Source organism: Embiotoca jacksoni, unplaced genomic scaffold (assembly GCF_022577435.1).
Source record: "Embiotoca jacksoni isolate LCO1_2020_lvr unplaced genomic scaffold, fEmbJac1.0.p SCAF_3, whole genome shotgun sequence".
NCBI classification, from domain to species: Eukaryota; Metazoa; Chordata; class Actinopteri; family Embiotocidae; genus Embiotoca; species Embiotoca jacksoni.
Window position 1 is genome coordinate 7,440,646 of NW_027185381.1, and position 288,358 is coordinate 7,729,003.

A 288,358-nucleotide genomic window follows, 5' to 3' on the forward strand; every position below is an offset into this window, starting at 1 on the left:
TGTCAGCATCCTGTTCTCTCACTTTTATCTTTTTTTTTTTTGCTGCTGCTGCTGCTTTTGCATCTTGACTTGCCGAGTGTCAGATGCCAGGCAGATGTCCATCTGTTGCAGTTTGCCAGCTACCTCTTAACCCCATTGGATGAGACATAACATGTCATTTTTGCTGATTTTAACAACACATCGCTAAAGGTCACAACTGATGTATGTGCCAAAGCCCCTGCCAGTGTCTGTATCTGTGTCGACACATCCTCATTCATGTCTCCGTACCAGAGACAAAGCGGCACCAACTGACAATTCCCCAATCCCCCAACCCATACCCTTATCTCAGGGGACTGCTGCTGTAGTTGTTGATGTGTATCTCATTGAATAGGTGCCTGATTATGGGGTAAAGTGGAGAAGGAACTTCTCGTGAAGGGCGGCACGGTGGTGCAGTGGTTAGCATTGTCGCCTCACAGCAAAAAGTTTCCGGGTTCGAATCCGGTCCTGGGCCTTTCTGTGCGGAGTTTGCATGTTCTCCCTGTGCTTGCGTGGGTTCTCTCCGGGTTCTCCGGCTTCCTCCCATCATCCAAAAACATGCACCTCAGGTCAGGTTACCTGGCGCCGCGCTAGTGGCAGCCTGTTGCAGCAGCTCCCCCCCTGAGAGCCCCCCTGCTGTAGCGAAGAAATTTCCCCTCAGGGATTAATAGAGTACTATAAAATAAAAAAAATAACTGAGCCATGGGTTCTCTGCGTCCCCCTGCAGACAGATTTGAGGAGTCAAAACCACATTTACACAACGCTCTATTAAAATTGCCGCACACCAGACAGTGTAAAAGCTTAAGAGTTAGTCATCAGCATGAATTTAACTCTATGATTGTTTATGGCTGTTGTCATTGCACCTTATTGCATCTTTATGACGCTTCAAGACTCAACCGTTTGGCTTGAGGTAACAGTGCTTAATTATGCATGACACTGCAGTGAAAGTGTTTGAGAGTAGTAATAGTTTATTACACTACTTAAAGCCGGGCATGACATGTTTATGATACGTTTATATAGCCAAGTTGCTAAATGTCACATTGTCATGATAAACCTCCACAGTGTCAACATTTACAGATATGACATTGTTGTGCAAACAGCATGTGATGTCGAGTTATTTATCAAGTTTAAAGTCATTTTTGTATGACATACTGTTGTTATGGCAGTGTAACAACACCCAGCCAAAAACGTTATGTAATCTTATTCATGAACATAAAATAAAAAGCATCTCATTGCTTTTGTTTATAGGTCATCTGGTAACAGCTCATGATTTAGAGACAGCAAGGGAGGTAGGAAAGGTTAGACACTTAGAAACAGATGAGTGGAGAAAATCTGATTGCTTAGTCAGTGTTTCTGTTCAATAAACAGCCTCATGGGATGTATGTAAAAATAGTATTACAAAAGTACCACTTCTCGACCCAGATACAATTTACACATGCGATTTAACCATGCAATGAAGTAAAGAAGCCTAGATAACAACAATGTAAGGCTGCTGTTTCAAAACTAATATTACATTTGCAACCCGAGCTAAAAGTGGCACTGCTCGGCAGCTCAACTGTTGACTTAGACTCTGCTTCAGCATTGAAAGATTTGTCTGACCTGTCAGGTCCAGCATTGTCACCTGCCTCTTGACTGCTTTTTGGACCTTTGTAGCCATTAAAAAAAAAAAAAAAAAAAAAAAAAAAAAAAAAAAAAAAAAAATCAATAACTGAGGACTTTGATTTCCAGCTACTGCTAGCAGCATGCTGCATGGCTAAGCACAGGCAGATTTTATTTCTGTTATCTGTAATAAAACAAAATGAAATTAAAATGAACTTGAGGCACTTTTAGTTCAACTGCTACACTCAAATTCCGCTGAAGACGTGTCCGTCACGCCGCGATTTTGTTCCGTCCTCTGTTCGGCTTCAGTCAACCAGCGGCGTGTCAGACGAGCCTTTTCTTTATGTCCATTTTATCTTACTTGCGTCAGAAATAGACTCGCAGCCACTTCTGGGACACTGGTGAGACAGACCGCGGCGCAGCCGGTGGGATATGAAGCATTGACTTAATGACGGCAATTTACTCCGGCAGCTGTGTCAGAGACGGAACCGGTGGAAAATAGCCAATACGGCCTTTCAGCAAGGCTCTCCAGCAGGTGGAGCCTCGCGGACCACACGTGGTACACGCACCGTTTGGAAATCACCAATATAGACACATTGGATTTCCAGATCCACTTTTTAACATACATAGTGCATACACAGGTATTTTCATCTTACATTAATCTATTTTAGTTGCAACCAGGACTTAGAAGTTGTCTGTCAGTTGGTTTTAAAATAAAAACACCTTTAAAGCTACAAGAACTCTGCAAGACAGAATGCTGCATCATTTTGAATTTATTGATACGTTGGTGAAGAATATAAGTTTTGCTGTGCCAGTAGAGGTGGACTGACCATATGAGGCAGTAGGAGTTTTCCCAGGGTCTAAAAACGGAGGGTGTTATGTAAATATAATTGACTTGGGTCCAACCAATGGAATTTCTGACCAACAAATGCAATACAGTTGAGACCTTGGCAGAATCGTGAATTCATCCGATCTCATGAGCCTCCTTATTCTGCTGTTGATATATTCTGTCCACAGTATGGTACTAATAAGCAGCAAGTCTGACAGAAACTTTCTGTTTCTCCATACATTTGTGTGGGTTTTATTTCCTTTATTTATTAAAGAGGAATCCCTGTTTGGAAAGTTGGAAAGTTGGAAAGAAAGAAAGAAAGAAAGAAAGAGAGAAAGAAAGAAAGAAAGAAAGAAAGAAAGAAAGAAAGAAAGAAAGAAAGAAAGAAAGAAAGAAAGAAAGAAAGAAAGAAAGAAAGAAAAAGAAAGAAAGAAAGAAGCCTTTAATTACAAAACATGTATATGCTCGTTTGAATTTTTATTTGGATGATTGGCCTGTGTTAAATGAACTGCTGCCCATGTCAGCATTAAAATGGTGATGATTTTCACGAGTCATCCCACATTTCACTTCTTTCAGTATTGGACTCATTTTGTGATACTGCCACACTTTTTTAACAGCGCACAGGTCCAACTACAAACAATGCAACACTGAAAGCGTCCTGCAAAGTCACAAGCTGACTAAGGAATTAGTGGCACGGAGTTGCTTTTCCTTGTACTCAGTTATTCTGACACTTTGTCTATGTGGGTAGGTAAATAAGTGTTTTAGTTTTGCATGTAGTTGACAAAACAAATAAGGACTGCTGCTTTTGAAAGGTATAATTAGTTTATTAGAGTCATTATTTCTGCCTCACTTCCCCTTTGTCTTTTGTTCTCTTCAGTTTAGCTCCCACTGCAATGTATATGTTCAAATAATTAAAAAGGTTTAATAAAGGCCAATTTACCCATTAAGTGAGGACAAAATAGAAAATATAGTTCCAGAAAAGCATAATGCTTTGCTTCTCACACACACTTGGTCAGTTATTTAGTGAAGTAGGCGAGAAAGTCACATCAAAATTCCACAGCAAAGTCCATATATCCTAAATTTCGATAGGTGAAGAAAACACAAACAAACAAAACCCTGCTGATTCAAACAAAACACGTTCCAACGAAAATGTGTGTTTATGGCACACTGTACAGTTTATCATTTCCACCAGGCATGCTGGGCATGGTCCATAAATTACATCCCCCAGACAGCAGAAGAGAAACAGCCTCAATGCTCCATCAGCCACTCAATTTCTTAGAAGGTCATGAACAACTTCATCAGTGGCAACTATTTTACATGTGGTCTATGTTGATGTGTCCATCTCTGTCAGATTGGTAAACCAGGAAAGATTATTAGAGATTGATTAATGCCCTTACAAAAAAAACAAAAAACACATCAGTTTCCCATATCTTTCACATGGGACAAATGTATCACATGTATGACACATGTTTACCACATGTTCCAACATATAATAAAATAGAAAACATATGAAAACATTTTTACAAGGGAATCTGCAAGGGCCTCACACATTACACCATGCAGATGTTCCAAAACCACATTTCACATGTGCACAATCACATGTGTATGTGATCACGAGTTTATGCACATGTGTAATTCATGTGGTTTTTGTAGCATCATTTAGTTCAGTTTTTTTTGGACATTCAGTTGTCCTTAAATATAGCTTTCCACGACTGACATGAAAAAAATTAGAATTAACTGTCTAACCAATTGCATTAAACACGTTGGTCATTCAGTAACATTTCGTCCTCGTGAAACAACTGCTGTTGGAACCCGAGGCGTTGAGTGGATTTGCTGATGGAAGAAAATTGTTCCAGAAGAGCACGGTATCACTCAGGATGCACTCCAGTGACAACAAAGTGGAAATGAGATGTGACTTGCATAAAGTATTATCATAATACCGACTCACACAAGTGGATGTATGGTAGGTCCCTGCTGCACCTTGTTTTCTGACATCTTCCCTTGGCCTAGCTAAAGGCGGAGCACAATGTTCCAAACTGCAAGGCCAAGCAGGGAGGCTGAGTGGTACTGCTGTGAATACTGCTGTGCCAGTGTTTGTCCATGATGTATCGCGTGTTGAATGAGGCAGCGGCTTGGGGGTAGATTACTTTCCCAAACAAGGCAACAGTCTTAAAGGGTGAGTTACTGCCCTGGCTATTGGTTTCTCTTCCAGGGCCCCTTGACAGCAGTAGCATCTTAATACTAGCTACAGACCATGGCAGCAGATTCCTTGCCAAGTGGCAGTCGTCAGGCCAGTCTGTCCGACTGCAGCAGAGAATCGGGGCATAGGATAGTGACAGACGTGCCACCATGGGGAAGGAATCTCAGACAACAGACAGGAATAAGACCGATTCCATACATCCGGCTTCATCCTTTCCTGTTGTTGTGATGTTTGACCAACCCACTGGCTGGTGACTCAGAAATTCCATGCCTACAGAGGTTCTGGGAATTACAAATGTTTACAAGCATGATTTTTCTTGAAAGAAAAACAAATTCTGAAAAGTTGTATTTTTCCATCTGGAGGAGATAGACATGTAGAGCAAAGAAGTGGCTTTCGGAAGCCAGTTTTTGAACATTGGACATGGCCAACGGGGTCTGGTGTCTGTATCCTCGTTAAAACTGAATGTCAAAATGTTTTCTTTTTTCTTTCCATAACCTTAACCACATGTTTATTACTGTAACCATGACAACAACGGTCCTCCAACCTCAGCAAAGTACTTTTTTAAAAAATCTAAACCATGACGTTTTATTCAAGCGTTTTTCAGCCTCAAGTTTTAGCTGCAGCTGGTACACGTAAAGGCTTTTTTTAAACGCGTTCCCTCTGCATCGTGTTCCTGCTCCGACACGGCCACCGGAGCTGATCGCTGCCATTCTAGTCAATGCAAGATATGCTAAAGTTAGGTGCCATGTCTTAATTTGACAGAAGAGTGAAAAAGATTGCATGAATTTGCATGGAGCAGACCGACCGGACAGGAAGTCTGACAGAGTAAACATACTTTTCCACCTGTTTCTCTCAGGCATATCTTGTGCTGCTGGACTGCTCATGTGGTTATAGGATAGGTTGCAGGACCAAAAAGCCAAAACAAAGAGCTAAAAGTGCAAGTCTCATATTTCATCACAAAGTGCAGGTTTTGTGCAGCCATGTCTTTTGCATAAGTACTATACCGTATAATTGCAGCTGATTTTGTATTGCACATGTTCATCAAACAAACTCGATAGTGGCATTAAGCAAAATTTAATTCCTTGCTCCTAGGTTTTCTCATCTTCCTAAATTTCTTGCTTGGCAGATTCACCTCACCCTGATATAAATTTCCTGTATTTATTTGTTTATTTTGGCTTGAAATAATTGCTTCACATTGCCAAACCTTCTCTCCGCCCTTAGACCAGGCATCCATGTGACAGTCTATTCTCCCATTGGCTTGCACGTGGCCATGATAAATTAGCTTAATGCCGTGCAAATATTAATCACATTGTCACCGCAGCTGAGTAGGGAAGCGGTTTAGTACTGCAGCCGCCACGCAGCCTCATTTATCAAACCCTGGAGCTCTCCTCCTATGCTAACCCTCCTGCTTGCTGTCTCCAAAACACAAGCTGTTCCCACCCAGTTTTCTGTTGCCAGAACTGCCTTCAACTGTTTGTTGAGTGGCACAGTTTGCTTAGGTGTAAAACTGCTGCCTTAGAAACGCACCCAAACCTACAAATATGTGATTTTGTAGTTTGACAGCCTGTATATCTGCAAGGAGTGGCTTTATCATGTATGTATTTGAGGTCACTTCATTAAGGACTGATACATGTTTGAAGTAATTCACCCAAATTTGCAGATAAATGCATTTAGAAAAAGTGGAATGAGAGGTGATGCAAAATATACATTTTGTGAACATCAACAACTCTGACAAATAAAGTAAATTCCACACATCTAACACTTGTCTCATGGCACTTCCTTTTGACTTCTCTAAATGAAAACTGGCAAACAGATTGAGATTTTTGTCACAGCAGCAGTCAAAAGATGCCTGTTATGAATTCCTCACCTGTCCTCAGTGCCACTGGGTCATACAACTATGCAGTGGTTCTTTTTGTTATGTATGCCCTCGACTCACCCCACTGTGCCTGTGAAAGGTAATGCCAACTTGTAAAATATGCTCAAAGATATTCACAAAGTCACCACTCAAGAATGATGAGTGCAGAAATATGAGCGTGGAAACAATGATTATCACCCAGCGCCGCCATCTGAAGATGTGTAAATGGAGTGTTTACGCTCAAATGTAGTACAGGCATTTAAATGTAGGCCTTGGCAAATTACACTACACCTCAAGCCTCAACCTCAATACTGGAGCGAGCTCTATACCACATCCCGCAAAAATAGCCTCGCCTCCACATGTGGGACCATTCTGGAGGGCAGCAATGTAGCGTCCCAGCATGGGGCCAATGCTCACTGCAGGGATGTTTAAACTTCCAGATAAAAATAATTAAATAAAATGTAAAGAGCAGCCTTGTCTGATGTTTTCTTTGGCTGCTTTTGCTGAACACGTAGTCTATACTATAAGGTGCAAAAGCAGCTGAGTAAAACAAATCTATTCGGCCTGTTCATTATTAATTTCAAACATATGGGCTCCAGTACAGCAATGAATAACTCTGTGATGTGATAAAAGTAATGCGATGACCTTTTTCAGGTTCATGTAAGCAATTACATTGATTGGCTTTAATGTTTCTTTACATTGACAATTTTGGGATCACATCTTTGCCCTAGTATTGGTATTTTAATTGAAGGTGGATATCAGTTTGGTTTAGTGGGCAGACACGTCTGCCACATCCAAGCTTGGTGTGGTAGTTGGAGGCGTGTGTTTTTAGCCATCTTGCTAACATTACCTCCAGGGAAGACTACTAGCTGTATGGGTTCTGCTGAGTTTGGACGGTGTATGAACCTTGCAGCTCGACAGCGAGGGCAGCGCTTCATTTCGTCATTGGAGGTAACATCAAGTTCACTGTTGATGGTCAGTAACTACCTTCAAACTGTAAACGTTGTTGTTTAAAACAATAGAGCCTGTCTGAGCATGAAATGTTGAGGAATTAATAAAGTAAGTACTATACTTATTAAATGAGTAATGTGAAACGAGTACCTTGTCCAATGGTTCTTTGCAATAATGCAACTGTGCCAAACAAGTAGATGGTGCTTTCAAAATGCAACTTGTTGCCACTGCAGCCCCTCAAATCACAATAAAGTTGAAAATCTTTCCACATAGCGAGGAGGTCAGGGTGGATGGAGGGGTCAACATAACATTCGTCTTTTCACTGTCTGTATCCCATTTAAAATGGATATTCAAAATTTTTTCTTTTAATTATCTGCATAACCCAAACCAGTTGTTTATCACTGTAACCTTGACAACAATGGCACTCTAACCAACAAAGTACTTGTTTCAGTACAAAAATCATGATCTTCTCCTAAATCCAACCAAGTTCTGTTTGAGCATAAAACTAATCAAAGCTTTACCATAGCACTGTCAAACCATAAAATGGTTATTTATTTGTGTTCTTTAATCATTTATAGATGGCAAGATTACAGCTTTCATAATTGTTTTGCATGGTTACTCAGTTGGCTATATTTATGTCTACCAGATTAAGTGGTATTGGGTTGCCGGGGCAATAAATCTGCTTTAAAATGAACTGTGTCCAGTGAGGAGATACATCTTACTCCCTACATTTTGAAAAATAAAGACACCGCTCTGTTTTTCTCATTCTCTCTTTGTCTGCCTGTCTATGGCATTTTGTAATTATTTTGGCTAGATTTTGGACATGATGTTTTGGCAGTGTGTGCAACATGCCTTTGGCTGTTTACTTAGCTGGCAAATTATTTTGGATTCACCACCCGCAATGTGCTTTGGATTAAAACCCCTGTTTTCCATTCAGGTTTTGACCTCCTTTGACCCTGGAGGTCATTGTAATCATTGGGAACACTTTTCACCTGCCGTTGCACATTTTTGCTGTTGGACAAATACAGCAGCAGGAGATTTAAAGGTTTTAGTATGATGCTAAATAAATACAGGAGGTGCACTCTTCAGGCTGTAGTGCTTACTAAAAAGTAACGATGCTCTATATAGCAGTATAGCACCCTGACCTTCTATTAAGGCATTCAGCTGTAATCTTCTAAATACACTGTGGGTCAAGAATTCCACCTATAGCTTCTTTTCCCCTGGGCTGCTACTGGATTCTTCCTAAATTTGCTTCATTGTAGGAAATCACTGTTCTAGAACAGGGACTTATTCAGTGGCACCATAGGGAGGGCTTCACCCATTAGTGGGCAGTGCAGTGACCTTCAGACAGTCCATTCATTACCCTTTTCTTTGTTGGACTCTTTCCTTGGGAATGAAAGGATGTGCCAAAATGAGAGAAGTTGGATGGATGAAAAATTTCACCTAATGATAATGTATTGCATGTTACAGTAAACCAATAAACTGCAGACGGATATCAGAGCCATGTGCGTGAAACTAAATTAACTGGAAACTCTCAATGCATTTGTGTTGTATCAAATGGAATGTGAGGGATGCTTCCCAAGGCTGGCTTTTAAGAAATGACCAGTTTGTGTGAATATATCAGAGATTCCCAAACTTTTCAGACCATCAACCACGATGTACCAAACCAAATTCTTAAAATCAGCAGACGAAGGTGGGTGGCTGTTTGCAGCTTGTAGCTGTTATCAGTTGCCTCTCAAAAGTTTTTGGACCTTGTAGCCTCAACATTTCACCCATTTCACCTGCTAAAGTCAACGATCTCACAGCAATGAATTAACTTTAATGTTATGAAATGTCAGCATTTGTAGCACAGGAAAATTGTATTTATAAAATATTTAAATGATCATAAACCAATGTTTTAGTATTTATTTTTTTGTCATTATGTTTAATGCACAGAAAAATTGTGTTTAGCACCAATCCTCTTAGCAGCTTATTTAAAAACAAAATAGAAAATAGAAAACAAATACAATTTATATATTCAATAAAATACACAGGTATTTAATAGAAAAAAATAATAATATTGTCAAATATAAATGCATGTTATGCATTGTACAGTATTTTTTTATGTTCCCCTGTGCATGTTTATTGTTCCTTTATTCATATTCATAGGCTAAACCAGAGGTCTTCAACAGGGGGTCCGCGACCCCTAGTGGGTCAACGGAGGTACTGCAGGGGGTCCGTGAAATTTTGGGTTAATTAGACAATTTTTTTCTTTTTTTCCAAAAAATTTTTCCCCACAAATTTAAATGTCTTTAAATACACATCAACATGAATCCAACATATTGTAGCTTGTATGCATGATTATCATGCAATTGACAGACAATGTTGATATTGGCATTGGTATCAGTTGACAAGGTATGTTTATAAATGGCCTTGGCATGGCCACCCTACTCACTGTACCTTGCACATGTTTAAAATAAAAACATGAATATATGAACCTGTGTATTATTTGAATATCTTAGTATTGAATCCACAATAACAAGGTATGTTTATACATGGCACTAGGCCCAGTTTAATATAAAACACAATTTTATACAATATATATCGTAGGGGGTCCCTGCTCCATATCGCTATCAGTTTGGGGATCCTTGGCCTGAAAAACGTTGAAGACCCCTCGGCCAAACCAATGTGATCTTGTCTTCAATAATAATATCAGTGGAGAAAAGTCTACTAATTTATAGCACCTCGGGTATTTTGTGTTCGACAACCCCTTAAATCACTTTTTTTTTTTACATTTGTGCATAATTTGAATAACTGTTGAAGTTGGAAGTTTACAAATACTCAATGTCCATATACAGGATAATGTCAGTTTCACATTTTAACAAGTAAGGTGCTTTAGGTCTGGGCACCAAAAACTTAATAGGAATAAATCGTGGTTTGGATTTAATGTGACACAATCCCAATTTGATTAGGGTTATGCATCCTAGGAAAATATTGTTTTGGGTTAAGATAAATAATTTTATTTCAGAAATGTTACCTTATTTAACTTACCTTATCTTATTTGTGTTTCTGAAATGAAATTCACATTGACTTTTGCTTGTTCCTAGTCTCAAACCCCATCCTGCTTTGATCCCATGAAACGCCCCCCCAAGTTCCCTCCTATTTTGGCTTTTAAATTTGTTGTTCCCTTGTGAGAGTGTGCTTTTCACGCCCTGGCGAGGCTAAATGTGACACTGACATGGTATCCATGTAAAATACAGAAGACATCAGGTAAAATGTTAAATTTGACAAGGCTACATAATGTAATCATCTGTCTTTAAGGTGTTGGGTCGATGAAGGATAAAAACATCTGAACAAAACCAGATGAATTCCGTCCATCCCAATCTGTGCCTAAAGACGATACAATACAGGTATTAAATCAAATTACCCTGAAGATAAATGACTTCATCTTCATACATTTGCTTTGTCAGTGTGTTTTGTTTTGGCACCACTCACAGAGGGAATTGCTTACGCATATAGTCCGACTTGTGCTGATTAATCACTGCTTTCGTCCCAGCATGGCAAACCTCAGTAGGTTTCAGTTCGCTGCAGGTAGGAACATACAAATAGATGTACACAATAAACAAACATGACAGGCTGGAGCTTCTTGCATCTGTCTGTCCTTTGCATGTCTGTGTTGTGAGATTCATTAATTGGTTTGGAGATGGAGAGATAGATGGCTGAGATTAGGCTCCCTCTCACCACTTCACCTCTCCCTTGAGTTTCACCCTCGCTCTCCCCACCTCCATTACTGAACTTTCCACAAGCAAATTGAGTCAGGCAGCTCTTAATTACATTGTTTCTCACTGCATTTCTAATATGTGACTAATTAGAGGAAGACGAAAAGAAGGGGAGATTGCCTAGCCTTGCACCAGAGGTGAATCTGAGGATTTATTAAAGAGACAGACTGTGGGTCAGTTAGCACTTACTGAATTCAGATTTACAGAGAGGAAGACTGTTTCAGGCTCAGGCTCAGGCTCAACTCATATATGCACAAGCATGTTTTCACTTCGAAGAAAAGCGTATTCCACATGGGTATTGCTATTTAAAAAGATTGAAGAATAATAATTACACCATGTAAAAAGCAAGATATGGAGAGCAAGAAGATTTGTGTAAGCCTTGTGGGCCACTTTGCAGCATTTCTCAGTTGACTATTTGTGCCATTACTTTCTTTTCCACACTGAATACTGCTGAAAATCTTCTGAGTTAAATGTTTGGGCACATTTTGATTAAAAACACACAAATTCAATGACGGCCATGTTTTTGTATGATTTGTTCTGTAATTTGGTGTTGAATTACTGCTGCACAGCCCAGCAGACATCTCAAAAATATTTATAAAACACTTCCCAGATACAACAGCTCCAACCTGGAGGGTCAAAACAAATGACAGCTGAAGGCTCCAAATTCTAGGTCAGCCAAGTACAGTTAGAGGTTTACACTTTTAAGAACAAACTGTTTTTACATTGGTTATATTGCATGTATTAAATATTAAAATATTTCACAAAATGTCTAAATATTTAACAGACTATTTAAGTTTTTTTTAGAAGTAGACATCCCTGTCTTAATTTATAAGCCAGTTTACACAATCTGAAAAATAATTAGATACATAAATCAATGATCTTTGGATATTCAAATACTGTATAATATTAAACCAAATACTGACTGTATATTGTTTATATACATTGACAAACTATTAATACATTAATTATCAAATTATCCAATGAAATATAATTTGCGATCAAAAAGTTCTGAGACTGTTGCTGTTAAGGTGAATGGAGCGTTGCAAAGTAATGTGCATGAAGCAGGGGGATGCTATAACCTTCATTATATCCCTTATTTATGAAGGTTACTCATTTTTGTTCCCCAAAATGAAGTTTAAGCTGAAGGGTTACCAAGTTACTTGATCAACATCAGCACCTGAGTTGCACACATTTGTTTGACCACTGGTACATTTGTAATTTCGCCGTGGAACTTAAACTTAGGCAAAGAGCACACGTCAAATTTGGTGTCAGCCTCGAGAAAATGGCAACTGAGACCGTCCATGCGTCAGTGCTTCAGAAAGCCTACAGCAATGAAGCAATGAGCAGGGTAAAGAGTTTTGAGTGGCATTCATGTTTCAAGAGGGGCTGAATGTCTCAGTTCAAGACCGAGAAGAAGGAGCATCGGGTCAAGAGGGGATGTGCACTGTGGATTCGTCAATCCCGAACTCCAACTGTGACATTCTGAACCACATGAGGGAAAACATTTAACATGGTAGCAATTGGGTTCTCCATCATGACAATGCCCCCGTTCACTGTTGAAAATATACAAGTTTCTTTCACACAAAAACACAATCTTTGCTCTCCAGCCCCATACTAGACAGACTTTGCTCCCTTTGACTTCTTTCTGTTCTCCAAAATAAATTCAACCTAAAGGGTTTCCACTTTGATACTATGGAGCACATCTGGTGCGGATCACCGATGGTACTTCATGTGCTTACAGAGCGGGACTTTCAGGAAGCGTTCCAAACATGGCAGGAGCAGTATATGGCTAGTATATGGCTGCACAAAGGGACGACTTTGAAGGGGATGCTGGTCAGAGTTAAATCTGGTATGGGTTTGGTTTGATTTGGGCACAGGCTCTGAACTTTTTATCACACCTCATAAATAACCAGTAAAATAATGTCTCTTCTTGCCACCACACAATACTATAATACAAAGAAAAACAGAAAGGGTAACTGATGAAATTGTATGTATCCAGTCTATAACAAACCCAAATTATGTTTCAGTTAGAAATGGTTGAAAAAGCCTGATAATTAATTAGAAAAACTTACACTCCCTTGTTCTGGTCAAAAAGGTAGAAAGTACCGCATTCCTAACCTGTAATAAATGTGATTCTTCAAAATAAGTAAGATAATAAAATGCAAAGAGTCACCACAGAGGCACTCTACTCAGTATTTAGGCTAAATCATTTAAAATGTTGTCTGTCATCCCCATGTTAAAACATGAAGTTAAAGAGATCCCTCACCGACCAATTAGTATCCATCTCTATGCTCATCAAGGCCAATTAATTATGGAGGCTGGAACGAAAACAACGATACACAGTGGGCCCGCTGGAATAGCATGTAATGCAGCCCCGATGCACTTAGCACCCTAATGAAAGCTAGCGGCAATGCGGGTGAAGATGGGGTCACTCAAGGTGAAGGCTTGTTAAGCTCGGGGTTTTGGGTGGAACGACATTTTGCTGATTCAGAGGCTCCCCCAAGATAATCAGCACCATCAGAGCTCTATCCTTGCACAGATTTAAGGGCTTCAGAAACAGAAGGGGGTGGAAAAAACAATCGATTCAACCTCACCAGGAGCAGCAGAGACCTCACATGCCAGGGGTTTTCACAACAATTGCTGTACCTGTGTCAAAACCACTATATAACTGGGTGCAGAATATGATGCAGAAAGACTTTACTTGAATTGAAGCTTGATGTAAGTCAGAAGTGCTAATTAGGTTGGTTTCAAAGATTTAAGTCATTGTATATACTGTATATCATATATATTATACAAGGAGCAATCCAAAAGTTTAGCACAGCACAGTGATATGCATGGTGACAACTGGACAACTTACAAAGGTCACAGCCTCCTCCTGTTTGGTTCACATGCAACAGGACAAGTCTGGGAACTTTTTTGATTGCACCTTGTATTCTTGTAGCCATGCAATTTCAGTATCCTTTGACTCTTCTGAGCCAGTAGGGTCACAATTTTAAACCAATTTTTCTTGTCAAATGAGTGGATTAATTGTGATGGTTTGTAATTTAATTCCTCACAAGAAAAGAACTGTATTGATCATTTGTTCAATTTAAAACCAGTACAATATGTAATATATGTTTTTCTTACAGTATTAGCTGCTAATATATATATATATATATATATATATATATATATATATATATATATATATATATATATATATATATATATATATATATTATTTTATTTAGTCACTTATAACACTTGTGTAAGGTTGTGCAATTATTATCTACTTTCTTTTTGAATATTCAAAAGCAACAACTTTTTTGGTTGATACCAAACATTAAAGCCCTTCTGTCAGACTGGACTATGTTGGTTAACAATGCTAATCATTAATTTATACTCTTACCTGCAAACTCTATACTATCACTGGCTTTAACAGATTAAAGCATAAGTACCATGGATTGTTTCGTTATCTACACGATTTAGTTTAGTTACAATTATTTAAATGTCTTGAAAACTCTTACTCAGGCACATTAATGTGTTATCTTGTGGGGAATATTTTTTTGCTGTCAACATATATTGTAGCATATGGCCTATATGTTTTGATGATTTGACATTTTCGCTCGCTTGTTTTCCCTTGTCTGTTTATCTGTCCATAATCTATCCCTCACTTTGCTGCTTTAGTAAAATATGTTTGTGAGGGAAGGCATTTTTTTGGGCAGCAGAGGACAGATGTTGCCCAGTGTGAGACTTACAGTTTTCACAATTTAGTAGGTGCTGAGTCAGATGGTTGACAGTTGTGTGTTTTCTCAGGGCTAAAGGCTTACTGAAGATGCCTGGACATCATTTTATTGTTTAAGCTATGGGAATGTAAGACATGTTGTTGGCATGCAATCGTGTGTGTTTGTTAGTGAAAAAGAGTTGGTATTGCCAAAAATGGAAACCTTTCTTCTGGTTGCAAATAAAACAATTCACAATTAGGCATGGACAATTAAGATGACCTCTGGACTCACGGTATGTCCACCACATGAATTAGCCATGACCAACCCTTTTCTTTGATGATGAGATTCCACTTAAAAATGTAAAATAAAAAACAACAACTGGTAGACAGTCCTTGAGCTGAGATATATTAAAAAAAAAACAAAAAAAAAACACTCGATCCAAGGTCAATAATTGAAGTCCCCCTACACTCAAAAATGTGTTTTTCTTTTTGCGGAATGTTTTAGCTTCACTGTGCTGAATGATGTATGTGCACACTTTAACACTCGAAGGCTACAGAATTAAGAACGTTTCCCTGTGTTCATCAAAAACCCTAATTTCAAGGGTGGGCGTATACATGAACAGGATTTGTGGCATCACAGACAGTTTAAAAGCAGACCTTGTTGCAATACACAACTTGTACAGCTATGTAACTTGAAACCTCCAGTGCAGATACACTGAGAGTGGCCTTTACAGTTAAATATGAGACATCTTGTGTCCAGCACTTAAACTTTTGAAAAGAGGTCAAAATAATTGCATTTTGTTGTGGAAAAAACATATCAGCCCGAGATTATTATTCAAAATAGAGTGTTTTATAAAGATGTTAAAAATGTCCGTGGAGGATCTTTAGGTTGAATGCTTCAATATGATAGTATTAATAATTTCAAGTTTGTGTGCAGCCTGCACAGCCACAATACCATCACTGACTAATCACTGTTTGAGCTCTGGTCATGAATGATTTTTTTTTAATTATTTTTTTTATGTCCCTCTTTACTAGTGCAATTAGACTTATAGCTGCCATTTGCTTTCAAAAAATGTTGTTGGTTCTTCTGACCAACACTTAATCCATGTATCTGATCTGTGTCTGCACTTTCAAGAAAAGTCTACAGCAAAACTCCAGCACAACCTTAATGCCTTACATCCAACAAATCCAACAAATTCAAATGCTTATCATATCTGATAGTTCTCCACTGGGAGAGCTGTTTGAGTGTGCCAACAAGTAGGTTAGCATGAGAGACAAATCACTGGTTACTACTGCGGCAATCACCAGAAGGGTATTACTGTAATTACGGGTATTTCACTGATGCAATAAGTCCAAATCATAACCAAATATACAATTACCCACTCAAAAAATGATACAACCCATGTTGTGCTGTTCAATTCTAAACACCGAGGGCTATTTCTGCTCAGTAGAAGACAATGAAAACATGTAATTAATCCATCCATGCAATTCTGGAGGGGCCGATAAATAGACATAAAAATGACAACAACAGGAGAAAATGTAAACATTTTGAATGTATAGCAGTTTGAAGGGTTAGAGTGTGAGTAGTGATCAGTATTGTCAGTTCTGCTTAATTAGAGGCACCGCCTTTGAAGATAAGCGGTTCAAATAGCACATTGGTTTTTCATGTTAGGTTTAGTGTCATTTCAATGATATCTTATTTGCCTTAAATTTGTATGTGTGGTTTTAAAAGCTCCTTAACTTTGAAATACATGTATGTTAAATGTTGCAGGTAGGCTATACAAAATATTTTAAATCAAAATATCTGAACCCATCAGAATCATGTATTCAAATCTAGAATTAGTTGTAGAAAACCACAGATATTTTTAACAGACATGTACTTAACTATAAATAAATATCAAAGAATGTCACAAATATTTTCAGAATTGTTTTTACACAGGAAGTGAAAGTGAAAGTGATCAAGTCTGTGAAGGTGAAGATACAAATCAGTTCATTACATAATATTTATTCAAGTTGCACTGTGTGCCATTTTAAAAACATGTTCAAATTGCTTGGCATTTGAATGTGGATTGGAAAATGTGCATAAAACCACTTGTAAATCTTATAATTTTATTTGTAGATCATTGAATATACATTTTAGACCATTTTGAGCCTAATTTATCTCTTAATGTAACTGTGCAGTTCATTGGCTATTGAAAATGCCCCTCCATGTCCATTTTCAGTGGATCTCAATGAAATACAACTGGAGCACAGGGTCTACACAGTGAAGTAAACTGTGTTAATCTCATGGTTTATTTACTGACAGACTTGGTTTGGGCTTTGAACTCTTTTTTTTTTCATGTGTCTCACAAAAGCAGCACACTCCCTGTGGATACAGACTTCAAATGGGAGATATAGCAGAGGCCATTAATGGGGACTTCTTGATCATTCAGTCAATCGAGGTTCTCACTGTGTTAAAACGGGCTTTAATTACCTTTGATATAATTAGGGTCATTAACAACACACATTAGTAAATGTCAAATTTCCGGCGTTATTATGCCTGAACATTTGTATTACATTTCTAAAACATCTTAAACATGTCAACTATGAAATATATTTTAATATCATTTTTAATACGCCGTGAAACCTGGTAAAATACTCTTCAATCCTAACAATTAAAATATACATGATGTGAAATATCTAATCTGTAAATATCTACTAAAGACTGTCGGAGTGTTGAGCACATGTTGCCATTTAGCATCCATCTACCTGCAGTGATATCAGAAATATAAAGAATATAATAACCCGTTTTAAACATTATGACATGCAGGCAAAGTTATGTTAATCCATGCCACTGTACAGGGTTTAACAAGTAGTTCTGAGACTACTTACTTTTCAAAAAGCTGACACAGTAAATGTTATATAAGTATTTAGTCATATATTTTGACACCCTGGCAGGTACAGAAACCATTCCAGACATTGTGACCTTTAGAAATGATTTAAACTGAAATTTTAAACTATTATTGTTGTTTGTCTAATTTATAAACAGGATAAATGATACATTTTTTGTTTGGCTACTCATTCAGTTGTCGGCCTGCTGCTCGCTTCAGGAAAGATATTTTTTTTCTGATTAATGGCTTTCAGACACTCAGAACTCAAAGAACAACACACTGCACTGAGGACATTCTTTCATCCAATTAGACTCAAAAGTATTGTTTGGCATTTTCTTGGCTGAAAATGACAGACTCTCAGGTATTCATGCTTGATTTATTGCAGACAATAATACACTGTCTTGTGGCTCTTAGGGATCCCGTACAAGGGCTTTGAACTTAGATGTGGAATATATGCATTAACATGACAGCTTCTGCAGCCCAGTGAAGCAGGACTCGATGTCTCTAGATGTAAAATTCCCACTGAGCCCTTCCGTTGCTCTGGAGATACAGTTTAATGGGCTACAATCTGGGTCACTTCTTTGCCAAAGTTGATTTAAAACGCTGACCACCAGAGGCTCCAATCACAGGAGAACCCGGTAAGGCCGTCTAAGTAACAAACAGTAATGCATCTCAGTTTTGTGTGTATCACTTTCAAATACGTTCAGCAGGATTGGCTTCATCTACATTTAGGAAACATACCAGGGCTTTCCAAACACAGCCAGCCCTTTTATTATGCAGCCACCCAGGTATATTGTGACCCATTTTAACAGTGGCAGAGGGCCATAAATTTTGACAGTGCGACCTGACTTAGTTTGCAATGAGTTCTCAGACCTATCTCAGTGCAAATATTTGTCATTGTCTGTGCTGTTTCATAGTATGATAAATGATGATGGGATATAATTCACAGGCTCAGACAATATGTGATGACAGCAGGCTAAGAAAGACAAGGAGAGTTATGAGAAAACAATTTACAAATCTGTATCCAAAGATTATCCTGTTTTAATAAGGAATATCACAGCTTTGTAAAGGTTTACATTTACATATATATCTATAACACCATCACATCTTTGGGAAGAGTAAGATTATATTGCATCCTTTGTTCTGTGAGCTGTTCATTTTCACACTAGGCTATAGTATAGTGTAGATTTCAGAAAAAGTTGCTCACAGTGCTCTGGGTGGAAGCTTGAAATAGATATTTTAATCCAAACAAAAATCTATGTTTTATTAAAGTAACTGTTAAAAAATTAAAACAAAAATGAATAAAAGACAAGACCAGATCAGAAAGGCAACGATGACAATACAAAGTTAAATAAGCCTGAGGGCAATTAGACCAAATCCAAAATTGTATTCAGACCAAACAGAGAGAGAAAACCAACCCTGATGAGCCACCAATTATCAAGTAGCCTCAAAAAGATCAGTGAGACATGTCCATTTTTTTTTTACCCTGCACTTCACAATTCACAGTCACTGCCTCATAGCCAAAGGGCCTCACTTGATTAGCCTGCAAAAATGTGGATCTGACCAGACTTGGCTTACGGACGAGTTTCACTTACTAGGAATTCAGCAGATTCATGCAGAACTTGCAGCCATTTATTCATACAGTAGAACAAGAACACAGTGCTTCTTTGGAACTGAAATCACTTTAGAACTCAGAGTATTTAAGTATTTTACTGTATAAAATGTCTCATAGTTGTATCATATGCCACCCAGCCATTTATGATCCATCGTAAACTCTGATATTATTACACTTAAGATAAATTCCTTGTTACTGACTTGTAAACCCCGTTACTTTTTTTTACCTGTCATTCATGTGTATATCACCTCCTTCACTCAAGAATGACAGACAATACTGCAAGTTCTCTCATTTATTCAGAGCTGTTGAAAGACCTTTAGGGTGCTGTCAAGTCTTCCATTTTTTTTTTGTATATAGGTGTTACAGAAGACCACTAGGATTGCAGTCATATTTACACATGTATTTGAACATATGGCCTACAAAGTCTGCACACATTCACTAAAGAAAGAGTACAAATTGACCTAAATGATAGACAGACGATGTACAAATGAAAGTTTTTTTCCAATGAGAAAGAACTGCAGACAAAAGAAGTCACTCTATTCTACGCTGACCACCATTACATCAATGTTTTAACTATTTATCAAATGTAATCAAATACTTATTGTGATTGTCAAGCCACTGGATTAGTTTGCAGGATGAAACAAAACCTTTTGTACTGTAAGTGTGAGTCTCCCTCTGAGAGCTGATCTGGATATTTTTAGCAGTGAGCTGAGGGAGCTGTGGTTGTGTCTCGTACCAAGGACCTTTCAGTCCTGAGATGTTGACAGCATGTGGGGCACGGCTTATGACTGAGGCCGTAGACTATCCAGCGACCCCAAGTGCTTCTCTGCTGTCAGGTGTGCAGCTCTGCCTCCGGGCTGTCTGGAGACTCTTAATGTACTCTGAAGCTCAACTGCGCTCACCACCTTCAAGCATGAATTGCAGCACACTGATTCCTGCTCTTTGCCAACTGCAGTTATACCTGCTTTGTATTAGTCAGGAACACTTCATGTTATTCATCTATTATCTTTTGTGTTTTTCAGAGATGAAAGACATCAGAAGACATCACTATGTCAAGTAATCGGAGGAAGTCCTCCAGCAAGATCTATCCAAAAATTTTGAACAGGAAGTACAATACATCATAATGCAAAACACTGAAATACCTTGGCAACACCAAGGCCTTCTTGTTCTAATAAGAGACATTTTCATCACTCAGCAAGTGAAAATGTGAGTAGGCAGAGGAAGATGGAATGTTTTCCTACTAAATAGGAAAGAATAGGCTCATATATGAGTGGAACATGACATCATCAACTTTCTAAGTCTCTGTTGGTATTTTGATTGATTTTGTACAAGCCCTGACATTGCAGACTGTGAAAGTTCAAGTGCAGACATCCCATGTTGAAAGCTATTTTTACACTCAAAAGAACGCTGAGCAAAGGGGAGATTATTTTGGATGCTCTCTGGCAGCAGTATATATGCACTTGTCTCCTACTAAGTGCGAATGTCCACAGGCAATCTTCTCCATCTGGCAGTACACTGCCAGCCAGACTGTCCCAGTCACTGCCCTGTCCCTCTCTCACCATGCTGCAACTTAAAGACATGCACAGGGCAACAACTTGCTTCTTATCCAGCACCACCCACCCAAAGCTCAGCACTGTCCTCTGTCCTTTGGGTCCTCGGGCTCTTTGATAGTCTCACAGGCAACATATGGGAGTCTGATTAGCATATGGCTATGGGTTACTGCATCCCAGAGCCCACAGCAGGATGTGGTAGGGGAGGCTGCAGGGAGGAGTGTAATTGATTCAGAGCATATTCTCCCTAAAGCATAGAGGGTGACAGAGAATCCAAAAATGGTTTGGATATCTGGTATTTAGGTAACTGAATTAGACTTTCTGATGTTTGTACTAGTTATAACAGGATTACGAAATACAATACAGCGTTTGTACTTTTGTCAAAATTGTGTTTGACACTGTATTTATTTTGAAATAGATGGTTTGATGTTATACTTTTCAAAGGAGCCAGATATAATTCACATACCAATGTTTGAGTTCAATGCTTATGTGCATTTCAGCTGAAGACGAATAAATAATAAAATTGGTTATTTGTTGCTCTGTATTGATAGGCAGTTTCCAGTTGTTGCATGCTACTGTGCGTATAATTCAAATGGAGCAGCCTTTAGCCAATGAGCATTGACCAAAATATGCACCAAAACTGCCCCACTGGTGCCTCTACATTTAGGAGAAAAAAATGTTCCTTCAACTTCATCACACTCAGCCATTTCCAGTGGTCTCTGATTGATCTGTCCCTCAGAGTGGCTGGGCCAACATTAATCCTAACAGGGTTTACAAACTTCACAAAGCTAATCACAAACTTAAGCAGTGGGTGGCAGGGCCAGGCTGATGCATTGAAGTTATGTGTAAAACAAGGGATTGAAAAGAAAGCTATTACAGGTTCCTGATAAGAAACATCATGGCTTTATAATCAGACAATTAAGAAGAATTTCTCCACAGATTTTGTAAAAATCTGACTTTAACAATATTGTATGTAAACATGAAAGTCGACTCCGGATCTGAAAAATTAAGTAAATGCGGAGGTGCCTCAAAGTGCAATACCACTGATATCCGCTAGGGGTCGGCTCAAAAAAAAAAAAAAACTGGCTGTAATCGACTCCCATTCAAACACCATCAACTTCTGTCATACAAAGTCAATACATTTTCTCCACAATTAAATATGGTGTCACTCACTAAAATCACTCCTTTTGATCAGTTTATTGGTGGTCCTTCTGAAAAGAATTATATAATGAATTAGATATTAGTTATTATTGACATGCTTGGGGTGCAGTCAGATTGCTGGTATAGGTGTGTAAGCGTAGTGTCCTTGTGTTCTCACTCAGATCCACCCCTCACTCCTTTCCAGCTTGTTCAAATATGGTCATTTGGGCACCAAAAAACCCCTCCAAAACGCCAAATTCGAGGCTTCAAAACAGCAGTTTCACAAACAAGTAATTGACATCAAGGGTGTTTGCCACTAACCTAAGTAAGAAGGACTGAATTACTTGGTTTTAACATAATTAGATTCTGTGCCGAGGTATGCTACTACATTATGGCTGCTAAACAAAATATTTCATCAACTTATTGTCTTTGACTGACAAGGCACCTAGACTTGAAACACCCCCTTATTGAAAGAGTTACACTGGGATGTTATGCTACACAGTTAACAGGTCACATGAGACAATGAGATTTAATCCTGAAGGTCCAGTTAGAATACAGTCCATCAGTTTGATAGCTTATCAGATACCAAAACACTGCACAGCAGTTCCTCTGGAAAGTTATCATGTCAGCAAATTGTATTCTCTGTTGTGACTATACAAGGTAAAGAGGAGTAATCCACTACTGACTTCGCAAAGTAATCTATTGTGTTTTTGGACCTTTTTCACTGGTAAGTGCAGCACGTTGCCACATAGAGTGGCATAAGGCACATTTTCACAAAGGTTGAGCCGGGTTGTGCTCAGTCCTGTTGCAGTTCTCACTCATTCCAAACCAAATAATTCCAGTGTGCTCATTCTATGGTCTTTTAGGGAATGGAAAATTTGAGATTTTTGTCCTCTTTGCCTGTAGCCTAGTTTTACCCAGTACATGGCCAGTTGGATAATTTACTACGTAAAATACCTCTTTAGATGTAGGGCACAGTACGTGTGTCTGGATCAGAAAATAAATGAAATGAGGAAAGAAAGAAATAACTTTATTCTTGACCAAAACTGGTATATCTTTAAAAAGAACACTCGAGAGCATTGGTAATAATCCTGTTTTTAATTTTTCTTGTCTGATTGAAAAGTAAAAAGAAATCAGTAATGGGCATCAAGCCTAATATTTAACTTCTAAAGGCCAAAGATTGCATCTCCAGATAGTTTTTGCCAGCACTTATCTTTGTCAAATGCCATCTTAGATTTTTGTACGCAGCCTTCTCTCTCATGGTCTTAAAGTCTTAATCCTGCCAGAAGAAAACTTCAAATATTTTTGTCAGATGATGTCCCAATACTTACCGAGTGCCAGTAAAAGGCCGGCAAGTGCAGCGACGCTTCTTTAATGCCAAATTCCCTCTCAAGTTCCTCGACATGCAGTGACAGTATTTGAGGCTATTTATTTTTGGGGTTTATGATAAGCGTAACTTTTACTATGAATTCACAATACAAATGTCACCTGTGTTGCGCACTGTACTGCATTTGGCAAATATATCAGTTGAGATATGTACCTTAAGAAAATTCACAAAATTCCATACATACCACTAAAAAAAAAAAAAAATCCAAAAGCAATCTACTCTTTGCCATTGTCTGTAAAACACTATACTATTTTCAAAAGTTGCTTTAAAGTGCCACGGGTAAGAGATGAAAGTAAAACGTAATTTTTTTTGCCATCCTTCTCAGGTATTATATTGATAATGGCAATCTCACTCATTTACACAGAAAATTGTTACTGGCTTGATTATGTGGATGATATTATGTACTCATTGTCAGGCAGAATTGCACTAATGTGTCGCCTCTCGCTGAATATGTTGCTTGAGATCTTTTATTGCAAAGCTGACATTGTCAAAGCAATGTGCCTTTATCTCTTGGGAGGCTTACGGGGCCAGGGCATGATTGTCTCTCTGAATTAATGGTCCTGTGTTCGAGTGAAAACTAGAACAGCGGCATAATTAAAATCCACTCAATATTCCACAACGGCTCCCATGCGTTGCCAGGTGAGCAATGCCTTGCCGCCCATTGCCTTGGGTGTCTGTGGGTGAGTGCTTCAGTTTGAATCAAATGGAATCAAACTGTATATATATAAACTAGAATAAATTAGTAAAATGTGATCAAAGGAAGTAACACCATACATTAAAAGAAAATGTTAAAATCAATGTGCTGTGGTTAGTAAAAGTCCTTTAAACTTTGTTGGTGCTTTACTTTGAAGCATTAGCTGTTTTTCTACAGCTTTGGAGGTTTAGTTTGAAGTGCTTTTGCTGTTTGTCCATCAACAGTACTTTAGGTGGTGTGTTACTCTGCCTTAGCTTTTGCCCTGTCCCTGTAGCCCATGTTTGAGATGCCAGTTTAACAATTAATTAAAGGATGAGTCAATCATTCAGTGTTGTTGTTAGACATGTCATAAAAGGCCCAACAACTGACATTCAGCAGAGCATAACAAAGGCAGAAATCAATATTCCAATATTATCAGAGGACAAAGAAGCAATCATTCTCTACACACTGGCAGCAGGATAGATGCCATGTTTGGAGTTTCCACTTTTTTTATTTTCTGGATCTGATTCACCCTCAAACTTGTGGATAATATTATATCAAACACGGACTTGCTTCCTATGTTTCACGTTCTCCAGTTGGAGTTTTACCTGGACAAGAGAACTCTTTGGAGCCCACCTCCTCCAAGACCAGTGCACTTTGTTGTGGTGAGAGGTGAACACGAAATGCCTCCGACCCACTCTTCAAACTCCCTGACTCTCAAAAGGCCGGCTGATGGAGCAGGTCAAAGCCTTTAATTACCTGAGAATTGAGATAGGCTGTCTTTCACCTGAAGTGCTGACACATTGTGCAGGAGGACTCAGCACGGCCTGTTAGTCGAGAGACTTTAAAGCGCCATTTCTTGATTGCTGTACAGATCCCCTTATCACCCGAACTGTCAGAGTCCGTACGATCCACGTTGAGTTGAAGACACGCATGAGGAGTTTCTTATTGATTTGGTATTACATCCTGTTCCAACATGGCTTTCATCAAAAACAAAGCAAAACACTTCCAGGCCATCGGCCATGCAAGTGAAATAGTTAAACCAACAGACAGTGTTGGCTAGTGTCAGTCAGACTTCTCTCTTGCCTCCATCAGTTACTTCTGACAATCCAAATAGATCACAGTTGCCAACCTCCTATGGTCAAAACAGACACAGTACGATGATGAATTCTAATCCTCAGTTCAGACTGCTTTCAGTATCCTGAACAAACAGAAATATTTGCGTGCCAACATGATTGTCTGATGCGTTTTTACCCATATGGATGTGTATTGTTTGGTGTATTGGCAACTGCAAAAAGCATTTCTGTAATGTTTTCAGAAGCTCATGTTTTTCCATCCATCCATTATCTATTGGCCTCGTGCTCCCAAACCCAGATTCACTGTGACTATATTTCTCTGGGTGTGCTCCATGGGGAATCGTTTGCAGTCATTGCGTCCTACTGGGCGTAGATCTCGGGTTAATTTTGAAATGATTGGAGCAGCTTTAACCAATCTGTATGCATCAAAACTCCACCATCACTGCAACTACCAGCTCCTTGTTGGGGTTTGGGATGCTGACACCCTTTCCCCATTTCAAATTTTGGCTTAAAACTTTTCTTTTTTGTAAAGCCTAAAATTGGAGGAAAGCTGAGATGTTAACTGACCACCCCCCCCAACCATGCTCGCTCTTGCACTCCATGCATTCCCAACTTTGACCTGTTGCTCTTTAATTATCAAAATTCTTCCTGTTATTGTTTTTATAATGTTTGTCTTTCACCGCACTTCCAAAATGCATAACCACGATGCCTGATTAGTATAAATTAATAATCTCTGTTTTTTTTTTTTTGGGGGGGGGGGCTGGACTTCATTCTTCTTAAAAAAAAATTCCCTGGTATTTTTATGTTATTATGCTTTTTTTTATTTGTCTGTACAATGAATTGGGAAAATAAATGAATTGAAAATGAACGCTTGACTTCAATGTCATTGTACCCGCTGACACAAGTCGGTGATTGGTCCGCCCTCCATAGCGAGCTATATTTACAGACTACAATCAGAGGAAAGAAAACTGATGCTGTGAGCAATAGTCTGACAGAGTCAGGTTAATTATCTATACCTGCTTTATCCTGAACAGTCATTGGGGGCTGCAGCCTATCCCAGCTGACTCTAAACAAAGACCCGGCATCCCCTGGACAGGTGACAGAATGTCACATTTTTAGCTTTTAAAAATGTTAGATAGATAGATAGATAGATAGATAGATAGATAGATAGATAGATAGATAGATAGATAGATAGATAGATAGATAGATAGATACTTTATTAATCCCAAAGCACCAACTTAGTACCCAGCCAAAAATTAAACACATTACATGGTTGAATAATGGTCAGAACAACTGAACCTGACCTTTGATCTTTTGAATATGACATGTCATCTATTCATTTCATTGACATTTGTGTTAAATTTTGTCATAATCACTGCATTAATTATTGAGATATGGCCAACCTTGTGTTTTGTGAGGTCACAGTGATTTCCCCTTGGGGATTAATAAAGTGTCTATCTATCTATCTATCTATCTATCTATCTATCTATATATCTATCTATCTATCTATCTATCTATCTATCTATCTATCTATCTATCTATCTATCTATCTATCTATCTATCTATCTATCTATCTATCTATCTATCTATCTATCTATCTATCTATCTATCTATCTCTCTATCTATCTATCTATCTATCTATCTATCTATCTATCTATCTATCTATCTATCTATCTATCTATCTATCTATCTATCTATCTATCTATCTAACATTTTACATTTATACAGTATGTTAGTGAAACATAAAGGCTGTATCTAACATCCTTTCTGGACTTGAACATGCTGTAGTTTGGTTGGCATCAAAGACATGTAATATCTTTATGTAAAGTTTCATTTGGGGTCCCAATGGTATATGGTTTGAGTACATGACCTTTAAAATAAACTGAAGTATTTCACACATTTGATCACAACATTTTATATCATGTTATTGACCACAGCATTTATACAAATCTAGACAAGCTTGTCATTTTTGATTTGCTTCTTGCACCTGTGTCACTCATCATATTATACTGATGTCACACTTGGCATAGATAACATAATTGAGTGTAACTCCGAGCACATGGTGTTTTTCCTCAATTTAAATAAAAGCACATTGACGGGGTTCAAATCAATTTAGAGTCTCACTTTATTTTCCTTTTGAGGTGAAATGTGGAAAACCTTTTTTTCCGTCTCCTTCTTTTGGACCAAAGCATGCATCATTTAGCTCAATCTATTTTTGTGTGACTTCCTGTGGTCACCCTGCTCTGTTTACTTCACATGTCAGTAATCCTCCAGGTGGATGCCTTCGCTCTCATGGCATCTGCACACACGTTCCACCCCTTCTGGCAGAGCATTGGGTCATTAGAACTTGATGGCTGCGTTGCAGAAAAGGCAGCCCTCGAACTGCCACTCTCCCATGATAACGGGCCTTTTCGTCTTCCCGCACTTTCATCCTGTCTGTCTCTATCGCTCTCTCCCAGACCATCCTCTCCTTCCGCTCCACCCACTGTCTGCTATCTACCTCTCTTACGCTTCATCTCCTCCTCCCACCTCTGTCTCCCTTTGTCACTATCTGTCTGTTTTACTTCCTCTCTCACTCTCTGTCATCACCTGTATGTTTGATTACTGGATCATGTCCAATACCCCCCTCGATTCCCCTGTGGACCAAAGGCTGTCTCCCTTTCCACTAATGACTCTGCTCAGTGTGGTGTGGTGGTATGGCTGATACCAAAGAAGAGGAATGAATGATTAATTTCATTCTTTTTCCACGTACGGGAAATGTCCCCAAAACCCTGTGGATAATAATGTAGAATTTACAGAATGTGTAGCGCTGATGTGTAAAGTAAGTCAAAATCTCAATGCAGCTTTAAACATGAATTTGTCACTTGAGGAGTTTGAAAGGAGAGACAGCAGGGATGGACATTTATGATGTCATATTAAGTGTGACTGATTCGTCCACTTGTGACTGAACACAAAGAATAATGTATTGACATTACGATCCTGTAAGAACAGCCGCAACAAAGCAAAAACTGCTTCACACATTTTCAACCAAAAAAGCACAGGAGATCTATACAGTCAGCACAGTTTCAAGGTGGACACTCAAGATTAGTGGCACCAACTTAGTACCCAGCCACAAATTAAACACATTACATGGTTGAATAATGGTCAGAACAACTGAACCTGACCTTTGATCTTTTGAATATGAAATGTCATCTATTCATTTCATTGACATTTGTGTTAAATTTTGTCATTATCACTGCATTAATTATTGAGATATGGCCAACCTTGTGTTTTGTGAGGTCACAGTGATTTTTGGCCACCAAAATCTTATCAGCTCATCCTTGAGTCCAAGTGAATGTTTGTGCCACATTTGAACAAAGTTCCTGAAGGCGATTCCTGAGATATTGCTTTTACAATAGGGGATGGATGTAAGGTCACAGAGACCTTAAACTTTGACCGCCAAAATCGTATTAATTCATCCCTGAGTCGAAGTGAACATTTGTGCCAAGTTTGAAAAAGATCCCTCAAGGAGTTTCTGAGATATCGCAGCAACAAGAATGGGACGGAGATGATGTCACAGTCACCTTTAACCTCTGACCTTTGTTCACCAAAATGTGTTCATTTTATCCTGAAGTCCAAGTGAACATTTATACCTAATATTAAAAAAAGTCATTCAAAGTGTTCTTGAATTTCAACCACTTTCAAATGCACAGCAACAACACTGAGTCTGTTTATTGGTCTGGTGACGTTACACTCCAACCTAGTTTTTCATCATGCCTACATTTATTAAATGCAATCCACATCAACCTGTATTATGACGAGAGGGCTGTTACTGAGATTAATTATGGTTATTTTGTCTTTGCATCAGAAGGACCATACTACTGATAAATTGTCCATACATTATAGTTGTGTAAGGACCGATAATCATGTGTTTGAGTTGTGGATGAATCATTGCTCCCTGACTAAACAGGTACTGCGAAGTTTAGATGGCTGATTGCAAAGAAACACACGAGGCACTGCCACAAATAACATCCCATCATAACTAATCCTTGCAGTAAAGGAGATTAGAAAACTGGCATTGCGCTGTCTTGATGGTTACACTCCCAAATTGACTGTATAGGAAAAGGGAACCGAGATTGTTGATTTGCGGAGCTACTTTCTCTAAGAAGCAACTGCAAGGTCTAGTGCTGTTAAAACATATTAAGGAGTGATATAGCTAGAGGATGATCGAGTGTACCAGTATCAAAGGTCTTCTAAATGATGACTGTACCCCTGCTCTGATTCATCATGATAATGTTTATCAGGCTTGTCCCCATGGCAGGAGACTGCGCCAAGCCACATCACTTGAAAAGCTTCATTTGTGCCAACAAGCCATTTGGGCTCAATTCCCCATGAATTATGGCTTGACTTTTTTTTAGAATTCTCAGTTGTTCTGTCTTTTTGATGATTTAAAAAAAATCTTGAGGAATGTAACACAGTTACACAAACACTGGGCAGGTATTTGTCTGGTTGGTCCGTTTTTGACCAATGTCTGAGGAGGAGACATTGCCAGTAACATTCAGCTAATATCAGACGTATATTGGAAAGCCAGTATTCCATGCCAGCAGCATGCAAACCATTTATCTCCCTTACGTTGTGCATGGCATTTCTTTTGGCAAAGCAGTAATTTATACCACAGGCGATGACAGGCAGAAAAATACCTCACATGTTTTCAAAGGCGATATGAGGGGGGCTTGTCTAAACGTCCCTGTCCTCCATCTGTCTCCATTGGCCTTTCGATATGTACACTCGAATCTCTTCATCCGAGGCTCTCTGGCACCAGCATCCTGTGGATGGCCCTATAGGCAGACAGGCAAAGAGCACTTCACTTCCTCCCACACTCATCTGCAAATTTGAGTGGTGGGATGTGGCCAAGGGGATGTGCAGTGGGACAGATCATTTAGATATAATGTATCACTGGAATATAATCAGTCAAACTCACAGGGAAGTGTTTTCACTCAGCTTAGGTTTTAGCACGTCTTTGTAACTAATGCGGACACTGGTTGATTGGATGCAAATTATAGAGAATAATCAGTTGAAATATCAAATAAAACTAATTTTAAATTTTAAAATGATGACAGGAAAGGTTTCAAAAAACCCTACGATGATCATTCACAACATTAAAACTAGTGACAAGTGAAGCATAAAGTATAATACAGCAGCGCAGCAATAAATATTCCCTTCATAATAATTATAATGTTCGGTTGTTATTCAATCTGATTGAATTAAGAAAGGCATTAATTCATTTTAATGTCCATTTTGGAGATTGAGAGGTGTTTCTAATATTTTGTCCCTTTAATTTAAATGAATTGGGTTGACAAAATATCAGAAACACTTCTCAGTATAAGCCAGTGTAGTTCAACTGCATCACAAGTTACAGTGGTCATTAGAATAAACTAACATCTCTCTCCATCAGATTGCATAACAGATTGAATGGTTTTAATGTTGTAGCTGATATACTCTGCTTGTGTCTAATGTAAAAAGTATAATTAATTAAATGAGTTCTTGAATAAATGAGTAGAAAAAGATAACACAAGTGTAGCCACCATAAAAGACACAAGGAGTCACGGTATGAAGATCTGAAATGAAGTGTGGTGCTGTTGGAGCCTGACAGAACAACACTCTGCCACTTTTTTCTCCAAGTGAGGAAATAACATTTTCATGGTTGTCTTGATCCGGTTGAAATCAATTCACATTTTTTAAGTGTTTGAAGATCCAATCATCTGTAAAGCGTATAACATGCAATAGGGCCAACGGAACTGTCAAAGTTGTCATATTGACATTAAAGGTGTATTGATTGATTCACAATGTCAACTTGAAGCTTTATTTTGATCCTCTTCTGTAATACAAACTAAACACTTCCTGTATCCATTCAAATTAAAAGTCGTTCAATAGACAGAAAACCTTAATTTCTTCACAAAACGTACTGTGAAACATTTGTAAGAATCGGTTGAAACCGAACAGTAACACTTCAAATGAGTAATTCAGAACATCTGTTAGAAAAGCATTATTATATTGTTGACTTTATTAGATTAAATTAAAGGGATAGAAATAGACATGATAGACTATTGAATGTAAACATGTCACTGCAGGAACATTGGCTACACAACCTAACAAACAGCAACTTAACCTTCTGCACATCACAAGTGTGCTCCAGTGCTTCAACAAGAAGCACTTCAACTCTGATGAAAATGACTTAAATCACAGATGTTTTGTCACATAAGCTCTCAACTCAGATGAACAAATATGTTTAATTTATGTGCCGATCAACATCCAATCAAATTTTGTCTGTTTGCAGAACAAGTCTGAAGTACAACATTAATCAATGTAGTTGTGCAGCATATTTGATACAAATAGCATACACTGAACTCACCATGCAGAAAAAGAAGGTCTTGTATCTTGAATGCATCAAGCTATCAAACAAATGCGGTAAATCTGATGCTTCCCTGCAGCACTGGTGAATGTCAACACTGGGAAATGTTATATCTTCCCCATAGACCAGCGGAAGACGTTACACTGTCTTCACATGTTTAGTTGTTCTCCTCATGACAAGTAAACTGTGAAAATGTGTGAAAATGGTGAAGCACCCCTTTAATTCATCAGCCAGTATACATTCTCTACACAGGATATGGAGCCAAAACATCTGTGGACAAATACTTTTGATAAAAGTGGAAATCCTAAAACTAGCAAACAGTGACAACAGATTATTAATCCAGAGCCTCAGGCTTGTCTGATGTAGACCCACCTCTGTGTAGAAATGGGCTTTGGCTGTGTCTGAGAAAAACTGGCTCAGTTGTCAGAGAGGCTAAGTGCCAAGGCAACGCTGTTAGTCATCGATTGCAAGCGATAAGGTGGAGGCTCACATGCTATTTTCTTGCTAGAGAGTGTTTATTCGCTTCTCTTTGGTTGTGTGTGTCTGTGTGTGCAAATGGAAATATATTTGAAGGTCTCACACAAAGTAAGAAAAGGTGCAATCATCTTTGCTTGTAGAGTGCACCGCTGCAGCTGAGGTGCTACAGAGATGCTTGATTTCAACATGCTTCTGCACTGTGGATTGTTGTTCATCTTGATTTGGTTGCTATGGATGTTGACTCCCGCTGGGTCCAACCATCCCTGAATTGTATTCACTCGGAGCAGTGTGACGTGTTTTGGATGAAAGAATTCACCAACTGGGATATTCGGTCATTAAATTGATCCCAACACTGGACATATTTCAAAGATGTGCTTTTTTCTTAATACCTGAATTGTGCATATTCCAAACAAAGATTTGACATGTACTGGGTTGCATTAAATCTGTCTATCAAATCATTTTTTGAAATCATGTCAAGTTTAAGTATTGGCTGAAATACTAATTCTATATTGTATATTTTGCACCTGAACTGTCAGCGAACAAATGGAGAACAAAAGGAGACAATATTTGTACACAACATGTCATTTGAGTGTATTTTACCTTTTCTTTAATAGCTAGTCAGTGTTACTTGAGCTCACACTGTCTCTGCCAGTGATTATCTGCTATTTCCACGAAAGAAAAAAATATATTGTTTTCATGACCGTCTGATTTTGAAAGCTTTGAGTAAAGTACACCAAAAATATGAAAACTCACCAAACGTAAAAGGCAGTTTAACCATCAGGGCAGGTATCTTCCATATAACTGTTCTAAATTGTTTGCATCAACAGCAAAGTGCAACAGAACCACAATTGGACAAGGCTTCACCTCGTATTGGGGTTAGCAGGAAAATAAGACCATGGTGATATGACAGGTATCTTTGTTCATCTCAGGGATGACAATGGAGCTGCCTGCAAATGTGACAGTCCAGCCAGTTAACATTCAAATTCAGCTCCTTGTGTCCTTGCCAGTATGGAACAAAGAGAACATGAAGTCAAATTACAGTTAAGCTGATGGACAGAATATAAGTGACCCGGCATGATGATCTGTGGAGTGTTTCATAACATATTTTAGATACATATAGATAGTACTATATATACTAATAGACTGTTCACCACATTCTTCACTCTTAAACAACCACACACTCATTTATTCTAGTGCAAGCAGTGAGATGTAAAAGCCATGACGTGTGATTTGCATGAGGTATGTGGAGCTTGAGATATGTTTCTCCTTCAGTGATGAATTGTATTGAAGTGTAATTAGAGTGAAGTGTAACTACTCTCTGCTGCTGTGGTCCTGAGCTTGTCTTGTGTTCCCAGTTTTAATGTCCACTCCTTAATTGGCTTTCTTTTAAGCAGTGCACACATGGTTGGATTCCCAAGTGCAAACAACCCTGCAGTTAAACCTGAATCACTATCTCTGCTTCATTGTACTGAAGTCTGTGGAGGGACTCCCACTCTTATATACTGTACAATAAATGCATATTTATGGCCTCAAGCAGTAGTCGTTCTTCACATTCACTGTTTCAGTAACTATGGCAACAAGACATTTGCTGCTTGCTTTTATGAAATGGTGACCAAGGCTTTGTCTAATAAAATTGTATTATTGTGGTTATTCCCATGTCACATCAACCTGACTATTGTTGCTTTAAAGTGAAGATCAGTTTGAGGATTTTGATGAACTGCTGTCTCGACTGTCACATTCTTTTTTTTCCTGAATATTGAGCAAATTCAACACAAACTAACATAATACACTACCATAACATGCACATAATGGGTCCGCTGCGGATTAAATGCCTATTTGATCTGTCATAAATCTATAAAGCAGTTTTTAGATGCACATTTGTGTCAGTTCAGCCAGAGCTCAAGGCGGAATGACTGCGCACCCCTGAGGGAACCACTCTGATTGGCTGGGTGGCAAAAGGAGAAACAGTACTCTCCTACCACAGTACAATCCCTGGCAGTGCGGCTTCAGGCTTGGCCTCAATAAAGACAACCGACAGTGGTCATGGGTTGGGAGCCAGTTTGGGATTATGACCTTTTTAAGCACTAGTCACTCCTTGTTGGTGACCCTGTTGTGTCACTGTCTCCTTCTGTCTACACTGCATGACTCCAGGCCAGCAGGGACGAGTACTGTAGTCCACGGCTACTTTTCAGTGTCTCATGTTACATGTTATAATTAAATGCCCATTCTGGTCATTTAATTGTACTAAATATGCAGACATTACTATCAACCTTATCTCTTTGTGTCTTTATCTGCAGCAGGTTTGTAGCCTACAGTATGGTGAAGCAGTGATCAAACCTGAAGGCAAAATGATGCTCATCAAAAGAGAATAAATTCATTCCTCTCCTTTCGAATCTTCTTGGCTCCTGTTCACACAGCTGTACTTTTTTCAAGCTTGATAATTAATGAGACCTTGCAGCCAAAGGGGACTGTTTTAATATCCTGTATTACCACTTCTATTATGTCTCCTGGTTCTGAATATGAATCACTGCAGACCCAGCTGAAAGCCTTGAGGACAGTATGGGTATTGGGGAATTTTTCTTATTTTTTTTAAATAACGGTTTATAAGCCCAAATAAACCCAATATTCTGATCATATTTAGCCAAGATAAAGCACGAGCATCTAACAACTATCTATTCCAGCTGAGGCTGTCTTACATATGTATTTTTATCCTTGAGTGACACCAGGGGAATACCAAATGAAAACAGCAGCTTTGATAAGCATGTATAAATAGCCATTGTCTGATTTGGAATGATTAGGACATTTTCAGTAGCCACATACATTCAGTGGGGTATGAGAAAATGCAGGAGAGTGGACCTTATAACAAGGACCCATCTATCATGGTCATGAGTTGACAATACATTGCCGGCTCTACTCTACTTCGCAAATCTTACAGAATTTCATCAGTGACAGGTTTACGCATGTCCTTAAACACTATGCAACAACAGCGTTGCTGATTTCAATTTCTGATTATCCACCGTACCATTATTTGTGCTTCAGATAAATGGGGAACTGCTGTTTTGGCTTTATGCTCAATTTTACAAGCTTGCAGAACAGTGATTGCTGTAAGAGCTGCCATCATGAAAACATATTAAACTCCAATTTATCTAACAGGAATGCGCTAAAGATGATTGATTACAAGTAATGATTGTGTAATTTAAGTGACACAGGCTCAGCACCAATAGCTTTTGTGTTGTACTTTCCTGAAATGAAGTGTCATGGGGTTATTGTGCAATTGGTTAAATGTAATTATTCCTCTATTTCTTAACACCACCGCAGTCTCCCAGCTATTCTCACAAACGGAAAATAAATGATGATTTGAGCAAATGAACAGGTAATACACGGCTGTGACACTCTAAGAAGTAGTACAGGTTACTGTTATTAGTACCATAGTTAATTCAGATAAACATCAAGTATACAAACCATTTTCCAGATGCAAATATACATCTAGAGGAGGCAATAAAGGATACATAAATAAAGGGAAAAATACACATTTTAAGTCGTAAAATTATGGAGACACAGGAGTTCTATATCTCCATATACGGAAGCCGTTTAGATTTATCTTTAATGCTCTGTGTCTATAACCACACAATGTTTATCTCCTCTTCCATGAGAAAGTTTGACAAAACGGCTGTGCTTTGGCTCCCAACAGTGCAGAGATCAGCCAATTCTGTCGGCAGCCGGAAATGATGACAAGACAAAAATATAAGTGAACAATCTGTTCCTCCAGCCGATTATGAAGCTACCTACTGAGAGCAGCTAGGTGCCACAGTCCACCTCATGTCCTAAAATATGCATGGTGAAATCCCCGCTGCATTTATATGTCACTAATAATGTAGTAATGCCACAGTAAAAAATGTAAGGGCACGAATAACTATTTTTTATCATGTTGTGTTAATTTTGCATGAGGCCACATAGGAATGAGTCATAGTCATAGCTGGACACTAACAGTGAGACACCATTTCCTCAGACATGTTAGTTATGCAGTATTGATTCACTCATAAACACACATATCTTATGAACAACAGCACTGTAAGAACTAGATGCTACATTTGCAAATCAGTACCAGTTATAAATCTATAAGGGGAAAACAAATCACACGATACTAAAATATGTTTTACTTTATTGTGTTTCACAGTTTCTAAAATTAATTTTGTGTGAAATGTTGTCATTAAACATGTTCAGCAATAAAGCAGGATTGTCTGTGTTGCTTTGCAGAGAGTCTGACTATGAGCCAAATGTTTCACAGGCTCTGACACAGTGTGCCCTCATATTTCTGAGGATGACAGGGGCTGTTCTCTGGCTGGAAGGTCGCTGGTTTGTTTCCCTCCAGAGCCAACCTTGAGCAGGAAATGACAGTCAGTGAGTCAGTGAGTCAGTGCCTGTTTTTATGGCTCTGGGTGGATATTCTCAACAGCCGTAAGGAAAACAATAATAATAATAGTGAAAATTCTCTTTCTATTGGAATAAAATAGACTACTTTTGCGTTGTGTAAGTTATACGATCACCTATATAGGAATGAGTGCGTTGAGCTTATTCCTTTTCTAATTGTTGTGTTAAGTACCACAAATTTGTTTTTACAAAAGACCATTTTGGTCACAACTCACAATCTCGCCACTACTCTGGATAATTACTACACCTCCAATATAACTGGGCGGCAGCAGAAATCAACTTAGGTTAAAAGGAAACCCATGTTCTTTAATGTTATAAAGTAAAACCTTTGGAACACATTTTATTTCTGTTTTTCTGTTTAGACTCCTCTCACACTCCTTTCAGATGTGTTATCACTTATCCACATTATCACCACTTACCAAGCCTGTTTTTCCTCCAAGTAAGACATGTGGCAAATGACCCCTAACTCTGTAAAAAAAAAAAAAAAGGCAGCTGTTTTTTTCCTTGAATTGACTTGAATTTGGTGGATAGAAATATCTCCCTAGTTAATCTTCATCATGCTGTGAAACCAATCCAACTTCTGTAGACTTTATAAAGACACACACTCTCACAAGAATCACATGTTTTTCATGCATTTTCTGTCAAACAATCCCTTTTAAATATAATGAATTAATTTGAAGTTTATATCTAACTCGTACACTGTTTACCAAACACAGACCCGACACCATTTCAACACACTGGCGAATGAACGTATCATCCTCTGCAATGGAATTTAATACAATTACACAAACCTCTTGGAGAGCTCTGCCTCTTTTGTTTTGTGATTCGATTAAGTTTGCATGTGGAACAAGCCAGCAGAGATGGATTGCTGAGCCTGCAGCAACAGCACAAACAGAAAATCTGAGGAGCACCTGAAATGATAATGTTGTAGGTTTTTCTGTGTTGTCAAGATCTCTTCCTGGTTTTCTGCTTGCAGCATAACATAAAGCTGTCATGTAATGCAGAATCTCAAGTTGTTTTCAATTGAGAAACTTTTCCTATGATACAGTAAAATAATTACAACATATAGAATAGTTATAACAATCTAGTATTTATTAATTATGTTAAAGGTCTTTAAAGTGGTTAATAATTACACTCTCCCAGCATCATGTTTATGATGCATTCATGGTGGCAAAATACGTAGTTTTATAAGTTAATACCAAGGACCACCCACAAGACTGTATATTTTCCCATCTTCAGTGTTCAAGATTTGTTTAAGTTCAAGGAAGATAACCAGGTTTAGTTTAAAAAAAAAAGATTGCAAGGGGATCCTTGTAATATTGGGTGTCAGAGTCAGACACTTTCTTTACCCAACCAGCAACCGCGACCTCTTTATTTTAACAAAGTGATCAAAACGTTGATGCTGTTGTTTTTTCCTTCATAACCAAACTGGAAAACTGAGCAATAAACTGGAAATAACAACGATTTGTAGGTTATCAAAGAAGGAGGGAGGCTGTGGATGTCTCAAAAGTTGTATACAGGACTTTGAAAAATCAAAGAATATCTGCATTTTCATTCGGGAAAAATAATTCCTTCATTCCTACATATGGAGCAGGTCCTCATCTGTGGATCACACCATGTTATGCTGCCATGTTTCTACAGTAGCCCAGAGGGGACAAACCAAACACTGTCTCTGGAGAAGGACTGTTGTGTTTTTTATGAGTTTAATGGCTACCAAATATTCTCTTGCACGCTTCCAAGGGGAGAGTGAAGCAAGTTTTGTTTAGCTGGTTGCAATCTGCAACCTGACCACTAGGTGCCACTTTATACTCCACTGCTTTTACTGATCCTGATTCTGTCGTTTCAGACCAAGCCACTCCCAACAACCCACCTGACACAACCAAGGTTGTGTGACAGAAGACACCTTAAATTAATAGTTTTACACTTCAGTCATTTACTAGACTCCCAGGTAGTATTGGAAACACTTTGGTTTGCAAATTAGATATTGTGCCTTTAGATTTAAGTTTGTAATTCAAGATGTAGCAATTGTATTCAGATTTGTTGTCTTCTTAAGCAGGATATATCAAAGAGAATTATCTGGAGGGGGGTTTGCAATTCATTTGAGGCAAACCTTTTACTGACACACTTGGTATTTCTCATCTCATTATTGGGGCTGATTATAATTCATAGGCTATATTAAATGTCAGAGAAAGGGCAGGGATTGTTATGCAAATGTTAAGCATAGAATGTGTTCTTTCATTCAGATTTATTTATTTTTTTGCTCTCTAGTTGGTTGAAAAAAACGGCAGTGACAATGTAATGGTTTGTTGAAAACACAAAGTCCTACCTTAAGCATAATTATCTTTCAAATAATCAGCTGTAAGACTGGAATAGATAAAAGAAGTCAAATCATGGAACATGTTCATAGCGCAACCAGCTTTCATCTGTCAATCCTTAATGCAAACATTGAAGGTTAACTCACAAATTCAGCTCGAAGCCTCTCCCAGCACATTCAGTGCAGCAGAGGAGTGAGGGCGCACAGGAGGCATAGCCCCATGGCTGTATGTAATGCGTGACGTGGGGGGTCAGGGAACACATTCGGGAGGTTGACTGACCACTGCTCAGTGTAGCAAACATACATATAGCTGTAGTCACAGCCAACCAGCCATGAGAAGCTTCTGTGAGACTCTAGAGTGGAAAGACAGGGTGGAACCTCAACATTCACTACTTTCCTTTTTTTGCAGTGAATTATTCACCTCTATTGTATTGGGCACTGATTCTGAAAATAAATATGTATTAATCTTACTATTATTCCAATGCTGCCCCAAACCCCCCCCCCCCCCCCCCAAAAAAAAAAAAAAAAACTGGCTGGATATTTACAATCAGATGTTATTAAAAGAAATGGTAATTTCAATTAGATCCATTTTAAACAGAAGATGTTGTGATGAAGATTACGGTCTGGGTCTCTTCTGTTGACTCTTCATTGTGCATGAACGCTGGTGTGGAACTCCTGTGTCAGCGAAACCTCCCAGCGGCTCATCTGCAGTCATGGGGGCTTGTCGACTTCGTGTTTCTGCCCAGCAGTCAAAAGGTTTCATCTGAAAGTCCAAGGCTGTTTCTATGGATCATCTACCATTGATGAAGCCATGATATGGATTTTTTTTTTTCTTGCCTACAGCTTTAGCCTTGAACTGTTAGCACTGATACAGCCACCCAGTGAATATTTAAGACCCTTTGTAGGTTTCTGTAGGTTAAAGTACACATTTTGGTTTCAGAATGAGTCAGCTGTACTTAAAGTATGTAAAACATCATCAGCCAACTTATGGAGCTGACAATAGTTTAGTGAGCCAGCTAGCTACATCGGAAAAACCTTCCAGTTTTCAATTCAACGAAATAAATTTGCAGGCAACAGCTAGAAATGAAAAACCTTCATTCATCTACCACTTTATGAGAATAAAATGAAGAAATAAACTAATGCTGAGTGGTAAATCTGCCCCTTTTATCAACAGTAAGGATCTGTTCTCTATCAGTTGTAACTCAATGCTAAACTGTTTTATTTGTAGTTAATGACTACTGGTGCAGTACAAGCCAATGTACGTCAACGACTTCAGACATTTTGTAATTGGTTGAATAATTAGGATCCCTATTGAAGCAGGTATTATGTGAAGCTGTCACAATTGTATTCTCTTTGTATGTTTGGCATTTCTCTAGTCTTTAATTTGTGGCAGTGCAGAGTTCATTGGATGAACAAAGTTCTAAATAATTAAGCCTGTGAAAATTGGAGAGGTAGTGATGAGCAATCTGCTGCTGATCTGACACTTGATTAAAAGGAAGGCGAGGGCTAATTCAGTGGCAAGCTCATTACTAAACAGGCAGAGAGAAGTCACAGAGGTTTACAAGCATTGTTTGGCTTCTAAGGGGAGGCGGTGAAGAATGATAACGTTCCTCTGGTATGTTTCCTTCATACTTTGTTTGCATCATTGTGGACGCTTAATAGAGCCCCGATGAACTATGAGGGCTTTGGTGGATTTCCATTCGCTGTCAAGGTCTTATTTTTGCTGTTTACAACCAGCTGCCTCACATAATGGCTAAGGTGGGGATACACAGTAAAGTAAAGCTCATGGAAAAATGTTACGATTTCATTAAAGAGTGAGTTAGCCTTTGGTAAACAAATAGGGGCCGTAAGTACCATCTGGTGCATTAAAATTGACCCTCACATCAGTCTGCTGGAGAGTGGTGCAGTAATATGTATCAGTAAATTGAGTAAACTCATCCAAACAGATATTTAAGGCCATTTATAAACTCCTGTGACATTTTTGGGCAATGCAGGAGAGTGTTTTTTTTGTTGTTGTTGATTTGATTGTTTTCAAATGTACTGTGATCACAGTACATTTGGAACGTCATAGACAAACCAATCAAAATTAGCATGCCTAATCTAATGCTTATGTAGCCCAGGTAAAAACATGCATAAATGAGGGGTTAATAAATAGTTTGATTTAATAAATAAATGAATGCAGTTTGCTAAAAAGTATGGTTAAACTACATATTTCATTTGTGTGTGATAAAATGTAAAGTTCATGGATAAGAATGTTAAAAGTGCATTGACTTATTTTATGTTCTTCCTCTTTTGATAAAAGCAGTTCATTTGATTGAGTGATTTCTGTCGACAGAGGTGTATGCAATCACATGATGGTGCCGACGTGGACATGCAGAGAGAAGAGGTCAGAGGGGTTAATGAGCAAAGCAGCGTCTTTGCGTAGTTTTGACAAAGTGGTCAGGAAACATTTTATGTTTCCTTAAATCTTGAATTATCAGCCAGCTAATCTGTATGACTACCTAATAGAGAAGTAGCAGCGAACTTCCACGCGAAGTTTGATATCGCTGCGACCTGTATTCTGCTCGTTAATTCAGCGAGTAATTAGCAACGTGGATGGAACGTGAAGTTTTTGGTCTCCACGAGCCCGAACATCGAACCAGGCCTGCAACGTTTTTATTTTCACGAGTAAATTTGCCAGCTCAGTTAGCTATTATTACTGGTGTGTGCATTTGTATTTGTGTATCACAGTCATTGTGAAAAGTGTGAGGAAAGGAATCTACTTGGTTTAAAGCTGCATATTGTAACAAAAAGTGAAGAACATTTATTTCCTTTTCTTATATTTGATTAATTTTGCCTTAAATTAAAGGGGTAAAATATCATATTTAATTTTAAAACGGTTTCTGGTTGTGTTCATTATTTTTAAAGATTAAATGGTTAGTATACGCATTTAGTAGTTACATTGTGATATCAGTCTGTTAAGTTATATCTGTGGGGTACCAGGTTTCTTTATTGATCCAAGATTATTATCCGAACACAATTAAATTAAGTAAAGAACTCAGGGCCCTATCTACAGATTTGGATGGTAGACGGGCTACACTTACATGGTCCCAATGTTTGTAAGGTTCAGTGTTTCCCATTGATGCAGAGTTATAGGAAGTCTTTTGTTCATGCACAGAAAACTGTAACTCATCAGACATTCCACACTTGTGAGATCATTTTTCTAACATGCTAAACATTAACTACTTCTAATTTTTACTCTTTATGACAATGATGCTGCATAACACTAATTGTACAGCTGTCTTAGCTTTAAATTACGGTTAGATTTGTGATGATGACAGTAATTAGCGAATAGCACAGATGCTGAAATGCGTGCGCAATGCCTACATTTAAAAGCATTATCAAACTCATTCTCGACCAGATGTTAGCTCCTCCATAGCTGATGTGTTCATTTAGACCAGATAGGAGCTTAATCATCAATGGCTCTCAATTGATGAATCTGTGAAACAGCTTGTAAATACAGGAATCTAGGCTCAGGCCAATAATCCCTGTGTTCAGACAGGTATCTCTAGCAGATTAAAGGCAGGTGTAGTTCATCGCAATGATGGACACTAATCAGAAGTTGTCAAAATACTGTTTTGTTTCCATTCAGATGGTTATGCTCAAGCTTTCTCAGTTGACAATCTGTGTCCAGCTTTTCCCATTAGGACTCACTGAGACAACCCGTCACTTCAAAGCTGCAGTGTAACATAATTGTAATTGGCCCCAGCGCAAATATTTTTCATGGGCCTCTCCCCCCTCCCCCTAACAGAAAAAAGACACTCATGGGGATACATGTACAGATATTTAATCTATGCTGCTAACTTCCTGTCGATTTGCTGAAGAGTTTGTTGCTGAAAGGTTAAACCACTGAGAAATAAATTGCCACAATGTCATCACAACTTGTCACAAATGACGGGGAGTGAGGTTATTGAACAAACAAATTAGTATTTCCCAGCAGGCCTTCTTTCTTGAGAACTTTTGAGAGTAAAACAACCAAATTAATTTAGCTTTAGTGATGGGTAAAAATAATAGCTCATTTATTTTTAATAAAACGTGTAGTTTGGGGATATTTCAATAAAGACAAAAATACATATAATAGACAACTCAAAACTATAAATGTTATACAGAAGGTGAAAAGGTGGTATGCATAGCTATTACATTCATATTTAGTCATAATATTTTTTTAATAATTACATTTGGGACCTGGTCCAATGTTACTAATATTTGGGCTTTGTTGTGTGCCACTGTTTCTAAGCTATTTGATCTTTGATGTTTAGAGATTGATGTGCTCAAATATATGGTTGATATAGGTCTGCATGAACTTCTGTCACAGGGTTTTCCCAGGGTTACTGATGACAACATGATGTGACTGATTGGATCTGGATCCCGGAATTAGCGATGACATGCAAATGCACCAGTGGACATGGAACACCTGGCGCCATGTATTTGTGAACAATTATATAATGACATATGTCCAAATGTGACGTATAATTTATTTTGATAAAATGTCTGTGTATAAGAAATGAGTATGAGTACTGTTTTTCTACTTCTGTATATCCTGAAGGGAGCACAAACAAAAGACAAAAGTATCCAGATCATTTTGAGAATAATTCAGTGTATCGTGTTGGAACCAGCTGGGATTTTATAGTATTAATGAAAAACGCAGAACAGCCTGACATGACATGAAATAAATAGCAGCCCCTGTGTTTGAGCCAATGAAAACATGAGTAAAAAACGAACAAGTACACCAGTTCCTCGTATGTAACGGCAACAGTGATGAGTGTTATTGTCACCATAACCTGGACCACATAGGTTAAAGCAAGTACTTGCTGTATTTTGAATACAGTGCCGTTAATCATCTGAGCTAATGGACGATGCTTTGCATTTTACAGATAGATGTTATGACTGTGACGTAGGGAAACGTATCATGACTGGTCAGAGGCCCACAGACAGTGTGGTCTTTAAACAGGGAAAACGGTGACTTGTCAGAGGTTTATGAGTGCAGGGAGGTTGAATCTGTAGATGGTAAAGAGGCAGGTGATTTCCTTCACTCACATGTCTCATACTTAAACCCCTCCAACTTTAGTTTGTTTACATGGTTCTTTCCTAAAACAACTGCTCACTACTTTCCTTCACAACAAAGTGTCACTCATAATGTTTATATAAAGGGTACTCAGTATTAATGAGGACGGTATTAACAAACAAGTAAACTGTAAGAATCCTTTACTCCTCCCCAGAATAACATATCTAGCACCATGGATACTTAAAAACAGAATACGTGCTCCGAGTTATCGTAGGCTATGTACCTTTTACCTATAAATTCAAAACATGTAACCAAACTAAAATGATATGTGCATGTCCATGAACTAAAATTCATAATATGTTTCCTCTCAGACACGTGTGTTTACTCCAGGGGGCATGAAGTGATAAGTTGCAAATGGATTGAATTTCATATTGCCTCTCCACTCCCAACTATATGACACATGGGTCTCTTACAAAACTGATTATTTTTACTATAGTTTTTGCCTCTGCTGGATAGTGTAGAGGCAGAAACAAGAGGAAAAAGTGTGACGACTACTAAGGTCGTCTTGGTGGGAACATTGCAGTTATGTTGTACTGTATATGCACCCGGCTGCCAGCACATTTTGGTGGGACTCTTTTGAATGGACATTTTTACATTGTGACCTGGGTTTAATACTTTATTTGTCTACCAGCCTGAGCACATATTGTAACAAACTGCTACTACTATTGACATGTAACCTGGTGAAACACCAGCAAACATTTAACCTGCATCAGTCATGTTCATGGAGCGCATCAGGCGCTGCTGTGAGGATTTTGCCATCATAACTGCCAGTGGCCTTGTTTTGTAATTTACCAGCAAGCCATGTCACCAACATTTAAGAGATAGTATGACATTGGAAAGCAATATGATGGCAGTTAAAAACTAGTCAGTCCAAAGGGAGTTGATGGGATGATAATATCCACATATTGCTTAAATGTGTCCACATCCCTAAGATCTCCACATGTTCTGGGATGTCTTAACCCATTTAAGGTGCAGGAAGGTATCTCACAAGGCAATCCACAAACATCTCTAAACAGTTATTCTTTCTAGTGGACTTCTGCTGTACATCAAAAGAGTGGCAAGAAGTAGCAAATTATTCAGAATAGACAAATAAAGAGAGCAAGACAAATTAAACTGGGAAATAGAAAACTGTGGTCCAGCTCAGTGAAGTGTCATGCAAAATATGAAAAAGTAGTCACAAATACAACTTATTAAAATGCAGAGGCAAACAGACATGTGTTAAACCTTGATTTAAAACAACTGAGAGTTGGAGAAAATCTCAAGTTTTCTTGAGGAATAACAACAACACTAACTCTCCCTGTCTCCACAGCATATCATCTGTCTCGAGTTTCCTTCTAATGTTTAATTCTATTTGCAGAGTTTCCATTCTGTGTGGCTGAGGTGGAACACAACCTCGCCATACTGAACTCAGAGCCAAGCTCCGTCTGAGAGATCAAGGTAAGGATGCATAAACTAACTTGCCTCCGATGTCATTGCTCGCGTAACGAGCCCTGACATTCTACACTTCTCTATCAACTGACATGGTTGGAGTGTCACTGTAATTAGCCCTGGCCTTCCATCCCCAGGACCAGAGTTGATGTGACCCCTTGTTGCAACTGGTAATGAGTACCAGGATCTCAACTGTGACAGCCTCGTCTAAGGGTCAGGCTGAAGTCAAATCCAACAGGGCGACATTGGTGACAGCCAGATACGCAAGCTTAGGATAAATGGCCCTCCAATGAAAGTCTCAACACGGATGCACAGGTAATCAGTTTTAGCGTTTCAAAATGGATGGAAAAAGAGAGGTACACATAGATAAATAATAGGTGTTTTTCTCTTGCATTTGTCTAAAGGAGATTCATTCAAAACGAGTTGAAGATGATGATTTAATTAGTCCCGCGGCACATGTTTTTGAGTGCATACTATGTAGAGCAGCTGGAGGGAAACTGATGTAATTTGTCAGGCTGATTCCATGTTCACATTTGCTGAACAATTTTAATGTGAAGCTGTAGTTGTCTAACTTGGTGTTATTCAGTACTTGGACTGGACTGTGTAATTACCCCCAGACCAGGAATTATGGGGGTTTTGCAATATAGTTGTCAACTAGTCATAGTGTGTTACACGTGTAGCCTGGTTATAATGATGAGACCCGACACCAAATAAATTTATATATTTTTGTGGGTCTTTTATTTACCCTGACTGTACTCTTGGAGCACAGCGTTAATTTAGCAAATTTTGAGTTTACAGAACAATGTTCGTGATAGCAAAATTAAACAATTGCTTCTCACTCATTCATGACTACAATATAGAAAGAATGATAACTAGAAACAACACGACTTTAAGGAAACACTATAAAGCAAAACTACAACACTAGTGGCTTCGTCCTGTCAAGCAGAAACAGAGAACCTCTGCATCTGTTGCCGTTCAACTCTCTGAGATATGTAGATCGCGTTAACTTCTACAGGAACAAGAACATTCTCAAAGAAAACCATTAACTCACTCGTATTCCAGTGCACGGCCTGTGGTGCTCGGACCAACACCTGGAACTCACGGCAGCTTTCGTCTGCCCTCTAAACGAGGCGGACGCATACAAATTAACTCAATGTCTCAAAACCATTAACAAACCCAATCACAAGGTGATTCGGCATTTATTAGCGACTTCTCCCGCTACTTGCGCTGACCCGTCGTTCAAGTATTTCCCTTCAGTGCAGTCTGGATGCTAAACGCTCGTGCTCAGTCCTCAGCAGCCTCTAATTCCCAGGGATTGCCGCACGGAGCTCCCGTGAGCTCCGTGCTTTTGCGTATGTTACGCTTCACTGCTCTTTAAGCGACGGCGCGACCAAAATAAAAGAAAGAGCTGTCACTGATTTAGCTGCACGTCAGATCATATCTATCAGGGGCAGTACCAAAAACCTTCCTGCCCCTACTTCACCAGGCTACACATGTTATTAAAGAAATAATACTGTGATGCATTAAAAGCTTTGAGTGGTTTAATACAACAGCAGCATCTAAAATAGGATGGTAAGTCTGGAAACCCTGTTTGTTTTAATGTATGCTCAGCCACTCTGAAGGACGGATTGATCAGTGATTAGTGCAATGATGTCAAAGTCAAATGTTTTTTTTGTAAATGTAGTTGCTGCAGTGGTAGAGTTTCAGAGCACATGTTGGTAAATGTCGATTGGTTGGAGGTTGCTCCAATAGTATGAAAATGTACCCCCAACCTCCTCCATAGATAATGGCTGGATGGGTGGATGGATCATCTTACAAGGTTAATGTCTGCCCAGGCTGTATAACACTTCTGCCCTCCATCAAACCTTTATATTGTGAAGATCCATTGTTTTTCACATTTACTCGCAAGCCAAAACCAAACTTGAGGTTACAAAGTCAACCCCGGTTCTCTGAACATGAGTGAGGTAGCTCCCCCTTCATAGTCCTCAGAAATCAAATGCCATTACGCCAACCCCAAATGCAGTCATGAAAAAAGGGAATGATGCAGCATCATACGCTCACAAAAAAAAACATCTTTTTGTCTTTCATTTAGAAAGCAAACTCTACACGACTGCTAACGGCAAGATTGGCCTAACTGTTCACAGACTGAACTCACTACTCAATTGCCAGACATCTTCACTATAGAAATCCATAACTTCAAAGCAAAGTGATTAAGCTTTTGTCACCACCACTATATTTGCTAACCTGTTAGCCTCTTGCTATACAGGAACACCAAGCACCGCAAACCACCTCAGTAGCAAAACTCGTACTTTCACGCTATCAATAGCGTCTAACTTGTCTCCAAAGGTCAGCAGCTGCCGGCTATTTCTGCTTAGTTTTAAAGAGACTCACCGTGGTGCCACATGGGCAGAGTGTTCCTGGCTCTCTGTGCTCTGACATCCCTTAAAGTGTGGTCTGGAGGTCAGGTACTGAATTCTTATGGATAGTTTTATGGACTAGCTCGTGGCATCAGCTGAGGTCAGAAAATGAGGGCACTGAAGAGATGACACATCACATACATTTTGTGGCAAAGCCACCAACATGCTGAGGGAAGGACACCACAATGACACCATCTGATAGCAGGTGGTCATTCAAGAAATAAAGTGAAAATTTAAATTATTACAGCGTTAAGGACAAACAGCAGCATGGGGATGAGGGCTGTCATAATGTCCGTCATATCCTACCTGAGAGTTTGTTCCAAAGCTAGTGCTGCCAATGACTAGCCATTAGTGCTTGGCAGCCGTGCCTCCAGCATTTCAATGTAAAACTGACATTTAAAAGAGAGCAGATGATGCTATTGACACTTGGAGAGGCAGTAATTAGTTCCCCCTTTAGCATTCATTGTGTGAGGCATTTCATCACTAAATGTCAATTATCATGGCAGCTCTATTCGGCAAGTAACCTTCAGTTATCACTGTAAGCATTAAAGGGAAGGGTGCCTTTAAGAATAAGCTGACTTTATCCCCATCCTGCCAGATCTTTTTGACTGTGCTAAGTGAAATGGAACAATATAACATTCGGATATCCATGGGGATTCACCTACTCCATGTGTTGCCTGTGAATAGGTGTGTTCAGGATTCAAAAAGGAATATATCTCAAATATGCAACTCTAATAGTTAGATAAAATAAAGTTCTTTGTATTTCTAGTTCTCAGCTGCAATGCTCCACAGAACTATGCAAAATATTTCAGTAAGGATGATTTCATTCTCAACTTTATTATTTAATTAACTTCACACAAAGTGCAGTGAGCAGATACCCAGAATAAATTGAATATTTCTTGCCACCACCCTTTGCCTGTAAAACGAGACCAATTATCTGATATCTGATGATATCTGGAAATTTTTGTGAACAACTTTTATTTTTTGAAATTTTTTAACAAAAGATAACCAAACATACATGAACATGTGGCAATAATCGTAAAATCCTGCACCTCAGATAATCTCATTTGTTAAATTTACTTTACAAGGAAATACATATCCAAAATATGAGAATACAAAAACTATAAAAAGGGATACAATTTAATTGAAATAGGGACAAGGACTATTATTTAGAATATAAATGTGACAAGCTCTGGTGGCTGTTGCAGCAACTTCCCATAGATCAATAGTTAAAGTCTTTGCCCTGTGTGGCCTGGCAGTAGACAGTTCCATCATCATGACATCTTGAAAGTACTGTAGCCACTTGGTTAAGGAGAGATTGTGCAATGAAATCCATCTTTGAAAAATTTGCGTCTTCGCTGCTGTTAAACCAGCCAACTGCGACCAGCACTGTGTTTTATTCACATCCAAATCTGAGTCATCATTCAATAACAACTTAGAATCAAAGGGAATCCTCATCTTTGTCAGCTTAGACGGCGAACACGCTACAGTTTCCCAGGATGCATATACTGGAGTACACTCCCAAATCACTTGTTTTTAGGTGCCCAGAGCCTCATAAGAACATACATTACACTTTGCACCTGAGATTCAACCCAATATATGCCTTTTCAACAGTGTCCAGTACTTTCTATGACAGAGTTTAAAATGCATCAGTTGATGATTTGAATTCTGAGACATGTTGTGTTTATTTGACCAAAACAAATCCCAATCAATGTTTTCTTCACCTGACATTAAGTGCCCCTCCCATGACCTTCCTCTGATGAAGTATGGTGGGTCAGGAATACCTGATATAAATCCTCTGCAGGGTCATTTTGTGATATGTTCTATAACTGCATTTCTCCCTTTCCTCTGTCTCCATGTAACTTCATATGCATGATTTGTGGATTTCATTTGAAAGATATTGCACACCCATGATATTAAACTGCTGACAAGGTTTCTGAAAGTTTAAAATGCCACTAGGACCCCAACAATCCTCCAACACAAAGGTATCTTTGGAGAATTCAGAATCAGAATCAGTTTATTGGCCAGGTATGTTTACACATACAAGGAATTTGACTCCATTTGTAACTTCACTCTCAGCATGCAAAAAAACAAGAACAGACAGACATAAATAGACATATACAAAATAAATAGACATATATACAGCATAGAAATGAATATATACATATATACACCTAAACAATGGTGCAATTGCACCTAGTGCAAATAGTGCTGATGCAGTTGGGTATTGTGCAAAAGGTCCAGTGATGTAAAACATTGTAACTGTTGAGCAGAGTGACGGCCTGTGGATAAAATCTGTTCTTGCTTCTGGTGGGCTTGGCCTACAGCTGCTCTGTAGCGCCTACCAGAGGGGAGAAGCTGAAACAGCGGGTGTCCAGGGTGGGATTGATCTGCAGAGCCAAACCAGACGGTCATAGTGGTGATAGTAATGGTGCAGAGAACAGACTGGATTATGGCGCTGTAGAACTGGATCAGCAGCTCCTGGGGCAGGTTGAGCTTCCTGAGTTGCCGCAGAAAGTACATTCTCCACTGGGTGTTCTTGATGATGGAGTTGATGTTGGACTCCCACTTCAGGTCCTGGGAGATTGTAGATCCCAGAAACCTGAAGGTTTCCACTGCAGACACGGTGTTGTTGAGGATGGTGATGGGGGGCAGTGTTGGGGGGCTCCTCCTAAAGTCCACTGTCATCTCCACAGTCTTGAGAGGGTTCAGTTCCAGGTGGTTCTGACTGCACCAGAGGACCAGCTGTTCAACCTCCCATCTGTATGCAGACTTATAACCATCCCTGATGAGGCCGATGACCATTGGGCCGTCTGCAAATTTCAGGAGTTTGACAGATGAGTCTCCTGCGGTGCAGTCGTTGTTGTAGAGGGAGAAGTGTGTGTGTGTGGGGTGGGGTGGGGGGGACACACCCCTGGAGCAGGAGGGAACTTCACACTGCTCCAGGGATTTGTTGAAGATCTGCGTGAGGATGGGAGCCAGCTGGTCAGCACAGGCTTTCAGACAGGAGGGAGACCCACCGTCTGGCACTAGTGCTTTCCTGGTCTTCTGTCTTTGAAAGAGTTGACACACATCTTCTTCACAGATCTGAAGTGCAGGTGAAGAGACAATGGGGACAGAGGGGAGGGAGGGCATGGCAGGGCGGCAGGGGGAGTAGGAGGTTGTTTGATGCCCGGGTAGGTGAGAGGTGTGAAAGTGGCTTATCAAACCTACAGTAAAACACGTTCAGGTCGTCAGCCAGTTGGGGATTTTCCACAGTGTGGGGGGATGGTGTCTTGTAATTCAAATCGTTTATTCCCTGAACTGATGACTATTAAACCACAGAGGACAGGGAACATGTCCTACCTGTTTGTAATATATATATATATATTTGCATATTTTTGCATTTACTCTAAAATTGACTATTGCACAAAAACAATTTGGGCCAAATATAAGCAACACTTACTGTTAGGTATAATGAAATATAGGATGTCTTGTAACTGCAGTGCATAAGTCCTTCCTCAATCCCTCGCCAAAAAATATGCAATAACAGATTTATCTGCATTAAAACTGTGCACAATTGAAAACACTGATGACTAGAAACGATGACTTTGTCTAATTACTTTTTGGACTGGCTTGTCTTATTTTAGGTTAATTTCATAATTATTTAATCAAAGATGATTTGAGTTGAAAATTCCCAAATCCACTTCTTCAGCGTGTTGCTCAGATAGGTAAGGTGCATTATGCCAAAGATGTGAGTGTGTGTGTTTGTGCCATATAAAAGAATATAATAAGTCAAGTGTGGAACCCCCGGTGCAACATGAAAAGAGATTCGCCCCTTCAATCTCATAGAAACCCACAGCAGCTACATAGTCCAGCCCTTTAAGTTTGATTTGCTCACAGTTTCATGGTTGGTACTGATTGGCTTCAGGGGGGGCAAAGCATAATAACAAACAAAACAAAACTAAATGACTAACCTAGTTTCACCTAACAAAACTCGAATGAAAAGGGAATTACAAATCCTTTTTAGTTTCTAAATTTAAAAAAAAAAAAAAAAAAAAAAAAAGGTTAACGGAGCTGAAACCAAAACAGCTACTCCACCAGTACACAATCCAGTGCTCTTTAAAAGGGTACTATTAACAGCAGTTAGACGAGGAGGCTAAGCTGGAGGAAGACGGCCTTTCAAAACCTGCACTGCCATTCACAATCACAAACCAATCAGTACTTGGTTTGTTATGTATGTGATTTACCCAACAAATTTAATAAGACACCACAAGGGATCTTATGAACCTGAGAGAGGATCAGTCAGAACCATTCATCTGGATCCATTTATGCTGTGTCTGTTCATGTGAGTGACACACACACACACACACACACACACACACACACACACACACACATACACACACACACAAGGGCATTGAAGCTCAGAAAGGGATAATCTGGGATGGCTCCAGGTTTGTGGATCAGTGCATCCCTTCTGAAACACACGCACACACATAAACAGTTAGAGTCCCTGCTGTCTGACATGTGGCTGTGGTGTAGCAGAGTGATCACCGCTGCCACATTGACCAGCACTCTTCAAAAAGCTTTCTGAATAACCCTCTTACTCCGGTAAAAATATCTAACCCAGCTCCGTCATACAACTAGGGCCCTATTTTTATCCACACAGCACAGCGCACCATTGCACCGAGATGCAGAGCACAGATAGGGGTGGCAAATTGCATTTGGTATTTTGGTAAACACCGGGGCAAAACTAACTGTTCCTGTTTCTATAAATAACTTAATAAGTATTATGAGAACCACTGCCCAGTCCCATCCAATACAATATTAAGAAGTTAACAGAAGTAAATTAAGCATAGAGTTAGTTTATTAACAATGTAAGGATTATCTCAGTCTTTTGTTTAGTGGATGTGATGGGCGGTAATTTGTTCATCTTCTATCATGTGTAAGCACTGTGCATAGTGTTTGTATCAGAGGCCTGTTTTGTCTACAAGGATCTGAAAGATGGACTTCTATTATTCTTTTTTCACTCATCTCGGATCTGATATAGGAGTGAAGTGACGTCCCCGCAGGGAGCGTGCTGACAGGTGATGAGACAGTGTCTGGTGGACCTTATCAAGCACCGTATCCCAACAAAACTAACAAACGTTGGATTATTCTTCGATTTTAACTGGAATTACTGGGTGAGATTGCATGGGTTACCTGTATTATTGAATTGTTGCATCTTGCCACGCTTCAGATAAACAATCTTTGTTTTGGGACAGTTTGAATTGGTCTGTTTAAGTTTATGCACTTTGGGAATACTGAGAACTTGGAGTTTCAGGGGGATAATTTGTTTGTATTTGAGTTCATTGGGTTAGTATGGGTGTCAACCTCCTCCAGGTTGGATGAGTTCTTACAACCCTGTTTCCGAAAAAGTTGGGACACTATGTAAAATGTAAATAAAAAAAAATGCAATGATTTGCAAATCTCATAAACCCATATCTAATTGCAAATAGACCAAAAATAACATAACATATCAAGTGTTGAAACGGAGAAATTGTATTGTTTAATGAAGTATATTTCCTTATTTTGGATTTGATGGCAGCAACACGTCTGAAAAAAGTTGGGACAGGGTCAACAAAAGACTGGAAAAATTGTGGAAAGAAAAAAATACAACCCACCTGGTGGAACATCTCAATTACTTTAGTTAAATGGCAACAGATCAGTAACATGATTGGGTATAAAAAGCATTTAAAAAAAATAGTAAATAGTTATCCTACTTTTGTGATCAAAAACATTGCTCTGAAGCTCGATTCTGGGGCTGTTCTCTACATAGTTTTCTAATAAATATAAAAATTTAGCAATTTCTGGTCAACCCGTATCAATTTCATGCTTTAATGAACAACTTCAGGTTAGTTCCGATACAATGCAATGTACTCCAATGTTATTGATGTTGTGGTGTTAATTTAGTAAACTGCATTGGTGCTTTGACATAATTTACTTTGCAATCATTAATTAAATGACCTAAGCTGCCATTTTGTGCTTAAATGACACTGTCACACTCTGTGGTCTTTCAGGGCTGGCAGATTACTAAACCAGATGAGGAGGTGAAAATGATTTTGAATTGTTTCCTCTTTATGTATAATTTAATTACAATTCATTTGTAGTTAACCTGAGTGTCTTTTATATTTTATGGCTGAGAATGGCTGCTGCGGCATGACGCGCTCCAACTTTCTCATTCAAATCCAATTCAATACACGAGTCAGCTTCATTTTTAGATGATTAACTCAATCGGAATGTGGCATTAAAACATCTTGCTTTAATTATTTATTTAAGTGGGATTAAATACGTGAAATATCCACCAACCCCGTCTGTGGGGTTTTAGATAGGTCTGTTCATGTGCGCTCTGAAACCACAAAAATAGCCCTCTGTCATTTGCGCCAAGGATTTAGACCTGGTCCGAGCTGGCGCAGACGCAAGTTTACTTCTAAATTGACACCAAAATAGCACTGCACGAGCGCATCTTCAACGACACACCCACTGTTGCGCTGTTCTGCCCATCTGGGCACATTCAGGTTCAAAATACCACTGCGCCTAGATTTGCATTGCGCCGCGATTTGCGCTAGAACGAAAATAGGTCCCCTAGACTTTAAGTCGCATGTAACGTTTAAAAAAAGAGGTTGCATCACCAAAGTATAAAACACAGATCCTACATTAGGGGTGTGAAGCCTAGTATTGAAGGCACTTGAATGGACTAGTACCAGAATGGAATTTCATTTTCGGTTGCTTACGTCATTGAAAAGGGATATTTGCAGCTACATTTACATTTATTCACAGCCTGGTGAAACAGCTGCACCAAAGCTGACGAAAAAGCCTTCCGGCCTGTTGTGAAAACAACACAGGACATTGTTGACATAGATCTGCCACCACGAGTTCATCCAAAAATGAATATATTTGATTCCTGTCTTATTGATTCTTTGTAACAATCTGTGGAAGGCTTAAACATAAATGCACCATCTCAGTTTGACACAATTGCAATTATGTTGTGCTTGCACAATGACAATATAGTTCCTCATTCTTTAAAAGTTACAAAACAACATCAGCTTTCAGAATTAGTCTGTCTACTGCACAATTTCGCATCATGTAAAGGCACTGTGTGTAATTTTTTTGGAGCCAAATTCTTCCAAATACATATTTCCAATCAAGTGAGGCTGGTGGAGGTAATGAATCACAAAGTTGACAGAGGACATTTGAGAACATTCAGACATCTGCTCTGTGGGTTAAACTTGTCTTCATATGTTACCAAAGATATACACAAGTTAGTTTACTTTTTCCTGCATAAAATATAAAGCAGTGAAAAAGTGTCAAACTTGAATGAGTTTATCTTCATTCAAAACACCCACTAGGAGGATGCCTCTGAGAAGGAATGTGAGTGTGTCAACATACAAGTTCACATTCACTGCTGTCTAACAGTGTGAATATGTTTGATTCAGAAAACAATTTTACACGAGGGCAATATTTACTGTCAGACCATTAAGCCAAAACAACTAAATAAGGCAAAGGGAAGTGGTAAGGTTAACAAATACGAAACACCTCAACAACAAAGTTGACAAACAATATCCGATAACCCTGGCAACTCATATGGCTGTTGATGTGTCCCAGATACCTCTTATCATATCTTGGTGACTGTTGATATAAATGTAGTGAGCTATCCTGATCCAAATGAAGTAAAAGCATGCAGAGTTGCGTGAAAGCATCTGGAAGTTTCACTACTGAAATACTACTATTTCTCAGATGTGAAATGATAACATAGAGTATATTCATCATTTTGAAAATAGCACTGCTACTTCCTTATCACAAACTGACAGTACAGACAAGCAGAAAGGAGACACGATCAGGGTGTTAAGACATAGATAGAGGCACCACAGAGGCAAGGGGGGGGGGGGGGTACATATAATATACACTGTATCTGCATGCAACAGAACATGCTGGTAATCTTTTTCGTGTACACATCATATCATTTCACTGCTGAGAAATCAAACTTGCAAAGATAGAATACTTATCAAGTACCTGCCATGGTCTGAATTTAAATTCAGCCTTTATCTCTCACCCATCATCTCTCGTTGCCCTTCTACTGTATTATCAGTGGTCTGATATTGTATATATGCACATATAAAATGTAACAGGTTGAGATTGTTTGCATTTACTTTCTCAAACAACTTGTGTAAAGAAAATTAGGGCTATTATCTAATTTAATATGAATAAAATTATACTAATTTTCACCACAATCCCCAAAATCAATGAGATTAAGTAGCAATAAAACATCTTTGATGAAAATTGTTCTTTATGCAGATACACAGTTAAACCTTTGAGCCACTAATGGTGGGATGGGGGTCCTACGTCTTTCATGATCTTTTTAACATTCAAGCCTTTTTATTTCAAATATTCATAGACAGGCATAGAAGGTCACGTGCACACAATGACCTTGGCAGTAAAACTGAACAGTTGGAAGAAGTTTCCACTACAGGTAGCTCAGACCTATGAACATGACACCACCAAACACATTTGTGGACACTGAGAGCTGGCTGATAGGTTGAAAATGACTTTGCAAGCAGTTATGAAACCTAGATAATATTTTTGATAAAAACAAATCCTTGCCTTTTGTCTTTTTGCTAGATTATTCATCATAGAAATCAAAAGTATAACAGAAAGTTTGACATTGTTGTTATGCACCAAAAACTGAAGTTTTAACCGCAGTGCATACAGGATATTAAATGATATAGATTCACAAAGCTGACAAACAACCTAGACAACTAAGCTACAACACATTTCCATCAACCTTAAATCACTTTTGAAACCTAATTCATATGGGAATTGTTTGATGTTTTGTGATATTGCTGTGTCAAAATCTGGCTGCAAAGATGCATCTAATAATCGGAATTTTCTGGCTAGTTAATGAGCCCAAAAACAAAAACAAAGAAAAACAGAACACCATAAACATGCCAAAATAGTTACGATTTTTTTTTTTTTAATCTCAAATCACTGAATAAATTAAAATTCAGCTACTTGCCAGGCTTTGCCCCTCATCACCATACTTGATGAACAGTACAACCTTGGTGCAGACTGAAGGTTACATCTCCAAAATAGCCACAATACCTCCGCTGTGTGACTGAATGCACAATGTACCATTGTGTGTGACACTGCCACTTTTCATTTAATCAGCCTCTCCATTGTGAGGCAGGTAATACCCTCAAGAGCTGTCCTAACAAAACCTTCATATTTCTCACTAAATTAATGGAAAATTGAATCCCTACTCTGAAGGCACTTGTTTTGGGATGTAAGCCATTTTTTGCAGTGATTTCAGCTAGCAACTGTGAGGCCGTTTTTAAATTTGTATCTGTAATTGAAGCTTCTATTAACGTGGAATTTGCTAATTAAAATAATCGACATTGAACATTTTAAAGTAGATAACCCTGTTCTTTAGTCTATTGATAAACGGTGAATGTTGCTGTAATCATAGTTATTCTCTATAAACCACTACCGGAATTTTGTGATGGCTTTATTGGCTCAATTCATTTCTCACCACATTTAGTGCAATTCATTATTTTCTGATTGTATCAAAGCCTCTGTACTCACAATATTTCATTAAATGTGGTACTCAAATTATTGCATTAAATAATGGTTCTTAAAAGTTTGAAAATCTCAGTGACAAACACTGATTTCATGATAATTCTACAGTGTTTGTTAGGTCAGCCACAAATGTGATGCAGATGGCAGACACAAGGCAGAAAAGAAGAGCCTTCAACAAAGAAGGAAGACTCATTTGTACAGAAGAACAACAACCACTGATGAGCCTTAATATCATGTGGTGCCTAATGTTGTAAGATGCTACCTCAGTGTTAAGTTAGTACAGGTGTGAAATATAAAGATAACTAAATCAATATATTTTAAGTCTATTTATTCTGTTTTGGGTTATTGTGTCACTAAGTTGTCCAAGTTGTTATTCAATATGTTCTGTTGTCTTTCCCAAATTCTACAACTCTCAAAACCATGCCAAACATCAATAAAACTACTATTGTAGTTCATTCTAAATCAAACAGAAACAATTGTGAAAGTTAGCTGACTCAAATGAAATGCTGCTGTTGTGAAAATGGCAATTTTCAATGTGATGAGCAACATGTCTGATTTAATGGTAAATGGCTGCATTTATCAGAAGCACTTTACAATTTGCCTTTCATGCTTCCATGCTCATACAAAAATGGTATGCCACCATCAGAAGTGGCGGCCTGACCATCATGAGCAATGTGTGGTTCAGTATTGGTCCCAAGGACACTTTGATATGTTGATTGGAAGAGCTGGGGATCAAACTGCTTCTGTAACTGCAAACAAATTATTTAAGGGAAATGAACAGACTCAAAACTTAATTTTATTTGATAAAAAAAGATGTTGGTACATTTTTGTTCCATTTGGGGATATCATTTGCAAAAGAAAACAGGTAATAAATTGCAACAAATGTTATTGTAATATTCAGCATATCATAAAATGTGTAAAAGTGTAATAACATTGAACCGAAACTTAAATATCACAATTATAAAGTACCGTGTGGCCTCTGGTGATTTCCACCCCTTGTGTTAAGCAGGGTTTGTGGTTCACACTAAAATATAACGTAACCTTCAACATTAGGAAGCAAACCATGAAAACAAACAAAGAAAACAATGTACAACAACAAAGCCAAGAACAAGAGAAGGCAGAACTAGTCACAGCTGGCCAACAGGAGCACAGCTGCAGGCAACACTGGAGAACAGACTCAAATGAGGGGCATAATCAGAAAGTGCACACAGATACAAATACAAACAACATGAACGCCAGGATACTACTGGGGAACAACAATAGGTATTGTATCTTTGACTTACAGACAACAGTTGGAACAGGAGCAATCAATACACTGCTAAAAGAAAATAAAGCAAACATAAAAGCAGCAGTTATTGAGCTGAAAAGTAAATATACGAAACGCTGTCTCTGATAGAGTTCTTAAAGGCAGAGGAGATGAAATTGCCAGTAGTTTCAATAGTTTATTTTTTTTGAGTCATCCCAGCAAGCACGTTTTTATCCCCTGCGCTCTTCTGACCTGATCATTTCAATATAATATGTTGTTTGTTTCTGTAGAGCAATATATGCATGGTTTATTCTCTGTCACTCTTCAGTGCCACCTGTGATCCCTGTGATCCCCCAAGGAGTAAATGTCTGCCAAGCACACCCGTTCGTGCTGTGTCTATTGGAAAACAATCCCGCGGTGGACAGTGCCAAAAAATCTGATATAATGGGCCCCAGGATAATGATTACTTTGAGTGATGGCATAATGAGGGCTTTATAAATATGCATGGGTCACAAGGGTAGTAATATTGTGGATTATTAAAACTGTAGGGTAAGAGGTCAGGCTAATGAGGGGGAGATATGGGGGTAGGCGCAGCCACTGACACAGGAATTAGCCAGGCCAGATGTCTGAAACACTGGCTGTTTTCACACCATAAAACAGTAAACTAGCACATGCCGAAATCATCCAAGCTCAGGCTACAACAAAGCTTTTGTTTCTCATTATTTCCCAAATCTATTAAAAATACCAATTTTCTCAGGGAATCACAGCCGAGAGCGGTGTTGAAATTTAGATGGGCTTCCAACAGGAACCTTTGCTAGCTGTCCACATATAAATACATCCAACAGATATTAGCAGGTCTGAAAATGTAAGTAAAGTGAATAAGAGTTTAAAAAAAAAAAAAAAGCTTACATTTTCAAGTAGGACTTGCGATGCTATTGGAAATGCATATGACCTCTGTGTTGAGGGTGTCAAATAGCTGTTGGCTGCCAGAATGAAACTGTATTTTGATTTTGTATAAGCAGGAGGATAGAGAAATGTATTGTGTTAAGTACTGCATATTTGCCACTTATGGAATTGTTGTAAAGTGCTTTCAGACTGCAAACTGCTACCACTGTATTTTCCACCAAACAAACCTGTTCCATATTTTCACTTTGTGACTCTGCAGTGAAGGCTGCCTTTTGGCTACATCAGATTCAACCAGCAACCTGCACCTGTGCAGTATAGTACAGTATTGTAACACATGACTTTCTGTTCGCCACCTCCTATAATATGTTCATGCAGTTTAACAGAATGATCTGTGCCTTACAATAGCAAATATGTGTAGTAATATGACAATATAAATATTGGAAGCTCAGTAACATCACCAATGTTGTTTACCTGCCTAGATCAAATAACCAAGCCTGGAAACAGATGTTAATTGGTTTTAATGCAGTTGTTGTTTGAACTGGTGAAGAATCTGCTTCTATATAGTTTTTGTCATGGTAAAGTTAAACCATCATCAAGTCAGACTAGCAGGTGCTCATTCTCCTGGTGACAAATGATGCTCTTTTGCTATACTGTAGCTGTTGGCATTATGTTGACGTTGGTTGGATAGAACAAATCCAGGAATTCCACCATGGAGGCAGGTGTTCGAGTCTATGAAAAAGCAAAAGTCAACGTGAATTACTTTTAAGTGACTCTAACCATGACCTTTTCCTAACCCCCAACTAATGTTATCATAATATGCAAATTCAGGTCTTGCACCTCTTCAGTCTCTGTTAATGGTACAGAATGATAGAGACTGAAGGACAACGTTCGGGTCCATTACTGACAGTCTTTGTGGCTTATTACTTACTGTCTGCCTTGTGTTAGTGAGTGACACAATATCACGTACCAGCACCAGCTATGATTTTTTTTTTACCGTTTATTTCTTTGTTTTCCAACTATTTGTTGTTGTTGTTGTCATTAAGTCTATTTTTTAACATGTGTTTTCATTAGATTTTTGGTATAATACTTTGTTAAGAGGTCTCCTAAGAAAATGATTAAAATTATGCCCTTTATCATAGGATAAAGTCTCTTTTGTCTCCATAAAATATGAACTGCAGTGTTTTGTTTTTTTGTTTTAATGGATCAGAACTGATCAATAATTACATTGTGTGATAATGACATGCTGGTGCAGGAGGTAAGACAACACTGAAAATGTATGATATCTTTGAGGGTGACTTCGTGGCTTAGTGGTTCAATTTATCACCATATGACCCTGTGTGTTTGCTCTGCACTTAATTGTTGGTGTTCACCCACAGCCACAAAGATGTGGGTAAATTAAAGACTTAAACTTAGATTTAGACTTGGACTTTATTAATCCCACAGTGGAGAAAATTTGTTGTTACAGCAGCAAAGAAACACAAGAAGGTGCACACAAAAGACACAACTCACAATATACATATACATAAAGTAAGATAGATACAAATTATTATTTTAGAAAAAAAATAAGAGCAATGAATACATAAATATACACACACAAATACAAACTATATATATATATATATATATATATATATATATATATATAAACTCGTAAATATAACAATTTAATAAATAAATACGGCTTGGGATGAGTGGAAAAAGTGGAAAAGTGTCAGGCGCTATGGAATTAAGTATGGTGCAATGTTATTTAAAGCTGGTGTTGAAAAGTCTGACAACCGTCGGAATAAACGACCTACGGTAGCGCTCTTTCCTGCGCTGAGGATGCAGCAGTCTGCCGCTGAAGGAGCTGCTTAAAGCTCCTACAGTCTCATGGAGAGGGTGAGAGGTGTTGTCCATGTTTGATGTCAGCTTGGCTAACATCCTCCTCTCACCCACCTCCTGTATGGAGTCCAGAGGACTGTTCAGGACAGAGCCGGCCCTTTGGACCAGCTTGTTTATTCTCCTCCTGTCCATCTGTACCTGCCCAGTCCCAGCAGACCACTGCATAGAAGATCTCTGACGCCACCACAGTGTCGTAGAAAGGCCTGTTTATTAAATGCAGTACCTACCTCTTAATGTGCTGTCTATATGACAGACCCCTGATGTCCCTGCTCGACCGCTTCCGTGGTTATCCAAAATAAAATAGCTGATATAGTGTAGTAAACTGCACCAACTGCTAACTTGAGCATGTAATTAGCTATTCTATTGCTTGGTGGGATTTTGGCTCTATGCTGGATTAGAGACACAACATTCCCATTGTCCCATGAGCCTCATGCTCATTATGGGATAGGACGGGCTGTGCCTGGCCTTTATTCCAATCCTTCTTTTCAATTTTACCCAAGAAGTAATGACATTGCCAACAAAAGTAGAACAAAGAAAGTTTACACAGGTGTAATAAGGCCAAAGGTATCTACTGGCTAATTATATTTCCAGGTCAAACTGCTGTGTATGCACAAATGACTACAGCACTAAGTGCATCAGGGAGTCTGTTAACTCTAAAATAACTAACTGACCACTCTGTTTTCTTCCACATACTAGGTTGGACAGTGGGCTTTGCTGAGGCTGGAAATATAACATGAGTGGGAATTTGTGCCATCATAAACTTACAAAAGTCAAGATGACATCGTTGCTGAATACAGGCTGTATGTATTTCTCTGTGGACTGAGCGTTTTTACAATTATTTATATAGCACCTAGAGCTGCTTTATATTTTCAAAAAATGACAGAAACTTGAATGTATACAATATGGAACCTTTAAATTCCCCCTGTAAAAAAACAAAACAATAGTAGTTGTATATTGTCGGGCTACCTGGTTGGATCAAGAGGGTATTTTTCAGAAACAAGCGTCTGTTAGAAAGAATAATGTATAATCTCAGTATCCCAGATTCCTCAGATGTGTGCTCGCTGTGACCTTCACCATCAGCTAAGATTATATTAGCGCAATGTTGCTGTAAATTCAAAGGAGTAAGCCTCTCTTTTAACATCAGCAGAGGACACACGGCAGATTGCTTGAGCACAAGCAATTTGTAATGGCGTTGAAGCAATCCGCATGCATGCACACACACATCAGTTCCACCGTTTTCCTTGACGCAGGGATGCATACGCTACACAGGCTGGGTGATCTACAGGGAAATGTAGGGGCTGAATACTTCTTGGGGGTCACGATGGTATTGTGAAGGGAGAAATGCTGTCATGCACAGAACTACAATTTTGTGCCTGCATTACCCTGGGGACCACACTGCAAATGCTAAACAAGGACAAGAGCAAATGCCTTGGATTGCAATGAAAGCTGGGACTGTCTTCTGTGTGAATGGACAAAAAGTCCAGGCTTTGCTGGGGGTACTATTTAATAATTCATGGTTGTGTATGATTGGCTGCGAGCACCAACCCTTTTCCATAACCCTGCCGAAGCATCTGTTCGCCTCCCGTAGAGCAAGTGCTGGTGAAACATTCATTGTGGATATTTACTCTAACTTCTGGGAAGGTAAGAGAGGACAAACTGCCATGCATATTGGTCTCTGGGTGGCAGTATCTAGATATTGCCCTGCAATAACACCTCTCCATCAATTCGATATCCAAGATAGCACAATCAGTAAATATTGTCTTTGCACACAAATGGGCAATCACTGTTTGTCCTGTTGTTTATTTGTTATTACTGTACACACAATAGACTGACCAATATTTTGTCCTGGTAAAGTAAGAGCGGAGTCATTCCCATCAAGAAGTTTTGATTTGTGAGGCAGACTTAAACAACTTTACCCAAATTCTTTAACAAAGAAAACAACAAAATGTTATTTGTTATTTTTTGCACTTTTTCTTTTCCAGATGCAGTTGCATGGCAATAAATAAATAATCAAGTTTATGAAAGCTATTGTTCATTAAATAGTTTTGCACATGAGCCCCCATAAAGCAGGAAATAGTTGTTTTTATAAGTTGGTTCTGCAGTAAATTCTCCAGTTGTAATGTTCAGCTTGTGTTGAAACTGTTGTTAATTAAACGTTGTTGTCATTTTGAACGATGCCATTTGTAGTGCTGTTGAATTACAGCTCTGCTGACAGATGTCTAATTTTGGCACTAATATAACTGTTAAGTAATTTATCTCTAGTTTGACAAAATATTTCGACTTTGTTAGAGGTAGAGAATGATGACTTCCAGGTATATTCCCTCGTTGTGGAGGAGTTGTGTCTTGGAAATGGATACTACATCTTCACATTTTTGTCAGTTTTGGACAACAGACAGAGAAGAGAGTAGGACACAAATAGAGATACCAGATTTGACAGTTTAAATGAAAAGAAGTTAATTGAATTGTGTTTCAAAGTACAGATGCAACTAAACTAAAAATGTCTTATAATTTCCCACAGCCCAAGGCGACATCTTGTCTTGTTTTATCCCAAACCCAAACACATTCTGTTTACTATCATGTACGACAAAGAAAAGTATCAAGTTCTCATGTTGGAGACACCAACAAATGTTTGGCATTTTTGCTTACGAATGGGCTAAAATCATTATTCAATCATCAAAATAGACGATAATTAATTGGATAATCATTGCATCTCGAGTTCAAAGTCAAGCTATCCATGTATCCATGTAGGCATGGAGGATGACATGAGCTTCTCAGGTAAAAGATAGTCAGAGAAAATAGTTCAGTTATGGCTGAAAGCTGTGACAAAAAAAAGAAAAAACGCTAGAGACAATATGTCAATACAGAGGAAACTGGCGCTGTTCTGAAATCACTCCCTTCTTCAATAATAAATACCCTAAAGGGAGCTTTAGTAAAATAGTATTGAAAATTGAAATTTCAGACACTTACAAAACATCATCACTCTGGGACACCACTGACAGATACCGTTACACATAACGTGATGTGATTTACAGATTCATCATGTCAGAAGCAAAAGGGAAGCTTTGCATTTTGTGACATACATACACTATGGTTTTCCTTCCCTTTTGGGGGATTTTGAGCACAGTACAAGCAAAATGTAGTGCATGAGGTTTACACATGAAATGGAAAGATACATATGATTAAAACAATGACACTTAAATATAGTGGCAAAAAGTAAATGTGTTTGTTTTTGTGTATGACCGAGATGCATTTATTGATTTCACAGGACGGTATGCGAAAATTATAATTCTCACCCTAAAAGTTTTAAGACAGATAAGAGGGTCGTAAGAAAGATGTCAGTCGAAGCTGTACACAATCATGACAACAGTTTAGCACTATCATTATAATCACTTTTGTAGAAATTAGTGTGGGTGTGTGATACATTTGCCATTTGTATTCAGAAAAGCATTAACTGAAACTTCCTCTGGTGAAGTCGGTCATTGTTGGCACACGTGGATATATCTACTTGACTTGGCCAAGGAGAAGAACATATAACTCAGTAAGTCACAAGCAATCTTGTTAGGTACAAATCCAAAATCAGACATACTATCTAGAAAAGCTGTATTTCTTAGAAAGTTGTGGTTATCCTGACCTTTGAACATAATCTTGAAACATTCCCATCCTTTAGTTATGTCAAAGCACTAATACAGCAATTCAAAAGTATTGTATTACATGTCAGAATCCCACATTGAAATCCTACTTTAGTCAAACAACATATCAAGTACTTATATACATACAAATATTGATATACACTATATTGTTGAAATATATGTATACTTATTTAGTATTTGCAGCAAAATGTAGTTGAGGTGTTAATGTAAAACATACTATTTTGGTCTATCTGACTGATTTATTATTATATATGACATCAGTGTGTAAGCAGCATGTTACTGTTGTAGCTGCTACAGGTGGAGCCAGGTTGAACTACTTTAGATCCAGTTTTATATACAAGGACAGCAGATACATGTGAGAGGCAGAGGAGAGGAAAGAAGAAAAAAAACTAAATCCTAATCTATAAATCGGTTTTCAGTTTCTGGACTTTTTCTCTAATCTTAGATTTTTGATGAGATTTTGGATCATTTTAACATTTATTGAAATTAAGTCATCTAAGAAGTTTAGAGGGGAAAAAAAAATCATTATTTGATGGAGTTGTTAACAACTCAGACATCTGAAATGTGACCCCGAATACACAGTAATTTCTAAGACATCAGACAACAAACCACATAACATTATCCTTTGTATCTAATCTTTATCTTCAAAGTAGTTGCTGCCAAGTGGTGTGGTGGAGTGAAGTTGCATCAAATGAAAGTATTCAAGTGAAGTACAAGTACAACATACCTTAAAATTGTACTTAAGTACAGTACTTGAGGGAATGTACTAACTATAATAATTCTGGCAATCTATTAACTTTTCCTGAAGCCATTATTATTATAATTTTTTTTATTTGTACACTAATTTGGTTTAGCCTGATCTTGAATAGCAGCAAGAATATGTCACAAAGATGGTCAAATTTGCCTAAGCTATAGCAAATGCTCACATGGTAACCATTCAATCTGCTGAACGTTAGCATTGTCATTGTCAGCATGTTAACATGCTGATGTAAACATTTAGCTATAAGCACTGCGGCACCAATGCACTGTACTGCTTCACAGAGCTGTTAGCGTGGCTATCTGCTGGCTGCAGAAAGAATGAGGTCTTTTATTGATGATGAAGTGAGACTAACTTCAATGAATCTTCTGTTAAGTGTGGTGTCGTATACTAAAGGGAAGAATAGAAACATTTTAAACACATCTTTGCACGTCAGCTTGCTGTGTAAAACACGGTCGTCTTCATCCTGTAAGACCAACCAGGAGCTTCAACAGCTGAAGGGCTTCTGTTGACACCCATGGCTCCACTGAGAAGAGAGATATGCTAAGAGCTCTAACCCACCAGCCTTCCATCCATCCACCACTGATTCTTAATCCTGTCTGTAAGCTGATCACAGTGGGGTGTCCTGACCGCTTATGCCACCCATACTCTTAACCCCTGCCTCAAAGTGTACGCTGATTTAGAGTGTGAATCATCAGTGTAGGATTATATGGAGTGAGTCATGTCAGCTGAGGGATGCCCGCTGCGCTTTTCAAAAGATGTGTTGGCGGAAATATTTTGCAATGTACACGGTGGTTTGGACATTACTGGAGGATACGTTGTTGCTAGGGCGAAGACCTGAGGATAAATATACCAAGTCCGATTTGAGTTTCACAAAGTTTCTACAGGAAATGATAAGTTAAAGAAAACTGAAGCAATTTGTTTGTTTAATTCCATACATGAATGTTGATCTTATTTCCACGGTAAAACACATTTATGACCCTTCAACACGGTACCAGGTCAAATCTCTTGCTGCTTTTGCTGTGCTTGTCAAATACTTTCATGGCATGTATTGTATACTCATACGGTGTATGAGCATAAACAAGATTGTGGTTCTCACTCGCGTGGGATTTTGTATCTTTGTAACGGTGATAATAAGAACATGCTGATGAGAGCTAGCAGAGGCCATAATAAGATGAGCGATGAGCTGTCTTGGTAGTTGGTTGCAAAGTTAGTAGATATGCACTCTTGAGACAGCCTACCCTACCCAGGCTGTATTCAGATTTTGACCATCAAATCATTGCATAAACCTCCTCCCTCCCTCATATTTTTCCTCCATCCATCCTTGTCCCTCATTTGTTCGGCTTTGTGCATGAGCACTCGGTGCTCGGACACACAAACAGGTCTGATTGTCACGCCGTCTGTGTTTTTTCCCTTCCATCCCCATATTTCGCTCTTCAACATCACCCGCAGTCGTTTCAAATGGAGATACGGTGAAATCATTTCACGAACTCCCGCTGTTACGTTTGTGCAGCTCACACTGCAATTCAGATGGAGGGAGAAATAAGGAGGAACGGAGAGGCTCTCTCCTCCCCTCCCCTCTCCTCCCCTCCCCTCCCCTCCCCTCACCTCCCCTCCCCTCTCTCAATCTCTCATCACATACTGCAGCTCCTCCCTCCACCTTGCCCTTCTCCAGATCCCCTCCCTTCCTCTGTGCCTCTCTTTCTCTCTGTCTCCATCCCTCCTTCGCTCTCCCTCAATCCTCCAGCCTAGCTGAGACTAACAGAGAATAAACCGTCCCTATCCGTGTGTGTGCATGTGTGTGCTTCTCTGTGTGAACCGCATGTGTCAGTGTGTATACACGTGTGGCTTCGCAGCTGACGGGAAGGACTCATGAATTGCTCTGGACTTGGATATCAGATCCCTCTCCTTGTGCATATTTACCACCTTTTTTAACATCACTCCAAAATCCTGCCATTAAAGAATCTCATTTTCCTCCTCTTGGGGCAGCATCTCGATGGAATCTTCAATCCTTTCCCCAGTATATTGGATTTAATGAGCAGCCACAGTGGAATGAAGCAAGCAATTTCTGGATTTCCTTCGTAACAGCTCTGGTAAGGATATCTCTCTGCCTCTCAGACTCTTTTTGTATATCTGCCACCTTTTCTAGCACTTCCTACCTGATTTACTTCTCATAACATATTGACAAATGCAAGCAATACACATGATGGAATGGGGGAGCAGAATGAAGCAGAGCAAGCTATTTAGGACATGAAGAGAGGGTGAAAATGAGGATGGGCTGGCTGGGGAGTGTGAGAGAGTGTAGGGAAAGAAGCAGGGAACAGAAGTATGTGCAGACACCAACAGCATTGCTCATGCTGTCGGGGGGGAGGTGGGGATAGGGGCGCGGGAAGGGGGTGGGGGGGGCGCTCCACTTGGTACTTGGTGCTTGCTATTGATCTGCTGTTATTTTCAGCTGCCTTCCCTTACAGACAACTTTGCCTGGTCTACCTTTGAGTATTAGTTTTGCTCATTGATGAACGCTTACGGGAAGCGACTTTGTCATAATAAAGAGGTAGATTGTGACAGATAGTTGTACATAATTACACATGAATAAGTGTAATTGCGTGTGTGTGCTGCCTTCTGTTCACAGCACAGGAGAAGATCATGGAGATGTGTGAATTTGTAACTACAATATGTGTGTGTGTGTGTGTGTGTGTGTGTGTGTGTGTGTGTGTGTGTGTGCTCAGAGTGCTTCTTTAGGTGTGATGCGACAAGGTGGGATTTAGATTCCTGCTTTGGATGCTTGCCAGTATACCAACACTTAGTCTCTTGGAGACATTCTTGGCTTAAATTGGGTTATACAATTGTAGCTTCCCACCATGTTGAATTGCTTGATTACTTTTATTGGGCCTTTTGACAAAAGCTCTGACTTGAAAGAGATCTTCAGACACTGTTTGAGGTGACTGACTTGCAGATGATACAAACACGAATTTGATTATTGTATTAATTGGTTTTATATTTAGTTTATTAACTATGTTATATTAAGGAATATATATTGATAAAGAAACCCTCACTGTCAGTTGGAAGCCTAAGAAAAGTTAACATTACCATATTGCCCCCCCCCCCCCCCCCCCCTACATGCTGGATGAGCTTCTTTCCTTTTATCTTCACTGCTGTCTTGTTATTCCCTGTTCATGTCTCACTCTTGTCTCTATGAACTCATCAGGGAGAGAAGACATTGTTAGACGACAGATGGCGAGAGGTATCCAAGAGAAAGACAGAGTAGGGGAGGCTACTAGCAAGAGAGAAAGAGAGAGAGAAAGATTGCTACTGGAAGCTGGAGAAGGGAAATAACAAATGAGAGAGAATATAGCAATGAAAGATTGACAGGAGGCCAGAGACAGGATATGGAAGGGACTGAGAAGGAGAGAGAGCGCGCGCTAATACACACTCAGAAAGAGCTTTTAGGCAGACAAACCTCTTCTGAGGCTTGGGCTTTTGGCAGGGGGTGAGTTTACACACACATCCACGCTCTACAAAGGAAAATGTGATAGATAGGCCAGGACCTGCATCTTGCACATGCCTGCTTGCATTTCCTGTAAAGGACATCAATATTTATCACATTTCGCATTTCAGAAAAGAAACCGCGATAACACCAGAGGATGGAAAAATAATAAAAAATAAATCAAATTACCCCACCTTGGTAGCCCTTCTGCTTCTGTTTCATGTATAATTCCTTCCCAGCACTTAAGCAAGGTTGCCTGATACTGGTGCATATTGAAACACACATGTAGAACAGCGGCTCATGTTTTCACTAATTTTATTGCATTGGCAATGACAAGTCATTGTGAACGCATGCTGGTGGAGTGGCTCAAATGCAAAGTATTGAATGATTTTGTCTGATTAGTGGCTCACATATCGCAAAGTAACTTGTTTAATTGTCAGTTTAAACAGCCAAGCAGTTGAAATGTCTTGATGCAGTATCAGTATGGATTTATGGGTTTTAAAATAAACGAGATGGATCTGATTTTACTTAGCCAGGCTATTATGAGGGTTTTAGTGCGGATGAAAGAGAGCATCAGGAAGATATCCCCGTGAAATTCAAAGCTGATGCATTGCATTTTAAACCTGAGGTGTTCAACTAATTAAATGGTTTATTTGGTCATTTTTAAGTGATGCATCCGTCTTTCCCGTTCACACACACACACACACACACACACACACACACACACACACACACACACACACACACACACACACACACACACACACACTCAAACAGGAAGTGCCTTAATGTGGTTAGCAGAAATCCTTTTTACCATACCCGACTGCAGTAAAAGCTTGTCATGCAGTGGGTGACTTGCATCCAAGAGTGACTCACATTGTCCATGAATGCTTCCCCACCCACTGCCAAGAAGCACTGATACTGCCCATCACCAAATGAGAAATTAACAACTAATTTTCCTCAACTTCCAAGGCAGTTATTCTCAAGGCCATTATAGCAAATAATGATTATTACCGATGTGGTTTCATGATTTACCATGATGCATGAAATGAAGTTGGCAAATTAGTTACAGCAATTCACAGCTAATGGTGTCTGTCGTGGGGGACTAGCATTGTAAAGTTCTGTGGATTTTAGCTTCTCATCACTATGTAGTCTAGCTGGCTAGACACATTTTAACACTGAGGCAATCATCAAAGGTTTTTAGATCTTTTTTGATCACTGAGATAACTATTCATGATCACTAATGACATATCTGCCATTTAACTAATACCAAATTAAAACATGACGCCCCCACTGGGGAAAACTCTTGGTATTGCTGCTAAAACTAAATTCAGTTAAAAAGCTTTAATACACTTGCTAATGGCTGTTAACAGCATCAAAGGGACAAAAATGCACCAAAGCCAATCAGCAAAGGTTAACTAATTACCACCAATCTATCCAAAATGTTACCTTTGTACAAATCACACCTGACTTGTGTTTCGATCTTCTACAATCCTTAACTTTAGTGATATTGTACTCCATTACAAGACCACTTAAAACTACAGCTTCAAGAATATTTGAATCAACTTGACATGACAAGCTTTTCAGAGAGGGTCTTGGAAAACTATTAGCAATTGGTGTAAGGGCCGATGTAGATGTGCTAGATTGGAGTGTGAAGTTTTTTTTTATTCTCATAACAACTTTGGACAATTTCCAGAGTGTTTGGATTGGGAAGGGTAGCACTGTGGTACAGCTTGGAGGAGGCAGACAATTAATCAAATCGTATGCTGCAGAAATCACAGTGTTTTGTCTGCAGCACATCAAAGATGGTGGATGAGGCTGCATTGATATCAATACAACATGTTATTTTCATTGCCGTCTTCCTATAAATAGCCTTTCTTCGGCCTTGATTGTTTGCATTCTTCTGGTTTCATGCCAGTCGCATCATCGAAACATTATCAACGCCCACTCGCTCGCAGTGAATTCTTCAGACCTTCTCTATTCACACATTTCAATCAGACATTACACAGACTTGGTACTAGGGAACTGGCTTGTCAGTTTAATTTCCAGACTAACTGATTCAGACATTTGTGTTCTCACAGTGTGTGGCTGAAGTGTTCTGGTTAGACAAAGGTATGTATGTATAGATTCCTGTTATTAACAGCAGGCAAGAAGAGAAAACACAATGAGACACATTTGACCATTGCAGCTGAAATAATAAAAGATCAGCAACAGAACCCTAGGGAATTGCCTCATAGACTGTTAAAACAATACAGTCAACCTGGATATCCAGAGTTGACTTTGTGTGATTGTTCACAAATCAGCAACGAATGAATGAACAACCCTGTAAACCCTGTGTTTAATCTCTATTACAACAGAAGAAAAGACTTGATATATTTGTTTGAATACTACTTTTGTACACTTCTATTGCAGCTGGAATGTTGTGGAGGCCTTTTTTTCAAAATTGATTTAAATCAATTCGTGTCTTAGTATATCTTTATTTATTAGAAATAAAATATAAGCCCTCCAGTTTGCAAAAATTGGAGTTTAACTCGCACTAAAACAATGATCATAATTTTTTTTAGAAATGAGTCCCTAATCGATCTGTACCGACTGTTGAGAGATAAGAGACTTTGGAACAGAGATTTGCTGTTTTTTTTACGCCTGCAGAATCCACAGCAGCAAAAGTAACAGAACCCAGTATTTGACTGCGTTTGAACACCATTGAATGTCATTGTCAACTGGGCTAATTTACTGACATTATCATTGTCAATTCAAGTCATTTATCTGGTATAGAATACTAATCATTTGCTGATTACGTATTCAGATATAGGAATTCAGTTGTTAATCTTCATTTATCATTGCAAACAGAAAAATAACACTTTGATTTGTGATAAATTGTGTAAGACATTCAATCAATAATCAAACAAAAAACATTAGTGACAGATAGCGAAAATAAACATTTGTAACATTGTTGTTTTGTTGACAGCCCTTGTCTTTTCTTTTCTTGAAACAACACCCTTCGCAGTTCTACATTTACATGCACTCACATTTGGGATTTGTCAAATATAACTATAGCCTGCCGCAGTTGGGGGTTAAGGACATTACTCAGCAGTTGTTCGTGAAGGATGAGAGAGCAATCTTTGTTCACTACTTCCCCTGCCTAGTTTTTTTCTCTTCTTCTTTTCTGTCTGGCTGAGGGAATCGAAATGGTCTAAATTGTAAATTGTATAAATAATTCAGGAACTTCTTCTATCTATTTGGGTGCATTACTACGCAAACACAATAGTGGCTCTAACATGTTACAGTCTGAGGAAAGGATTCAGCCCTCCCTCACCTTTTGTTGTTCCACAACATCGTATCAGAATGCCTCCTGTTGCCCCAGTTTCCATTTGAGATGCTTTGCTCGATGGAAAATTACATCAAAGTGCATATCTGATATTACTGAGATATTTTTTGTTGTTCTTCATAATGAAATAAGCAAAAGATTAATACTCTGCAATATCTAGCTTATCTGTTCAATCACGCAGCTTAAATAAACCAATGGCTAGACCTTTACTATACAGTTTGCTTGGTCAGCCGTGCGGCAGGAGCAACATCTCTGAAGCCACTGTTTAGATGAGAAGGATCTTTGCCACTTCACTGCTGCATTTTCAAAATTACAATGAGTGGCCCATAGGACACACAATTTACATACTCATCTCAGCTTGGGAAGTTATTTTCTTTCACCCAACTGGAATGTTATTAGCCTATTAAATGGCTGTTATCAGTTTATTTCACTCCTGCAATTATGCCTCAGACGGGCAAGTTGCACCTGTGGTAGGCCAAGGGGTCAAATTTATTGTGACTTCTAGTGGCTGTGTTAATTATGATGTAATTTAAAGGAGGACGTTTGGTGCAAGAGTAAATTAGGGGTTGTTGGATGGTCCAAAACACAGGACTTTTCACCCAGGTCACAATTTCTCATGTAACGTGTGAAAAAAAAAAGGCAAAATTGATTTATTAAGTCACGTATGTCAACATGCGCAATTTACATACACAACATAACTACATAACATAACATATGAAGAACATTGATATTTTAACCAGATCCTTTTCGTAAACCTAACGAAGTGGTTTTTGGAGTATAAACCTAAACAAACTGCAACCGTGTCACAATGTTAACCACATGTTTATCATGGTTACAAAAATGACAAAGGCCATTTAATAGGCTGATCACACTCAAAGCAGATGTTTCTTCACATTTAAGTCATATTCCACAAACCAGTGTTTGATTTCATGTATGAATTGAAGTAAAGAAGATTTCCTACTTAAGCCATTGCTACGACTAGACATAGACAAGTAGGGAAATGCAGGTTACGTGTAATTGAATACAGAAGAAAAAAATAAATAAACGCCTATTCCTCACTGATCTGGGAATTTTAAACCCAACGCAGCAAAATTATTAGTCCTTCAATGGACACTAAAGAGTATCAAAAGTATCACAGAAAAAAAAGAAGAGACGTGACGATAACACTAAAACCCTGTTGTATTTGACAAGTACACTGTACATCATCAGCTTGTGAAAGCTTTAACTACAGCACACAGGCGAAAGAAAAACTATCACATCTTAGAATTATTTTTCTATGGTATTATTCATGTACAATATGGACAAACCTGTTTACAACTACGACATGATGATCAGGTTTAATCTAGTCATGAATAATCTAATTTCATTTCCTTAATGAAGCCTGGCCTCCATTAAAAAAAAAAATGCCCTGTGCACTGTAATTACTTGGACACAGCACATTGTTGGGTTTACTGATCATAATGCAGCCGGTATTTCCTGAAAAGGCTCTTTGAATATATGTCTGTACCTCCAGTATTTTATATACACCTAGAAATTGGAGGCACATGAGCCAACCCTGCTTGTGTTCATTAGAATCACACTGAGAACAGGAAGCATCAGCTTTCTTCTTTCCGTGTCACAGTGAAAAACTGTTTTTGACACTAAACCGCAGCCGAGTGAAGCTGCTTCCAACCGAGAGGGTTATCGAGGAAGGATATGCATGCACTGAGTGAGATACACCTGAAGAGAACTCTTGAATTTGAGACGATTGTGCTGTAAATTATATATTTTCTGTCTTGCCTCAAAGAAGTGCCCTTACTGTGTTCAATCAACTCTCAGTCTCATTTTGCCAAGTCTTCAGTGTTTCGTCTCACCTATCAGTTTTGTCAAAATTATGCCAGTTGATTACGAACAGCCAAATGACAGGACAAACAATACTTCTGGGTTGAGGCTCAACAGATTCTCTTTGATTGCTGCCACATGTAGCTCGACACCTACGGGTGTAGGTGGGATTAGAGAATACAAACATATTTATCCAGATGCTCCAGAGTGAAAAGACTAGCAGCTGCTAGTCTTTCACATTTAAACCTGTAGGCTGCTATAAAAATAAGTGCCATGACTTTTTTGGTAAATCTGTATTTTCCTCTGGACTTATAAAAGCAAAAACATATTTGACCATAATGGGGTTAATTGCCTGCTCAGCAAATAGTGTACTGAAAGAGCTTTGTCCAACAGTTGCCAATTAACCCACATTTTCTCTTAATTTAATTTCAAATGTTCTCCACTGTGATGCTCGGCTTAGCTAACCATCAATTTGCATTTGTCAAAAAGCGTGGGACCAAACGTCAGAGCCAATTTCTCAGACCAGTTTTTGCACAATCTCTGATGTGCATGTGAGTGCCAGAGATTTGCATACCTTTTAGGTAACACAATGTGCCCCTTGATCCGGTATCAATATGCAGTTCGGGATGTTTTTTCACAGTCTCCACAGGTTATACGTTTCAGACAATTGTCGGCCCTAATGCGTGAACAAAACTGAGACCATCTGTATGCAGGAGCCATGTGCACAAAGCCTTTGAAAATCTTAAATGTCAGTGAGTCAGCATGTTGATGACTTACAGTCATTATTAAAATATTGCCTTCTTGGCTCGCTTTTTAATGTTGAAATTGGTCCTACCGAATCCACCCATGCATACGCACACACACAAACACACACACACACACACACACACACACACACACACACACACACACACACACACACACACACACACACACACACACACACACAGGTACATTCAGAAATGACAATACATTTATTTGCGACCTCTCCTTCATCCCTCTTCCAGTGTGGGTGTTCCACTGATGGCCTGGAACACACACTCCTTACAAATCCTGCACCGTGACACATGTTTCAAAGACTGTGACACTCAGGACTTGCTTGGAAAACAGACAAAAAAAATAAAAATAAATAATTAAACCATGAAAATAGTATTTATTTGTTTTAGATTAATTTCAGGCTCCAAAGAGCTAGTCTATTGCATAAGCACAGCTGGGTGAGAGGTGCCTCTTCCACGAGCATCATTCCTGGATCATTTCCCAGTCCTGACTGTACTGAAGTCTCCACTATGATCAGCGTCAGTTGAGAGTGAAAACACAGGCTAAAGCAAGCTGCCAATATTTCTAATTATCATGGACGATGCACCGAGAGCTCTATTTTTAGATCAGCGCGTCAGGAGAAAGCACGATCTGAAAGTACTTGGAGCCTTGAGTGAATACAATAAATCTGGTACTTCATTTTTTCTTACATGTCAAGGCCAGAGTGTCATGCAACATACAGTACATGGCAGTACATTGTAGATATACAATGAGGTCCAGAGTTATATGTTTTCATTTCCACAGTCAAATGAGCATGTTTATTAGTTTGGTAGAGCAAACAGCTGAGCCTGAATAATGGTGTATCCTGTAAAAGAAAGAAATAAAATAAGGCAACTAACAAAAGGGCCTAGTTATCACAGGCCTTTGTAAAAGGTCATATATCTCCTGATGCCACAAAAATGGTTAAAGTAGCCTTATGTTTGTAAAGAAACATTGAAAACAGCAGACATCCCTTCCAGAGCTTAAGTGGATGTTCTGCAAAATAAAAAAAGGCAAATGTTGCATTGTTACAAAAAAAATGCCATCAAGTCATTTGCCGGCCTGAATAAATGTCACCATGTAACAGGTCCAGGGTTTTATGTGTTAGAGAGAGCATCTTACATTGTTTTTCTCACCAGGTCTCTGTCATCATTAGTATTCTGGTCAGGGCTGTACAACTCATCTTGGTTGGCCATTTTCCCATCTGAATTTTTTGTTTTTTTAGCTCTTTTGTACATTGAGGTCTTTTTCAAGTAAAATACCTTTCAGGCTTAAATGAATAAACACACATCCTTACACATACAGTAAATGCTACTGAGCACAGTCTAACATGTTAAAGTGTCAAGACAAAAGTACATTCGGGGCTTGTGCCATGGTGACTCCCGCCGACTATCCAGATAAATGTATTATCCCGTTTAGATGATTATAAATAAGCAGGCCAGTGTGACACTGACTGAACATGTTAAATAGATCACAGACCAAATAGATTCAGACTATTTTGCATATTTGCTGATTGTCTCAGCATTGAATTTGGATCCCCACATGGATTCACTTGATATGCAGACAGACAGCAGCCCTCAGAGATTTGTAAGACTGATGTATTATAATGCATAAGCTTTTGTAAAATGTTGCTTAGGATCTCCAACATGCTGCTGAACATAATGTACAAGATGTGTCATTATTAAATTGACATGATGACATAAAAGCGCTCCTGAGATCATTAGCATGTTTAAACCTAAACATCAGTGGGGATAAAATATCAGTGTTACTGTTCATAAGGGACCAAACTCATGCATGCACTACAAACGGTTCAAGAATAGCTTTCAATTTACTTTGGGTATTCCTTAAATAAGTGTTTTCGGCAAATTTGACTGGATTGTTAAAGAACTATGTTCAAAACTGCATCTCATTTTCTATCCATGCAATTGACTCAGGAGTGTTTTCTTTCACTCCATGAATGATTTTGGAAAAGTTTCCGTTTTCTACGACACTACCCACACAGGCGTTTTCATTCAGAGTGGCTGATTAGATCTCCTTTTAGGACTGTGGGTGTTTAGAGACGCTTGTTTAACATCTCCCTGACTCTCTTTTTAGTTTTGTTGCACCTGTTGCATGCACCTGGTGGGCGCTTTACGGCTTTATCAGTGTTATTAGAACTTTGTGGCTATCACTTCATTTAAATCATTGAAGAGCTCCGCGTCCACCTGAGAAGAAGGTTAATTATCCATGGTAAAATAAAAACTCCTGTGTCCGCTGGCAGGGCTTTGAACCTGAACGATTTTAAGGTTCAGCTGGTCAGTCACCACTGTTTTGCAGTCAATGCTCGTCCGTCTCTTTCTTTTACCTGTAGCGGTATGATAGTCATGCCTCAGTGATGTTTCAGCAGCATACATCAAAATTTACCTTATTCTCTTGATGACAATTTATCACAGGAGGCTGCAGAGACTCTTTATGAAAGAGAGTCTAGACTGGACTGTCATGTCCTTTTTGCCTGAGATTTCACAACTGAGCTCCTCTCCTCTGGAGGAAGCTCTGGAGAGATTTGCCTGATAGTTTATGCAGTTTGGAGTTGGTGCTCACCAGCCTAAAATTAGGCTGTATGTATGCAGTTTGTAGTTAGTGAGCAGCAAGCAAAAGTAGGCTATTTCATCAACAATCCTGTTTATATTCAGTGCCCACTGTATGTGTTATGAACAGTTATGTGCAGTCTGCTGTATGCACTGGAAGCATGCGTAGTCGCGCATCACAGCACATGTTGGTGGCATGTGTTTGTTGATGAGTCTCCCCACCAGGGACAAGTAATCTACATAGCATGAAATTAACGCTGCATCACTGCTCATCACCTGCCCCAGCAGGGAGAAACTGCCGTCAGGGGTTACGGAGCGGTGATTTAGATGGACGGGGTCCAAGTATTGGAGGGCTCCCATAATCTGCAGTCTTCAGCTACAATGAACTTAAGTGGGCCAGGCTCAGGTGAGCTTTCCACACTTAAGCCAAATTGGAAAAGACCCTCAAAGCAGCGAGCTCAGTGGTACTGGTGAACTAGCAGTGATCTGTCCGTGAAGGGCTTTTGGGATGGAATTATTACAGGATGAGCTTCTTGTGGTTCAGGAACACATTTTACTGAAGATCTTATACACAGGTGGTCAGCTATAAAATAAATTAAAAAAAGTAACAACTGTGGAGATTGTGATATTGTGTTGTTCATTAAGAAGTTACACTGGCATGTTTTGGCACAAAATCCCCCAGGGTTTACCTACTATTGTGGCTCTGCTCAGTCTTCACTGTGATTGTAGTCTGTAAACCCTGTTCACATGAAGGTTCACTCTGAAGGGTGGCCACAATCAGCAACAAGTGGGGGATGGCAAGTGCGATGCCTGCAATGGTTATTTACCGCCATGGCATTGGACCCTGCTCTCATTTACGGTAGGATCTCTGTTGTTGACAGCTCAGTGATTTTCAACGCACAACATACATCATACGGTATCCAATGTCGATTGGTTAAAGGCTCCTCCAATAGTGTCAAAATTAACCCTACATGCAGTTGGATGCAATGACTGGAAACAATCTCCAAATGGAGCATGGCCAGACTCTATTTAGTCACAAAAATTGAATTTGGGTCAGATGATGCTAGGTTATAGACCAGCTCTAAAATATTACAAATGTTGTTACCCTATCAGTACTGTAATGTGCTTTGGATAGAAGCAGTTGGCATGTTGCCATCACTATGTTGTGATCATATGCAAGGTCAAGCCCAGGTAAACAATTGGTAAAATATGGATTTACTGATGACACTGATTTGTTTTTATTATGACTGAGTTTAATTTAATTCATTTTACAGTTTAATTGAAAGTAATGAAATGGGTTTGCGTTCTTATTCTGAGCATTCATATGGTTAAGCTCTTCTAGATTCAAGTCAAGGATGTGTCAGTGTGTGTCAGAGCACCTGAAAAAAAAAACAAGTGTATTGAAGGCAAAACCTCAGTTGAATTGATTTTGTTAAACAACCCTACGGGGTTTCAAAGTTGATGGAGAAGAATGGTCACAGCATATTGATATTCTGTGAGGCTACCTGCTCAGCCCTCTAAACCAAAGCCGACATTTAATTTGCAACCAAAATGAGGTGAACTTTGTGCGAAGCAGGTCATTTTACCGCTGTAATCGAAGTGCCCCCTCTTTGCTCTTAATCTGGCTTTCACTGTATGGGAGGACACAGCCTTGTATTGGTGTATGTATGTGTGTGTGTGTGTGTGTGTGCGCGTGTGTGTGTGTGTGTGTGTGTGTGTGTGTGTGTGTGTGTGTGTGTGTGTGTGTGTGTGTGTGAGAAAAAGAGTATAATTTCAACACTGTCATAAAATATGCATAACATTTTCTCTTTTTTTTTGGTCACTTTTATCCAAAGTGTCTCATACTATGTGAGTGAATACTTCAAATAAGGTATCAATGGAGATCCGAGACTTTAAAGACAACATGAAGCCAAATTCGGAGAGAGTCTTGCTTCAGTAACTCGTACTGTAGTTCCAATTCAAACAGAATGTTGTGAAGGGACATAGAGTGGAGAAATTTTGACGACAGGAGCAGACAGTGGATAAAACCCTCAAGGTGTAGAAAGAGAAGAAGAGAGACAGAAAGAAAAAACACTTTGTCCCTTAATGTAGCATCTTTCAGAGTGGTGAAGCTGCAGTGTTGATATGGTATGAACTGTGGGTGTTACTTTTTCAGTGATTGATGTGAAAGTATGTGTAAAAGCGGAAAAAATGCCCTCATGAACTTTACACATTCTCACCTTGGCTTAGCTGCCTCTTGACTTTTCTTTAAAATGACATGTAGTTATCTACAAGAATTGATTGTCTCAAATTATTCAAATTTGTTGTGATATCATCTTCAAAACCAGCCATGTGCTCCAGCATTGTTTTCAGTTTGCAGACAGAAATTGGTTAGAAAACTGGAGAATAGAATAGTTAGAAATGAGTTTCAGAGATTCCTCATGGGTGTTATTTTTCGTCTTTTCTTTGTTGGTAGTTTCTGGCAACTCATGATTTCTACCAGGCTGAACTAATCTTTGTCACACATTTTTGCACTTCGCACACTGTTTTTTCGTCGCTCTATCATAAAAGGTTCAGATTTACAGAGAAAAATCCTTAATAATGGAGGTAACGTTGCACAGACAATTACATGCTCTTAAAAACCATAAAAGCAAAAACACATTTTGGCTCACATTTTACTTGGTATGATGGTTTTAATAGTTTTAATGCAAATAAACACTGTGATTCCTTAAAACATTTAAACATTTTTTGCACATATGCAGACTGGAGAAGTACAAGCCGAGTTCTGCAGCTTAAATATCTGGTTATTTGTCTCTGCTATTGGTGTTTGGAAAAATCATTAATCACAGCATATTCCTCTTATGCAGAGCTCTTGGCACACGTTTTGCGTCTGAACTTCAAGCTGATTGTTTTTGGTGACTCGTGACCTTTTGGTCAGATCATGTCTTGTAAATGTTGCTACAGACTAATATTCTTGCTGACAGCTGTTATGTTAAAGCAGAGATACATAATCTATCCTGAACTGTTGCATTATTTTGGAGATAGCAAAGATTCTCCTCATCAATCATTTGTCTCCCCCACATGGTATTGCATTAGCTGCCTTTAATAATGATAAGGCAGTATTAGATATTATATTTGTATGGCAAATTTGGGTCCAGGCTAAACTTGGTGTCAGGTTGGTACCAAATTTTGAGGCACCAGTCCCTTTTAAATAGCCTCCCTCTTTTCTACAGCTTCAGTCCTCACTGTGGTTGTAGGCTGGAACTCAATGACCTAAACATTAATGGCGCAAACAGTGCAGCACATGAGTGCTCATGAGGGGTTGGGTGTCCTTATGAAATAACAAGATGCTTTTCCTTTTGACCACAATTTGTGTCAAATGTTGCAGCAGGCACTCAACATCCTAATGTTAGCCTCCATATGTTGTGGTACCACCTCCCCTTGTGCACAAATGGTTTTAAGTCAAAGCCTATCTTATGCATCTTTATTTGTCTTTCTTGAAATGTCCCAAAGCTTGACTTTGACTTGAGTCAATACAAATATTTCTACCAATCACTTTTTTTTTCAAAAGTTATGAAGGAAGAGGGCAAGCTGGCAAATGCTAAATTGTTGGTCCAAATACGCTACTCCCCGCCATTTGTTATACATGTGTCAGGTGTTTGGGGCGAGGGGAGAGACCCGAGAACATATTTAATGTCACCGGGACCAATCACAATTATGTCGTGCTGTAGCCGGAAATCCTGTTCACATACAGGTTTGCTGAGCCACTTGGAAGGGCTGACCATTTAGCATTCAGTGGATGTCGCTAAGTGCAATGACGGTGAAGTTGGTCCAACAATTGCCGTGGTGGGAGAGTTTTGGTTTACAATATACCGTACAGTATTACCATTACCGTTATCTAAAAGCTGCTCTAATAGTTTTAAAATGAACTTGAGGTCTATGTCCATTAGGATGCAACGACTGGAAACAATCCCCAATGAAGCGTGCCCAGACCCATATATTCACAGTGAATTTGGGTCTGGTATTACCAGGCTAACTTCTAAATGGTAGATCAAATGATTTCCGATAGGATTCAAAACTGTGTATGCATTTTTTAAGAATCAAGATCAAAGTCCTTTTTCTCAGTTACTGACAAACTGACTTTTCTGTGCAAGAATGACAAAGATATCAGTTTCCATCAAAACAAAATGGTGCACTGTGTGAATATCATGGTGTTACATAATACCATGCAATCCTATCCCATTACATATAAGTCAGACTACTTCTCTGCAGTCTTATTTACACGACATTTCCTTGCTCTTTCTGGCTACTTTTTGCAGCTGCAGTGGCCCAGTTTCCTGGTAAAAAAATCTTCAAAGTTTCATCTCATCTCACCGGTACTGCAAACAGATGGACTGTTTTCTACCATGGGGAACCAGTTTAGCACACCACCAGTGTTTTCTCCTGCTCTGTGTGCATTTTGTTACTGAAGTCGATGCACTTAACTGATATCTCCTATCAGTCACTTTTAGTCGTTTTCAGTCATTTCAACATTTGTGTGTCAGGGAATTGCTGCTGCCAGATGTGTATGTTTAGACAGGACAAACCTACGCCATGTTTGAAAAACCTTTCCGACATAAGGCTTTCAAGAAATCAGATGTTCTCCTTGTTGCACTTTGCTGTTACCAGTGCCACTTGAAACATGCCTCCTATTAAAAATTTGGTTCAAAGGGATTCTGTATCTCAAGGGTTTCTTTAGTAAGAGCCGCCTGCGTGAACAAATGTCAAAAATTGTGTAATGATTCAGTCTATACTGAAATTAGCTTGCTTGAACTTGTAATCTAACAAAACACAAAATCCTGCTCTTGTGAAGTTTGAGATAACTTATTAAATGTTTAATCAAATATAAATGATTTATGATTCATTGTACAGGGATTTTAATGATATTGCAGTTTCCATCACTCTCATTGCTTTTGAATGCACATCATTACAGTAACTGTTAGTTTAAGCTTCTCTGGGGCCCAGAGAAAGCAATTGACCACCACCAGTTATATCAGGAATTATTTACAGCAGCCTCAAATCCTGAAATATCCTTTGACATGACATTTTTGCTGCATTAGGCATGAGAGAGTTTACATTATTCTGCTGTCTGATTACTTGTATTTATATTATTTATATAAACTAATCGGATGGCATTTATAGTCTTTATATGAAGGAACCTTCATATAAAGACTATAAATGCCATCCAATTAGTTTTTTTTTTTTTTTTTTACTTTGTCTTATTGTCCAATTTTGTAACTCTGGGCTAAGAGCTGTTTAATATGATCATAACTGATTTATATGAATCTAAAGACAAAAGCCAACTCCCCAAAAGTTTTGTGTTTTCACAGGTCTGTCATTAATATTTCACACAGTGGCTTGAAAAATTATATAACCCTTCTGATTTATTCTACTACTATGTTTGTGTGAACTTCTATATCTTAAAAACAAAACACTAAGGCAACCTGCTTTAGGTATTAGTTGACCTTTTTCCCTAAATAATACAATTTTCATGTAAAACCCAACTCATATTTTGTGTTTGCTCAGGTTGACTGGCAAATTATAGAATACTTCATTGCATGTTTGAGTGAAACACAAAACTAACAGGCATAAGTGAAGTGTAATTGTATGGTAATGCACCTTAAATAAGTGGGTGTTGTAATCATGATGTTCAAACATTATTTAAAACATTATTATCAGCCAGTCACAGCACCAAATACCAATTGTCTGACTGATTACTCGTATGGCTGCATGACTGCCATATTCATCCAACTCTGAGTGTTGTCCTTGATCAACAGTCCTGAGCCAATCTGTATTATCCATCTTTGTCATGTAGTTGGTTTTGATCTAAGATAACATAAAAGTAGCTGCTGAAATGACATTTTCAAAGCAAAGACAAAACAAGAAAACAATAGCATCTCTATTTATTTTAAATAGAATGAGTACAGCATTCATTTTAATGGAACATTAGGCAGTGTTGTTACTTAACCTGAACTCCATCCCTGATTAAAGAATTGCAAAACAGCACACGAGTTGTGATGGGTGGTTAAGGGATGCAGTCCCATTTAAACAGTGCATCATCTGAAATAAAGGTAATATAATCTACAGCAATAACAGTAGCAATTTTCTGGCTGCATTTAGCCACTATTAAAAATTTTAATTGAGGGACTGGTGTTGGGCAGTGACCTTCTCCTCTTAAATTAATTGTAAAAGCCAAACAGATTCAAAAGCAGAAAGCATTAGCATTTGTAAAAGTCCTCTGATTAAAAGACTCACCAACACTTTTAAAACAAACTTAAATTTGCATTTGAAATTTTAACATTTAATATGTTGGAATCATGTCTGTCTCCTACGGGAACTTCTGCCCTGGTCACTTCTGATGTGCCTCCCTGGATCTTATTCTGTATGCCTTTGTGCCACATGGAGTTGTTAAATCTCTCATTGTAGTGCTGAGACAGACAATTTTTTTTTTTTTTTTTTTTGTATGTAGTCATTAAATCTATCCATGTTTGAGGGAATTAGCACAGTGTACCAAATTTATTAAGACATTCAGAGAAATTAAGGCCACGGTCATTTGAAAGACAAGTGCTGACATTCAAATTTGATTTACGTCATCTGAGAAAGAGTCCAGATGATACAAATATTACAGCTTTTTTTTTTTCCTGGACAAAGTCTTCAACTCAACAGCTTCTCCGAAAGCAATTTTGTTTTTGTATTTATTTGCATCTTTTGTTGATGGAACATAAGACGGAAATGGCAGTTTCTGCTCCTGCCTGCATTACTCACAGCTTGAAGTGGCACTAAACAATCTGTTACCTGGAATACATGATGGGACTGAAATAGCTCTGAGCACTGACTAAACTTCAGATGAGTTTAGGATGTTTTAAGCCGTTGATAGCAAATGTTTAATTATGGTTATGAATCTTTGGAGCAGCGTGTACTCTGTTAATGTCTCTTGATTAAAAAAAAAGCTGAAGTGAGTGGAGGCCTGGCAAGAGACTCAGATTTACATTGCAGCTGCATCTCCCCAGTGAGGTCACATATTTTTTTGTACTTTTACTACAACAACAAATCACTGCCTGTCGGCTCCATATAACCAACAAAGATGAAAAACAAAAACAAAAATTGTCAAAAATATCTCTCAAGCCTATAAAAGGCAGACATTCTACCCAATTCAAGTTTGAGTCATCTCACACAGCATGAACTCACCCATGAACTTACTGCTTCTGCAGTCCCTAAATGTAACTGTCTTTGGTGGTAACTGTCAGTTTCTCACTTTCTCCTTTTGTCTTTGATCTGGAAATGGTTTATGATATCAGTTTACCTGCTGTCCCAGTTTTGCAGTAGTTGTTAACAGCTGCTTAAAACACTCACCAAAGCTGTTTTCATTGATGGTGGCACAGGTGCATGGCAGTTGTTGTGTGCAACTGAGTCATTTTACAAGCAATAAACTAGCTATAAGAATGGGTACCTCTCACAATATTTGTCCCATGAAAATAGTTGCATTCTGGTCGACCTGCTGTTAGAACTGTGGCGAAGATTGTGATTCCAAATTTCCCTTTAGCTTTAAATATTTTGGAACTCAGCAGGGCCTTAGTTTCCCTTGTGGACACTAAGGTCATGTGCTGACCAATGTTTTTGGGTTTAAGGACATAGAGCAGAGATTACATTCTACAATTACAGACACATTGCACATGTTATTTTAAGGCTGATTCTGATACTTTTTTTTTTTAGCTTGCAGCATACATGTAAGGATGGAAATGGATTTTAGTGAAATGTCTTTACAATTGTTGGATAAATTGTTATAAAATATGGTAGATACATTCCATGTCTCCCTTTGGATGAATTCTGATAATTTTGGTGATTTAATTAAACAGCATTGTCAGAACAGCATTTTGGTTCATGACCAAATAGCTGCCAAATTATAATCCCATCAGCCTCAGGCGGTACTTTGTATTCAGTGGTAATTAGCAACCGTGAGCATTCTAACACGCTAAACTGAGACAGTAAACATAGTAAACATTACACCTGCTAAAATATCAGCCAATGGACATTGTTAGTGGCAGTAGCACATTACCTTACTGTCATCAGGGTTAGGGTTAAATCATTGCTGTGTAATGTTTTCTGACAGAATTAAATACCTGACAGTGTAGAGAATAGAACATTATTGTAACGTTGAAAATATGCAATTAGACACATATTTAAAAGTGAGCTGTTGAGATTACTTAAAACATTCCTAAATTTGAAGAACATTTCATGGAGTTTGGTTGGAGCAGAGTTCAGATGGAGGGATTTTTACACACAATTTGAGTATTTCTCAAATCTTTTCAAGTCCTGGTCCTTGTTATCGTCTGTAAATTATTTGTATTTGTTTGAACATAATCAGTGATGTTTTATAAATGTCTTAATTGGAGGTCATTAACATCATGCTGCAGGTAATAGGGAGGAGGACAGGAATGTTGGACTAATGGGATGCAGATTATATTGACTGGAAGACACCATCAGTAACCACGAGTGCCAAGTGTGTGATGAGTGTTTCTGACTTCCACCACCACTATGGCCAACAGTCAGGCTGGGCTTGCGTTGGTTTCACTCAACCTGCACCCGCGGTTGGTTTCATAATGCTCTCTGCTTATTTATTTATGTATCCCTACTATGCTCATCTCCTAGAGTACAAGCGGCCACTTAGGAGCAGAACTACCTCAAGCAAAGCTAAATGGATTACGTTTTCATGCAGTAAATGCTTATCAATGATCTCTATCTGACTTATTGATTTAATTCCATGTGACCACCGCTCCCCAGTACTTTCCCTTGATGTTGTTGTGTTGTAGCTGTTTGTGGGAAGCTAGGCTCCTTCGTCTGGATGTGCATGGGCGGAAATTACGTCACACGACAAGGAATCTTCCATTTTGTAACTTTACTGAACTTGCTTTTTTGCTTTTTTTTATTTTTTATTTTATACACTTTATTAATCCCCGAGGGGAAATTTCTTCACTACAGCAGGGGGGCTCTCAGGGGGGAGATGCTGCAGCAGGCTGCCACTAGCACGGCGCCAGGTAACCTGACCTGAGGTGCATGTTTTTGCTGCAGGTGAATAAAGAACAAACAGCCATTTACATCAGGCCAAGCCGTTATACTGGGTTGTGGACTCTAGCATGGGCACAAGACAGCAAGTTAGCCCACAATTCATAAGGTTGTTCTATTTTTGTCATTGTTTGATATTAACTAAACATGAGGGGGGAAATGGCTTCATGCACCAACTTAGTTTTAGCCCATCTGTTCACTTGATGCCAAAATAAAATGTATCAGCTTGATTGGGAGACTTAAGCACAACATGTTCAAAAGTATTTCAAGGAGGAAGTACGGACATTTGATGATCAACAAAAAAAAAAAATCAACACACCTTTTACTGAGCGAATGAATAAATGGAACACTATCTTTTGCCCGTCTTAATGAAAAACTGGTTGAAGGGGAAATAGAGTGGAATATCATTTTTATAAGTTGCATAGTAACATCAAACTTTGCAGCAACAGAAACAACAGAAAGCCTTGTTCAGATATCAGATAACAATCCTGAGGGGAAACACTGTGAGAAGGTCATGCGACATGTCGACTAACAATTAGTACACAAAACTGCACTGCAGCAACAGCTGTTACAATCTGATGAATCATTCTGATAACTGTTTTGTTGTACATTTGTTTGGCATTGCAATTTGGTGAGCAAATATGGCCAATTTCTGTGATATCACAGTCGTGTGCATATTTTTGTTTCCTTCACATTTCAAAAGATTGTAGCAATTCTCTGTTGACATGTTGATTTATTCAGTGTTGCTTTGAAAATATTGATTGATGGAATCATAAATGTAATTTTTGATGTTCAATGATGTGATCTTTTCTTTATATCACACAGTGACTTCTAGTATTGCGCTGCTATGTCCTTTGAATTGTATACTCATAGGAGACTGGCATGGAGAAAATGAGGTTCCGATCAAATCACACAACATCATTGTTAAAAGTTCCACAACCACTTTGGATTGAGTGAACAATCAAGTCAAAGTGTACAATTAGTTTTTGGTGCTATTTGAACAATTTTCTTTCAGTTAAAAAAAACAACTTTTGCAGCCACTTTCAATTTGGGCCTGATATTGATTGGTATCCTTCACTAAACAACCCGCCTAACCCCTCTAATCAGCTAGATACGCCATAATTGCTTTGTCATTTCTCTTCAGAATGTTTACACTCAGCAGGTTTCCTTCGTTTCAATCAGGAGCTGCTGGCACAGTAATGCCTCCAAACCAGGGTCCACCGTTTTGAATGCTTCTCTGATAATATTTGATTGTAAGATACTGTTGGGAAACAGCATGAAAGGCATTATTAATCTAACAATATTTCAAAAAAATATATATATACAAAACCTGATTTGAGAAGAAAATATCATTGTTTGATGAAATCCAAATGATTATTTATTTTTTCTCTTACATATAGTTGAGCGTGTAACACATTTTAATGACATCTGCATTTCCTGTCTTTTGTTTTCTTCACTTTGTTTACCATATGGGTCCAAAACAAATTTGTTATGGGTAAAAAGTATGATGATTTGACACATAAAGGTGCATTATTTTTCATATTATATTGGTCTGGAGGCATTGTTGCAATTACAATGAAAACATTATTTTAGTGAGTATGACCTGGTGCCTTTTATCATTTTTAAATTACATCTCCCCAAATAAAGATATTAATAGTCACCACAGGCTATTGCTCTGCACATGTAATCCTAACTTCATCATAAACTCACTGCTTTAAGTGCCAAATGAGGAGTTTTATGACTCCAAAATCTGGAGATGTATCCCTGTGCCTCCAGTGTTCCACTGGCTCCGTCTAAAGGTTTCAGCACAAAAGACAGCTAATTAGTCACACCTCATTCAACTGGCTGACTCAAGGTTATTTGACTAAGTATGTGCAGGTAGGAATAGTTATGCAAATACAACTGTGTGAATGGTGAGTCTCTCACAGGTGCAGACAGGTCCGTGTTTTTCGTCGTCGACCCACCAGCAGAGGATTGGTCCGAAGCAAAGGTGGTTGAATTGTGCTCAGCGAGACAGTACAAAATCACTTATTTGACAATTCCCAAGCCACGTTTCAGATATAGAGATCAGTGTGTAGGGGGAAATGGAAGCTAATGGACAATCATGGTGCAGATTAATGAGTGGTGTCTTTTAACAGTATATCCTTTACATATTTGAGTTGCCATTTTCTTAAGATTGACTTTGACTGAAAAAAAAAAAAAGACTGATACACTCTCCTTTTAAAAGATACAGTTCGGGATATTAGTTCCAGCAAAGAAATGTGTGACCTCATAGTGAGATAACTGATTGCACATTTCATGCAACGATAATACAGACTATGTTGTTTTTTTTACTGAAAGTTTAAGCCTCTTATTAAATGTAAGAGTTAACTATAATACCGAAGAACTTCCTCAACTTTTGTGCAGTGAAGTTAAGGTAAGGATGACCTGCCAATTCTCTTCTATAAATAATGAGTTATAGTGTAACTATTGCACAGGTCCAATGAGTCAGTGTTTTCAAGGTATCACTTCACAGTGGTTTAATCTGCAGGCATAATTCTGAGCCTGACATATATTCAAGGAAGGGCTATATGACTGGCCCTAAAACAACCACTACACACATCAATAGTAATTAAAATGTTATGACTAGATCTATACCTTACTTTGAGGACAGGACATGGCTGAGGTTCGAGGCATTTAAGGGCAAAGCTAAACAAAATTAAATACAGAAGGAAAATGTTGTTAGGAAGGTGAGATACTGTCAAATCCTCAAATTTCTGAAGAACATACAAGTACTAAAGAATGTGTATTTTAAAAGTGCTGTATTTTACAAAACAGAATTTTTTTTTTTTTGGCAGGTGTCAAGGTATGATGCTTGTTTTACTCAACTGCCTGTGAGCTGTACAGCCTACATTAGAAACTGTATGAGTAGCAGTTTTGCTTCTAATGCATTTTCTGATATTATGATTTATTTATTTTTGTCATTGTTGTTTAAATTTTGCATTTTTCCTATTAAATGCAGATACATTTTATGCTTTAATCTTGACTTGATTCAGAATCAATTCTTAATTCAGAATGATTCTTGATTCTGGAAGACATGGTGAAAAGTATGAACGTGTATAAAAATGCTGAGGGGCTTTTAATGTGAAATGGACACAGGGATCATGGCTGACCAATTGAGGAACTTCACCAGTCAGTCACATGCCATTCAGCCAACCAATGGTGTAAGTACATATTTTGGCTGCCACTGTGGTTCACCCTGCGCCAAACCGCTGACTCCATTCCTTTGTAAATAAACATATTAACTGGTCATTGCCTGAAATTATTAATGTAAATTAACTTTATTCTTTTGAAAACATCTTACAGTCTTCCTCTCGTGTGACACCAAAATGTAATTATTGACCATCACCACTGCTTCAACATCTTCAGTAAAAAAAAAAATAGGTTGGTGTGTGGGTGTGTACTAGAGTGGAAGGGGTGGGGGTGGGGGTTGCTCCGTCGTATTGTTGACATTATGGTCTCGAGCGGTGGAGAACAGTCTCACTGAATCAGCGTTAGTACCTGTGAAAGTCATTGTTATCCAAATCGCTATAGGGGTTCAGATCTTTTGAAACAAAACAGACTATGTTCTGCACATCAAGGGATTTTCTCCACCCCACCACAGTTGTCTTAAGTTTTGTAACGTGTGCTTGTCAGCCAGTCTCAGTTGGTGGTGCTGAACTTCAGTGCTTCACTAATGTTACTGCCAGTGAAAGGAAGTTTTCACAAAATACTTTACTTTTATCTTGCAAAGGTAAGTATAAACACATAAATCAATCTGGCCACATAACAATCATTAATATTTTTTTAAGGGGTGATAAGAATCGTAGAAGAATTGTGATTCTTGCTTGAATAATTTTTGTTTTTAACCATTCCTTAATAATCCCAACTAGTTAGAGCTACAATTTGACTGATCAGTTAGCCTTGATGACAACTAAACACATTGAGTAGAGGCCTTAATTGTTAATACAGGATGCACTTCAGTGCTATAAAGTCAAATTTAGGTTATTTACTCCTTTCAACAATCTATTTTGAATGCCAATACAACAAGACAAACATACCACATTTAGATTTGACATTATTGTCGCTGCTCTGTGTTTTAAGCCGTAGCACAATAAAATGCTAAAAGGCATGCACCCGACTGTAACCGTGCTCCCAGTGCATCCTCACACGCTTCTACTCGCTCCATTTCTTGTTGCAGTTTTGCTCCTTTATTGCTTAAGTTTGATTGCATCTTGAAAGACTCGTCCTGTCCTGTGTGACTTTGTTGTCTCTGACACAGAGCTTCAGGATTAGCAGGTCCATAGCCTCTTAATTAAAGACAAAAGAAGACAAAGGGAAAACTGTGGAACAAGAGCAGCTTTTCAATTATTTATTGACTTTTGACTCACAAAGCCCACCTCACCATCGCATCACGCAGACACACTCACACAAAGGAAAATTTGACCCGTGTTCTGTAACTGACTGCTGTTATTGAGGAGACTGATATAAACAACTTTTTTTCATGCTCACACTACCTGCTAACTCAAAAGCAGGTGATCCCATGGCTCTGTGTGCAGTTATTGCCAATTAAGCATACAGTCTTGTGAGAGGTTGGCACTGAAGTGAAGCCATTAGTCTTCCAGGGGCAGGCCTGTCTGTTTGTGTGCACAGTCAGAAATCAGATCTTTCACTTATCACAGATCTGTTTTTGTTTTTATTTAAATCGTCAGTGACATCATGAGTGTTGTGAGGTCAGGTTGAATGGTGAATGTCAATTATGATATTTATGATATGATATTTTATAACTGTTTTTCTAGAAATGACTAGAAATTACACCTGATTGTTAAGGACTCAGGTGAAAAGTCCCTCTGCACAGGTCCAGTGTATTATAGTACAAAACAAAGAAGATAAAACCATGTTATAAAGCTTAACAGTCAATGAGATTTTTTGATCATCTTGATCTCTGCAGATTATAATCAAACCCCCCGAAATGTGTACCAATCGGCACCCATAGGAAGGTAGTAAATAATCCCACAATGAATGTAATAATCCATCCATCCATTATAGATACCCACTTTATCCTGAGCAGGGTCACGGTTCAGAGCCTATCCCAGCTTACTTTGGGCAAATCCAGGGTACACCCTGGACAGGTCCCCAGGCCATAACAGGGCTAACACATAGAGACAGACAGAAACATAGACCATTCATGCTCTCATTCACATCTACGGGCAATTTGTAGAATCTCCAATTAATCTGACATGCATGTCAGTTTGGATGGTGGGAGGAAGCCAGAGTACCCGGAGAGAACGCACACAGGCACAGGAAGAACATGCAAAGTACCTACAGAAAGGCTGAGTCCCGGAATCGAACCCAGAACCTTTTTACTGTGGGGCGACAATGCTAACCACAGCACCAGTGTGCTGCCCAAATGTAATAATATTCATAATAATCATGATAATCATAATAAACTTTATTTGTATAGCGCCTTTCATACAAGAAATGCAGCTCGCAGTGCTTTACCGTAAGATAACTCCATGCAGTTTTTGATCTAAAAACAGATATAAAGCAACATTTAAAAATATAGAAAAGAAATGAGATGCATAAGAACAGAAAAAATGCACGAGAACAGATGAAATGCAGTAGTTCAAGTTGCTGTAATTTCCAATTGAGCAAAATGTAGTCATTAGCCCTTGTGTTGTCCTTGGGTCAAAATGACCCGCAGCTGTCTTCAACCAAGTTCTATTTTATTTCTATATTTTTATATTTTTTTGGGATCACTGGTCATCATTCTTTAAAGAAACCCTCACAGCCTTCTTGTCACCAATGATCCCAAAAAATATGAAAATAAAATAGAACTTGGTTGAACACAGCTGCGGGTCATTTTGACCCAAGGACAACACGAGGGTTAGATATATTTCCATTTGTTTTTACAGTTGTCTTTATCTCTTACTGTGACATACTTTGAGTGATATCAAAATGTTCTGATTGATCTCTTTTGCGAGATTTCAGAGATCTTTGAACAAATGTCTGCATGAGCAGGAAAAGTGTGCAGCGATTTGCATGTGTTTTATTTATTTATTCACTTGATTGCTTTCTTTACATGTGTGGGTGATATGTTTCTTGTTGTGTTTGAAAATTGCAGCGCTCAACCTGAGAATTTGACTAGTCCTTGTAATCTGAGAAAATATAAAATTATTGCCTGTGTTCTCCTCTTGTTTCCATGGCAACATGACAGGGAATGAAAGACAGGCTATTGGCTCGAATGAAAAAGCTCCAGGAAGTGCCCAGCCTTTTGTGCTGTAAATTATAAGTATGGTTACAAAACAGCAGAGAGTCATAGTTCTCAACCTGATATAATTTATAAAATAGCTCACATACCTTATTTTTTCTAAACATTATTGTTATGATGAAGACATAATAATTGTATTATTCTCAAGATAAAGTGTAGGATGTTTGATCTGATATATAGTTGAAAAAAAAACAAAAAACAGGAAGATTGCAGTACAAAAACAGGCAGTAAAATACAAACCTGGTACAACAAAAGTGAATACACCTGTGGTCACCGCAAAAAAGGCACAACACAAGGAACTTTAAATTAAGAGAATGAGAATCTGCAAACACAACACTCCTCAGGTGTAGAAGAAACCAGATTGTGAGACTTTGATGTGAGAGACTACAAGTGCATCAATAAATTACTGTACATAATCTGAAACACAGTTGGAATGCTGGTTGGGAGTTATACAAAGAGCCACACTAATACTTACAGAAGGCGCAGTGGCGATTTCTGAAAAATTACATTCTCTATCGAAGTAGCCTTGCAAGAACAGACGGCTAAATGCTTCTGACTTGGCACAAGGATTATCTGTGGGAATCTGTGGGTGTTTCACTGACTGCTCAGACAGTGTGAAGGATATTGTCTGCAGTCCAAAAGGAAACCCATTGCATGAAAAATGACAAAAACTGGAAGATTAACTTTTTTCAAAAGAATATGGAAAGAAGCCTAAATAATAATTGTTTGGATTGGAGCGAGTTTGGCACAGACCTGGCCAGGACTACCACAGAAAATGTATAGTGCCGACAGTGAAACATGAAGATGGGAGAGTGATGCTGAGGGCCTGCATGAGTGCAAAAGGTGTAGGAGAGCTGTTATTTATAGATGACACAATGAATTCAAGTTGGCATATCTAAAAACTGAATGAAAGAAGGACTCCCATTCTTTAAAAGCATACATTTCCCACCTTGAGATTGATCCCACACACACTGCAACAATCACACAAGAGTTTTTAACGAAGAAGAAAAAAGTATGACCTGGCCAAGTATGTCCCCTGACTGGAATCCAACAGAGAATTTTAAAATGAAAGATTGATCAACAAAACCTCTCCAGCAAAAAGCTGCTGGGAAGAATCCTCTGTGAAGAATGGCAGAACATCTCTACGGATTGGTGCAAGTCCGGTATCATCAATGCCCAGGAGGATTCAATCTGTCATCAAAACTAAATATGGACATCCAAAAAGAAAATAGTTACAGTACATATAAAAACAGAATGAAATGTATAGCCATTTACTAAATCTCAGACATGTGCATTCAGCTGCACCCCTGGCCTGGATGCAGATGTTTAGCCACTTGTATCTTTGTGAAAATCTATCACAGTACTCTTATGGTCTTCCACAATTAACACAGACATTGCGAGGTCACTATGGAAACAGATGCGGAACCATTTTAATGAATAATCAGTCAAACTGGTAATCAGGCTTTGTGCTATAAAACTGAATTCCTTCAAGAGAAGTAAAATGAAGCCCTGCAGTTATAGTCAGTAATTACCAAAGTTAACAAACATCTCCGTCTCAAGTTGATTTGAGGGTTTATCTCTCTTCCAAAGACACAGTCTATCAGAGGCAACTAACACAAGTACCTGAATTGCTTCACTTATTAAAGCAAACATCTACACATAAGAGCAGGTTTATGGTGTCAGAGGATATAGAGGGAATAATGTTGTGATGGAAAGCGCAGAATCCTCAATGGAAATAAGTTCTTATGGTTCTGTTGATACACTTTCTGACACAAATGTTTCTAATTGAAAAAGCAGTGCAGGCCCATTAGCCCGTTTTGCTTTGCTGTGCCTTACATTTTTATTGCTGCATCACTCTTGCATATCTGTGAGATGCAATGTAGTGTTTATAATCACTTAATCTGATTGGAAGTACTAATATTTATTATTTCGTATTTTATCAGCAGCATGCCTCTTGGAGGTGGCAGAACAAACAGTAAAGCATATCACTGAAACATCATCACCATACAAATCTGACATTGTAAACTTGTCAGCAAACAGTTGACCAGTTAATCATCCATCAGCCACAGAGCAACTGATGAATGGGATTTCAACATTTGCTCCCCTTTTATCTCTGTTTTGGTCTACACCAACTTCTGAGGTAAAATCCAGCTCTTAAACTGCTAAATACTCCACTACACTCACCAGCTAGTTTCTATCTGTGCAGTGTGATGTATGTATCTGCCTGCTATGGCTGGAAACAAGGTTGGCAAGAATGATGAGACTGAACCTAAACAGCAAAGTGGTGGGGCTGTAAGGCTAAAACAAATAGCTGAAATATGCTAAACTTATTTATTCAAGGATGACCACAGAGTCAAGTGGGTTGTAACTACTAAGTTATCTCACATTTTATATACGAATTTCATCTATAGTTAATGTAGAAATACTGATGACGGTAGCTCTAAGACTTTGGTCAATAAATGCATACAGTATATTGTATGGTGTACGGCTGGTGTTATAACTGACATAATTACATGAGTATCGAAAGGAAGCTGTCATAAGGATAGAGTCTACAATGACTGTGACAGTAAACCTACTTTTTCTTGTCATGTTGTGTGTTTTTTTCAGGTATTAATGTGCTTTGAGATTGTTTTGAAGCAGCTTAAACACAGAGTTGCCCTTTTCGCAGGATGATGATAAGTAGAGGCTATCTAAAATCAATAGAGCCCATGTCAATAATACTAGTGTGAGTTGTGATACCATTTCCATTCGTTTATACTTGACATTGTCTGTCATTAATCTCAGACGACGACAGCTGTAAACTTCCATTAATGTTACAAACCTGACCCAAGGACACCATCAGGCCGTATTGGGTCAGGGAGGAGTGAAACTGTTGATACAGCACTTGTAACTCCCGTGAATCACGATCACATGCTGACATGCCATGAAATCAATAGGAAGTCCAGTAATAAGCAAGCATACCAAGAGCAGGTTGGGTGCCATCCTTATACATAATTCTGTTGACACACAGCGGCACCCATAGCTAAAGGCCACGCTAGATTTAGTACAGCAATTTTATGCTACAAGGAAAACAATTTGGAACAAGAGAAGGTTTCAGCACGGTGTAAAGTTTTTAGACAGAAGTGTGGAGCAGAATATCTGCTCTATTGACTTTGTACACAAAAACCTCATGACACGGATACATCTATTCCATTTTATGACTACACAACAAAAACAGTATTTTCTTCTTATTTAAAAGGAAATTGGAGAAGATGTGGCACACAGGTTACCACAGTGCTCTTTAAATTATGAGTCAGGTAAACAATTACAAATGTGCTTCAGCATAAAGACAGGTAAACACAGAAAACCTGACTGATGCATCGATTTAATTTAAAAATGAAATACATAAATCCAGCTGTTGGGATTCAGGAAATAAATTATGTTATGGGGATAAAGGGATTAAAAGTGTATGTGTGTCTTGAGAGATGAGAACTGTTGCTAATATGGGGTCAAAATAATAGTTGGGAGGTCAACAAGTTGCACCAATCTCATAATAGCTTGTGTTTTGAATGTGAAAATGAATCATTCACTTTGCTGAAGGTTTCACACCAGCATCCTAGTATACACCCCATCAATGCCTTCACCTCCAGTCCTTCATGTTTGTGCACACAACATACCATGCTTTCAAAACGGATTCATTGTTTTTCAAATGATTCTCCTCCATCAGTGAAGAAGGTGAGATGTAATCTGGGTTCGAGGCCGACTTCGATTTAAGTTTTAATTGAATTAAATTAATTGAAAAGCAGCATTAAGAGGCACAGGGTTAACTCGATTAGGACTTTCAGCTTTTTAAAAATCAGTGCACACATTCTTCAGTGAGTACATTGTGCAATTATTTAGAGGTTTAGGATTTTTGTAAATAGTACCAGTTATTTGTGCCTCACATGTATCCAATCACCTTGCAAGTAAACAACAATTCTTTGATACATCAGATTCAATCATTTCTTAATTCCTTGAGTGTTAGAAATGTTACTGTCCTCATCAAAGTAATGACACTATCAGCCATTTGTTCAAATATTATGACATTAGTTAGATTTAAATTTGGTGCTGAAGAAACATGACATTCATTAATAATAATCCTACCTGGGACTTCAACACCAAGGCTGTGAACTTGCATGTCATTTAACCAAGACTTAAAGGTGCATTATCAGACTTTTCTATTCAATGTGATGGAGTGGAAGAGGCTAAAAACACAACACGGAAATATAATTATTTTACAGAGTTGTAATCACTAATTAGTTAGCAAATGGTTACCCACTCGCACATGTAGCAGACGTGGAGCAGAACTGCACACATCATGTGTACTGGCTGCCTTTTATAAAGAAAAAAGTCATTGGCTCTTTAACTGCTAGATGCTCGACATTATGCACAAAGTTGTTGCTAGCTTTGTCTCCCTGCTTTTAGATGTTGTGCAGGTGGGACACAGATTTTTTTTTTTTACTGAAAGCAGCTGCCTGCTGTGGCTGGAAAAAAGGTTGATGCTAACTGAGTTTGCACAGTGGGAAAATCAAAACATTAAGTCCAAAATAAGTCAAATCCAGTGAATCTGTTCGAATTACATTAATTCACTGCAAAAAAATATGAAAAAACAAACAAACAATAAAACAAACAATTATTGATCATTGCAGCTTTAACCCTTGTGTTGTCCTTGGGTCAAAATGACCTGCAGCTGTGTTCAACCAAGTTCTATTTTATTTCTATATTTTTATATTTTTTGGGATCATTGGTCATCATTCTTTAAAGAAACCCTCACAGCCTCCTTGTCACCAATGATCCCAAAAAATATGAAAACAAAATAGAACTTGGTTGAACACAGCTGCAGGTCATTTTGACCCAAGGACAACACGAGGGTTAAATAAGGTAGGTGCAGTTTTGTTGTTTATTAATGTAGGTATAAATACTTGTGCTGTTACTTCAAGCTTGAAGGACTGAACATTGACATTTAGATAACATATTCAGAAAATGTACTGTAGCTGGCTTACATTGATTGACTAAGTATAAAATGCTTTGCTTCATAGTTGTAAATAACCATATTTATCAGTCAATAGGAGCCTGATGGTATTTTAGAAAGACAGTTATTGACGTTCCCATTTACTCACCCTTATTTCTTAAGATATATGTTTAATGTGGAACACTGATTCCTCCATTTTAATAACCAAACTCATTATTATGCGTATTAAAGTTTAATATACCTGTGTTAGTCTGAATGTGTCATTTGAAATTATGCTTTGATGAGCATATACTACGCTGAGTGAGCAGATGCACGATCCCCATATGCACTGGTACACTAGTGATAGCTTTAATCAGAGTGGTGGAGCTTCCCTTGGCTCGTATTTCTCTTGTTTACCATTCAAACAACTTGGATCAATAGGTAAATCCTCAAAATCTACTAAGGGCCTTTGGGCTTTGTGCTGATTTTTTACTGAAACACGACCTTTTCTCCTTTTCTCACGGACTGATTGACAGATGTTTGTTTTCCACCTGCATGCGATGGGAGTGCAGACACACACATTCCTCTAACTGCGTCTTACATGCACAACTAATCTTGACAACAACGACAGAGGCATCCCGTCTTGAGCTTGACACTTGGAGAGAAGCTGGCTAGAGCACAGTGATAATGAGAAGGAGTGGGAGGGAAGGAGGGACAGGGAGAATTGCTTCTAGTCTTAGATGTTGTGCCATCTCTTTATCATCCTTCCATGTTTTTCCTTCCTTCCCCCTCTCCATCTCTCCCTCTCTCTTTCCCTCCCTCATGCACTTCACAACCAGCTCGTCCCGTCTCTCTCCGTCTCTCCTGTCTCACTTACACTTTCTTCTCTCCTGTGTTTCATCCTGTTCCCACCTTCCATCTCTTGTCAAGGCTAATTCTCAGCATTCTCTCTCCTTTTTTTCTATTCTCTTTCCTTCTTCAGCTCATAATTATTCATTTATCTTGTTAATACACAGACACTTTTATTAAAGCCCGTCAAACTGTGGTGCATTGCATTTTGTTTCCCTGAATCACCCCACCAGAAAAGTCAAAGACCTGTGTCTTGGAAGGACCCTTGTTATTGCTGCAGATTTCTCTTTGAAGGTTTAGTGTCAGCAGAATTATACCTGCTGTGGCTTTTGCTAATAGCTCAGGAGCTGTTGGTGAAAACACATTTAAAAGAAGCTTGGCTGTGTCAAAAGCCATAGCACCTACATGACTAAACCCTCGAAGTGATACTATGCCAAAAAAATAAAATTAATTCCTTATGAAGGCTTGAAAGGTGGCTCCAAGAAGTTTGTAGTTCTCTTTCAGAGAACAGCAGCTAACAATACCCAGCTTGGTGCTGACAGGGGAACAAATAACATAGACATGTTAAATTCTTTAAATGTTGAAGTTAGTATGATGTGAATATTAATGTATATTTTTAGGTTAGGTTACTCTCAGACGTTATTCTCATAATTCTCATCGACTGCAACTAGTTTTTCTGACACAGGATGAGATCTTGTGCACGCCAGCCTTATGTATATGTGCTAAGAATGAAATGATGTTAATATGTTGTAAAACAGATAAAGAAAAACATCTCATCAAATATTCAACATTGAGGCAAAAAAAATAAAAAAAAAATCATGTAGAATCAGTTAAATGCTACATGTATGGTGAAAAATAAACCACATACACAAAATCCACACTCAGCCTAGACTTTAAGCTGACAAAATGAGTTGCAGCCTGTCGGAAGCTCTGACGGACAGACTTGACAGACACACTGCCCCTTGTATTACTGTGTAAGAGACTTTTTTCTTAATGTCTATTCTGTTATTGAAAACATGTAACACACAGCAGTCACAGAGCACTGAAGCTGTGTTTCTGGCCACCTGCTAGACAAAATGTTTACTCCTCTTTTAGCTCTGTTTTGGTCTTTAGTAATTAGTGAGGAAAATATCTAGGTCTTAAGCAAGATGTTTGACTTTCTTCACTTTCTAACATCACATGTCTGCTGTTTGGTGCTAGGCAGGTAGCGTACAGGGAATTTGTCAATGCTTTTTTCTTTTTTGTATGCCTGCTGCTGGGAACAGTGGTAATGAAAGACTGAACCATGCAATGGAAGTGCCGTAAAACCAAAACCATTATCCAAAAGAAGCTAAAAAAGCGCCATAGATCTGATGGGGTAGGTGATGATTCTGCCTGGGTACATTACTACAAGCAGCCACTTTCATATATCAAATATATACATTTAAAAATGACAGGCCTTTCCAGATGTATGATGTAGATGGTTAAACTCAGTTTCACTGTATACATGCAAGGATTTTTTTGAAAATATTTTGCAAGGTTGTCATCCTGCATCAAAACTCTTTCAATGATAAATCCCGACTGACCTCCTCTATTTCTCTGATCACAATCAGATCAGAAAACATTCTGACAACTTCATTTATTTTATTTTATTTTTTACATCATGAAAAAAACAGCTTATGTTGTGAGTAATGATACGCTGCTTGTTAGACTTCACCTTTTATTTTAAAGTCCCAAAGAGGAATAGTGTATCATACAGCATCACAATGTGAGTGGGGGACTTCAATAGAACAACAGAGTCATTCAATCACAGCATTGTAATAGGAATATAATGAACAGTCTGTCAGCATGTGTAAACGTAATGTGTGTGTAGAGCAAATACAATTTTAATCAGTAAAGTTGCATTTCATTTGTGTAGGAACAAGTGTAGGAATTCTGTTAATTCTCATGATTTAAAAGACTTAGAGAAATAGTAGTAGACAACTAGTTGGTTGGACTATGTACAGGTACCTCCAACAACTTGCAAACAATATAGATCACTTTCTCATGGTAATGTTGACTTATATTTTTTGAAAAAAAATCCTCAATAGTTTAACAATTGAATTGTGAGGGGAATTGTTTGATTGTTGATTTAATTATTTGTATGAGCATGGATGTATTAATATGGGGAGAGGACCTCCAGGACTGACTATCCAATGGGAAACCCCTGACACTGACAGACAGATTAGATTGTAAAAACAATCTTGACTCAAGGTCTACTTACTGGTTTATTTCTGAGCCTTCAGCAGCAATTAATTGTATGTTTGTTGTAAATAGGGTTGGTCACCTGGTGATCATGTACAGTACATTATATATATCAGATCGAAATACTGTTACCATGTGACTGGCACTGGTAGCCAATAACATTCATTGAAAGCCCCAGAAATTAGCAAGTGAGTGTGCCTTGAAACTACAATATTTTGTCCAACTCCATGAACGGTTATTGGCAGCCATTTTTCAGTCCTCAAATCCAGACTCAGTGCAGGAAGACATTATGCATTGGAAAAGTTCAAATTATCTTCACTGGTTTTTATTTGTTATTGGTCCACTGAACAACACTCATGCACCAGACATAAAACAAAGGTGTATATTGTGTGTTTTTAATATGTGTTTAGCAGGTGCCAGAGAGATTGACATTTGCAAGTCATCAGGACACCCTGAATTTCTTCTCTACAGCTGTGCATGCAACAAGCTGGACAAAACAAGAAACGCGCTGAGGTTATGTAAAGAGAGCTTCTGCTGAGAGCTGTAAGTGCTATTTGTTCTGGTGAATTTATTGTTTGGCAGGAACTCAAACAGGACCTGCCGTTAGAGAGTCCTATCAGTCAGGACACCAGAGGGCGGCCAATCAGCATGTTGCATGTTGACTTCTTTTAAAGCAGTATTACCTTTTCATAAAAATGGTCCTCAGCTGAACTTTACATAGCTTTGAAGATCAGGTTTTCAATATGGACCAGGCAGGACAGACTATTGCACAGGATCAAAAGCACCTAGTGTTTCTGTCCAACCAATTTATGGAAAAAGTAACACATATGTAGGCCTGCTTTCAAGTAAACACTGCTGATGGCTGTGAGCATTCCATATGCTAATTTATAATTAAGATGAGCCTTTAATAAAAGGCTTGATCCCCAAGGTACTCGTTGTGAAATACTGTTGAATATATATATATATATACATATTTAAAAATGACACTGTCTATTTTGTCATAATGCTACTCTTATGATTTCCAATGGGAAAATGATTTAGAGGACCACAGTTTGTTTGGGAATTCATCCTTAAAATAGCTTTGTTTTGCTGGGAGAGAACAAGGCAACACAAGACCCCCAGGCCTCCATTACGCTTTTTCTCATTGCCCTGATATTTTAATTGGAACAAGCAATAAAGTCACATTTTCCTTGCAGAGACAAATAAGGTCCCTAAAACACAGATCTTCATAAATGTGTAGTTTAGAAAGAGCAGGTCTATACCATGGTACAACAACAGATCTGATTTATTTAGCACTCTCTGTGGAACTTCAGCTGCTTGTTGCTCAGCTGTTTCTACTCAGTTGTTCTAAAACTCAAAATACAAGAGTAAAAGATTGAAAATATTTTGAAATTTCACTGGATGAGGTGTTGAGGACACAAATGTCCAGATATGAGGGAGAAGTCAAAACAACGTTTTTGACAGAAACTGTCCAGTGTGAAACTCTCTTTTGGTCCTCTAATCACCAACTTGTTTCATGCTATGCTTGACTGTCCACCTAAACTGTGAGATTTCAAGTGCTTTAATGTAGTTATATGTCCATATTAACCTTCAGCCTGCAAGCCAAACTTCATCAAATAGAAACCTGTTCAGGAAACTGAGACTAAAAGGGGGCAACGTGTGTTGATTCTTTTCTTTCTTTATAGTCGTTCACTTTGGAAAGACTTGGGTGTGTGTCTAAAACTGAGTAGTGCTCCTTTCTATTTTAGGCTCTATTTGTTTCACTCTAACTTGTCATATATAAAATGGCAAAAGTCCAGTTCCCTCTGTTCTAAAATGTAATAAAAACAATAACAAATAACCGATTATGAATACTTGTATGTTACATATATATTCATTGTTTTGCAAGGGATGTTGATCGGAAATAAAGATGATCTTGTTCTCTTGGTTTGATTACAGTGTTCAGTTTTATTCTGAGTTTTGTCTTTCATTCAAAGAACAGAGTCGACGTTTTATACTCAGTTGCCCCTTACAAAACACCTCACAATATATTATATAACTCTGAGTGGTCACTCAGCTCCGTGATATTCCTCAATCTATTCATCTTTAGCGATGTTGTTGTGTGAGAATGTTTGTTTTTCTAACGTTTTTACAGCATTCTGTCAGAAACAAAATTAATAGGGCAGTGTTGTATAATTTCCAGTTTGACCTCATTGTCACTGTGTAGTCTCCCAGTTATAAAGCTGAAACAATGATACAGAAATTTGCCTTATCATCACAGTAACATGATGGTGCTGGTTACAGGTTTAGCTCAGGGCAGCATTTTTTTGGATACTGAATTAAAGCTCTGCAAATGAAAATGTACTTGAGGCTGCCAATGAGGAATTATTTATAATTATCACATTGTAAAGCAGAACTGGAGCATCTAACCGATATAGCCATTTGGCACCGTGGTCAAAGTACACTCAATTTGCAGTCCATAGTTAAGTTATTACTGACAACGGAACCTCATATAGTCACTGTAACTTCACCAACCCCGATCCTGTATACATCCATGCAGTTTTCCCCTAAGAACTCAGAAGATCTCACATGTGTGCTCTCTTCTGGAATTTGTTGGCATTCACCTGCATTGACTTTGTTGCTGGAGAAAAAGAAAAAGGTGCCAAAAAGTCTTTACAATCAGAAACCACCTCAAAAAACCTTACCTGTCATTCTGTCTGAAACGTAGCAAAATATGAAATACTGTAGCAGTGAGTCCTTTCTGCCATGTTGCAATAACCACTGGCATGTGATTCTGATTAGTTATTATAATGCTCACTAATGGGTTCGGTAGATGACACCTTATTAAGTTACAGAGGACTGTGGAAGATAAGATAGTATAAATATGAGGTGAGTCTATCAGTCGACACTGAGAAAAAGGAATAAATACATAAATACAACTGATGAGTAACTGTACAAGTTTAAAATTGATAAAAAAACTGTTGTTGTAATGATTAGAGAAGAGCTCGATCTGCCTTATATAAGTGGGACGAAAAATAGTGTCCGAAAAACAACCCATGTATTTAAATTTTAACAGACAAATGTCTTATAAACCATTTTTGCCCATCAACTTCATTACAAGTGTGATGACACTACTGTCTTATGTTATTCCCTGTATGGCAATTTAAAATGAGGAAAAAGGTGAGATGTTGCTGACATGAAGTTTACACTCACGTCACCTCTTTTTAGATTTGGACAAGTAAGAAAACAGTTTTCAATGTACTCTGAAATCCAACACAAGCGAACTGCAGACTTTTATCTGTAAATGAAGTATTTATGCAGTAAAATGTATTAACGTAAGTACAAATATGCTATTTGAGTAATAAATAAGCATTTTAGCTATTTGTTTTATGTTTCTTGTTAATGCAGGAGCATCACAACTAAGTTTACATGAATCCGTTACACCTTTTTCACAGAGAATATTTACGGAACAAAAAACAACATGAAATTGACAATATCATTCCTGATTGAAAGAAAAGCTTTTGTCCTTACCACATTTTTAAACATGAGATCTACATTTTGATGATTTGTTTGATGAGTAAATTGTATTCAAACCTTGCACGATTGCAACAGATGTTTCATGTAAATTATGTTGTGTTTGTATAATTGTACCTTATATCTTAAAAGGGAATTGGTAGAAGTGTTTACAACGTCACGGATAACTTGTAGATGTCAAAAGAGATGTGGAAAAAAAACCTCACAGAAACAATGTTTGCTTCGAAGGAATTTGTTGCAGCTCAACCTCACAGAAACACCACAAAAATGTTTCCTTGTGCATGGCAAAGAAGGATTATGTCAAGGTTTATAGAGGAAGGCTTTGATTTGGGGAGGCTAAGACAGACAGCTGAGAAAATTCTCTTGGACAAGCGGGTATTGAAAGTCAATGAGTGATGTTACTCGTTTCATAATTGATCTGATCTGGCAGGTTCACAGTTGGTACATGTCACTGGAGGATTTTACATTGTTTGGCCAAATTAGGTTTCTTTTATGCAGGCCCAGAGGATATGTAAAAATCAGCACATTGCCTTACACACAAAGAAATAAGGCAGGCTTAGATAGAAAGAAATGAAGCAGCCATGCAGCTGTAGCTGCTAAGGCAGAAAAGCCGACAAAAAAGATGAAAGCCAGATAGTTAACATCAGTGACATCACAGCAGAGGGGGACTTGCGTCAGCTTCTTCAAACAATCCTAATAAAATACCAAAGGAGGGCTGACTGCCTATTCTCGTGATAAAAGAGAAGGCCCCTGAGAATCTGTTGACAGTGCGTTTGTAAGCGCAGCCCTCCACTTTTTGGCCCCAGAAATATTTTTAGTTCAAGTCTGAGCCGCTTATCAGGGAGATAAAATGGTTTCTGGAATAATCTTTTTTTTCACAGTTTTAACAGTCAGATTCTTAATCTTAATTGCCCATCACATTTGACTAAAATCTGAGTTTGATGTGGCTCAGTAAAATATATGTATATATTACACATGGTATTTAACAATTAATAGACATATTAATTGACAGACTCAGGCTGACTATTTCACACACAGGATCCGGTTTATTTGCTAAGCTAAGTGGCTGCTAAAGCTGTAGCCTTATATTTAAGAGGCAGACTGGCATTAATGTTCTCATGTCTTGAAAGCAAGTAAGAGTATTTCCCAAAAGGTTGAGCTGTTTGAGCAGCTTGTGTCATGATTCTGTGTGAAACTAGAGTCACAGCTAAAAACAAAGGGACACCACTGGTATCCTTACCCAAAATGACCCTGTTATATCATTATTAATGTGCACCTTTAAAAATGTGTTGCAGTACACCACAGAACAGCAAAACTTTAGTTGACCTTCTTGTTGGAGTTTCTTCTCTTTCATCCTTATTTAACCAGGCAACTTGGCTAAGAGCATATTCTTGTTTACAGCAATGGCCTAGGGGAGTAGTTGCAAGAATAGCGAGTGCTACACACAAACACTCACATCTGGGAACTGACCGGTATGACTGCAGTCGACTGCTGGCCATCAAGCACCATCACTTCAGCACTCGCAGGTGTTCAAATGTTCATTTAATAGAATTGTTATCTTACCATTTATATTGATTTTTACACATTTACATCTTGTCAACAGCTTCCAAGCAGATCGGTGCAATAACTATACTTCCCATTCCCATTTTTCATACAAAGTGTTACTGTGGAATTTATTACTAAGTGCATTTCAATTTAATGTGCTGGCTCATCCCCATACGCCCCCTCCCCACCCCCTCCATAACGCCAGTATTCCCATTCACGTGGTGGGAGCGAGCATCCTGTGGAGTTATGATGTCACCACAACCGTTTGCGTTACTTTGACGACTGAAGCTGCACGTTCATCCAATCCAATGAGCTGGCAGCTTCAACAGCAACTAGGGTAATTATTTACAGGAGGGATTGTGGAACCTGCTAAAAATATCCCTTTTCCCTTCCTACAAGAGCTCCCTTGAGCTTTGAGAACAACACAAGGGGAAAGAATATGGAAGTAAGGCTGTGAAGAGGTTTAACTCCTTCCATTCTTGTGCAGCCTACTCTCCTCCTTTTAATGCCTAGAATTAACCAAGATTTAGTGACATGAGACTGTTTTAAAATGTGTAAGGTCCATTCAAAACTAAGATGATTATCAACCTGAATTCTCACATTACAGCTAAGCTGCATTATACTCTCTTTCTCATTGTAGATAAGCTTTTTCTTTGTATGCCCTCCTTCATAGGAAGGTCAGAGCATCAGGTCAGCTGCACAACATCATGCTGCAGCTTACTGGTATTTTGTTTAACCCTCGTGTTGTCCTTGGGTCAAAATGACCCGCAGCTGTGTTCAACCAATTTCTGTTTTATTTTCATATTTTTTGGGATCATTGGTGACAAGAAGGCTGTGACGGTTTCTTTAAAGAATGATGACCAATGATCCCAAAAAAATATAAAAATAAAGAAATAAAATAGAACTTGGTTGAACACAGCTGCGGGTCATTTTGACCCAAGGACAACACAAGGACACTTGAGCAAGAGGTATGCATGTTTTTAAACCCTGGTTTTCCGATTCAAAACTGGTCTCCCATCCACAAAACCACTGCTTTGTAATACAGTGTAATAGGAGTCATTTAGGGAACCCTGGTTCCAGAAGTAGGAGTCCCATTTAGTTTCTTCACTGGTGAAGTGGTGGAGCACTTCTGGCTTGGATGGACATGAATGTCTCCTGGTTGACTCATCAGTGCAAAACAAGAACAACTGTGTCAGAAAATTTGGTGCTTTTGTCAGTCTGTGCTTGTGCATGACAGTGCTTTGGGGAAGATGTGAAACATCAACTAGATATGTTCACAATTGCTGACAGGAGACAGTTTTTAACATGGTCAGTGTCTTACAATTATACGACCGTGCTGGCATTTGGCAATTGATAGAAAACACAAAGTGCAGTATTTGGTCATACACCACTGGATACAGTGATGATGGTGGATGAGTCAGGGGGATCACCAGAGTCATTACAGTTTATTCTGTGGTAATAGCTAATGATGAGAACAAATGAGAACCTCACTTCACCAAAGTTTCATAATCAGATTCATCATCTGGAGACCACTATTGTGTTAATCAAATTTCATGGTGAGATATTTGAGTCTGGATGAAGTGGGAGACTCGATGACCAGCTGCCACTGCCAAAAGCTGAAAGTATGTTACTGCGTTCATATGAAAAACATTATCTACAACTACCAGGGTGCATTTTGGTAAGAAAAATCCATTATGTGTGGTATCAATGGTGGATGGAAGCATTACATTGGTTTAAAATCTGTAACTCTGAAGCTGTGTTTTGTTCACAGCTGCATCAACATTAACAGCTCTGATTGGCACCTCCGACTGACATTTTCTCCATAGAAACAACCACTGTGGCTCATGGGTACTGAGCAGAAAACACGATTTACCAGAAACAGAGTAATAATTAAAACTGGTATAGCCATGACATATACTGCAGGACTGTTACATTTTCTGAGAGATTGTATGTGTTGAGTTACGCTCGTTTAATGAAAATGTTGATATAGGAAGTCAGTTTGGGGGAAATACTTTGCAGGATAATCACTGCTGAAGTGGAGAGGGACAGATAATCTGCTCTCTGCACACTGATACACCATTATTTACAAATTGCCACACTGGGGTTGAGTTTTAGCCTCGGTACTAATTACTTTGGATGTGAAATGTCACAGTATGAAGAGGTTGTTGAAAGAACTGTCATATCTGTCAGCCTCTGTAGCTCTGTTTCCTGTCCTCCTGAACATTAAAGCAACATGGTAGCAGAGGTCATTTCAGAACAAAGAGAAGAGCACTGGTGTGCTGAAACTGGACGTGGACTCTGATTAGTTAATAATAAAAATATTTATATGTACCGGTTCACCTAAATTGTGTTCAGACAGCTTGTTTCACCTGCAGCACGTTGAGCCATGGAAAGTGTACTGTAGTTGTCCTATTTCTTAGTCATCCTCAAATGGCTAATACAAAATATGAAATAATGCCATTTAAACTGTGGATTTTATAAATTTAGTAAGACAGTACATTCAAATTTGACATTTAAATGAATTTGAGGAGCAGTTAGGAACCTTGACAATCACATTTAGTTTAGGTACATTCGGATCAGCTCCTCCCATTTAGTCTTTTTCAGACATATTTAAAAAAATCTAGAATCACCTTGAATGAGGGATTTGGAAAAATAAATATTCATAACTTCTTTACCATGTGCCCTGACTGTATTTTAGGCTCCGGGTGAGTTATTCTTCAGTGGCCTCAAACCCATGGGACAACGTGGTCAACAATACATTACAAAGACTTAATTACATCTGTTATTTGCAAATGCAAGTTTTAAACATGTGCGAGACTCCCCTGACAGGCACCAATAATAGCTTTTAGCAGACATAACATTTTCTCAAAATTGTGGGAAACTAACTGCTAATTAAAGCCCCTCAAAAAATGTTAGATTATTTCATCTTGGGGAAATTAACATTTTGATGCAGCACTGTGAAACGTCTGCTGATATCATTATGCATAATAATCTAACACAAGCATCTGGTGCAGTCTTTTTGCTGAGCAACTTGAGTGAAAGAGACTCTGTTCTGTGACAACTCTGTGTTGATGTTCTCCAAAGTGCAGATGAATGTAAGGTGAAGATTTGACTGACAGAGTGAGATAATTAAGTATTTCTTTTCAATACTTCATTCAGTTTAAGAGTGGAATTTATATTGCTGTTCAACAGGTGTTTCTCAGACAGCTGTATAGTAATGACTCAGAAATATATTATGATTACCACTTTATTAATCAGTTTCAATTCTTCAGCCTAGTTGAGGCCTTCATCTGTTTTGTGTAGTGATTGTAATAGTACAATTCAATTACTCTACTTGGTTTAGTAGCATGTCATGAAAATGTTGTGTCTGAGGCTTATGAGAAAATCTATATGTGCAGTTTGCTTTTACAAATCATTTAACAATGCATTCCATATATTTTGCTATCACCATGTTGTAGTGTAGCAACACAATTTTAGATCGATGACACTGATGCGTTTATTTGAACCTAAATTCATTTGAAACTGAGTATTGATCGAAAACCCATTGTGCCCAACTAAACTCAATGAAATCAATTTTATAAGCTAACATGGGAACAGGAATTAATATGGTCCACCATGATTGAATTTATATAAATTCTATGCTGACATTAAGAAAAATGTTTTTATAAAACTAAGTTAAAATTAGCCCGAAGCAAATACCCGATCTGTATAATCCAGCTAGTTTTGCTGATAATATTTTGAAGTATTGGGTACATTTCAAATAAAAATGGATGAGAGATCACACAATGCTCTTGCATTTTTAATTATGTGCATCTTTATGAGTTTTCTGTAATACATGAAAACCAAAAAGGAGCTTTCTTGCTTAGCAGGTTGTTTTTCCAAGTGATGGTACTTTATGTGTGTCCATTTGTATTTGAAGTTCAGTTGCAAAAGTTAAGACCATTTAAAATTATATTAGATTAATATACAAATTGTTAAAAGCACTTGCATGGCATAGTAGGTATTCAAATCCTGTATGCAGTAATACACTGTAAAAATATTATATTACAAGTAAAAGTCCTGTCTTGAAAAATATACTGAATGTAAGTTTAATCAGGAAAATATGCTTTAATTATTCAAAGTAAATTGATAGACAACGCTATCCCCTAACTGTTCATATGATATCAGTAGATTATTGTTTCTACGTGTAAACACCATGTAAAGTTGCAGCTGTGATGTGTGAAGTTAATTTCAACAATATTCTTTTTAGGCTGCAGGAAATATTTTTTTATTAATTCATTGATTCAATTGATTATCAATTAATCAATTGATGAGACATACACATTCTAAAAATAGTGAGCATTGACATTACAATCACGCAGAGCCCAAATTGAAAACTTCCCAACACTTGTTTTGTCCAATCAAATGTCGACAAACCGAACCATAAACTTATCCAACATCAATCAAATTTATCAACATAATTACAAAGAAAAGCATCAAATCCTGTAGAGTGGAGACCTTGAAAATGTTTGAGTCATTTTACTTAAGAAATTTGCTGAACGATTACGAAAATAAATTCTCAATTGATTTATATTAATAGCCTAATCATCTCAGCTGAACTGCTAGTTTTGTTCGTGATTAAGCATTTCATCATCTTAATTGGCAAAGTGCCTGCAACTTCTGAATTGTGGTGAAGTCAAAGTGTAAAGGACTCCATAAAGACAATCTCAACAACTGATTTGATGACAGCCATACCGATAATTAATTATATTCATATATAGCGTCAGTGCTCCAGTGCTGCAGTGTGGAAATGAACGTGTTTCTGGTGATCTTAAGTGATTTCCCTCTGCATCCATTTTATTTCTAATCCTGCATGTTTATTGCACACAAGCTACACATCATGTGTAAACTAGCCCCTTGTTTACGTTCAGCTACTCTGGCAACACTATACCATGAACATCACTCCTAATCTCATCATAGTGTCTGGCAGTTAGCATATGAAGTAATCACCAACTATATGTGATTTATTACATAATGCTTTCACAGAAAAGACAAATATATATCAATCTCAGTCACTTGGAACTGTATTGATCCAGGTGGGTTGACTCAGCTGGGCGCTATTGAATTTTTAGCACAATCAATCACATTTTCGACACCTCTCCTGTCACCTTGACGTCTGTCGTGACAATAAAAAAGTGTCTTCTGCCTTCTACTCCATCATCTCTCGCTCAGCATGCCAGCAGGGTGTGACTCTTTGGATTATAATGATAATGGCTCACAGACGGCATATGCTGTATTGGTAAACAGGAAATGAGGGTACACTTTAGACAGGAAATAAGGGAGACAGAAAATGAGGTCACTGCTTCCTACCAGTAAACAAAACAAACAAACAAAAAAAAAATTTAAAACATCACTTTCCGTTTCACTCCTCACAAAACAAACTCTTTTGAACAGGTCTGGAGCAGTGAGCTAAAAAAATATATAATACAGCAAAACTCTGATGTTTACATTTTTGAGGCCAGTTTACAGTTATCACTGCTGGAGGGAATTGAATAAAAAAATGATTTTGGATGACGTTAATGACAGCCATTAGACAGCTGTTAAATGATGATAGAATCATACTTTAGAGCAACAGGAAAGCTCATAATTTACCAAGCAATTATTGCAGTGCAGTTCATATCTAATTATGTATTCCATCATAAATGTATTTATGTAAAACTCATGGCATACCAGCTATAACGTTTTCTCAACCTAACAATAAAGATGTAAGGTGATGTCCTTCAAAGCAATATTTTGTGAAAAAGAAATGGGTTTCATATTTATTGTCATGATTTATCTTGCTGTTTTAATTCTGCATTGTAGTGTAATTAAAGCTGACATGAACTGTTTTCAAAATGTTAATTTGCATCAAATTCACAATTTGAAACAATACATCTTTAAACAAGGGGAAACAAACATACAACATTTACATTAACAATTGATGAAATATCTATAAATAGCACACATTCAAGTGGATCTACCTTACCTCTGCAACATCTGGATTAATTACAAGGACACATGGGGAGGGGAGAAAGTATAAAGATATGTAAGGAAAGATATATACATATTATTAATTACATATTATTAATTTAAAAGTAACATTTGTGGATGGAGGTAGCATAACTTTAAGGAAGTAGTAACTTGAAGATAAGTACAACATGGTTCACGGTTCATCTTTCCTTAACCCTAACCATGTGTTTTTTCACATGTGCATAAACACATGTGATTGTGCACATGTGAAACATGTAATTTGCCCATTGGAAATGTGATTTTGGAACAATGTCCATAGTGTAATGTGTGAAATTTACATCTGAAAACTATTCCACATATTTTCACCATATTATCATATGTTGCAACATGTGGTAAACATGTATCATGCATGTGATCACATTTGTCCAATGTGGAAACCATGGGAAACTCATGTTGTTGTTTTTTTTCTGTAAGGGTAATCAGTGACTTTTAGGTTCATGATGTAGAAGTTAATGACCCAGTGCTGCACACTTTCATATATTGATGAAGTACATCAACATAATATGGGAGTGTTCACATGCAGTGATGTCGTGCCATTACTGCATGTGCTTTTTAAATTCTGGTTTCAATTAGCAAAGAAGCACAGCAATCAAATAAGACTTACTGCAGCATCTGCTGAAGAAAAGCAACGAGTGACCAAACATGATGCATTCCCAGCTGCGTCATAAGACTCATCTGTAACAAACCACTTGTGAAAAGCCACCAATCCTCTCAACACGAAGGTAGCTGGGTAAAATGCTACGGTACTGCTGTCTGATAAATGGTGTCACCTAGCGTGGGGCTGCATTTCCAATTACTTTTCTGTGGCTTCTCTCAGTCGAGCTGGTAGCCGTACAGCTTGTGAAGGACATAGAGGCGAATGCAAAACAGCCTCTGTGATTTCCGGCAGCCTGGCCCCTCCAGCCTTTGATGTATGAAGCCCTGTGTGATCCCCCAGTTGCAATAGGTACGGGATGTTTTCCTTCACACATTTCTTGTTGTAATGTTATGTATTGTCAAACAGGAACAGATCAGGAAGTTAAAAAACACTTATTGTCAACTCCTGTCAGGCATACCTCCATGGCGGTGTTGTGATGTGAATGTGTTTAATGTGACTCCATGCAGCAGAATGCACCGTTGACATTTTTTGGAAAACCATCAGGTGTTGAGAAGTCCATAGAAAACTCAGAGAATGCACTAAAGCACTAAAACGTGCACAAAGTCTTATGATTCCTTGTTGGTCTCTGGCTAAATAATTGAAGCCTCATTTGAGCAGTGGTGAACTGAGGATAAGGCTGTTTTGGCAGACTGCCTGCTGCTGTATCAAAGGAGAGAACTGCTCTTGGTCCTTCACTGTGAAACTCTCTCACTCTGCCTTTACTGTGTGACATTGGTCTCTCGGTTGGTGTTTACAGGCTTTTATTTACTTGTGGTGCCTTGAAGTCAACAGGCCTCTGCAGATACGATTTTCTTCCAAATGATGGCTAAGATTAATATTGATAACTCAAGGGTGGCTCAAAGCTTTATTTATTTGTTCAGTTGGTTAAGCAGCAGCTGGTGGCGGCTGTATCCCTAAATTCCACTTTTCTCATTTGCTTTCTTTGTGTGAGTGTGAGCATGAAACAAAATTATACCAGTGGGTTGCACAATAAAAAGCCTGTAAAAAATAATTGCAATTTTGATTCCAACTGATATGCTGAATGAAGTTTTTGTGGAAATTCATATAGTGTGTGCCTTCACTTCAATCACTAATTTCTGGATGTGTACCCGGGATCCTGAATTCACCATTGTTGTCCATTCTCAAGCTTTACTGTCTCTTTTTCTTTCTGCTGAAGTCTGCTTTTCAATTCGCAGGTCTTATTGTGCAAAAAAAAAAAAAAAAAAAAAAAAAATCCAGCAGCAGCATCATAATACCTCTTTATGGCTGCAAACAAAGCATCCGTGTCTGTCTGTGTGGCTTGTTTACATTAGAAACCAGTCTGGAGAATCACTGAGAAAGCCTATCTAGAAGTCAAGTCCCCCCCACAATGGCAGAGGCTGGCCTTCTTTGATATGTCAATCAAGCTGACAGACAGCGCTTATCTGCCCGTGAGAGAGAAATGGACCAAACCCCTCTCCCGTCCCCCTCCCCCTCCCCCGTCCCTCTGTCAGTTGATCCATATGGGCGAAAACCCAGAGAGTCTTTCAGGAGTTCATCAGTTGCACATCACAGATAAGGCTATTGAGATTGGGCGGGAGGTGGCGGGGGGGTGGGGTGGGGTAGTCTCAGGGGGGCAGCAGCCTGTGCAGCCCTCAGTGCTCAGATCTTAGGACCTCTGTGTACACCTCATTTCAGATGGGATCAGGTCATATTCATTCATTTCATCTGGGCTTTATGAGTTCAATCCAAATGCAGAAGGTCAGTAGAGTTGTACAGACTGTTAGAAAGCATTTTACTCCAGAGGCACAGTTGCTGGTTGGGTAAAGGACAAGTCATTCCATATGCACAGAAGCAGAGTCTTCAGAAATCCAAATATAAGTTGTGATATCACCTAACTAGTCTATATGACTGTGGAGCAGAGCTTTTGAGACTTTAATTGATTGATTAACTGTATTATCCTAAAAGACACTGATTTGCAATGTGGGCAAAAAAGAAAACAAAGAAAAGAAATTGAAATTGCACATCACCAGCATGTCAGAAACAAACTCTTTAATGGTAGGTAACGAAGTACATTCACTCTTCATTTCAGAAGGAACTATTGTACTTTTTACATCACTGCATTTATATGAAAGATACACCCTGATCGTATACACCTGCCTTAAATGCATCTTGAACACTTTGCAGGGGACCTTTCACAAGCAAAATACAATGCACTTACTGTAAACTGTGCAAAGTAGTGCAGGCTAGCTCCACTTAAATAAGCTACAGTACAACAGTAACATGCTGCTTGTGTGTTAATGCATTATTAACAAATCGAGCAATGTAATAATATATCAGTCAAATAGATAATTTGTTAGAGAATGTATGCTTTTGCATTGAATTATTTATGTTAATTTAACTGATAATACTGTTTTACCTTTGTAGGGATTGGATTGTAAAACTTGTACTTGTTATAGAGTCCTTTTTAGATTGTTGTACTTCTGAGCACTTTCTCCACCACTGGTCTGGACAGCACATGATAAAATAAGGGTAGAAAATCACATCAACAAACACCAAAGTATGGTATGAAAACCATGCATTTTAAAATAGGCAGTGAAAACTTTACATTCATGATTAATCTTAATTCTACAGCAATTCATCCAGGAGTGTGACATTGTTTTGGCCCAGCAAGGTTTTCCTTTCCCATCTCAACTTAAAACCAATAAACCAAATCCTTCATCAGTATTTCAGCTGCTGCGAGAGACTACATCAAAATGTGTCAGCATCTTATTATCTTACTACCCAAATTATTCCGACTGTTTGTACTTCTGAGCCCCAGCCAGTCAGGAGTTGGACGTCTTACAGAATCACAAATTTACATTGGCCATTAATCTCGAGACCCTAAAATGCCACTCCATAGCACTTTATCTCATTTATGCTTATGAAATCAGCACAAGTGCTTTTGGCAGCCTTTTTTTGTTAGTCATGCACTAAATCTCAAGTTGTTTCACACCAAAATCTCCAGTCGATTCACACCATCTGCTGCTCGAGAATTTGCCTCTTTTTTTCCTCCCTCTCTCTTCCTTGGACCACTCCTCAGTCCATTCGCTAAATGTCCCTGCGTGTAAATAGGACTATTTTGCCTTTGGTGCAACGTGGTGTACAGGGTGTCAGGTTGCAGAGCTGATATAAATCATCTCTTAAGCATCAGTGAGGGAATACTAACAGTAAGTGTGTCTAGGGACTTGTGTCACCATAAAATCACTATTAGAGGAAATGGGAGGGCTTAATGTGCTGCTGCATTATCAGTGTTTGTTCACACAGTGGAGAAAGAGCTTGATGTTGCTTTTTTTTTTTTTTCAACATAATGAGCTGGAAATCAGTCCAGAGATGAGAGAAATAGAAGCCAAGACACTGACGGCATGTCTGGTGGAGTGATAGCAGTTGTGATACTGAGTCAGCAAAAATCAATGCATGTTGCTGACCTTTTTGATGCGGATGTGTCAAGGTTAGGACCTGTGTGTGTTTCAGATTGTATGTAACTTCACAGCAACATCTGGCCGTCGGATACGACACAGCATCCTTCACTGTGATATTGTTTATGCAGCAGTCAGGACGTGCAATGCAGACTGCTGCTGCTGCTGCTGCTGCTGTTATGAGGCTGCAAGTGAATCATGAGGCCGTCTCACACACACAAAACCAAAATACAAACGTTCAAAGTTCAGGTGCATTTGTTAGAAGTATCTGCTGTTTTGTTTGTTTGGAAAGGAGAGCATGACTCTACATCATCTCTGTCTCTATGTAAAATAAATACTGTGGAAAAGCTGAGCGTTTGATCTGTCAAACTAGAATAAGGTTGTAGATGTGTTATCCGTATTATAACATCATACGATTAAATTCAATTTAAATTCTCCACAGTACTTCAGTGTTTTTTTTTGTTGTTGACTTGTGATGTAGAGGAGCATAATTCAGTATCATAAAGATGATTAATTTGATCCCAAGATTATTAATCCTGAAGATTTCCACTTTAAAGGCTCAAGTGATGACTGTATTGGAACTACTGTAGGTCTGCAATAAGGTCACTGGTGTTATAATGAGTCTCCTTGGTCCCCCTGGTATCATCATTGATATTCATGCCTGGGCTGCGGGCTCACAGGTCAACATGAACAGTACGTGGCTTGTCGGTCAAGGCAGCCAACAGGGCCAAAACATTCCGAGCACATGCATCTTTTGGATATGCATTAATGAATTATGCACTTTAAATGTGCAATCAGGTTCTGCCTTGTTGTGAATTTCCCCAAGACTGCTAGTTGCTCTTAGCTCCTTAGCATCCCCGTTGATTATTCTAATTGATAGCTGTCAGAGTCAAACGCAGGGAAATATGGCCTACTGCATGTGACGTGTTTGTCAATACTGCATTTTCTCTTGTTTACTATGAAAGCTAGAATTTGACTCGTATTTCCTTTCATTCGTTTTGATATGAAAGCTGGCATTGATTCTGTGCCAGCCCTCTCTGCCCTGAACTGTCATTCAGTTGTTGATTTGACCTTAAAGGGGGAACTGTATCTATAAACTGTTTACTTTATTAAAGCTGTCATACGACTTGATGCTATTTTATCAGAGATTCTGTCCCTCATGTTTGAGGTTCAAAGAAATGCCGGTGCTTTTAGTGCCGCTGAAAGGACACTGCACTCTTAGAAAAATGCTTAGAAGGTAAAAAAAAGTTCAGCAACTTAATGCAGTGTGTAAAGTTCCAAATATTATATCGGTGTCTCTTCAGACAAATGTAAGCCAAAACTGCAATTAAATTAAGTGAGGGCAATATTTCAGAATTTCGACAGACACCCATTAAGAAAGGAAGAAATAAAACGCACTGCTTACGGAACTGGGACCATCTACCAATATGACTATTTTACAGTTAGGAATGTCTTTTATACAAAGTCACTGTACATGCAATGTATGACTTCATAAAAATAATTATTTGACAAATTATTAATATTTGGAAATGTTGTACAGAGTGATTTTCTCAAGAGACAGGCAACTTCATTAGTCTTGAGAATATGATTTTTAAGGGACTGGATAAAATCAATCAAAGAAATTGGAAAAAAATAGCAAAAATAATAAAATATGTGTGGCAATTAAAATTAAATGTATATACTTGTATATACTATTCTAATTGTATTTCCATGCACGTTGACTATATAATACAGCATTGCAGTACATTTACATGCAATTATTTTGTACTTTGTTTTAACTAATTGAGTATAAATTAAACTTTGTTATTGTGAGATATTGTGTCCACTATTTTTCCATTTCTTTTCTGGAAATGGAAAATAACTCCATGAGTTTATTCAGTGCAATGGCTTGCGACCCAAGAAATCTCTGTGCTAATGTGTTATGTGACAAAATTAACAAAGCAGAACTTTTCTTTGGTGAGAGGCGGCGGTTTCTGTTTTCACCTCGGACGGAATGATTCATGAAATCATTTAGGCATCATTTTCAGGGATACACAACTTCTTAATGATATTATAATTACGCACTGAAGATTAATTTGCCTGTGTGAGGCAAATTATGTGATGGATTACCTCTAAATTGGCACAGAGCGTTGAAAATGGTGAATCATGACAGAGGTTGGAATTCTCATTGTGCACTGAATTGACCAAAAGGCAATATTTTCAAGTGCCACCGGGCCTCTTACACCTGCTGCACAGTAAAACAAGGAAAGACACGTTGCACCTTTAAAGCAAACAACACCACTAGATTAGATTTAGTAAATGTTCCTAATTGCCCCTCACAAATAAGTAATTGATTTATTGCTTATCCATTAATTAAAGTGGACCTGCCGTGTTCCCAGGACACCTCTCTCATCTGCCCCAGTTAAATTGCTGCCACTCTATTAAAGATGGCATTAACATGACAGGCAGCATTTGCAGCATTTGTGCCCTCAGTGACACAGACTTAAAATCTGACACTCACCCAAACTTCGCAAGGTTCCCCTAATTACCTTGATTGTGTTGTACTTTTAAATGAAGTCATTGAAATGAATTCAGACTCCTTCTGTAGGCTGGAGGGGGGCAGGAGTCGTGAACCATGAAAACAAGGGCTCAGGGAGAACATAATTACTTTTGCATGTCAAAAGGTTTTCCATTGCCTCATGGGAGGTTGACTGCAGTTATTTGGATTGTGTTTTTTGCACTGGGCTGGTCTCACATAAAGCTCCTCAAGTTATTACATTGAAGTACATAGACTTGATAGATATGAAAATGTGAGATAAAATTGTGGTCACAGATTTTTATAATTTTTTGGATCTTCAGTAAAAGCATTTTTGAATCAAATGAGTCTGCCTGTAAACATCAGGTCATATGGACTGCATCATCAGCACAGTAGGAAACCGAGTGGGGAAATCAAATTGAGCTGCATTTCAGAGGCATTTTAGTAATTCATGTGTGTTAATTTATCTTCTTTGATGCTACGAATAGCTTGCAATGAAATAATTGCTGTAATTCTGAACATGATTACGTAATCAAGACTGTAACTTGATGTTTGGTTTAATGACAGAGGTTGAAACAGGATGAAAATGCGATGTCTTTTATGGTGAAATTGGTAAAAGTGTTGCGTTGTGAATGAAACAAAAGCACAACATGTCTGTCCTCTTTACTTTCTGACAGATACAGGATAATGTGGTGACACATGTATACCTGTAACCACAGTTACCAAGTTATGGTGGGCTTTTGGTTGGTCTGATTTGCTTTCACACCACAACCAAACCAGAGATTATTCAGGTGGTCTTGGTTTTGTTACTTTTAACCCTCTACTGCACAACACAACATTTTCTTAAGCCCCATGTCCACTACATGTTTCTTTAAATCATTGTAACCTATCACAATGGTCCAAAAGGTATTAAAGAAGTTTCCAATAAGGTGTAAGAGTCACTATCAAGCATCATTTGAAGGCGGGACATCCTTTTCTGCCACATGGTCACAGGAGCACACGGTGTGAGAAGGTAACACTCAGGGCTTTTGTAAACTAATTTAAAATGACATGAACTCCAAATAAAAAAAATATATTTGTGTGTATAAAGGTGTAAAGAAGGCTTTTGTCAGGTTTTATGAAGTTTTATTGATTTAGCATATTCAGAAATCCAGTTTGTGCGATAAGGGTACTTTTTAACAAAGGTTTTGCTGACAATGTGTTTGGATGTTATCACATACTATTACATGTATTTGTACAAAAAACATGCAATAAATGTATTTGTTACCATTTATATTCATTCAAATTAACTTCTTTTTAACAAATTTTGTCAGAAAAATGTATGTAAGATTGTTCTATAAAAAAAAGAACAAGATCAGCATGCTAGGCCAATACCATTACACAATGAGGACAGTGGGATCGACAGCAATGGCAGTTGAGGATTGGAATAGAGAAAAAGGTGTGAACAGAAGTGAAAAAACAGGGTTTTAATATCCTACAGCAGACTGCACTCAAATTATGGGTTAAATATAAAAATGAGGCTCATACGTCAACATTATCATTGAATTAAATATGGAAGATCGTTCCCCTCTCGTTTTATCTTTGTCTCTCTCACGGGAGCTGTTTCCTGCTGCTCTGAGCCTCTTCACGTCATATATTTCTTGCTGTTAAAAGGGAGTTTTTTCCTTCCAGTTGTTGAATGTTTTATTCTGTTAAAGGGTGTGTTTCCCTTCCAGCAGTCTGAGGTTGTCTTCCTGCTAAAATGCAGTTTCCCCTTGCTGCTACAGGAGGTTTTCCTCCTGTTAAAAGGGAGTTTTCCTCGCAGCTGTCAGTCATGTGGGAATTGTTAAATTGTTGTGTTCTGGTTTAAAGTGCCCTGAGATGCTTTATGTTGTGATTTGTTGCGACATAAACCAAAAAAAAAAAATGTAAACTGCATACTCTGCTCCACCCCTCCAGCCTCGGGGCTGCGGGGTCCTGTCCGAACTCCTAGATCAATTTGGGACGTTGCTGTATGTAGTGGCCTTTAGTTTAACCACCAAAATTTATAAGTGAAACTATCATGACTTAAATATTCTTATTCACTCCTAATGATCTCTCCTTTATTGAACTGTAGTTATTCTTGTTGTGTTTTCTTGTTATTCTTGTTGTGTTTTCGTCAGCATTAGCATTCGTCAGCATTAGCGTTCGTCAGCATTAGAAACATACTTTTGATAGGTTTTTATAGACAGTTCCTGGGTGCACAGGAACACCATAAGTGATGTGCAAAAGGTGCAACATCCATTTCTGTTTCACAGCAGAGAATAACTACTTTTTTAAGTTTCACATGGAGGGAAATCTCGTTTCAATGAAGGACATTATATGACATGACCCGCTCTGTGATACATGTCTGTAGGAAATCCAGTTATGGGAAAATGTTTCAAGTGTTATTACTTATTTTGTTTTACGATATATTGTCAGTTTGTAAAGATTTGGGGATTTTGTTTTGTTCTATGAGCATTATTTTATGATCTATAAATTCATATATTTCTCTGTGATTTGGTACCATTGTCACACAACGTTGCCTTTAGGCAATGAAATAATATTTCTGACTGGGGTGGTCCCAAAATTAAAAATGTCCCAAAATGAACCAAGAAATGATGTGGAATAATTTGTATGATGTGTCATCAAAACGTGTGCAGTACAGGGTTCATTTACTAAAGGTTTGTGTGTGTAAAATCACGTGCAAACTCCACACCACCTGCAAAAAAATGTCCAAGCTGATCTACTAACGCCATGCAGTGAGGATTGTGTTTTTCAAATGTGCAATTTACTGTAACACACGTTGTCCATTTTGCGTGTTTGCCTGCATGCATATGTAATATTGGGCGTTTCTGCTTGCACGTGCAAAATACTGGGAGGGGAAATGCAAATAGATCAATTTAGCACAGATATTTACTAAACCTGAAAGTAGAAATAGGAGAATTGATTGCGTGTGTATTTTAGTACGACTGAAAGGTTTGTATTAATCAGATGCGCACATGAGGAGAGACGGCGGCTCTTATTGTGGTGAGAAGGAGACGCAGGGAAACCAAAGAATGCGCAGAAAATGTGGTTTAACACCAGTAGAAACATTTTGGAGATGACAGAGGAAGAAATATTCAGACATCTCGTCTTTTCAGTGATGACATTTCTGAGTTATTGAATGATTTGAAGGAAGATTTACACCTAACAACAAGGATGAGTCACGAAATACCAACAATTAAAAAACTCGTTACAACTCAGCATTTTCCTACATTCCATGTTGTCGCTGCTTGGATATCCCACCAAGTCCCGTTATGCAGGTGTGCTGTCCCAGTTCCTGAATGCTGAGTCCCGCAGAATTCACAGGTAATTTCATACGGCTCCCGAGCACTCGTGAGGCACTGAATGAAACTAATTCACCTGCTCATCACAGAAAGAGCTGGACCTGCTGTTTGTTAGAGGATCTCATCCACCGTCCCTCCTCTTTTATTTGCAGAAGTTTTATTATGTCGTTTTTTGTATTTTTCACCTAATAACTTGCCATCTTCTTATAATTTAATCTATTGACCTTTTAGTTATTCCTTAGGCATTGACTTCCTCGCTGATAATCTCCAATAATGTGTTTTGTTATTGTTATATTTATAGTTTATTTATTCATTTAAATGGGATCAGATTTCCTTTTGCTTTTGAGGTTGTTTTGTTAGAACGGCTGGAATAACTTGTAGAGCGATTGGCACCTGATATCAGATACACAATTACTTAGTAAATCACCCGTAAAACGGGTGTAAAATTAACGTGCAAACCTTTGGAATAAACGCGCAATTTAGTACACTTTATTTCAGATTTTAGTAAATCGGGCCCTTCGAGTTTTATTATTCAGACCAGCCTAAATGTAACGAATCAGAAGGACAAATGCAGCAGACTTTGTTTGAGTGAAACCAAACAGGTTAGGTGAGAAACAACCCGAAGTTCAATTTTACATTTAATAAAATTCAAGTTCAATAGGATATACTTAGCATGGCCTAGAGGAAAATGAACCAAGTTGGGGCCATAGAACATATTTGTACTCATCCCTGTGTACAAATATTCAGACCCAGAACATACATTAAATAGTCTTCAGAACATGCATTGTTGGAGAAGCTGTCTATTGTGTCTCATTTGGACCTCGATCTTCCACGTGTCATAGCTCAAAACCTGAACCCGATGTCTTCATACACCAGGCTGCTTTTTTTTTTTTTTTCATCCAATTATCCAAAAGAGGTGGTGGAAGTTCCATTCAAAGCCAGGGATAATAAAGTAAACAGTGAGAGGGCTGACGTGATGGAGACCGAAAGAAGTAGTCATTTTGAGAATAGAAAGACAGCGTCAAATGAAATGAATTAGTACTCTGACACACAGATATCGCCAATGTCAAAGTGAGATCCAACAGTGAAGCACCAGGTGCAGTGTGTGCTGTTTAGCTTGTGTCAGTCCGTTCTAGTTTGAAAAAGGCAATCAAATGTAGAAAGTCTGAGGTTACTACGTGACCGGGACAACACATGAATATAAGAATCACAAAAAATTAAACTCACAATAACCATGATACTAGAATTTTAGGTTATTTAACGACAATTTAGTTTATAGCTTACGAGGAAATGGTAGACGTTCTTTAAACTAAACAGTTCATTAAGCTTTGAAACAGTCAAAAGTAACATTCCCATCATTATGCCAAAGTCAGACAGGTTGAAATCCTGTATATAGGGACTTGGAGATTTTGTTATATCAGTCTGTTTGAATACTTGCCAGGTGTATTTTATCAGCGATAAGCTTACATTTTGGGGAGTTAATTAATCTTTAAAATTTAAGAGTCAGTGTGCTGAGTCGCTAAGATGGCTTTATGGCTCATGTCTACTTGTGCTAGGGCTGTCACAAACATGAACTATTAGTTGATGAAGAACTGTCATGCAATTAATGATCTAATAGTCTTTTTCTGTTCATTCTATTTAAATGTATATTGGTGAATAAGCCTAATCTTGCTTGAATAAGCCACACAGTGTAAGAGCCAGCACTGAACATTGGAATATATAAATCAAAAATTGCATTTCTGTTTACCTTTTAAACTTTGGAATCAAAAGTTGCAGACGGCAGGTATGCCATAAATAACTAAAATATAAACAAATAATTACTGACAGTGACAGGTACCAATAAGCAATAATGTTGTTTGGCTGTGCTAATTTTCTGCTCATGTGCCATTAAATCATAGCAGAAGGAGGGGCAATGAGATGACGCCATTGAAAGAGCACCTGTCGAACCCAAAACGACGTAGAAATAGTAATGGACATATAACATTTCTGTTTCATCCAGGTGCTTTTATAGAGATGCATGGGAACCAGTCTAATGGTGTTCCAAAATGATTGCAGTCAGCTCAAATAATCAATTAGGTCATTATATGATGTGTTGTAAATGTGAGAGGCCTTTTGCCAATGTTATGATATATCTTAACAATTAGGCTACAGTTGTGGCAATGCTGTTTGCTAAAATTAGGCTGATGTAAACAGTGCAGTCAGTAAGTGCTGAAACCGTGACACATTTTTGTTGTTTGTTTTGCTCCCCAGTAGATTGCATGTGTAAAGAAAAAAAAAGAGATAAGAAATCTACTCTAATTTAAATGTTATTAAATGATATATCTGTTATACATTTGAACATGCTGGTTAGTTTCAATTATCCATTGCTTTTAAAAATGACTGTTAACATCTAACGTGCAATTTTTAGTAAACAGCAGACAGAACTGACTGCAGAAAAAGAATAGGCCAACATACTGAATGTCAAGGTTGAGGATATTCCCTTAACGATTTGAGCTGCTGGACCTGTGTGAGAGGTGGTTCACATGACCCTGTAGCTTTCAGCTTTTTCTCCTTACATTTGTGCTCATTTCAAAAATAAATCTAAGGAAGGACAAAAAAATGACAGAAAGTAGAGCTGAAATTATTCTCAACCACATCAAATTAAAGGTTATTCACGTAGAGTAACATGATTGGAGTCTAATTAATTCAAACAAAGAAGTGCTCGACTTCCTCAGCCATTGCAGGGTTGATTTGATTTTACTTGCTTTTACTCCAGGACACAATGATGGTGTGGGATTTTATAGTTTGTTTGTTTTTTATTGTGGAGGAAGAAGTAATCAGGGCATGTACTATTCATTGGTCTGAGAAACACTCTTTCTGTTGAGTCACTGTAGAGCAGAAAAACAACATTTGCCTTTAAAACAATTGTACACTGTAAAAGATTTGTCATTCAGATGTAATGCTATGGTCATATCTGCACAATATTTAACACTATACTGATGTTTCATGAAGAAAAACATCAAATCACAATTCAAGGAATGGTTGGACAAAAAAGCTTTTTTGCCAAGCACTCAATGATAAAATTGATTCCAGTCTGTAGGCATGAAGTCGTTTGAAAGACTGGTATTTTAAAGATTGGTGTTGGCCCACCTAAAGGACACTACAGGCCCCTGTTGGACTCTCTGCAGTTTGCCTACTGGGCAAACAGGTCGGTGGATGATGCAATAAACATGGGACTCCCCAGGGACATACTGTTTCCAGGGATCCTGTTTGTGGACTTCAGCTCGGCATTCAACATCATCATCCTGGACACCCTCCACACCAAACTCTCCCAGCTCACTGTGCCAGCTTCCACCTGTCAGTGGATCACAAACATCACATCCAGCACCCGGATAATCAGCACTGGTGTGTGCCCCCCCCCCCCCCCCCCATTCTCTTCTCCCTCTACAACAACGACTGCACCGCAGGAGACTCATCTGTCAAACTCCTGAAATTTGCAGACGGCCCAACGGTCATCGGCCTCATCAGGGATGGTAAAAAGTCTGCATACAGACGGGAGGTTGAACAGCTGGTCCTCTGGTGCAGTCAGAACCACCTGGAACTGAACCCGCTCAAGACTGTGGAGATGACAGTGGACTTCTGGAGGAGCCCCCCACCCCCCAACACTGCCCCCCCCCCCCCCCCCCCCCCCCATCACCTTCCTCAACAACACCGTGTCTGCAGTGGAAACCTTCAGGTTTCTGGGATCTACAATCTCCCAGGACCTGAAGTGGGAGTCCAACATCAACTCCATCATCAAGAACGCCCAGTAGAGAATGTACTTTCTGCGGCAGCTCAGGAAGCTCAACCTGCCCCAGGAGCTGCTGATCCAGTTCTACAGCGCCATAATCCAGTCTGTTCTCTGCACCTCCATCACCATCTGGTTTGGCTCGGCCACCAAACAGGACAGGAACAGACTACAACCAACAGTCAGGACTGTAAAGAAAATCATCGGTGCCGACCTGCCCTCCATTCAGGACTTATACTCATCTGGAGTCAGGAAACAGGCAGGTAGCATCTCTGCAGATGCCAGAGGGTAGGCGCTACAGAGCAGCTGTACGCAGCTGTACGCCAAAACAACCAGAAACAAGAACAGATTTTATCCGCAGGCCGTCACTCTGCTAAACACTTAACATCTTCAACACCACTGGACCTTTTGCACTATACCCAACCGCATCAGCACTATTTGCACTATGTGCAATTGCACCATTGTTTTAGGTATATATATGTATATATTAATTCATTTCTATCCTATAAATATCTCTATTTATGTTTTATATGTCTATTTATGTCTGTCTGTTTTGGTTTTTTTTGGATGCTGAGAGCGAACCTAAAACCGGAGTCAAATTATTTGTATGTGTCAACATAAATGGCCAATAAAGCGATTCTAATTCTGATAACAAATGTGAAGCTACAGCCACGAGATTAGCTTAGAATGCATAATGGTAATGCTGCAGAGCATTTCTATTTTCGTATCTAAATAAGTAATAGATTTTTCTCAAATTGGAGAACGAGTACTCCACTATGGAGATATGTTGCAAGAAAATATATATGATGATCTTTAAACTTGTGTGAAAATGAATGTATGACACCACTGGTCTCATCTCAGTGTTAGCAGGGAAGCAAATTGTTTCCAAGTGTTTAATTATTCGTTTAAAGAGAAATAACTTTAAAAAAAAACATGATGGTTTCCCTATAATTTATGGTACTGGTACTCTCACTAAATGCTGACAGATGCAAAATTACTAACTGAATAAAAAATGCCCATTGTTAAATTCATTCACACATTTTGTGCCCTAAAATACACACCATTATACTTACCTACATATGTGTAAACACTTCCTGCCTGGAAGCTTGTGACTCTAACAGCACTTTTGTTCCACAGATCACAGAACAGTCCCAATAGTGCAGTTGGGGTTAAGTGTCTTGCTCAGAGGCACCTCGAAGTCATTGTGGAAACTGCTAATTGTTGCAAAAGAGGTGAACCTCCTCTTTTGCCCAGAACATGTTCCCAACTGGCACAGAGAACTTGGGCTCATAAGCATCATATCATCATTTAATAAGGTTGTATTTCAAACTAAATGTTTCTGTCAGAGTCTTATTTTTTGCATCAAATCCCTTGTTGGAAGACTTTCTGGTTGAGGATTACAGAGGCCAGATTAGAGAAAAGTGTTGGTGTAATACAGAACACACTGGCAGAAAGTGTATCCCCAAATAAAGATAAGAGCATTTCTAACAGGGCTTACTGCCCAAATCAAACACAATGAGTGTTTTTCTCGACAAATGATGAACGAAATACTTTGGCGTGCGCTAATAGCTGTCATCTTAACCACTTCTTCATTTGCCTTTTTGCTTATTTGTTTATTTATGTTGCTCTGGGATGAGTTTGCAATTTTATAACATGGAATATTGAACCAGTCTATCCTCTTAAGTTAATGACGGACGCATTGTTTTTTTTTTGGCTCTGCTGAGGGACTGTGTACTTTTCTGTTTTGGAAAATTTACAGCTTGAGCGAAAGCACAAAATAAATGTCAAAAAAACATTGCGTAGAGGTTGGACCTGCGATACCCACTATGCATACCCACCATGCATGCCACTGTAAGGTAAACTCCCCAGGTTCCCTGTTAGTCACTAAGGCCCTGATCCCTGATATGTTCCACTGGGTGCCTTGGGGGGTGGAATGTGGTGGTGGTGGTGGTGGGGGGTGCTTTTGCCTGTCAGGTGGCTTGTGGTGAGAGCTTAATCCTGTTGAAAATAGAATTTTTTTCTGACTTGGGATGGAGGGATGGGGGTGCAGGAGTGATGCAACCGGCCCCAAGGAGTCAGTCATCCATGTGCACAAGGAGAGATAGCCTAATCTTGTCACAGACGCACGGGGGAAAAAAAAAAAAAAAAAAATTAAAGTCCTGAGCTATCGGTAGCAAACACTTCTGCTCATGAAGATGATTTGTAAAATCATGCTAGCACATAATAAAAAAACTTCTTTTTTTTTTCATCCTCCCAGGGGCTTTTGCTGATTGTAATTCACTTATGCATACATTTATATTATTTATTATAGCATACTCTTACCCTTGAAATTACTTTTCTGTCAAGCTTAGTTTTACACAGGAACCCTGTCGTCTATCATGCACTCGTTTTCATTTCCTTTGGTTCTCTTTCTCCATTTTAACTATTTAAATGTTAAATGTCGTACAGATGCTGTTTATCAATGACTAATCTTCCCTCTCCCCAATAACCGGTATTCTATGTGGGGTTCAGCTTCTAGTGTGCTTTTGTCATTGTAGCTGTGATTATCCCAAGGTTGTTGAAGGAGTCGTTGCTGATTTTCAGGTTATTCTATGATTCCTTTTATCCCCCCCTCCTGACTCCATCAGTCAAGTGTCCCTGTTGCCTTTGAGTCTCAGCTATACTTCACAGACAACATGTGGTACCTACTTGCCACTCTGCATCCTGTAGCAGCTGCGGTGGTGGTACGAGTGATATTCTCGGGGGTCCCGTAAACGTGACAGAGTGGCAGGAATCAGTTTTGCATGCCCAAGCTGACTGCTTTTAAAGTGGGGGAAACAATGGGATAATTCCCTTATCTGACTCGGCTTCACTCTTAAAATACCCAGCAGCAGTTTTCATGTGGAACTGACTTCCAGGTTTCACTCAAACTTCTTGTGCATCATCAGAGAGAAAAAAATGTTTAATGAGCAAGTAATGCCATTAAGGTTTAAATACTACGAGGATTATTAAGTCAGAATAACACAGTATCCCCAATCAAATTTATGCAGTGAGCGATCATGCATGGTATTAAAATTATGGGTCAAAAAAGACATCATCTGTACGCATGAATTGTTTATTGTTGATTTAGCCCACTGCGGCACAAAATCTAAGTAGGAGTTACTTGTGGAACAGGTGGGCATTCATTTGCAGATAGATGTCAACCAAATGATAGCTATGTTAACTTGTTCTGTGCTTTTCACTATTTGTTTTGTTGTTGCTGTTACTTTGATGGCTACTGCTTCATACGTACAGTGTGATTCGATATGGACCAGATAACATCTTGAATTTGGCCAAAAGCAACGACTTGAGTAAGTCAGACCATAAATGTAATTAAATGCATTGACTGTATAGGAAAATTACTATCTGTAGTGATTTGTAAATCTATATCAGGGTCATTTAAGGGTGCTGTCTTTATAAACTACTAATAGGTTATGACTGTTGCTTCCTGTATTTCTTTTTATTATTTTTGCCATGTGTAAAACAACATTAACATATAAACCTTCTATTTCCTACTTACAAACTACGTCACTTGTTAGATTGTTAGATTGTTAAGATTGTGTCCTATGCAAAAACTACATTTCTTATATATGTAATGTCTATTTGAACACTGAATCCAAACGTTTTCACCCATAGTCTTTAGTTCCAGTATAGTCACATGGACATGGAAAAGTGGTGCGAAGGGAAGTAGATCCTCTTTATGTTGGCCGACTAGTGCAACAATCTCCCACTTGTCCAATGTATATCTAAGACGTTTGTACATACTTCAACTGTAAAAAAAAATATGTCTTTTTGATTAAGTTACATACACTGTCACTTGAAACCATGCCTGATGGAAAGAAAAATTAAAAACAGACAGGAACTCTGGAAAAACTATTGGAAAGTACACCTATTTCAATGTGTGGGACAAAAACAAAAGTTATTTTGTTGCCCAGTGTAATCTGAAACCAAATATGCAATGAAATTAATTGTTTTGCCAGTAATGAGGCCGGTGAGATGTAGAACATCTTGCCGAGGAAGAACAAGGTGTCTCTATTACTGCCAACAACTCTGCAGACAAATTACACCAGCACAGATGCTCCAACACTTTGCTTTGGATCCAAGGTCTGACTTTTCTCAGCCAGGAAATCAAAGGGAAGTTACATCCCTTCTGATTTAAATGCATCAGCTAGTTCTGTGTGTATGTATTAAAATGCAGAATATCTAATTTTAGCTGTTTGCTAATAAACATGGTTTAGCTGGTGTAATGATGTTATACAGTAGCTTCTGACCTTTGGTTCTCAGTTTCAGTTGCCATCATAGTAGATGGACCAAACACGTCATGATAAATCCTGAGAAAGAAGAATGCCCTTGCAAGTTGTTTTAAAGCTATGAACTTGATTGTTTAAAAGAGGAAAGACTTTGATTATAATCAACTGTTAAAGTTGAAGTTAGGGCTAGCAACCTTTCAGGATTAGGATCCTTTTTAAAAAATGCTATAATCAATGTTATTATACTTATACTGAATCAAATGATCTCTGTATGTGAAAAGTGGTTGCTTGTAGTGACAATGCAACAAAAAATTATAACCCGACTCTGCAGTTCTACCTGTTTCTACGAGGCATTTCACCGTTTTTAATTCTCCTGGTTTTAGCGGCTCACAACTTTACAGTTTTATTTTTTTCAATCTCACCGCTCTCAACAGCAACGGGGCTGCTGTCAGGGAACAGCTCTCATAAACACACTGCACGCTGTACCTCCCCAGCTGCAAACAGCAGACACACATACCTGGTGAATAATGAGGTGCAAGAAACAACTAATGGAACCAATTTTTCCCTCTGGGGTTGGTGGACACCAAAAGAGAGCTAAAAAACAAAAACATAAATATTGGACTTTCACCTTTTGAAATAAATGTGGTGGCAAGATACACAACTCTAATTGTATAACAATGTTGTTCCACATCAGCAGGACAATTCTTTGCTGACAACTTTGTTTTATCATCCTTTAAAGTGACCATAGGTCTCTGCCTTTACAGCCTGTTTCTGCTGCTTACAATAGACGGAGAGTTTAGTTAGTGTTACCATGTACACAGTATATCCAATTTACATACAAGTGCTATTTTCAAATTGTAGAAACCATTTCACAGAGACATTTACACCATTCTACAGAACAGGACATTGAATCCTGCTGGAAATAGGTCATACATACATAATACCAATACAAAAATTAGATTAAATATCTACAATTTGTAATTCTACCTTATACAGTGTTTAATTGATTAGCATGCTGGGAGTAACATTTTCACTGTTGCTTGGTTCTCGCAGGTGGCTGATCAATTGAAGAGGGAATGCTGCGAGGGAATGTGGATTGAGGGGAGACCTTGCCCAGCTCACACCTACAGCCTCCCACCCTCTGCACAGTAAGCAGATCCAGCAGCTCTTCGAAACCAGCAGGCCATCAATTACTGCCTGTGAGTATTATTGCACGACCAGAATTATGAGATGTCCCTGCTGATAAGCACGCAGTGTACAGAGTCTGACTTTAATGACGAAATCGTCTCTAACTTGAGTGCACAGAAATACACTGGATTTATAGGCCTTGTTTGACACAGTTTAAAACAACAACAATTAGCTAAGGGAAGAATGTTATTTATTAAAAAAAAAAACAACAACAACAACATGACATCTCACTTGCAATGGTGTGAGGAGACACTTAAAATGTTGAGATATTGGATCTTATCTCATTGGCTTAATTTATGTCAATACATGACTGCTCAGACAAAACTTCTAGATTGGCTTCAGATGCCTCCAGTAGGTGGCTGGGATATTTTCTAATACTAGTATGTCACTATTTTACCCAACCTGGGTGTTTGTATTTATAATACCTGCCATCCTTCCAAATTATGTTGGCTTGTTCTTTACTGTCTGGATTATGTACACTGATAACTTTGCAAACATACAATATATGAACAAAAGCAAAATATTATAATACTGGAGAACAGTGTTTGCATTGTTTGCTTTCTGTGCCTTCTGTTTGGTTACAGGTTTATGATAGGCAACAAAAGCACTTTGATTTATGTATATATAGATATAGATATAGATATAGATATAGATATAGATATAGATATAGATCTATATACATATAATGTAAATATATCCATAGAAAAGTACTTTTCATTACAGTAAACTCCTCACGCTGAAATATCAATATGACAATGTTTCTATTTTAGGACAGATTATCCTAATAAAAGATTGATGCTTCTTGCTTCATATGCAACAAGCTTTAAATGCATGAGCCACTGAACACAATGTTGGAAAGGAGGACATCACTGCAGCAGTGGGATTTTTACACATTAATTCACTGAGGTCATCAACCTGCAAGTTGCTGTTTAAGTTAAATTTTGTTTTACAAAGTGTTAGTATCAGCAATAACAGAGTGTACTTGGTATTAGATTGGAAAGTAAAGTTTAGGAGAAGACAGGGTTTTTTTTTTGTTTTACATAAAACCATCACAAGGTGCTGGAGGTGTTTAAATATAACCATAAAGAGTTGATAAATCTTGAAGTCACTGGATATCAGCAATCAGTGGATATTTCACTACACTATTCTGCCAAAAATAACATTAATACACAATAATTAACAATGTATCTTCATTACATTTGTAATTCAATCACAATTACATTTCCTCCAAATAAATATGCTGTAGCAATCCAGCTATACTGATTTTTTTTATTTCTAGGAGACGGGGTTGCCCTGGCAATGTGGCCCTCTGGTTTCAGAGGTAATGCAATTTGATAAGCACTGGACCAGTAACACTTTCTGACAACACACAGATGAATTATTTATCAGCACTGAAGTGATTTTTACACCCGCTTGTATACGGGCTGTCTGTTCTGGCTTTAACTGCAGGATATTTACATTTTACCATGATACATGTGATTAAGGTTTATGTCAGTAATGAAAATATCTGATGGCGAAATCACCCATTAAGGCATATTCAGACATGAATAGCCTTTCTGAGTTCAAACGGTAAGACTGCCATTACTCTTTTCAGATTAGATAGAGATGGTATGTAATTCCCTGATTTCACTACATGAGACAGGCTAAACTGCTGACCTCTATAATATGCATATGACCTCTGCACAACAGCTGCAGCATTGCCTTGGTCATCAATCAATGCAGTTCAGTGCACTGTCTCAGAGAGGTGGAGCACAGAAAAGATAAAAGAGACGAGATATGAAACATCATGAAAGAGATATTTACAGACTCAGATCACTGTTAACCAGCACGCTAAAATACAGGTGAGTCACCTCATAATTTCAAACCTGTGCCTGTCTCTTTTGATATTCCACTCACCATTAATCTCCAGTGATCCATTTTCATAGATTGCCACTTTTCCTCATTACCCTACTTCCACCAGGTCGTTGTTTTATTACACCTCCTCTGATGGCTTCTTATTAACTGTCTTTGCTTTCTATTTACTTGTTTCAGCGGTTTCTTTTTGCTGTAAAGTGCCGGGATATTGACTAAAACTTTTTTCATGACAAGCTTATTGCATCCTCGGTTTGACCCTCTAACAGCAATAAATAGAAGAAAAGGCCAAGGAGAAAAAAATGTAGATCTATTAGGTTAGTGTCTCTCAATAATATGTCCAGTGGACTGTAACTATCTCCCCGCAGACGAGCAGACATCTCTGCTTTTCAAGGGAGGAGCATTCAAGGAAGGGCCATCGCTTCAGCTCCTCTGTGCCAATTGCTCCAAAATGGCCAATTTCCTGTCTTGGATGTGTGTTTTCACATTTTTATCATCCCCTGCCGTAGTTATTTAGCTGCACTTAGGGCCATCAGTCATCGATGCTGCGTTTAGAGGAAGCCGATGTGCAGTAAAACTGACGGACGGCCTTCCGCATGACTGAAGATGTATGAGACATGCAGGCAAGCAAGTGGGGCTTTTTTTATTTTTTTTTTTTTATTGTATTTTCAGTGCTTTCCATAAGGTGCCAACAGGGAAAATAGCATTGCTTACCATGTCTAAGAAGTATTTTGGATGTAGTGTCTCAATCTTTGGAGTGACTTTCTGATGTTATTTTGTTTGTGGCTGTTATGAGGCTCTCTAATATTAAACCACAGCAGTGTGGGTTTACAGTCATTATATAACAAATCTATTTGGAAGGGTGAACAAATTGCCAAATTAAACCCTCAAGTGCAGGACAACTTTTTTTTAAGTTCAATGTCACGTGTGCCTCTTGTGTACAGATACAATTCTTTATATTATACTTAATTTTAGAGTTAACCTCAGATGAACACGGCAGTCATGATCAAGAAGTGGTGTTTTTTTTTTTTATATTCTGTGCAAAATTTCACAACACTTCCTTTATATTTCTTTATATATAATGTCTACACCACTTTCAAGATGAACGAGGACATCAATGAAAGGGCAGAATCGTGTTATTGTTGCGTGTGTGCCATTCACAAGTCAGGAACACAGTTAAGTAATAAAATAGTTTGACTTAAATTGGTGTAAAAATGCTCAGAAAGGAAGCACATGAAACCACTATATCCAATCATCATTGTTGGCTGAGACTGGCTTCCTCTTGTCATATCTCACTTATCACACTTGTTTTTAAAATGACTATAGACACCTTGAAGCCAAATAAACTCACATTTCTGAAATTTCCTTTTAAATCTCTGTAATCTTCTCAATAAAAAGAGAAAAAAGAAATGGCTTTCATTACCCAATATTTAACTATCAACAGCTGTCAGGTTCAGTCTTCTACCAAACGTTGTACCGCACCATAAGAATGGAGAATATATATTCTGCTGCACAGGATAAGTACGATGTACAGCATCAGAAAATGATTTATCATTTGCATAAGAACAATGAGGCGACACCTCTCAGCGAGCTCTAATGAGAAATGTTCTTGTTCGATGGCTTGCACCCCACCTTGCATACAAAACCCTGATGACTTGACCTTTGAAATATGAATATTCCACTGCGTGAAACTGCATCCATGTCGACAAGACAGGGGAGGAATGTTGAGTGAAACATCCTGAGATGCCAGTTAGTTCATGTATGTGAGTCGCGGTCTCCTGGATTTTCAGTTTATAATTGATAAAGTATCGCTGACTTGTTTTATAAAATCCATGTGTGAGTCCACATTTCAGCAGTATGTTGGAAACATTTGCTTCAGCCTCATCTTGTTTTCAATTCAGTGATTGCATTTCAAACATGCTGCCCTGACAGTTTTCAAATTCTTGATCTGTCTGACCACATCATTTGACACTGTGCCTGTATTTGCTTCATATGGAATTCATGAATCTCTTCTCAAAGACCGGTTGAGTGAAGCAGCCTGTTTGTTTTCGGTACCTGCAGCATAATTGGTTTCTCATGCTCTTGGGCTATGCGTCATCCTTTGTCTAATTAGAGGCAATTTCCCTCCGGTTGGCCCTTTTCATTTTCAATACAAGTTGTCACACAAGTAGATCATATTCAGATTTGAGTGAAGGACATTGTTACGCCAGCTGTTTAAAATCAAATCGGGTCCACTGAAATCTCTGTATTTCTGGAGAATCCATGTAAACTCTGTTTGAGCTCTCAGAACAAAACACTTCATAGGATAAATCTGCCTGGACTGACATTCAAAGTTGTTTTGACAAATAACAGTTTTGACAGCAGTATTCTCAAAATCATCCTGAACAGTGAATTTTGTAGCACTTTGATGAGGAATACAGGAGACAGAAGAGTTCTATCATCACATCCAGCATTGTTTCATTCATGTCATCTGATCAGAAATGTGCATTAGTTGAAAGGAAAGATGAAAGAAAAATGCCACACACAAAAATAAAAATAAAAAAGACAGCTAATTGCAGCTTTGTATTCTGTTGGACTATTTTGTTGTTTAGTGTTGTATTTTTTTGCCTATTCTTGACTTCACATTGACTACTATATTTCTGGAGCATTTTGTTGTTGTTGTTGTTCTTAATTTGTACATGCAACACTGCATCAACATCAGTCCCAACATGAATGACCATATTGGTTGTTCACCCCTACCCTCTGAAAACAAGTTTACTGTATGTGTCAAAGAAAGGTTATGGTTAATATCAGGTTTGCGGTTTGAATAGAGGACCTTTGTCATCATGATAACAACAGAAAGCTTGCAGGTTGAGGTTATGGAACAGTCGGGTTGTGAAGAAACATTGGTTTGAAATGAGAAACATGTTAAAGTACAATGTATTGCTCAACTCATCCACTCACCCTATCGTCCCTGTTTGACCTTTGTGGCTCTGTGACTACATCAGTCCACTTTTACTTTCGCTCCCAACATGACTCAACCCGGTCTCATCCCAGGGCATCAAATACTGCAGTTTTGACAAGGGCCCTGTCTCAGTTTAAGGCGTTAAAGTAAAGGCACCAAAATCACAAGGTTTAGACAAACATCATCGGTTTTGTTAAAAGATTAACATTACTTAACGTTATGTACATCACATAAGTTAATTTACTTACATTACAGAAGTTACATATATTGCGGTAGTTTTCTTATTGGAGATAATTTTATCTGGATTTCGGGAGCAGGACCACACCTCAATCACTCCCCCACTTCCGGTTATACGCCTACAAATACCTGCACACTCTAAGCCCCTGTCTGTTGTTTTCTGTATTCGGAGCCACAAAACGCCACACAGAAATAGTCTTATCTCGTCTCGAACATGGATCTGCTGTCCCTTAGCCCATCCGACGACAACGACCTGTTTACCAACATGGATGCTACCTCAAACCTCTGTCCTCTCCAAAAACACCCAAGACACCCACAAGACGCCGTCCATTGCCACCAGGAGCGCCCCAGGATGCTCGACGCAGCCAAAACCGTCACTGTCCAACAAGCCGACCAGCCGCATCCATCCATCAGAATCCCTCTCTCCTTTCAATCCAACAATACGAAGATTCAGACCCATCGCCGTCCTCCAATAACCCACATCTCGGCGATAGAGACACCTATCACCCGCAGAAACAGACTGCACAAAGGCAGGTCTCCTCTATCCTCCTCCACTCGCTTCATAGCAAGCACTTGTCAAAGAGTCTCCGATAACTCCGGCTCCCCATCAGGCCGCACTCAAAGCCGCCGCCACCGCTCCCACGCTCCGGACAGGCGCCCCGTCAAAGACACCCCCTCGAAAATCTCAGGGTGGACCGTAGTCCCCCTGCAGAGAGCTTTCAAAGAGAAAGGGACACCTCACCACAGCTCTGATAATCCTCTTCCCTCTGTCCCTCTTTCGCATCCACCTCCAGCACCCATCACTGACACCAGGCTGTCCTCCTACCTCAGGCACCTCCCGTGTCCAACCCCGGCACAGCGAGGGCTGTTCCTAACTCTTCTGCTCTACCTACCACGCTGTCTCCTGGCACCAGGCTGCCAGTTACCACTTCTTCCTTCCTCACTTTCCAACCATCTCCTGCTCCCTTCTCTGCCACCGCGTTGCCAGCCCCTCTCTTTTACATCCCTCCAACCCAGCAGTCTCACGCCACCGGCACTGGGATGCCAGCCTCCCTCCTTCCCTTTCCCCTGTTCCATCAATTACACCCAGCCAGCACTGGAAATTATTTTTTTTCAGCACCGCCAGTCTTTCTTCACTCCAACCTCCTCCTGTTCCCATCAGTGTGCACTGGGTGGCCAGCCTCACATCCTGCTAACATTACCTCTTTCCACCAGCCACCTTTAGCCGCAGTTCCCAGCACCGGGTTGCCGGGCTCACAAACCACTGCAAGATTGATCACACATCTAGCCTATTTCCCACTAGCCGAACCCACTCGCCAACCAAACACCCAGCACTTCTCCTTGGCATCAGCGATTCCTCTTCCCAACATAGCAGTCTTCACGAACCTTTGCCAACAGATCATTTCTGGTGAATATATTGACTTGGCAGAACTTATTGTTCCTCCCCTCAACCAACACACCATACCAAGAGTGATCGACAGCCACAAGGGCCTCATCATTATGTGTGCCTCAGCGCCAGCTTGCTCCAAAGATCTCACCCTGCTGGAGTTTGCCTACACTTTTTTTCTGTATAGAGACGTTCTCTGTGCCCCCTTTCCAGTGAGGAGGACAGAGGACAACTTCCTGAGCATAATTCTCGACCTGGCTCTCTGCTTCGGCGGAACAGGTTTCTATCAATACCACATCCACTTCGCTTCCGAAGCTGCAGCCCGTCTCCTCCAGTTCAACCGGGCCACCTACTGAGGAAGGCCGTATTTTTGCCACCTGTCCAGGTCTCCCCTGTAATTTATGCAGAGCTCCTTCCCATCCCGCCACCGCTTGCACCGTCCCCATCCAAACCAATCCACAACCCCAAAGCCAAACTTCAGCCACCACTCACCCACCAACCAACGCCCCTCCAAAATACCTAACTCCCACCATAAACCGTGTCATTTCCCTCATCGGCAGAGGCGCCTGGCTTTCTAAAGCCAACAAAACAAGTGCCTTCAAGGTCCTCCCTATTCATCCAGACTTCTGGTACCTCTTTGGCGTCCACTGGAAGAACGCCTACTACTTCAGTGTGAGACTCACTTTTGGCTGCAAAAGCAGCCCTAAATTATTTGACTCTATCAGAAGCCTTGTGTTGGATCCTCATCAACAACCACAAAATACATCATCTGGTTCACCTTCTCGATGACTTCCTGGTCATAACCCCTACTTCATCATCTCCAGCCCATTGTCTCTTGACTACGAAATCAGTCTTCACTCAGCCTGGCGTCCCTCTCTCTGAAGAGAAAACAGAGGGTCCATCAAACTCCTTGGAGTTTCTTGGGATTACCCTCAACACTATCCAGTTCCAAGCTTCCTTGCCTGTAGAGAAACTCCACCGCATTATTCTCCTACTGCAAAACCTTCTCTTTACTCCCTCTTGCACGAAACAGCAACTGCTCTCCCTCTTCGGTCACCTGAACTTCACCCTGCGGATTATTCCCCAAGGCCATGCCTTTCTTTCGTACTTGTTCTACACGCCTTCACTTGTGGATGCAGCTCCTGAGGGGGCACGAACGGCCAAAAAGGTCTATTATCATTCATTCAGACAATATGTCCTGATCATCTCCTGAATTAATCCTGATTCCTTCTCCGGCCACTCCTTCTGCAATGGGGCAGCCACTACTGTGTAAGGCAGAGGAGTCCCAGACCTCCTAATCAAGGTCATGGGCTGCTGGTCCTCCCAAGCCTACTAGCTTTACACTTGCCACAGCCTCAAAGACCTGCGCAATGGCCAGGCACCCCTGATTTCTTAGGAGGGCTTTTTTAGGAGATCTGAGAGGCCCGGTAGCCACAGTGAATCCTCAACTAAGCCTTCTCCAAACCGTTAACTCTCACCTTGGCTCCATCTCCCTCAACCTTTCATCACCGCTCCAAATAGTCAATACAAAAATCGTACTCAGTGTTTGAGGTCGTGGTCCTTGCTCGTGAACTTATGTTACCCAAAATAAATCTACGACAACTCCGTTTTCCCATGAACTCCAGTCTCCTGGGTGAAAGTTCAACAACAGCTTCCTGGGTGAAAGTCCTGTGTTTGATCGATTCCAACCACCACTAACGTCCTACCATATATCAAATTTGTCACTCTTTCTACTCCTTCAACATTGAATCGGGTGGTAATGGTACTGACACGAAAGCACAACTTGTCCACATTGCTGTGACGCCAACGGCTTTGACAAAAGCGTCAATATTTAGACTGTCACAATGACGTAACTATAGGATGGGTCTTTTATGGGAGGACAGTCTCAATAGATCATCAAGCAATGATAAGCTGTTGGTTTTATTATAAAAGCATAGGCTACTGAAAGTAATTCCCATCTGTACACATTTTGGGTTTTAAAAAGCCACCACAAACTACAATTAACAATTTTTCATACTTTGAATCCATTCAATATCATATAATGGTTGGGTATATAAAGGATTTATAAAGCATTTCTGTTCTGGTATTAAAGAAAAGTTTAACAAAAGCAGATCTGATAAATATTCTGACCAGTTTCTCCTCAGCCATGTGTTGTTTTACCAAATCCCAACACTAAACAGTATCTTATTATCTATTGTCATTGGCATTAATTCTTTAGCACAAAATAGTGAGTATTTAATAGTTTTTTCATCCTTAAGTCATGGCATCTGTCACTAAATAGTAGCCTCCCAAACTGAGAATGATGTTGGCTATTCCATGCACACAGTCAAAAAGGTCCTTGAGGACATGTACTGAAACCCTCAGCACATTGCCATAGTCACAGATTGATGTTATGATCCAGAACATGCAATCTTTGCTGTATACAACTGCACATTAAAGGCAAGTGGAAAGGATAAATATACTGTATATTTTTAACAGTAATTTTGAGACCATAAGAAACTAGCCTGTGGCCACAGTTTAGTCTTACCAGGTTTATTATGGAAGATTGCTACTGCCATTGACATAAACTGAATGGTATATTGTTGCAAAACTTTATGAAAGAAAACAAGCACAGGTAAACTATATGTTATTAAAGGAAATTGTAAAATTTTTAATACCAGTTGAGACAGCTGCTCAGACACAGAAAAGTACTGTTTGGTCTTTTATTACACAGTAATGATCAGTCTTATTCCAGTTTCTTTTTTCACATCGCTGCCCTCTCTTTTCACATCGTGTGCTCCGTGTCCACAAGTGTATCAATTTTACTTGATAGATGGAGGAGGCAGGTTTGTTTGTTTGACACAAAGTACAACTCTCCCGTGTCTGCGATATATCAAACACTGTAAACGCACAATATGTAACCATGTTACCACGGGCAACTTATCTTTGCCTTTGAACACACAAAATAAAACATAAAAAAATGCAAACCGGGTAGCTAATAAATAAATATATTTTCATTCACGACTTTGCCCAAGGCATTAAACATGCTAGGGTCACTGTTTATTCATGTCCCAGTATTTTACCTGCTGAGCTTCAGCATCACGGAAGCTTTCATTGAATACATACTGTCTGTTACCAAGGCTTTCACTGTAACGGGAGGCAACAGGTTGGCAAGAATATGTGGTTTTAATTCAAGATGTGTACCGGCAAAATCAACAAATGGCCCTCAGGGAATACAGAAGCTTCCTAAGTAAGGATATATTAAAGTAGCATTCATTACATTTAGATAAGCTGTTAAAGCAGCTCACCAGCGTGTGAAAAGGTAATCAAGGCAGTTCCACATTTGTGCTCAGCATCAAGTGCAAAGTACTAATAGTCTGACATGAAACTGCCATGACACCATCACCATTAAACCTTGTTTTGGCCGAGGCAGAGGACTGGTGTGAAAATCCGTCATCAACCCCAATTACAGAACTTCACAGCGAACCTTTAGGTGCTTGTTACACTGAGTTAAGTTTGATCTGATTTTTCTTTAGGAAAGTTGTTATATTTTTTGTTGTAGTTCAAATGACGTGGAGTTTGTGCAGTTTTAACCAAACTGAGGTTAAAGATCTTAAAGTTGAGACAGTTAATGTCCATCACACAGAATCTGCATTTCAAATTTGTAATCAAGCATTTTTTATGAGTGTGTGGGAAACTTTCACTGTCCTATATTGACACTGTAGATATAACTACCGTTGTTTATTAAAGCTTCTTGGTTGTTTGTTGTAATTATTGTCTTTAAATTGGTCCAAAGAGATTTTAATGCTTACATCTAGTAATGTAACAGAAATTTTAGCATCTTTGTTACCTGAAAACGACATCCGGATTATAAATGTAGTTCTCACTTAAAGCAGATACAGCTTGGCGATATCCAAAAGTTTTGGTTTTGTGCTATTTAAAGCAAGTTAATAGAAGATGTTTACTAAGTCCAACCCAAATGTCATCCAGCTTTTCAAAGCACATATGTGGTTCCAAATAGGCAGTTATGGCGATGAAAAAGAGCTAAAAAAAAACTTGATGGGGAAGGAAAAGGGTTGTTAAAGTCAGGGGAGGTCACATTGCCTTTAGTTCAACTTGACTTTTGGAAAATCTTGTCTTCTCACTGTATAGAAAATCAGTAAGTTTCTTTGCCTTTCAGTTCGACCTACTTTTGGCACCAAGAGAAAATGATGAGAGAAATCAGTATTTTCCCCTTTTTGTCAATAGTCACAGATTGCTGCACAAAAGTAGCCTTGTTTTGCATTTTATGAAATAAAGCTGAGGCAAAATAGGCTCAGATCTCTTGGAGCAAAATGTGTGTTTGTGGAAGATTTCCTCTAATCCTCACTGCTAAGTGCAAAATAAGTATCCAAGGTCAGCTTTCTGGAAGATGCAGGGGCCAAATTTCTATCATGTAGAGGGATTTACATAGAGCAGCTTTCCGTTATGTATGCTTGCTGCTGTTGTGTAGCACAATGCACACCTACTGTACATGTTTTACATGAGCAGACCTGCACAGTGAAACATAACACTAAACAAAAGCACATGCTTGAAAGGAACCACACAGGCATTGCTTTGAAATGTGTGTTTGAATGAGTGGCAGTCGTGCACTGATGCACATCCTTCAAATTATAGGAAACCTCTTTGTCTTTTAATTGTGTGTGCAAAAGACAGAAAAAGCCTCTGTCGCTGAAATGTAACACAAAGAAGAGATCAACGGAGCAGGATGTAATGCTGATAAATAGAAAGCTGAGTAAGATTTCTGGAATGCACAGATACCTTCAATAATGGCGCCTGTGCATGTATGAACATTATATTTACTGCTGGCTTTGCCATAAGCTGTTGCCACGGAAACAAGTGCTGTATTCCTGTGTATATGGATATTTGCATTTGGAATATGAAGATACACATAAGCTCATTCCTAGTAATAAGCGTAACTGGGATTTGAAGTATTATGTGTGTGAATGTCAGCGTGTTCATTGACACTCGGTAGAAGAAATGCAAATACATTATGATTTCCTACAATTTGCATTGTTTGTGTGTGTGTGTGTGTGTGTGTGTGTGTGTGTGTGTGTGTGTGTGTGAGTTTGTTCGTTGTATATTCCTCATTATTAGGAGTGATATTAAAATGTCCCAGGGAATTAACCTCTGTTGCTTATGATGTATGTTTTAATGGTCTCCTAAATGGATATTCAATAGTCATTAATCTTAAATATGAAATGACTTTTGTAATTATTTCCATGAGATCCTTACTCAGAAGAACTGACAATATGGCACCAGTGTGTTTTCCTGAATTAATGGACAACCACTACAGGGAATGGAATTACCATTATCTTTTTTTTTTTTTCGTGTTACATGACATGCTCAAAGTTCCAGGATCACAAAAAGTGCAGCTGGGCTGAACAGAGTAGAGCTATCAAATATCTTAAGTTATATCAGTTTTGTCAGATTTATGTTCAGAGTTTGTCAACAGATTTTGGGGTCATGGCTGAATGGCAGCTTCCTTCTGTAAAGGTTTAGTCTTATCTCCTGGATGCTTTTGTGGTGAGATTCTGCTTTTAAAATGATTGTGGCGCATCAGTGCATGAAGGTCATCTCCCCTCATATTGGTGGGTGCACTACACTACCAAACATAACACTACTGAGCCTTGTCCAAGGTTGGCTGTAATGGTTTAGAGCCGATTCTACATCAAATATTGATGCATTTAATAGACGGCCCTTAGATTACAGTGGATAGAGTACAATGGACCAGGCAAGTGCTTTTCATCAATAGTTACAAAGTCAAGGCGAACAATATGATGCCCATTATGTTTTACAAATCAATAGATAAATGACAAACCAAAGGAAAAAGAATAGACTTCAGAAATGTAATGTCCCTACTGTATGGTGAAATCTGACACAACTATCGTTCCTAAATGGATTCCATCATGTGTTTGAACACTGAACACTCCACAGCTCTGTTCAGCCATCTCAATAAGAGCTTTTCTCTCATTGAGATGTGTTTATCAGCCCTTCTTGACTCACAGTTTTCATTATGTTCATTTTGTTTTTGACGTTTGGCTGATGTTCTTAGCAGGCTTGATTTACAGTAATTGACTGTGCTGGATTTTAGTACCTTGTTCAAGGTCAAGGACACTTTTACTGGAGGTAGCTGTTGATGGACACAGGCTGTTGTCAGTTTGATCTAGCTTAGCTGTGGCTTTGTTTCTCTGGGTCACCATGCTGTTCATAAATGTGAAGTCAGTCATGATCATCATTGTCGCCCTGTGGATAAGATCATTTAAATCTCTGAACGGACCACGCACATCAGGATACTGTACTTTCAGGCTCTGATTGCCTTTGAATTGCTTTGTATTCAAAGGGAGAACAGTCATTTGAGCCATCCCGTGTTTCTTGGCAACTCCAGACAAAATTGGTCAGGTGACCACACATTACTTACAATAGCACATATTTACTCACCCTGTGATGAACACAGGCCCATTCTATAAGTGGCAAGCACATTAAAGATACAAAAAAGAGAGTTTTTGCAATTTGAAGTGATTTTTTTTTTTATGTTCAAGGAGTCATGATTTTTTAGTTACGAAAGTTAGTGCTTTAGTAAGTTACAATATGAGGCCACACTCTTTGCATAATGTTACCTTTAAACTGCTGTATGACACAAGGTTGTCGAAATGGCAGGAGTTGGGTAATTTCAACCAAATGGCCTGGGGGAAGTTTAGCCAGTTCTCCCATTTATGATTAATATTATTGAAGTATTATTTCTACATTGCATTTTTAGAATGTATCACTGAAATGATGACACTTTTTACTTTAGACCAAAACTTATCTTCTATAAACAGAAGACAGGGCTTCAACTCCACAGGGGCTATTGTGCGCAGGTGTCGCCATCAATTCCCTTTTCACCTGTACATTACCAGCTATTTCAGTTGGCACAAATGCAGCTTCTTCTGCTTACAGCATTATTTAAAGTAAACATGCTTAGTTTTACTTCATCATTAGAATTGGTCGCTCAATTTACCACCATATTTGTATATTGTTTAGTTGGAGACGTTACTGTCATTGTTTCACTTTAAAGACATCTCGATTAAAAACTAGCTCAAATTAGCCCGACCTCCCCGTGGTCATGGTATGCCACTTGTCTCCAGTGTTCACTATTTGTTGTGTTTTTTTGTCGGTGACTGCATGAAGAAACCTCAGCTATCAGTGAGGGATGCAACCCAGTCTATACAGGAAGCTGCTGCACTCATGACTTGTCGTTCAGTTCGCTTTCAGAGGAAGAGGAAGGACGAGAAGAAGTGCATTTCCACCGGTACACAATTTGCCTCCACTAACTGCATCATTTTCTATTACACAAGAGGTTATTTCCGTAACCTGATTAATGCACCCCCACACCTCACGCGCACAAAAACATAATCATTCCTGTCTTGTCTCCAGTGTGACCTCGCTGAATTCTGCAAAAAAGTGCATTTTTGTCTCTTCAGTCTGTCTTCGAAAAGTTATGATGTGCTTCAGGTGGCATTTGTATTGGTATTTAGTGTGTGTACATTCCATTACAACCAAGTTGCACTATTCCCATGACTCCTCAACAAGTAGCCTATATATCCTACCCAGTTATTAATGGAGATGGTGGTTTTATAGTGCTTCTCTGTGTCTTATCTTGTGGCTGCCTGTCTAAAAAAATTTTTTTTTTTTTACCCAATTTTATTTTAATGTACAGCCACACAGGGGAAAATGGCTGTCGGCAGAATATGTTCCATATATACTTCATTGTATGAGACTATGGAATAATTACACTCCATTAGGGACTAGTGGTTAAAAACAGACCACAAAAACCTAACAAACAAAGAGAGTACAGCAAGTCATCTTAGAGATGAGGACAACATTGTTTTAGTGTCTCAGCTGTAGCTCAATTCAGAGAAAGTAAATGTTTCTCATATGTCATGGTCCCACTTTTTGTGTCTGCATTCATAGCCTTTAGCCACACAGTTGAAAGAGGATTTTAAATTTGTAATCAACTATTGCACTTTACAGACCTGCATTATATTTCAGATATGACTAACAATTAAAGAATAATGGAAATATGATTTTTGTTTGTTTGCAATGCAATATTACGAGGGTATATATTTAGCATAAAATTCTCTCAAATTAGTTTTTCTGTGCTTCGATGATAATAGTTTATTTTTGTACCATGCTATTTTAACCTAATCTATAATTCATTGAAAGCATAGGTGAGAAAATGATCATGAATATTTTGGATATCTTTTGTTTTCTGTTGCTAAAGGCCCTTTGTATTGTTCCTTTTTTATTTTAACAATATTTCTACGTCTCTGTTCCTTTTGCATCATTTTTGATGCACATTTTACAGCATTCACTATATGAATTATGCTGTTTGAAGAGAATCACCTCACAGACCTTCCTTTGAACATCATAGCCACTGTTTCTTTGTATCAGCCATGTAAATGCTGTTTCTTAATTTATCATTTCTTTCTTTAGTTTGACCCCTTCCTCCTTTTGTGCAGGAAACTTTCACAAAACCATAAAAAACGAGTTCTATCTAAATGGTCAGTTTCCTAAATCTACAAGACTGTTATTTACCATTATTGAACAATGGAATGCAACACGCACCATCCTGCCTCCATATGCTACTTGTTTATCAGTTAAACTCTTCACATGCTGTATTATGTCCATACATGCCTCAATGCCATATTTTAGAGGGATTTGTGTGTGTGTGTTTGTGTGAATGTGTGGACGAACATGACAAGTTCTTCAACATTTTTGATACAGAGAACCATGTGGAGAATATTTCTGCCGAATGTCGGGACTTGACCCTGGTAAATCAACGCCCACCGAAGGTTTTATCTTTTAGATGCAGCTCTGTGGAAATGATGCCTAATGTGACACTTTCTCAGCTAAAAATGTGTTATTGGTGAAAATAGCATTACTTTGCCAAAAATGTCAGTAATGACTATTTGCTTAAACGAAAAAAGAAAAACCTGGTAGTTTACCAGGGTCAACTGTTATGCACATTTCCTCTTGAATGTTTCCCTGTTAAAGTGTTATTCATTCTGTCAGGACATAAAAACTGTCACATTTGTGTGAATACTGGGTTTCTTCGGTTGCTCCACGATCCAATAAACCTTCCTTACTTAACACCGACAATATAAGAATGTGGAATCATCACAAAAGGACATTTCATGGTTTAAAATGATCAATAGCATTTATTCTCACTGTGCTAAAACACATTGTCCTATGACAAGTATGAAATTATCATTAACAATCAAACACACTCATCCAGAACTTTGACATATTGATATAATAAAAGACATGCACTGGAGAAATTGATTCTAAACTGTCATGGAAACAAAAGCTGTTTCATTTGTTAAAATTGTACAGTCTTATCTAAATCAAAAATTGAATGAACAATATCAGCACAAGGGAGGATTTGTTCCAGTTCTTTATCAGAAACATACTCATAAAAGCTCCTGAATGATGTTTCAAATCTTAAAACAGATTGTGTCCCTTTCCTTGATTGCACTTGCACACATTTTGCAGATCAGTAAGTCTGACTTAAATGTAAACTATTATTGATACCGTACAACAATTGAGTATATTTTGAATAAATGCAATCTGCATCTACTGGAAATCATTTTTGATCTCATATCATATTTGTGAAGTTTTGTCTGCCCAGGATTCATCGTCTTTTTTTTTCATTTATTTTACCCGCATAATGATCAAAGCTGATGACAGAAAATTGTGATGTGATACACTGAGCAAAAGCTAAACCAATTCTGTCTGTGTCTCCCTCGCTAACACACGCATAGAAATACAAACAATATAAATGATATAATAAATTGAGCAATATTCAGCCCAGCTAGCTTTGCTTATTGCCTCTGCAAGCAGCTGCCTATTTTCTCAAGGCATGGTAGACAGGTTGGAATAAAAGAGACAATGATCACAGTGGTACTCTTCCTCAAGGTCAAGAGTAGAAGTACAAGACAGGAACAGAGAATTCAAGAAATTGCTTTTTCATCCCCAGTGGCAAATGTAAATCTAGGGGGGGGGGGGGGGGGGGGGGGATGTTTTGATTTCCCACATTTTTTTTTTTACTATTACCATTTTTACTTTCTGTATACAACAGCTCAATCAGGAAATAAAAGACACACCATGAATATTTTCTGAAGACTTTTGAGCAAAAGCATTTCTGTACTAAAGGAAACTTACTTAGAATTGGAATTAAACAGAAAATATGCCTCGTATTCCTAACTGGCTTTATACTGTTTAAAACCAAAACAGGGGAGCTTGCAGCAACATCAAAGTTGCTGATGGTTAACAACTCGAGTGTATCTTAATGAAGAACATAATTTGCTCTTAAATTACTGGGTTGGAGCTGTACTCAGGTGAAGCTGGACACCCTTTGTTCTTTTCGACCCTGGAGAGCAGTGAAGTGTGACAGCGCGACGGTAAGGCAGTAAGCAGGCCCTTAATTGATACCGCCAATTGTCCTGTCTGCTGGCAACAAAGCATGGCGAGTTACAGTGGGCAGCACATTGGTTTAATGAGACTAGGTGTCCCAGTGCTGGTTCCAGGGAGTTTGATGAGGATAATACTGCAGTTGTCTGCAATGATACAAGACACAGATCACAGGAAGAAAAACCATTAGAGCCACTATCACTACCTTGCAATGTGGGAACGGTGGTGTGGTATTAGAGCACTCGTATCACGTTGACAACATCTAAGGCACTGCATGCTGAAGATTTATAAGTTCCTTGTGAGGTTTAGGAGTGTTTAATAGCACATGGGATGTTACATTCCTCATCATGCCTGCTGTAATATTGAAATTAGTCTTCAGTCTTATTGGTCTTTTTCAATGGAAAACCAATCTAAAAATACAGTCTCATTGAAAACATGAACCAGCTGTTTGACAAATAACCTTTCTGGGTACCAAGTGGCAGTAACTAATGTCTCGCATCTGAGGAAAATAGCATTGATTGTGAAAGAGTCATTTACTCCCTATTGAGAAGCAATTTGTTTGCTGTTGTTTTTGCAGAATGTGAAGGATGGTTTCTCGATACTGGAGATGCAGGTCAGTGGGTGGGGAGGAGCAGTAGATGATGTGTGACACACCAAAGTTCAAGCCAAAGGTGCATTAATGATCTGGAGAGGGGATCTTTGAAAAAGAACAAAGGGCAATGAATCATTTACAAAAGTGATGCATCAAGGTGATCGCAGACCAAACCCTCAGAGTGCAGTTTTTAATATCTCCCTCTACCCACGATGCCGTACAACTCTTAGCATGCCATGGTAGGAAGGTGAAAGCAATGTTAGATAATAACACTATCATGGGAATTACATTAGAACCCTTGAGACTTCTAAAAGAGGTTCCTCACAAAAGCAATTATGCAGTTTGTCGCAAAGCTCTTTCATGCCACAACATTGTGCCAATAGCTTTAAAAATTAAGTACTAAGTAGGACTCAAGGGGCCGCACACAATGTCATTGCAAGGTCGTACTTAGACCTTTCTGTAGCGCAAAGGCCAGTTTATAAAGGTGGGAGTAGAACTGAATGTTTTCTACTTTATCTTGGAAGTGGAGATTAATTACAGGGTCAACTATAAGATTGGCACAGGCTTCAAAAGCTTCTGTAGATGTACAGCATGGAGCCACAATACTCTGGAGTAAACATCTGCATTGCACAATGGGACGGTGTCAGAATAAATTACACATTTACTATTTAAAAACCCATCACTTTCAAACCCAAATTTCACTGGCATGTGCAACAGACACAGTTTAATACAATTCAGTTAATCACAACTATTTTTTATGTCCACCTATCAAGATCACAGCTATTATTAATAATTCCACTTCTCCATTCTATTAATAAGAACACGTTTTTCTATCATGCTGCATACAGTGTGCACACTGCAAAAACAAACTACTTCAATTTGAAAAGCTCACTGCCTCTCACTTAAGCCCCCTCTTTAAATGCCATTTAGGCATGACACGACACCTGAAGCGACTCATTGATGACTGAACATTAATATGGTTCCAAATAAAGACACAAGGTCTTCCTTTGAAGCTGGTGCAGCAGTCCTTTCAAACAAACTCACACAACAGTTGGAATGTATTGAGTGGTGAAAAATATAAGATAGATGGTCCAAATCGGTATGAAACCCACGTAAATTTCATAACTAAGGTAAGTTTTTGAATTTATGACATCAAACAGGGAAAAAGACTAAACATTGTGTGTTTTTGAAAACTTGCTATCTGGAATAATACATTCATACATTAAAGGGACAGTGTAGGATTTACTGGAAGCAGTAACTTTGCAAATTGTAACCAACCAGCAACCCACCCACTGTGATATCACCCATTGGTTGGGAAACAGTTTTTGGTTTTTTTTTAAGACCTGAAGCCTGGCATTTCAAACATCGCCATCTTGCTTTTTTGGAGGCAGAAGTGACCATTTTTGGATGAGGATTTATGCTGGCTGCAAAACCTGCAGTAAATGTGAAAGTCCATCTCTGGAGCCAGGGTTTGGTTTGTCCCTTCTGGGATACTGTAGAAATATTGTGCTGCAACATGGCACACTCCGGGGAGGATGACCTTCTCCCTATTTAGATATCAAGGGCTCATTCTAAGGTAATGAAATCACAACAATTCTTAGTTTCAAGTGATTTTACATGGTATTATATTATTTTTTTTCTGATGCCATTGTGTGACAGGAATAGAGACCTCCAACCTGCAAAAAGCAGGCCCTTTGTCATTGGAACATAAAGGTACAGGAAAGATGAGCAGAAATTCAAGAAAGATACAAAGATTGAACATTGAAAAACATTATAATGAACTGCTTTTATCAATCAGTTTGTCTCCTGGATTAGAGCTTTAACCCAAATAAATACAGTTTCTGTTAACAAATACTAAAATGTATGACTTTGTTTGCCATGACAACAAGCTTACAGGTTGTCATGACTCAATATTTGATTCACTTGGGAACAAGTAGTGCTACGGCCAGTGTGGAGTAGAAACACACAGCAATAATAATGGTGTTTTCAGCAGAAAAACATTATACAGCTCTGCTAATACACAGTGACACAGCATGTGTCATTGTACACGCTTTGCTGAGCCCACCTTGCCCTATCAATCGTTCAGGAGACCTTTTAATCCTGTGACTTCCCTGTGGCACTGGCTTGTCTCCAGCTGAGAGCTGCAAGTGTTTATTGGCTTTGGTATCAGTGGGATACTTGTGTTGGCCTGCCTCACCTTTAATTCTGACATTTTTTTGCCAAAGCTGTGACAAGTACCTCTTTGACTTCAGCCATCAACTAGAAACTCAGGTGTGGTGTGAGGCTCCCAGATAGAATGAGGCACGGTCATATCCACAGAACTGACCCAGAGGGCTACAATTTTTGTCCCCCAATGAAATAGAAACGGAGACTATTGATCGGGCCTGTGTCGCTTGATTTGTTTGTCCAACATGAAATGTTACTGGAGGTGATATCCACCATAACAACATTCAGATCGTTACATTGTGCATTGAAACCAAACTATGACTTTCAATGCATATATGATTTAAAACAAAAAAAAAAAGTGACTGAGGATGCTTGTATGATATTTGGTATTTAAACTAACTGGTCTGATGAGGTACTAATTAAAGGTCAACACCTTTATTAAGTGCCTCTCAAATTGAAAAGCCCCAACGCTCCTAGTCAACCATCTTTCCCAGATTCACCAAATAAGGTTGTGTTATTGCACGTCTGCATTATTTTGGGGAGATGACATATGTAGATATTTGTTTCCTCCCAGCGAGAGAAAGGGAGGGGATTTCTTGACAGGAGATCAGTGCTGAGTCAGGACGCTGGTGAAAGGAGTTCTCCTCTGCCTGAGGCCAGCGAGTGCTGTGAGAAAGCCATGACAGAAAAGTGATTATTGTATTCTGGTTTTTGTTGTTGTTGTTAGGTCTTTTTATAGAAAATCTGATTTTACATTGTACAGTACATACAGCAGGATGCTGAGAATTTGAATACGAATGAAAAGAAATGAGAGCATGACATGATTTTCAACCCAGTTAGTAATGCAACAAGGTTGGCTATCTCAGGATAAGTGGGTCAGAGTTAGGGCACAGGGACTTTCGTTGGCTTTTTTGGCATTGACTCCAGCCTTTCTTGTCCAACTAAATCATGCAGCTTTCCATAGTTTCCATATAACGTATAATTTGAGGTGTGAAGGTCATTTTGTGTCTTTTTTATGCAAGTACAAAAGACAGTTTTGACAAATTTCTAGGTAAAATACATATGAACTGAGAATAAAATGATTTTCATTGCAAATAAATTATCCCTTACAGTTCTATTTGTTTTGGTTACAGAATTGAGAATTTCGCTTAGAAAAAAAGGAAGGAATCTGCACCACCTATAGCACCAGTTGTAACCTTGTCCAGTTCAACCACCTCGGTTGCAGAAAAGTAATCTCATTGGATTTTGTCAGCAAGTGTCTTACACACAAGTAGCTAACCTCAGCTAACAAAGTTATGTCGCTGACAAAATGTGTGTAATGTTACCCCACAGAGGGGCTTCGTGTCAAGATGACATTCATGTCGTTCTTTACAAAAAAGTAAGACTCCATGACATAACAACATTAAATATTAAAAAAACTGAAAACATTACATGGAGGAAAATCGTTCTGCCACATTTGAAAGAACCATTTATTGTCAACTGACCTTCATGTAGCTCCACACACAGTCCTACCCTGTCAAGTGTTTACAGTGGGAGTGAGGGAATTTTGTTTGTGTAGTCGTGCTGTGGATCCAAGTCAAACCCACCAATAGAAACTCTTGTCTCATCCATCAGTGTAGATCCCACCCATTACATCCAATTCAACTTGCAAGCAAAAGTTGTTCACTCACAACCACACGTTTTTGAATTTCCAACCAAGGAGGTCTGACTTGCTATTAAAACTTTGTGTAACACAACAAAAAGGCTGGTTCAGCAAAATGATGAAGTTTGTGACCAAAATCAACAAACTGTAAGGGATCATTGATTTACAATCCAAATAATGTTACAAACTAGGTCTTTGATATCATTGTGACAATATTACGCTCTTGCGGAAAAAAGAGACAAAAGTATACCTCCATATTTAAACCAGCTCTGGGGTGATGCAGCCGACCAGATTAGAAATAGGGCTGGTAACTTTACCATGCTTTGACATACTTTAGGAGACAACGCAGCACTTGTACTGTAATGTTCCGTTTGTCCTGTATATTGTTTTGATTAGTCCGGTTGATCACATTACCTTCCTTATTATATTTGGTCCTTGATAGTGTCTTTAAATGTTCCCTTTAATATTTACATCATGTATTATGGCATCATTCAATCTGTAGGTCAATATGTGATCGTTTATACATTTCATCGAGAATATAAAAGATTAAAGGCCAATTTTTCTAACCACAAATGTAAAATATTGTAGAATCTCTGTGATTGTTATACACCTTTTCGAGGACATTTTGGCATCATTGGAAACTTTGCAAATAAACTGAAACCAACAAAATCCTGGGACGCTTTAACTGCGTTTTGACTCAAATTTAACCATACCTATTATGTCGCTTTTATTGCATTGTTGAAAATAGCACAGTGATATAGCATTTCTTAAATTAAGTCTTTTTTTTTTTTTTTTTTTTTTTTTTTTTCATTTTTATGTCATATACAATATCTTGGATACCACTTTGGGGGAATAATGCATGCAATGGGACCTTTTTGCTGTTGCCAAATGCAGAATGACAGTACAACATCCCAAAAAGTACTCTGTGTGTAACAGATGATGAATCTTGATTGATTTAATTTGGTTTAGCTGTAAGACTGTCAAGCTGTAAAAGTATCACAGGCACAACTCTTGGAGCAGAAACGGTTGAATAGCGACGTTACGTTCCTACCTTCATCTTAGCATGTAATTAACATTCAATCATTGTTTCACTCTTCAGTGTCATCCATAATTCTGTAAATGAAATGTTGCACCACAGGAGTCTCTTTGTGCGGGATAAGTCACCTGCTATTTCAATAGTAACTCTTCTAAGGCAGGAAACAGTTCATATGTGCTCAGTTGTCCCACATTGGAGGGTTTTAATATTTGACAGCATGTGCTGCCTGCACTGTCACTTTAAAATACTCCAAAACCGAACCGTGAACCCAACTATGCTCACAAGACAATCATGCACTTAGTCTCAAAGTCCATGTGCTGTGCATCAACAATCGTGAAAGAGTAGAATTAATCACTACTAGGACCAAAAAAGCTCAAGCAAATCTAATGCATATGAAATGCAAAATGTATTTCATATTCTCAACCATAAACCAAATGCATTTTGCAACATGTTTCTCTGGGTTTGAGAAACTTTCATGCACCATGTTTTCATCTAACTGCAATGATACATATGACTGTAGATGCAATGCATGGATTTGTCATTTTGCTGCAGATAAACCTTAGAGGTTTTATAAAGTGCTTTACAATTTTTTTATTCCGTCATTCACTCTTCCATACACTCACCAGTGGCAATAGAGCTGCTGTGCAAGGTGCACGCCCACCATCAGGGACTTCGTGGGGCACAGTATCTTACCCAGGGGCACTTTGACAGAAGCTGCCAACCCTACATGTAGTGGACAACCTGCTACCATATCAGTTACAGCCGCCCCTGTTTATGTATGCTCAGTTATATGTTCTTAGCCTGGCTCTGCCAACTGTGGCTCACAGCTTCAGTTTTCTTCGCTTTGATGACAGTCTGACAACTCGGTTCGTATTAGCATTTGCACAGCCTTTCTGAAGGGCGGACCAATCAGCGAGCAGTGTCGGTGATTAACCATGTTTGTCCCGCCCCTCCTTCATTGTGATTGGATGGCTGGTGACAGTGATGAGCGTAGCGCTCATATTTTTTAACTCTTAATGAATGGAAGAAAAATCCCAGAATAAACAGTGAGCACCTCGTCAAACTGTTGGCTTTCATTAAAACAATTTTAAAAAATATGGTGTACTTGCTTTGTTGGACAAGGGCTGTAGGTAGTTGAAGTGGTGGCAGAGTGTCTGCCGGTTTCTGCGCATACTGAATGGATCAACTTAACCCAAGGTTTACGCCCAGTAGGATAGAACAACTGCAAACAATTCCCTTTGGAGGGCGGCAGACCCTTATATTTACAGAGTGGAATTGGGTTCTGGTTCAGACCAGGCTAATAGTTTCTTGTACCTGAGGTCTGCAGCAACTTCAGTAGTTTTTTTTTTTTTATTTACAATTGGGTCTGCACCTGGTGTTCCACATTATATTCTATAACATACTATCTTATAGCCTAAGTAAAGCACATGTTCCCATTGTAAAAAATAATAAGTACATACAATTGTCGGTGTCCACACTCACTCAAACACTGCTCATTTTACCACTTTGTGTTTGTACTTTTTCTTTAATTCCCATTCCTGAAGAAGATACATTTATCTCAAAAAGATTGCACATATCAACAAAAGCATCACTCAGTCCATTCATAATGTTGCTTTTTACAAGGACAGCTGACAGTACAACAGGTAGCTGGAACAAAACAATGGGCAACAACAGAGACAGTTTGTTTTCACCTCATCTCTACGAGCAGCTACACCTGAACTTTTTCACATTTTTCACTCAAACATTCATAATGTTTCTGTTTAAGTCTCAGCTGTGATTCAAATCAAAGGCAGCTACCACATTTAGTAGGCCTCAAACGTATTTCATTGTTTGTGCATTTAACTGCAGGTTACTGTAATGGGTGACTTCAGATGGGATTTAGTTAATGGTATTTACTTTCTAGAGCACGGAAGGAAGTAGTTACGAGTTACTCTACTCCCTACTAGTGAGCACTACCAGGAAAGACTGTCTTCTCTTCTGACGTCAGACTGTATTTGGCCTTCTGAAAGGCAATGTAATTATTACATCAGAAACTTGGAGAAGGGGAGGGGATGTCAAAATTAAGCTCCCTGTATTGTTTCCAGTTAAGCTCCGCTGAGTGTGGTTAAGTTTACCTCTCTCTGATGAAAGAAAAGCAGAGTCCTCTCTGACATTTGACCCCTCGGTCACTTACTTAAAGTCTCAGCAGCCATTTTAGTATTGGCTGTTTGTCACAGAAACTGCTAATAATGATCCCAATGTACTCTATCAACCCCCATTCAGGCACACACACATAAACACCAAACGCACAGCACAAGGGGACGAGCATGTTGCTTGGAGCCACACTCTGAGAAATGGCCATAAACCTGGAACAAATAAAGTCACCCAATAGAGAGCTAGCGTTTTCCCACCTAATAAATGCCTCAGAAACAGCATGAAAATAATGAGATTCTGCTGACACAATGCAGTAGCCAGCCTGAACGTAATATATGTTGTATTTAACCTCTCTTATAGTTTGCTTGCTTAGCAGTGTGTATGTGCATGCACAGTTGCATGTGCATGCCCAAACATTTATGTATTTGCCATTTACCTCTACAGGGTAGGCAGGTTGAAGAAGGTTAAATGGTTCTATTTGCAGTTGCCTGTTTGCTCTGCTGATCTCCATGCTGCTGCTATTGAATCATAGCTGCATCCTCTAACCTGTAAAAAGACAGTAAACATTCCTACAGGTTTTTACAGAGCATTATCACACAGGCAAGCCCTGTGATAGAGCAGGTTTTGTGATAGCACAAAGATTCCTCTAAACATTGTATGTTTGTATGTCCCTTTCTTCAGTATCCAAATGGTTTTATATGGATTGAAAATGCCCAGTTAACTTCTGTCATACACAATGTAAGTCTACAAGCTGTATCATCATTTTATGTATTTTAACTAGCAGTTCTGTACAGTTCACATCGAACGAACTTTCGTGACTTATTGAAGGCAGCAGGGAGATGTAGTAAGTTGTTTCTGACCTTCAGTCGGAAGGTGGAGAGTTTGAGTCCAAAGGTCAGCAAGCATCTGAACTGGTAAGAGTCAGCTCATGACTAATATAATGCTCTGTAGCAAATCTTGACCTCTGTCCTGCCTGGGGATACGAATGATTAAGAAGAGAATTGGTCTATGTAGATCAATAACAAGTACCAAACCTTGTATCTGTTTGGTAAGGATCCAATTAAGCATGTTAGAGAATATAGATAGATAGATAGATAGATAGATAGATAGATAGATAGATAGATAGATAGATAGATAGATAGATAGATAGATAGATAGATAGATAGATAGATAGATAGATAGATAGATAGATAGATAGATAGATAGATAGATAGATAGATAGATAGATAGATAGATAGATAGATAGACAGACAGACAGACAGACAGACAGACACTTTATTAATCCCTAATAGGGACATTTTTAGGTTACAGCAGAATATACAGGGCAAAGCAATGAAAATGACAAAATATAAAATAGAGGTAGTAAAAAATATTAGATAAAAAAATGTTTAAATACACATTATATACAAATACAAATAGTATTAATACTATTAAATTAAACCAAATTAAATTCAACTAAACTAAACTAAATAACACTGCAATTAATTAAACAAACAAACAAACAAACAAACACACAACAGGGCAACAGTGTTATTGTTATGTGATGGATTTAGCCAGAGGTGAGTTATTGTAAAGTCTTATTGCAGTAGGCAGGAATGATCTCCTCTATCGGTCCTTGTGACAGCAGAATATGATTAATGATAAGAGAACACTAGCATCACCTCTGGGAACACCAAATTTACAAATAATAATATTTTCCTCAGTGTGATTAGAGAAAAAAAAAAAACTTGTTCTCAGTTGTGTTAGTGTTTTTTTTTCTAACCATTTCCAGCAAATGTTGACAGATGCAGCTCTGTTTGACTGCGTTTCTACCAGACTTTGGATCACAGTGGGATGTACGTGCTGAAATGTGTATTGTTGTAAATTAAACAAGACAGAACTGTGGATTTTGTATTTCATTTGATTCACTATGATTAATAAGCCATACACCATGTGGTGCGGTGATAAACTCAGTGAGCAGCTGGTAGACTTCTAGCAAGGTCAGAGAAAAATACTCAAGGACTTAAAATAATTTCCCAGCATACAGATGAAGATGCAACCCATGTGAGTAAACCTTAACTTAATTAAGGTGGCGCATTGCGCTAATCACCAATATAAAATAAAGATATGTAAAATGCCCATAATAGCACCCAAAGGGATCCAGTATGCTCCAAACACTGCTGAATATGGCCCATCACTGTGTCTGGACACCCATATGCCCACGTCAAAGAGTCATTCTTTAATTTTATTCCTTGGCACCGGAGCACCATGCAGCATTTAAAGCAAAAGATGTGGCACCTCTTTGTTGTCGCCAAGCCACCATATTTCTTCTTACAACATGCCAATTTTAGATTTGTTTGAAGCAAGTATAACAATGAGTGAGATTTGTGTTACGTTCATGCAGGTACACATAGAAGAGAAAATAAGTAATACAAAGGTATTTATTGAGGTGTTGTTAGTCTGTGTCTATTTCAAGGTGTCACTTCATATCATTGTGTTATCGAACTGGTTCATATCCACATGCCTCCCTCATTTAAAAAAAACATTTCTGAATACATTAGATTAAAATCAGGGGGTTTATGCAAAAAACAAAATACATTACATCAGTGCATCGTGGTTAATGGTGCCAGACATCAGAGAAGAAATGACAGAGTGGAAACATTATTGGCCTAAGTCGCCACCTTGTTCAAATGAGGCATCAGATGCAAGCCATTAGCTTTGTGCAAGCTCAGACATTTTTACTGTGAAATGTGTGAGGGGTTAAAAAAAAAAAAAAAAAAAAGGAAGCTGTCTGTCATTTGCTTAGTATGAAAACGTTCTGCTAAGAAAACAGATGTTTAAAACGTAATGGATTCTTGATGCCCCAGTGGAGCTCTAATGTACAGCAGATGACAAACAATTTCAGTGTGATGAAGACGTTTGTCATGTTGCAAAGCAATGTTCAAGAGGGGGAGGTGAAACTTTGATTCGGTATGATACCAACATCATAGAACTTTCACTTCCCGTTAGGATGTGGGTAAAATGATATGTATACATCACGACATCCAACATGTCGTCAGAGTAAACGAGATAACAATATAAAATGGATGAACTGATAAATACTGGATGAATAGGTTGTATGAATTTGTGTTATATAAAACAGAACAAACAGCATAGAATCACAAAGTAGACACTGATGAGGTCCCACTGGAATAGTTGTAAATTGTGGCTGAGTAGGGAGTTATTTTCACAGCCACGAAACGTTTTCAGGTATATTCTTTTTCTCATGCTTTTAATCGAAAGCAAAACTAAAATAGACTGGCTGCATTTTTTGCTACTATTCTAATATAATTCAACCGACATGATAACACAATAAACAGTGGGTTGTTTGAGGCAGGTATCACTAGAATCAGCAATATTATGCGATCATGATTTAACATATAAATAACTTGTTTTTAATTTACCAGTTCAATTTTTGTGAGACAGCCCGTTTTATTTCTGTTTTTAAGTGATGCAGCTCGTATATGTCGGCCCATAATTTTTCCATGACTCATGGCTTTTAGAGTCACTGTTGAAAGCAGGAATAGCATTTACATTGCAGGCCCATTATATCAAGCCATAAGCGCTGGGCTTCTATAAACATTTCTGTGCTTGACGTCAGCAAAATCCTTGAAGACAGACCATCTACGTCTTAATGAAAAGCCATTTGTGAAGACTAAACTTGAAACCAGCCATATGCTGTATGTTTCATTTAAAAGATGTGAAAAAAAAAATAATAATTATGATTACAGTAGCTTTAAAATGTTATGTATCATACCTATAAATGCCCCTGAAGCTTCATTGATGCTTTGTGACTTTCCACACTACTCTGAATACTGAATTTCAATGCACAAAATGCCTTTACTTTATGATGCAATGTTGTATCATAAAAACAAAAGTACACTGAAGACCCCAACTTAATATCTGTTCATTTACAGGCAGTCAGGCGCTGAAGAGAAAATGAGATTAGACCTTTCACAGCATGCAATCACTCAACGGATCGACATGGATTTGGCTGTCAACAATTTACTAAAGCCACGGTGGCAGCTATAAAGTGATTGAAATCTCTGCACCCTTCAGAATGGTGTGGTGTTAGTGAGGAGTGGGGGGTGACCCCAAAAACTGCTGGAAATAGTGATTACTTTGCCAGTGTACACTACTCCCAACACCACTCCCTCACCCTCCTTTACTGTCTGAAAAACAAAGGGATGGGATTTGATTCAGGGCCAGATTAGATTTGTGAGTGTGCGCGCGCGTGTATTTGTGTGTTTCTGTAGCCACATGTTTGTTGGTACTTTTATGTGTGCGTCTGTATTGCACAGAGACTGCGGGGTGGCAACATCTTTTACAAGGAGCTCTTGTGTCAGGAAGCCATTGTCTATGCGCCAAGATGACAGGCGAGTAGACCAGGCAATGGATGATGCCCTGCAGTTGAAAAAAATAAATAAAAATGGAGCCATTGTTTCACAGGCCATGAGCAGACTACCTGCAGGGCTCTGAGGCCAAACCGCTGCTCATAAAAGCTTGTCTATAGGGAACACATTTGTCACATTTGTCTTGTTGGCAAAACGTAAACCCAAATGGCTTTTTACAAGATAAAACAGCATCTACAGGGGAGAACTGATACCTGTAAAATGTGTCTTGAATTTAAAATCAAACTTTATTCCTTTACCTACAAAGAGCTGTCGACAGCGGGTGAAAACAACGCCGATGTTAACATGTGTTTGGATTCTGTTTTGCCAAGTGCTACAACCATCGTTGTGTTAACTGACGCATCAATCATATCAAGGGGTTAGAGTGTGATACTTCCTGTCATGTTGGACTGAGGACAGACTGAGGACAGACTGGACGCTGCACTGTCTCACTATCACTTCTTGAGGTACACGGTGGTATTACGAGGCGGGATGGGTCGGAGCTAGCTGTTTAGCATGCTAACTTCAGTTGATATCTGTGTGCCACAATAGATAGACATCTTTGATATAACAACAAAATTGCCATTTCTTTACATTCTGTAAACAACTAGTTCATTTTTGACTGTTTTTAAGTTCAAAATCTTACACATTGCACCTTTAAGAAAAGATAATTATGATTATAAAACACATTAGGATTTAAAAGAAATGTCAAAATGAAATAAGATTGTAAGTTCATAGCCAAACATTGAGCAATTACTTGAAATTATTTTTAACGTTTTTAGTGCCAATTCATATATATATATATATATATATATATATATATATATATATTAGTACCTACCATTGCATCTTTATTCAATACAATGGTTTTAATGTAAATGTGTCCTTTTTCAGTTTAGGTTTTATTTTTGATGCCAGATTTTATTTTTCAGCCTCAAAATTAACTGTCACTGTTTTGGCCCCACAAGCTGTTGGCAATGAGTCTAAAAAGGTTGACATTTGACACTTGCAAATCTTGTCAAGAATGAAAATGCTGATTTAGTTACAGCACCTTCATTGATAAACAGTACTTTTAGTTATTATTACAAAGTATACAACCTGACTGTTAAGGTGATAGCATAACAACACTGCCATCTCTCAGCTTTACCTTTCACCATTGTCTGTCATCCAGGCTCATAGTTTGGATGCTATTTTTACTGTACAAGTGCTTAAATGCCCTCAGGGCATTCTGATTAAGACATTATCCCACAGGAACTGTCAGATAGTTTTGATATGCTGAACTTGGAACTGTTTTACCAGTGCTGCTGAATTACACAGTCAAAGCTGATGAAAAGTTCCTTTGAACTTAAAAATTGTCTAAAGAATGGAAATTACCCTTCTAGTTTTCAGCCCTTTCAGCGATGTTAGGTTATTTGCAAAAGTTCCATCATTCAGGTTCCCATGTCATTTTCCAGATGAAAAGAGTCAAAGCAGTTTTGTTTTTAAACACTTGTACTATTTATTTATTTTTAAGTATAAGGAAATCATTGATTTAAGACTTTGTTTGTTGTCTAGTTTGGTATGGTGTATGGTGTCAAATAATGTTGATTATGGGGATTGTCTAACATTTATATGTGAAAACAAAGAAAAACGGACCAAATCTCACGAAATCGTTAATGCCCGGAGTTAGACTTGGCCGGAAGCTATTCACTGTGCTTTTACATCTGACATACAAGTAAATTACCATCGTAACCCTCAAACAATCAATTAGATCATCATGTCGACCAGTCGATGCTGTTAATCCAAAGTAAAACCCAATCTCTTACATGACTATCGAGGAAACATGACATAGTTCATTATAATTTTGATTTAAGACAGTGCTAGATGTTCTCTCCATGGTTGGCAAGTTTGAGCCGTCTCAGCATATACAAATAAATGAACAAACTCCATTGTAATGCTTCTCAATGCCATAGCGAAGTGATGGCCCTGCTGTACTTAACCTTAACTTGACCGTAATAACTGGACTTGCTTGATCGTCATTATATTAAATATTACCTTCCATTTTCTGTTTGATAGAGCTATGTCTTTGCACAAGGAAAGCCTGAACAAATGTAACTGGACTTCATTAGGGACAATGATAAAAATCTACAGAACATGCTCTTGTATAAAGAAAAGACTTAAGCTTTTATTCTGGGCCTTTTAAGCAGGGGGACTTAAACATGTTTTATTTACATTGTGGAAGATTAGAAAATGTGATCTTATCTCCCATCAAATCCATTCCCCATTGAAACGCAATAGGTATTGAACTGGATGGAACCTATAGATATCTTTCAGAGACTAGCAGCACATTTAATTTTGCACCATTTTACTTTACAACCACATGACATCAGAGGAAAAAGGTCATTTGTCACTAGTGGAATATTTTCTTGAACTGACGTTTATTGGGGTACTTCAGCTACCCCGTCTCCCTCTGGTCTGTGGCTCTTTTCTGGCTGACAATGCTTTGTAGATTTAAGGTTCAGAAAAGAACAAACACATACTTGTAAAGGTTAATGTAGGAGCAGAGTCATATGAGAAAACACATTCTGTATTAGGTTCTACGTAAGTGCAGTGGTTTTGTTGCTCGAGCAGAAAGAGGAAAAAAAAAAACATTTAATTCAGCCTGCTCATGAAACTGAAGGGCAACATCATTGTCCCCAAAAAGAAAAAATTGTGTATTAAATAAAAACGTAGTAAAAATCTGTGATAATGTAGAATACAAGAAGGCAAATTGCAGAGGATTATGCAGTCTCATTTGGGCCTCCGTGATAGATTAAGCCCAAGCATTCAAAGACATTGTGTTTTGTTCAAGGGTGGAAGTGACTTTGCCAAGACATTGCGAGATAAGAAGCTAACTGTTATTAGTTTAATGGGAATGATAGTCTGCCCAAAGCAGTGTGTGCAAGTGGCATGGGAGCATCATTTTTCTTTGCAGTCTTTCTTGCACAGCACTGAGGCTGAGTAGCAGTGAGAGAGTAGCAGCCTGCCAATTGTTTAGTGGGAAATCTAAACCACTGAAGACAAAGTGTTGTTCATATGACCACTGGCCCAACAGAGCTAGGTCCAATTTGCTGTTATTGGTGTGAATAAGTGCCTTATTATCCCTCTGAAACTGACAATAGATTTGTATTAATGTCAGTGGGATAGCAAGTCCAAGTATTTATTCTTCTTTATGTGATAGGCCAGGCAATACAATTGCTATTAGTTTGGGTTCATATTGTGCTAACGATTCCAGTGCCACACTAGACTAGAGTTAGTAAGCAAGGAGCGACACAAAATTTGTTCTCACTGCATGCTTTTCCAATTAGTACATATGTAGGAACTATTGTGTTAAAGCTTCCTGATAAAAGCCTTGAGGATTCCTTTTGCCACGATTATGGGTGCTCAGTAGTTAGCTGCTCGTTGTGTGTACTCCTTCATCTTTATGACCATCACAAAGACTGTCCTCTGGTGTATTGCCACTGTCTCAAACAGATTGTCTTGATCTTGATGACTGCCATTATCACGGCTGTTTGACGCCCTTGCATCATTATGGCTTTGAACTGCATGTCATTAATGTAGCTCTGTATTTGAGGATGTCATGCTGCAAAACCAAATCCAAAACCACCACACCCTAAACCACATGCAGTCCCTGAACCATATCCTTTACATAATGAGACAATGTTATTAGTGTAATAATACATAGTATTGTGTGACTGTTGGATTCTGTGTTTGCGTAGGTTATGCATTTTGCAAGGGTAAAAAACAGGTTTCACTAATGCCGAATCCAATTCCTTGCACATTTGGTTGCCGCCTACGAGCCTGTATTACAATGCTTATTCAGGACTTTGGCAATTCAAAGCCCATTGATGGTACGATTCCCTTAATACACTGCTTTCCATTTTTACTTTACCAACCATTATACATTGCAGCCCAATAAAACAAGTCAGAGCAAATGGGTGACCATGAGGGTGAGAGTGAATGACGATGTATGTGTGTATTTTTTTTTTATAGGTGTGTAAGTGTGAATGAGAGTTAGAGCATGGGGCTATTTGCAAGGAATGAGGAAAATTCTCTTCACTACAGCTTCTGGACTGATTGGTATACAATAATCATGTATACCAATATTATGTATCATATAAAATAAGTGCAGTGTTACAAATAGCTCATCTCTTTTGTCATCATGGCACAAGAATACACTTGCGTAGCTTGCGTACTTTTAACTGAACGCTGTGTTTTCACAAGGCAACATGGGGGATTTCTCTGAAGTGCTACTCGGCAAGTGATGTTCCAATTAATTAATAATACTTTACCTGTCTGTATGCACTGTGATAATGTGAACTGGATTTGCTACACAGAAACCACAAATAATGTGTCATACAGAGAAATACATGCGACTGTGTGCCTTTGTTCATTCAGCAGAAGTAAAGAAAGTCAGAGACGGTCCATCAATAAAAACCCATGAGGAAGAGTTCAAGGGTTCAGAGATGTATTAAGTTATTGTGCCACTAATGTATAGTCATTTCAAAGGTCAGAAGAACAGGCATGTTGCAGGAACGTGGTAAAACAGAGGCTTGTGGGGAGCCACTGCTAAAAAGGCCACGAGGGCCAGAGTAAAAACAGATTGATTGGTCTTGCTGTGCCAGTGCAGGGGATGCTTGTGCTAACTGTTTGTTAATTTAACACACTAATAAATTAAAAACGTATTTTAAATGTGATACTTGCATTTTATTTCCAATGGATCTCTTTAATGATCTAGCTGTAAGCAGTGGGAATGTTTGTGGTCATGTTCAGTGTGACATGAACAATGGACATCACAAATAATCAGAAATATGGTAGATTTAACTAATCAAACATTGCATTGAGTTTTTGTGCGTGAGCCAGTCGCCTGATGGCACCTTCGCCATTCACCCACCAGGCAAAGATATTTTTGAACCCTTGGTAAACAGTCATAGTATTGACAAGACGAAGCAGGCCAAGTTTAGCATAACCCTCTCACACCCACGAGCAGAATGTCTGGGTTTTCCTTCTGTCTGAGCTGCTGCTGCAGGATGCAAGGATGCAATAAATAAGAATAGGAAAATAACTGAGCAAATCATTTTGTTCAATTGTATCTGAGATTCTGTCTTTTTTGCTGTAAAAAGAGAACATGATGTAGAGGTAATTGTGGATCGGGTATGTACAATGAGACTTCAAAGATGGTGCCGAGCAATGAAATTTGCTTGCCCAGCACATATGTAAGAAAAGATTAACGACTACCGTGTGTGTGACCCACAGCATGTTTGCATTGTGTTTCTCTCCACCCAAATGCTTATGTCATCTCTTGAAAAGTTTAACAAATACAAAACAATCCTGGAATAACAGTTCACAATACAAAAAGTAATACGTTACCTTGTTTCCATCTCTTTTAGATTGGTATGGTCAATGGGGAAAAGCCTTTGGGACCACAGGGTTTTTTTTATGTTCCAATACTGCAAGTAGCCACGATAGGACAGATTAGCAGCAAGGCTAAATGGTGGTGTTGTATTTAGTTCCAATAAACCACCCACGTTGTGGAGTCATCTTCCTCAGTTGCATTTTTCCATGGTGCTGAACAGAATAGAAAGTTGGTATATCTTTGTGTTTTTCTTTGATTTGAATCCGAGTGGCTGGCACGCCATGTTAAAATCATATTCATTTAAGATTGGTTTGTATTACTTTCTCATTCGAAATAAAAAGAAAAAAATATTTCTTGAAAAAAGTTTTTTGTTTGTAAGTTGAAATATTTTTTTCATTAAAGTGCATCCACAGTGTATAGAACAGATTTTGTGTTTGCTGTCAGTGAGAGATTTTTTTTCCCTTTATTATTCGGTGTTATTCACATCATGTTCTCAGAGACTGACTGTATAATGTTGAGATCTGGCTGCTGTCACAGCATGGTGCCAGATGTCATTTGGACCTGATGAAAAATACAAAATCTTTTCTCATGAGACACCTTGGGCAGCTTCACTGAAAAAAAAAAAAAATTCCCCAGTCACAAAAAGATGTTGAAATGTTCACTCGCACTCTTTCGTCAAAATGTTTGCATCTGTCTTTCTATCTATCATCGTGGGATATTGGTACATCATAAAGTACTGTGCTATCAAATCAAGCCACATGCTGTACTTTAAAATATAATTATTGCCTGTAATAATGTGTACAATATGATTCAATTGAATTCAAGGTAAGAGGCCGGTCTACAAAGTTTTCCAAAAGACACCGTAGTGACAAAATATGTATTTAAATCCACTAGTGAATCCAGCTTTCACTTTGTGTTTAAAACAATTTGGATTTCACTGCTTAGTGTCCATTATTCTCCTACTGTGGGGGGAAACATTTATTCTGAACACTAGAGTTTAATTTGACAAAGAGGGACTAAGAATTAAGGTCTTCTCTGTTGCAGACACATGCCATGATTTACACTGAAAATGTATTCGTATACAAAATGTATTCCCATAATGATGCTTTTAAGTGTATTAATACTCGAATAGGACTAATGCTTATTAGAAGGTGAGACTTATCAATACATTTACCCTGCAAGAAAGACAACCCTGCAGCTTAGTATGCAAAACCACTCACCTGCTGAAGAACAGGGGAATGAATCTATCATAACAAGCAAATGGTTATTTTATCATTTAATCAGAGGCCCATTCATCTTTCAGAGTCATGAGTGTCCATGTGACAGAAACCCCTCACACCCCGTATAACAAAAGATTAAGGACAAGCATGCGGGCCAGTGTTGAGGAACACAGCCGAACAAATTCATTATTGATGGGTTGCTTTCAAAGCCCATGGCGTCACTAGGTATCCATTGTTACCTCTGTTGTTGTTTGCCGCTCTTAGCAGGGTAGAGAGGATGGAGACGAAGCAGGCAAGGATAAGGACCGTGAACTTAGCCTCTCTCCTCCCTCCCATGAAGTGCATCCTGCCAAAGCAAATTTTCTCTCTTTTTAAAAAAAAAAAAAAAAATCTCATTCCCTCTGGGTTTTATTCATCTAGCAACACTCCAACCACATTTGACCAGTACTCAAAAACTGTGGATAATAGCTGGTTTATTTGTTTTACTCAAAACGGATTAAGGACCAGCTGACGTGCAGTATATGCTCAGAAGAAACACGTTATCAGGCATCATTATATACAACTTTTTTTTCAATTCTTTAATGTCGTATCAACAGGGGAACACAGCCTCATGTCCACTGACTTTAAGTCTGAAGTAGCTGCTAAGGTACTTGTGCAGCTGAGTTTAGATCTGGTCAGTTCTAGAGTACTGATGTGGAAAGAAAAAGCCAATGCTCCCCCCTTAAGGAATGGTTTCACAGCTAGGCAGTGGGAAACAGCCCTACAATACAGAGGAAATACTCTGTACTCATAGCAAGAGTGCCTTGGCCATGCGTGAACTGATGCTGATGACATTCACATGTAGCCGTGATGCCTGAATGGCTTACGTTGCTCTAAGGGTCTGTGCAGAGGAACTTCAGGATGGAAGGAAGGCAGAGACACATTTTTTACACCACCAGGCAAAATATTTTAGTAGCATTTGCTTGCTTGTGGGCGATTTGAAAACTTGACCGAAGCACGCAAGTGATGAGAGTGTTCGATGAATGTTGGGTATGTTTGATACATGAAATGCAATTTGAGTCCTGTAACTCTTCTTCTGCCCTCTCGAAGTATTTCATTACCAATTGAAAAATGCACCTTTAATCTACACCGATAAAACCACCAATGAAAGCATCTTTCACTCATTAAAACATGCCATTACACACAGTAATCATGAACGAGCCGGTCATAAAAAACAGACAAACTATTTCAGATTTTGACCATGTTGAACACATACGTAAATGCTCGCACAAATACAGCAGTGGATTTGAAAAGTTGTCACATGGAATATTTACACTGCTTGATTTTCGAGTTCTCTTCTGAATTAAAACAACACAGCAAGATCTTAAAGGCTGCAATTTTGAATACGTATTCCAAAATGTTAATATTTTATAATATTAATAACTTTAATATTGTGAGGTGTCAGCCTCACGATTTAAAAGAGCCCTGAGATGACATATGCTGTGATTCGGTTTGACATAAATTAAATGAAATTGAATTGAATTAAAATGTCTCTAAATCCAAAATGAAGTTATGTGAAATCAGTTTTGCATTTCACATTGGAAATTCACAGGGCTGGGTATAAAAATACTGCTTTGACCATATACCGTGTTTAAATATATCCAAAACATTTTTTAAATTGTATTCATTCCAGAGACAGACAGGATGATAAAGGTTATACCTGCATTATTTAGCTTCAATGAAAGTAAAAATAAAGCACAAGAGCCAACAACAGCACTTGGTTAATACAAGCTAAATTCCTGTCAGGCTATAGTTGGGACACTGGTCTATTTTTGTTATTATTTTTTCATTAGCTCCAGCCTAAAATTATCCATGCTACTCATGGGCACAGCACTTTTCAGTTGTTAGTTACTGATGTCTTTTTTCTTCATAATATTGACAGTAATTGTTAAAAGATTTTTGACAATAAAATTATTGGGTCCAATATCTCCTTTAGGTTTTACTCAATGTCTAAATGAATAAAACTACTTGCACTAAAATACATTCTACAGATACACAAGACCCTCCTGCCCAACCTAACCAATAAAAGAAATGTGAATTTTTAGTTTAGCATTTAGATTTTTCTCAACCTTAACCACTACAAGCGGCAGCAAACTAATGATTCAGAGCTGGAACCTCTCACGGTTGAGCAGAGGCAGATATCCACAAGGAATTCATCCAATTTGCTGTCCTCCCACCAACCTTAGCTAATCAATGTACATCTTGGCTGGTGATAATAAGAGAGCTACCTTTCAGCTGCTAAAATACTCCAGTGTTAAAATGCATTTAAAACTGACTTCATTTAATCCTAGAACATTTTAAATGACCCAGTGATGAAGAATTCATCTTATTAACACATATTCAAGAAAAACAATCTGATCTTCTTTCACTTTGGCATCACATTAAACACTGAAATGAGAACAGTGGATTGAACAAGATAAGAGTTTACTCCTTTGAACTATTTGCTTCTTCTGCTTTTAAAACCCTACGCAATCTCTGACTGATCTCGCCTGAGACCCCCTTTAAAAAAAAAAATCGCAGGAGACAGATAAACGATCAGATATGTATTAGACAAAACACTCCAGGGCCAGCACTTCTGGAAGAGGCTGTGTGTTGTGAATGCCTGTGTGCGTTTGTCTGCAGTATCTGAAGCCCACACTGCCATCAGGCCCTCAAAAGAGGAACTGCGACTTTCTCACAGACCCCACTTCCCGCCCGTTTCCTTCCCATCCTTCCTTCCCTGTCTCCACTCCAGTCTCAACGACTTTTATCCGATTGTATTTCTTTATTTGCCAGCAGCTTGTTGAGAAAACATTTGCATGTCGCATAGGTAAAGCGGGCTATTTTGTGGCAGTGTACCCACAGAACGCGTGTCCTGTGCTGAAACGTGTGCCATGTATCCGTGCGCCAGCAGCGCGCGTCAGCGTTTGTGTGCGCGCCAACAGGGGAGGCTGAAATCTGGACAGACGAATCTGGACAGATAAAGCAGGTTAACAAAACGCGCCGGGTCAACATAAATAAACCAGCAAACGAACAGATTGTATGCGTACGGTGGTCAAACACATACAGGCAAACACGGCGCGCACGCACGGATACAAACACACACACACACACACTTGAGCAGGACACCGGGCAGAGTGAGTTCCGCCGATCATCTCCATCCCTCCCTCCCTCCAGCACGCGGATTGCCTGTGCCACTGACGACAGCCAGTCACACAGTGCTGAGAGTGTGAGGCTGGAGAGACTGCATCAAGGAGCTCTGCGCTTGCATCGGGGACGGTGCGTGGGAGTTGTTCTCTCTCTCTCTCTACCTCCCATTTGCATTCCTCCTTTATTCTCCACACTCATACGCGGACGAGTTTTGGGCGCACAAGGAGTCCCATTACCGAGGGAGGATCGCGCTGTATGTGCGCGCGTGTGTGCGCGTGTGTGTCTGGGTTGCCTGTTTTAACTACCGCTGTCATCTCAGAACGCGCGGTGCCGTCGTTGTGGAGAAACTCATTGGAAATCAGCAAGAAACGTCCGGCTGCTGTTTATTCCCCTCCTCGGTTTTTTTTTTTTTTTTGGTTTTTTTTCCTCTCTTTTTTTTTTTTGAAAGCTGTCTCTCAAGGCGATGGACTTGAAATAGTGCGTCTCAATTTGAGTGTTGGTGGCTGGGAGTTGCCGTCGGGGAGAAATGCGAAAGGATGCTTGGAAGCAGTGACGGCTACAGCAGGTGAGGATCAGGTTGAGAAAACCCCCCAAAAAAGGATGTTCTTTTTTTTCTTTTCTTTTCTTTCTTTTATTTCTTTTATTTTTTTTTTTTTAACGCGGATACATTTCCGTATTCGTGCTTATGTCAATGCGGTTTAATGTGGGCTGAGGCCAAGACTTTGGAGAGGTGGGTATCCAGAATGCAGCTAAAACCAGGTCTCTCCGGGCCACTTTGAAGAAAACATCCGTCAAATGTGCGAATTCTTGTGGCGACATCAGTTCAGAGGCTTTCCCAAAACTCCTCCGGAGCTCATTCTTATGTCAGATAGGCAAAACATTTTCTTTCAAGTCCGCGATGGTGAGGGAAGAATCGGTTGACAGGACAAAAAAAAAAAAAAAAGCAAACGGGGACTTGAGTGTGGTTAGGCGCGTCCTCTGCAGGTATACGTTCTTCTATTGCGCGCAGATAGGAAATCAATTTATAGATGTGTTATCACTGCACATCTCTTGACAGTGGAATATCATTTTCCGGACATTTCTGTGCGGACGTGAGCTGGTCTGGGAGGATGAAGGATTAAAGCATTAATCAAATTTAATTGTCCCGCGAATGTGAGTGTATGTGTGTGTGTGTGTGTGTGTGTGTGAGAGGAGAGAGGCAGAATGTGGAGTGTGTGTGTGGGGAGGGGAGTGAATTGCAAAATGTTATCTTAATCTAGCCTTTATTTGGCCACGTATAGGCTCTGCTGAGATAACATTTGTCATTGTGGGGAAGTGTGAGGCAGTCGTGATCCTCCCCGTATGCCATTTTATTCATCTGCAAAGATGGCTATCTGTTAAATGGGCAGCTTATAAAAGCGATGCAGGCTTCTGCAGCAGTGTAGTCGTGTTCTTTTTCTGTTTTTTTAATTATTATTTTTTTTTATCCCCAAAACGACTTGGGACTCTGTTTTAAACAAGACAACAGTCATGGGATCTATATATAGCCTCAACTGCCGCGATACAGGACGCAAAATGAAACTTGTGCGTTTTTGGTGCCACACTCTGTCTGTTGTTTGTTATTCAAGGCAGCCTTTGCAGGGAATATACGTGACAGTGGCCCTTGAATTTATCTCCCTTTATTGTGCTGCACTGCCTCTTATAATGTGTATAGTATTTGTATGTATATATATATATATATAATGTTTATAATGCACACAAAAAGTGTTGTGGCAGAGTATCAGAAGAGTGTGATGCTGTGCCTGCGGACATTCATAAAGTGCTGTAGCTCTATTGGTTATAAATAGCCGGAGGGAGCGGAAAGCCAGATAGAGCAGGAGCAGCCTCGTCGCTGGAGCAGCAGCAGCTCAGCCTGTCTGGCTTTATCTGGGTGCACAATCCGAGATGATAGATAGCTGATACACTTTGAGATACAGTATCACACAGACACACGGGCAAGGGTGTGGCACAGGGGGGCTTCAGAAGAGCGTTCTTAGTTTTTTCCCCCAGAGTGCTTTGTGTTTTCCCTCTCAAAAGTGTTGATTTGTGTGTTTTTTTGGACTCAAATTTAGAGAGAACCTATCACACTGAGTGTGTATTTATTTTGTCAGGTTTTCTTGTTGATTTCTTTGAAGACTGGGGCACTGCTGACTCAATCGAGGCTGCTTTTGCAGCAGTTAAGAGGCTGCTGAAGTGCGTGATTCGCTTTGTCCAGACGACTCGGCTGCCTTCATTAAACAAATGTGCGGCCGCTGACCTTGGCTATCTCCAGTCGTCGATAAGACTCACCTCTTTGCCTTGCACTGTAGGCTACAGCATACATGAAGCGAACACCCCTCTCCCTCCCATCCGACAACATTATGCTGCTGTTGACATACTATATTGAATTACAACACGTTGATCAATGTTTGCAATAACCTAAACCTCTATATAGTGGCCAATATAATACAGAGTATCAGATATCACAGGGAAATCATGCTCCTCATAACAGCATTATATTTCAGTGAGGTTATATTCTAGTATCTTTATAATTTAATCACATGCAGGGAGAATGGAAGAGCATTAAAACATTGGGGCATTGAACATTCATGGAAGAAATCAGCTCCAGCCACAAATGTGACAGCAGACCAGGGCAGATGAGCAGTCGAGACAGAGTGGGTAGCGATGGTGAGGACCATGATGTGAGTGCATGATGACTTGATCACAGGCTCGCCTTCTCACAACACACTAAATGACCAATAGTGTCAGTGAGCGGGCTAATGCTGGCGTATGACGTTTTTGCATGTCTCCTGGAGATACTCATCCTGGGTGTAAAGCTGACACCTACTGCATTGACAAGGTGTTTATTAGCTCCCAGTTGTGAGGCCGTGAAGCCTACATAATGCTACGATAACATGGCCCTGAGAGTTTTCACACGGGACAGCAATTATGTTGTTTTTTTTATAACACAGGGCTGCCATTCCACTTGATGCCAGTGTCTTGATACGTCGCTGCCAGAGGCTGGATGGCATGTTTATAAAAGGCCTGCGGTGGGATCACAGTGGCTTTTTGATGGGAGGGGGAAGGAGGATTTTTTTTTCACAAGTCGCTGTTGTCCTTGGTGGATGTCTTTTGAAATAGATAAGCTGGAGAAACAGCTGCAAGTGTTGTCAAAAAGTAATCAGCATTTTGGTCTTTTCTTTGTCAGTTTCTGCAGTACAATCCCTTTTAGAGAAATATTTTTTTTGACCCGTTGGGAAAGTGTCCTAGACAGTGTGTCATGAACCAACTTCACAGCAGTGTCAACAGCTTTTTATTTCTCTTATTTCCCCTAAGGGTAACCTGCGCAAACTGAACTTACGAAACACAATGTCATTGTTCCTTATAAAACAGGCGCTGGTTGTCATGCATGTGGTGTCCTCTGATGTTTTGCACTGTCCAACAAAATGTGGTTTTGTTCTTTGCAACAGTGAACATGCTAAACGTGTCATCGGTGGCCAAAAACATCAAGACGCTCATGTTTGAGGCTCCATGTATCCTGGATTCCTACTGTTCCAACAGTAAATGCCGCTGTGCGTAAACACACTTGATGGTATACAACCCATACTGTGCCCTCCGTGTTACCTTTGTCAGTGTAATAGTGGCTTTCAACCGTGCCATTTCTGAAATCAAATTTCTGATTATAATTGCATTGCCCTTAATCCAATGATGTTGCACACATTAACGTGATTATCGCATACACTAATCCAGAATTTACACTCAATTGGTAACCCAGTATTTACTGCATCAAAGATACTGGTCACAAAGCTGCAACATTTATAATATACAGTAATAGACTGTTTTTTGTATGGTGATGTGGTGAAGTGTTACAGAAAATATCCACATCCTACTGTGACATTATTTGAGTGGCTATGTGACCGGTCTTCCACGGCTGATTCTAATGTAAAGCAGCAACACAAAGAGAAACAAGTTTATTATTATAACTATTAGTATTTTGAATTAATGCTTCCAGTGAAATGCCACTGCAGTGTCGAGCCTAGTTAGAGGCATGTCTAAATGCCATGTATTTGCATTAGCCTGTAGGGTGCATTCACATGGAAAGAGAATCATGGTTAGACAAACTCATACACGTTCAGCTAATTCTGATCTACCTCACAGCGTTGTGACAAATGTCTTTTGAGAATTTCTGCAATGGTGCTTTTACCCTTTACGCTTGTGTGAAAAATGAGGGTGTCCACACAGAAATGCTGGATTACTGCATGTTTTCAAATGGCAGCGGGCAGGAGAAATGGATTCTTTACTGGACCTCTACATGTCAACACGTAGCCTAAACACTGCGTCCACCTAGATTTTACCGATCACTGCCAGCATTTTAATTAACCTCATAACTTGCCTACCTCCAACTTTCAATAATATTGCAATCCAAACCGTTTACATCAAGGCTAATCAAACTGTGGTCCATGGGCCACGGACGTCCCATTGGACATTTCCTGTGACCCACAAGAAGATGTCTGTCTGGAGACAATTTCACTGTGTTCGGCTTTAACAAATATGGATTAGGACCTACTGTAAGAGCCTATTGTCGGCTTAGTCCCGTGCTTGGATTTTAAAATTGTTTGTTGGGAAATATTCAATGTTGGGCAGGAAAACAAGGAAATGTATAGCAGCCCGAAGGTCTGATGTTTAACAGATTATAATAATTAGATATATAATAATTAATCAACAAATCATTAACAGTCCCGTTCTGTTTCACTATGTTCCTCTTGCATTTTGCTGGGTGGATTTGATTCCATAAGAGGATGTGAGTGATTAGTTTCTTCCATGTACTAATATATTTATTAACATTAAGACTGATTGGTACCCAAAACATTCGGTGTGGCCTCTCCAGCTCCCAGTGATCTTCCTATCCGGCCCTCTTGCCACTGAGTTCGAACAGCCCTGGTTTACATTAAATAGATGGGAGCTCCTAATCACTGCTGGGCTTGAAATAGCACCTTGCCGCTCGGAGGATGCATCATTAAAAAAAAAAAAAGGCGCTAATGGTGGATGGGGTTATGGGTCAAGGGTTGGGAGGGTGTTAATGTGCTTACTAAGGCTCCTCGCTAACCCTCTGGAGGTAGCATTTGTATTCACTGCAAAGGGACTAATGAGTGCCGATGCTGGCACCTGCGTCGCCAGGACGACTTAAAACAGCCATCTTTCAGATGATTATGGGAATGTCACTCTGCTAAACTGCCAGTGGGCTGTAACTTACACAGACTGGGACACTTGATCACCTCAGACTGGCAGCTTTTGGACAGAAGGCTGGAGTCAAAGCACCAAAGGGGAAGTCACCAGGTTTTGGCCACTCTCTCTAGTTTCACACACTATAACTTCAATCATCTTACAGCTTTACTATACATATGGAAAAGTATATGGCTATACTGTGTCCTGTATTACTTTTGGGAGTGTACAATGATGGTTATATTTCAGGTGTATAAGCTGGGTACACAAGAACACATGAAAACTGAAGCCCTAGTGTGATGTTTTTTGGGGGTGAAAATTCCATATCCATTGTTATTTACAATGCTTCCCCTTCCTTTCCAGCTGCAGAGAATGTATATTATTGTCCCATTTGATATTTGCAGATGCGTTTATAACTAAAGTCTGAAGTCTGAATAAATTGTTTTGCAGTGCGGATGATTAGTACTGTAGTGTGTTGCATCTGTTCTACTGAAAGCATTCATTCAAACAGCGCTATTCAGTGGCGATTGGAAAAAAAACAATAATGGGACAATAGCACCTCCACTTACACGGCCACACTTGAACAGATAATATACTACTATATTATTATATAAGTGGGAACAAGATCTGTGTTTGTGACCCACCTCCCTGATGTAACGGCTGTTAAAACACCCTGTTGAGATTCGGGGTTCAGAGTTCGGTGTTTGGGTGCAGCACCAGTACTCTTGACTCTCTCTCCTCTGTCTAGTAGGCCTCCTGAGGATATAGAAGTGGAGTTGTCATTTACAGCTGACCTGCTACAGGTGTCCTCAGATTTCAAAAGTGAAAGATGCAGGAGCTTAAAACGTATTTTCATCTTCTTTTTTTTTTTCACTTATTTATTGGGTGTATTGGGATGTACCTGCTTAGAGTTTGACATACAGACCCTCCTTTAGATTGACCTATTGAGTTCCTAATTAAGGTCTGAAGATGTCTCTGGACTTATTTTGTAGCTGTTGCTATTTCATGGCACTCACAAAGTCCCATTAAAAGTCACTAATCCTATTATCATTCATTAAGAACATGGACACCCCTGTTGAAATGCTGCCAAAGTATAGAAAGGCTATCCTCCATGATACTTGGATTAAAGTGTTCTCAGATAATTTGAATATTTTAATGTGCTTCAAGCCCATTATCCCCTCCTTTCGTCAGATCAGTGTGGTTGCCTTTTATCCATTGACTGCCTATTCCCATTCATCATGTGATTTAAGACAACAGGAGCCATGCTTTGAGGTATAAAGGGGCAGAGGCTTTTAGTTGCCTAAAAGCTCACTTTCTCCATCTTTTTGGTGCTCTCCCCTCATCTCCCTCTCTGGGTTTAACTTCCCTAAAAGCTCTTTCTGTCTGTCTCTCTCTCTCTCTCTCTCTCTCTCTCTCTCTCTCTCTCTCTCTCTCTCTCTGCCTTACTTTCACCCACTTGCTGTCAACGCAGAGAGAGAGAGAGAGAGAGAGAGAGAGAGAGAGAGAGAGAGAGAGAGAGAGAGAGAAAAGAAATGGCAGAACACTGTAACAAAGAGCACCAAATAGTGTTGATGGAGGAGGGCGAAAGTGCAGAGAGGAAACAAGAGGTCAGATTTCAGGTTATCGACCAGACTGGGTGGCATGAAGAGATGTTAGTTTGCTAGACATGGAGAAGCGGCAATAATCCGACTGACAGTTAGACCTGAAATAGAGCTATCATGTCTTAAATGCTGGCACTTTTGTGGTGCTTCTGAACATGTTTGCATCCACGTTAGTGATCATTTTAGAAACCGGATTAAAAAAATATTTGACTGATGATTTAAAGCACCATATTCTACTGCTATACTCTAGGATGAGTTTGTGTTTTGAATATGAAATATGCTGGGATGTGTCTATTGTCTGGAATATTCTGACAATTAAACACCGCCTCCTGTATATTATTGAAGGCGACAAACAAAGCGGGAGCTGTTGCCATTTCGTCACACGCATTCCTGTCGAGTCCAAAACATGTCAACGTTGTATAAATACCGCACACATTGAGAAATCCAGAATGAATCAAGGCTGTAACTGATCATTATTTTACTTTTTATTTTTTCATCATTTGCTCGACAAGATTTTCAGAAATAAAGACAAATCCCAAGTCACAAGTTTCCAGAGCCAAAGTGACGTGTCAAAATATCTCATTTTGTCTGACCAGCAACCAACCACTAAGTGTTCAATTTATACTGATATAATCATACTGAAATAATGAAATAAAAATAAGCGAGGAAATAATGCAACATGAGTGACGCACATGCACACACACAGGTGCACGAACACATAGCAATCAAAAAGTTGGGAAACTGCAGCACATCCCCGTGTTGTGCACGGGGCAGGGGGAAGCTGTGACCTTTATGAATAAGTATTTCAAGTTACGCAGTGACGTTCTGCCCCTATTGTAACACCGGTGCCTCTCAAAACACCTCGGCTGGCTCATTGGTTCTTTGCCGTAGGCTCTCTGAAGCATTTCAAGGGTCTCCGTTGCCCATTTGCCGAGTTTGACACAACATTTTACGTGCGCTCTCTGCTCAAGTTCACGGTGAAATTGCAGATATACACACACACACAAACACACATTTGTTATACACAAACACATTTTTGCGATTACATTTTCAACCATTTCAGCAACATCTTGAATGATTCAACATGTCTGAACATTGGTATATTTGGTGAAATGTTTAGTGTACCTGCAGTTTTGTTTTGCCCATTTCATTCCAACATTCTTTACCTATACATAACAAACTGCATCTCAAAGATGAAAATTAAGTGATAAGGTGAGGACAGTAATAGAGGACATGCACATAATGGCAGTTTTAATTCAAATTGTGTGTGTGCTGAAGTGCTTTTGCACTGGTGTGTAGATTTGATTTGAAATATGTGCTTAGTCTGATGGAACTCTGCTTGATAACATCAAGCATACAGCTCCCTCTCTCAGCCACGCTGCACAGTGTAGGTTGATTATGCAGAAATGCAAGATAGAGGTGCTTAATGGTAGTCAATGTGCTTCTGCTTCCTTTCAAGGAAAGAGAAAATAGGGAGCTTTATTCAAAGACAGGAGAAGCAGATGACTAGTCAGAGGGTTTGACATTTACCTATACCACACCCAACTGTGCACTGTGATACACCTGGAAAATGTTTTCACCTAATCTGATATCAAAGCATAGTTATGAATTTGAGTTTGACGAGTTGAAGTTGATTGATTGCTTCTGTATTACCTCTAGACAGATATGTTTTAACTTCTGCTATTGCCAGTGACATTTTCTAAATCTGAAGGGGACAAGTGAAGGCAGCAGTAACCGTTTAGATGGTGGTGGTGGTGGTGTGTGGGTGGATGGATGGGGAGGGTGAGACTGATGAAAGAGCCGGGCAGCGATCAAAGGTGAGAAAATGAAATGGCATTTGACCTCGCTGGATGCCAGCATGTGACGTGCTCCCACAGAAGTGCAAAGTAGTTTGGGAACCTGTGGGAATTGTGAGGGGAGAGAGATCAGAGCTGAGGAGCGCTGCTGTGGGGCGAGAGGATGGTCCAGGCAATTTAACCCCTCCATCTCTTAACTGATTTAGCAAGAGACCGGTTGAAGGTGGGAAGGTGAGTAGAAATTATTATGATGACAAAATGAGTCAATCTCAGACCAAAGGAAAAAAAAAAATCACATTTAGCAGTGAATGATGGTATAACGCTCACTATACATTAAATTCCTCCTGATGATATCAAGTCATGGTCCCTGTACATTTTTGTAGCTGGTTTTATGCCCTAGAAAGGAACCTCAAGAGTAATCTGCCTCCGTAATACAATCCCTCCTCACCCAGGTCCTGAACCTGTGGTAGATATGTAAATGTACAATAAATAATTCAGGTCTTTTGCATTTCTTTGTGCTTGCTTCTGCCATGTTGGCAATGATGAGCAAAACAGCGCTAAGGGAAATATGTAGTGTCCCTTCCATCTATTATGGCTGGACCATCTGCCTCAGATTGTAGGTTTAGGATGGATAATAACCGAAGCATGTTTATCACATGCATCGGGTCATTACTTTTTCAGGTGTCTGTGAAGAAGTGATGCGATTACAGCTTGGGCTAGCAATTTTCATTATTCATGAATGTATCATATATGAATTGTTCATTTTATATATCACAGTATTATAATCTGTAAAACATCAGAAATCAGGGCTGTTACAATTTTCTACCTTCCTTGTTTTCTGGTCCTAAATTGAATTTTGAATTTTAAAACCCAAAGATAATCAAACATAAAAGGAAAGTAGCAAATCAATGAACTGGAGAAGCGGTATCCACAGAATGTTTGATGCTTTTACTTGATGAATGGTGGAAACAATTAATCTATTAATTGACTCATAGTTTCACTTCTAAATACAATATTAAATTGTTATCGGAATTTGCAATGCAAATTTTGCTTCATAGCTCACAAGCAGGAGGGGGCTTGTTTGTTAATCCACTATTCCTGTTACCTCATCCGTAGACCAACTCCATAAATAAGAATGTGTTCAATAATACTGACGGAACAAGCGAAGGTTTTAAGCCTGAGAAATTTGAGAAAATAGCTGCATTTCAACACCGCTGGTTTACATCTCCCTGTAAATGTCATACAAGTTACATCACAACAAAGCTGACATGACAAGACTACAAAGATGGAATTCTAAAACATGTGTCCACAAGCGTGTCATCCGACTGTCAGCATTCTTCCACAAAGGCATTGCTCTTTGCAGGGAAACAAAGGAGAAAGTCAGTCATTCTCATTAATTAAGGCCTGAGTGGCAGAAGGGATCACACTTTCCCTGCTCTGCAGATTGAGGCTGGATGGGCTTTGTTATGAATTGCACTCAGAATCTAATGAGGTTTTTTTTTCTAGTGTTAAGAGATATTAATTCACACATACTCCATATGAGCTTGTACCATTTTTAATCCCTTTTAGCATAATTACTTTAAAGCTGAAAGTCATAAAGTTCTAATGCATTTTTCTGTAACTTCGTCCAAGGGGTGCACAAGTGTTGACAAGGGATTTGCCATGTCTTTGCCAACCCTAAAGCCATCTGGTATTACTATACAGGGTCACCTTGTCATTGATCCATGTGTGGCATGTGAAATACCTAGATTGTCTTTCTAAAAGTGAGATTCTGCTCCCTCCAGTACCCTCAGGATTAGCAGCGCTATAGAGATGTGATTCTTTTCTTTTCACTATCATTATGACCTCCTCTCCTGCTACAGGGAACCAAAGATAAGGAATGGGAGGATACAAGGACAGCTTAGACAAGTAATTTTGCCTTTAATTGCTTGAACCTCCCATGAGTGCTATTGCTTAAGTACTCCAAAACTGTTGTTGTTTTCCCCCACATAATCTTTGATTATATGAAGGTCAGCATTTTTCTCTAAGCTTCTTATGAGAGAATTTGGAGCAGGTGGATTGCTCATAGAGATGAGACAATGCTCCCCTGCTGGAGTTGAGAGCGAGAGTGAACTGCTCTCTTTTTTCCATCCACTGCAGTTACTTCACTAACTGTCTCCCAAGCCCATCTCGGCCATTTTACATACGATAGTCTTTGTTTTTGTTTTTTTTGTTCTGCGTAGACCTCATTTCCCAGTCTGTATCAATAGCATCATTATGTGGGGTTTTATGTGGCTAATTAAGGCTTCATCTTTCTGGGCGATCTCTCAGAGGACATGGATTAAGCTCCCCTATCTCTGCACCGGAGCCACGTCGGGGTCGGCCGGGCCTGCTCGACTCTGTGGATTGTGCAGGGGGGGAAAAAAAGCACTGACACGTTCCCTTTTTTTCTGGTGAAATTATACTTAGAAAAGGAGAACAATATAAATGCTGGAAGTTCAACGCAGGAATCAAAGGATTTATTGATGAACTGTGGAACAGGCTTTGGAAAAATCTATGGTGCTACTCAGTTTGGGCACACATCTAAGTCCTTCATTCTCAAAATACCCTGGATTATTTTAGTTTTTGATTGATTCACGCCTTCTGTGCAAGTTTGACGAAAGCGTTTATACAAGCTACAGTGTCTAACACATTCTACTATAGCATACTGTAAATTATTTTCACTGCTATGCCTCAATTGACAAACCTATTGCAGAATGCCGTTTGAATCGATGGCCTACTAGACCGTACCCTTTCGACAATTCATTTAAAGTTTTCATGCCTGAACAGGCGCCGTTTCGTTTGCATAGACAATCAGGTGATTCATTTTAGTTGGGATGCTGAGTCACTAGTGCAAGAACAGAATTTTATGAATTTCAAATGCCTTGTTATTCTGGGTCCACTCTCATTATATTTTAGTGTGAAAGTCAACAGATGAAAGTCTGGGTCAACACTCATTAAAACAACAGCCAGGATACCCTGTCCATACGAACAGACGGCGAGCAGGAAGACCTCAGTGATACATTGCAGACCTGTCACTACTTGTTCGGGAGGTTAAATTTACCTTTTGACTTTTCGCACACTGCTGTGGCGAAGGAGAGAGGGGGGGGGGATTTATTTTTTTTGTTATGGTGCATAAACACAATCTGCCTGAGAGCTCTGGTTGATTCGTGAAGTTCTTATAATGCACCTTCGGTTTTTGATAAAGCACTCGTGAGACAGTATTTTTGTCTGAGCCCTTGCCATTGGAGGAGATAAATCCTAAATGAGTAAACCAAAGTGACTTTGCACAGGCAGTTTATACAAGAGTCTGTACACTTGAGAGCCATAAATCAAGAACTGTGTGGGATAAAAAAAAAAAAATCTAAATCAAAAGACCTTACTTTTTACCTTTAATGTATTGTTTCAAGATGAAATAGTGTCTTGAATCTTATACTTTGTCACCTCGCTGAATGTGTGGTTACACTGGGTCTCATTCTAAATCCATGAAATAGTGTCCTTCCTGTCTCTGAATTAGGTTCACCTTCAAGGATGTTCTACAAAAACAAGTGTTTGAAAGAACTATGCCATTTCAGGAATGAAAAAAACGACCTAAGGTTGAGGCGACTGAGTTCTTTTACTAGAAACGTGATAGTGGCAAGTAGGAAAATGGTACTTAAAGAAGTGGGAGGGAGAGCCTTGGGAGTGAGATACAGAGGTTGTTGCTTTAATCTGTTCAATGCTGCGGAATTTATAGGAGAAATTCAAAAAATGTTTGTCGGTCCAAACACAGTTGATGGTAAATGTTGTCAATTGAAACAATACATTCCTCATCAAGTTCTCTGTGTCTCTGGGAAGCAGATGAAAAATCTGTTTCTCTTACAGAATTTACAGTGTCATTTGAACAACAGGCTAATTGAGCTGTCCTGGTCAGCAGGGGGCGCTGTACATGCTGCTAAAAACAAAAGAAAACCATGTTCTCTTTGCTTGTACTTCAAGTAGCTACTTTCTCGACAGTGAATTTGTCATCCCGAAGTATGAGAGGATGTAATGGATGAGGGTACATTTGACAGTGTTTGGGCTGAATTTGCTATGCAAGAGGATGTGGCCGCGCGGAGGCCATCCAGAAACTGAGCTGCAGAGAGCAAACAACGACGACTGGTGCCTTTGTTCAAACTGCCCTTCGATACCAACAGAAACTGAATCATTCTGCTGCAATTAATTTCAGCGTGGGCGGTTTTTGTTGGATGTTACGCCGACCGAGAGAGTCGTGTATGCATTATGATGCATGAAAGTTTTATTTCTCACTTAGAAAGAGGTGTGCTGGAATTCTTCTTCAGGATACTGACGAAAAACTGGAAGAGACACCAAAACCAGCAGAGCCGAGAGGGCAGATAAACATTGATACAGTATTTTTGTTTCCTAACGCTGTTTTAGGCAACAATTTGGGCGAGGGTGGTGAAACATGGCAACGCTGGATAAGTGGTTCTCTCAACATGTTGTGTTGTTTGTGTTTACAATAACTGTGAACATTACAGCATATGATCAGTACTAAAAGCTTCTTATTGAAAATCCACCTTCTTTCCTGTCCTTTGCTCTCGAGAACAATATTGTCTGGCAGTTTATTTTTATTTTTTTTGTTGAGTAGGTGCTACAAGGGGAGAAACTTGGCTCAGGGAACCGAAGGATTTGGGGGTTGGGCATCAGAAGCATCCTGGCACTGCCAGCGCACAGCTCCACGACCAGGAAAGCTTTCTTGGTTAACGTGGCACACACAAAGGAAATTATTGCTTCAATGAACTACATTTACCATCAATACTGAGTGGACACCAACATAAGAACTGGCAAATTTCCCTTTAAAGAAATTAAATAAAATGTTGATACTGCCAGCCTCAGATGATGAATAAAGACTAAGCCAATTCATGTATTTTCAACAAAGAAAACAGGTAGATGATTTTGAGGATGATAGCAACATTGATATTTTAGAAATTTTTTTTAAATTTAATTGTAATATTGTCCAATTCTTCATTATGTTGTTAGTTAAGTTTGAACGAGATATGCACATCATCCACATTTGGACAAACATAATTGTGACTGAGATACAGTTTGTGTTCACCTGCACATTTTAACACTGCAAAGTAAACATAGCAGTGTTCTCTTGTGGACAGATTATAGCATTTACAGTATGTCATATACATATCTTTGACATTTTTGTAGTGCAATTTTGTATCTATTAGCTGTCATATACACCGATACTGTATTAAATACAAAATATTATTATCTAAACCCAGCTCATGCAATCAGAAAATAAAGATTTTTTTTTTTTTTTGGTTGGTATAGTTTGGTATTTTTATGGATTTGCATTTTGTCCAAGGTTAGGTCATTTGGTCCTTCACCCAACCCTCTACAGAAAGCTTGGGTTGTACATCATGTGACAATATCTTAGTGAAAATTACTTTTCATCCTGACAAGCATTCCTTGGTACTGACTTGCAGTAAATACATCCTAAAACACAACAGTGAACTGCTGGAGCTTCTCTGGTCCAGTGTTTTGTCTGTAATCTGTGCCGTTCTCCTCTGCGGTATGTAAACGCAGCATCCTCCGATGTCTAATCCCAGTACATTAACGTGACATTTTCTGCATCAGGGTTAACTCTATCAATCAGCTAATTACAGCTCATTCCCCTTAAAAGGCCTCAATGTGAGCTGCATGCGCAGCTAAGCAAAAGGGACATTTTCTTCGCCACACTGGGAGGAAAGCCTTTAGATGCCAGTCACAATTAAAGTCAATGTGGCCCTGAGCCTCTCCACACTGTGCCCATCACACTTCTTCTCAGCCGATAAGATATAGCGTAAATTATTCATTTTGAAACGAAGGCATGTTTCCATGTTGCCTCGTTTTGATTGAGGAACCAGTGCAGCTTGCACTGTTGTCGCTGCTATTAAAGATACATCCTACATACATATATGGAGGAGTTGATATAGCGGTTTTGCCATAAGCCAGGAAAAGAGCTCGCCCAAGAGCAAATTACCCCGCACTCACGCAACTGCCAATTTCACTCACTTCATCTGCAGGAAAAATGTATTCACTCACAAATTGAGTTAGAAATTTGTGAGTGCAAAACGTTAATATATCCTTCCTCCATCCTTGGAATTAATTTGTGGAGATATTCAGCAGGGTTCTTCTGTTGAATTTTACAATTTTAAAGTCTTCACCTTTCAAACAACGACCCCTCCCGTCCCCCATAGCACTACTTGAGGAGTGTTTTGATTTGCATAAGTACTGTCATTCTTAAATGATATCTGACACTCTGTCTTGGCGAATGCTTGTGTGCAACAGAAGAGGTAAGGGCTTGATTCTTCTGCATAATATTAATTCATCACTCACGAATGATTATTTCTAGGCAAAAATGAGGATTATTCAAATGAGCGTGGATGCTGTGGCTGCATATGTGATGGAGTTGGTGAGGATTTTGTTTAAATTTGAAGACGTCCTTCAGCTTGGCATGGTGAAGTTTAGTTGGTGAATTTCTGTCTTCACTGCCATATATAAAAATATTTACAAGACTGTGCAAAAGTTTTGGTCACTTTGGATGCTGAGATTGTTATTAATCATGCAACACCATCAAAGAGGCATCGGACTGGTTATGAATCCATTGATTTGAATTGTTTAATTTTGTTTTTCAGTGGCTGCTCTTGCCAAAAAACTGTGCATGTCACTATTTTGGAAAGCATTTACTTTTGATGTCTAAAACATTTGCATGGCACTGTGGAGAGCAATCATATTCAAAAGAGAGCTTTTGAGTGTTCTAAGAAAAACAACTGAAGCAGACGAGGCCATACAGGATCTCAATTTAAAATGTAGTTTGGGTTGGTTGTCTTGCAGTTGCCTTTCAGTGAAAATTGGATTTAAAATTGTGCACAGAAAGCTGCCTCCTTGAGGTGAAGAAAAGATGGATGATTACGTAAGAAAATGTTTTCATGGCTGCCCATAAAAAAGGCAATGGGAGAACCTGTTTATTTGACTAAGCTCCTTTGCTTTTTGCACAATTGCCGATGAATTCATTACAATAATAAGAGTGAAACGTCAGTGTTTTTTCCTAATCAGAAGCTTTATGCCGGAGAAGGAAATGGTTTCTTAATTTTGTTAATTGTTGCTGACTGTGGGCTTATATTACTGTATGTACAGAGCTGTGTAGTGCAAACCATCACAGGGTCATTCTTATTTAGTATATCAAAGCCATTGGGAAGAATATGTTTAGGATATTTATGTAAAGTTTCAATGTTGCCTCACGGTGTGCTAAAGATCTAATACAGCACTAAAGTTGAGCATGAAAAAATAACCTTAAATAAGGTTACATTTTGGTTGCAATTAGCATGTTAAATTGAATGGCAAATATGTCTAAACACACAATTTGATCACAATAAACCATCAATAAGTTCCATAACAGTGCTAGTAATTGACTATCTGTTGTTAACACGATGTAATGACCCACAGGATCATGCCATCAGTTTCCTGATTAATAATGTATTAAACTTGTTGCCTGTGTTGTATGGATTGACGGAACAATTAAGCAGATAGTCACTATAGCAACAGATCTGAGTGACTTTTACCCTTTTATTGCCATTTTTACAGCCTGTGAAACAAAGGTAGTGATCTGAAAATTCTATAAAACAATATGACAAGAGCTGCTGACTGAAAAGAAAAGCAAAGAAAAAAAACATATTCTCTTTGGCCCATTGCTTGAAACAGACTTTCTAAAAGCACCTCCTGGGGCCTCGTTAGTGCTGGCATCTCAGTCTCCCAAACTAAACAAACTAGAACAGGCCAGGTTCAACCCACACGCTGAAACACTCATCAAAGATCAGTATCCAGTGTAGAATATAAAGCCCCATGACCTTTGGCGGTCATCGTTTCTCCTACATGTATCGCCATGGCTGCAGTGTTTTCACTTTTCTTCTCTGGAGCACCGAAGGTTGACATCTCCTGCGGTGTCGGGAGAAGAGTTGATGTCTCACCGTGTGCCCCCTTGACATAATTGCCTCAAGTCTTGAAGGCTCTGTCAGCACGTTCCCAATCCAAAAGATCCAGCCCCGGAGTGGGGGCCACATTTTTAGGGGACAAAACAATATCCAGACAAACAGAAATGTCACAATATTTGTCTGTGTGTGTGTGTGTGTGTGTGTGTGTGTGTGTGTGTGTGTGTGTGTGTGTGTGTGTGAAGAATTTTGTCTCTGCCTTTGTGAAAGAAGGGAACAGCTATTCCAGCAGGTCTCTCTGGGGGAGCTCATTCTTTCACCATCTAGCTGTTCTACTTTGTTACTTTCTGCTCTCCAAATGTAATCCAGCTGCTACAATGAATACAGCACATGTTTACCTACTCAGTTGGTGCATACAGTAGATGCAGTATGTTAGTATGTCTGATACATGCATCACCTGAAGTCTTTGCACTTGTTTCCTTTTTCTATTCCATGAGTATAAAAGTACACATGTAAGCTGGTTTGTTTTTATCTAATCTTGTACAGACATTCATGTTCCTCTCAGAGTGAAATGTAACCATGGTGATCATCTGACTTTTCACGCCGCGCTGTTATCAGGTTTATATTGTAGTTTACTGTTTCCATTCCTTTGGCTTATGACCAAATTTACAAAGAGAAATATTGTGATAACATGAAACCTGTTGCAAGCACATTAGGAAGCTGATGTTAGAACTATTAATTAGTTTATTAATTGTTCTTATAATCCATTTACATTTTATTATCCTTTTAACATTGAAGTATTGAATTATATTTTCTTAATTGCTTACACAGGCACTGGAACTTGAACTTAAAGCTGAAAGGCTTGACAGGCTTAGCAAAAACGATCTAAATCAGAGGTGCCTAAATTCAACCCAAGTGTCCATTTGGTCCACGGGCCATAAATTGGGCTGCTCTGATCTAAATGCACAGAAAAAAGAAAAACTTTTTACATGAATCGAAGCCAGGGGCAGAAAAAAGCTTTTATACAATGTTTTTCACTTCAGAGGCATTTTGAAGAAATGTGATCAAGGTTATATCAGTAAAGAACAAATTGACGCTTTCAGAGCCAAGCGATAAATCCATATAACACCCGTGTTATGATATTAATTATAGATAGCATAATATGGCGGACATGTTGTTGTTTCATACAGGCTGTATTACACTTAAGTGATATTGTTATGAGCTGATTTGACTGCTGTGGTCGAGGGAAATAAACAGAGAACATGTGACTCTGCATAGCTCTCATATCCAAATGTCTTACAAAACATATACTGACCACACTTAGTTTAGGTGAAATATTATAATTGTCCAATAAAGAATATAAGTAAACAACAGATATATTCAAATAAAGTTGTATAGAGCCTTGTTTTTGTCAACATCACACAGCTCGTTGTTGCTTTTTCAAAGTTATTATTGTCAGATTTTGACAAAGCATATTATTTTGTCAAACATTATTACCATTATTGAAACTTTAATGTCAATTGAGTATGGCTTTGATTAGGAAAATGATAAGTGATTTTTTTTGTTATTCCTCTACACACGACTATTGGCAGGCTTCATTTTTTTGGATGCTGTGAGAGAAGTGTGGGTTCTCAGTGCTGATCGCAGTGCTTCCAAAATCCTCGATCCACTTTCTAAAAGTTTGACATTCTGGAGGCTGTTCCTCTTTGAAAACACATCTCCTGAAGAACGAAAAAAAATAATTGTGATTCTCTGTATGGAGACGCAGATACGAGGCTAAATAGCTTAATAATGATGGATCATATAAGGACACACGTTCCTTCCCGTGCACGCATAACACTTGACCACATCAAGCCAAAGGAATGTTAACAACTTCCATAAAAACATTTAATGTCTTGTCAGTTTTGAACCTTAATGTCTATCAATCTATCAAGCAAGCTGTGATAAAATTCTACAAATTGTCTCATTGAGAACCAGTAAATGTCATGCAAAATGACATGGGCAATTTGTCAATTATCAAATATATGACAATTCATCCTAAGTCAAGAACCAATTTATGAATTGTTGCATTGAAAACATATGGCTCTCAGGATTCATGCACCATTAGTGTGACTTTAGGACCAGAAAATATATAGCTATCACTTGAAAGGTTTGATCACTTTTACTCAGTCAGCTGCTCAACCCCAGTGATTTGGTGACTTTCATGAACATTTTGAAATACTTTATTTTTGAAGATGCAGTTATTTAGCAGTCCATCAGGTGCCCCAGTTAAGAATGAATGAAGTCTTATACTACAGCCATACAATAACTCCCACCTTCATAAATGTTAAAATATTTAGCTTTTGCTGAAATTGTATTGGACTATGCTTCAAAAAAGCTAAATTGTAGCAAATATGTTTGGAAAGGAAACCTAATTCTTAAAAGCACAAGGTAAATGTCGGTGACACTACATGTTTTAGTAACATGTAACTCTAAACATATTTTTTCCAGCCTTGCATGAGAATATCCACTCACTCAGCCTGCACAATATGTTTCTTTATATTTACCCTAACCTGGACCACATGCTTACATGACCTAAACCAAACCACCAGTGGAAGTGTGGATGCACACGCCAGTCTCTAGTGTGAGAGTCGGACGCTTCATTCATCCACCATCCACCCCAGCCACCTCCTGCCAACTCTGATGGTTGTGCTCTATTTGGAAGCTGTACTTTCTGGAGCTGTTAAACTTTTTTGCCATTTAATTAAAAAGTTGCTTCTGATGTTGTGTCAACCCCATCAGAGATGTCAGAGATTTAATATTAGAAACCCCTATCAGTATTTGTTTATTTTACTCTCTAAACTGTACTTCTTGCTGTGTAATGGAACGAGACCTCAAACACTGGAGCACGGAGACGAAAATGACCCTGTGGGGAGGTGAAGTTCAGGACCAACACAGCGGCAGCCTTCGTGGCAGAGTTTTGTCAGGACAACATCTGGCCACTGTTTGAATTCTGTACCTTGTTGCACAAACCAGCTTCTTTGCCTGGATTAGGGCTTCGCTGTCCATCTGTTGGGCGTCGGCTTACATTTAAGCCCTGCCATTTCACAGGTCCGGATCCAGCTAGCAGTCCCAGCAGGCAGTTTAGCTTCTCAATGACATAAGGGTAACCTTTCTCTTGAAACACAGCTAGGCAACACTGTAGTGTGAAAGTGATCTCACTTGGGAAGCTAAAGGTCAGAAAATTCTGGTGAAGATTGATTTAATCAAAGTGTGGCTGTCAATATACATAAAGCAAAGCTGCTACTTACTACAGAAAACTGAACCAATAAACATCTTAAGAGGCTGATACTTACGTATAGTCTCAGGAGCTGGATCTAACTTTATTATTCTCAGCATACACAGACATTCATTTTAAAATGCTGGAAAATGATTTTCAAATGAAAAAAATAGCTGATATTTGATACCAGTTAAAGGCATACTGTCTCATGAAAGGTTTACATCTTCTAAGGCTGAAATGAGGAAGAATGGATATATTCATGGAAAATGCAATCAAAGTCATGCAGATAGTACAGTAAATAAAATTACCCTACTGAGTCTGACCATTGAGGATTAGTTAGGCAGCTGACTAAGTATTTTGCAGAGGAATGGACTTTGAGGGCTTTGAGAACTTTGTGCTGCAGATAACGTCAGCATCATTTCATGGATTTCCCAGAAGCTTACAGGTATTTAACGATGGTATTTAACAAGGCTGACAAGAGAGCTGTCTTGTGACAGGTAAACTAAAATGGGGCGAGAGCTAAGTCCGAACAATACCCCTCCCTGATATGTTTGATTGTGCTTATTGTGAAGAAGTTAATGATGATGGACAGCCTCATTCAGATTTAGAGGATTGATAGCACGTAGTGTGTGAAAGCCACATGGACAGAAAACAATCGACAGCCTAAAATCAGTGGGGCTTCGTAACCTGTTTAACATGGATCTAAAAGGCTTAAGTAAGGGGATACTTAATATTGTAAATCTTCTAAAAGAACTTCCTGAAACTGAGATTTATAAGGAGATGGTGGCTGGATCTTTGATTATGGTCGTAGTTTAACATTGTTGTCTGTGTATGTAAAAAAAAGTGGTCGCAAACATTTTCTGGACAAAATGTTTTAGACTATACTAGAGTCCATCTACCTGCTACTGCATTGTAAGTTTGAACAGTTTAACTAGTAAAGAGTTCTTGCAAGCTCTTATCTAGTAAAGGATAATTAGATTACAGACTTGATAATTAGATTAGGAGCAACAACTGAGTTTAAATTAGGCTCTACACCAAAAACATAGCAAACGTTACTTAATGACAGCAGCTAGGACACGATGGGATGTAACTGTGACCACTTAACCCTCACACATATATATTGTGCAAAGGGATAGTAAAAACTCATATTTGCCTGTTTAATTAGTATAGTGTATGGGCATGGGAGCACCATCCACTTCCAATATGAAGCAACATCTTCAGGATCCCAGTGGATGCTGGCATAAAGGCATTCATCTCACCATTCATTGATCTGGTTATTGCTGGTCTTGGACCAGTGGGTCCTCGTTTATTGAGCACTGTTGTCTTATTTCCTGAACATATTCATTCTTTTTAGAAGCACACACACCCCCCTCTAACTTCACCTCAATTAATGTAATTCTCTGGGAGCTCACTGGAGTGCTGATTGGAATGAAGAACCGCATTCAGACGACATGCCTGTGAGGGAATGATAACACCAGATCATTAACAAAACTGGGCTGCAAATGTTTACCCGTGGATGGCATCCTTCATCTTAATGTCTCCCCTGCCACAATTTTCCAGGCGAGTCTGTCATGAAAAAAAAAAAAAAAAAAAAAAAAAAAAAACTGGGCAGACATTTTGAACAACTGACTGCAAAACCTTACTTAAATAATCAGATGAGCTATGATTGAGTAATCAAGTGAAGTGTTATTTTGCAGGGATTTTTTTTTTCTCTGTTGAGACAAATGTGAGAACATGCCTGACTGCAGTCATTAAACTGCTGAAGTTGCAGCCGTAGTGCTTTACCAGCCAGAGATTATGATTTGATAATTTTCCTGATTGGATCTCAGTGTCAATGGTAATAGAGTTGGACATAATAGCATCTCATCGACGGATATCCAATATATAATAGGCACATGATAGAGGCTGACAGATAGAGCTAAGCCTATGATAAGGCCACACAGCAGTCTATCTCGCAGCACTCAGCACTCACTTGATCAATGTGGGTTAAGGAATAAGAATGATTGTGTATGGCTGGAGGCAGCGTAAAGTGCAGCAGGCTCTGGTGCAGGTCTCAGATCTCAGACAAACTCTCATCTCAGACTGTTTTGACATCACTTGTTCACAGATGGTATCATCAAATCCTCAATCTGACCTTTGACCTGTGAGGGAATAAAATTAAATTGAGAGAAGTAAATTGAACCTATTGACCCCCACTCCAATTTTATGATCAGCCTGATGTCCAGTGGGCTATTAGTTTAGTTTGGGAAAAAAAGTTATTCGTGGTGACCACAATAACTGTCAACCATGATATCATAGATTTTTTTTTTTTTTCATTTTTCTTCACACCCTGTCAATCTGTCACATGTAATATGGTCCATCGTTTCTATTGAAGAACAAACATTTGCATTATCTGTCTTTTAGAGACTGTCAGGAAGAAGAAGCACGTGACTAGTTAGAAATCAACTTTAAAGACAAAGTTAGAACAAGAGATGAAACTACTTACCACTGGCAAAATTATATGTATTGTGACTACAGCCATCACACATAGACAGGAGTCCCCCAGAGACATGTCTTAGGATGTCTGCAAATTAGATGTGAAGGACTTTGGTTCAGTGTATTTTTTTTTCTTGGCACATTTGATCTTTTCAATGAACTACAGTCCTATTCCTTGTGATAAATGATTAATTAAAGCCTGGATAATACTGACTCATATTTCACAATTGCTATCTGTAGATCATACCATGATTGATTCTGATGATGTTCAGTTTCCACTATAATGTAGCTAATTGGCCCCATCAGGGTTATTTTTTTATTGGTTTGTTTGTTATTATTATTATTATTGTTACTATTATTATCTTGCATGTAATTGGTAATTATTCTACTAAAATTAAATATGTTTTTTTTTTCTGTAAAAGCCTGTATTTATCTCTCTGTATCCAATTCCCTGGTTGTGTGTGATCTATATTTTATCCTAAAAATTGCATGAGCTCAGGGTCAGCCACAGCACATGCATCACACTTGCCACCATCCATCTTTGATCGCGTCCGCTTGCTACTGCTGCTTCACCCCTTACTGTTTTAACTCACGCAGCAAATTCCGACTTGAGGTAGGAACAACGGAGTAGGGGCTGAAAAGAAAAGGCTTCATGGTACCGGAGTAAACCACAGATGTGATACTCGTATATGTCTCTGACACAGGATGGCTTGGATCACTGATAAATACTGTTAATTCCACTTGACCCTGTGCCCATTCACTTCGTATTGGCATAATGGCATTGACTGATTGATTATCTTCAAGGTGTGTTGTGCAAATGGTTTTCAGCATTCGCCAGCAGACACAATGAGGGTGTAGAGTAAGATGTATGTAGACTACTACAAGGATTTGGCTTTAGAGTTTGTGGCTAGAGTCAGTACATCCTCCTCTATATACAAAAAAAAGGTCTCACAGAAGGCTGAAACAGAAGGAGCTACTTGCATTGGAAATACCTTTTGAAACTCTGTCTAGACCAGTGAAAAATGTAGCATTCAAAATTGTCAGCACTCTCAATTATGCAAACACACACCTTATTCCTTCTAACCTCTATTCATCTTTAGTCTGTTCATGAATTGTGCAGCAGGATTCTCTGTTATGTTAACATTTGCTGAAGTAACCAACAGCAGCCAAACGAAGGTCTTTTAAATACAAGTTCAGACTGCTGCCCGCCCCCCTTACAGCACATGTAATGGGAAATTGCAGAGTTTAGCAGTGATATCAAACCATACACACCATCTGTCTGTAGCTTAGCTGATGTATGGTAATGTTCTACAATCTCCACTAAATTTGCCTCTTGCCTTCTAAAAGTGTATACAGAATTGCTGTGAATGTTGTGAGGCTGAAACTATCGGTGTTTCATTTTCTAACAAAATTTTCCGCCATGTCTCTGTGTCTCCCCAGGTAACCGATAAGATGGCAGCCGGGGAAGCGACTGGGCACAGCTACCTGGTGGCTTGCTGGCAGCCAATTCTGATCTTGATGCTGGGCACTGTGCTGTCTGGCTCCACCACAGGATGTCCATCCCGCTGTGAGTGCAATGTTCAAGAGCGCTCCGTGATGTGCCACCGCAAGAAGCTCATGACAGTTCCCGAGGGCATTCCTGCAGAAACAAAACTGCTGGACCTCAGCAAAAACCGCATTAGAACCATTAACCCAGACGAGTTTTCCATCTTTCCCAACCTGGAACACCTGGAGCTCAGTGAAAACACGATCTCCACTATTGAACCGGGAGCGTTCAACAACCTGTATGGTCTGCGGACATTGGGGCTGCGTAGCAACAAGCTTAAGCTGATCCAGCTCGGTGTCTTCACAGGCCTGAGTAATCTCACACAGCTGGACATAAGTGAAAACAAGATCGTCATCCTGTTGGACTACATGTTCCAGGATTTGTACAACCTCCGGTCTTTAGAGGTGGGTGATAATGACCTGGTTTTCATCTCCCACCGGGCTTTTCATGGCCTAAGCAGCCTTGAGCACCTGAGTCTTGAGAAGTGTAACTTGTCCTCCGTGCCAACAGAGGCTTTTACCCACCTCCACAGTTTGATTACTCTGAGGCTGCGCCACCTCAATATCAATGTCATACGGGATTACTCTTTTAAACGGCTCTATCGGCTGAAAGTGTTGGAAATAGCCAACTGGCCATATTTGGATACGATGACCCCAAATTGCTTGTATGGATTAAATCTCACCTCCCTGACCATCGCAAACGCCAACCTGACCACAATTCCTTACGTAGCCCTGCGGCACTTGGTTTATTTGCGCTTTCTAAATCTTTCCTACAACCCTATCCATACCATTGAGGGAAATAAGCTCCACGATCTTCTGCGTCTGCAAGAATTTCACCTGGTCGGAGGCAGACTGGCAATGATTGAACCCTACTCTTTCCGTGGTCTAAACTACCTGAAAATTCTTAATGTATCTGGGAACTCTCTTAGCACTTTAGAGGAGTCTGCTTTCCATTCAGTCGGAAACCTGGAAACCCTCGCCTTGTATGATAATCCCCTGGCCTGTGACTGCCGGCTTTTGTGGGTTTTCCGACGGCGCTGGAGACTGAACTTCAACAGGCAGCAGCCCACCTGTGCCTCCCCCGAGTTTGTCCAAGGCAAAGAGTTCAAAGACTTCCCGGATGTTCTGCAGCCAAACTACTTCACATGTCGCAAGTCTAGGATTAGGGATCGCAAACCCCAGCAGAAATTTGTCGATGAGGGAGCCATTGTTCATTTTACTTGCCAAGCAGATGGAGATCCTGCTCCAGTGATAATGTGGCTGTCTCCACAGAAAAAGTTTATCACCACCAAGACGATTGGAAGGCTCTCTGTGTTGCCAGATGGTACCCTGGAGGTGCGTTATGCCCAGATTCAAGATAATGGTACATATGTGTGTATAGCTAGCAACGCAGGCGGAAACGACACCTCTCTTGCTCACCTACACATTCATAGCTACTCGCCTGATTGGCCACATCAGCCCAACAAGACTTTCGCCTTCATATCCAACCAGCCCACAGAAACTGGTGCTAACGGTACAAGAGCTAATGTCCCTTTCCCGTTTGATATAAAGACATTGATCATTGCGACCACAATGGGCTTCATCTCTTTTCTTGGTGTCGTCCTGTTTTGCCTGGTACTGCTGTTCCTTTGGAGCAGAGGTAAAGGCAACACTAAGCACAACATTGAGATCGAGTATGTGCCACGGAAATCAGACGCCGGCATGAGCAGCAGCACAGTGGATGCTCCTCGCAAGTTTAACATGAAAATGATTTAACAGAGATGTGGAATTTATTCAATTTCAACTTTTAAAAAAAAAAGACAAATGGAAGAGAAGACATTTTCTTTCCTTTCTTACAAACCTGTGGATCCTGGTCTGTTAACATAGAGTAATATGATTTGTCCTGACTGACGGACTTGACAGGAGGGCAGTTCCTGACTTTCAAAAGTGAGAGGGAATGAAAATGAAAAAGGCCTGTGGGGGTATTGAAAGTCAGATAAGCAGTTCATTTTCCTATGGATTCATAGTGGGAAAAATATATCAGAAAAAAAAAAAAAAAAACACTTCAAACAGCCAGAATGCGAGGGGCAGATCATATTTTGACCATTGCTGTTTTTTGTCTGTATTTTTTATTTTGTGTTATTTTTTTTCTGACGTTAGATGTCCTGTTATGAATGAGATTTGTATGGGTTGATGAGCACATTTATACAACGCTGATGCATTTCAAGTACATCTTCATTGCAGTACATCAGCGTTACAATTGTGAATGCTATGTGCTACATATGGTCTTTTTTTTTTAACTTTCCTACAGTCATGATTGTTCTGTGATCCATCAAATGTACAGTCATGTCACAATACCTGATAAATCTTTGTTGAAAGAGTATGCCCCAGAATTGAACACAAAGAAACAACATAAATTGTATGCCACAAGAAATTTTAGGAAATACAAAACTGTTAGTGATACATAGTTTGAATGTCACAGCAGCTAATTCAGAGCCAAGAAAGTACATACAAAGTAAATACAGTGAATGGTACTGTCAAACAGATTACATTGGGTGTTATGTGACCTGAATTCCTGAATGATGATGACAAAAATATGTTTTTTGAAAATTCATAGATTCAGTGACGTCACTGCATCTTTTCCTGTTGATACCAGTCCTGAGTGCTACACTGTGAAAAATCAGCCAAGAGGTGTGGAGGAATAATTGTATTTTTTCAAAGGACAATATTTAGTGTTGCAAAGTAGCATAAAATCCTGGTGTTAGATGCGTCTGCTAATAGAGGATGTTAGCGTTGGATGAATTCTCTGACATAGTCCTTTGAGGTCAGTCTCTGATATCAGTGTAACTCAGCCCTAAGATGTAACTAAAACAGCATACACACGGATGGAGGGCGTGAAATGGAATGAAATGTGAGATGTTGTCGATATGACGCTTGGTACTAATGAGCGATGCAGCATCTATTCTACAGTTCTGCCATCAAACAGAATGTTTGGCAGTACTTTAATACTATAAGCGTTTATCCCTGACCTTTTAAATTGCATTTCAAAATCTGTTATGTAATGGTATTATTTTGTGCTCAACATGATTGTGTGGAATAGAAGTTGTGGTGCTCACGTTTTTTGGAAACAATGTGCTCCTCAAGCTGTAGAATATTTCTGTCATTGTTGGTTATTTTACTTGATTGTTTTTTGTTTGCAAAATTAACGCTTTATTCATGAAGATGCCCCCCTCCTACACCCATTTAAGCCATGGAAATATTACCTTCCAGGATCATTTACAGGTTTGCTTTCCTCCTGAAATGTGCATCGTTCGTCAAGGGGTGGGGGGAGAACTGCTACACATTATGCTCCCCAGTTTGGCCCTGCATATAACATCTGAGATTACAGCCTTACCTTTTCAAGTACACACTGTGGACAGCTGGGCTTCACGAACATATGTGAGGATAAAGGCTAAGTTATTTATGATGGATGACATTACAGATAACGACACAGTACTGGCTGGAAGTATGGACTGGATATGCAGATGGTTGGAGTGACACAGATGGTTTCACCCATGGAGCAATCTGAAGCAGCTTTGGTGTAATCCGTTTTGCATAAAGGAAAAAAAACTTTAAAAAAAAAACACTGGATATGGCTCATGGTTCTCCCTCTTGCTGATTATGAATGCTCTCTTTGTTCAAAGTGTGGCTACTGTACCTAGCCTTTTTGTTTTTTCTCGAGTGATCACGGGATTCTGTTTTTTTTTTTTTTTTTTTTTTTTTTTTTTTTTTTTTCATTTTGACCCTGGACTATATTGACCATGTAGTCCAAGCCAACTTTTTACAAAAAAAGATACTAAAAAAGAAATCTATGGAAAATACATTAAAATTGTTCTGTGCAATAAAGGTAATATGCAGATTTTTTTTTTAATTAACAAAATTTTGTTGATGTTGAATTGTTGAGAATATGGTATGTTGTATTAAACAATCTATGGACTTTTTTAAACACGTCATGCTTCTATCTTGATTTTAAAGATGTGCTTGGTAGTCTTTGACATTCTTTTGGCGAAAACATTTTATCGACAAGGTCCAAACCTCGAGGTCTGGCTCTGAAAACGTTTGTGGAATTATAGTTAAATACGTCAACTATTCCATTTACAGGCGACTGTACACCAGTCTTATTACAGTTATCTTTTTTTTTTTTTTTTTAAAGCGCCACAATGACAAGCAAGCTGAACAGTTGAGTGTAGTTTCTGTTTAGCAGTGACCAAATGAGAAATTTAATGTTTGATTAATTTGATTGAATACCTCATTAAGTGATGATGCAGACTGCAAGGTAATTTAACATCATATGTTTCAGCGCTAATTACTTGTTTACGGGGAAAATGGTAATTCACTTCTCCCCTCGCCTGGCCTCTAAACATTAATTAACCACCATTAGTAAAGGATCACAGGAAATATGATATTTATAGGAAATATTGTTAATTTACTCTGCACATTTGTAATTTTCAAGAGACAATGTTGGGAAAGTAATTAGTTCGTGAACTTCAAAATGGAACAAAAAATAAGAGCTCTTTTACACCGAATAACAATTTTATTTTGGGATGTGTCTTAGAGAAACACGGGCAAATCAGGTTACCCTTTGAAGGTTATGGGAAATGACCAGGGATACGACTAGGACAGCCTAGTTTCATAAAACACAGTGCTGCTCTGCACTGAGTTTGGATCTCTGTCCCATTCCTTTTTATTCTATTTCCTTGCCTTGGTTAGAACTCCACGGGGACTTTTGACGTTCTTTTTTTCCTCAAGCTGTATCAAAGCCTGCTCATTTATCTTCTGACTTGAAAACAGACAGGCAGAAAAGAGGAGAGAAGCTATTCTTGAGGCTTCAGAGCCCGCGGGGAGTAATGGAGACATCCATTGTTTTTATTCCTTAGATATTAGATCGGTGCTTAAAATTCTAGGTCAGGAACAGGCTGATGGATTCTGACACCATGCGACAAGTCGCCTCTCCTCAACTGAGCATGAAAATACAGACACACTTCTGGGTGTTCCTTGCACTCATCCAAATCCGTGCACTTAACAACATCTGGGAAACACTGCACGTAAGCAAACAAAAGTGGGAATTTGCTTTTGGTGGTGCCTCTGTCACACCATAGGAGCTTCAGATGCCTAAAATAAAAAGCCAGTCTTTTGAGATCTATGTTCAGATGTGGAATTTCATCTCATAGCATATTCGCTGGTCCTCGTATCCATATCTAAGGACCCAATTTAAGCCCTTGTTCAGGTCTGGTTCTCTTTATTACTCCTACTGTATGCTAATTCATCTATTTTTGTCACTGTCAGTCAAACCCAACCTATTTCAGCATTCCTGATGAATCCGTTATATGACAAGCTAATCCCAATATTCAACCAATGAAATAGATGCAAAATCAGGAGTACGTTTTACTTACTTTAATTTTATTTTTATTTTAAACATAAAGGCATCTAATTGAAAGAGCTTATACCTTAATCAGTTTAATTAGGAAACTGCACCAAACAGAATATTGGATCATTGAATTACAGCTAATGCTACACTACTGCACCATCTACCTGGTTCATATTTGGAAAGCAACATATAATGATAATAATGTTATAACTCATTATACGGTTTTAAGTAGATATACAGTCAAAAATGAGCAGAAAATAAATTATTGACATTATAGCTGTATATAGTTGAAATCATTCATATATTATAATGCATTATAATCAACGTATCAGTGGTTCGTATACTGATTAAGCATTAAAAAAATGTTAAATAGCTGGTGGTAAAATAGAGTGTGATCATAATCTTTGGGATTAATGTTCACAAAATTCATAGATAGAGACATTTTCAGATATTAATTGGGCTTTTACAGTACCTTACTTGTGTCCATAAAAGTAAAAATCAATCTGAAAACCTTCCGGAAAGAAGGTGTTACTAGTGTAAAGTACAAACATTTGGTGGTTAATGAGCTAAAGCATGTAAAACTGCCATGATGGTCCATTAAGTAGTCAATTATCAATGGTAAGTATCATGGAAACATGACAGGTCTTGAATCAATCATTAGACACATTTGTGGTGTTTTGTTTGCTGCAGGTGTCTGTGTAATGTAAAGGTTTTGGCCTTTACATACAATGTATTTAAGTATTGAAATGGCTGTTATGATAATGTCAAAAGCCAGTATAAATATGTGATGAGATGAATTCAGCTTAGAGGGATAGAACTTATCATATGTACTGTAACTCAGAGCACAGTGGTTGTTTAGAGTTTATCGCTCCACTGTTGTAAAACTTCATCTGCTGCAAAAAGTAATTTCTACGCATCATTAAGCCAAAATGGGATATAGCTGCAAACAGCAACTTCCACACACACACACACACACACACACACACACACACACACACACACACACACACACACACACACACACACACACACACACACACACACACACAAAACACACAATGTTAACTCGGATTTGGAAAGCTGCAATTTTCTGCAAAGTGACACACATGACCATTTTTGTCCCTTTTAAGTAACGCTTTACTTTTTTTTGTGGATGGCATATGTTATTATCACAGAGCAGAGGTGTATTAAAAATGTTTGAAATCTGTTTCTTACATATATATTTTTGTCAAGAAATTTTCCATTTTATTTTGCATTGGAACACTTAAGTGTACCTCTTTTTGATGGGCTTGTTCCCTACAGATTACAGCCATACATTTGCTCTTTCTGTGCCTTGCCGTATACATGGGAAAAGAGAGGAGGGTTAACTAGATTTGACAATATCAGATGTTCTCAAACAATCAATCGACGGGCCGTTATTACTTAATAGACATACACAGGCTTATGTGCAAAAATGTTTCACCACTTTCCCCAAAAACACTATTCTGTGAAATGGCGAAGATATAAGTTATTGCAATGCTTAGATAAAGAACATTATCCAAACACCTCACAAGGTTTAGAACGTCATCATGTTTATGTTATATACATCCCTCACCTTTGGCAAAAAAAAATACAGTAAAAAGTAAAAAAAAAAAAAAAAAAAAATTGTACATCAGGCCTCAACTGATGGATAGTAAAACTGAAGTCCAACAATATTTGATATCATTCTGTTCAGTTTGTTACTGTAATATAATATAATTACATATGTTGCAATCTAATAATAATACAATCTAACTCGATTTCATCTACTACTCAACACTGGCCATAACTCATCCTTACTTTTGATAAAGCCCCCAGGCTGAGCATCTCCCCACTCTTCTAAGGAAACTGGACACACAGAACAAAGTAGGAGTGTCATGTCTTGTTTCAGTAAAAGTCCAAATCAAAGCAGGAACATCCATTGTTCAGGAGGGAGCAGTAACATGTCGGTTTCTGGGGGCTGTTGACTGAATTTCTCTTCTCCAGGATTGTAAGGAAACTGGACATGGCAGTTTATATTGTTACAGACTCCCAGTGACCGAATGATATAGTTGAGAAGCTGCTATGAAAGTTAGACAGCAACAAGCCTGGTTTATGTCAGTGTTAGCTCGGACAGTGCTGCACTGATAAAGAGCCACGTACCATATTAACTAGTCCTGCACACACACGAAGTACATTTACTGGATGAATCCCAGGAGACAAATCATGTCTGTTTACTACAAGGCCCTGCACAGCAGATGTGAATGTAAAAAGTGCACATGATTGTAGTGAATCATTTCTGGGATAAATATGCATCATTTCACTTCCTAGAAAAATAAAAAAAATGGCTGTGAACATTTTCTCAAAATATCCACGGTAATTACCATATCATTTGTGCAAAAGATGGTTTCCTGTTGGTGGGTTGTCTATTTATATTTGCGACATAATATTCAGAATATTCATATTTATATAATATGCTTTAAGTTGAATAGAGGGTGAGACTTTGATCCTTCTGGGTTCAGGGGTTTATGTCTGGTGTGGCTCCCACGAGGAGACTTAGCTGTTGCTTTGATGTTGAGCAGAGAGTTCTGCATAGTCAATAAACACCTCCCCAAGCAGTGCTGTAAAAAAAAAAACAAATAAATAAAAAACACCTGATCTCCAACCAACCCCTCACCCTAGTCACTCGCATTTGATTGCCTTGCTATTGTTTTACTGTCTTGGCCGGCTCATGGCTATCAAGCTCGAACCAGGATGGTGTCCAAAAAGGCGATCTGTTGAGGCCCATTTTGGCCTGGACCATATGCTACAGCCCACGTCTCTGTAGGTGACTCAATCCACCCTTCTTATTTATTTAACAGCCCCATGAAAGAGTCATGAGCTTCCAATTCAAAAACTGTGGCAGGCAAAAGACTGCATCTGTCTGCCATTAAAACCATCTTTTTGGCAGCCTGATAAAATGGACTCACTGCTGGCAAATGAAACCATTATTTGCGCTCACTTTATGTACAGCAGATTGTTTGTAGGCAGATGTATTACCAAGGTGATCTGGGCAATTCCTGTCAAGGTGAATAGGTGAGGAGGTAAGGGGCCGACCCATCCTGTAATTCTGTTCTAATTCCATTTCCTCTGCACAAGTCCTGAATAGGCCACTGTGAAATAATTGAGAGCTCAGTTGCTATTTCACCTTGAAGTGGATAACCATTCTGCATATAATTTGGCTTCTGCCTACTTGCCTCAAGGACAGCAGGCTGCTGAAATTTGATGGGGTAGCTGAGGCAGGTGCCACAGTGAGATAGATGATGTGATCTGATGAAAACAGCACAGCCAGGCTGCTGCTCCCATTTGTCAGCATTGTTCCAAGATATCTGCAGGTGAGTCTGGGTATCATTTTTCATTATTTTCCCCATCTGCCCTCTGATATTGTGTTTTTGTTTGTGTGGGGTAGTATTACAGCGGACCCTACCTTCATGTTATCTTGGTGATATTAAAGGTTCATCAAATTCTACTTGAACACCGCAAAAAAAAAGACTCGATTTGTAAAAGTAAAATTTGAAAATGTAGTATCTGGTATTGTTTATTCATATTACAATATTTATATTGAAGAGGCTTGTATTGTGCTTCAGTAAAGTTTTATTTCAAGAGACAGATTAAAAGACGAATGGTGAAAAGGAATTCAGTTGAGTGATTTTACCTACAAAACACTGTACCCTGTGCTTCCCCTAATTCACTTCAGTAACATATTTTTACTACACAACTGTTCTAACAGGCTTTGTAGTACTTCCAGTGACTTGTAACCAAATAAAATCAGAGTTGTGACCCTTTACAATACATTAAGAATTCCATTTGCAAAGACAACAAAGTCTCATTTCCTTTAATTGCCCTAGTTCACCCATGAATTGTGATAAAACCATTAAGTGTAACATAACTAAAGCAAGCGTATACTCCATAATGGCTGCTCTCCTTAAATAACCTTCTTATCTTAAGGCAATACTCCAAAGCTATTTATATCCGAGATGTAAACACTGGTAGGGTAGTCTCTTAGCAGCTAATTGATCAACTGAAGTGAATAACTTATTTGGATGTTCAGTAACTAATGTTCCCAGGTGTATTGAAGTCCCAGAGCAGAAAGAAAGAGCAATAATCAACTCGAAAGGCCATCTCTGTGATGTTGGAGGATCTTGGCCTTTGCTCACTGCTTAGTGAAGGTCCACTGGTCCCGAGGGAAATGGGATCAAAATCCTGGCCCCTTAACCAGGAACATTTGTTTTGAATTAAAGATAGAGGTATTTTTAAACCATTGCATTTGAAAATAGCTTATCATCTAGATGTTGAACCTCTTAGCACTCATGAGAAAATCAGCATGTAATGCATCATGCAAAAACACTGAAACGGGTTGATTAGACGATGAACAGCTATATATTATATAATTGCAACCCTAAACAACCTGTGTATGGTTGATGAAGTGCTTGAATCACTGATGGCTTCCAGAAATAAATAATTCCCAAAACACAGCTGTGCCCAATCAAAGGCATGCTTTCCAAATTATACACATTCAAACATTAATTCAAATAATGATGGGTTGTGTTAAAAATGCTGTCATCTGTATGATCAACTGTGCTCCCTATATTGTAGGTGCATATAAATGTTCACATAGAGAAGTGACTCCATGCTGACTGATGTTAATTACAGGCTATTCTAAGAAAAAAATAATACAAGACTCAAAACCACTTACATGTGACAGCACCATCATTATTGTATTGAGTGTGCGTTATCACAATTTCCTGAGGCAGATACTAATTTTCTATCGAGGAAATAACTGTAAGACAGGGTAACTTTAGAAGATCAATTGCTATCTTAAAGTTCCAAAAGAGTAATGTTCAGGCAGACTTAACAACACAAAGAGGAACTGTTATCAATCCAGTTGTTCTCTAAGACTCAAATCCCTCCAAGTGAAATAGTGTAGATGTCAGAAACCAGTTGAATGCCTCAGCAATGACTTTCTCTTTGCAAAACCCTGGGGATGAGCAATACAACAATAGAAAGGCACCACATAGCGGTAGAGATATTACAAATCTAAGCTGTTTTGGCTTTTTCAGCAGTCTCACTGCAGGAGCCCACAGAAGAATTTGCTCTCATTCAGTGGGACAGAATTGCCCAGCTTCGCTCAGCTTTCAATTATTTAAAAGGAGTCTCGAGGAGAGAGACGTGGGTGAGAAAATCACGTTTCTCACACATTACACCACAGAGGAGAGCCCTCGAGTTGCCTCAGTTGTCTTAAAAAATAATACATAGTGCTCTGAAATACTTGTCTTTTCCTTTTTTTTCAGAATTTCAATCATTGCTTGACTGTGGAATTACTTTTCTCTGGTATCAAAACCACATCAATACCACAGCTTATGTATCTCACTCAGGTGTGTTTTTGATCAAAACCAGACAGGGCTGAGATTTTATAAATGAACCAAAAGATACAGGATTCTTTTTCAGTTATTACTACTTCAGCATGAGCTTCAAAAGAAAACATTACTATCCAGATTCAATCCACATTTCACCCACAGGTGTAAATGACAATTGAAAACATGCTATTTATATAATTATGCATACACACACATATGCATATCATTTACTTACAACATCAGGGCAAGGCAAAAAGTCAAGTCAACTAAAAAGAGCAAAATAAGTAAACTAACAATCTCTAGGCGGTTAATTAACTTGTTTATATGAGTTATATGACTTTTGAGAAGTAATGGAGTAGAAAACAAGCTTTTAAATTCCATTTGAAATATTATCATCAATATGTATACATGTGAAAAGCAACCAATATTTGTTTTATGTTAGTGAGGAAATAGATAAAGAACATCAAAGACTAGTCTTCAAAATCAGCAAGATCATCCAGGATGTCTTCCAAAGAAATGCAATGCCTAAATCACTGATGCATCACTGAGGCATATATAGCACATGAATTGATAATAATCGCTGCAAACAGTGGCTGAACTTTATGTAGTACATCGCATGTCGGTTGTGCCTTTCTTCGCTGTTAAAGGGCAAATGCAGTAATCTAACAAGTGAACATGGTGATGAAACGCGGGCTGACGAGGTACTTTCATGTGAAAACTGTATTAACTGAAATCCTATGCAAATATAATTCACACAAAAAAACTACATCACCTATGTAAAACCAGGCCCACTGGAAGAACAGTTGAGTAGTCAAAAGCAAAAAAAAAAGCTTACAGGCAAAATGCGTCGGCAACCAATAGGCAAATACTTTTGTACCTCAGAAGTGCATTTACATAACAGACAGTCCGACCTGCACTAAGGCTTCTTCTAAGGAAACACAAAAGTAGCTTTGGCAGGTTGGTTCTGCAACTTGCACAAACACAATACGAGCCTCTCACCAGTGTGTTGATTCAATTAAATTCAAAGAATGAATGGCCTTTTTTTGTATTTCCTATAATTGATTTTTTTCCCCGACTGTGCATCTTTAAAAGGGACAATATTAGGTGTGGAACAAGTTAAATTCACACTTGGAGCTTTTTTGTGTGCATTTGCATCTGCTTGTGACACATTGACTTTGCATATGTTCATGTGGTGTCTGCATGGAATTGTAGAGCGCGTACGCACCTTCCCGCATGACTGAACAAAGATGCACATATTTTGTTTATTTAGTCTCCATTTGTCTAGAGAGAGGATATGCCTGAGCACTTTTTCGCTCATATTCAGGAACAGCCTGACAAATTTAGTTCAGAGAATACGTTGACGTCTGCGAGCTGCCTACACCCAGTCATCTGTTGTTGGCCCCTGTCGCAAAAACTCTGCCTCAAAATATTTTCCTTGAGGTCACTGTTGCCCCAGTCACTTTATATTTGACGGGAGGTTCGAGGAACCACCTGCTGTTGTCACCAAAAATTACAGATTGTGTGGTGGATTTTTTTGTTGTTTTTGATACTCACATATATCTTTGTACTTAATTATTAACTTTAATGCCCAGTCAGTAGAGGTATTGATTTTGAGTGATTCACAGTACCAAGTGTCAGTCATGTGACAGTCATGAGTCAGTCAGTGGTCAGCAGTGCCATGTCAGGGGGTCTCTTCACCTGATAAAACCCATTGTGTCAGCACAAAGTCAGCAGCACCTGATGGGGGGGTAGCTTGCATTTTAATTACAGTGAATAGGACCCCTGAATGACATGTGATGGCATGTGCGTCCCTGGGAAAGTCCTACCACAACATGGGACCTAAACACTTTATAAGGCAGGGCTCAACCGTTTCACTTCAGTTGCTCTCATGAGATCACTCGGTTTGTTGAGACCCTTGATTTTCAATAAGTCTACATTGCATCAGACTCCGAAGACTGGGTGATTATGGCAACTACCAGTGATGTGAGGGGACCAGGGAAGTTGGGCCTCGGGGAAGAATTTGCACCACAATTGCATACCACAAAAAGTCCAATCATTTGATAGGAGCAGCTGCTGATTAGTATACAGTGCTCCTCTTCCTACTTGGGACTTGGGGTGGACTACCGATTTGAAGAGAAGACAGCATTCACAGTCTATACTCTGAACCTCTAGACTAACAACACTATTCATTTCTACAACATAGGGAAAAAAATATCACAGCAGTTTTCTTAATTTCCATGGTATACCAAATTACATACAGTGCTCAAAGGCATCCAACCTGTTCTTGAGGCGCCTCTGGGCCTTCCTCAGGCTCAGTTGTTTGTGTGAATCTGCTGAGTGGTGAAGTGTGGATGAGTAAGTGTTAATGTGTGATGTATGCGTTCATCTACAACAAACACTGTGTGGGAACCAAAAAGTTTTAGAGAAACTGGAGCTTGGATGATGAACGCCACAGCAGATACGTAACTTATGAAACCATTATGGATGTGAAGCAACCTCAACTGGAGGTCTAAGATATGCAACTTTGCCCCAGTGACAGTAGATCTGAATTCCAGCTCGCTGGCTGGTTATCTCAGGCAATCTGAAACAATCGAGCAAGCCAGTGAGGAGGAAGCTGTTCACTAATCCTATATTCCTTCTTCTGACAGCATCTGTGACACATCCGACAGGAGAGACCAAATGCTGCTGGGGTGAATTTACCTGAGGACTAGTTTCTTGACACATTAAAGAGCAACTCAAGAGACTCAAAGCTCTATGATCTCCAAACCAAGACAGCATGAAACCAAGAAAGCGGTGTAAGCTGAGAGCTTGCGGCTCATGGAAGTACAGTGAAAAGCAGATGTGGAGAACTACAGCTGAAAGCGGAGCAGATTGAGATATGGCATAAAAGAACAAGCTAAGGTGCAGTTAGTCCAATATGTGCAAGGTGTTTATTTGTGTGTATGAGGTACAGAGGCACAGATGCACAGGCACGGATAACTAATGACAGTTGCAGAGTTGCACACCTGGTAAAGGAAAAGAAAACACAGAAAAAAAGGTGCTGCAGAGAGGATATAGATTAAAACACTGGACCAGCATGCAGCCAAGTGTTCCATAAAAAAACCCGATATATTTTCTGCAGGTGGGCAGCGTTAAAGCAGGTCTTCCAAACTGTTGAGTTAAGTGCCATGGTTACGTCGCATTTCACATAAAACGCTTCCCCCAATTTTCATTTTATCACTGCATGGCCGCTTAGCCTTCTCACTGTATGAGATAAATAAGCGCAAGCGTTACAGGCATCCTTGGAAGCTGAAAGGGATAAACAAGGTTGTCAAAATCATGACTTACTGCAACAACTCCTCACAGTTTTCTTGATATATGAAGAAAATCTTGATCTATTGATTTATAGATAGTGTGACTTCAGCTCGACTTGAAAATATATTTACTGAAACTAGATTCACTCTTCATTTGAGTGTCGATGTCTTTATTTTGAAGCTGTGTTACATACTGGCTTTTGCTATTTAGCAGTTTGATTTCTTTGCAAGGGCTCAACTCTGCAACCTTTGGTAAGTTGCTCTGTGTGTCATTCCTTCACAAAGTCACTGATGTCAGTACCACTGGCCCAGCCAATAGCAATGAGCCTTTATATCTGTCACTAGTAAAGTCAGAACCTTCTCTTGGCTAACCTGAATAATATAACGTTGGGGGTTTTGGGTAGTAAGTGTTCACTTTCTGTTACTTGTTCTCATGGTATGCACAAAAATAACTTCACAACCCCTTTGTCGTTTTCAGCTTTGCCAAGTTCAATTCAATTCAATTTTATCTATATAGCGCCAAATCACAGCACATATTATTTCATGACACTTAAAACAGTAAAGTCCTTAATAAAGAACTTTAAAACATTATACAGAGAAACCAAATACTTCAACAATTCCCACGTAAGTTAGGAGGGAAAAAAATCCTCTTTAAGGGAGAAAAACCTCCAACAGAGGGAAGGAAAAACTCCCTCTTAACAGGAAGAAACCTCAGACAGAACCAGGCTCAGAGTTGGGCGGCCATCTGCCTCGACCGGTTGGGGAGAGGGGAGAGCAGAGAGATCTGAGACTGTGAACTGTTGGTGGGGCCAGTAATCACAGAGCAGAGACATGCAGCTCCATGGCCGGGGGAAATCTGCAAAAGAGAACACAGACAAGTTGTTTTCTTGTTTCTATGGATACTGTATACATCCATGACCATAGATGGTGGGCCACACTAATTAATGAGCTCTGTAAGGAGAAACCTCATTGATAAATATACGTGAAAATATATCTGGTTCACTGGGACCATCATCTCTTGTGATGATATATCGGAGACACTTACATTCAATGACAAGTTAAAGTAACATTGGTAACATGGTGAAGTAAGAATGTGCATTTATAGAAAAAACACAGAATCCTTACGTAAACTTGGCTATCCAAGATACTGTCATGGACCGGTCATGTATAGCAGGGATCTACAATTAACTCTATTGATTCAACTGGACTGTAATTACTCTGCAGTGACTCTAACAGCAGAAATAAGTACTTGCACATACAGTACTGTACAGTAGCACATAGAAAACTGCTCTAAGTGAGATATAATTGAAAAGTGAAACTTATAAGGTTGACACTCACCTTCACAGGGCAGGAGAGGTGTAATACGTCTGAGTGTCTGAGAGATGTTGACAAAAAACCTGCCGCTCTGTTGGTGCATATTGCAACCCATAAGAAAACATATATACTTAGTCATATTTACAGTATTTACACATATACAAAGCCTTGTATTTAACACTGAAGCTGAAGCATTGATCAATTTATTTAGCATCGATTTATGAATTAGGCTATCGAGAGGAAATCAATCTCAGTAAATGTATAAATCATTTAGGTCATTTGATATTCAAAATGACAAATCTTTGATGGATTTCTGGCTCTCAAATTTACAAAGTTACAAATTGTTATTTTACATCACAGGAATTTTAAGATCTCTGGTGTTTGGACTGTTGGCGTGGCAAAAAAAAAAAAGGGAACAGTTGGTTTGTATATATTTGATGTTTATTGGTTTCCTTTAGTGATGCAGTGGTCAGTGAGCGTAATGTAAAATAAGGTATCGCAGGTATGTATTTATGAACCTATCTTGTACCTTCCCACTGAAGGTACAATCCAAAAACATGCACCTCAGGTCAGGTTACCTGGCGCCGCGCTAGTGGCAGCCTGTTGCAGCAGCTCCCCCCTGAGTGCCCCCCCTGCTGTAGCGAAGAAATTTCCCCTCGGGGATTAATAAAGTGAAATAAAAAAATAAAAAATAAAAAAAAAGACTCAGCCCGGCCACTATCATTTTGATTCATAAAGGCTTGTGCTGCAGTGGCAAAGTGTAGACGTAAAGCAGAGACAGACTGAGTTTGGTTAAAGTAGTTTGTATCTTGCGTATGTCTGATCCGGATCAACTTTGCTGTCCAGGTAAACCCCATTAAGTTCTCCAAAATTAAATCGCAGCTGCTCCTTGTTTGCTTCCAGACACACGTATTAGCCCGGTGATACTCCTTGGCAGGTTAGCTAATAAGATTAACTAACAGCTACCGTGAACTTATCCAGTAAGGTAAACTGGTTAATCTGCAATAAATAATTATCTAGATTACAGTGTCTCAGTCAGCAACGTGAGATGGTTTTACAGTATCGGCTTCCTCCTCTCCCCCTCCTTGTCTTCGGCGTAAAGTTACTGAGTCCATGCAACACACAGGTTGGGGATCTCTTGGATTTCTGGCACCAACCATTTAACTCAACCAATGAGATCGTGTATGTCTGGAGAACTTCTCTGACTTCTCTGCATAATTTAGAACTCCAATCTGCATGAAATTGAATAAGTGGATCTTGCCGGCGGCATCCTTTCCTGCAGTTGACCTCACACACACACACACACACACACACACACACATGCACACGCACACGCACACACACACACCACAGGACTGTAAATTGTGTGTCAGGCCAACAACAGCAAACAATTTCCAAGACAATCTCCCAATGCCTCAAGAGAAGGCGTAAGTAACCACAGTAACGAAGTAACAGCAACAGTAATCTCCAAAGGAGACTAAAATAAACTGACGGTCGTATCTGGCTGCTACTTTGCCCAGTTGAAATGTCATGTTTTTGATTAGTTATGAAAAAGAATGAACATATTCTGTTTATTCTTACAGATATAGTTTTGTTTTCTTTATTTCATAAGTGAATTTTTGACTGGATTCTTACATAAATTAAAATGACAATAACATGATAACATATTTTATAAATATATATATATATATACAGTGGTGTGAAAATGTGTTTGCCCCCTTCCTGATTTCTTATTTTTTTGCACTTAAATGTTTCAGATCATCAAACAAATTTAAATATTAGTCAAAGATAACACAAGTAAACACAAAATGCAGTTTTTAAATGAAGGTTTTTATTATTAAGGGAGAAAAAAATCCAAACCCACATGGCCCTGTGTGAAAAAGTGTTTGCCCCCTATACCTAATAACTGGTTGGGCCACCCTTAGCAGCAACAACTCCAATCAAGCATTTGCGATAACTTGAAACAAGTCTTTTACAGCTGTGGAGGAATTTTGGCCGACTCATCTTTACAGAGTTGTTGTAATTCAGCCACATTGGAGGGTTTTCCAGCACCAACCGCCTTTTTAAGGTCATGCCACAGCATCTCAATAGGATTCAGGTCAGGACTTTGACTAGGCCACTCCAAAGTCTTCATTTTGTTTTTCTTCAGCCATTCAGAGGTGGACTTGCTGGTGTGTTTTGGATCATTGTCCTGCTGCAGAACCCAAGTTGGCTTCAGCTTGAGGTCACGAACAGATGGCCGGACATTCTCCTTCAGGATGTTTTTGGTAGACAGTAGAATTCACAGCAAGTCTTCAAGGTCCTGAAGCAGCAAAACAGCCCCAGACCATCACACTATCACCACCACCATATTTTACTGTTGGTATGATGTTCTTGTTCTGAAATGCGGTGTTACTTTTACGCCAGATGTAACGGGACACACACCTTCCAAAAAGTTCAACTTTTGTCTCGTCAGTCCACAGAGTATTTTCCCAAAAGTCTTGGGGATCATCAAGATGTTTTCTGGCAAAAATGAGACGAGCCTTCATGTTCTTTTTGCTCAGCGGTGGTTTTCATCTTGGAACTCTGCCATGCAGCCATTTCTGCCGAGTCTCTTTCTTATGGTGGAGTCATGAACACTGACCTTAACTGAGGCAAGTGAGGCCTGCAGTTCTTTGGATGTTGTTGTGGGGTCTTTTTTGACCTCTCAGATGAGTCGTCGCTGCTCTCTTGGGGTAATTTTGGTCGGCCGGCCACTCCTGGGAAGGTTCACCACTGTTCCATGTTTTCTCCATTTGTGGATAATGGCTCTCACTGTGGTTCTCTGGAGTCCCAAAGCTTTAGAAATGGCTTTAGAACCTTTTCCAGACTGATAGATCTCAATTACTTTCTTTCTCATTTGTTCCTGAATTTCTCTGGATCTCAGCATGATGTCTATCTTTTGAGGATCTTTTGGTCTACTTCACTTTGTCAGGCAGGTCCTATTTAAGTGATTTCTTGATTGAGAACAGGTGTGGCAGTAATCAGGCCTGGGTGTGGCTAGAGAAATTGAACTCAGGTGTGATAAACCACAGTTAAGTTATGTTTTAACAGGAGGGGACAAACACTTTTTCACACAGGGCCATGTGGGTTTGGATTTTTCTTTCTCCCTTAATAATAAAAACCTTCATTTAAAATCTGCATTTTGTGTTTACTTGTGTTATCTTTGACTCATATTTAAATTTGTTTGATGATCTGAAACATTTAAGTGTGAGACATGCAAAAAAAATTGGAAATCAGGAAGGGGGCAAACACTTTTTCACACCACTGCATATATATATATATGAAAAGCATGTCAATGCTTCATGGTGTGGTTATTATACAGGTTGATTACAATTCATTATTTCTGTCTCAATGGATAATTTTCTCTGCAGTCTAATCAAAACAAAATACCACAATGAACTTCATTCTCTGCATTTCCATAAAGGACACCAGACATTTACTTGCTTTAAGCATTACCCGGGCCCAGAAGTATAATGAATGTATGAGGATTGGACTTTGTTTCTCACCAGACATGCAGAGCCTGACTTTGCCATTAAAGATAATTAAACTTGCTCAAAGAAATGAGGCCCGGAGAGCGACGAGGAAAGTTCTGATTGCTTAGGCTTTATGTTATATAAGTTTAATTCGAAACTAATCTGTGCAAGGTAAATGCATTTGCTCTGAACTCGAGGCCAAATAAAAAATGTAGCATTCGACCATCAATTATGCTCGTCCACCAACAAGGCCTCGACAATAAGGTTGTGGTAAATGTAATGGGAAAAGGAGCAATGCAAATACTGTTTCAGTGACTGAAAATGTGTGAAACAATGGTTCAAAAACAGCACATACCTGGGACTGAAATGATATCTGTGGTTTTTAACATGATAACCATCCTCATGTATTGAGTTACTAGTCAATACAGGAAGCACTACTCCAACACCAGGACATTTACTCAGGAAGGAAGAAGCATTTAGAGAAAATCCTAAAGTGGTCAAAGGTGAATGTCAATTTAAAGGAATAGGACAATAAGATATTCCGGGTTTTTTTTTTTAATGAAAATTGGAGAAGATTAGTTTAGCTTAGCATAAAATCTGTCCAAACATGAAAAAACAAAACAGAAATCACCTGCCAAAACCTTTAAAGCTGATTACTTAAGCAGTTGTATCTCATTTAATTAATACTTACCTAAAGTGACTTACTGGAGTCTTGTAATCACAGCAGGCTACCATTGAATAGACAAAAAAAATATTGCAATATTTATTAAGAAATTAGCTTGGCATAAACTACACTTTTTCTTATAGTAACAGTTCTGTATGTAGTATTTAGTGCACAGGGGAGAGGATGGTATAAATCATTTGATTTATCTTGTTTCCTAAGATCACACAACATGTTTTACTTGAATATCAATTCACGAGTGAAAACGTGAGAAAATGTATGTATTGTGGGTTAAAGCCTGCCATTATCTGAAAATATGTTTTTGTGTAAAATGAATAGAACATGCAAGGCAATGCAAAACACACATCTCTGCATGAATAATTCATACAATGGTTTTGGCCTATTTTGTAAGTTGTACAAGGTGTCTGATGTATAAAACATTTGAAATGAAAACTAAATATGTAAAAGACAAAACAGCATTGTTCACGGTATGGTGTTGCTGTAGCAACCAGTGTAGATCAAACACAGTTGTCCGTTCCTCTGTCTTAAACATAACGAAGCAAACCGAAGATTGATAAACCTGCGTTCTTAATCTCTGCTGGGACATTACGCCTGTTTACTTATCTTGCAGTTTTGTGAATGAAAACACACACACACACACACACACACACGCACACACACACACACACACACACACACATGCGTGCATCTGCAGCACCTATTTTTAATTAATGCGGAAAGACCACACATGATTAACCTTGATCTATCCTAGAACAAGAATCACAGTACTGCAAGTCATTTATCGTACTGCAGCTTCAGAAAGCATTTGATACATATTGTATCACAGGACACAATTTGACTCCAATACAAATAGAATCCACAGACTCTGTGTCAGGAGAAATTATAGAAGAAGTGGCAGAGGAGTCTGTGTTGGAGGTTGTTTGCATAAGCGATGTGTACAGTGAGGACAGATGAGCCTTCCTGCATGGATTGTGGATTGGAGGACTGAATGGGTGTTCTTACAACAAGAAATAGGAAACAGACAAATAGGATGATTCGTGTTTACTTTCTCAGCCAAACTCAGAGATCTTTATCATAACGCAGACATTTCTGTTTGAGGAATTATCCACTTATAAATGCACCCAAATTTCAAACAGACTGAATTAAATCAATAAAACGTATGTAGAGCAGAGAGAGGCATTATTAAAAACAGACGTAGCCTGCACAGGGGACTTGGAATAAACCCAGGATAAGAGAACATGAAGGAGCCAATATTTCTGCCCTCCAGTATTTTATCTTGTTTTTCTATTTGATAGCTATTTTTGATTCCTTTCCAAATTATAGCTTCAAAACTTTACAGTATTACGTAATGGGATTGATGCACATCAATAGGATGTTATACACTTTAATGTTAAGTATGATGCTAATGTTGCCAGGCGAAGTGGGGGTAGGAGGGTTTTTGGTACTGTCCCTGACAGATATGATCTACATACAGGGTTAGTGGCAGTGACAGCTGCTGCTTTTATTTTGGTCGTACTGTCACTTTAAGAGCAGAATCACCTTGTAATTGGGTTTGCTCACTGTTTTGAGACATTGTGTTAAGTCCTATGCCTCTGCCTCCTTTAGAGGGGAGAGGAAAGCTGCCGTGAGTTCCAGGTGTTGGTCCGAGCACACAGGAATACGAGTGAGTTCATCATATTCTTTAAAAATGTTTGTGTTCCTGTAGAAATGAATGCTATCTACATATGTCAGAGAGTTCAAGAGCATGAGACAGATGCAGAGGTTCTTTGTTTTTGCTTGACAGGAGGAAGCCACTACTGCTGCGTTCTATGTAGCTTTCTCATCTCGTGTTGTTTCCAGTTGTCATCCCTGTTATATTGTAATCCTAATTGAGTGAAAAGCAATTGTTTAATTTTGCTTTCAATTGTTCTGTACCTTCAAAATTTGCCAAATTAACGCTGTGCTCCAAGAGTGCAGTCGCGGGAAATAAATGACCCACATAAAAAATGAATTCATCTTGGTGTCCGGTCTCATCCTTTTAACCAGGCCACACTAAGAATTGCATTTGATTTTCTAGTTATATTTTCTGAATATGTTAAATGCAACATCTGTGGCTTTGACATTGCAAAATAAAGATGGAGATGAGATGGTGCCGAAAATAGACCCTCAGATTTTAAATGAATAAATGAGGACATAACAATTGAATGACTAACTAACTACGAGATCAGCATGAAGTGAGAGACACAACTCTGTAAAGACTTCACTTCATGCTAATCTCGTAGTTAGTTAACTAGCTTCTGTGGACAGGTAGCAGACTTGATGCGGATCACTGTGTTTATTTAAAGCAGGTACCCTGGAATGACTCGCATTATTGTTGCTCTTGCTATCCGGAGCTGAGTGGCAACATATGCCACCAGTTAGAGGCTGAGGGCAGGAGATCAGCTGAGAGGTGGAGGTATGGAGGTTGGGGTGGCGGGCACTCGTGACATTTCCACTGCCGTTACAAGTGACATTATTAAATAGAATAAAAGTGACATTCTGGGAAGAAAAAAAAAATGACATGACATTAAAACATTAATGAATTGAATAAGGGTACAAAATAATATTTTGCTGTAACAAAGACAAGTCTTAATGATTTCTATGTAATTTACACACATTAAATTGATTTCTAAATGTCATTACTCAATTATTATTGAACACTTATGGGCTCTATAAATATACTTTTTCTTTTTTCAAAACCTATTTCTTTTAAAACCTATCAACATTCCAGTTTCCTTTAGTGGATCAGTCAGTCAACACGAAAAAACATGTTCTCACGTTAGGTTAACGCAGGTTAGTGCTTGTGTCGAGCCCAGTGAGAAACTGAACCTCACACCATTGTGATGTATCTCTGCTACTCTGGTTCCTTTTTCTAATTTAAATTTACAATGCAACCTGTTTTATTTTGTTAAAAGTTTCTGTTTGTTCTTCATTACTTTCGCTCACTTCGAATCCTGCAAAAAGAAAAAAGAAAGTAGCTTTGTTTGGACTTCTCCAAACATCTATGTCTCACAGGAGTTATACAACACTGTCTTCTCGGTTCAGTAAACACCTCTGAACAAAAAGAAAGAAGGGAAAAAAACAGTTTAGGGCAACACATCTCTGGACATCCTGCAATTTGCATTTGAAGATGAGTTCACAATTGCTAGCCTGTAGATATATTGTAATGTCCAGAAAGCATGGAGTGGAAAGAATGAGCCCACCCAGCTGTGCTCACCTCTTTAACATCACCTAACAGGGAAACTGAAAGGCCCGAATGGGAACTTGGTTCTTCTGCCTCTTGCTCAGAGGCTTTCCTATCATTACAAATACATCCATTTTCATTGTCTTTCCCGACAAGTCCGTTAAGAACTACTGACATGCATTCATCTATTCAAAAGCTTCTGGTGTAAAGATTCATTCAGTCTGCAAGATCTGGTATGTTTCTTCTATAAAAGCTTCTCTTCAGACAGAAAACCCAAGTCATTATTGGAAGTCTACTCATTCAGGCTGTGGACACGACTAAACTCAACCCCACCCGCAGCTAAAGAGATGAGACAGCAAATTCAAACACAGAAGAAAATGAATGCAGCTGACAATCTGCTTCAACATTGCAAGCATTTCTTATCCTTTTCATTTGGCCTTGTGCATTCAAATCCCTCTGTTAGATTTGTGTTCATTTGTTGAACCTCAGCAAATGAATTGGCCAGAATGTGAAATTCAAAGCAAACTTGGCAGCTTTTGTAACAATTTATGTTTCGAAGTAACATAATTCTATCCGTGCATGATCTTTTGCAGTATATTCTGCAAATGCTGATGGAACTGTGCGTTTCTCTCCTCAGCTTGTGTTTTTACACACTCAGCTCACAAACCATCTGACCATCTCCCTCCAGTGGGATTAGCTAAAAAAAAAAATGACATGCTGGTGAAACTGATCTAAATTGATAATGCGGAGATGTTTAATGAAGCAGGGCTTTTGTTAATATGTCTCAGTTGCCTTAGCCTCCTTTGAGAAATACAAGTGTGATCCATAAGCCTAACAAGTCAACACAAGAACATGCCCAACACTATAGTAAGACATAACAACGGCACCGCAAAGTGAGCATATGGCTCTCCTCATCTGAACAATTAATCAGATTTAGCAGAACCCGAACGAACACACAGTGTGCGTGATGAATACGAGGCTGTTGCTGATATTTCACTGCAGAGGGCACACGAGTATGAGTGTACAACATCTCAGTCACGCAGTTGAGCATATGGAGCTCCTTATCGCCATGTTATACTTAAAAAGTGAACGTAAAATCAGCATAAAAACATCGTCTATTACTGTACACGTCAGTACCTTTGTAAATATATTTTCTGTTTTTTTTTTTTTTAAGTATATGATCATGTTTATGATTTAGTTTGGTTGTTAAGGTAAACAAAATGTAAGGTATGGTAGGATCGTCACTTTTGGAGCCATAGTTTAGTGTGTTTTTGGTACAAGAGAGAAAAATATGTTTAATTTATTTTCATAAAATGCACATTTTCTAAATTGCCCAATATTTCTGACTAACAATTAAAGGACTCAAATAGCGCAAACTCTAATCAAAAAAATAATGTTTAAAGAATAATAAATAATTTCATAAAGACAAGTGCAACAAACAAAGTGCAATAAACTTAAATCACAAATTTAAGTCAGCAGTGCAATTTAATCTTTATATAATGCATTAAGTAACTGCCTTCCTCACTTTTTGTCAACACTGAGGACCCAACTTTTTACACTGTGTAGGGTGAGTGGTTTGCTACTTGATTGACACGTACACTGTGAGCAGAGAAGCACCATGCAGGAAGACACACACACACACACACAAACACAAACACACACACACCATACACCTGTCGAACAACGCCAACACACCATCCTCGTCCGATCCACAAGTCGCTCTCCATTGCTGTTGTTGTTCACGGGAAACCTGAAATTCTCCCACAGACCTGATTTGAAATGGTAACTGCCTGGACTCACAGCTCCTCCGTGTCATTTGCACTGACCATAGTGTAGTGTTGCATAGGCAGACCTACTTCCACGCTTGTGGAGCACTAGAGAATGGTCTGCCTGCTCACACATATCATTCTGGTTTGGGGAAAAACACTGCAGCTTGTTTGTATTTCACCATCTTCTTGGCACTAAGTCCAGGATAGAGCAACGGTGCCCCTTGTAAGACAATGTCAAGGGGGGGGGGGGGGGGGGGGGCTGAAACACTCCAAGCAGGCCGGCCTTATTGCATGATCCAAATCTGCTTGCAGGTTGTTGTTGATGTTTCCAGCTGTGATGAGGATTTTGCAACACGGATAGCAGAACTCCAGAAGAATGTCGACTTAGCTTGTCGGCCAATGGCAGGTTTATAGCAACATTGTTTATCGGGTGAGCCACACTAGCCATGTGTGACTAACTCGTATGCCATTCAGCGGGAACCATGCTTAGCATGGACTGTTTCTAACTTACTGTCTTCTTACAGCTTAAGGTTTTTGGGTCAAACTTGCGAACCAAACTGGTTCCGCATTACATTCATACTTCACACAGATACAGTATATTGGGTTTTATACCGTGGGACGCATGCACTGGACTATAATGTCTGGAATGTACTGGTTCAGTACAAATACACGAAGCAACAGTCTTGATTAATCACGTTTATGAGGGACAAACTTGTAAATTGAAGCTCTTCCAATCTAAAATGTTCTGCTTTTGGGCAGTAATCAAACAACACAACGATCTGTGTAATCTATTGTACATCCACTGCTTTAAAAATACAATTCATGTATATAAGCTGTATGGCAACAAATGTTCTGTGTTAGACTCTTTACGTTACAACAATATGCAAATTGTACACTGAGCATGACCTCCTTCTTCCACCCATTACTCACACCAGCACGTTAATCAGAGTTGGCACCCGGTACAAAAGGTGTCTTTTTGCACGTGTGCTCGTGTGAGAGTATTTTTTTGTCTTCGTCTTGACAGGCGCATGCATGAGTGCCTTGTTTGAGTGTAAAGGAGAAGTAAACAGCACTTGCATATAAGATGTGACGAAACGTTTCACGGTGCCTTCTTTGAAAGGATGCTATCAGTGCACTGTTTCTTTGTGCCACTGCAGCAAACCTCAGCTCGAGCCAATAACTGCATTTATTTTCCTTCAAAATAAAGAAAAAGACATCTAATAAATATTTAACAAACTTCACTAACTTGTTGTTGCTGGCGTCATAGTCCAAAGCTACGACATGTTTGTCAAATGAAAAGCTTTGTGTGCGCTGTAATCATTTTCAAAGGCTTCCTGGGTGCTAGTCCTCTTTCTTACCCTGGAGTCGCAAAAGACTGAAATGTTCTCCTGAATCTGCCTGAGGCAATGCTTTTAAATGTGACTGGGAAGGTGTTTGTTTTCTCGCCCTTCCGAGTGATCCGAGACACCTTATGTCACTAATTTCTGTGAAACTGGATGAGATGTGAAATCGGATGTGGCAAAAGGTATTCCATCAGGAAGCATGGAGCAGAAAATGTTGAACATTTACATAGAACATTATTGAAGCCCTATCAACTTAAATAAAGCTGTTTTGAGAGAAACTGTCCAGTCACTGTTTGGGGCTCATATATGTCTGAAGACAAACAAGGGTGCTGATTTGCAGTACAGACTGCTTCTTACAATGCTAGCGAGTGTTAATTCATGGAAATGTAGTTGGTGATTTGAATGAGCTTGTTACGGTATGTTCGACGAGAACAAAGATCGGCACCGCAATTGCCGGTCTCCGGTAACGAACTAGCTTTTAATGTTCTCCAACGAGAGATCTGGCATCAGAAAAATCCACACAAAAGTTGCAATCATGTCTCCGAGCTGTCTTTTAAGAGACAGGATAAGAGAGTGGAGTGTCTTACGAATAGCAGTGTTTGCCTCTCAAAACCTTGCACAGTTGCAATGCCACCTGTTTTTATTCTGTTTTATAAACCCTATTTCTTTGAATTTCATAAAACTGTAATTGTGCCCCTTGTATATGAAGTTTGGGATTGTTTCTGGAGACTAACTGTGGTAAGGGATGCTTCGAGATCTTTGGATGTGTCAGCAGTTGTGGTCTCACCAAAGTCTCCTCCTTACACTGGGCCTCTGAATCAAACTGAGCGGGAGGAGCAGATTCAGGAGAAAACTTGCTGAAATGATGATGAGTTGAACACTGACTAGCAAAAGTTTGCTTCCACACTTGCACTTTGCATCAACACATTGGACCTAGTTTTAGAAAAAGCATTATTTCAGAATCACTGTGTTGGTGCACATTCTGACAATGTTTAAAAATGCAAGTGGCTGCACTGGCAGGGGGATTTTACTTGAGGCACTGGAGAGACAAAGAAGTATGTTCTTCCAAATCCAGTTTGAGTGATAAATCCATGATTTTGAAGGCTTTCCCTTTGCCAAAATTCTGCACATTGGTTTGTAGTTCTGGGTATGTGTATCTGATTGGCTTGTGCAGCATCTTGCAGAACGTTGCAACACATTCCAGCTAAAGTTTTTGTCCAAACGGTTACATGATGGTACCCCCAAACATTGAGTTCAGTTGTTACATTAAATTTCATTTAGCTGATGCTTTTATCCAAAGCGACTTACAACACACCGATGGTACACCATTGGGAGCAATTTTAGGGTTCAGTGTCTTGCTCAAGGATGCTTAGGCATGTGGACAGGAGGAGCTGGGATTGAGCCACCAACCTTCTGATTAGTGTGAAGCCCACTCCACCAACTGAGCTACATCCTCCCTTTGATTGTCTCATCAATGTTCACTTCTGACCTGCATTTTCCATGAGGCACAGGTAAGTATTTCACATGCAGTGCCTGCAGCAGGAGGATAATGCATTTCTTGGGTAGACGTCGACATAGTGATGTGATATACAGTGGCAACCTCTGTCCTGCTCCTGTCAAAAATAGACTTTGTACTCATTTTTAGCACAGCGGCGTGCCGACTCTTCTGGGACGCTGCTGACACGCGCTGAGGCAGGACCGGTGGGATATGAAGCCTTGACTTGAATGGTGGCAGTCAGCTCCAGTGGCCATGTTGGAGACAGAACACAACACAGACAACTGGTGGAAAATAGCCTACCAGACTATTACTCACAGCTTCAGTTGTCACTGTGATTTTAGGCTGGACATCCTGCTTGCATTAATGTTCACTCTGAAGTGAGGACCAATCAGTGGCCGCTGTTGGTGGTTAAGTTGAGCGTTTTTTTTGTTTTTTTTCTTCTACATGTACTGTAAGTGCAGCGGTGGTAGGATTTTGGTGCGTGCAAATTAGTTAAAGCTGCTCCAATATTTTTAAATTATCCCAAAGTCTGTGCCCACTAGGATCTGGATCTGGTAACACCGGGCTGCCACTTCCTGTATTGTAGGAATATTTTGTTCCTTAGTAATGAGCTTGCAACAGGCTTTCTGAATTACAGTATAGCAGCCTGATTTGAAAATGAATAGACATGTACATGCAGTCTACATACAGTATTGTTTGTGTAAGCACGAACTTGTAGCCTGACAACAAAGTTTGTGAGTTTTGGGAGAGATTATGGTGATGGTGGCGTCCCTCTTGTGCTCTAAAATTAAAAATTTCTCTCTGCTCAGACTTTCAAAATTATTTAGAATTTTGAGTATGGACCAGCGAGTGAAAATTTACATTAATTAATTTCTGTACACAATCATCTCTCTCATCTTAAAGTGGTGCTGAAGCAGAGCCAGTGAACTCTGGCTGCACTGGAAAAAAATAACTTTAACTTCAACACGATCTTACCATTCTGTGAAATTGTTGTAAAATCTCAACTGTTCCCTTCTCTTCATAGACCTCTATATACAATCTTACTTCTCTACGTGCAGCCATTACTCATGGTCAAGATGTGGCATGTGAAAGTGGTGTAATTAAATGCGATAATAAGGCTTTGTTACAGTACTTTTTGGGAGTATCTGTACTCTATTTGAGTTGTTATGCAAATAAGTGCTGTCAAAGCCTGAAGTTTCAAACTCCACTCAAATCATACATGCCAGCGAGTTGCAACAACATCATGGGCAGTAAAACTCCATGCGATGATGAGATAGATTTCACAATGGAAGCGGAAATGGGGGAAACACCTGCTAGAAGTGTTCTCCAATGTTAGAATAAAAGACTCTTTATACCTAAAAAAGTGCCTCTCATGCTTATCCAAAGACACAAAAATATCAGCAATTAGAAACTCCATGTCCAACTTCAAGAAACACATGGAGGTCAAAATAATCCCATGAAGCCATGACATTAATGTTATTTTGTTAACATAGTTTGCATTAACCAACCAACGAGCACCGAAACTGGTGCAGATTGGTCCGCCCACATTAAGCCTGGGACACACTGTCTGTGTGGCGTGTGCGTTAGCCGTTGCTGCGTGGCGTGTTTTCATTTTGGCGTCAATGATAATAATTTAGAGAAGCCACACTGGCTGCGTGGTGCATGTCATGCGTGCACGGTCTAATTTTGAGAATAGAGCCGACGCCTTCTTTTCATGCATGCCACGTGCGGTTCCCAGCAAAAATATACAGGGAAATGATCTGTGATCACATGTGCACTGTGTAATGATTGTAAAAACACAGTGTAGGCTCTAATTATAGATATGATAGGACTGGCAGCCGAAGCGCCGCTGCTGACACGCAGCTGATGTGGACAAACGCACCAGCTGTGCAGCGTGTGACATGTAATGCCGCGCAGGCAGTGAGTCCCAGGGCTTACAGTAGCTGAACATGTAATGTGAACAGCATTTCTAGCCTATACAGTGAAGACAACTGAAGCTGTAAGCAACAGTGTAGGAGAGCCAGGCTGGTGATATACTATACTGGAAGCAGACAGGAGCTGAAGCACATCTGTGATAGCTCCGGTAACAGCTGTTTAAAAAAATATTCAAATTGCATTTTGTGGTTGATTTAGAGTCCACAATTCTTTTATTATAGCTGTTACGTGCATGATATGGTGTCAGTGCCTCATCTCAGAAGAAATATAAAGCAGTCAGAAGTATTAATAAAGCATTTACTGATAAAACAACCTTTGATGAAAAATGATATGTGAATGCTTTGCTTCAATACATGGTCTTCATATTTCTATTGTTTTGTTTCAGACAGTGAGGTAGAGACTGCAGAGAAAGACTTTCCTTCTTTTTCTTCTGTCTCCTGGGATGCAGCAGTTTGGCAAAGTGAGAGAACAGTGGGTATAACAGAGCAGTTGCTGGCCCTGGAAACTCACTCAGTGTCCTCCAAAGCAATGCTCCAATTCCCCTGACTTATATTCTGCAAATCTGTCCTGAGCCTTCAGTGTGTATCGCTGCTCACCCGCTCTGTGACCTGGACAGAGTGAGTCACTCAGTGACGGAAATTACCTTGTTTAAAAAAAGAGAGAACAGAAAAGAAACATGGAATTCCACTTCCTCAATTTGAAAAGTAGGTAAACTGAAATATGCAACTGAGAGCATGTTAGCTGAAATATTCATTTGAATTCGCTGGTGACGGTAGTGATGCAAAGTGCAATGTGAGCCAGTGACTGGAGAGCAGCTGACATGACACAAACTCTCCATCATTTTCAGAATGCCTTTGAGCAAGGCACTTCATGCCAAGCTGTTCCAAGGTCAGTTCACAAAGCTGAGTGTATTTATAGGCAAATGGAGCATGAAGAACTATTTAGCGCTGGTCATATAGTGAGAATGACGCGTGGCCAAATGCTGGCCAGGGCAATAAGTAGTGCAGCAAACAGTATTCAGCATTTGACCAGACACACTGGGTCCTCTAGTACTGTTTACAAATATTCTCATACACGGTAACAAGCCGAAGACTGGAGGAGAATTTACTGAGGACTGTCTGTGTCACCCTGTAGCAGCGTAGGAGGACTCAGAGCACCAGTTTATGCCAGATTGAGGATTACTACCTCCACTCCATACACACACTAATTCATAGCTCAAAAGCTCTCTATTAGATTAAAAAGCACTTTCTGTGTCATCATGAAGGTTTGTTGCGTGTTCTTTTTTTTTTTTTATTTAATTTTTTTTGCTGACTAGATTCTCTTCTGATCCTTATTCGTGACTGGTGTTGTCCCTCTTTTAGTGCGTGTTCTTTTCGGTGTTTTGGAAAAAAAAAGGCTTCTGAGCCAAACAGTGCATCAAAGATTGACAGGAGAGCCTGAGACATGTGAACTGAATCAAAAGCAGTTGGGCCGAGACAGATGGATTAGTTTGTGTACTGCAGAGTTGATGCTGATCTTGGAACGTGAAAGAAAACGTGAAAGTGTAAAATGTGGATTATATGTAGATTCAATTTGGCATGATAAGGGTCTTTTTTAAATGCTACTACAATATTTGTATATCAAATTGGCTCTGCTAACCATACCCAGCAGTTTCTGTGTAATTTATCAGTTCAACAGGAACAAGTCTACCAACATTCTAAGTAGCTCCCTTTTATCGTCTTTGTTGAATTTGTACGTCAACACACACAAATCCACAATTTGTGGTTTTCTGGGGAGTCGTGTGCTTAACATATTCCTCACTGAAGAGTAGCTGACGTCAGTGACTGTTCACAGCATCCATTAGTCTTGCCACTGTGAGGTTGCCAGGTTTGGTACGACTGTGCTTGTATTGAGACAATAAGAACAAAAACAAAGATCAAGGAAATAGAAGTTATGGATGTAAATACAGTTTAATGAGAATGTGGGGAGTCCATAATACCAGTATTAAGTCATTTTCAGCCAAAAAAAAACTAAGACATTTTAAGTCCAGCTTTTGAGTCGCAACATTTGAGAATGGCACGTGTTTTTCTTGTTAATACAGGGTTTCCTTCCATGTTCCTTGTTACTGTCTGATCCGTGCTGGAAACACAGCCTTCTCCACGCATGTTTTTGGCGAGTGTATTTCTGCTCCGAATCAGGTTTCTGGCTCCAAATCTGTCAGCAACCCTGCTCTGCTAGCATTATCATTGACATTACTGCAGCTCCCTGTTCTCTCTGCTTCAGAGCAGCAACTAACACGGAAGATGATTCAGACCATGTTTACTGGCTTTAGTTTGAGAAGGGAGGCAAAATCTTTGGATAACATTAGTGATATTTCTTCGGTGAACATCTGGACGGAGTGTCGTCATTAGTCCTGGAACAATCCTCCTGACAGCAACACCATAGATATTCCACCAACAGTGACCTTGACGCTACGTCCACATGACCTGATAATGTTGAATTATCTTCCTTTTTATAAATGTTGGGCTGACAGAGAAGTACCATTACTGAATGTAAGACGCGTCTTCTTCTCGGTACAACCGCTGCTGCGGAACAAGAGCCATGTCGGGTGGAGTACATAACCGTTTTAATAATCAGGGAATACGTGACTGCAGGTCACAGGATACGTCTTTGAATTCAACCAGCGGTTGATTTACTCATTCATCATTTTTAATATGATTGTTTATTCATTCGTGAAAAGTCAAAAACATTTTGTAATTTTTTTTCCCCTCATAATTGTCATTATTTTTTTTATTTAGTTTAACTTTAGTTTTCATCACTGTTTAAAAAGTTTTTGTCATATTTGTTTAAGAAATTAACACTGCATACCAATACATACATTATACTGCAATTTTTAATTTTCATGATTTTTATGCATATGATGACAACCCTAAATAAATGACTTGGACTAACTATAATTTGTGCTAAAGGTTGTCCTATAATTTATATTTTATATATTTCTATTAATCAAATACATTTGCAAACATTTGATCATTTTTTTCATCGAAAAAAGGCCACAAATTGTTGTGATTGGTTTGTTGTTGTTGTTTTCCATACACATTTTCTAAATCGGGTCCTGAGTATGGAGTTAACAAAATGTCACCAGGGTTTCAGCTGAGTGTTTGCTATCAGTATATATACATACAAGAGATTGGCCTGCTGTTGAAGTTCGTACATGCCATTAGCAGGTTTTTCTTAAAACAGCCACACTGTAGTTGTTCTGAATTGACGACCTGCTTTAACCATAGTTCCATCTCTCTGCCTGTTTAGCATTCATTTAAAGTCATGTCTTTGTCATCACATCTGTAAACAACATTTTCGCATTTGGATTACATAAAACCCAGAAAAAGACAAACACACACACATCCTGTAAACAACAAGTTATTATAAAAACAATTTAAGGCTTTAATCACCTTGTTGTCGGGAGCAACACCACTGTTTGCTGAGCAGATCTGTTTGTGTGTTCTGCATCAGCACGGCAGCAAATGCTCAAACTGGTTGTTCGACAGAGTTTGGTCTTATCCGCGATTTGATATCTAAACCCATTACGTCAAACTCAAACTGTGTAATTTGCTTTCCTGTCATCTTCAAAGGATTCTATTTGTGATACTGGGCAGCTGATGAGGGGTTTGATTTCCTCTCCCACAAACGATGTTGAGAAATATTTGACTCAATGTGTTTTCAAACTGTCATTTTTGAAGCCTTTCAGTTGTACTGGTTTTCTCTGATGTGGAAACAATGGGCCAAACAAACAACAGTGAATTGATGAATGTGTTTGTTCTGGTTTTGCTTTTGAGTCGCTGCGAAACCCCCACCACCCGCCCCCCACCCCCCTCCAACCACCAATAACAAGTACACGAAACCAATTGTCATAACATGCAAAATATGAGATCTACTTCCACGGTAGAATTCCCGGCAGTGTTTCCCCCCACTTTAGCAACATAACATATTTTATTTGAGCAGTCAATATCTTGGGTTATTTATTTGACTGATTCCAGATATTCCATTTACTGAGTACATTGCAGGCTCTAAACAGCCACACTTGTACAAATGTTATTATTAGCTATCAAAATTGTCCCAGAAATGTCTTTCACAACATGCCCAGTGCGAGGGCAGTGACAATGACTCCTGAAGATTTGACCGGACTGAAAACTGTTTGTGACTTTGCAAACTTTCAGAATGGAAACACAAGGCATGCAATGGATAGGGCTGCTGAAAAATGGACCTGACCTGACAGGTCATTGATCTGCCTACAGGTGGCCTGGTGAGGGAGGGGTCAAAGGTTGTAGAAGGCAGTTTACTAGGGTTGCCCTCGACTAAAGATTATAGTTTACTAATAGTTGTTAGTTCAAGCCAATAGTCCCAAGTTGTTGCACATTCAAGACATTAATTATATATTCTTTGGGTGTTACGAAAATGGCCTGAGTTCCAGGGCAGAAAGGAAATGAGAGAGCATTGTGCTACATTACAGGGAAATACAAAACCATAATAATGAGCCTTTAAATATAACTTTTAGAATTGCACACGTAAGATGCCTTTTAACAACGATGCTAACGGCTAAAGCGCAATGATTTCAGAATATGTCAGAAGAACCAGCAAGGAGACTGAACATTTTGTTAATTCACTTTAACACAGTACGTTGTACCTCAGCCTAACAGCATCTGTGTCTGCCCTACTCACAGATTATCGACAGCCAGGACATAAGAGGACCTGCACCCTCCGAGGCGTGCGTGTGTGTGTGTGTGTGTGTGTGTGTGTGTGTGTGTGTGTGTGTGTGTGTGTGTGTGTGTGTGTGTGTGTGTGTGTGTGTGTGTGTGTGTGTGAAAGAGAGAGAAAGAGAGAGAGTGAGAGAGAGTGACAAAAAGAGGAAGAGAAGGTGGACAATTCAGAAAGTCTATAGCCCAAAACCTGTTGCGCACGATGTTCTTCTCATTGAGTCGGGATAGGGAGACGTCTGGTTTTAGGCAAAGTGTCTGTACTCTAGTCTGGATCTTCGCTAGTAACTAGCCTTTGGTGTCCTTAACAACTCTCCAATGATGACGAGGCAGAGTCACTGTTGCAACACTGCATGAACCGAGCCTTTATTCCCTTTACTGGGGCAGCGAACACGGTGCACAACATTTGGGTAACTAATCTAAACATTTTATGCCTCATTACAGTAACTTAATCTGCGCTGCCGGCATGTACTATGACTACCTGCTGGTAACGTCACTTATCACGCACTCATAACAGAGCAAGAGTCCCTCAATTCCCACAACTGTCTATGTCACCTCCATGTTACAAGCAAAGCCACCTTCCCAAAGCAGAAGGCTCAGCCAGTAACATATGTTTCTGTAGATTATTCATTAGGTCTCTGACAAGATGCAGCTCCTAGATTTGAAACGTTTTCTTCTTCCTGCAACAAAACAACTAAAGACAACTTGGTCGACAATTACTTTTCTCATCGACTAAGGTTTAGCCGACAGTTTAGGGTCAGTTGCATTGTTCACCTTCACCTTCACCAAGGCAACAAACATTGTGAGATCACGAGGCAAAGGATGAAGAACTAACACCATGTTCTCTTGGACAAGTAAACAAAGCAACTAATATCCAAATATCAGTCAAAATCGCATCTCAGGACATTGCTTTGCAGGCCACAGTCAAGTGGGATTTTATATAATTTTATGATCACATTTAATTGTATAATCAAGCATTAATTTATTCAGATACCAAGGAATAGCAGAATGATAATTACAACAGCACAGGATTTGACCTTGGAGGATGTTTATTTTATTTCAGCCGGTCTTCGAGTGAAGAGCAAGAAACATTGTATTCCAAATGTCATCATATCATCATTCACCACTGTTTTTAGATTTATTTTTTTTATTTATTTATTTTTTTTTTACATTTACAATATGGTTTTCAAGGTAACTTGTTGTGATCAACAGGCCAATGAAAGACTTTAAAGTTGGTGTTTATGTGATTTATACCATCATTATCGTGACATTCCACCATAACTGGGTCTTTGGAGAGAGGACTGGAGTCAGTTTTGTCCTGATGAATGCAAAGGAGGTTGGGACCTCTGGCACAGACTGTGAAAAAGTAAAAACGCTCATCAACACCAGCGTCCCTGACAAACACAGAACGAGCTCAACTGTCTCTGTCCTGAGGAGAAGTACGGCACCAGCAGAACATTGCTAATTTGGACTGAATACCCTCTTTAGATTTGGATGTAGCTTTAGATGACAGACTGGCGGCGTTTATCTGGGGCCGGGATCCTTAGTTGGAGCCTCCTGTCCTCCCCTGTGATTTCCTCCTCCCCTTCTCCCAGTTAATAATGCTGCACATTATTTCCCATGCAGATAGCCATAGAGCGTGAAATCAATTTAAGAGCAGAGGAGTGTGAGAACAAACTCAACTGGAGAGGAATGTCTGAATTTCAACATTTTCTCATTTAATAAAGCATTCATGTGCTCTGTAATTTAATAAACACTGAGCAGAGAGGGGAGGGCTCAAGGTAGAGGACAGGTTTCTTATTGTTTGGTGTGAAGGAAAGGAATAAAAGAGACCGGGTGTACATGCTTTTGTTTTATACAGTTACGGTCAGACACACTTGCTAATTTCTCCTCGTTTTACTTTGATAAAAAAAATATTATAATAATAATCAAGAATGGAGAAGGTTTTGGAAACAGCCGTGAAGTAAATTAATGACTTTTGTAGAGACAAGTTCAGGTCCAAATGTCTAAACAAGTGATTTGTATGTTATTGAGCACAGGCAGCGTTGCCTCTGGCAAGCAGGGATAGAATGAGTAGGAGAGCTGAGATGCAAGATGGTGGAGGTGGGTCAGACCGTCAAGTCACTGAGCTGTGCCCACAACAGGCACTGTACTACAACCATAAATAAACCACCTTGACAAGACAGCATCATTTATCAACATTAGGTTCTTGTGAAGCGAAACCAGATAGTCCAGCCGACAGTCATTTACGGGAAAACGTCTTTGCTGAGGTGTTGAAATAAATCTCATGTACTGGGGCCTGTGTTTTTAATACAAGCATTGTTTTTATTACATGAAAAAGTGAAACCCACCAAGCAGAGGCTGCAGTAAAAAGCCAGATAGGAGTCTGGGATTATTAGTAAAGCATCCCTGCGATGAGCGTTGTTAGATGAGATTATCTCTCTGTTTATTCCTTGGTCGAGTATTCTTCACTTATTTAAGTCTATAAACAGTATTAGAAATATGAACAGTGGCATTAAAGTGCTGAATATGGCATCGCAAAGACAAAGCAGTAGAATTAAATTATGTCACGCCTGTTATAGTGCAATAAAAATTGCTGATGTATTTTATTGATGTCATCGTATTATTTATCCTTTTGCTTTTAACTCTGATGATTAAGTCTATAGGAACTCTATGGGACTATAGGGAAAAGTATACATAGGAGTCACCCATAATGCATTGCAACAGTAAATCCAGGTGAGCTACCAAACAAGGCAACAAAAAAAACCAGCATGGAATTTAATGTGCATGAGCGTTTCTACTGAGTCCACAATCAACTTTTAAATTCAGTAGAACGACAGACAAATAAGTGATCATCTCGGTTCAATTTCACCATCTGGGAAATGGATTATTTTGCTACAACTGCCGGACTGTTCACTAAGACTCTGTGGACCCAAATTACATTCTCCCTTCTCTTTGACTGGATTACCCCACAGCACACTGCACTGTCAATAATTTACATAGAATGAACAGATAGAATATGATCAATCCCCTTTGTTGTTTTCCGCATCTGATTGGATTTGGAGCTCAGTCCCTGGTAACACCCCACAGGATTTGGACTGCACTGATATTTTTGCCAGCTCACTCCGTGAATACAGCTTTATGGTGCAAATGCTGAACTTTGTGCAGCCTGAGAAATGACCCTCGCAAGTCTGGTTATACTATCGTGTTAGGCAACATAACGCCTCGAAGGGTTTTCTCTGTTTGCAGGGTCATTAGGTGGAAATAAGCAGGAGGAGGTTACAACTGAATTGCAGCAGGGCAGCTGTAGTATCACTTCTTTTAATATGGAGGGTGATGAATTTCATCATCTGGGATATAAAGCATTTTGCTTCATATCCATACACATATACAAAAACAACACGTGTTTGTTTTGATACAGTGATCTCTGGCTATTTGGATTGTAATATTGGAAAATTAATACTTGGACTATTATGACATTTTTGATACACAGCGATGTGGCTTTAAAAACCCAGGAAACATGATTCGGCTGTTTTTTCCAAGACAAACTGGTATGAGTACAATGAGTGAAATTAGAGACTGTATGGGGGATTTCTAGTGATTTGACCTAAAGGAACAAAAGTATTTTCATGCTGAGGATGTAAAATATTACTACTATATTTTAACATCTCTAGAAGAAGAGAAAATGAGTAAAGAATTGTATTTGCAGTGATGTTCACAGATATAATAATTCCTCTATGATTCCCTCGTGAGTTTCTGTGGAAGTACACCCACTGGTTTTTAATTCCTTAAAAAAATTAAACAAAAAGTTCTGTCTTCTCTGTAAATCACTGAAACGTAAAGTGAATGTCACATTACTGCAAATGACAAAATTTGAATATATTTGACATTTAAGAAAATGATTCATGTATAATAAGGGAAATGGAAGGGTGGGCACACTTAATTAAAAGAGTACATGAGTGATTAGTAGTACATTGTTTTAATTACATTAGGTGAAATATTTCATGAAGAAGTGAGTCTCGGGACCTTTATGATTTTGGAGGCGGATGACTGTGTTCTACCAAATGTGATCTGAGGAAAATGAGAATATTTTTAAAGCCAAACCAAGATAAAGGTTGGTGGGTCAAACCCTTTGCGCATAGTAGCTGGATAAGAGTGGTTGTCAGGATGAAGGCATGCCGTGTGAATCAGACTGCGAGTCACTGTTTCGATTGGTTTCCACTCATTTCACTTAAAAAAAAAAAAAAGGGGGCTCCAGAGGAACAGGGCAGCCTCTGTTTATGAGCATCAGCAGTGCAGAGTGGAAGTGGGGAGGTGTAACTTTGCCCGGAGTGCAGAGCAGTTTTTTTTTGGTTTTTTTTTTTTAAGTAAGAGTGTTCCTTCAGACTCAAGGAGACTGCGGCTTCCCACAAGCAAGCTGTGTTCAGATGCAACTTGTCTCGTTTTATTTGGCCATATTTGACAGATGGACTGTTTTTGCAGTCCATCGTTTGGCCACAAATAGCCAATAGCCCTGTTCCCTGACAGCACCGACATTTGATGCAATAACACACATCCAGTTTGTGAGCGGGGCTTGTCTGGTTATGTGTACGTGTGACAGCTCAGACAGACAGATTTCAAACTTCACTTCACTTGTTATTTTCCTCCACTGCAGGCCATCTCTGGTTCGCTCTCACTCGACTTTACGTGAAGGAAGTTGCGTCATAAAACTGTGATAACGGTGAGTTATTTATTTATTCATTCACTTTAATCTTTCATGGAACATTTTCAGCTCGAGCTGACAATGCCAGCAGTGAGTTTTGTGTTTGTTCACTTTCACACAGCATTGTTTTATAGATTTTGTACACTTCAGTCATCCAACATCAGGTAGAATTCAACACTTTTCTTCTTACTAACTAGAACAGGTCTTCTCCCAGTTTTACAATAGCCCCAGTGAAGAGTTGAGGTTGAATGCAAAGCTACAATTTATGCGTTGATGTCAAAGAATAGCAACTAACCGTGACATCACCCAATGGTTTTTTAACTGCCGTTTGGAAGCATCAAGTTCATCATTTCAGCTGTCGCCTGCTTAGTTTTTTGGAGCTAGAAGTGACAATTTGGATGAGCTGGGGAACAGTGAGTGGTGCATTTGACTTGATCTGACTGAGAACTCAAGGCCACGACACTTGGCATCTATAGCAAAAACCTGACTGCACTCCAGGCCTGTCAATCAAACCAGATACGCCCCCAAACATACTTCTTTTTGAGGCCTAATATCTAATAATGGAATTATTTTCAGGACCACCAGAACACTGATGAGGAGCAAAACTGCCTAATGACACCATGCTGACTTGTGTAAAAAATATACTGACTTTGTATCTCATGAGAGAAGCTGAATGGGAGTCAGTGGAGTAAGAGGCTTTCCGGGAGCCAGCCCCTAACGGCACTAGGTGGTATTGCACTTGAAGACACTTCTGCATTGTCTCCACCTCTCAGACCCAGAAGCTATGTCCACTTTTACATACAGTCTATGTTCATGTGACAAAAATATGTTTTCAGCTCAATACCTGAAAAGGGTGGTGATATTAGTGCAATTGTCTACTCTGCTTCATTTAGCCCAAACATCCAGAACATTCTTAAAGTATGATAAAGGATCCAGATTATAAATTAGTAAAATTACTTTCTTACATTCTCTCCCTATAAATTAGCTTCTTACAAGAATGACTGCAAAAGTTTCTTTATGCATTGCACTCTTAATAAAAACAGGTTTTATAGTCGCAATTTAGTGCACGTTGCAAATTAATGGTCTACAAAGCCACTGAAAGGCCCAATAGTGAAGCCGCCTGCTAGTATGTGTGTTCCAGGGTTTAAAGGATTTCTTTCTTTGCACCTTTGAAAATTTTGACACATGGCATGCGAAGATGTTTTGACACACTTGCTGGTAGCAGATCACAGATTCAAAGCGCCCACGTGCATGCATTGCAGTAAATGCCCATCTTGACAAATGGTTCAGTCGAATACTGAACACCAACATGACGGGGGAACATTGTTAATCTAAGAAAAACCTGGAACAAGTTGATGTTGGAAACACGTTTCCTTTCCAATGGCGCATTGTATTGATTATAAATGAAACAAGATTTTAAGATCCAATTTATTCTCAGTGACTTCTGTGTCTGTGAAAGTTTATGTAACATGCCAGATTCCATCAAGGCATTATTAATGCAGTGTAATTTCTCATTTAAATGAAGATAGAATTTGTGTCATTTTTTTTTTTCATTCTAGCATATTAGGCACAAACTCAACTACATTTGAATTGGCCTCTGATGCGCAAAAATGTTAAATTAAAAAGATAGCAGAATGAATTAACGATGAGGAGGTGAAAACTCAAGATAAATTAAAGGCTGAACCACTGATGGGAAAAACAGTCCAAGAAAATACTAAGACTCGCAGCGTTTTGCTCTTTTCAAAACCTTGTAAACATCCTATTTCACTCTTAACCAACTGGCGAACAAAAACAAAAGATTATCACTGAATGCTACTTCCATTAAAACAGACAACAGACGAGAAAACTGAAAAATTGCCTGAGAGAGCATAACTGATTTTTTTCTAATAGGCTGATCAGCAAAAAAATATATGCAGCAATTGTTTTCTATTACCCATGTTTAAATTTGTCTCGTAAGGATTTTACAGAGGATTTTTTTGCAATCAAAAATGTTTAGTTTTGCAGCAGATTTTCTCAAAAACTGTGATGCAATTTTATTTTATTTTTTGTGATATTTTTGCAGTAAAATTGTGGGTATTGGCAAAACAATTTTTTTTAAAATGTATTACCAAAGAAGGTCATATAAAACCACTCCCTATGATAATAAGCATATCTAAATATTTTAATTCTAATCTTTTTTCCTATTTTCTGAATTTAAAGAACAATACAGCCAAATTATCAGGAAGATGAGTAATAAAAGTGAACAAGCTTTATAAAACAGTCTCTGACTGTAAAACAGAACACAGCCTATTTCTTCTGTAAAAATAAGTGCTTTAAATCTCTGAAAGGTTGTAAATAACTCATGTAATTTAGCACATACTGTATTATTACAATGACGCAGGTGGTTATAATTCTCCTGATGAGATTACATTTCCCATAAACTTCATTCCTTCTATCTTTGTCACATTTTCCAGTGGAAGGAGAAGTTGAATAGTCTTGCTGACTGTAAATGGTGAGTTATTTTAGTTGATAAAGCAAAATTTAGTTTGGAAAGGTTTTCTTTGTGTCATAAGGCCTTCAGCAGAGCGTATCTTGAGCACCTTTATTGCAGAGAAATTGCAGAGAAATTGCAGGAATCTTTCATAATTGCAAGCTCCTGCCAACTTTGTGTCGATTGGTTGACTTTCCATGAATTATTGCGATCCCAAATTCCTGTAGGGACTGATCAATATTTGAGGCCTTTTTAGACTTCATACAGACTATATCATGCCGTATTAGCAGCTCTTTCAAAATACTTAAGCACTAGTCTTTAATTACAAGCCTCTTTGAATGCATGAAATCTTTTTTTGGCTACTCTTCCATTCTTTTCAACAATCTCAACATGACTATGTGAGATTGTCCTGCACTCTGTTGCTAGAAGCTGGCCTCATAAGAATACACATTGATTGGTTTAGCTTGCAGATATCTAATAGCCTCACCAAACCGTACACCACTGACCTTTACTCCAGAACGAACTGAGCTGCTGCAACAGAAAGTGATATGTTTAATGGTACATGTAGTCATTACTCTAAGGTATATACAGAATTATACAGCACATCATTCAATACAGGATATTTAATAACGCAATATGCCATAAAAGGTCCCTGCAAAGCTAAATATAATTTTCTTCCAAAATGCAATTTTTCTACAAAAACCCAAGGGACAAAGATGTTTCCACTTGAATATGTTCAACACTGTTTGGATTCATTGAACAACTGACGCGTGTCAACATGATTGACCTGGGAACTTTGACATGCTGTGTATTCGCCTTCGATTGGTTGAACATGAATAAGTCAGCCCCAGTCTCCTCCATCTTATCATCAGCGGTTAAGTGATGGAATAGAGGTCAGCCTGTGCAGCAAGCAAGACGTGAGATGTTTCTATTCCAAAGGATAATAAGCAAAGGCAATTGAGTCCCAATGTTGTCAGGGAGTCACTATCTGCCTTCCGCTGGATAACAAGAGGGGATCAGACCACCGCTTTTCCAGGGCAGCGAGTGAGGTGAGTTTAATGTCACTCTCCAAAAGCTATTTCCAAGAGCTCACCTAACATGGCCTTTTCAAGGTCAGAAGACGAGGGGATAACAGGAGTTGGATGTCTTCATGGGCTGACTGACACTACCAGTTCAATTTACCAGGCTCAGTTAGGGCATACAACATAGTCCTGTATAGGCATTGAAAAATAATGCAAAATCTTTGGTCTCTTATGGCATGGATAAAATAATAATCTTTACTTATCACTTAGTTCATGTAACTTTTCAAAAACAACAACACAAAGTATGCCATAAAGACTACAGGTGAGTATTGTCCTTATTATTGAAGTTAGATCTGAGCCTAGATGTTAAAGAGGATTCTTGACTTGCTGTGCACGCAGTCACGCAAATCATTTTCCAGTCAATATTTTGTGTTCCTCGGTCAAAGAGCCTTTTGCCATTTTTTTCAGTTTTCTTGTGCAGACCTGCTTTTTAAAGAATGAACCCAACTGTAGACTTTGGCATACCTTTGATGTCTCTAATAGATTCTTGCTCATTATCATCTACTTCACTTGCACGGTCACCTCTTTACTCCTCATATTGACAGACTTCTCCACCTCAATATAAATGGCAAGTCTGAGTCAACTGTGAGCTCTTTTGTCCATGAACCAACATAGATATGACACTCAGGTGCCTGAGAAACATTTAGTTTTTAGTAATTGGTGTCCAATTACTTTTGAGCCATAGCAATCTGGGCACTGTTGGTTGAAAGGGTTGTATCTCCCCGACAGCCCTTTCAACATTGACATAAACCTACTACTGTTAAAGCCGAGACCTGGCCCTTGAATCCATTGTTTTATTTTAGTTTGAATGTGCAGAAGCAGAGAGCCTGAAGAACAAAAACTATGTAACTGCCCAAATATGGAGTATGTTGAACGAAAAGGAACAAGAAATAGCACTACAGAAATACCAAAGACATATTCAAGTGTGTCATTGCACAGACTCCTCAGTAATCAATGTGGTCCAAAGTCTCTACCTAACAATTTTAAGGGAACTTTATGAAAAGTTTGACACACACCCCCCCGAGAAAAAAAAAAATACAAAAAATGCTGTGCTATCTATAACCAAGATAAATAATTGAATGGTTTGGATTTCAACATTTCAAAAGCTGCACAGATAAAACATCTCCAAAGCAACAGCGCTCTGGAAGCAAAACCGTAATCACCTTTAGAGTTTCAGCTAAACAAATTTCGAATGATGCAACAGCAGACCGTGTGTATTATAGATGTAATCATGTCTATGACTAAATACTTTCCTACATTGGATCTACTGGACCTTTGCTGCCTTAACCCGAGCGCTTTTGTCTGACTTTTATGGACCATTGCTGAAAAATACGGCTTTATTGGGAAGTTACTTCTTTGTTGTGATCGTTTGACAAAGGTGTTGACTGTACCTGCTGTGACAACTGTATCTGGAAATGGTTTGCATCAATCGAATCATATGAATCTCAGCTTTCCAAAGACATCTCACGAGTACACACGAACTGTACAGTAGACTGAATATGTTAAAACACTTTTTTAAGGGGTTATAAATTTGGAGTTTTGTGTCTGTGGAACTTTACCACTTGCAAAGCTTGCAAGACAATCAGAAAATGTATTTCTCCAATGAGCAGCCACTGAAGAAAAACTAAATCTAGAGAAAAAGAGGCGCTGTCTGCCATCACTATTGTTGCATTTTAAACCTTCTGGAGCCACACCTCTACTTCTTTCATTTATTTCCCTTACTTTTATAAATATTCATAGCAAAAGTGACCCTGTAAAAGCTACTTAGATAAGAATCTTATTTCATTATTTATCATCTGATAACCCAAAGCAGTAATAACAAATCCTGCATTATCAACAAAGCCACTCCATTTCTTTACTGTTAGATTGAAACATTGCAGTCTCATTCTCAGTCGGTAGTCTTGTACTTTGTAGCTGCATGAGTGGAACAAAGAAATGCGTGTTTGATTAACACCTGTCACATGAGCAAATGCTTTGCTGGCCTGCCAGTGAACCTGTCAGATGAAAAGAAATGTAAGAAATATTTGCAAACAATTAAATTGAACTAAAGTCTTAAAAAATGTCAGAATAGATTCAGAAGGTCTGGGTTGATGTGTGAAAGCAGGCTTTCTTGGTGGGAGCTACATCCCTCTTTTGTGTCTGAGGCCAGCAGGCATGTGCTCAGTATCACAATGACTTGTGTGTCATTAGTCCCCAGAGTCACAAATGAGTTCTAAGTGTGGCGCAGCCAGGAGCAAGGTGCAGGGACATGGAAATGAATATTGATATATCTGTCAAGAGGACAGGTAGACGGTCAATAACATAGTTACAGCAATTTATATTTTTTCCCCTTATTTTCTCTGGGAAATGTGTCTCAGTGCATACATATAGATAAAGAGAGTGGAAGTGTGAAGCTTGAATTAATCATTATAGCTGCTTCCTGACCTCACACACACAAACACACACACACACACACACACACACACACACACACACACACACACACACACACACACACACACTCACGAGACACACAATGCACTTTATTATGCAGGCATTATGTTGTGCGGAACAGAAAATTCTGCATGTGTTACCTTTGCTCGCTGCTCAAAGCAATTTATCGGTTGAACATGCGAAGGGGCTGTTGTTTAAAAGCATTACATTTTAAGTCCATTCCTTGCTCTCACACTCTGACCACCCACCACTCCCATCTTCTTCAGCAGATAAAATGGATCTCCACAGGGCTCCTGTTCTTAGAAAAATACATGCATGCAGGGCTATTCGCCAGTTTAAATCACAGAACAGCAGTATTTTAACAGACGCCAAGGCAACAAAGGGGCGCTTTTTGACTTGTATAACGTTTATAATGTCTGTAAGTGTAAAGGAGAGGTAGATATTAGTGTTAAGACAATTTTAAGCATACATCTTCCTGAACTAAGTGAGGAGGAAGTAAGCCTGGCCCCATCTTAAAGGTAGCCAATAACTTTGCTTTTTCACCCGATGATTTGTGCTCTTGAATGTTCTGGCAGAGTTGGAAGTTGTTAAGATAATATGGTAAGTATATTGAATCAGTACTGTTACTACAAAAGCACTGTCATTTCTAATCCTAAATCAATGTGTAATTACACATGGCAATTTGATGGAAGCAATGATTGTCATGTGTTTATTTGAACAACTAACTGTTAAGGCTACTATAACCCTAAGAAGTAAAATAAGTATATTTAAAAAGGTATTATAGTTCTAGTCAATTTTTTTTTTTTGAGCAATAATGATCCATTTCAGGATTAGAAAATCAAAAGCACAACTGTGATGCAGTCATATATTTTAAACTATGTGTTCTGTTTTTTGTTGTTGTTGTTGTTGTTGTTTCCCCTTATTTCCACATAGAGCAACATGATTCACTTACAGGTATGTAAAGTACTTGTTCATGTTGTTCAATTCATTGGAATTCAGCTCAGGGCACTAAAAGATCTATGGCTACCACTAAATTATGTGCATAATCTGAAGGCATTCAGAAGCAGCCTAACTCTAGAAAACTGAGAAACACCACGAACCCAGATTACACCGCACTATCGGGGTACGGTTAGATTTACGGCAGACAGTTTTTATTGTCAAGATCCACACTGAACTGGGAGGCTTCTGCGACAGTCGCAGTGCAAAATGCTGTGTGCTGCAATTCCTCCATAGAGGACATACAGAGCTGTGTGTACTGTTCAGTAACGTGCAGTCCCGTTCTAACACACCTGTTCTAATCCCTCATCAACCCTCCGCAGTTCACTGCAGGTTTGGGAGGAGGCGGGTGGTTCAAATGTGCTTGAAGCGGACTTTTCTCAGCGGACATTGTGGCTTGTCAAGTACAGGTGTAACGAATCACACTATGGATACATTCCATTTAAGCATTTCATTGCCAGAACTCTGCTATTGTTCATGCTGACTCACTGCAAGACCTCACTGAAAATGTTTTAAGTTACACCTGTAACACGTGACAATTCAAACTGTCTGTCATATGAAAAGGTACATTTCCACAAGCCTCAAGAGAGACCGTTTGAATATTTAACTACACGTTCCATGTTGGTTAACTACGCTTTATGGCCGGAGACATACATACTTTGAACTACATGTTTGTGTGCATATAATGGCTGCCTCAGGCATCCTGCGTCGGTTTGGAGCATTGGTTGTGCGCATCCTCAGAAATTAACACATGGCCAGGAAGGGTGGGGTAGGGGCAGTGGAGACGTGACAGGGTTAGGGATATTCAAAACTAAATGGTGACAAGGACGAGACCATTACGTTGGTGCACAGCGTAAAACGCTGACAATACGGAGTGGTGACAGTGATGATTGATGATGAAGGTGTGTTTTGTCCCCCATGTAGTCTCAGAATCAGCATAATGAGTGACCCTCTTGATTGTTGCCATGGTTATTGTTAACATCAGGCAAATCCAGGATGTTCTAATGGTATTATTGTTTTCCTAGTGTGCCCTCTGATGGAGTCCTCCGGTAACACGCAGAGTACAGAGGCCATGTGAGCGAAGTAAACAATGCAAATGGTCAAATCAACGTGAACACATGGTTCAAAAGCAAGTACATCTCCGGCCTGTCTTTAATTTCAAAAATAGGGAGCCTGTCCGGAAAAAAAACATAAATATTTGTAAGGAATTGATTCCCAATGTCCAATTCCATTGCTACACCTCACATTATGTTGATGTTATTACCATATTCCACCTTGTGAATACAAATCTATTGTTATTAGAGCAGGGGAACATGGATTTGTTTTTAAACGTTTAGGAGAGCCAACATGCTACTAAATACTATGGAAGTGTTTAAAAAGGTTCACATTGACCAGACTAGAATAATTCAATAGTATTGTGGTATGTTCACTCTGCATTTTTTTCCACCCCAATTAAAAACTGCGCCTCAGCTCGATAGTAGCATCATTCATATAATGTAGAGAATTGTAGCTAATGCTTATGTTTTGCTCAACTTTGTTTGTTTATTGGTGCCATTATGAGTCCACTTTGGGAGCAAAACAACACAACTGGCTGAAAATGAGCTGTGTAAAACAGTTGGAAGTCCCAGTAATGAGTGCAGCAGAGGCACAATGACACCAGCAGCCAACACCGATGTGAACATGTGAATATTTTACAACGCCAACTTCCATCCAGCACAAATTAAATGCAGAACAAAAAACTTGACAGTGGCAGGCGTGCCACTAAAGGACTGAGTTGGTTTTAATTTGAATCTTCATTTAGATTATAAAACAATAATTCTTCAGCATGAAGGTTGCCTGCAGAATGTTCCAACATTTCCACTGTGTGTGTCTCTGTAATGGGTCACCGTGCATGCACACACACTCTTTATCTGCATGGCGATACACTCAGCTGTAAGCAGCAAATTTATATTTGTATCCCACTCTCCAACACACCTGGGTGATCCATCTCTTGGGACAGCTAACAATAGGCCAGTCAACTATGCCTAAAGCAAATTAAACCACTCCATTAATTCACAACCCCAAAGTGATTCAATTCTGTTTTTGTGGAACACCACTGAGACACAAATCTTTCAGGGTTATTACCATGAAAACATGTTGCAAAATTAGGTTGAGGGTATTTAGGTGAACAACTGTTAAATTCTCATTTAACACAAAATAAAATGAGTTTATAAAATAGGTTCTGTTAGGTATTTCTATAAAGAAAAACATATTTGTGTGATATCAGCAACATTATGCTATAAGTACACTGGACATGTATTCATTCCGACATTATGTATCAATTTCTGCATCTTGCTTCTACCTTTTTTCCCCAAAAATGGTACGTGTACCCACTCTCAGCTTCAATTACAGGAGAAAATCCCTCCTGCCAGAGAGAGCTGGTTAGAGCTCCTCATTCCGTGGCCACTGTGCATTGGCCATTAGCTTCCCACTGGGTGCAGCAGCACGCATGGTCTCCCAATCTGCCAGACAGCTCCACAGCGTTCATTCCTCGGCAGACACCTCTCCACACTCCATGCAAATTCCCCCACAGAAGTCCTATATTGAAATCCCGCATATTAAATCACCTCCTATGGAAACCAACCTGAACCGCCACGGTTCCCATGTTGGCGTTGTAGCTCTTTTAGCACCAAAATTAACAGCATGTTAACAGAATTTGTGTTGTTTGTTATTAGCCGTAACTGCTGTTCTGACGGTAATGAACCCAATTATAAATTTCACGTTCTGTGTGTATTTTGATGGGATTTTGAACAGATTTCCCCGTGCCAGTTGGTTCTGTGTTGTCTGAAACTGCAGGCAGAAGATTGCATCAGCATATTCAACATAACCAGGGGGTGCTGTAAATACGGTCTGCATAAGTGTTAAAATGACTTTTTGGTGAAGTGGAGATAGATTAAACATGATCTTTGTTTTGTCAAGAGTGAGGTCAGAGGTGCACACCCCCAACTAAAAAGCTCCAACATTGTTTTTGCTTTAAGACATAAAAAGCTTTGTCCGATAAAGGAGCAGCAGGAGTGCTACTCTTCACTGAGAAATCTCGCAGTCTGATTCAATTCTCACTGGTTGAGGCTTGCCAGGGGAATTGATTAATATTCATTTTTATTTGATATTCATGGAGAGAATCAACACAGTGTTTGTCTGAAATCCAAGAGGGAGCACTGAACATAGGAAACAACAATGCAAAATTAGGGCAACACAATGAGAGGAATGCACGCTATTCATAGAAATCAATTCATTTTTTGCATCTGAGGCTTCAGTTTATAGTAAATTGAAAATTATGTCATATGTGAACTGCTTGTGGCAAATGAGAAAGGGTTGGACAAAAAAATGCTAGAAAAATGTTTACCTGACACACACACACACACACACACACACACACACACTGGGATACGACATTGATCATCCAGAGCTGAGTCTTCCGATCAAAAGCTTTAATGGCATTAAGTCATTTTCAATTTCCTTTTGTTGGTGTCAAAATATTTGACACATAATGGAACAGAAACAGTTGTAATAAAAACATTTGTGTATCCTCATTTGCATAATTGAAGAGGCCTTTTTGCCCATTTGAATGCCAGTGTTGAATACCATCCCAGGGCATTGAACCATCCGAATAATCCAGATTTTTAATTGGAGGGGAATGTATGAGAAAATTAAAACCGTTTCCTGAAAGTGAAATGTGTGGCCGAAGAAAGCCCACCAAGCGTGTTTAGTGAATATTACAGAAAGCCCCAACCATCATCGATGCTTAGAAATGGAATCATGTTAACATTTAGTGGTGTCAAAGGGAAAGCTTAAAATTTATTTCCAAAATAAAAAATAAAAAGGGTTAAGGGTGCTTCTGTAAAGCTTTGATTTAAAATTAAAAAACAATTGCAAAGATGGCACATCATTTTCCACCGAATCAAAGTGCATGCCACACCTTTTTCAGAGGATCTTCCTTTAAGGCTGCAAAAAAGTCAAAGCTTAATCTTATTTGATGTCTTGGATTTGCCATCTCATCATACATGTGTCTAAGTGAATATGATGAATTTGAAAGTTCTAACATGGCATTTGCAAAGGGTCCTCCTACAAAAACACGATCCTATGTCTTTTGTGCAAGCAGCTTATTTTAATTATTTATTTGAAAATGTGTTATCCCAGAGAGAAGTGACAGATAGATCAGATAGATAGTGTGAGTTAATCCTGATTGGAGTGTGGTGGGAGAAGTGTGGGGGGGAGGGATGCATTGACACAGCAGCGGACTTGAGTGCAGAAGACCGGTGTTTGCTTACCGTTTCCAACTACAAATTGAGGCAGTGTTTTTTCCTTTTGCCATGAAAACGAGAGTTAGCTGGCTTTAAGGAAGTAATAACTTCTTAAACGCACATCACAGTTTATTTTTCAAATCTAAACTATTATCTTTCCTTGACCCTACGCATGTTTTTTTGTGTGCCCAAACATAATCAGTGGCGCTAAAAAGGAAAATCTCCTGTGGGTCGTATTTGAAGTAGGAACAAAGACTTGTATGATTGTATGGGTTGAAGGACTTGTTGGGCATTTGTCATGATTCTGACATTAGACAAATTCAATCATGGAGAAACAGTTAACACTCAGTGGTTCCCAACCCCTGGGTTAGTACGCCTCAAAAGTTTACGAGAAATCTAGGATTTGCAAGATGATCAAAAGGATTAAAAAGCAGAACTTAAACATTTATGCACATAATTGTATTTATTTTCTTTACATTTCTGGAATCTTTATTTTGTTTTGTATTAACTGCACAATCTGACATCTACAGGAGTCTAAACATGATTTATATAAAACCGAATTCCGTTGTAGTGGAAGTACCTCACCTCACCAAAAAACAACAGCAAAATCAGTGGAAACTAGGAGAACAGAAAAAGTCATGATAGATTGGAAAGAAGACATTGCTTCATTGTTAGGGGTTGTGAAAAAAGTTGTCACTCAAACTAAATATTTGCTGTCACTGCCAAAGATGTGATGGATGTCTTGGTGAGCTTTGATTCAACCTTGGTGTTATTTAGGTAATATTGTGTTGTCTGAGATGGAATGGACATGAATATAACTAAACAAGGATTTATCTTTTAGAGTAAAGGGGATTATGGAAGAAGAAGATCACCCTTTTATGATCTTCAAACCTTTTTTCTTGATTGAGAAGTTCATTGTCGTGGGCTCAGCCTCAGCCTCAATTATAAAAACCACAATACTTATAAACCAAATATTAAAAGACGATAAATCGAACACCATGAAAATGTGCCTCCCTGCTGATAAAAACTGCACTAAGTTGGTGATCATGCTGTGAAAATACAAATATCCCTTTGGGAATTAATTTAATTTTATGACCCAGGAACTTGCCGTTGAGTTATTCACTATCCTTTAAAAAAATAATTATCATATGTTTTAGTTTCTATTTGAGAGGAGGAGAATCCTTTGGTTTCGAATGGAGGAATATAATATTCATCTACCATGCAAAGCGTCAGTTGCAGACTGTTGGATTTTATAGCCTCTCTTCTCCCCTGTGAGGAGATCACAGCTCCAAGTGAGAACACCAGATATTGCCTGCAGTATGCCAACCAAACTGTGGAGTAATGATCGGTCCCTCGAACAAAGGGAACAAGGGGACGTTTTTTTGCTGTTTCATTGGTTGTGTAGTAATATTAATGAAATTGATTCCTCTGGGCTTGTAATACTGTTGTTCATACCACCATTTTTTTTTAATAGGTTTGTTGTTCTTGTGTATCCAATAAATGGAATCAGTCCTTTGCTCAGCTGCAGCCTTGAGCTAGATGTGCTGTATAAACAACAGCATAATGAAGAACATCTGTTGTTGGATTCCAGCATCCCAACTTGATAGATTTGGAGGAGGCCAATGAAAATAAATGAATCAACTTTTTATGTAAAATTTCCATTCATTTGACGGTATTTTTCCCCAGATATATTGTGACTTTATTTATTACTTTGATTTGATTCAACGGGGTTCAAGTCTGGACTTTAAGTAGGCCATTCCATAGTCCTCATTTTTCTTCTTTCTCTGTCATTCTTTGGTGGATTTATAGTGTGCTTAGGATCATTATTTTGTTGAAACGTCCAGCTTCAACCTTGGGGAGATGGCCTCACATTATCGTCAAACCTTCTTTGATATGATGAGGAATTCGTAGCTGAATCATGCAAGCTGCCCAGTCCCCAAAGCAGTGAAACAAATAAAAACCACAAGTCCACCAACATAAGGTTCTTTAAAAAAAACGTCTTTGGTCTGCACCAAACATATCTACTGTTGCTGTGGCCAAAGGACTCTATCGTTAACGTGTCTGTACAGTGCACATTATTCCAAAAGGAGTGTTCACTGGCAAACTGTAGTTTATCTCTAATGTTATTTTTTTGACTGTAAAGGCTTTTACCCAACACGCCTCTCATGCGGGTAAAATGTTTGCAATCTCTTTCTGACTGTAGACACATGCACTTTGACACCAACCATTGCAATAGTTACGTGATGAAATTTTGTGGCTCATGGAGTCCTGTGTCTGCTTTAAGTGGTCTGCTCTTGCGCTGTATAGTCTGGGACAGCCAGTCCTGGACACATTGGTGCTCATTTGAAATCTGTGCCACTTGTAGAAGATTTTCCTGACAGAGGAATGCCAGACGCTCCGGCATTCACAACCATTTTTCTGAAGGCCTTAGAGATGGTAAATGGTCTGAACTTACATGCCACCTTTGCAGTCTCAAAGCGCTTTACAATGTTTCCCATTCACAAACACATCTGTGGTGACAGAGCTGCCATGCAAGGTGCTCGCCTGCCATCAGGAGCAACTTGGTGTCCTGAACCTCTGTCTGGCAAACGAACAGGACGAACCAGGGATTGAACTGCCAAATTTACAATTAGAAGGCAACCAGCTTTACCATTTCAGCCACAGCAACCCAATAGCATGATGACACCAATGACAACAGCAAAGAGAACAGCAGCACCTGGATATCAGAGATTAGGGTTAGGGTGAACTTGTTTTTATTATGCGAGTCATCTGAATTTTTTCCATTATCTAAATGATCAAAAATGAGTACAAAATGCCCATTTGAGTGTATCGCCTTTATCTGTGGGTACTGTTTCAAAGAAGATCAAATGTTTGCTTGTTTAAATATGCTGCAAAAGTCAATAACTTCCGTGGGATGTACTTGACTGCAATTCTTATTAGTTTCGGTGTGATATGACAGTATTGACGCAATGTGGATAACTGTTGAGGAGATTAACGCATTGACCATAGCTCATTATCTGTTACTGCATTAAGTGCATGTTATTCACATGTTAGGAGCCACTTCAAGACTGGCCTACAACAAACCAAATTAAACTATAAATCAAAAGCTCAATTCAGTTATATCCATCTTAAGTGAAATTCCAACATATTTCACTCCACAAAGGAATCTGTAGCTTATTTGTGATACATTAAGTTTCTGTCTGCAAATGACACCAGGTCTGAATTTTGTGCAGCAGTGAAAAGCATTCAATAATATACCCCTGACCTGTTTTCAATTGATTAAATTTCCATCCTCCAAAAGCTTTAGGAATATATTAATTTGTCTGCATTTGAGATGGAAGCCATCCAACTCAGTGCTGTGACTCTGCACTGCTTCATTTGGTATGTGGAGTGTATTAAGGGCAGGGATATCAACAAGAGTGGATGGCAGAGTATGAGAACGATCCGATTCCCAAAGACTTCACACCAAGGTAATGGGCAATTGCCCATTTGTTTCTTTTCAAACAGCTCAAGCACAAAGTAAATGTTGTGTATCAGTGAGAATGGCAGATTGATTAGATGCCGGGACAAAACAATCCATTAATGGCAGTCATAAATGCTGCGCAGTGAAATGAAACTACAACGTCAATGAAAAAAACAAAAACAAAGGGAAAGGGGGGAATGTAAAGCTCTTTGATTTTTCTAGCTGTGATAATCAATTCAAGAGAATGTAGTGAAGAATCGCAGAGCTGTTTGTGCCACCAACAGGATAATAATTCACTTGACCTTTCCTGAATACTTAGTGCTCATACTGCTGGATTTGCTTGGACCTTGAGAAAAACAACATCACATTCACTACAACCCAGATTTTGTCTGCATAATAAGCACTTTTAACCAAAGGTGTAGCAAAAAAGTATAACAATGTGCTTTAATAATGCACATAATCTTGTGCTTAGTGTTCATACTCATCTTCCTGCTACATTTTAGCCCTAGACAACCTTGTGGCACTCATTAAACCTCGCTTCGTTGCTTTTCTTCCTTTTTGTTGAATGTTTGCGAATGCATATTTTTCCCCACTGGTGTATTTAGGGAAGGGAAGACATTGAAAACTTCTCAAGCAGAATTCACAACTCCTCCTCACCTCAAAGATGAGCCACATATTGGCCTTAGAAAGGCAGATGCCCCAAGTCTGCCCTTGTGTGTTTTTTCACACAATGTGCTATTAGGAATGTGATGTGTTAATGACCACTCAGCTGAATGAGGCCACAAAGACAGTTCACAGCTGTCTGAGGGTCAGTTTACACAAAGATACACTCACTTTGATTAATATGTTGCATGGGTGTTTGTAACCATCGCAGGCAGCGATAGAAATTCAGTTTGTTGTGATGCCGCTGTGGGAGATACACACCAACACATAAGCTGGCAATCTTAGAGGGAGCGCTCTCTATTTTTAAATCTGCTTTTTAATTTTTCATAAATTGTGTGCTGTTTGTGTTGTCTGGTATTCCTGTCACTGTGGCAGTGTTGCAAACACACTTTCATGGGGCAAGGGCAAAAAGCAGGACCAAAATAACAATGGGACGTTCCTTCAGACTGAAATATAAATTTGCCTCACCTTTTGTATGAGGAAGAATTAATCTCTGCTGTGCATATTTGACACTGTCTGGGCACCAAGCCTCAGTGAGGACTTCTGTTTCATCTTAGTTCATTTATTTGACAAAGACTATTGATCAATATATAAATAACTGTCAATGAGACACCTGAAAGTGGGTGTTGTTTGGAGACAAGATGTCAATCTCCACAGTGCATCAGTGCTAAAAATGTCTTTTAGACCACACTACAGACTACAGAGTCTACATTTAAGATTATTATTATTATTATTATTTTTTTTTTTTTTAACTTTTATTGGATATTTAATAGTGCAGATACAGACTGGAGATCACAAAGGTTGTGACTGGGAGCACTGCAGTTATAAGCATGGAGGGTGGTTTTCCGGGCGGGGTCAGCATTGTGTTCAAAAACTGTATTATCTTTATGATTTTGTTCTTATTTCCTTTATATTATTTCTGCACAAAGAAACAACAGTGCTCTTTGATCTCTGCTTGTTTAAACACAGTGACAAAGCAAAAATGTTTGCGTCTATCTACACTCACATTAGAGAACACCAATTAGCATACATGCATGTAGATGCACTCTGACACTAGTTTGGACTACAAAGGAATTATGGGGTTTGCTTTTATTAGTATTTTGTGTCAGTAGTTGTAGGTTATCACAATTAAGACTATCTACTGATTATTATATTGATATTGCAGGGTGGCAGACACTGGGCGGTGTGACTCTTGTTATCTTAAGTGAATCTGAGGGTGAGGTGCTGACAGAGGTTATGCTTTATTCTGCTTATTTAAGCGGCAAGCATGAGATTTGGTGTCATTAAGCACAAAGTTGATCTGACATTTTGAAGATAAAGGGATTCCCATGACATTTTTCACGACAGCCAGAAACATTTGCTGTTTGATGTCCCCATAAATAATGATATTCATAATAATAATAACAATAATAGGGGAAGTTATGCATAACTTTTGCATGACATCAGCAGCGCAGCTGTCACTGGCGCAGGGTAAAACCTACCTGCCTCCTTTCCAACTGAGTCCCGGCTGTCATCACACGAGATGCGTTCACAATGTGCCGTACATCTGCAGCTCCGTGGTGCGAGGTATAACTTCTAAGGCACAGTGCACAAACCATGTGCAGATGTAGGAGTGTTTATCCCCAGGTTGCAAAAAAAAAAAACTCCATCCTGGTTGGAAAGTAGGCCATTAGAAAAAAAAAAAGAGGCCAACAGCTGACTAGCCTGTGGCTGAACATCAAGCACTCGGTGGGACGACACTTTGTGATACAGGAGGAGGGACAGAGGGAGCAGAATGGCTCAGTGTGCCAAGTGATATTTCAATTTGATTTTGGGGGATGTGTGCTGCAATAATAATAATAATAAAAAGACTCACATGCTGCAGTTTACTGATATACACTCAGCAGCCAGTTTGTTAGGTACACTTGGCTACAGCTGATGCAGGCCAATATACTATGACTACTTCAGTAAATCCTACATTTGTTTGTGAGAGGTGTCATGTTTCTGGTATCATATCAAAGGTTTAACACAGAATAAAAATGAGAAATGAACATGTTGGTTAAAGGATTTAAAGCACATGTGCAGTAGACAGAGGGATAAATGGTTTGGGAGTAGCGGAAAAGAAAAGGAAATTCCTTGATTGGTTTGGAAACAAACAGGAAGACTTTAGGCTTGAGGGAAATATTAGACTGTGTTATGAGAGAGTCGAGGTGCAGCATCCCGGTTTAACTCCCCCTTTACAGTAGCTTCGTTTGCTTGGATTGCATTTAGTTTGAGCCTGCTGCTCTTACTCAGCTAATGGCATAGCAATCTTAATATTTGACTTTCCCGAGATTTAAAAATCGCACATGCCGCTGGCAAGTGGGCAAGGATTATATCCAGTCTTGTATTTATTATAATCCACTACATGTAGCAGCAGGAGTATTGTAGCCAATGGGGAGACAGTCTAACCTGGTTTGTTTTAAATCATACTTATTCACTTGAAAAGGCCAAATAAAATATTATTTCTGCTATAACTAAATTGGTAAATGTCAAAACATATAGAGTTTACTCATTGTGGATGCTGTTTATATAAAACCATTTTCCATTCCATTACGCTGACAGCTGTACTAAAACATGATCACTCACCATTGTTTTCAGACAAACACAAGGCTATGAAGTGAATCACCTCTGCAAAGACATGCAATGTATAATTTCTAACAAGCAATATATAAAATATATAAACCATTTTACTTCTCAGGGAGCCTCTGCAGTTTATCACATTGCACTTTTAATGCCAGCACCATTACCAAATATTGAAAATCTCCGAAATGAAACAAACTACTTTGCTTCTCTATCTTGAAATGTGACGGTTGGCTATTGTCCGTGCTTTTATGTTTGGTGCATGCCTTTTAGTAATAGCTTTTCTGATGTGAAAGGAAGTTATCTGTCAACAGCAGAATGTCTATCTGGGCACACTTGCCCCAAGGAAAAGGAAACACACACACACAGACACACACACTCACACTAGCTGATAAGCAAATACTTAAAAAAAAAAAGGTTAGCTTATGGCAAAGCAAATATGTTTCATTAAGGGCTCAAAAAAAATGTGCTCACTTTAAGGCACATTTTTAAAGTAAATACTATATGCTGCTGTGTGAGAGAATTTATAACTGTCACCTGGTTTGTTTAAACAATCATTTCATGGGTTTATTATTTCTTATCCTCATAGTTTATCTTCCTTTAATTCATTTCTCTCTCTTACATGATCAGTTTAGGCTCCCAGCAACACTGTCAGGTCTCCATTACTCTAAATCTTAAATAATTTACTGCACCCTGCTTGTAATACAGGAGGATCCAGGAACTGAAGCTTAATCTGCTTTTAAATTTGTAAGTAGGTATGAAGATGTGCATCAGTGAAATGACTGATGCCAAAATGAAGTGGAAAAAAAAAAGAGCTTATTAAGAAACAGAACTAATTTGAATGTTAAAAGCCCTGCTTGGAATGATTACAAGTCTTAACATTATGAGCTGCGGTAGCAGTAATATTAAAATGCTCATTTGACAGCTTTTAATATGGCTCCTCCAAGAGCTTTTAAATCATTGTTACTCTCAGGATAAAGATAAAGATGAACATGCAAAATGTCAACAATGGTAAAAAAAAAGAATAATATAAACCATAAAAATAAAGGAATGCTTCTCTCTTGTTCTTTATTGGATCTTTAAGTGTGCAGTCTTAGAACCCATCAATTCTAATGTCCTAATATTTTCCTTAAATTCTGAATTTAGTACATCAGGGTTATGCTGTTGACTTGTAAACAGTACCAGAGTAAATAATAATGATGACTGTTTCATAATTGTGTGGTGGGATTTGAAATACTGTCACTCAGTTCAGCTGTTGATTCAGCTGACCTGGATGTCAGCTGAACATTGTACTGTGGGTGCAATGATACGATGTGTGAAGTTTCAACACTGCTTTGTTGCAAAGGAACAGAGCTCAGTAATGTGCGTGGAGCAGGGGGAAGCCATAACGTTTGTGAGTATTTCAAGTTTGCAATTTCACCATGGATCTGAAATTTGAGCAGGGAGCACAGATCAGATTTTTTTTTTACAAACTCAGGAGACCGATGCTTTAGAAAGCCTGTGGCAATAAAGCAGTGTGCCTGGCACTGTTTTTTAGAGTGCCATTTGTGTTCCAAGAGGAGTTCAACATCACTGTCCAAGACCAAAAAAGGCGCAATCAGGTGGGTTTTCCTTGTCATTCGCGAGGTTGTGCACTGATAATTTGGTCAAATCTATCAATGCTCAGTTGAACTGTCACGTTCTAATGCATCTAAGGGACAAATTAGGCACAAGCGCCCTGGACTGTGGTGCAATGGCAGTTGGTTTCTTTAGCTTCTCATCCGCAACAACTCAATCGTCAGTCCCCACCCACACTGCTCGTCAGATTTAAATCCTCGTGACTCCTTTCTTTTCCCGAAAAAATTGGACAAAAATTCCAGTCCATGGTAAAGTCTCAAATGGACACGTACCAGTCGTGAAAATTGTTGCTTTCCATTTGTGTTACAGTGTTGCACTCCGTTTGAATGTAACAGGAACAGCCTTGACAATTTTGATCACACTTTTTTTGTTTGTGAAAGAAATTCTCCTTTGTACTCTGGATTTTGTCATTTTATTGAGAAATTTTAAAAAAAATACACTTCTTCTTCCTCGACAGAAAACTATATCCCCAGTCAATGATTTTTATTTGTGAGAAACTAGTAAAATCAAACCTTTATCTGTTCTAATAATCTTCAACACCTCATCTGTAAATCATACATTTTGTATGAGGTGCTCAATTTCTTTCTTCTGGCTAAAGTTTCGAAGGAACTCTATTCACTATAAATTAGATACATCAAGCTATCTATAAAGTCAAAAGTCATGAACAGCTGGACATTCTGACTTTGAGAATAACTTAGTCCTTCATTTCTCTTGCCTTTGAGACTGAAAGGTTCATAAAATGTACAAGTATCACAAACTCAAATTTCTTTGAGTCTGCCGTTTCTTTCTTTGATTCATTCATATTGGTAAAAGTGGTTTACTTTCACAGTATCTGCTCTCCCCTCCCCCGTTGTTCTTTTCATATTTTAATGCTTTCTCTGTATTCACACGTTGTTCACAGTTGATCTGAAGAAGTGAGGCTCAAAGTGCATGTAGATGTGCACATGAAAGTCTGCTCAAATCCCCATTCAAGCATTTAGGTAATATGTTTTTAATCAACTTGAATCAGTCCTGTGGACTGTATATGTTAAAATTATTAATTTGCACAGATGTCCATTATTATTCTGCAAAAATGACAACTGAAGCAGAAATTGAGCACATCAATAAGACAAACGTTGACAAAGTTTTCTTAAAAAGAGTTTTCCAAATGGCATCTACCCATGTTAGATTGTTTTGCATGTGCTCCTGCTGTCAGGAAGTGAAACAGATTAGAGCTCCATCGCATAAGGCACATCAATAGACTTGTGAGGCTAAGGTCTTAATGAAACAGGCCCCCCAAAAAGCCAGAGGCCTGTCACTGTGATGGACATGTATTATGTTTACTGCTCATTCCACCTGGCAGTTTTGAAAAGTACTGAGTGAGTTGAAGAGCGACTGACACCAACCGTGTATTAGTGCGCTGCATTGTTGATACATCCCTCTGGGAATAACTTAAATGTGTGTGTCACAAAAGCTAAGACTGACATTTGCCAAATTGTGGAAAGCTCATGGATATTTATATGATTAAAAGTGTGCGACGAGCACATTTCAAAACATATAGAGTTTTCGAAAAACAGATGTCAAAAGGGATGAATGACTTAAGGGATTAGAACCTGAAGGTCACAAGGATCTTGACTGACTTCAGCAGAGAGCTCAAATACTTATTCCACTCTTTGAAGAATGGTTTCAATCTGCATTTTTGTTAATGTTTTGACTTTCGATTCAGTGATGACCTCAACTTTGCCATTTCATTAAAATATTGAAAACAGGAGTAGTCACAATGTTTAGATTTGTTTCCATCATCCAGGCATCAAGAACCACTTTATCTAAAAGATGAATTAAAGGTTGTCAATATCCATTGTCAACATAGATTGAGAAGATCACTGTCAACATTGATTTTGCCAAAATAGAATTTCCCATTGTGTATATGGCTTTCAATCACAGTCCATAGGCTCAAACTTAAAGCCATAGTGCAGGACTTTTACATATAAATTAATGTTTGTTCAAATAAAGCTCTGACCAAACAAGTTTACAACATGCTGATTAAACCTTTCACCGCAAGATAACTCTGTATTTCACAGTATACAGAGTTATTACATCTGTTTTCTTTGATGACATTCTGCTATGAACAGAGCTTGTGCAGGAGAAACTTATGCCAGCTGGACCGGCTAACTTTTGGTTTTGCACCATGCTAACTTAAATGGAGATAAAATAATTAAATCCTGCTTCTTTTCTGAACTTTCCAACTGGTAATGGTACAAATTCTTATGGTGAAACTGGTCATTTGGCAGAGGTCATGATGCCTTTAATTTAATGTATGTATTTAATGTATTTAGTAGAATGAGTCGTTCATATCTACATACATCTTCCACAGAGTCCACCATGTTTCCTCGGTAGCGTTGAGCTGACAGCTCCAACTGCAGACGAGTTGCAGTGGTGGAGGCAGGGATGTATGAATCAGTATGTACTGGATGAAGGCAAAGGAACTATATCCAAACCACCTTAAGGCATTAAGGGATTTTTCACTCCGAAAAAAACTTTAAAATATGTAATTTTGTTGAACAGAGATACGTTGTTAGATGTTTAATCAATGCCAGAACAGGTAGGACTACTTTAAAATACCTCTATTTCATATCCATCCCATTTTAAGTAGTTTGAATATTTCAGTGGAAATGCAAAGTACCCAGACCTACAACATACAGCTATTACATATTTAGGGATGTGCACTTCCCAGTGAATATTTTTACACAATAATCATGGTTCTATTCTGCATGAACCATGTGCACATGCTTTTTTTTAATGTTGTAAATTGTCTGTATAGTTTATCAGTGCTTTAATGTCACGAAAACAAATTAGCTTACTGTTATCCTACTCTGCTTTTAAAGTGTGTCTGACTCTGATAGCGTATAGTGTCTGATAAGTCTCCAAGCCATATCAATCTAAAGCAAAATGATTCCTTTAAACCTGAAACAGATTATGTTTATCACCTGGATAAACACAAGATGTACTCATGAGCTCATGATTCAGGTAACTCCACAACTGTATCAGTGGTGTCATTCATGGGAAGAACAATAGCTTCCTGTCAGACAACCTTCTCCTCTTATACACAGAAATACCAACCACCGTTACTACGACAGACAGCAACTACGTTAGCCTCCTTGAAACGCTGTCAAAACACTTAAAGTAACGATCTGAAACATTCTCACACAAATGCTTTTGGTTGCTTTGACATGGATTGACATTACACAATATCGACCTAAGCAAGCAAGAGTGGTTTGTTCGGAATAAAATTAGGACGAGTTAGGGAGAGAGGAGGCAGGCAACATGGTTGAACAACCAAAGAAACAAGGATTTCCTGTTCAATTAATCAAACTATTCATAGAGCGAAGCATTTGACTTTATGAAACACTGGACAATCCGAGCAAAATTCACTGATTAACACGAGTTACATCAGTGGTCAAGATATTTAATTTCCAACCCCAATCTATATTTAGATTAGGAAAAGAAGGGACAATTTGAGATAACCGGTTAAATGAAAAAGTTCTAACATAAACTACAATATGGATCAATATATTTTTATATTTTATACAGTCTTCTAAGATTTTGGGAATGTTGTCAGAATATTGGAGGTTGTTGTTAATCAGTCTGTGTTTTTTTAAAGTAATAATCTTGAATACATTTAAGTACATAAATGTTAGTTAAGTCACTATCGCTGAATGAGGTACCACAATGGTGATTGAAGTTCGCCTGACTCTCCATTTTGCCACTCAGAGCTTAAGTTTTCTACGCTGTGATTATAGTCTGAAAACCCTGTTTCTGTTAACGTTTACACAGCCATTCTGAAGGGAAGACCAGTGTTTGTGGCTAAATTGAAGTCAAGGATTTTTTTCTAAATGTAACTGCAGTGTTGGTATAGTTTTGCCACAGATGGTGGTCAAAGCTGATTAGGTAAAGGCTGCTCCAATGGTTTCAAAATAAACCAAAGGTCTCCACCCAGTACGTAACAACTGGAAACATTTCCCAATGGCTGACAATATATTAATGCAATGATTTTGGGTCTGGTAACACCTGGCTAAATGGCTCTGATCTACTAAAGGAAGTTGTTGCATTTGCAGTATTTTGAACTGAATGAGCTGGGTGTCTGTGCTGACATTCACAGGGAAAACCACAAGCAGCACACAGTTAATTACTCCAAACCAGGATGTTGATCTACAGCAGGCTCGCTCTTCAACTGCCAACTGACCGACATCACACAGGCAACACTGTTTTAATCTCAGGGCAATAAAGTCCAGAAACACACCATCAATCACTGCTAATCACCAAAGATGAAACTACAGAAACCAAATTGGAGATCTTCGAGATTCTTACTTTGACTCAAATGTAGTAACGATTCATGAGAGGCGCTCACTAGTGCTGGATTTTCAAATTATCTTGCTCATTTATACTCTAAAAATCATGCCACAATACATGGCACCTACTGATGAATGTATTTTCTTAATACCCTCAGTACTCAGCTGAGTTTAATACGTAAAACAAAACATGAAAGGTCTGCACAGGAATCAGCAAAGACTGTGACTTCTCTAACAGTCAGTGTTTCAAAAGCAGACACAGTGGGCCTTGTGCGCTTCTTTGTAGTAACTTAAAAGTAAAAATCAATTTTTTTTACATTCAGTATCATTCATGGTGGACGATGAGTACAAGTCCAGCATGGATAGTTGCAGACTTCTCTGGTTTAACGGATCAGTTTTAGTAAATAAATCGACAACACAGAGTAGAAAGTACTGAATGAGCACCTTCAAATTCAATACTACTACAGTGGTTTAATAACAGGTGATGGATGACTCTGCATGACAGCTCAATGTAGGCAGATTACCTCAACACCCCAACTGAAGATGCTTAAGATTTCAAATGTCTGACTTTAGGCTACAAAGTGGGATTAGCAGCTAAATCTGATGGTTCTGTAAAATATAATGATCACCCTTTGTCCAACAGTTAACATCAATATTCATGACTTAGAACAATCAGATGTTGCTCTGAGCTATGATTCGTTTTTCTGTCAAGTCAGCGGACAGGTCCAAAACATGCAGATTATGAACGTGCATCAAGCAGAGCACAGAAATTTCGAAGCATTCATTTTGAATACCCTTATTTAAACATGGTCTTGATGTTCACAGAGGTACAGACTCTCAAGGCTTCCACTCAAAATTCCTGTCGACTCCCTTCCTTCTCCTTTTCTCATTTCTTATATTAGTTACATGGAACAGTAAACAAAACCAAATGGTGTGTAATTGCTGAGTTAATCTGATCTGCATATAGAACAAAACAATACAACATTATAAATAAGGAACAAGACTGTTGAATGCATTTGAGAAAAAAATAATAACCCTCACAATGAATACAAAATATATGTTCCTCATTAGCTCAAGTACAGCAATGGGATAAAATCCAGTTTCTAAAGTACACGTTTTAGATCTCACTCATTTGTATCTGGTTAAAATATGTACGGAAGAAACAGAAGAGAGCATAAAGATCCTTTTAAAATGCTTGTAGGCACAATTGCAATTTCATATTATATCCTCTACTGACCCAAAGAAAGCTTTAGGATCTGTTTAATAATTGATATATCTGTTTGTATAACCTTGGTGCATATAAATAATATGTTCTGAGGTAGAATGAAGGCGACTTTAGAATAGGAAGATGAAGTTAATAAGAGGAAATTTACTTCTATAGCTTCAAGGTAAAAGTAAATGTGTGCATGTTTTCAGTAATCAAAGCAAAACCAGTCTGACATTAATGTTGCAACAGAAAATAACATGAAATGCTGAAATAACATGGCAGCTCTGTGGGACTGCAGGTCATCGTGTTAACGATTGCACAGGAGTTGATGAACTTTGGGGCTGCTGCTGGCAAATTCCATCAGTCACAATAATATATACAATATGTCCCTCCAGTGTTCATGTTCCATTTCTGATTATGAAATACATTATTCAGACTCAAACATCAGCTAAAGTATTTGCATAGCATCCCACTGCTCCCTCCAAGCGAGAGTATAATCTGTTTTATTTGGTCTTGGTCCTGTAAGGAAAATGCAACTTGTAATCAAGGTCGCAAAGCAAAGTTAAAATTAGGCTTAATTCAGATTTTTAGCTAAGTGTTGTCATGTTTTCCTGACTGGCAGATTATTGGACCAACACTTAAGCACCTTAACTTTGCTCAAGCAATTTAGCAGCATTATGACTTTGCATAAACCTTGAATAATGCTACTAGATGGAGGGGTGTGCGGCACTTCAAGAGGTGTAAGGAGAGCAGCATTTGAGTGCCACATAATACCTTCGGAGTTGGCATCGCAGAACTGAATGTTTGGCGAGGCTTTGGGCATAATATTCTTACTGAAGGGCTGTTTTATGAGAGTGTGCAACCACAGACAAAGTTACTGAACAGGAACATGGAAGCCTTTTCAGGTCATGACATATTTACCGCAAGTAATGCTTGCTCACTTTTACGATTATCCCTGTGTGTGTTGTCATAAATTTGTGTTTGTTTTGCAAACAACTAATGCAATTCGTACTTCACTTTGTTATTTGTCTATGGCTCTGGGCTTGGAAGTTTGTCCCACATAATAATGTTCTTTCTGCCTCAGCTAGCACACAGAGCAATCTCTGTTCCAATTAGATCTCCTGAATTAGGAATCAGTTCTTGATTAAAGAAAATGGATTCAATCTCATATTAGGACGTTCTCTAATTTTTATTTTTTTATTTTTTTTATTTCATTGTTTCTTCTACCCCTAGGTACAAACTGCTCAACCCAAGTTCAGTTCAGTTTTGAAGCATAAGCACTGTAGCAGTGGAGGATGAAGTCCTCAAATGTTTTACTAGAGTAAAAGTACAAATACAGCAACATAAAAATAGTCACACAGGACAAGTGAAAGTCCTGTATGGAAAATTCTACTGAAGTAAAAGTATAAATCCATTACCAGCAAGATGTTGTTAAAGTTTTACAGTAAAAGTCCTGCTTTGATATATAAGTATATATGACATCATAATATTATCAGTAGTGAATCATTATCAATGTGTAAACAGCATGTTAGTAAAAATTGTGCTACACAAATCTGTTTCCAGTGGACTTTTGCTCTAAGCTTTAATTTGTAGTGATATAATGACAATGACATTTGAACATGATCCAAATGATAGACAGAATAGTGGTGGAGTGGTGAGGACTGTCACTTACATGTTCGCACCTCAGCTCGGGCCTTTCTGTGTGGAGTTCGAAAGTGGGTTTTCTCTTCAGTACTCCAACTCCCTCCCAGTGTCCAAAGACGTCTGTGTTGACCCTGTGATGTGAAATATAATGGACTGGAAGTATAAAGGAGCAGTACATGGAAATGCTCAAGGAAAGTACCTCAAAACTGTACTTATGGATAGTACTTGGGGAAATGCACATAGTTACTCTTCACTACTGCACTGCTTTGGAATTACACATTATGATTTATTTACTCCTGAAGTCGAGGTGCCCGAGGGTTTCTGTTTTGATGGAGATGAAAAATGTTGAAGCTTCATTGACCGGCCCCCCTTGTCAGATATTGAAGGAAGCATAAATTAATATAGTTTTTATGACAGGCTGCATTGAAGTTAATCAGTGCCGCATACGGTTTTATTTTATAGTAAATTCCTCACATCTCAGCATGGAAAACTTAAACCTTCTACTACAGGATCTATAGAATAGGACGCACATCTGTCGGAGTAATTGCCTGTGAACACACAGCGTTGTATTTTCCTGACTGCTGAGCTACCCTTACCTCATTCTGTCCACATCACAAGCTAAAAAATGAAGGGTTTAGCTGCAACTTTCTTAGTTTTAGCCAGTTCTTGGCATGCATTATTTTGATATGTGTCATTGGCTGCTGTGTTTAATTGTGAGCTGTCTCCACAAATATAAGCCTCAGGAAGAGGGATGGGTTGACAGCAAAACAACATTTCCCACTGGAGAGCAAAAAAAGCTGTCACTAATAAAAGATGTGATCGGTTCTTTGTGTGTTTTCATATGACAGTCCATTAGTAGGAGGGGAATATGGGTTCAGGATGGCTACACAGGATATGTACACTCTGTAATGGCGTTATTAGCATCTACGGCATGGACAAGGACATAGAATATGACAGAAAATAGGTTCCTTTATTTCCTTGTGAGTACCATCAGACTATAAGTAATGCAATAATTCAATTCAATTCAATTCAATTCAATTCAATTCAATTCAATTCAATTCAATTCAATTCAATTCAATTCAATTCAATTCAATTCAATTCAACTTAACTTTATTTATATCGCGCCAAATCACAACATAGGTTATTTCATGGCACTTAACACATTAACGTCCTTACAGCAAGACGTTACAATATTATACAGAGAAACCCAACAATTCAACAATTCCCACATAAGCTAGGAGAGAAAAAAAAAACTCCTCTTTAAGGGAGAAAAACCTCCAACAGAGGGAAGAAAAACTCCCTCTTAACAGGAAGAAACCTCCGACAGAACCAGGCTCAGAGGTGGGCGGCCACCTGCCTCGACCGGTTGAGGTGAGAGGAGAGCAGAGAGAGAAAAAGACAGCATAGAGACAGAAGAGAAGAACTGTTGGTGGAGACGACAATCACAGAGCAGAGACATGCAGCTCCGTCCATGACGGGACATCTGCAAAAGGAAGAAGAGAAACTATGCGAGCGAGGGAACTGAATGAAATAATGAAAACACAAACACATGTTCACAATTACACAGGGTCAGTCATATTTCAACGTCAAAGACTTATAAATCCAAATGGATGTGAAGGTCAGTGGCAATGAATCAACGCCTGACTTAATCCACATCACAGTGGCCGGTAGATGCCCCCCACTGTGCATTAGAAAGGTCCCAGAGGACCATCAGCACAGGTGTGATTAATTGAACTATTACACGCAGAAATGTACCTTTCACATATACGAACTGGACGTCAGCATAAGATTGTTCTGCAATTGAAAGAATAATGACATAATGACAGATTCAGATTACCACAGGAGATACAATTGGAACCCACTGAGTGGGAATAGAGGTGCTTTGTGTTGTGTTTTTCTAACCAAATTGCAAAAGTCAATTGATCCCAATTATTACATAATTGTAGGTTAATCACATTTATAATAATGTCTGTCACTGTCATTAAGGTCTGCTTCATTACAGAAACATTTTAAAATCTCAAGAGTGCTAATTTCTGTTTTTCTGGTCCTCTGACAGTCTAAAATTTTAGGCTCATAATTATGGTCAAGCTACGTTTTGACTCAGTGATGGCATAAATCAGGGGATCACCAAAATCATTCGGAATCATCCTCCATTAATCACAAATGGGGTAAATGAGATATTTCACAGGATCTGTAAGAATGTGAGAAACACTAGAGGAAAGTTTGTGGAATCATCAACATCGTTACATCATGTGTTGATTCACTTCTTGTTTATTGTGACTGATGATACGTCTTTAAAACTTTTGCATGGCACTGCAAAGTCAGATTCCTTTCATTTTCTGGATGAAAAGGAGCTCTGACTATGGGTGGCATTCACTGCAAGTGGAAATTCAGCAGAGTAATGACTTCACCTCACTCGTTGTTCTATGTGGTTTTTTTTATTTTTTTATACGGACTATGCAGATCAAAATTCCGACTGAATTACCAACTCAGCAGGAATTTTGGAGTTACTTTACACCATCTGGGGCTATTTTCACCCTATTTTGGAATGACATTGAATGTTTCACAAATTTACTGAGTTGCACCTATGGCTCCTAAATTAAAGGAAAATATCACCCATGATGGGTTTACACTGAAATCATTCTTACATAAAGGCATTACAGAAAGATGTCTGGTTTTGCTTTAATGTGGATAGAAGTGTGATATGCAAGGAATAGCCTTGTTCCTGAACTGCCAAGGTTCCCTCTAAATTATTTTACAGCCTGGATGAGTGACTGAAATTTCCAATTTGCATAGGCAAAATCAAATTACCAGCCTCCTCTGGTAATACTAATGCAGCCCTGAGATGGCTTTAGTATGCACAAATTATGTTTCTTATTCTGCATTGCATGGGTAACAGCACAGTTGAAAGGATTTGTTGTCGTGTGGTTTTGGTAAAGTATTGTTCAAGCACACATGTCTGAGTTTGAGGGTTGTGAACAGAGACATAAAATGTGGGAAATATGTTCACGGATGTGCTTCCTTTGATTCTTTAAAAATATAGCATTTCAGACACACTGATTACAAGAATACAAAACTCTAGGCATAGATGCAGACAGGTGGTTCACTCTTCCCGCTCATTGTTGTCATCCTGCCTCCACAATACCAGTCCCTCATCAGAAATTAAAATGGCTCACCGAGGGTGTGAAATAAAGATTATGGCCTTGAAAGCCCTGAACAGCTGGTCCTCCCAGAATCAGCCATATGGACCACTAGGGTTGGTGTTATTTTTGCATTCAGTCCTGTCGAACATGCTAGGGGAAATTAGAGTTCAACCTGCCTGTCTGTCTGTGGATGAGTCCACCGAGCTCTGATCCCCGACAGGAATTCATCCTGCCTGTAGTCATAGCAACAAGCTTGGTCTAATGTGCTCAGTTTGAAATGACCAGGAGGCACTTTTATTGAAGTTCACTTCCTCACACCTTTGTCTCACAAGCCTTTATTGGTGAGGGAAAGCATCATTATTATTACTATTGAATAGGAAATTACTGGCTATGTTGTTACATGTGCTGATACCAATGCAATATTTCCTTACATCTTTCCTAAACCCAACCAATGGAGAGTAATTCTCCTACAATTAACAAAACTACAATTCATAGACCGTATATAAAAATGGACATGTAGTTAAGGTCGGCATAGAGAAGCCAATACAGAAGTGTCCTGTAGTCCAATACCCCAGGTCAGCCACTAGGGTGCTGGCTCTGCAAAATCTACAGGTCATTAAGATGTCATAAGCTGCATTCACTCCTTCTGGTCAGTATCCTGGTGGGTCTTTTGAATATAATTCCATAGTTAATTAGATATTAGGCTTTAAAGAGAGGTAGGGCCTTTGTTATGGGGTGTGCCTGGTTTGACTGACATGCCTGGGTGCAGTCAGGTTTCCGGTATCAGTGGGCGGTCAAAGTGTTCTCAGGTTCTCAGTCAGACCCATCCCTCGCTCCTCCACAGCTCCATCATCTCCAAATACAGTCACTTGGCCTCAAAAAATAACAAGATGATGGCGGCCAAAATGTCACTTCACAAACCGATTCAGCGACGTCACAGTAGGTTGCCACTTGCTATAACTACAACCTCAAGATTACAGCCACACAAGCAGCTCTGCAGGGCTGTACACACAGCAGTTCTTTGAGCTCATGACTACCTTCAACAAACATCCTGATGACAATGCCAACAAGCTGCTGTTTATCAGGGTTCCCCCACCTTAGTTCAGCACATTAGCACAAAACACAAAGTACAGCCAAGGTATGGAAAGTCTATTGGTCAAATTTAAATGTTTACTTTCTGTCTGCCTTTTCATATTTTGTTGATTCACTACCATGAAAGTCTGTACAAAAATGTTACGGCAATCCTTAGACTGTTGTTGGGATATTTCAGACTCAAGTGTTAGAACAACCAACAGACCAACACTGCAATCTCTCAAACCTCAGGCCAGAGCATGGCTAAAAAGATTTAAGGGTTCCTGCTTTGGACAAAACAGAAGCAAGCTTCTGACTGTGAGGGCAACAGTTCACAGGTGTGAAAAGTAGAGAAGTATCATTCCCCTTCCCCGCAGCCGCTACTGTCTAGATGCCTTTAGAGTCCTAAAGTCCTCATAAACTGTGCACTCAGACTTTAGCAGTAGCTGTATGAATATGAAGGAGGCTGTTGCCGGAGAATGCCTTCTCAGTTGACTTTCCCTGGTTAAATAAAGGTTTAGAGAATGATTGGAGAGCAAAGACAGGGAGAAAAAAAATCTTAAGCTGCGCCTTCAAAGAGGAAACTGATTCAGCTTCCTTGACGTGAAAAGGCAAACAGTTAGCAGAGAAGCCCACCCACCTGCTGTGTTTTCTTCTAATCCAGAAGACCCAAGTATCCCATTTGTCCCAGAAAGGAAGATGTACCGGGAATGTGAAGAGCAACAGGGGCAGAAAGGTAGGATGGAGATACATTGCCTTCAAAAGATGCTAAAAAAGTTGGAAATTGTGACTGACTGCTGAAAAGTAACACAATAAAGCTTGGAAATTCCAAGACTTTGGCTGCGATTTGTGAGATCGAGGCCCCTATTTATCCAGAACATGAGTCTTAACTAGTCAAAAAAACGTCATACAGATACTCATTTATCATTAAAATAACACTGCTGTAGGAATGTAATACTGTCTCTACCAGGATGGGGATTTTCCAGCAATTTCACAGAAATAAAACAACTTAAAATATATATCTTTTTAATTAGAAATAAAAAAAATACACAATACAGAAGGAGTTAATAGCCCATATGAAGAACAGAAAAAACAAGTTCTTCAAATTTCTGTTTTTGTCATTACGAAAGTACAGCTATGTCAACAGCGATTTAGATCCTTCACATTTAAAATACCACACATACTCCATAAGCTAAAGGTTTTGTCACAAAGGAGGATATCTCATGAAGCTGTATAAAAGGACTGATGATAGCACCAGAAGAAAAGTCCTAAGGTTTATCATTCCTTTAGTGGGAATCTTGAATATCCACAGAAAACTGATCTACAGATGTTGATAATTTGCTCCGAACCAAAGTTACAGAGAGACCAACTGACAAGGCTGACACTATCTGTATGTCATGCTGCTAGCAAAGCCAAAATGAACAGGGATACTGACAAACTGCAGTAAGACAAAGTTTTGATTAGACATAAGAAAATACATATGTTGTAATCCTCCTGAAGGCCATTTTAGGACTTCTTTTATTTTTTGGCAACAAAGTAAAGTTATTTAGGATACTTGTCTTCCTCCCCACGGAAGTAATAAATATCTAATGGCATCAGTATTTTACGTCCAAGACTGAATTTCCATCTGAAGGAGCAGTGCGTAGGATTTAGTGACCGTGAGGTTGCAGATTGCAACCAACTGAATCCCTCACCTCACCATCCCAAGTGTGCAAGAGAATCTACGATTACTGCAAAAATCCCTCTCAAACTGTACATTCTGGGCTCCTGCGGAAACATGGTGGAGCAACATGACAGGTTTCGTAGAAGATGCGAAGGCCTCATTTGAAGGTAACGAAAACACAATAATTCTTAGTTTTAGGTGATTAAACCCTCATTGAAACATAAAATCATTTCTGCCAATCAATCCTCCTAAATTCTACATGCTAAACCTTAAAGCCTTAATAGATATTAATTAACCAGATCAAAATCTGAACATGTTGAATATGTTTTTTACATTTCCTCTCTAATAATGTTTATGGCTAGCAGAGCACTCTAACACAGTCCATGATTAGAAACTCTACACTGACAACGAAACTGCGCATCAACTCCACGTGCACTATTGAACCCCAGAGATATAAATATAAAACTCTGACTCCTAAAATCTGGGAACATCATCATTATGATCATCCCATCCAAGCTCGCACTGCTAGTGACTCTGCAAACCAACATGACACTGTGCCATTCGCAGACTCTAGCAAGCAAAGCCTTCCTTTCCTTTATCACAGCCGACGGTGCCAGCGCAGCTTTAATGCAAATGAAATGCTAATGCTATGAATTTCTAAAGATAATGAGATGTAGAAAGATTATGAGATGCACCGTGACATGCCAACACCCTAACCTCACTCCCTGTACATCCCGCCTGCATGTGTTGTGTTTACCTGGTATGTGTGAGAAAGTCACATTTGTTCTGACAAAGTGTGACACGACTACAGTCAACAGGGAGGGAGTGTGCCAGTTGTAATGGTGGGAAACAGCAGGTTAGTCGGTTTAATGTTAATTGTATTTACGTCGATGCAGTATGTTAAATATATAAGCACGATATTCATAGAATTATGTGGTTTGTGTTGGGTAAATCTCAACATATCAGAGGCTATATGAATGAATATTTGTGGAGACAGAGTGTAGGAAAGGTTTTGGAGCTCATTCAGTGTTACATGTCTGTTCTGTTATTCTAAAAGTGTAATAGAAGACTTCCTGAAAGACGTAGGCTGGGGTCAGCGCTGATGTGCCCTCCACTCCCAATTCCCCAAAAATACCAAACACTTTGAGATGTGTTGGCTTTGTGTTCTTCTTATTATAGAACATGTTGCTGTACTTTAATACTCCAGGCTGCCTGTGTGTGAAATTTATGTTTTACTTTCTGACAACACTCATCTGTTTTTCAGCTGTAATAGGCTGAAGAAAAATGCAGCACATGACCTAAGAAAGGGGCCATGAACATGCTCACAGAACAATATAATTCAGTCGTTTAAATGAGGACTTTGATTTTTGACCCTACCCTTTTTCTTTTTTCCAAGTCGAATGCTGAATATTCTTCCGAGGCTATTTTTGAAGTAGCATTATTCATGCTGACTCTACAGCAGTGCCTGCCAAAGACCTAGACATCGAACAGTGGTGGCCTATTGATCAGAGGAGAAGTCAGAGGAAAACAATAAGTGTTTTTGGTGTGATTTCAACTCATGAGACCTCTATATTGATGTTGTTTTTGTTGTTATTGTTGTCTGGTTTTATTTTATTTTTTGCTCAAAGCTTGGGAAGGGATTGCCAAGAGGCTCTGTCCCTTTGAATCATAATCAGTGACAAATTAATGAGGCATTCTCAGTTTCTCGCTCACTCAATACGTTTTAAGTGGCAGGATACATATGAATATATCATTTCAGAGGTGCTACATCTGTGGCTACTTTTCTGTGTTTATTATTTTTTACAGGAAATAGACTAGAGGAGATGTTTTGAGCTACCATGCACAATATCCAAAAGTACTTTTCTAGTTCAGTAATCTCACTCTTAGGTCATTAATAGTGTTATTTCATACTAAGGCTCCCTCCCCCTGATAGATCAATAGTAGTTTTATAAAGTTTACTTTTAGCTTGTCTGTCATCTACTCTTAATATCCAGTTGTTGAAGTCATCATTTTGTAGCCAAAGCTCTTAAAGTTTACATTTTCCTGGCATGTTTACCTCCTTTAGCAGCTAAAGAATAAAGCATATCTTGACTGAAGTGATCGGTGACGAACGTAAGGAAGATAAAACCACTGGGGAGGCACGTGAAATAAAACAATATTGAATGGAAAATAATATATTTTGATGAATGGCAACTAAAATTGAAGCACGGTACAAACAAACCTGGGGAACATCTGCACCTTTGCATGTGCATGAGATAATTACATCCTTTGTAATCACAGCTTCAACCTGTCTTTTTTTGCCATACTTGTTACCAAGTTGATCACTTGTTATGAGCTTCGAAGTTTTGCTTCTGCCCATTCTCTATTACCATGGTGGTCACAGCTGCAGGAGGGAAGAGCCTATATCCCAGTATGCTGCAGGGGAGAGGAAGGGTAAATGCTACCAGTCTGGCCACAGATGTGAATGTGTTTGTTTACATGTTCTAGCTCCCGACAGTTTCCAGTGGTGTTTTGAATAAAAGTACATATCCAGCGGCAACCAACAGTGACATCACCCATTGGTTTGTTAACTGCTGTTCTGAAGCCTCGAGCTCGGATTTTTGGCAACGCCAGCTTTCTATTTTGGAGCCAGAACTGACCATATCTGGACGAGTTGGGGACGAGTGATCTGACTTGATCTGTTTGGGAATGGAGAACACTATGCCCCTATGCTTGAGCATAAACCTGATTGCACCACAAGCCTGTTAATCAAACAGACACCCCCCAAAAAACATCTAATTAATGATGGTATTATTTTTTTGATGGACTGCCAGAAAACTAATAAGAAGGAGTGACTTTAGTGAAAAATATCAAATTGAGTGGTGGAAAAAAATTATTGACTTTGTATTTCATGAGACACGAATGAGAGTCTATGGAGCCACAGCCAGAGCCAGAGCCTTTTTGGAGGCACCACCAGTAGCTGTCTGTGGTATTGCAATTTAAGCCCATTAAGCATTGGCCTAAATCCCAGACCCAGAAGCTACGCCCACTTTTATATGCAGTCTATAGTACACATATCTTACCAGAAAACAGCTATGGTAAAAGTCAAAGTCACCTTTTCAGAAAATTTCTAAAGTAAAGGTATCTAAAAGTATCTGATATTTACTGTACTTAAGTATCAGTAGTAGTAGTTTTTTTGAATATTTAATGTACTCAATTATTAAAGTTAAATCAAATGCTGTGATTGAAAAAGCAAGCACTAACGACTTGGATAATTATGACATTTTGCCTTTTAAAACAACATTGTAAAGTTTGCTGAACAGTGACAACAAGTGAAAATTAGAATTAATGTTATTCAGTTATCATGACATCACAAATCAGTACAATCACTCAGTAGACCTGCTTCCCTGCAGTCTGCATCATTTTTTTCCCAATTTGATTTTGTAGTGTTGAAGAAACTTTGTGGAAATGTTGAAGTAAAAGTGTATCTTTTATTTTGGAAATGTAATGGAGTAAAAGTAAAGGTTGACAAATAAAAAGTCCAGTAAAGTCCAGATACTCTGAAGTACAACAAAGTATCATTACTTTGTTACATTACACTGATTTCCAGGACACCTAACCTGCATGTCTGTGGACTGTGAGAGGAAACAGACATGAGGAGAACATGCAAACACCACTGAGAAAAAACTATTATCTGCCTGCTGAATGTAGTGGAAAACAAAGTGGACAATTTTCCTATGAAATGCAATGGAGGAAAAGTAATACATTTCATTAGGTGGAAAAATCTTGAATGAAGCAGAAGCATCTTACACACTTAATTACCTCAAACTGTAGGCTGTACTTTAAAGAAGTGACGCCTGTGCTCTTGGGGAGGAGGCATGGTACTGACTACATGCTTAAAGATCACCGAGTCCCTCTAATCGCCTGTGGTTAAGTGTAACCCACCATGTGTTTGAGCACGTGCAGCGGCGTGTCATCAGAGCCACAGTGTGAAGATGACTCATCACATATGCGCTCGCTCTCTGCCAGATCTCCAACGAGGCCTTGCCTGCGGGTGCACACACTTACACACAAAAAGAGATGACACTGACTGCAATGCCGCTGCCTGGAGACAAATGCCTGTTCAAACACTCCACTAAGTGCACAGCAAGATAATTAGGAAATAATGCACCGATGCTGAAAATAAAGCACACAGGAACTTTTGGGAATCGCTTGCAATTACCGGCTCTCGTCTGTTTACATGACATATTCATTGCTTTTGTAATGACTGTACTGTACACAACCCGGTCTGGGCGGGAACCACATGGGGAAGGGTGATTTTAAGTGGGAATACGTTTGTTTGTTAATGTTACTGGTTCCTGATTCATTTATGCACATTGTTTAATTGGCTGCTTTGCATGCATTTATTAGAATGAAATGCTGGTTATATTTTTCTTTAATAATTCAAATCTAAATATATTGTATTATACAGAACTAATGAACTCTGAAATCAGCATTAACATCTGAAACAGCAGATGCACAGCACGAAAAAAATACTGTTTCTGTTCAAGTATGACTTAAAGACTATTAAATCTTTTGTCACCTAAAAGTGAAAAGACTGCACAGTGCATCTAATCAGCTTTTTCATACTTTACTACACTCACTATGTTACCACTTTAAATTGCACAGCTTAATGTGTTACATCTATTCTTAGACATTAAAACACTCAGTGGTGTGTACACATTTTTTTTGTTTGTTTACTCAAAGCTCATTAACAGGCTCTCGCTATACTTCACCAGTCAATTAATTCCTCAAACATGTTATGTTTTTTTTTTTTTTTTTTATCCAGAAAAATACCAAAAAAGCTGTAGATTTGTATATATGGCACTATGTTTTTATTACACCCTTATCACACTTTTTATTCATATCAAAAGGGGAAGGAGATTCAGATGTAATTTTATATATTAAGAAGAGAAACATGTCCTGTTGAGTACTAAGCGTGGAGTTGGCCTAATTACAAAACAGCAGTTCTAAACCCTCAGTCAAGCCCTCTCTGTCTCCATAATGCATTCATGATGGAGTGATTCATTGTGTGCTGAGAGAGCTGCTCCTGGTATGATACTGAATCCGCCTACTGTTGTTCGCACAGGTGTTTAATGAGAAGTCCCAGATCTCAGAAACTCGTGGGATTAATGGACATTCTTTCCATGTTTTATAAATAGGAGCACAAACCTCATTTTATCAGCCAAACACATTAAGGTGGTAGACACGGGTTCATTACGTGACCGCACACAAACTAGACTTTTCCTTCTGACCACTGACAATGACAAATGAAAGATGAGGTCAAGGAAACAGGGAGGTGTTAAGTCAACTATAATGGGAAGTGAGACAGAAGAGACAAAGAAAGGAAAGGTTTCTTGTATGATAAAATACCTATTATTATATATTAAAATATTATTTTTTAATTTCTTATTTAATTTGAGCATCACATAAGTGTCCGCATGTCAGCAGGTGAGAATTTAAACCCAAGGGGGTCATAATTTTATTATTTCCACTACGTCCCACTTTGCGAGATATTAAATTAAAGCTGTCCATATAAGGGATGAAGAGATACGTCAAATGAAAGAATGCTTCAACTCTTGAAAAGAACCTAATATAACATGAAAGGAGATTTCTTGAAATGTTGTCGCTGTGGCTTTCAAAACAACAGTGCCCCAGAACCTTTTCATTAGGTCTGTAGAACCTACAGACCTAATGAAAAGGTTTTGTCTCGGACTGTGTTCTCGTGCTCAGATCGCTGGATTTCTTTTCTTTTGTATGAAGTGAACCGATCTTGAACCTGTTGATCCGTGTATATGTTCTCGACTGTCTTTGCTGCATGGTAATGGTTGAAGGGGGATTATTGCTGTATTCAGACCCTGTTCCTTTACCCTCTCTTTCTCCCCCAAGAGGTGTCATTGATTTTCTGAAATGCGGTTGAGAATCGCAATCATTCTTGAGAAAGAAATAGCCCAGAACATGTCAAATGGGTGAAACAAAGTCCGCCTGCCACTGCTGAGCTTAGCTCACCAGGGAACCCAAACCAGCATACCAAAGGCTGCTTCTATTAAAATAAAAACCCAAGGAGAAAATGTAGTGTCTCAGAAACACAGACAGGAAAACACTACCTTGGACAACCAACGGTGGCTGTTCAAGGGTGATAACAAAACTGCCCTGTGGTCAGCGAAACAGTGCTTAAAAGCACCATTGAGAATACTGCAGTGATGAACCTGTAAGTGAGATTTGTTTTTTTTCCTGGATGTTGCTGTCACACAGAATTGCTTGTGTATATTAATGAAAATTCATAGAGTTAATTTTGAGAAAATCCCCACCATGTAAACACGTATTCATCTCAATAGGACGATTTAAGGAAGCCTTTTCTGTTTAAGCTGCTCTGTCACGCAGCCAGTGTTCAGTAATACCACAGCCACCGTGGACGTTTTTTAATAGTTATTACTAATTCTGTTATCACTGTGGGATGTCCGATTACCTCCCAGGCCTATTGTGCCATGTCGAGTGGGTATACAATTTACAGCGCAGGAAGCAAGGGATCCAATGACACTGGGGGTAATCTGATGTAATGAAATAAAAATAAAAATGATGAAAAGGGTAGAGGCAACCCGGGAGGGAAATCTTTCTTTGGCATTTGATACTGTCGGGGTCGTTTACATATGATCCCAGTAAATCTCCAAATCATTATGGATGATCCCAATGACTTGCTCTCCTTTTCTTTCTGTGAAACCCCCCTTCACCCTCCCTGTGTGATAGATTAGCTAAGCAGTAATGATGTCTCTCTTGTGGAATGGACAGTGCAAATCGTGCTAGGTTCGAAGCCAGCCAGCGGAGACAGGGCTGGCTGGGCAGAGTGATAGATTAGGGATTTTTAAATACTCCTCCTGGTGAATCTGCCACAGCCAAAAGAGCAGCTGGGGTTTTTCTCACTCTGCAAAAGGGAGGTGGGGGGCGAGAGGGTGGAGAAGGGCCACAGATGGCCACGGGCCCTGCAGGTCAGCGCTATTCAAAGATGCATCCTGTAGTGAACGAGTACGTAAATTAATCGAGGCCTGCGGATGCATTGGAATTTACTTCCTGCAGTAATGAAGCCTGTACTTTAAATCCATATTATGTATGACACATAAGCTATTAAAGAAGATTTTGCAAAACTATAACCGCTCTGTCAAGCTCAGAGGAACATTATTACCCCTTATTGATTTGAAAATACATATTACTTCACACACGGCGCACAGAATAATAATGTAAACACTTCAACTTTAGAGATAACTAAATCACCACTGAAAACACTGGCACAAGGAGGCTTCATTTCAGGCTGCATGCCAGTGAGCAGTATTTCATCGCCCTCCTCGTAAACCCTGCACGTTTGTCATGTTCCTGTTGGTCACATCAGCTTGTGATCTCTGCTCCACTCTGTCAGTGTTGGGGCTAATAACCTTTGTTTAAGGCGAGCACAGATGATTTGGCCTTTTCGGAGCTGTTAGTTGTCACATGGCGGAGCGGAAACATCACAGAGCTGAATGTGAGACACTTTTATGGCTGAAAAACGCCATTCATGGCATTCAATCTTACATGACCTGAACTTCGTTGCAGTGTCTGTCATTGTAAATAAAGAACCAAGTGTAATAGCTAAGTGGGTCCACGGTGCAAAATGTATTAGTTTCACAAAAACAGCTCAAATTGTGTGAGATGCCAGCTTTAGAGACTGGGTTTTGGAAAAGGGAAGTCAGATAACAGAGTATCACACTGGGAGGTGGTCAGGTGTGGTTTGAAAATACAGGATGTTCTCCCAGGAGACCGCTGTTCAAGTCTGTGAAGAAGCAAAAGTCAACATGGGTTTATTTTAAGTAACATTAATTAAGGAAAAGTATGTTGGTAATGTAAGTTGTTTAAGTAACATAGTGAAACCCAAACTATGACATTTTTCCTAATCGCATGGTTTTGGGGATGAAAACCAAAGGCACCCTGCATGCTGTGTTGGGAAGGGTTCTTGAGAGGTTACAGATTACCAGTTACCCTGTTAAAAATTGAATAAGTAATGCTATTTAATTACTTCATCACAGTAACATATATGTATATCACAACTGACTGCAGTGAAGGAAAATGTTCTCAGAACCTCAAACCAAGTCTACATTTAGGACAACATGATAGGACTATCAGCAGGGCAGAGTACTGTTCAGTTTATTGACACGGGCTCCCAAATGCCTCTTCTTAAATACCTCATAATTTTATCCAACACGTCCAACCACCAATTTACATTCAAACATGAGAACCAATCAAAAATAAGGCTCAGCATTTGAAAGCACACGGCCAAATGAGGGGTACCTGTTTCGACAAAGACAGAAGACATTTCTGTACTGCAAAAATATACAAAGCAACAGAATGAATGTTACATTCTACATAAGCTTGTTACCAAAATAATATATTTAGATTCAACCCCTGAACTAATTATTTCCTTAGTAACAGTAACAGATTACAATTGCATTCATTTAGTAATGTATTTACATGTAGCTAGTTACTCCCCAACGTTGCCTGTGTGCATATCTGAGATGTGAACTGGCTCTGAGGGATAAGAAAGGGTTGGACAGTGTTGTGATGTGGATGCTGCCCAATTGAATAGAATAGGCCAATACAAATGTAAACATCTCACAATCTTTGAGCCTTTATTGTGAAACTAATAAACTTTGTGCAGTGGACCAGCGTTGCTGTTACACATGTTGATGTGAGACTGCGTTGCATAATGGTGGTGTGAAAACATTGAAGTGCTGAATGCAAGACCCTTTTAGAGCTGAGAAAACATGTTCATGGCATTCAACCTTACATGACCTGAACTCTGTGGCAGTGTTTATTATTCGTAACAAGAAAGTCCTTTAACATCAATTGTTTACATTCTTTTTTTCTTCCACCTCTCCACTTGTTTGGTACAATTCAAGGAAATGATGTTGGAAAACCTCTGCTGAAATCGTGCCACCATTTCAAATGTCAGAATATTACTACAAGTGATTGTAAAGGGAGTGAAGAGATGACCACCACGTAGTAAATTCGATTTTTCTCATTAAAACATGAGCCTTCTCTTTCAGATAGCACTGAACCGGAGGTCATTTCAAGTCCAGTTGGATTTAATTCCATTAGAGGAAGTAAACAGGTTGTCAGGCTGGCTGGCTGGTTTGAGTACTTACAAAGAGAATGAGGCTACATTTAAACACTAACGCCTTCGACAGATTAAGTATCTGCATAAACCTGTACCCAAGCAGGCTGCTGGGTCACGCAAATCTGGTTTTAAGCCAAAATATCTTTCTGAACGGGCTGCAGAGGTGTGAATCTGGCACGGATTACTGAGGTTAGTCACACTACAAAGGGGGGCTCACTTCAAGGTGGATTTTAAAAACTCAGTCAACAATTGTTGTCTTCAAACTTTGGCTGAAGTTTGAATAAATACATTCAGGATTTTATGGTATTTTTTTGCTCACTTCAGAAACAATATATTTTATGGTTTTATAGTTTATTTGGGGGAATAATTGCCCATCAGAGAGTAATTTCTAATGTAGCCGTGCAACCTTTTCTGACGGACAGAATTGATTCCCATACACATCCTAAAAGTCATAAAAGTAGGTATTTTGCACCTTTTCTCTGTCTTCACCTGTCAAATCTGTCATAACCCAGTGTTCTTTCAAAAATAAACAAACTCCTATTTTTCAAATCCCTGGCTGCACCGTGACCCCACTGTGAGTGACCTCTTCAAGAGTTTTGATATGTCAACTGATTTCTGTGGGTTTGAGGCACGGAGCGGTTTATAGTAGCAGAGATATGATCAAATGCGGTAGCAGACGACACATCTGGGCGTGTTCAGCGAGAGCAGAGGCCTGTTCATGTCAAGAGACGGTGGAAAAGAGAGGCAGGTGCACAGCATCATCCCTCAGGCACCTCCATCTCGGCTGGGTGCATTTGTGTAACAGTTTTGAAGTGTTTGACTCAAGATGTTCAGTGTAAAATAGTTTCAGTCTTCTCTTTCTTGTTGAAAAGTTAAACAAATGACAGTGTACTTCTACTTTAGTACTCTAAATCTATACAGATATACAAAATATAATAATAATTTACTGATAGTAATGGATGGCTCTGTGAATCAGCGTGACCCTAAAAGATTTGAAGCAGTTAGAGGTGTTTACATTCCTGATTTAAACAGAAGACGTATGTCGATCACCAAGTCCCGAAGTAAAAGTTGGTAAAACCACAAAGGTTGCACACAGCGCAGCGTATCAATCCATTCCTTCACATGCAGCCTTCGCCTCTGAGAAGTAAACGGATACCGAGTAAAGCAGACTTAACATGCAAATCGTTAATGGTCAGTCGGGGCAAAAAGGCCCTGGCTGAGTGAGACGACGTGAAGGTTATGGTGACTTGTTTCCTTTCAGTGATCACAATGATTCACAGTTAAAGTGGTCTCATATCTGTGTTAACATCGATGTGGAAATAGTAACAGTGTCCTATTTTCACATATTGATAGTATAAGATCGTAGTTCGCTGTGTACAACGGATGTTTTAAAATATGTATCAGGTGTCATCTACACACGGAAATGCACAGTATGTTACTCAGTAAATGGTAGGCTGTGAGGTTAAGACAATATGGACAGCCCCCATCTGCACAGACAGATAACAGCTCCACACTGTGTTCCTCATTTACACCAAATTTATTTACTGCTGAAACAACTGCCGCTGCTTGCTTTTCCTCTGAACATCAAATAGCCCTCAGTGTCCAAATACAAGCAACGAATAACGTCAGAATGCATTTGTGGTTATCCTTGAGCAAAAGGGATGAATCACTTGAAACATTCACTGCTGCTGCTTCCTGTGCTTTACTTCCATCTGCTGTGTGCCACGTCACCTGTGTGCACGTGCGACCTTGTGTGCAATCACAATAACGAAGTAAATGACAGCCTACGTGTAAATGATTGCGAGCAGTGATCAGTAACTCTAGAGGCTACTTTTAAACCTCAAGTATTTGCGTCAAAATTGCACCGTTTCCGTCTCAGGTTTCAATTCGTATCGGAGTGCACCATGACAGGCAGTGTTAACTATAGTATTGTGGGTGTCAATTGGCAGCCTATGATGTGATAAAAAGTAGAGTTCGGGGGGGGGGGGCAATCATGGAGCTCATGCAGAGAGCAGGAGGAGCAAGTCAGAGACAGGCAGATCTCTGCCTCGTGTTGAAACCGAACTCTACACGATGGGACTTATTGATTAAATGTTCTCTTAAAAGGCCAGTTGGATGGAGAAGGTCACCCCAAGGTTTTCACAACAGGGGACTGGAGATGCATTTGACCTGTCAGCTGAGGATAGGCTCAGAGTGGCGGCTGAGGTAGGAAATGGTCCGGTGATCTTCTTAAAAGGAATCTATCCAAGCTGAAACTCACTGGGCTCAACCCCAACAGACCATGCTAAGTGTCAATACATCTGAAAAGTCTTTCAAGAGTTTTCTACCAAGTAATGTTCACAGACCTTTTGAGATCCTCCCATAAATGTTCCAGCTCGTCTGCAGACCTGTTGTAAAGCCATGATTAAAATGGTAAAAAAAAAGTAATTGCAGCTTTGTCAATAATGGGACGATAAACGGAGAAATAATTTCAGCTAATTGACCAGAGAGCATTGTTGTGAGAGCAATCATTATTTTAAGACTCTTTCAAAAGGTTAATGTGAGAATCATTTGGAAAAACTGCTTTCTATTAACGTGAAGCAGGTCTAAAGGTGTGACTTACTTAAATTAACAACAGTGCAACAATAAAGAACAATTTAACATGTAATTATCACACCAACCTTTTAGATGGATGTTAACAATAAATGTTTATTAGAGTACTTTGTTTAATCTTTCTCTATTTTCACAATCTTCTCAGAATTACAATGATAAATCTGCTCTTATGTACAAATTTGAGGTACTTATACTTTAGTTAAGTATTTCCATTTTATTGTACTTTTGTATTTCTACTCCACCACATCCCAGTAGAAATGATTAGGCTTTTTACTGCACTTCATTATTTTGACAGATATAGTTAATCGTTTTTTTTTTGTTTTTTTGTTTTTTTTCTTTTTTCAAAATTAGACTTAAAAATAATCACAATATAACATTTGATGCATTGTTTATGATTTAGAGTGATAATGTCAACATTTTTAATTTCATAAATTACTGTTAAGTGTCACTATCTACTGACACGAGGAAACTTAATGGTGATTGAGCCCGTGGCCTACTGATGAAGGCCCTTGCATTTGCAGTACTATGAACTGAACGAGCTGTGTGTGTGTGTGTGTGGGGGGGGGGGGGGGGGGGGGGGGTGACATTCTTGTGAAAAACCAAAAGTGTTGTTCAATCAGTGACTCATTTTCCATCACATAGCAGAGGTAGTTCCGCTAGAGAGGGTGGGTGGAGCTAATGCAACAGGCTGGCTCTTCAACAGCCAACTGAGTGCGTTCACATCGGCAACACTGTTTGGATCGCTGTGAACTACAATCCAAAAACACAGCGATTACCACTATTGCCACCTATGGTGCCAAAGAGAATGAAACGGAGATCTTTGAGGTTTTCAATTTAACTACGTAATGTTATGTTAAATATTTCAAATCAGCTGCAACTTAACCAAAATAATAAAGTTCTGCTTATACATTCACACTTCAATTACGGTGATCTAATATATATAATACATAATTTTCCTGCTTTGGGTACTTTTACTTTAACAATTTAAGTACATGAAGCTGATAATTATGTAATAGACTCAAAATTATAATATAAGACCTTTACTTGTTTACGTTTGGTTTTTTTGTAGGATGTCAGAGTTTCTTTTACTAGGGTCTTTCACCACTGCCAGCTGCTAACCTTGTACACCATTAGGTGCAGGGTAGATAGTGTACAATAATTATTTTATTTTTTTCTGAAAAAGAAAATCCCCTGATATTGAGGTTGACTTTAGCAGTGAGACTGAACCAAAACACTTGTGGGCCAAAAATAAGGTGAAGGACACTAAAATGAGCCACTGAGCTGAGGGGATTGAAAAAAGTCTGTGTCTGTTACTATGAACGACCTATTTCATTAGTACAGCTTTTAAAACAGCACTGTATATCCAAAGTAACATAGAGCACAGAGAGAAAGTCCAAACTAAAGAAAAGAGAACAAAGCAAAATAGGAAAAATCATAAATTATGTATTCTCTACTGCATATAGAAAACTAAGATCAGAAAAACGCTTGACCACTGGATATATGGGAAACAATCAGGCTGTTCCATCTTTGATGAAGGACTGTGACTCCTTCAATTGTAGGATTAAGGCTGGCGGCTCCCCGTTCCAGTCACCTCTACAGTCGACCCTACAGAGCTGAAAGCAGCAATAATTGGCGGCAGCCGGCCAGGGAGGAGTCGTTTGGATTTGGAGGAGAGCACACGCTGCGAGGTTCCCTTTCATGGTGACCATGTTCACTGATTTGGCACAAGCTAACAACAGCTGGGCAACACACACAAACACAGACACACACACACACACACACACACACACCTCCATGTGCAGATCTTTATTCCCAGTACATGTGCTGACTTTCAAACTCCTGCTTTGACTTCAATACTGGAATCAGAAGGCTCACATTTAACCGCAAGTGTGCACATGGATATAGCTGGCCTAATGTTCTCTTGCATCAATTGAAAATACTCTACTTAAATGAACAAAGCTTGGTTTCTGCTGTTACCAATCTATAATATCACTTTTGAACTGCAAGACATTAACATTTAATAATCACTTGAACCGTGCCCCACTGTGCAGTGTGTTAGGAAAAGGCTTGAGGAACTATTATGACAGTTGAAATTATATTACAACGGAGGACTAACACCCACTAGAAAAGTCAAATTCCTCAGGGTGATGTTAAATATTTCCCGCCAAAGTCTGACACGATGTTCTCTGCCATTTAAAGGCAGAAATACATAATTCCTTACATTCAAACAACCCCTGCGTTTGCACCGTAGCAACACAAGCAAACACGTCTAAATGTTATTTCCTCTATTATGATAGCAGCTTGAGAGCCACGACTCCGGTTCAAAATTTGCAAGACAAAACAGGTGGAGCTGCTCCCACCTGTGTTAATGCTATCCATCTAAATGGAATTGGCCAAAACAGGGGTGGTACGTATTTACCCAGATGTTACTGTAGGTCGAGTCAAATCACGCCGGCGCTCCCTCGGTGTCGCGGGCCTCACAGTAGCGAGAGTGGAGGAGGATTAGCCTGTATTACATGCTTTACTAGGATGCTGGCTTGCACAAATCCTTTTCCTTCCTCTCTTCTTCTCCTGCTGACTGAACAGTGGAGTGGGTGCCATGAACCGACACCACAAAGCCCAGGGAGAACATCTGTCCTTGCAGTGAGTCATCACCTTCTATTGGGGGGACTATTTGCTTTTTAATCAGATGTAGACGCAGGGACATTTGACAGTAACGCTGACCCCACAGTACCATTTATTTAACGACCATCGCTCTCGGACTTTCATCGTGTCCCCGGGGATCATATTGTCACCTGAGTCCTCAAATGCCCTTGGCACTTAATTAATCAGTTGATGTGATTGAGTGGCCCCTGTGTGTGAGACATAATGAGCTCCTGATTAAAATCATCACAGGAGGACCTGTAGACTCTGTCATGGCTCAGGGGTCTTGCAGTGGTACTCATCTCTACAGTAATGTAACATTTTGTAAGTTGGCTCGAAAAAATTGAAAGCATGAATGTCATTATGATGATAGCAGATAATGTTACATCGCTCTTGTTTTTTTTAAGAATTCTCTTTTTAAATAGATAGCACAGAAACCAAAGAGTGTAAGATTTTGAACTGGTTTGTAGTCCACTAGATAAGGTATCTTAACCCGGGACGACAATAGACTAAATCAGTACATAGGTGATTTGAGAACACTTTTTTTCTTTTTCTCCTCCCGTTAGAGTTTTTAAGGTCAACCCTTTATTCACTGTGAGCTCACTGAGGAACATTGATGTAGTAGTAACATTTTACATTTAGCTTTAGTTTTTGAATAAATGAGGAAACATGATGGGTTTATGGGAATTATCAGGATGAACATTCTTTTAAGACACATATATGTATTTCTAAATATGAAAATGACCTTAACTTACTCACTTTACTGTAGTTGAAGGTGTGCAAGCAAGCAATTCATCCTTTTATGCACACATCTATCACATAAACCACTTATTTTGTCCAGGATCACACAGAGCTTATCCCACCATGCACTGGATGAGAGATGCCAGACGCCCAGGACAGGTCACCAGTCAAAGGTCAAAAGGCACATTGTCCTAATTTTTTATTCATGGAAATGCACACATATTCAAACACAGGTTAGGATAAGATACAGCTGTGTTATAGATTTAAATATATTCATAAATAACCTTAAATCTGTACTTCATTGATTTGAACATTCGGATTCATTCTTAAACAACACATAAAGAGACGTACTTTTTGCTCTGATTTTGAGTAAAACCTTCTCCATAAAGATGAACAAGTATGACTGATACCAGATATGTAGGTATGAAAACTTGGAATGTCCCTAGCTGATCTCAAAGATCCATGTCAGGGCCAAAAAAGGTATTTTTTTAATTGATCGGCCTCGGCTATACTGAGCTCCGATCCTTTTTTTTTGCTGTCGCACAGGCATCATAAACAGAGAGCACAGTTTGTGTCAGACTGCAGAAGTGTACATGTGACATGTGGCATTGGTGCCGCTGAAATGTGTGCAGTGTGCTTTTTTTTTCTTTTTAAACAAAAGCTGCACAATAGTCACTTGTAATGTCTGCAAAGTAAGCTTTGTGTAAGGTTGTAGTTACAGAGCTGTGTTCAATACAACTAATTTGATCAGCACCTGATAAAGACTCAACAAAATTAAATTGGCTCACTCAGGTAACTGTGATAAAGTGTGGCTGTGATTTAGAATTTTTGGGACTGAGAATGTGAAAGTGAAGCTATAACACCAATTCAAAGTTGAATTGTGATTATAATATTCATTTTAAGTATGCTCTTACAATTCTGCACTAAGTGGAATTAACAAGGACTATCTATAAATACTTTTTTTTTTTTTTTTTATCGTTTTTAACAAAACCAACAAACAGTGCTGCAAGCAGGGGAATATTTGTTCAAGCATGTACATTTGTTACATTTTAATAAATGCAATGAACTTGAAGGTGAACTGTGCGGCTGAGTTATCAATGAAAATACAAGTATCAGATCATATCTGCAGATATCAGAGTGCTGTTTGGGTGAAGTCAGAAGGGTTGTGCTCCCTGACATTGGATGCCTAAAGATATTAAGTGCAATAATACAATTCAGAAATCAAACATGCTTTGCTTTAGGTCTATAGTCATATTAGTCCAAATAGTATAGGCAAAGCTCGTGCCTGACTGATGCTTTTGGGGTCGACGCTGATTCCAATAGGAAGTCAAATAATTCTGCCATCGATGTAGCGACTAAGGTGTGGTTATAGAAATGACAAATATATTATATTTATATAGGCTATATATATTTTATTAATAAACCTCATTGTCAAAAACGACATTGGTGCAGGGAACTTCACTTGAAATGTAATAATTATAAATATTGTAACAATAATAATAAAAAATACAAAAATACAAAAAGAAAAATCCATAAATTATTCCACGCCTATTTTTCTGCATTGTGTTCTGTAAGAAAAAAAAGTTTTCATTTTAGACTACATATTGTATACACCGGTAGTGATATATCTGTGATAAGCCAATATCTTCTAATAATATCAGCTCTACACAGAATCAGCTCTCGGTTTAGGTTGTTTTGCTCCCTCCAGCTTGAAAGCTCCAGTATATAGTGACGGAGGAGCTTGTAGAGCAGCTGTAAAAATGTAGATTCTGTGGTGTTAATTGCAGTGTGGTGTATGAATAACTAATCTCAGCTCATGCAGTGAAAACGGCATGGTTTTAATAAAATGTGTAAATTACAGACAGTAAATGTCCCCATTTAAAGTCATTTCAGCATGGTTAATTCACAGATAATTAACAATACATAATGAACATAATCATATTACTTGTATTTTGCTATAACTAGCAGCTTCTAAAAAGGTAGAACTAAGTCACTGAAATTAGTGCTAAACATTTTTTTGAGATGGACGTATGGTTGAAAAGAGTTAAGTAATGTCTGTAAGAGAGCTGCATGATAAGAAAGGGAACTTTTACTACTTAAAGACAGAGATAGACATAGTATGTGCTGAGAATACACTGGCACTCTGGACCAGACAGAGTTTCATTCTGAGCCTGTAACACAAGGACAAAAAAAACACCCCATTCAATGCATTACACCATATTGTTATATCTGCCTGACATACAGCTGAGGGCTGAGAGTTAAGGAACCCTTTGGGACCAAAATCTCAGTGTTCTTGGACTAACCTTAGTTATGGCTCCCACACTCGGCACACAGAAAGCCGACATATAAATGATAACTTTTAATGAAGCCACCAAGGCAGCCCCCGGGGGACACTTTTCCAAAACTGTTTCTGTTGAGCCTGACATCTTTCCAATAGCTCTGCTCCAGTCAATACATCTCTGTGTGGGTCATTGGCCACAGACTGCATCAAGCTCCATCAATTGCAAGCGCTCCCCTAAAAATTTTGAGGTACCAACAGTGGTCAAAATACACTGGTGAATCCCCCATCCGTGTTAAAATTGAACTAATGATCACAAATCCAATTAGGGCGGTGTTTCAAGTTATTAATACGTCTAAAAATCCATTTATATTCTCACAATACCACACTGATGATGTGACTTTAAATTTAAGAAAGGAAATGATTATATCAATATCAATGACTGTTCATTTAAATGTTTCCAACCACTAAAATTAATTACTACTGTTCCCCACAGTGCCTCTTATTATTTCTGAGATCAATAGCAAACATTTTCTTATTGTTTCATTTTTATTCAGGCACTTGCTTGAGACATCACAGCCATTTGTGTTAAATAAAATGAGCTACGGAGTTTAATATTGCAAAATTCACGCTGCATCTTGAACTGTCTGTTCCGCATAATTTGTTTGATTTCAAAGTAATTTCCATTAAAATTATCTTTAAAAAGTGACTAATTCTTTAAAAAGAAGCCATCCGCACAGTTCAAGTGAAGAAAATATTAAATTAAAATGCAATGTTCTGCTTGATGAATCAAATTAGAAAAAAAAAGGAGACATTGCTGTATGTACAGTCAATTGCATATCTTTCATCAAGAACAATATAATAATTATCCCAGCATGGCAAATGTTGAGTCACCATTGCAACATCCAGAGGCATGTAGTAATCACACATTATGGCAGACGGCTCTAGTTTCTGAATATATTATTTGAATTTTGGACATACTCACTTCCTATTGTTTCCCTCCCTTCATAATATTGTCACAGAAATATTTCACTGTTAATTGCTTTGTTCAATTCTGTCTAAACAAAGGCTTTTCAATAGACCCAATACAAAATTAAGAGAAAATCAGAACTAATTGGTGGATTTGAAGCATCGGCTACAAACATGTTTTAACCAAAATAGCAAGTAGATTTGAGTTCATTCCTTATATGATTTTGTATTTCCCATCTTAAATAAGTTACTCACATTGTGTCACCTCTGTCACAACAACGGAGACGCATTTACCTCTTATCTACCCTCGCTGTCATTTGCTTGAATGCATCTCAACCCTTGACTTGTTTTAACACACCATTACAGATGAGGAAGAAAAAAGAGGATTGCTGAAGAGAATGGTGTCAGAACTGTTTGCTTTTTGCTCCATCAAGAAAAGCCTGGAAGCGGCTTTGGTGCTTACGTCTACCGGTTGACATCTTTACCACGTTATGGTTCATGGGTCGTTCTGAGGTTGTTCAGTGAAGATGTATCAGGCCCCTCGTGAGTAAAACCTAAACCCCCTTTTTTTTATCTCTTCATTGCAGCTTTTTTATTCCGCACAGGCAAAAAAAAAAACTCACAACCCCCTGACATTTCAAGCAATTGCCATATCAGCAAAAAGACCTGGAGTAAATATACTGTGGTATTGATCGGTCACGCATTTGCATTTTAGTAGATTAAGTGGAAAACCGTGGGGGTGTTCAGTTTTTCCATACCACCGTCAAAGTGTCAGTCATTAATCTCTTCACACACATGCACACATACATGTACACTCCTGGTGTGGTATTTTTCTAAATGAAGAGATTGAATTGTCGCTGCCACCATTCTGATATTATCATCTTTGACGTACACAAACAACATTAATTTATCTTTCTTGCTGGCATTAGACCAGGTCCAGGCAGGAGTTAAAGCTCACATAGCTGGTCAACACTGCAGCTTGGTTTGAAAAATCACACATGCCACAACACAGCGGTTATGTTGTGGTAGTTAAGAAGCAGTTACACGACTGTAAAGACAGATTGAGCAAATTGTAGATGTCAATGAAATGTAGTCAGTCTTAAACAGAAACACACAAACATGGAGGAAAATGGCTACACAAAGGCCTTGTACTCATCATTTGAAAATGACCAAAATAATTAGAAAGCTAAACTGAAGTGAATTAACATTTAAATATGAATTTGAACTAATTAAACATTAATTAAAAATACTTTTGTAAAATAACCAAAGTCATTGTTTTTTGCATTGACGTCTTTGTTTACATTTGGGTCAGTCAGATTTTCAAATAAAACTAGAGTCTGGTTTCTAGTTGCAACCATGTGGTCAAACAGCATTTGATTCTACAGTTGGTGTAAAATGATACAGTAATGTAGTTTGACATATTTCATTTTCGTCTATGGGTAAGGCAGATGTGTAGCAGTAACATGACTCCATCATTTGAACCTGAATTATGACTTTAAAATATATAATAGTCTGATTATATATTTGACACATCTGTATAAATAAGATGTATGCAATAGTGCTATAAATCCATCATCACTAATAATGATGATAAAAATTACGATAATATTAAGTATGATGATATTAGTGCAATAGGAGCCTCCAAAATAAAGTGAGATGTATTGTTAGCAGCAACTGCTATAAAATATTTACGCTGATGAGAGAAAAACAGATTCCCACAAGGAGCCTGTGTGACGTTCCCCTGAGAACATCTGAAGAATATGAGCACAGTTCCTTTTCTTTTAGTCAATCACCATACATTATAGAAAACAACTCAGACGCTATAATGAAATCCAGTGGGAAAACCGGAGGTCATCCGGTTTAGCGGTTTAGCTTTGGTGCAACTTTGACCTTGGTCTCTAAAAAGACTACAGAGAGCAAAACAAACAAACATGCAAAAACACTTGGGTTTGTTTGGTCATGGTCTTGTTAAACAGGAACCCATGAAAAATGATGTAGTGAAATTGATTGTGGTTCACAAATATCTTTGAATAGTTATTCTTTCTTAAACCTAATTGAACCTTGGTACCCCAGCATTGGGTTCATTTCACATTATTTGCAGATAGATCAAGAACTCAATGTTTAGCTCTAAAGAAGATCAAATGAAATAAAAAGGAATAACTACTTCAACCAAATATACAACAAGTGGAATGAGTTAATCTATGCCCACCAGGGTTAAAATACATGTCCACCCAGTATCCCATGGATCTGTGATGCATTCAGGCAAATGGGAAGTGGACAAGTTTGGGAACCTCCCATTTTTCAGTTAAGAGTATTGCCATGACAGGTGTGATCAATTACCTGCTTGTGTTCTGTTTGTATGTCCATGACACAAGTAGCAGCAAGTTAAATTCTTTCTAATCTACTGGTAGGATTTCTGTCAGTTACAGTGACCATAAGTCGCGAGCCAGAAGGCTGACGCTACGTTAGACCCACAAAAATGATTTACATGATGAAGACAATTTTATGGAAGTAATTACAAAGTATTATTAAATGTTACAATACCCAGCTCTAATTAGAATGATCTAAATTAACCATGAAGTAACCTATTTTGGCTCTGAGGAAGTATATATCTTCCTTTCATCACAAACAGTGCCATGTCAAGTGATGTCAAACCTAGTTCTTGGAGCTCTCAAAAACTTTCCGGCCGACTTTCCAAATGGTCATATTATTTAACAAATATTAAGCTTTTGAATTATGTCCAGTTTTCAGCTATTATGTAACAAGGCTGCATCACAACATCCAACTTTGGTACAGTATGGTGAAGACAAACTTTTTCTTTAGTAGGTGAGGATTGAATCACTTCCTTAGACACTGAGATTTTTGGAGAATTCACTGGAGATGCCGAAAAAAAATAGAAGGAAAAAAAAAAATAGAGGAAACTTACTGTAGATCCAGGAATCAATGTGTCCCTTGTCTCCAAAATTACAGCAACCCAGCAACCGGTATTTTGTTGGAGTATGTGGTGGTTGGCTTTTTTTCCACAACATTTGCTAATGGGCAAGCTACTCAGTTTATTGCTGATGCATGCAGCACAGCAACAAGCAGTAGTGGAATGTACATTTTCCCAAATTCTACTTAAACACATTTTTTAGGTCCTTGTACTTCACTTGGGAATTCCTCTTTGGTGTTCCTTTCTATTTCCACTCCAACTTTTCAGAGGTAAATATTGGACTTGCTTCTCCACTACATTCTTTTGACATTATCTGACATCTAAACTAGTGGTTTTGAAACTTTTTAGCTTTTGATGTCTTACAAAAAGCAGTGTCTTGTCGGGGTCACATTTCAGATGTCTATGAGTAGTTAACAGCTCCAAATAATTCCTCTAAGCTTTTCACATGGTTTATCTCCAGTAAAATGTTCAAATAATCCAATATCTCACAAACATGAAAAGATTAGAGAAAAAGTCCAAAAACTGAAAACAGATTTGTGGATCAAAATGTTGTGTTATATTCTTTCCTCTCCCAGTAATCATCTGATGTCCCCTCACATTTATCTCCAGAAGACAAAACTGGATATAAAGTGGGTCAAACTACAACTACTTTCATATATCCTGACCAAATATTTCTAAAACTGCTTAGTTAGGGTTTGGAAAATATAATGGTTTGGGTTACTTAAAGAAATCCATGCTGAATTTTGCTTTATCATGACTCAAACACCGGTCTCCTGGTCCCGGGTTTATTCCATCCAACCACCCTCAACCTCCGACCTCCACGGACTTCACTACCGTTGTACTCCTTCACCTGACCTTTTTCAAACCACCTCATCACACTGCACAACACATATAGCACTTTGTGTATATTTCACTAATGCCAACGGTTGTGACAAAACATGAGTATCTATCTGAGAATGAGAATGGGTTGTGAGGTTCCCATGCTTAAATTATGTAATACTGAGCATTACTAAAATAACAACATTGTAATATTGAACATTATCTGGCATTTCGCAGAATTCAATATTCTGTCTGATGGTTGCACAGAAATGTAAAGTCAAATTTAAAATGTTTCCAAAATGGAACAGCTATTCTAAGAAAAAACTGTGTTCAAATGAATGGCGATGAAAATCACACACTGATTGCCTTTCATCTAAGTACTCTGAGCCCACTATAAGTGTCACAATGTCTGCTTCCACATGTGGGTGTTCCCGTCATGGCACGGATCAATCTTCTTTTCCCACACAGGCATTGTTAACACTGATTTCTCACACCCCTTTCTCGCAGATATCCTTGGACCTGCCATGATCATTTGCATGCCGTGTCGAGCGCTGAAATGACAGTTTTGAGTTATGACAGATAGTAGAGTTGGCATTCCTGGGAAAGTGACACAATATTCTGCAGTATGAGGTGTAATGGAATCTCAGCAATCGGATCCTTTTGATGCATCCATAAGGCCCACAGCCACTGAGACAGGAGAACGAGCACCTTAAAAATGAATGAACTTGAAAATGAGAAGGTTAACATGATTTATGCTGAAACATAGCAGGGGGAAAGCTCATTGAAATGATGAGGAGCGCCCTTGGAATTCATTTGTTCAGTGCGACATTCGGCAGGGCAGAATGC

The 288,358-nt window shown here is 38.9% G+C and overlaps 1 protein-coding gene across 5 annotated transcripts; it reads left to right on the forward strand.

Moving 5' to 3' along the window:
- The first annotated feature begins 67,584 nt into the window (after positions 1 to 67,584).
- lingo1a (leucine rich repeat and Ig domain containing 1a) lies at positions 67,585 to 197,934 on the forward strand. Of its 5 annotated transcripts, none has more exons than XM_069162713.1 (3): positions 67,585 to 67,910; positions 131,335 to 131,480; positions 193,866 to 197,934. In XM_069162713.1, the coding sequence occupies exon 3, from the start codon at positions 193,878 to 193,880 to the stop codon at positions 195,723 to 195,725; it is 1,848 nt and encodes a 615-aa protein (XP_069018814.1). In that variant the 5' UTR covers positions 67,585 to 67,910; positions 131,335 to 131,480; positions 193,866 to 193,877; the 3' UTR covers positions 195,726 to 197,934. The 5 variants fall into 5 exon arrangements, with proteins under 5 accessions (XP_069018814.1, XP_069018818.1, XP_069018813.1 ...); XM_069162717.1 differs by lacking the exon at positions 67,585 to 67,910 and adding an exon at positions 132,749 to 132,790 and having other exon boundaries at positions 131,384 to 131,480; XM_069162712.1 differs by lacking the exons at positions 67,585 to 67,910; positions 131,335 to 131,480 and adding an exon at positions 148,937 to 148,971.
- The last annotated feature ends 90,424 nt before the right edge of the window (positions 197,935 to 288,358 follow it).